The 219273-nt window shown below is 46.3% G+C and overlaps 2 protein-coding genes and 1 long non-coding RNA gene across 4 annotated transcripts; all 3 read left to right on the top strand.

The window, feature by feature from the left end:
- Positions 1-9840: 9840 nt before the first annotated feature.
- On the top strand, positions 9841-12877 carry LOC125121335 (uncharacterized). Its single transcript, XR_007133435.1, has 2 exons — positions 9841-11270; positions 12286-12877. It is a non-coding gene; the product is annotated as an uncharacterized LOC125121335 (long non-coding RNA).
- A 30842-nt stretch (positions 12878-43719) lies between these two features.
- On the top strand, positions 43720-186052 carry EPB41L4B (erythrocyte membrane protein band 4.1 like 4B). The gene is given in 26 exon segments (XM_047768117.1): positions 43720-44050; positions 80804-80908; positions 95952-95994; positions 96844-96922; positions 99059-99103; positions 100954-101006; positions 104732-104852; positions 105895-105982; positions 106202-106290; positions 106582-106651; positions 106749-106918; positions 108995-109104; positions 111536-111566; positions 115425-115458; positions 120308-120372; positions 144210-144424; positions 147030-147148; positions 152426-152551; positions 153380-153447; positions 157183-157281; positions 163268-163448; positions 166152-166229; positions 175239-175307; positions 182021-182138; positions 182141-182166; positions 183397-186052. Coding segments are annotated over 26 exon segments (2700 nt in total). The 5' UTR covers positions 43720-43750; the 3' UTR covers positions 183595-186052.
- A 5827-nt stretch (positions 186053-191879) lies between these two features.
- FRRS1L (ferric chelate reductase 1 like) lies at positions 191880-218998 on the top strand. 2 transcript variants are annotated; one of them, XM_047768115.1, is made up of 6 exons: positions 191880-192226; positions 207743-207827; positions 209852-209990; positions 213138-213384; positions 217743-217885; positions 218411-218998. In XM_047768115.1, exons 1-5 carry the CDS (start codon positions 191989-191991, stop codon positions 217844-217846), a joined length of 813 nt encoding a protein of 270 aa, XP_047624071.1. In that variant the 5' UTR covers positions 191880-191988; the 3' UTR covers positions 217847-217885; positions 218411-218998. The 2 variants fall into 2 exon arrangements, with proteins under 2 accessions (XP_047624071.1, XP_047624072.1); XM_047768116.1 differs by lacking the exons at positions 217743-217885; positions 218411-218998 and adding an exon at positions 217128-217323.
- Positions 218999-219273: the final 275 nt, after the last annotated feature.

The raw sequence follows: 219273 nt of genomic DNA, 5'->3' as shown, positions 1-219273 counted from the left end.
GAGGAAATGTCTCTTGGTGTCCCACTGTGGCCAGTACCGATGCCAAAATCATATCACAGAACTGGTCCCTGTGGACTCTACTGCCACTGTCCCTATGAACATGGCATGAACTGCTGACACTGCTGAAGCCCATCCTGCTTTGGACTCTGGATAGAGCTGGCCCTGTAGCTGCCACCCTCACAGAAGGAATCCACACAGTCCCTGCTGCCTGTCATCTCTGGGTTCTCAGGAGGATGATTGTCACTGGCAGCCCAGCTCATGAGCCCAGGTCTAGCTGCAAAGGAGGCTGGAAAGCAAACATGTGGCTTTTTCAGGACATGTAATGGGAGATGTGGGAGATGATGACTGCCTCATGTGGCAGCAGTGTTTTGAAATTTAGAAGCTGGATGACCAAAAACAAATGTCCACTATAATCCACCCCTTTTACCATTTCATACCCTTCCCATACTTCTAAAGCAGCAATGAGCCTGCCTGACATGGACCAACCATCCCTTATACAACTGAAGATCTGCTCACCCTTCCCCAAAAGGGGTCAACCAGGACACTCAACAGTTACAGCTGGCAGCAACTCCTTTTCTTCTAGGTCATGGTCTATCTCAATTTCCTGTATTCTGTGGATTAAATTGTATATGACAGCTATCAGCATACCCTATAAGACAGTACAGAAAAAAGAAAGGGGAGCAGAAAATTAGATTAAATATTTTGAAGTGGACATGACATAGCAAGGAAAAAAATACAACTGAAGAGGTGTGAAGAGGAGAGCTTGCTGGACTCTGCCCAGAGTGTGCAGTCACTCTGACCTAGACCTTCAGGCCCCAACCAGGAACCTAGCTCTTAGATTTCACCAAGACCAGGTACACAGTTTTGGCTGCAGTGAGAGACCTACCTGGCAGAGGCAGAGGTGTGGAAATGAGAACAGGCTTGATAGTAATCAAGACCAGTGAGTCAATTTCCTAAACAAAAGGTTTGCCTGCTATTTATAACCCAAACATAAAAACTCAGAAAGCTGAAACAGAAACGACTGAGAAATGCCCAGAAAAATATATTCTAAAATAAATATTCAGGAGTTCCCGTCAGGGCCCAGAGGAAACGAATCCAACTAGGAACCATGAAGCTGTGGGTTCGATCCCTGGCCTTGCTCAGTGGGTTAAGGATCTGGCATTGCCGTGAGCTGTGGTGTAGGCTGGCAGCTGTAGCTAGGATTCGACCCCTAGCCTGGGAACCTCTATATGGTGTGAGTACAGCCCTAAAAATAAATAAATAAATAAATAAATAAATAAAATTTCAAGTTACAGTCCTTCAGCAGTCCCTTGTTCATTGTATTAAATCCAGGTCATCCTCCATAACAAAGACCTGGTAGGAATTCTCCTTTTGGCTTACGCAGGCATTGTCCAAAAGCAAGAAGAGCCGATCCCTTCCCTCACAGACAGGCCCCGCCTCCAAATTCCTTTATTTCTATATTTCACCACTTAAGTAAATTGGCCAGCCCATCCCCACAAATTCTTTTATCAACTTCTTTCTGCCTCCTTCATCTCTGGAAAAGCTCTCCTCCCTATTTTCTTCATAACATCAAGAATTAAAATGTTCACGACAGAATACTTCATAAAGGATTAAAAGTGGAAATGTCCATCAGCTGTTGGATGGATAAACAGAATGTGCTCTAGCCACACAGTGGAATATTATTTGGCCATAAAAAGGAAAGAAGTTTTGATACACACTACAGCATGGATGAACCTTGAAAATATGCTAAGTAAACAAAGCCAGACACAAAAAGTCAAATGTTATATGATTGCATTAATATCTATTGTTCAGAAAAGGCAAATTCATAGAGGCAGAGATAGATCAGAGGTTGCCAGGGGTTGAGAGAAAGGAGAAATGGGAAAGGGGAGTGACTGCTAACAAAGACGGCATTTCTGGGGAATTCCCGTCGTGGCTCAGCAGAAACGAATCTGACTGGCATCCATGAGGATGTGGTTTGATCCCTGGCCTTGCTCAGTGGGTTAAGGATCTGGCAATTGCTGTGAGTTGTGGTGTAGATCGAAGGCACAGCTCAGATCCCATGTTGCTGCGGCTGTGGCATAGGCTAGCAGCTATAGCTCCAGTTCGACCCCTAGCCTGGGAACCTCCATATGCTGGAGGTGCAGCCCCAGAAAGCAAAAAAAAAAAAAAGATGGCATTTCTTTGGGGGGAAGATGAAAGATGAAAGTGTTCTGAAGTGGTGATGGTTGTACAATGTTGTAAATAAATTAAAAACCACTGAATTGCACACTTTGAAATGGTGATTTTTATGCTGTGAATTTAATCTCAATTTTTTAATTGTTAAAAAAAAGAGCAAACTAAAAGAACAGTTTCATCAGTTCCCAGGAGGGAGAGTTTAAGTTGTTCTGAGGAGTGTGTGGCTGCAAACTTTAAAACCATGAAACCATTTGCAAAACCACCAACCCAGTAACTCCACTTCTGAAAATCTGAACTTTGGGAATAATTTAATCATTTTGACTTACAATATCAAGACAGTTTTTTAAAATGTTCTTTCAATGAGGTATTATTATAATAATGAAAATTTGGAAACAGTACTCATTAAGCTGAGTCTGGCTCAATACAGTTTGATGCATTCTTGTTATAGGATACTGGGCAGCTATGAAAGTAAGAATCTGTGGAGTTCCTGTCGTGGCGAAGTGGTTAACAAATCTGACTAGGAACCATGAGGTTACGGGTCCGATCCTTGGTTTTGTTCAGTGGGTAGAGGATCCAGCGTTGCCATGAGGTGGTGTAGATTGCAGACATGGCTCTGATCCCGCATTGCTGTGGCTCTAGCATAGACCGGTGGCTACGGCTCCAGTTAGACCCCTAGCCTGGGAATCTCCCTAGAAAAGACAAAAAAAAAAAAAAAGGAATCTGTGGTATTTTGACAAGTAACTGATTCAGGATACAGAATAGTATTACCTGTGAATCTAAATTTAGATAAAGTCAGTACAGTGCGGTGGCCAAGAATACAGATTCTGGAGCAAAACACCCTAGATTCGAATCCCAGCTCCTCACCGTTTGCTGGTTTTAAGTCCTTAGGTTAAATAGCTAAGCCTCCTGAGCCTATGTTCTCTAACCTTTCTGTGCTTTTCTGAGCATCAGTTTTCTCATCTATTAACTGGGGATAATAATACCTAAGTCATAGGATTGTTGTGAAGATTGAGTATATGGAAAATTAGACCATAATAATAAGTGTCACATAAGTGCTTTGGCTGTTGCTGTTTTGCCTGTTACTCTTTTAGATAGATAGATAGATGACAGATCAAAGAGATAATAAAAGATCAAAGACATAGATCAAAGAAAGATAAAAATAGATCAAAGATAGATACATAGATATTCAGATGATAGCAGAAAGTCAGGGAGAGGGTGGGACAGTTAAGTGTGGCTGTCTCTATGGTTAGGGTGGTATGCGGATTTCCTTTTCTTTTGCTTATTACAATAGCCTAAATCTCTGTAATGCATTATTCTAAAAATTAGCATATAATTTTTTAAAGGCTGAATGTTGCTACTGATGCATATATTGAAGAAGTGAAAAACACTGAACTTGGCAGTGAAATTAAATGTACGAATCAGACTTATACTCCTCCTGGGTCAGACAGGATTCTTCCGATTGCAAGTGACAGGAGTCCAACTCAAACTAGCTTAAACCAAAAAGGAGTCCTGGGCAGGACACGAAGGCAGTACCAGAATGGAAGGAAGACTACTACAAGAAGTAGGGCAGCTCAGTGGAGGGATTGAATTCTTGAATCTTTCTGTTTCTGCTTCTTTGGTCTTCATTATCTTGGTGCCTTCCATTGGCCTGGTAGCTGGCTGATTCTCATAGCCCCAAAATTAGAATAGCTTTCTCTCCAGGCCCATTCAGCGCCGCTGCTCAGGGGAGCATTCTGATTGGCCCAGGCTCACCCCTTGGACCAATCACTGTGGCCTGGGGGTTGGTCAGTGATTCACAGTCCCACCCCCCAGAACCTGACTGGACTGAACAGTGGGAGCAGCGCCCCAGAAAGAGTTATTCTGAGTAAACGCAAAAGGGCGCTAATACTTTGGTCTCGCCCTGTAATGACCCTCTCACTGGCCAAAGCATTCGACATGCTGGCCTCGTTGCATAAACACCTGGGGAGTGTCCAGAGGCCCCCTCCAAAGTCGCAAAAATTACGAGTTCGTGCCTCATCTTATTCCAATTAAAACGGCATTACCGCAAGGACCGGTTTTCAAGAGCTCTCAATCTGTTTCCACTTTTAAATACATCACCATCAAAAGGTATTCTACTGGTTAATGCTGCAAATATGGTGTGGATTAAATGGATAAGTCAATTGGGAATTCCAAACCTGCAAAAGATGAAGCCCTGCTTGAACACACTTCTTTCTTTGTGAACTGTGAACAGCCTGTATTTGCCCATTACTCTAAGGAGCATTACATACATAATCATAAGAACAAAGCAATAAATGACACTTTTTGCTAAATTTCTATATTATAAAATTCCATGTTAGTAAAAAAGTGGTGAGATGAGGATGTTGGGGCATGAATTGGTACAACCAAGAGAGCAGTATATATTAAGCACATAGAAACAGAATATATTAAACAGTTTTAAAATGTTGATATTTTTTAGCCTAACTCTTATTTCTAGCCACAGACTCAGTGAGTGGACTAAAACATGACTAAGAAAAACTTCTTTTAGTCATTGATTCTAATGATTAGAATAAAAAGCCACAAGGAAATTAAACAGAGGAGTTCCTGTTGTGGCTCAGTGGAAACGAATCTGACTAGCATCCCTGAGGATGCAAGTTCAATCCCTGGCCTCGATCAGTGGGTTAAAGGATCGGAGTTGCCATGAGCTGTGGTGTAGGTCGCAGACAGGCACACATCTGGCATTGCTGTGGCTGTGGGGTGTGCTGGTGGCTACAACTCTGATCTGGCCCCTAGCCTAGGAACCTACATATGTTCCAGGTGTGGCCCTAAAAAGACAAAAAAGAAAGAAAGAAAGAAAGAAAGAAAGAAAGAAAGAAAGAAAGAAAGAAAGAAAGAAAGAAAGAAAGAAAGAAAGAGAGAAAGAAACTAAACAAAGATGGAAACAAGATTTACATACAGCAGTATTCATTGCAGAGCTTCCTTAAAATATGAAAAAATTGGAAATAACTCAGTGTGCTATATCAAGGATATGGATTGAGTAAATTATGATATGGTCATAGAATAGTATGCAATCATGCAAATGCCCTTTGTAAAGAATATTTAAATAAAAATAAAAATGGCTATGATATAATGTTCAGTGTAAAAAGCTCAAAAAATCTAGGTATATAGTGTGATCGCCAAGGTATTTGTGTGTGTACGTGTACACATAAAAAGGGGCTCGGAAGATTATACCAATATGTTAACAGTGAATCTCTCTGGGTTTATGAATTATGGGTGATTTTAGTTTTTTTCCATAATTACCAGGTATTTTTTAGAATGAGAAAATAAATCATTTTTTAAAAGTTCCCCGTGATTTTTAACTAGTCACAGGTTGCTTTATAGTACAACCTAACTTCACAAATGCACATTACTTTGAGCCGGAAGTTCGACCTTTGGAAACAGATTCCTCTTTATTCACAACAGCATCGTAATGGCCAAAGACGAGAAAACACTTGAATGTCCATCATAGAGGTCTAGCAAAATTGTCATAAAGCCCTACAATGGAATCTTATGCAATCATCAACAAGAATGAGGAAGCCTTTCATTATTTTGTCATTATTATTCTACACTTGTAATATTTTTCAGTACTATTATTGTATTATTATACTATTATTATTCTATTCTAATATAGAATGCCTTCCAAGATAACATGTTCCATGAAAACAGCAGGATAAAAACAAAAGGTAGAGGGAACTTCCAGCTGTGTCAAAAGGGAGAAATGAAGATGCCTCCGGAGATAGGTAGACTTGTAGGTAATTTTATCTACAGACGCTTGCTCCTGTAGGCACAAAATAACTCTGGAAGGTTACACAGAAAAATGGGAGCACTGGTTGCCTCTGAGGGAGGGATCAGGGTGGGAGAGAGATGTTTTTACTCTAGACCTTTTTGTACCTTTTTCATCAGGAACTGTACTGCCTATTCAGTATAGAGTAATGCATAACATTAAATTCAAAATGAACAACCACTGGTTCCTTAGCATCATTGTTAAGAGCTTGGATTCAACTTACCTCAGTTAAAATCCCAACTGCCTTGCTTGGTGACTATGTAAACATTAGGGAAATTTCTTAATGGCTATAAACCCTTGGTCTCCTCAGCCACCCAATGAAGGTAATGATGACACCTGCTTAGAGGAATTGTTGTGAAGATTAATGAGATTATTAAATGACGACTAAATGAGATCATCCATTACATGATTTTTTTTTTTTTTACATAACATTTTATTTTTATTCCTTGACTTCCTTGGGGATGGCCCATCCGCAGGTCCATGGGAATATTCTGGGCCCCCTCAGAATGGGATCTACTTCAGAAAGTTGTGTGATAGATCAAAAGAGTTAATATAGTTGAAATCCCTGAAACACTGCTTTGTTCATAGGGAAGTTAACAATTGTTTTTCTCAGAAACATCTTTTTTTTTTTGCTTTTTTTGTTTTAGGGCCACACCTGTGGTGTATGGAAATTCCTAGGCTAGGCGTCTCATCGGAGCTACAGCCACTGGCCTACACCATAGGCATAGCAACATGGGATCCGAGCCATGTCTGACCTATGCCACAGCTCACGGCACTGAGTGAGGCCAGGGATCGAACCTGCATCCTCATGGATGCTAGTCGGATTCATTTCTGCTGCGCTACAATGGGACCTCCCAGAAACCTCCTTTAAAAGGAGATTCACATTTCCCCCTCACATCTCTGAACTCATGGGCTGCCTTTATTTCAATAATTGTATTTCTCTTCCCTAGAATGTCTATGTGAATAATTTTTTAAGGGCCACACCCACAGCATATGGAAGTTTCTGGGCTAGAGGTTGAATCAGAGCTGCAGCTGAGGCCTGCGCCACATTCACAACTACACTGGATCTAAGCCAAATCTGTCACCTATGCCGCAGCTTGTGACAACACCAGATCCTTAACCCACTGAGTGAGGCCAGGGATCAAACCCACATCCTCACAGACTCCATGTTGTGTTCTTAACCTACTGAGCCGCAATGGGAACTCCTATGTGGACACTTTTTAAGTCTGTTTCTTATTTTCTCATATTATTCTGTTCTGGCTTTAAGGCTTCAAGTATCCGTTCCTTCCTCTTTATCTCTTCAAAAATTGTAAACCTGCTTGTTTTAACATTTCTTTCAGGTTGTTTGATTGTTTTTAGTCCTTGGGGTGCAAAGTCGCCTACGAGTTGCAGCTGCTGACTGCTCGTGGCTTATTTCCTTGGCAGGTTGTTAATGGATCGCAAGCTCATCCTCACGGGGTTTCTGTGAGCACCTGAATCCCTACCTGTGGAAGTTTCCCTACCCTGGGACTTCAAGGACCCTCGGGTCCTCTGAGTTTCACGAGTCCTGGACAAGCTGTCACATTCACTTCTCCACTTGGAATCTTCATATCATACAAGTGATGGGAAGCCAGGCCCCACATCTGCATGTGGCCCAGAGCCGGGAGGTGAGGTTTTTTTGGTTCTGCTCCCATATGAGGCGCTTTTGTGACATCTTGCTTTTTGTGGCAGGCATTTCATTTTCATCTCCCCACGAGCACAGAGCCAGTGGCTGGACTCCCTTCTGGGCAGGTATGAAGTCTCAGCCCCAGCCACTCAGTTTGAATATCCTATTAACCCTGCCTTGAGCTCTGCCTTTTCACAGTTGTGGCTCACTTTATGGAGGCGGAAATATCCACAAATCCAGGGTGACACCAATATCTGAAGAGAGAAAGGGACCTAGACGCTTCAAGATCAGGCTGGGAGAAGGAAGCAGAGTGCTTCTGGCCTAAGTCACTTCTTGGAAAATTAATTTTCCAAAGCAAATGACACAACCCTGTCAAAAATGTCAAACGCATTTATATTGAAAAGAGATTTAGAGGAAACATCCCAAAATGTTAACTGAGCTAGTTTTAATGTTAGAAAAATGAATAACTTTTCTTTCTACTCTTTGCTGTTTTCTTCCTTTTCTCTTCCCCACTACCTTGGAGAAAAGAAACCATGAACTATTTTAAAGCGGTTTTTCACATTGATCGTTTTGTAACGTATGGAAATTTTGAATCACTGTGGTGTCCACCTAGAACTAACATAATGTTGTAGGCCAATTACATTTCAATTTAAAAAGAAGAACATGTAACAACAGTTTTCTAAGAGGGTTTGCAGTGAACAATGCTTCATTGTTACAGGGATGCAAGTGCTAATAACTGATATAGTGATTTTTTTTGGCCATACCTGTGGCATGCAGAAGTTCCTGGGCCAGGGCCTGAACCCACACCACAGCAGTACCCAGAGCCCCAGTAGTGACAATGCTGGATCCTCCCTCTGCTGAGCCACCAGGAAACTCCATGATATAATTTAAAGTACAATAAAATTGCGGGGAGAGGATGAAGAAGAAGAGGTGGAGGTATTAAACCTTCATCTCTTACAACATTTATCAATGTAAATATTTATCAATTTAAAAATTGTTTCAGGGAGGGAGGGAGTGGGATGGACTGAGAGTTTGGGGTTAATAGATGCAAACCATTACATTTAGAATGGAAAGGCAATGAGGTCCTACTGTATAGCACAGGGAGCCGTATCCAATCTCCTGGCATAGACCATGATAGAAAATAGACCACAATAGAAATTATTTTAATAATTTAAAATAATAATAGAAAATAATAATAATTTAAAAGAATTTATATATATATACACACACATATACATATTGCTGAGTCACTTTGCTGTACAGAAGAAATCAGCTCAAAATTGTGAATCAACTATAATTTAAAAAGTTTTAGGTAAATTTGGTTACAGAAAAAGAAAAAAGAAAAGAGCAGGTGAGAGTAAGAAATTTTTTTTTTTTTTTTTTTTTTTGCTTTTTAGGGCTGCACCCACAGCATATGGAGGTTCCCAGGCTAGGGGTCTAATTGGAGCTGTAGCCGCAGGCCTTCGTACGCCACAGCAATGGTGGATCTGAGCCATGTCTGCGACCTACAGTGCAGCTCAAGGCAAGGCCAGATCCTTAACCCACTGAGCGAAGCCAGGGATTGAACCCGCAACCTCATGATTCCTAGTGGGATTCATTTCCATCACACCACGACGGGAACTCCAGATTCAGAAAAAATTAAAAAATAAAATAAAAAATTTAAAAATATGATACGTAGAAAAAGACTTTTTTTCTTCTTCTTGTATCTATATGAAATGATAGGTGTTAAATAAACCTACTGTGGCAATCACTGCACAACATATATAAATCAAACCATCAGGCTGTACACCTTAAACTTGTATCAATTACTTCTCAGTTTTACTGGGAGGTGGGGCAAGGGGAGGGGTGGTTTTCCAATCAGCTATAGGAAATTGCTAGGGTGACAGCCTCAGACCACTTCCTCCTACCTGAGGTTGGTGGCAAAATGGCTTGAACTAGGATTTGCTTGGGGGTGGAGGGATTGTGTTGTAGTCCCAGCTCTGTCATGTATTTGCTGGACCACCCACGGAAGTAACACCTCTCCGAGTCTCCTCTGCAAATGGAAATTTGTTCATCAATCCATTCATTCCGTAGCTGCTTACTGAACACGTGCTATGTGCCTGGCACTGTTGCAGGGACCAGGTTACCATAAAGGACAAAAGAGCTGCACTCAGAAGCTCAGTTCTAAGGCAGCACTGTCCCACAGAACTTTACAGAACGGTGGAACTGTTCTCTTATCTTCACGGTCTGCTATGGCAGCCATGAGACACACGGAGCTACTGAGCACTGACATGTGGGCAGTGCGGCTAAGGGACAGAATTTTAAATTTTTACTAAGTAATTAAATTTGAAGTTCACGCTGTGGAGCAGTGGGTTAACGATCCCACCTGTCTCCGTGGCATTGCCGGTTGGATCCTCTACCCGGCGCAGTGAGTTAAAGGATCCCGCATTGCTGTAGCTGTGGCATGGTTGTGGCCCCAGCTTAGACTTGATCCCTGTCCGGAGAACTTCCATATGTCAGGGGTGCGGCCAAAAAGCAAACAAAAAATTGTAATTGAACGTAAGGAGCCACAGGATACTAGAGGCTACTGAACTGGACAGCATCATAAAAAGCAGATAAGGCCCCTCGTCCTATCTTAGACAGTTTGTGGGTGTCCTCAGAGTGAGGATATATCACGCCTTCTTCAGTGCAAGCTACGGCAGGAAGGAAACTCCACTGTGGGGACTTTTGAGACAGGGAGACTGTTGTTAAGGGCACAAGAGAAGGAAGAAAACACTCCAAGTGGCGGGGCACGTGGTCTGGGAGCGCCTGCCCCGCAGGCAAGCTGAGGTCTCCTGGTGGAGCACAGCCTGTACTGAAAGAACAAAACGGAACTAAATCTGTCCCAGAGACACCTGATTGCTTGCCTGCTCCCTTCTCTGTTGCACTTGGCCCCGGGTCCCTCCACCGCTTTCTTCCTGTGGTTCAATATCTGGACTTCAACTTCCCTTGAAAACAGGCAGGGCCAACCCACGTGGCTTCATTCCACACATACCCACTCTTTTCTCTGCCTCCCTCAGCCCTTTATTCCAAATCAAGCTGGTTTTCCCCTTAGCCAAGATCACGGCGACAGCAGATCTGCCTCTTTGCTTGCCACAGCCTTCTGATTCTTGCCGTTTCCTTTCCCCTGGGTTTTCAGGGGCTTCATGTGCGCTGAGACCACCCTTCATAAATATACCGAACTCCTTACTGACATAACCCACCCATCCCCCTACTAGCCTACCTACAGCGGAGGCTGGAGGGCCAAGAGCTTTCTCCACCATTTAATCCTCGCAACTACAGCTGATTGGACTGGAGGTAGGTTCCTGACGCAAAGTCAGCCAATCGCGAGGTTTGCTGACAGCCTATGAGGTGGCTTGACTTGAATAGGTGAGCTGAGCCAATCAGATGCTCTCTTGTAGGACTGGTACATAAATACCCAGAGAATGCGCGCGTTAGGGGAGGTGAAGTTGGAAAGAAGTTCTGAGATGGCATCAGGACTACCAGAGGTCATGGAAAGCCGGGCTTGTTGGGAAGCAGTCGTGCAGCAAAGATGCAGGGAAGTGATGAAAGAGACAATAACAGCTGGCCTGATGACTCTCTAGTTCCAGCTCCCAGCCTTGTGACTGAAGACACCTGAGAAATCTCTTGGCGGTAAATTGTTATGAATCAAAGACTGGGTTTCCTGGAAATGGGCTCGGAAAGGGAGGGTTGCACGCAGTGCCTGGGGATGATTTTGAGAGATACTCCCATAAGAAGGTGAAGGAAAAAGGACTGGATTGGGGAAGAAAGGTAGCATGCAGGTGCAACTGAGCCTCAGGTAATCTTTCGTGGAGTTCTGGAGTCCTCCTGAGTTGCCCCAAAATTGAGGAAAAAGGGCTGGGCTTTTTACCATGTGTTAGTCAATCATTGGCCATGGACCACCCCCAAAATGGAGAGCAACCTGGAGACGGGCAGTTTCAAAGCTGAAGGCAATTCTCACCGAGGTGCGTGGCTGGGAACCATCAACAGCCACTCTTCTTAGCATCCAGGGTATGGATGTGAGGGCACAGTTCGCGTGTGACACATCTCATCATAAACACACACACACACACACACACACACACACACACACTTATGGTTCCTTGAGGGCAGAGATTATGTCCTGATGTGTTTCTCACTTCTAGCCTAGCACCTAGTACAGGGTACTGTTAGATTTAGATTCAGCAGGTATGCCTTGAGCATCTATGCTGTGCCAGACATTGTTCTGGACATATTATATGGATTATCTCACAGAATCCTCAAAATGGTTGGTCAGAATCCTCAAAATGAAAATCTTTATAAAGTACAATTTTTAGCACCATTTTACGGAAGCAAAAAAAATTGAATCTCAGAAAGGAACATGCTCAATGAGCCAACATTAAGGGCAAAGTAAAATTTGAATCCAGGATTTGATCCAAGGCTCTTGCCAAGACTCTGTCTATGGCCAAGATAGCTAATTGCCTACCCAATACCCATTCTCTTGTTTTTTCCTTACCCATAGAAGCTGAAAGACTACATTTCCCAGCTTTCCTTGTGCTTAAAGGGTGGCCAGTGAGGCATAAATAGAAATCATTAGATGAAACTTCCAGAAAGTTCTTGGGGGGGAGGCATTGATTCAGCTTGAAGACTCGGCCTTTTCCTTTCCCAGTTTTTTCCTCCTCCTTGAAAGTGGACATGATGTCTGAAGTTGTGGCAACCACCTTGGGACTTTGAAGATGGAAGCCACGGTCTCAAATTGGCAGAGCAGAAAGATAAAGGAAGCCTGGGACATCACACAGTTTCCACATCAGTCTTTAGAAGGCCCTCTGTTAGTTTCAGACTCTTGTTAGTTTAGCATCTATAGTTCCTTAGAGTTTATTATTCTGTTATCTTGGAGATACAACCCAACATTGCATTTGGATTCCATGGTCCATGAAATTGCAAGCTGAAAATATACTTTTGCCACAGTTGGAAATTCTAATGGGAAAATAAGAAAGTTTTTTAAAAAAGTATTAGAATGCTTAGTTCCCACGCTAACATATGACATACTTCAGACTAAAGTAATAATAGTAACATTCTACTTTTATTTAGCTCCTGTGGAATGTGCATTATCTAATTTGGTCTTCGTGATTTGGTCCCTGTGTGAAATAGACAGGGACGTGCTACTTTCGCAATTTGTTAATTAAAGAAACTAAAATTCAGAGATATCAAGTCAGAGAATCTGCAAATTTTGGGACAATAAAGGATCTTAAACAGCCTGATCTCATCAGTCTCATACTCCATCTCTTTCAGTTTTCTTCTTCCCTGCAAAATAGAATCCAAACCTCTTGGATGGCATTTAAGGACTTTAAAAACAGGGCCTCAACCTTTTTATCCTACTTTATCTTCTCCCACCCCAAATCTGTTTCAGATAGTATTGGCCCCTGCTAAAGAAGAAAATGGGGTTGACGATTGAAACTTAGCCTGGGTTCCCTCCAAAACTGAAGACTGAAACAAGAACTCGAGTGCAGATAGTTGATTTGGGAGTTGACCCCAGAAGAGTGAGGTGTAAGAGAAAGTGAAACAGGGAAAGAGGAAACACCAAATTAAAAGTATGGTGTTGTGTTGGTCACCATTAGGACCTCAGTCCTGCCAGGGCCCCCAGAGGAGCACGGAGAACTCTTCATGGAACTGTCTACTCTAGAATCAACAAGAAGTATTTCTCCTTCCACCCCCCCCCCCCCACTTGCCAGTTGTCCCAGGAGGCCTTAACTCCCCCACCCTTCTGGGCTGCACACGTGTGAATGCCAGCCATCCCACATGGCAGCACTGGACAAGCCTAGGAGCAGAAAAATAAAAGGCCTGTGGCTTGTCCCTGAGGGGAGATGCTGTTAGGCCAAAGTGAATTAAAAACCAGTGCAGAAGTCTGTTTCCAGTTCTGAATAAATAAGATGCTACTGGACAAATTAGCCCTCAGACAACAGCTATAAGATCTGGGCATGATAAAAATAGCAGCTCCTTGAAGTCCCTAGAGGGGGAAGAGAAGTAGGCAGATTCTTTTCTTTTCTTTCTTTTTTTTTTCTTTTTTTGCTTTTTAGGGCCATATCCACAGGATATGGACGTTCCTAGGGGTCAAATCGGAGTTACAGCTGTTTGCCAGGGATCATACCCACATCCTCATGGTTATGAGTTGGGTTCATTTCCGATGCACCACAACAATGGGAACTCCTTTTTTTTTTGTCTTTTTTTTGCCATTTCTTGGGCCGCTCCTGCAGCATATGGAGGTTCCCAGGCTAGGGGTCGAATCAGAGCTGTAGCCACCGGCCTACACCAGAGCCACAGCAATGCAGGATCCGAGTCGCGTCTGCAACCTACACCACAGCTCACGGCAACGCCGGATCGTTAACCCACTGAGCAAGGGCAGGGACCGAACCCCCAACCTCATGGTTCCTAGTCGGATTCGTTAACCACTGCGCCACGACGGGAACTCCATTTTTTTTTTTTTTTTTTGAGTATGCATGCAAAGGTGGAAAGTTGTTCACAGTGCCTTCCCATTTTCATAGTGTCCAGTTTACAATGTAAAATAACCCAGTGTGTGATGGAGCAGGAAAATGCAACACATTCTCAAGAGAAAAGAAAGAAAGAAAAACAACTCCAAGATGATCCAAATGTTAGAACAAGAAGATGAAGATTTTTAAAATGGCTGTTGTATTCTCAGTGAAATCAAACAAAATATACTTTCAATGAATAAAAAGTTAGAAAATCTCAACCGAGAAAGAAAAATAATTTGTGTGCATGTGTGTGTTTTTTAGGGTCACACATGCAGCATATGGAAGTTCCCAGGCTAGGGGTCAAATTGGAGCTGCAGCTGCCAGCCTATGCCACAGCCATAGCCACACAGGATCTGAGCCATGTCTGCAACCTACACCTCAGCTTACAGCATTGCAGAATCTCCAACCCACTGAGTGAGGCCAGGGATCGAACCTGCATCCTCATTGATGCTAGTTGGGTTTATTATCACTGAGCCACAATGGGAACTCCCCAAAAAGGCTTTTTTAGGTGAAATGGAAATTCTGGAAATGAAAAATTCAATATTTAAAGTTTAGAAATATAGTGGATGGACTTAAACAAATGAAAATAACAGAAGAGAAGTGCATTTGAACACAGAGCAATAGAAATTATATAATATGAAGAACAAAGAGAAAACATTTCTTTTAAGAAAAGAACAGAGACTCAGATGGTCTAACATATCTAGTGGTCTAACATATACATAATTGGAGTTCCAGAAGAAACACAGGGAAAGAGAATGGAGTCAAAAAAAGTGAGAAATAGCTGAATTTTTCCCCAAATTTAATTAAAAACATAAAATTATGGAGTCAAGGAGTTCCCATCATGGCATAGCGGAAACAAATCAGACTAGGAACCATGAGGTTGCGGATTCAATCCCTGGCCTCGCTCAGTGGGTTAAGGATCTGGCGTTGCCGTGAGCTGTAGTGTAGGTTGCAGACGCAGCTTGAATCCCATGTTGCTGTGGCTCTGGCCTAAGCTGGAGGCTGCAGCTCCGATTGGACCCCTAGCCTGGGAATCTCCATATGCCGCAGGTGTGGCCCTAAAAAGACAAAAGACAGAACAAAATAAAATTACCCATTCAAAATGTTCGTTGAGCTTCAGACAGGATAAATATGAAGAGGGCCATGGCAAGCCACATTATAGTCAACCATTTAAAGCCAAGGATAAGGAATAAATCCTAACGGAAGCAAAAGGTTAACATCTGATTGCCTGCAGGAAAAATGGATTTTCTTTGCAGACATCATGATTGTGTATACAGAAAATCCTAAGGAATATACCAAAAGAAAAAAAAAAGAAAAGCTATAGATAATAAGTAACTCCAGCAAGACTGAAGGATTCAAGGTCAATATACAAAAACCAATTGCGTTACTGTGTACTGATAGGAACTGTGTACTGATGGGACAAAGACAAAAATAAATAAACAAATCTCAGGGCAGCCATCATTTCCCTTGGAATGCCCATTCTCCCTCCCTCCCTCTCTCCCTAATGTGGATTAAATATTCTTCATCAGAAATACCTGAACTCCCTGAAAAGCACACTTAATGGATTGTCTGTGAAACTAAAAGCCAGTTACTTCCTTTTTTCTCACAAAGTGGTACCAATTCAAGAGACCTGTCTTAGTGCCTTTGCATTTCCTGATTCTAATCCTTGCCAGATGCTCAGTTGTATTTCTGCCAGTTGGCCCTTGCAGACACTCCCAAATCCTTAAAATTCTTATGATAAAATTTCTTTTTTATGTGTGCTAACTCAAGCTGGTTTGTGTTACCTGAACTCAAAGAGTCGTAATTAGTACGTGATCCCTTACTCGCTGATATAAGCCTTTCCTATGGGGGCAGAGACAGTGCTCACCAGGTATCTGTGAGCTCCCCTACATTTCCTAGCTTCCACGGAAGTTGCCCTGGGGGTGACCATGTGACCAGTTCTAGCCAATGGACTGTGAGCAGAAGTGATGTGTGTTACTTACAGGTGGAGGCAGTTCAGCAGCAATATATTGCCTCCATCTTCTTCACCCCACTGTGACAACAGTGTGTCCCCTATGATGTGGCCTGATATGTGGGCAGCAGGGAGAAGGGCTGTTTGTTGTGGGAGCTGCTATTAATTACACCATTACATCCATTAAATTATAGCTGTATGTCATTGATCCCTTTTATGAAAATATGATCTGTTTGAGGTTAGTGGCAAGTGTTCATTATATAACACTGGGACATAACAGGGCCTGGGACATAACACATGCTCATTAAATATGTGTTGAATGAATTACAAGTGAATAAATCATTCCACTTGATGTTTCAACTCCTCAAGTGAACACTTACTAGTAACCCGAGAAGTCTAGAAACTTCTAGAGCAGGAAATTGAGCCTCGAAACTTCTAACTCCAAGCCAAGGGCTTTTTGTGGATAGCCATCATTGTGGCAAGATCATGGGAACTGTAAATTAACTCCAGTGTGTGGCAGTTCAGCAGACAGGCCGTCTCTGTGTAGCTTTCTAGGACAATTATTCTGGAAAGTCATTTCTGGGAAAGGGCCCAAGAATTTACCCACAGCAGAGGAGAAAGACTTCTTTAAACGTTGACTGCTTCTGTTGCTCTGGTCATGAAACTCTGAAAACAATACAAGCCAGAAGCCTCCTAGGGGACAGGGACAGAAGAGCATCTATCCTTTCAAAGATTTCAACATTCTTGTTAAACAGTTTCTCTGGAATTAACAAAGGGGAAAGTAAGCAGAGGAAATTCTTAAAATCCCACAATTAGAGTCAAAAAGTCAATGCAAGTTCAGGGTAGGGAAACAAATTTTGTGATGGCTCGTGTTAAGTGTTTGAATTAACCGCATACTCCATAGTAACAAAGATAAAATTTGCTTTGCTCTTGCCAGTGGGATGAGTGCTGCGTGTCAGGTACAGAACTGGATTTTAGGTACACGATCCTTTCTTAGTCCTTCGAGTAGAGAGGCCAGGTGCCTTATTCTCGACCCATGTCACAGGTGAAGAAAATGGGTGCAGAGTATTTATGAAACTTTCTGATGGTCACCAAGCCAGTGAATGGTTAATGTAGGATTCAGACCCTGGCTTTTTGAACTCCAAAGTCCATGCTCTAGGCTCTCAGATGTGGTCAGTGTGATTCTTTTATTTGCAAGTCTCAGAAACCCATTGTGAGCTGGTTTAGACAAGAGGCTTTGTTGGGTCACAAACAAAGGATGAAAGGGCAATCCGCTGGAAGGACAGGACGGGCCCTGAGCTTCCGGAGTGACTGGGTCCAGATGCCTGAACGATGCTGGCAGCCGCTCACCCTCTATCTCTGTGCTCCTCTCTGGTCCCCTTCATTTTCTCTCTTGCACGGCGTCTTTCTGCCACATGTGACCTGTAACACACATCCCTCAGCCCCTACCAGGAGAGAGGATCTGACTTGCCTCAGTTCCAGTCTGAAAAATCCCAGGGCAGGAACCTAGTTGGCCAGCTTGGTCAAGTACCTCCCCTGTACCAAACCATCCGGGGTTTGGACGTGGGTCAGCTAAAGACCCAGGCACCTCCTTGTTTGGAGGAGGATAAAGGGTCTGAAAAACCAAAATGGTCAAAGGAAATAGAAAAGCTTAACTTGAAGCAGAGAAAATACTTGGGGTGCAGGATGGGGGGCGGGATATAGTCCTGTTATCTTTAAACATCTGAAGGATGGTCATGAGGAAGAAGGAGGGGGTGCGCCAGTCACTATGGGACCAGTGGATCCAAGTTTCCAGGAGACAGATTTCAGGTGCAGATTCAGCATCCATTGAGTGCTTCCTTCGTGCCAGCTGCTGGGTGAGTTTCCTTCCTGTTTGTGTCATCTCTTCATCCACACAACAGTTCTGGCAGATATACTTCATTAGTTCTATTTTACATGTGAGAAAATAGACCAAGATAAATAAATTGCCCGCATGGCAGGGATTTGGAGCCACGTGTTTTATCTCTGTTTTTTCCACTGCATCATTCTGCTTTTTCATCTGTAACTCCCTGATAATCATTTCTCTTCAAAGGGAATCGACATTTTTCCAGGAGCAAGGGGCTGCCCAGGCCTAAAAGTACCCCTCCAGGCAAAAAGTCAGATAGCCGTCTCCCCAGGACTTGATGAAGATGCACTTCAAAATGGGAGATACAGACTGGAAACCCCTAAGATCTGCCCCAGTTTTGAATCGATCAGTTCTGCAGGCTTTTATAAATTCTTTTCAAAAGCCCACTGGCTTTCTCCAGATCCCTCTCTACCCTCTGTACTCTGCTCTGAACCTCATAATGGCCACCTATGTGCACTGCAACGTAGCCTCCCCAGGCCGTGGCTTCGGGGCGGGTTCTGTCTGATGCGGGTTCTGTCTGGTACGGGTCCCTAGCAGGAGATCAGAGGGGTGAGTGACTCCATGACATTCCCTTGATAGTGTTGCCCCCGCTGAAGGTCACTGCTCTCCTTAAGAGACCTGCTCTGCACAACTCCTGCACCACCTCAGTTCTCTTAACCCCTTCCTTGCCTCTTCTTTTTAGCCTGGGGCTGGCAAGAGCTTTATGTTCCTACACCTGAGGTCCTATAGCATCCTTTGGGCCCCCCCCCCCCCCCCCCGCCAACCCTACGCCTTTGTACTTAATCCCCCTGGTCAATGAACCTCTCTCAGACTGCTCTAAGCATGCCCTCTGTTTTCTACTGAGACACTGATTGATAAAATAACTTTTTCCTATACATATCACATAGATTCTATATGATAATTACATTTTTTTACATGCTCAGCGTGGGCCTTTCAAGTATAGGCCAAAGAAGAAAATAAAAATCGCCTATAATCCCACTCCTAAAGTTGGCTAGCATTTTGGGGCATTTCTTTACAACATTTTTCTGAGCACACATGACGTACAGTTTTTTTTTTTTTTTAAGGGTGTTTTTGGTGGTAAAATATAAACGACGTAAAATTTGCCGTCTTAAGCATTTCTTTCTTTCTCTCTCTCTCTCTCTCTTTTTTTTTTTTTCCCATGCCTACAGCATGTGGAAGTTTCTGGGCTAGGGGACTGAACCCACACCACAGCAGCAAACCAAGCTGCTGCAGTGACAATGCCAGATCCTTCACCTGCTGCACCATAAGAGAGAACGCCCATCTTAACTATTTTTAAGTATATAATTCATTGCCACTAAATACATTCATGATGTTGTGTCACCATCATCACTCTTTCCAGAGCTTTTTAAAAAGACTTTTTTTTTTTTAGAGCAGTTTCAGGTTCATAGGAAAACTGAGAGGAAGGTACAGAGATTTCCCATATATCCTCTGTCTCACACAGGCATGGCCTCCCCCGTTACCAGCATCCCCACAGGAGCAGCACATCTGTTACAACTGAGGAAACTGCATTGACACATTATAGTCACCAAAGTCCAGAGTTCAGTCTTGTGCTGTACATTCTATGCATTTGGACAAATGCAGAAGGGCACCGACCCATTGTTGTAATACCATCGGAGAAATTTCACTGCCCTAAAAGTCTTTTGTGCTGTCTCTTCATCCTCCTCTGCCTTATGTATGTTTTTTATACTTTTTATATCTCAATGTATATATAATTTCATTAACACAATTGTATCATGAGCATTTCTTTGTATCATTAAAGTCTTTCACAAACATCACATTTCTAAGTTGTTATACCACAAAAATGTAATATGATCATTTTCTCCCCACTTCCCTATTTAGGGTATTTATATGTGTTGATCTCATAAACGTCACTGCTGTGATGATCATCACTCATAAGTCTTAGTCCCAATGTCTATTTCTTTAGGTCCTTCAAAATTTTGACACTCCAGTAATGCCCAGTATATTGGCTACACTAGAGGGAGCTTGAGAGTGCTGGGAAACAATCGTTTTTCTGTGCCCCAGTGAAGAATGAAAGTAACCTGCCAAGACTGGCAGAAATATTAAAGGCATTTGAGGGCTTCCCTTCACCCCTGGGAAAGCTATGCCTGATCTCATAATGAAACAATGCAGGCATTCTCTTCCCAGGCCTCGTCCCATCTTGGGTCAGGAGCAGAGCTCGGTATTTTGACCGATGGCAAGCGTGGTCAGGAGTCTTTAGGTCTGTGGATGACCATTGGGTGACCTCAAAGGCCACCCCCAGTCTGTGAGGAAAGCCCATGTGAGAGGGCTCTGCAAGGAGGCCTCACCGGGTCCCAGGGAATGGCAGTGCCCAGAGAGCTCCCAGAGCTGCTAAGGTTCTCTGCCCAGGTTCTCTGCCACTGTCATGGTGGCACCTGAGAGAATGCTTGTCCTTAACCAAGGCCTAGGGTCACCAGCAAATGCCTGGGTGGCAAGTTAGGTGACCAGGGCCCTGGACACACTTGGAGGGGCCAAGCTTTCCAGCCTTTAGAGCTTCTTCTGTGTTCCCCCCTCTCCCCTCTACCCACCTTCCTAGATGGTTCTTAGGGCAGAAGTTGCTGACACAGGGAGAGCCTGCCAGAGCCCCTACAGGCAACAGTGGCTGGGCAAATGCAGCTGAAAAGAGAGGGAAAAGTGATTTGAGAGTGTGGGGAACTGCTCTGTCAACCCTACATCCCCCAGGGGTTAAGATGGCTCCGTCTATTACCCTTGGATCAAGGACTTTGTCCCTTCTTCCGCCTGGCTCCATCTTCCCAGGGGTTGGCACCTCCTGCCTCACTGTATTTGCTCATTTGCACAGGAAATAAAATAAGATCCTCTTTCCTCGAAGCTATAAACATAGGAAAAGTGTTGACTGTATGCTGGAGTGCTCACGAACCTGGGAAGACAGGATTTCCATAGTTGGCCGAAGTGGTAAGCTTTGGGAAAGGTGGATATAGCCAGATTCAAGGGCCCATACTTTCAAATGCTCAACGCAACACAGGTAGGGTTAAGGTTGGGCTTTCCTTAAAAAACCATGTTTCAGATCCTGCGTTGCTGTGGCTCTGGCGTAGGCCAGTGGCTACAGCTCCAATTAGACCCCTAGCCTGGGAACCTCCATATGCCACAAGAGTGGCCCAAGAAATGGTAAGGAAAAAAAAAAACACAAACAAAAACAAAACATGTTTCTCCATTGGAACTGTGTAAAATCACCTAGAGAGTTTTTACTAAATCCCTACTCCCAGAGCAAACACATCAAAATCTCTGGGGGTGGGACCCATTCATCAGAGGTTCTTAAGCTCCCCAGGTGGTGCCAGCTTGTAGCCAAGGCCAGAACCAATGCCCTTAAAAGGGTAATGAAAGAAGGCCAAGGCTTTAATGAATTGATGGCCATGTACATTTAATGGCTGTATTTCTAGTCTCTACTTAGGTGTTTGGTTTCTTTAAAGCTTGCCTTATAATGCATCCTGGCCTTCATTGGCAAAGCCAATTAGAGAACTGTAAACAAGCTATAATTCTAATAGTTAAATTTAATGAGGAAAAAATGCCCTGTGTCACCACACTTGGTGAGTTAACCCCTGTCGGAGGAAAGCTTCATCAGCTGGCACACCCACGGTCACCTTCTTTGACTGAGCAGGCAGATGGCTTGAAAGAAGGAGAGGAAAGGTCATCAAAGCAAAAACTTAAAGATACCAGGTTGAGAAGCTGAAGGAACATCAGATAAGCACCCAAGGGGAGGATTCTGCATTTTAGGTGCAATAGGACAGCCTGTTGGGGCCAAAGGGTGTCATACCAGCCTTTAGGAACCCCTTGGACTGGACTTTGGTTGGCATTACATGCAGGAAACCAAGATTCATTAAATCCCAAAACCTCAAAATTCAGCCCTCTACTTTCTGTACCCTCTTCTCTCTTAAACCTCAACTACTCAAGAAAGTTGTGTGGGGGTTCAGAAAGAGCAAGGGTCCCAGGGACACACTGACATGAGTTTGCAGCCCAGCTCCATCACTTACTAGCTGAGTGACAGTCATGAGTTTTTAACATTTCAGGGTTCCATTTCTTACCTTGGAACTCGGTGACTGATCTGGGAACATGGAGTGCTGCTGCTGTCAGCCCTGCTTGGCCCATGGATTGAGATGGGATCTTCTGTTTCTCTTGGATGAAGGACTTTGTCTCTGCCACCTGGGCTCCTTTCCCCATAGATTGGCCCCTCTGGCCAACCATATATATATAGTCTTTTTAGGGCCACACCTGTGGCATATGGAGTTTCCCAGGCTAGGTGTTGAATCAGAGATGTAGCTACTGGCCTACACCACAACCACAGCAATGCAGGATCTAAGCTGTGACTGTGACTTACACCACAGCTCATGGCAATGCTGGATCCTTAACCCACTGAGCGAGGCCAGGAATCAAACCTGTGTCCTCATGGATACTAGTCAGATTTGTTTCTGCTGAGCCACAATGGGAACTCCCGGCCAGCCATATTTTGACGTATTTATTTCTGCAGCAGATAAAGTCAATAAAATCTTTAGGCTCAGGCCAGAAGGGCCCCTGCTCTGGCTTCCTCCACCCTCAATCAACAGGGCCCTGTTCTGCTGTTCCTTCACCTATACTTCTCCCTGCTGGGTGAGTGGTCCATGAGGCCAAAGCCCCTGAGAGTCCTGGTCCCCAATTAGGCCATATTATAAAGGCGGGGCCCTGAAATTCCCTGTCTGAATGGGCCTGAACCCACTTTGGGGTTGGTGGGGGCTGCTCCCCAGATTCATCCTCTGGATGTGCCACCCTGCCTATCCAAGGCCGGATGGAGGCCAAGGGCAGCTGTGGGGAAGGGGTGAAGGGGATGGAGGTGGTCAGAACAGAGACATCTGGTTTCCAGGCAGGCGTGTCCTCCTTGTGGCTTAGGATAGAGTCAGGCCTGAGAAGCCAACGGGCAGTTCTCCCTGCCTCACCACCCTTAGCTCAGAGCTCTGATGAGCCTCAGGATTCTGAATTCACACTTTGCCTCCCAGGTCATTAGGAAGAGATTTGTCTATTTAAGAGGCCAGTGCATACTTTATTTAACAGCTTCTTGGCTTGATTTTTTTGAAGCACATGGTATGTGAATCTCCATTTGTGCTCTCACTCAGCAAACATTGCAGGCAGGCCCCGAGGAAAACAATACTGTCATTTAGGTGGTAAGAATTAAATGCAAGAAAAATTATGTGAGGGCAGAGTAGGTGCTCAATAGGGATAATCTCTTTTACCTTCCAGCTTTTTCATGTCACTCCCAAAAATGCAATTGCAGGGGGGTGGGGGGAGTGGATGGCCTGGAGGTTTGGGGTTGCATTGCATTTGGAATGGATAAGCAATGAGATCCTGCTGTATAGCCCAGGGAACCATATCTAGTCACTTGTGATGAAACATGATGGAGAATAATGTGAGAAAAAGAATATATGTGTGTGTGTGTGTGTGTGTGTGTATGACTGGGTCACTTTGCTGTGCAGCAGAAATTGACAGTGCATTGTAAATCAACTATAATGCAAAAAATAAAAATCTTGAAAAAAAATAAAATTGAGAAAATTAACCATAAAAAAAAATTCAGTTGCAAAAGAGAATTCTTCCCCAGTTAAGGCCAGTACCTTCCTCCTTTTCTATTCTAGGGAGCAGCTTCATGCTGTGTTGACTTACTGGGGCTAGCATGCCCTCAGGCCTTTCCACTGAGAGGCTGATCCAAGGTTGAGAGCTGAGCTCCAAGCCCTCATTTAACTCTGGCCAAAAAGGAACGCCAACCAGGAAGGCTTCTTCGGCTCCTTCTGAAGTGGCTCTGGGGCAGGTAGGGCCTAGGGAACCCAGGCCTTTGCAGGTGTCCAGTGATCTGGAGAGACCTGTGGAGAGAGAGTCCTGGGTTGGGAAGCAGGGAGGGAAATGGAAGAGCGGTCTGCAGAGGTTCAATGGCCTGAGCTCTGGAATGGTACCTAGAAAACCAGCAGTGCTTCCTGAAGGGCCAGGGAACGGGGAATGGGGGATGGGAACTGACTGACCCGGGACTGGGCAGTTCAGGACTCAGGGAGGCCAGACCGCATTGGAACCAGCAGAACTGGTTCACTCTGCTATGTATCTCAAGTTTGCCATGGTGTATCTACTTTCTGCTTCAAGTACTCATTCTTTGTCCACATTTTAAATAGCAAGTAGGAGAATGTTAACCCTCAGAAAACGATGCTGGGCGAAGGAGGACAGGACCAGCAGAGGGAACAGAGTGAGCAAAGAGCCCAAGGCACAGAGGAGGTGATATGCTAAAGGACAGTGAAAGATGTAACAGAGAGTGGTGAGGGGTGGACACAGAGGAGGCCACAAAGATGACCTGGCTGTATTGACATGACCTTGAAACATTCTGAGGTTGCTTCATGGATCACAGAGGAAAATGCCCTTAAGACGCTATACTATGATTTCCTTCTCATTAGAAAACTCTCATTTCCTATAAACTTTAGGAAGCTTTTTCACCTTGGTTACTGCATGTCAAGGAAAATTTAACCCACATATCAGCTGGACCTCTTGCTGGTTGAATTTTGAATCTGTCTAGCTATCCTTATCCATCTAGATAATCACCAGAAATAGAATTGTATTTAGAAGCAAAGAACATTTATTTTTTTAATCACAGGGAAGTTCATCTGATAAGTTTGGTGCCTCACTTAATTCTAGGAAACAAATTCTTGAAAAAATCACTCTTAAAAAAAAAAAAAAATTCCTGGAGGTCCCACTGTGATGCAGTGGGGGCAACGGTGTCTCTGCAGCAACAGGGTCCCAGGTTTGGTCCCCAGCCAGGCAAAGTGGGTTAAAGATCCTGTGTTGCCGCAGCTGTGGTGTAGGTTGCAGCTCTGTCTCGGATTCAGTCTCTGGCTGGGAAACTCCATATGCCGTGGGGCAGCCAAAAAAAGGGGAAAACATTTCTAGAGCCTCGAGATGTCAGAAAGGAATTTTACAAATATTTTCAATGTATTCAAATGCTAAGGAGAGCTCTGAGTCTCAGGAACAAGATCTATTTGGTTATCCAGGATTGCATTATGCTTCCTTAAGATCAAAAAATGTGGGCTCACCTTGAGGCAAAGTATAAAAACCTTTAGATTTGGACCTTCTGTCAAATTGTATCTGAAGGGCCTGGAGGTTAGCGATGTAGAAAGTTCACCTCCCTACCTGTCCTGCACCCACCCCTGCCCCCCATGCATGCTTTATTTTAACTCTCTATCGCCCCTTGTGTTAAACCCAGGTTGGCTTGTGTTGATGATAAACACTAGTTCTTTATACCTGTTGTTAGTATAAATGCAACATTGTTTATTTGCCAAATCCCCCAGAGGCAAAGATCTAATTAATCTATTAAGGCTTCTCTTGGGAAAAAGTCAAAGCTTTCAGATGGGAAACGTGCATCTATATCATCAGTGGATTTTGCAACAGGGCTGGCCGGATTGCTCCAGACAAATGAGCCAGTATCTGCTCAGCACATTCTGAGGTTCCTGCAAGCCAGGAGTCAGCAGCCTGGGAACGCAGAAGAGGGAGCCGTTCACTTTGGAGATGTTAGGCAGGATGAGCCTGAAGTGTCCACCAGGCCAGTGTCCAGTGCCCTCTGCAGTGGAACAGTTGTGCCCGTGTCTCCAGACCTGCAGCCAGAATAGGGAAGAGGCAGCTGGAAGTGGGACCTCAGACGTCCCCCTAGCAGGTCCCTATAATCGTCCAACACTGTGTGCTTAAGGGTAGGGGCTCAGTTCTGCTGAGCGAAACTCTGTCCTGGGGCTTTCACTGAAGGTCATGGCCATTCATGGGAAGGGGGTGAACATGATCCCCCAGTAAGGCCTCCCAAGGAAGCCTGGTACTGGAGTCGGCCTGGTGGAAGTGGGGAGTTTGCTGTAGTTAGTTTTTAAGTGACATGTTTTCCCCAAACCTTAATGGCATTTGAACCCTGGACTTACCTCCCGGTTCAAGGCTCCTCTCCCTTATGGGGACACACAGACAAATCTCCAGCTCATTGAAATGACAGCTATGGCTGCATTGCTAGCAAAGAAGGACCCAATGAACCCTCCCTCTCTGCAAAGTAAGAGAAAACCTCAGACGTTCTCCATCCAAGAAACCGGTAAGTGGTGACCTAGCAGAGCAATGCAACCATTCTCAGAAAAAGCTTCGTTATGTGGTTTTGGCTCTTTAGATCTCCAAGCACAAATGCTAAACCATCAGGAGATTTCCAAGCTGGCTTTGTGACAGCTGTCCCCACAGAGTGGGCCCAGTGGGACCAGCATTTGGCAGGAGGGTAGAGGGAAGGGAACATGGCTTTCTCTCCAGCCCTATCCAACAGAACTTTCTGCCGTCACGGAAATGGACTGCAGCGGCACCAACGCCACAGCCGCTGGACGCAGGTGGCTATTGAATGTGGCTGGTGCCACAGAGCAACTGAATGTCTCATTGTGTTTTGTTGAAATTCCCTTAATTAAAATGGCCTCACATGGCCAGGGGCTCTCATGTTAGGCAGCACAGTGAGAAGTTTGTGGATCTTGGGATGCTAAGGGAGGGAGGGCAGCTTCCCTTCCTCGAGGTCCCCTCTTTTGTCCTGATTCCCTGGGTATTCAGCTTCTCCTCATTCATCAGGCTCTGGCAGCTCCATTGCCGAAGCCTCTCTACTCTTAACCCTACGGCACCGGCCAAACTTCAGCAAGAGGCAACATTCCATTATCTGCTTTGAAAAGACTGAGTGTGGCTTTCTCTGAGCAGGATGTGGTTGGCAAGGATTGCTGAAGCTAAGCGTGATATACCAAACTGCTAATTTGCTAACATAATTTGGGAAAGTGCTACTTTAAAACCCTGACATGAGTGAAAGTGACATTTGAAATTGGTGGGAGGCCAGAGTCCATGCTACTGGAGGTTATGTTTGCTAATTGTCTCAGTGGTCGTTTATTAAATGGCTATGGAATAGTTATTCCTCTCTGTCAGCACACTTGGCCCAGAAAGGCAGGCTCATTCGCTGAAATTTTCTACTGTGACCCAGTCCGAAGATTCAGCCTGATGTCTTATCAACCGGAACTTTGGAATCCCATGATCTTCTCTTCCCCTGAAAAGAGCCACAGAATGCTTTCATGATTGCCTTTGGAGCCCAGGTGAACGGTCCCCAGCACCAGCACTGCGAGGAGAGGGAGGCAAGTGGGCCGAGGCACCTATGTTTTGTACTATCCTGCTCGGCCACCTGCAGCCGGTTGGATCAGGCCTGGGCATTAACCTCAGAGCAGCCCATTTCACAGGCTGGCCAGTGACCTATGACTTGGCACGAAAGAATGTCCTCCAACCAGATTTCCTCTCCTTGGTCTCTAAACTGGAAGCAGAGAGAATCTGACACTAGATATAGCAGGTGGGGGATGAAGGGGCAGTGGCTTAGGCAGAGACTGATAATGTTCAAATGGGGTAGAGCCTTGGAATATGTTTGTAAAATTCCTCAGGCAATTCATTCCAAAATATACAAGCAACTCAACAACAATGAAAACAACCCAACCATACAAACTCAACAACAAAAAGAACCCAATTGAAAAATAGGGAGAAGATCTAAATAGACATTTCTCCAAAGAAGACATACAGATGGGCAAAAGGCGCATGAAAAGATGCTCAACATTGCTAATTATCAGAGAAATGCAAATCAAAGTTACAATGAGGTACCACCTTATACCAGTCAGAATGGCCATCATTAAAAATTCTACAAGTAACAAATGCTGGAGAGGATGCACAGAAAGGGGGACCCTCCTACACTGTTGGTGGGAATGTAAATTGGTACAACCACAGTGAAAAACAGTATGGAGATTCCTCAGAAAAGGAAAAATAGAACTGCCATATGATGCAGCAATCCCACTTCTGGGCATATATCCAGATGAAACTGTAATTCAAAAAGATACATGTACCCCTATGTTCATAACAGCTTTATTTAAAATAGCCAAAACTTGGAAATAACCTAAATGTCCATTGACAAATAGATAAATAAGATATGGTATATATACATTAATGGAATATTACTCAGCCACAAAAAAGAATGATATAATGCCATTTGCAACTATGTGGGATGGACCTAGAGATGACCATACTAAGCAAAGTCAGAAAGGGAAAGACAAGTACCACATGATACCACTTATCTGGAATCTAAAGTATGACACAAATAAACTTATCTAGATACAGAAGCAGACTTAAAGACCTAGAAAACAGACTTGTGGTTGCCAAGGGGGGGAGAGAGTGGGAAAGGTGTGGAGGGGGATTTTGGGGTTAGCAAATGCAAATTAGTATACATAGAATGGATAAATAAGGCCCTACTCTATAGTACAGGGAATTATATCCAATACCCTATGATAAACCATAATGGAAAAGAATATGAAAAAGAATCTATCTATCTATATATATTTGAATTATGTGCTGTACAGCAGAAATTAACACTAGTTGAAATTAAATCAACTATCTTCAAAAAATAATAAAATTATTATTAAACTGTACTAAATAAATTAGCTTTATTGTTATATTTGTTTCTCTCTATTAGACATTGTCTGAAAAGAAGTTTTCCCAATGAGTATGTGTTTGTTTTATAATCAAAGGGAGAAATAAAGCTGCTTTTATTTGGGGGAAAAAGAGGCAATAGGGAAAATAATATTTGAGCATCCACTGTGCCCTTGGCACTTCAATTAGCTGATATTGTTTAATCCCCCTGATTATTATTTCCATTTTATAGATAAGGAAATTGAGGCACAAAACAGTGAACTGATTTGCCCAAGGTCGTACTGTAGGCAGTGGAGCAGGACTTTTGTTTTTAATTGTGATAAAATATACAAAACATAAAATTTACCATTTTCACCATTTTTAAGTGTACAATGTAGAGGTATTAAGTACATTCACAATGTTGTGCAACCATCACCACTATCTATTTCCAGAAATTTTTACCATCTCAAATGGAAACTCTATACCTATTAAACACTAATTCCTCACTTCTCGGGCTCTCAGCCCCTGGTAACCACCATCATACTTTGTCTCTAATGAATTTGCCCATTCTAGGTATCTCCTATGAGTGGAAGCATATAATTTTTGTTCTTTTGTGTCTGTCTTATTTCACTTAACATAATGTTTTCAAGGATTGCTTGTGTTATAGTGTGTATCAGTACTTTTTTCCTTTTTATAGCTGTATAATATTCCATTGTATGGATACACTGTATTTTGTTTATCCATTCATCTGCCGATGAACATTTGGCTTGTTTCTAGGTTTTATCTAGTGTGAATAATATTGATATGAACAGTAGTATACAAGCACTGTTTGAATCTCTTCTTTCAATTCTTTGGATTATATAGAACTATGCGTGGAATTGCTAGAGCATAGAGTAATTCTATGCTTAACTTTTTGGGGAATCATCAAGCTATCTTCCATATCTGCATCATTTTCCATCCCCTACCAGCAATGCACAAAGTTTCCATCTTCTCATCAATGTGTATCTCCTGTTTTATCTTGTTTTATAAAAGCCAGCCTTGAGATGTGAAGTGGTATCTCATTGTGGTTCTGATTTGCATTTCCCTAATGATTAGTGATGTTGAGCGTCTCGCTGTGTATTTATTGGCCATCTGTAGATCTTCTTGGTAGAAAGGCCTTTTCACATCCTTTGCCTATTGTTGAAATGGATTAATTTGTTGTTGTTGAATTTTAGGTGTCATTTATATATTCCAGATATTAATTTCTTGTAGACACGTGATTGGTAAATATTTTCTCCCAATCTGTGGATTGTCTTTTTCTTTCTTTTTTTAATTGAAGTATAGTCCATTTACAAGGTTGCATTGGTTTCAGGTGTACAGCAAAGTGATTCATTTATACATAGATATATTACACATTTTTTTAACAAATATATTTACACATTTTTTTCAGAAGCTTTTCCCTTATAGGTTATTACAAAATATTGAATATAGTTCCCTCTGGGTTGTCTTTTCCCTCTCCTGAAAATGTCCTTTGATGCACAAAAGTTTCTCATTTTGATGAAGTCCAGTTTATCTATTTTTTTCTATTTTGTTTGTGTTTTTGGTGTCACAGCCAAGAAATCACTGCCACATCCAATAGCATGAAGATTTTTTCCCCTATGTTTTCTCTTAGGAGGTGTCAAATGACAAACATAATACAATTTAGTAAGAAGTTCAATGGCCTTTATTCAAAGGAAAACAATCAATGGATTGGCGAGTACAGTGCCTAACATGCAATAGGGGCGCGCATCCAGATAAAATGTGGGGGCAAGAGCGAGTTTGACAGACTAGCAGCAGAGGCAACACAGAAGCAGGACGTGATTGGCTAGGAGGTTGGGAATTTCCTTATGAGGCCCGCAGGTCCTATTTTCTAGGGTAACATAGCTGGACAAAGCTGAGTTGGAAGATGGCTATTGGTATACGTGAAGCTGCCTTGGTAGAGGCATTTCCCACAAGTGCAGGCTGGCTTGCGTTTAGATCTGTGATGTGGCCAGAGCCCTGAAGAGGCCTCCATTTTGTCTGCCTTCATATACCAACTACCTTTTTTTTTTTTTTTTTGTCCTTTTGCCATTTCTTGGGCCGCTCCCGCGGCATATGGAGGTTCCCAGGCTAGGGGTCCAATCGGAGCTGTAGCCACCAGCGTACGCCAGAGCCACAGCGACGCGGGATCCAAGCCACGTCTGCAAACTACACCACAGCTCATGGCAACACCGGATCCTTAACCCAATGAGAAAGGCCAGGGATCGAACCTGCAACCTCATGGTTCCTAGTCAGATTCGTTAACCACTGCGCCACGACGGGAACTCCCAAACTACCATTTTTTTTATTATTTTTTTTAATTTATTTTTTTTCCCACTGTACAGCAAGGGGATCAAGTTATCCTTACATATATACATTTTTCCCCCCACCCTTTGTTCTGTTGCAATATGAGTATCTAGACATAGTTCTCAAATTTGTATTATTTTTTTATTTTTTAATACCTAATGAATTTTATTACATTTTTAGGTGTACCACAATCATCACAACCAAATTTTACAGCCCAAACCCTCAGTGCATCCCCCACCACCACCTGTCTTGTTTGGAAATCATAAGTTTTGCAAAGTCTGTGAGTCAGTATCTGTTCTACAAAGAAGTTCATTGCGTCCTTTTTTTAGATTCCACATCAGTGATAGCATTGGATGTGGGTGTCTCATTGTCTGACTGACTTCACTTAGCATGATCATTTCTAGGTCCATCCATGTTGCTACAAATGCTGTTATTTCTTTCCTTTTAATGGCTGAGTAATATTCCATTGTGTATATGTACCACCTCTTCTTTATCCACTCCTCTGTTGATGGACATTTAGGTTATTTCCATGTTTTGGCTATTGCATATACCAACTACCTTTATCAGAGTTTTATAATTTTGATTGCTACATTCAGGTCTTGGGTTCACTTGGCATTAATTTTCATAGATGGTGTAACGTAACATTAAGGGTCCACCTTTGCTCTTTGCCTGTGATTATCCAGTTTTCCCAGCACCAGTTGTTGAAAACACCATCCTTTCCTGCGTCAATGGTCTTGGCACCCTTGTTGAGTTTGGAATCCCGCTCCGTTGGACTTTACGTGTTATGTTTTTTGTAGGAGAGTGTGTGCCCCAGTTTTCTCTAGCGCAGTCTTTCTCTCTCTCCCAGACCCAGAAGGACTGTCACAGGCCAGGCCTGCAGAGTCTCTGATGTGCCTTCCGGGTGGGGTGAGAAGGCCTCAGGCACCACCCAAGGGCAGCCCTACTACAGCCAGGCTGCTCCCTGCAGCCGCCACGCACCAGCTGACCCGGCCTGGCTCCAGGACTGCCCAGACCGGTTTGCAGGGTTTCTGTTCACTGTGAGCTGGTTTTCTCTTTCTCTTTCCAGGTGTATTTCTTCTCAAATTCCCCCACCCCCCCACTCCCCACCCCCTTCTCTTTATCTCTCTTCTCTCCCTGCTCTCAGTCCCAGGGGGCCTGGTCTCTGCCAACCCCCCAGGCCAAAGGCTCTGGGCCCCTGACTTCACTTCCACTCCCACGCCCCAGACTTGGAGCCCCTTTCTCGCCTTGGGCCCCCTGCCAGGCCAGCCAGGCTCTGACCCAGAAGTTTCTACTTTTTTAATGGACATAAAATTATTAATAATTACATGACCAGAAAGGCTAACAGTAACAGTTCACATTTATTGGGTACTCACCAGACATAGTTGACATACTGTGTCATTTATTCCTTACCACACACAGACCTGTGAGGTCGATACTATTATTATGTCCTATTAGCAGATGAGAAACTAAGGCGTGAGGGCTCAGATTTGCACAGCAGGTGGCACAGCCAGGATTCAAAGGCCACTTCTGGAAAACGCTTCTGGACGAGACTGTCTGATACCCACTCTGGGTTGGGGACCACGGCACACTTAATGTGCCAGTCATTTTGTGTGTGTGTGCATGTGTGTGTGTGTGTAAGAAAGCAGTGCTGGGGGACAGGGAGAGGTAGAAAGTGTGTGCTTTCAGAACATGAAGGGCTCCAGGAGAAGAAGTGGCCTTACGGAGGTCAGGGGATAGTTGGCAGAGGTAGAGTTAAGCCTCAGAGTTGATTTTCAAATTCCAAACTTTCTAGGATCCAGTGGGCATGGACCCACTTAACGAGGTATGGGAGCCTATTAGGGGCAGAAAACCAACAGCCAAGGGCACTCATAATGCAAGTTCTTGAACACATACCCAGGACCACTCACCAGGAAACTTCCCCCTTCCTCAGGCCTGGCTCTGTTCTCTGCCTCTATCCTCCTAACACCTCCTGGCTGGCCTCACTGATACCACTTTCCTAGCAGGCTCAGGCCTGCCCGGTTCTGAAGAAATTCCCCCAACCAGGCCTGTGCAGGACAGGGGATGAAGAGGTAACCAAGACACGTTTCTGCCCTCAAGGAACTCTCAGTCTGGAAGGGAAGGGGACTCCCTGACCAGAAACTTAGGTGGCCCCAGACACCTGTCTCCCTTGTCCCCACAACACACCCATCACCACATCATCCTGGGTTTCCGTCACATTACCTCTCAGTTCTGTCCACTTTGTCCACTCTAGTCCAAGCCATCGTCATCTGTAACTGCTGATGACTGCTGGCTCTTAGCACAGGCAGATGCGTGTGCATACGCTAGTGTAAGTTGGTGGAGGAGGCACCCACCAGATCTCTCCAGAGAGGGTCCAAAAGCGCTTTATTGATGGGGCCCATCTGGGTTCTGAAGGGTGAATAGAGAGTTTGCAGGTGGGAAATTGGGAAAACATACTTGAGAGGCATCAGATTGGCATATAGTCTTTTTTTTTTTTTTTTGTCTTTTTAGGGCCGCACCCAAGGTACATGGAGGTTCCCAGGTTAGGCGTCCAATCGGAGCTGTAGCCACCAGCCTACACCAGAGCCACAGCAACGCTAGATCCATAACCCACTGAGGGAGGCCAGGGATTCAACCTGCATCTTCCTGGATACTGGTCAGGTTCATTAACTACTGAGCCATGGCGGGAACTCCTGGCATTCAGTCTTGAAGGGTCAGGTTCATTAACTACTGAGCCATGGCGGGAACTCCTGGCATTCAGTCTTGAAGGGTCAGGTTCATTAACTACTGAGCCATGACGGGAACTCCTGGCATACAGTCTTGAAGGGCACCTTGGGGTGTCTGAAGAATGGCAGTAACTTGGAATTGGTGGTGGAGGGTGAAGCGACGGTGGGCTGCCGCAGCAGGCAGGACCAGATTGCAGCCTTTTCCCAGAGATCATGGGGAGCCACGGAAATGCAGGGTCTCTCAGAGTGAGGGGGAGGGAGCTCTGGTTGAACGTTTGTTCCGTCTCCCCAGCAAATACCTTTAGGGTAAAGATTCCTGTGTGGAATTTGTCCAGAAATGAAATGTAGATGGTCCCCGGCCCCCATCCAGACTCCTGGACCTCTGTCATTTGTATCAGTGTCCCTTGTCATCAGCCCTATGGGGAAATTATAAACAGAGGAACGACTCTTGCTCATTCCCTTTGCAGAATGGTCACTCTAGGGGCTGAAACAGGAACGGATTGGAGAGGGAGAGACTTCAGGGGAGGTTGTGCAATGGTCCGGGGGTCAGGCAGTGGTGGTGGAGAAGTTGGGGTTGTGGGGTATAGATGAAAAAGAATGAGGTTCCGGAAGTTTCAGTTTAGCCCAATATAAGCGGCAGAGAACAGCCCTACCCAACTCCCCCCAACTAGGAAAGTTCTCCTTGCCACTTGATTGCTCTCCACCTTCAGAAGATGGAAGACGAATCTGATTGGTTCAATTCCAGGGTGATGGTTAGGTCAGGTTTACTTGTGTGTGGTGGGGTCACTGAGCATCAAAAAAAAAAAAAAAAGACATCCAAGGATGTGACTCTCTCTCTTCCCTTCACCCACACCTAAGTACACTCGCCTTTGCTTTTCTGGTCAGCTACTGAGCAGAAGGGGGAAACAGGCCCCAAACAAAGGGCACCATCTCAGCTTTTTCAGAGGGCCCTGGGTGCTGGGCAGGTTTGGCCAAAACAAAGCCCAGCTCGTATCTCCTGCCATTGACCTTCGGTGCCTGTTTCCCTGGGGAATCTCTGGGCCAGAGCGGGGAGTGGCAGAGCAAGCTTGCAGTGGCTGCCATCTCAATGTCCTCAACCCCCTGCCTTTATTACAAACAGCTTAACCAAAAGGGAGAGGAAGGCTAGGGAAGAGGGAGATGCTGAAAGAGAGGGTGGAGTTTTGCAGGTCAGATGTTGACTCTGGGGGAAACAAAAAAAATGGAGTTCCCATGGTGGCTCAGCGGTAATGAACCTGGCTAGCATCCATGAGGATGCTGGTTCGATCCCTGGCCCTGCTCAGGGGGTTAAGGATCTGGTGTTGCTGTGAGCTGTGGTGTAGGTCGCAGACGCAGCTCGGATACCCTGTTGCTGTGTCTCTGGTGTAGACTGGCGGCTGCAGCTCTGATTTGACCCCTAGCCTGGGAAACTTCCATATGCCTCAGGTGTGGCCCTAAAAAAGATTTAAAAAAAAGGAGGAATTGGCTCTGGGGAATAGAGAAGAACAGGGGCCCCTCCCAGTGAGTCAGTGAGGGCGGGAGCTGCGGGGAAGGGCCAGGTTTCAGTTTGGAGAGGGCAATGAGGGAGGGAAGGAGGCCTGGCCAAATAGCCCTGGGATCCAGGGGTTCCAGTCCCCGTGTGTGGCTGCTTACCAGCTATGTAACCTCAGGCAGGTCCCACACTTCTCCAAGCTCCAGTTTCCCCAGCTATAAACTGGGGTAAGACACCCCAGAGCCAGGGTTGTCTGGCGGAGTCATTAAGTGTGGTCATGTCTGTGACAGCGCTTAATAAACCATAAACCTCGGTGTAGCATAAAGACGTGTTGTTCTTTTTATTGTTCCCTTGGGAATAAAAAGCAGGGTGCCTCTGATAAACATTTGTCAAGTCTCAGCTCCACCCAGCTCCTCTCCAGGAGCCTTCCTTCCAGCTTCGAAAATGCCATTTATTCCTTCCTGATAAACACGGTGTTTGTCCTCTGATACTCCCTTATCCCTCTGGTCCTTCCCTCTCTACAGGTGTCTTCCTTTATCTCTACTAATAGGTAGTGACGTCCCCAATATTAAAATAAGAACCATAATTCTCCTCCCAAATTTTCCTTGGTCCCCTTGCCCTTCTAGCTACTGCCGTATTCACTCCTTCTTCCAGCCTTAAAAGTTTACAGGATTTTTCAGTTTACAAAGCATTTTTCCCCCTTTTTTATACCTGTTGTCTGTTTTGTCATCTCATTAACGTCAGAACAAAACTTTGAGGTTAGTGGTACCCACCCATTTGACAGGTGAGAAGAGTGAGTCTCAGAGTAGCATCCAGCAGAACCCTAGTTCTTTCTTTGATTCCTCACTGCCTCTCTTTGATGCTAAGCTTTGAACATGAATGGCCTGGATCTACTGTCTCCATCTTCCCGTCTCCATCTTTTCTTAAACACATGGTGTTTCCACTGTTTCCACCATGGGACTCCCCTCAAGGTCACCAGGGCCAAGAGCTCCTGCCCAGCTGGCCCCGTTCAGAGGCCTCTCACAGACCTCATGCTCCTTACACATTCATTGACATGCATCCAACCTCACCCACTACCTTCTCTTTCTTCCACTTCTCGTTTTCCTTGGCTTGAACTAGGCCTTGAAGACTAGGAAGGAAGTGATGGAGAGGTTTCCTTTTGTGTCTGTGGTTCCTCTACCTTGGTTATGCAGCATGAACCCAGCTGGGTCATGGGATGCTCTCTTTGGAACACTTTTTCCGCAGGGCGCTCTAAGCTGCGGCAGGATTTCAAAAGCACATCCCACCATCAGCAGCAGCTCAGTTGCCAACAGCTTTCCCCCAAAGAACAATTTACCTTGATTTTGACCAACTTGGCAGAAGGCGAGTTTTTGATTTGATGGGCCATAGTATCAGAGCTGTCATCTCTTATGACTTGCTTGGCTGGGCATGGGGAGGTTAACGTCAGAAGTCTGGGACAGAGAAAAAGGGTCACTACTTGGAACTAGACCCTCCCAATATGAGTGGAGCAGGGACCGGGGAGATGAAGCCAGCTATAGGTGATGGGGTGGGAGTGATGTCTAGTCCTGCATTCTCCAATGTGGTGGCCACTCATCGGATTTACATATAAATTAAAATGAAATAAAATTAAATATTTTGTTCCTTAGTCACACTAGCCTGCTTACAAGTGCTCAGTAATCACACATGAGGGAGTTACTGTTGTGGCTCAGTGGGCATTGAATCTGACTAGTATCCATGAGGATGAGGGGTTTGATCCCTGGCCCCGCTCAGTGGGTTCAGTATCCAGTATTGTGGTGAGCTACAGTGTAGGTCATGGACGTGGCCTGGATCTGGCATTGCTGTGGCTGTGGTATAGGCCGGCAGCTATAGCTCCAATTCGACCCCTAGCCTGGGAACTTCATATGCTGCAGGTTCGGCCCTAAAGCAAAAAATCACATGTGACTAGTGGCTGCCATGTTGGACAGCTATAGAATGTTTCCATCATTGTAGAAAGTTCTATTGGACAGCCCTGATTTTATTTTATTTTATTATTTATTTATTTTGTCTTTTTGCTATTTCTTTGGGCTGCTCCCGCAGCATATGGAGGTTCCCAGGCTAGGGGTCTAATCGGAGCTGTAGCCGCCAGCCTACACCACAGCCACAGTCACGCGGGATCCGAGCCACGTCTGCAATCTACACCACAGTTCACGGCAACGCCGGATCGTTAACCCACTGAGCAAGGCCAGGGACCGAACCCGCAACCTCATGGTTCCTAGTCGGATTCGTTAACCACTGTGCCACGACGGGAACTCCACAGCCCTGATTTTAGACCATTGGATAGAAAAGAGTCAAAGGCAGGCAGCTGGCTAAGAGAGCGTAAGAAACAGGCAAGCACATCAGGAATGCCCAGTAAGAAGGGGTTACATCTGAGATGAAGGCTGGGAGGCAGCAAGGTGGGCAGGCACTATAAAAGTGGCCACCTTCCATTCTCTGCATGCACTGCCAGCATGAATGTTGAGGTTCTCACGTCAGAGCCACGTGTTTCCCCAATATTGGACACACAACTTTCAGGGAAGAAATGGGTCCCCAAATATGATACACATGCTAGGGTGGGCATCAGGGAAGTGGGGGACACCCCTCTTTCTCTCCAGATGTTGATCTCTTGAGTCTGGACAGAGGACTGGGGAGTGGGTGTTTGGAACAGAGATTGAGGAATTAGATGTTGGGGGGGAAATCACAAATGTGATCTAGAACATACACACTTGGGACTCAGTTGTAGTTACTAAAAAGTCCTTTCCTCATTGCCACTTCTGAATCTAAAAGTTTTTGTTTTTTTTTTTAAGGCCACACCCATGGCATATGGAGGTTCCCAGGCTAGGGGTCAAATCAGGGCTGCAGCTGCCAACCTACACCAAAGCCACAGCAACACCAGATCTGTGCCGTGTCTGCTACCTAAACCACAGTTCACAGCAATGCCAGATCCTTAACCCACAGAGAAGAGCTGGGGACCGAAACTGCATCCCCATGGATACTAGTCAGGTTCATTATCTCTGAGCCACAACGGGAACTCCTGAATCTGAAAGTTTAGATGACTTATTAACTCTTCGTTTATTTCCATAAATTCAGTGATGAGCATTGCTTTGCTAATTGTTTGCTTAGAGATGAGTCCTTTAAGGAATGATCAAAGTAAGTCCCTGTTCAAAACAATGCTTTTTTTTCTGTGTTCAGGAAAGAAAACAAATGAAGCAGAGAAAAGATCTGGGACCTGGAAAATCTCCATTCTAATCTGATTCACTCCTTAAACTGTTAACTGCAGGGGGGTAGCTTCAGGCACAGCTGGATCCAGGCAGGCAAAAATCCAACTATTATTAGAAATCTATGTGTCTTCATCTTTTGGCTGTGCTCCTCTTCATGTTAGTGTCATCCTCAACAAGACTATAATGGTGTCGTCCTTCCTCCATACGGTTTCAAGGTGGGCCCTTGGCAAGCAGTTCCAGGCTTGACTCTGCCAGTTCCCAATATTCAACAAGAGATTCATGGCTGACTCTCATTGGCCCGACATAGGTTACTGCCCATCCTTGAACCAATAACAGGTCACCAGGAAATGTAATGCTCTGATCAGCTAGCTCTGATCAGGTGCCACACATGAGGCAAGGGGTGGGGTCAGCTTTATCTAGACCTCTAGGCTTTGCGTGGGAGTGAGATGATTCTGCAAGGCAACCCAAACCCATGCAGAAACCACAGCTGCCCACTACATAGTCTTTCATGAATGATAGCTATAATTATTATCATGAAAAGATAGCAAAAAGGTTGAGCCAACATTTACTAAACACTTGGAAGGGTAAGGAAGACTTTGTGGGACATGTTAAGGTCTCAAGAAGTATTTATGGAAAGCAAAATTTACGAAGGCATAAATGGGAACATACATTCGAGTGTAATCTTGTTCTAGGGAAAAAGAAAAGCGGTCTGAGGGAATGAGGGCACCATTTTATTGAGTCTAGGAAATGAGCCAGGGAACAAAGGATAAGGATAAATGGCACATTTCTGCGAGGAGTTCCTTAGAGACAGGGCTATGGGTCGTTTAATTAACATGTAAAACTACTCTGGAGGAAGGGAGCCCATAAGGAACCTCCCCAAGGTTTACTGGTGACATAAAACTCCGGAGTAGGGATGGGAGGGAAATGGGAGAGTCTCATGAACCTGAGGAGGTGAGTAAAGAAGTGGTGGTTGACCTTGAACAAGAGTCAAGAAGTAACCCTAGGGGTCAGCTTCTTACATATTGCCCACGAAATAGAGACAGTCAAGCTACTGCTCCTGGCCAAGGAAAAGACCTAGAATTTATGGACTCTTTCTTGAGAACTTCAGCTCAAGATGGTTCTAGACAGGAACACAGATGAAATAGTAAAGAATAGTTTGAGGACCAAAAGACCCATTAAAAAGTGATGTGTTGGAGTTGCCATTGTGGCACAATGGAAATGACTCAGACTAGTATCCATGAGGATGTGTGTTCAATCCCCGGTCTCGCTCAGTGGGTTGGGGATCCAGCGTTGCCAGGAGCCGTGGTGTAGGTCGCAGATGCAGTTGGAATCTGTGTTGCTGTGGCTGTGGTGGAGGACGGCAGCTGTAGCTCCACTGGACCCCTAGCCTAGGAAACTTCCATATGCTATGGGGTGCAGCTCTAAAAAAAAAAAAAAACAACAAAAAACAAACAAACAAACAAAAAGAGTGATGTGTTGGCAAACAGGATACATGTGCAGTTCTGGCCTTTTCCACTGAGCATAGAGGAGGTCTGAGAAAGAGCAGTTACAATTTTTGAAGGGCTGGTACCGAGCCCTTCGAATAACAGGAATAGGAAGTTTTAGGGTCTGAAAGGCAAAGATTAAGAAGGAACAATCAGTGAAATCCCTAACACTGTGAGCAGACAAAATGCAAAGTTACTCCTCAGACATGGAAATTCTAAGGATGAAATTTGGGTGGCAGGAGAGCCTCAGTTCCTTCTCTGTATGGTAGAGAAAATAGTGCTTAAATCACTATTGTGATGAGGACTGAATGAGATGGATTAGGTGACAATGCCTGGCAGAGAGGAGGTGCAGATAAAATTAAAGCAATGCAGAGTCCCCACAGGATTCTCCATGCTATGGTATTGCCAGTAGCACGTGGGATGTGGAGTCAGGAGACGACTGTGGCCCAGGTTCCACTCCAGTCTTCCTTCTCTCCACCCTAAAAGGCCAAAGCCGTACCTACCCAACAGAGCCCTTCTGATAATGAAATGAGGTCCTGCAGTCATTCAACAAGACTTTATTGAACATTGAATACTTGCCAGACAGCAGGTTAAGTGCTGGATGGGGATGAGGTGATGAACAAGGAATTCCCAATGTGGCTCGGTAGATTAAGAACCCAATATCTCTGTGAGGATGCAGGTTCAATTCCTGGCCTCACTCAGTGGGTTAAGGATCCAGTGTTGCCTCTAGCTGCAGCATAGTTCGCAGATGTGGCTTGGATCTGGCGTTCCTGTGACTGTGGTGTAGGTCTCAGCTGCAGCTCCAGTTGGACACCTAGCCTGGAAGCTTCCATATGCTGCAGGTGTGGCCATAAAAAGAAAAAAAAAAAGATGATGAATAAGAAAAAATCCTGTTCTCATGGAGCTTAGCATCTAGTGGGAGAGAAGGACAGAGGATAATTACAAACTGAATGACAACTACTCTGAGAGGGATGGCACTATAACAGTGCCAAGAGCCTTCAAAAACCGTAGTGCACCAGACTGATTTAATGCTGCACTTGTATGAGTTTCCTGTCCACTGCTAGAATAAACCATCACATACTTAGTGGTTTAAAATAATACAAATGTATTATCCTTTTTTTTGTCTTTTTAGGGCCGCATCTGGGGCACATGGAGTCTCCCAGGCTAGGGGTCGAATTTGTGCTGTAGCTCCTGGCCTATGCCACGGCCACAGCAACACAGGATCCAAGCCAAGTCTGTGACCTACACCACAGCCCACAGCAATTCTGGATCCTTAACTCACTGAGCAGGGCCAGGGATCGAACCTGCATCCCCATGGATACTAGTTAGATTCATTTCTGCTGAGCCAGGACAGGAACTCCAGCACAAATGTACTGTCTTAATATTCTGGAGGTCAGACATCAGAGATGGATTTGACAGGCAGTATTAAAAACAAAAGCTGCGTTCCTCTGGAATATCTAGGGGGTAATTTGTCCCTTGCTTCTAGCCTGCATTCCTTGGCTGCTGGGTGTATCACGCTGACTTCTGCCATTGTCACATCACCCTGTCTCTGACCTTCCTGCCTCTTAAAAAGCTCTTGTGGGAGTTCCCGTCGTGGCGCAGTGGTTAACGAATCCGACTAGGAACCATGAGGTTGCGGGTTTGGTCCCTGCTCTTGCTTAGTGGGTTAAGGATCCGGCATTGCCGTGAGCTGTGGTGTAGGTTGCAGACGTGGCTCGGATCCCGCGTTGCTGTGGCTCTGGCGTAGGCTGGTGGCTACAGCTCCGATTGGACCCCTAGCCTGGGAACCTCCATATGCCGCGGGAGTGGCCCAAGAAATAGCAAAAAGACAAAAAAAAAAAAAAGCTCTTGTGATTATAGCAGTCCCATGCAGATAACTCCACCTCAGACTCCTTAACCATATCTGCAAAGTCCCTTTTGTCATATATGGTAACACATTCACAGATTCTGGGGATTGAGATGTGACCTCTTTGGGGGGCCATTCTTCAGTCTATAGCATAGTACTCCTGGGCTATATGGTAGAAAATGCTTGGCAACCAGTAAGCTAGACCAGCTACCTTTGAACACCAGCTTGCTGACAGTATTCTATTAAGTCAAGTCTGGAAGGAGTACAGAGTGGGCCTCTGAAAGCTGACTGCAGATGTCCCCGCAGAACACACTGTCCCACCAGAGATCCCTGTAGAGCCATAAAGGAAACGCCAGGTGACAAGTGGGTATGGCAGCTGCCCTTCAGGAACTCTGAGACCTCAGGCAGGGATATTACTTCTTTAATCCCCCTAAGTCAATGGGGATAAAAGAACTATCTAGAAGGGTTGGAGTGAGGATAATGAAAACATCATTCATGAAATCACCTAAGATGCCTCCTAAATTCATCCCTCTCTCTCTTTCCCCCTTCTGCTGTTGCCACTGCCTCCCTCGAGGCCTCTCAGAAACGGTGACTGCTTGCCAATCATGTCACATGCCTCAGCCTGGCAGTGGTTAGAAGCAACAGCTTTAAATCCCAGCAAACAAGCCTCTGTTAACCATGAAACTGGAGCAAGTCTCTTAAGCTCTCTAAGCTTCCATTTCCTCCTCTGTACAATGGGGATAAAATCTTCTATGGAATCAGGCTGTCCTGAGGACTGAGTGAGATGATGAATGGGAAGCCCAGTGTCAGGCTCACACATACACACACATACTCAAAGCAGTGCTACTCTTCTCTGGAGGCCTGACCTCCTTTCAGCCACACTGGACAACCCAGTTCTCCCTGAGCCTGGACTTGAACTTGTCTGAGGGGCATTGTTTGTAAACACTTGCCTGTGCCTCCCATACTCGAAATGTGTCTGTCCTATACTACCCTCCTCTCTCTGCTTCCCAGTAATTTGTTCAGCCTTTACTAGCCTCCTCAGTTATGGCTATTTCTGCAGGCCTCTACCTCAATCGATACTGGACGCGAGTTCCTTGAGGTAAAGTGTTTTCCTGCGTAGTAGGTTGGAAAAGTACTCTGTCCTTGCCCAGCCTCTATTTCCTTATTAGGAATGAGTCCATTGGACGGCAGTGGCAGAAAAGACGCTTCTGGCTCTGAGATCGTAAACTGACAACTTAAGTAGCAGAGACCTTGTTGATTACCTAGTCCACTCCTCTCCTTTTCCGGGAGGGGAAACTTGAGGGCCTGGTGGAGCCTTCGCTTCAGGCTCTTCTCTCTCTGGCTTCCTGAGCAAGGATCCCCTAAGGGCAGGCGGCCCCTTTTGCCTAACTAGGCAAGGGGAGACTCTCAGGCGTCTCCAGGGCTCGGGGCGCCGGAAACACGTGTGTGCTCACCTACGTGTACACACGTGAGCACACCTACAGCAGCAGGGGGCGCTCGGGCCGGCAGGGGGCAGCACAGACCCGGTTTGCAAATACCCGGCGCAGCCCCGAGGGAGGAGGGCGTGCTGCAGTCCCGGCGGCGGCGGCGGCGGCGGCGGCGGCTGGAGGTGCAGCCTCCCAGGTGGGAGGCGGGGGCTGCGGGCGCAGGAAAAGGCGCCTGGGGAGCGGGCGCTCGGCGGGGCCTCCTCCGGCCCGGGCGCGACGCGGCGAGTGGGAGCGAGCGCGCCAGGAGCACGCAGGCGCCCTGCTCCGGCTGGCCCTCGGCCGGCGCGCCGCGCGGGAGCAGCCCGCAGCCCGCCCCCGCGCCCCCCGCAGCCCCCCGGGCCGCCCGCGGCCGGCCGTCTGTAGCGGGCCCTCCGCAGCGAGGACAGGCCGCCAGCCCGGGAGAGCGCGTGGAGGCGGAGGCGGCGGCGGGACGGCTCCGGGGCCGCCCCGAGCGCGCCCTCCCGCCCGCGGCCACTTGCAGCCGGCGCTGGCCGGGCCGGCGCGCCCCGCAGGCAGCCGGAGCGCGGCCTCGGCCTCGGCGGGAGCGAGCCCCGGGCCGCAGCCCGCGGGAGGCGGCGCGGGCGGTCTCGGGCACTGACGGCGTCGCGGGGCGCTCCCGGGCGGCGGCGCGGCGGCGGCGGCGGCGCAGGGGGCGGAGGCAAGGGGACGCCCCCAGCCAGGATGCTGCGGTTCCTGCGCCGGACCTTTGGCCGCCGCTCAATGCAGCGCTACGCGCGGGGCGCGGCAGGGCGCGGGGCCGCCGGGCTGGGGGACGAGCGCGACGGGGGCCCGCGGGGGGGCCCGGCCGCCGCCGTCTCCACGCTGCCCGCCGCCCCCGGGGGCAGCGTGTTCCCAGCCAGCGGCGGGCCCCTGCTCACAGGCGGCGCGGCCGTGCACATCTCCGCCGCAGGAGCCTCCAAGGCCACCCTCTACTGCCGCGTCTTCCTGCTCGACGGGACCGAAGTGAGCGTGGACCTGCCGGTGAGTGACGGAGCCGGTCTGGGACACTGGCACCCTGCGGCCCCCGGGGCAGCTCTCCTTCCCCGATGCTTCCCTCCGGGGCACTCCCCTTGCACCTCTCCGGGATCCCCTCCCCCTTCTGCCAGCGCTTCCCTAGTCCTGGTTCCCTCTCGGGCCACCCTGTCCCGGCTTCTTCCGGGGGCCCCCATCCCTGGCCCGCACCCCTGAGTCCCAAGTCCCCGCCGCCTGGCGCGGGTGATCGGTGTTCCCCTTCCATCCCTTAGGTTCCTGCAGCAGCCTTCTTGATGCTGGGTTATTGGTTAGAAAATCTCAAAGCAATGCCTTGGGGTGGCCCACTTGCCCCCACAAAGTCGCCACCAGGCCTTGGTGTGACGACAGGGAGGAGAAGCCTCCTCGCCTACTGGCCGTCAGGTGCCCCAAGTTTGGGAAGGAGCCAGGGGACCATTTCTGCTCTCTCCTGATCCCATCTCGGCGCCCCCCGCCCCCCATTCCCATCCTAAAGGGCCCCTCTGGCCCGCTTCCTCACAGGGGGGTTGGGCCGCTCGGGAGCTAAGTCTGGAATCGGCTCTCCCACATCAGGCCAACTTTGCACCGGCAGAGCCCTTGCTGGGGCGCTGGGAGTGGGCCCCGGGGTGCCCACGGCCCGGCGCGCCGGACTTTCTGCGAGGGTAGCGTGAGGGGAGCCGCGGAGGCACTCTAGGGCGGCTGCGCCGAGGCCTCAGTCCCGGGCCACCCGCCCACAGGTGGTTGCACCCCGCCCCCTCCAGCGGAGAGCTAGGCTGGCGCTGCGGTCCCCGCCAGGGCGGCCGGCTACCTACGTGTCTTTCTAGCCGAAGGGGCCAGATTGATCAAATCAAACCCGCACATTAATGGGGCGCCTACTGTGCACCCGGCCCTGCGGCAGACGGTGCCTTTGGGAATCTTTGGGTGTGACTGAGAACACAGGAACGATTGAGCTTTAAGATGAATGTTACCGATCATCCCGAGGGTTTCAAGGGAAAAAAGAAATAACCTACCGGGACTTCCAAAGACAGCATTTAGTGGGGGAAATTGGGCTTCAGGAGAGAACTGGAAACCTGTAAGGGTTTTCGATGGGGAAGTCAGAGCCTGCCGGGCCTGGGGTTTGATGTTTCCTTGTGTAGGTTTAATTTTGAGACCGTTTCAATTTACGGCAATTTTATTTTTGCGGTTTCTGGTGCTCTCCATGTTAGGATAATACCCTTTGGGGGCCTTTTTAATTCATGGAAAAGGGGCCCACATTCCAGTCTTAGAGCAGCTGTCTTTAAAATAGTATTCAAACGTTACAGCTTCCCCCAGACCGGGTTCCCCAGCTTTTATTCAGCTGGGAGAGGAGGCCTGAAGAGCCTGGGGCAGTGGAGAGGTCAGCTGGCTGCTTCTGGAGCGGATCGCTGGCGTATGGAGAGGATGGCGTATTCTGCATCTTCCGATCTGGGAGAGGAATGCTCTCCCTGGGAACTTTGACAGTGCTCATTGCTGATGGTTTTCTTGTCTATTCCCTGGGGGTGATTCGTTTATAAAATGTATTGCTTCTGTCAGGTGTGTGCGACAGGCTTAAGTGGTGTTTCTGGGATGAAAAATGCAAACCCAGTGAGATGCATGTGTGGTGAACAGACCTAAACAGGTGCCCCAGTGAACAGGATGGGGATGGGAATGCTGGCATGGGGGAGGGGGTCTTGCATCCTGAAAGCTTTCTTTACTTTATAAAAGGCTCCTTGACAAAAGAATCCACCAGGTTTTCTTATAATAGCAGGTTTCTTGATGCTTTCAGATACGATTTCGTGAACTCTCAATGTTATTTATACAGACACGCATATGTATAGCCACTCTGTCCAAAGGCAGGCAGATCCAGAGCAAATGCTGGCTTTTGTCATGTGAGCCCTCAGGGAGGAAAGATGGAGAAGAATTACCAGTGAGCATGGCTCATCGATTTAAAGATTTATTAGGTATTAGAACTGCATCACACGGTCTCCTATGCTCACCCATCTTCCCAGATCAGAGTTTTAGTTCCTGTAATTAATTCTCAGAGTTACAGGGTGAGCTCCGGGTGGCCAGCTCCTGGGGAACCTGTAGCACGTGGGCTCCTTCCGCAGCTCCACCGCACCGGGCTCACTTTTTATGCTGTCCTTTTCGGCATTTTGCCACACTGGTCATTTTTCTCCTCTCCTGCGCTCCTGGATTTGTACGGCTTCCTGGGCCCTGGGGTGGCTTTGCTGCCTGTGGCACAGAATTTTACCTTTGACCGCCATCCCCCTAAGCTGGATTTTCTGTCTCCGGTCACTTGCACAGGCACTCCCTGCCCTCGCCAGGCTAACTTTGGCTCCTTTGTAACTAAAACCCTCTGGCAGTGGTAGCTTCAAGAATTCCCTGCTCAGCACGGTAGAAGTGGTTTTATTAGCCCTGGTCAGGATGCCTATGTTCCAAAATCGCCTCAAACACAAGCCCCTCCTCGTGACCGTGCCAGGGGCAGCTCGGAGTTCGGTACAGTCGCCATTTATCGGGTGTCTCCATTGTGCCAAGTGCTGGGCTGTGGGCCTCGAGGTGAGCGAGCCGTGGCCTTGGAGCTTTTGGGAAACTCAGGCAGCACCATCTTTTTATTGTAGGTGATACCGAGGGATATGATAGGCTCTCCCAGACAGAGGACTGGAACTGGATGAATTGGGAGGACTTCCCAGAGATTCTGATGCTCCAGGCTATAAGATCTCAAATCCAGTGTTCCTTGTGCCTTTTTAGAATACCTGTTGCATCAGGTCCACTTCTTAACCAAGCCTTGGCCCAGCTGTTCTGTGTAATGAAGAAGCAACTGGAACCCCTTCCCCAGGGGGTGGGCCCCATCCCCTAGCATGGTTGCGTGTTCTTAACCTTTGCTGTGGGTAGTCAGGATCTTTTAAAAACTCTGACTGTGGGAGTTTCCGTTGCGGCACAGTGGTTAATGAATCTGACTAGGAACCATGAGGTTGCGGGTTCGATCCCTGGCCTCACTCAGTGGGTTAAGGATCCGGCATTGCTTTGGGCTGTGGTGTGGGTCGCAGACGTATCTTGGACCCCGTGTTACTGTGGCTCTGGTGTAGGCCGGTGGCTACAGCTCCAATTCGACCCCTAGCCTGGGAACCTCCATATGCCGCGGGAGCAGCTCAAGAAAAAGGCAAAAAGACAAAAAAAATCCCAAAAAACCTCCGAACCGTGACGTGCAGTCTAGAGCGGGCTTGTTGTACAAACCCAGCTTCCATGGCAGGCCTTGGCCCTCCCCTGTAAACCAGAGCGCCACCCCAAGCCACTCCTCTTAGAAACCCTGGCCCTGCCTTGGAAGGCGCCTCCCTCTCCATAGCCCTGCCCTGCCCTGCCGGGCCCTCAGGTGTGGTCTGGTCAGAGCAGGGCAGGACTCCCTTGGCCTGCCCGAGACATTTCCCTCCTATTAATGCAGCTGAAGATCCCATTAGTGTGCTTGGCAGCGGCACCCACTGTTGACTCATATTAGCTCTCTGTTGACTAAATCCCTGGCATCGCTTTTGCTCGTGCGGCTGTTGCTCAGCCCCGTCTCCCCCCCTCCCCTGTGTGCACAGTTTTCCAGCAGCTCTGTGTGCAAAGCTGTGAGGGTGTGTGGCTGGCTGGTTGGCACTCCCGCCATGCCTGGGAGGGCATGGCTCATTGGCCAGTATTGCATTTGGCACAGTTGCTTTCACTGTCTCTGGAGCTCACCGTGGACTTGTGTGGTATACATGGCAGGCATGGAGACTTTCGATCATGTTTGAGTCTTGCAGGCTGCCTTTGCAGCTCTGAGCTACTTGAACCTCAGTTTTTCTGGTCTTTAGAATGGGGATGTTGGGAGGATTACATGACTAGAAGGATAGGAAAAGCCTCAGGAAAACAGCAGGGTGCTGAAGGGTTGTTGGTAGGCTGTAATCTTACTCCCATCTCTGTGCTTCCTCTTTGGCTTATGAAAAGAGTTTGGGAAATTTTCTAGAAATGAACATTGAAGAGATGAGGGAGCTGTAACAGGAAGGCTAAGCATTGCTTGGTTCTCCCTTAGTGGAAATGGATGTTGGATGTAGTATGAAAGATGGGTTTTTTTTTTTTTTTGCTTTTTAGGGCCACACCCATGACATATGGAGGTTCCCAGGCTAGGAGTCAAATCAGAGCTGTAGCTACCACCCTATGCCACTGCCACAGCAACACCAGATCCAAGCCTCTTCTGCGACCTACCCCACAGCTCATGGCAACACTGGATCCTTAACTCACTGAGCGAGGCCAGGGATCGAACCTGCGTCCTCATAGATACCAATCAGATTCGTTTCCGCTGAGCCACGACAGGAACTCCAGAGATGCTTTTTAAAAGTTTTACTTGGGATGCGAAAAAAATACTCCACTCCTTCACTCTCCCACTCCCCAGAAATGAAAAAATACAGGTTCCTGGAATTTGACGACTGGAACCTATGATTTAACAGAACACACATGGCACAACATAAAGATCATATGCCTTATCTTAGAGTCAGAAAGGCCCCTTAGACAGTATGTATCCACCTGTTGTATACATGGGAAATGGGGGCCTGCGGATAGAAAGCGAATCCCTTAGTCACTCTGAGGAGTTGGCCTGGGCTGCTTTGGTCCAGCCTTTGGAGATGAGCGCAGGGTCAGCGGCAGGGTGGCCCCCAGTCCTAGCACAGGCTCATGGAAAGGGGCGGGATGTGTTGGTAGCAGTTGGAAGTAGGATGCATTTGCCCAAACTGTAGGAAACACCAGCAAAACGGTTCCCTCACTTCCATGTACATGGAGTTCACCTGGGATTTTCCTTTCTCTGGTTAAGCTTCCCAGAGCCCACCCCCAGAATTTCTGAGCCAGTAGTTCAGGAAGCTGGACTTTGAACAGGTACCTCAGGTGATTCTGAGATAGTGGTCCCTTCACACTCTTTGAAAAACACTGGCCCTGGAACTGTGAAAACAGAGGGCAGCCACACTATGCGTTAAAAAACAGCTCTAGGCAGTAGGGGGAGGGCAGGGGGATGGGCGCTAGCTGTCTCTGAGCTGGGAGTTGACAGCATCACACCTGAGCTTGAGAAAGCCCATTTTCTTTCTTTCTTTTTTTTTTGTCTTTTTTTCTTGTCTTTTCTAGGGCCTCACCCGCGCCATATGGAGGTTCCCAGGCTAGGGGTCAAATCGGAGCTGTAGCCGCCAGCCTACACCAGAGCCAGAGCAATGCAGTATCCGAGCCACGTCTGCAACCTACACCACAGCCACCGGATCCTTAAGCCACTGAGTGAGGCCAGGGATCGAACCTGCAACCTCATGGTTCCTAGTCGGATTTGTTAACCCCGAGCCACGAGGGGAACTCCTTTCTTTTCTTTTTTTCAGGGCTGCATCCACAGTATATGGAGGTTCCCAGGCTAGGGGTCCAATCAGAACTATAGCTGCCAACCCACACCACAGCCACAGCAACATGAGATCCGAGCCACATCTGTGACCTATGCCACTGCTCATGGCAATGCCAGATCACTGATCCACCAAGCAAGGCCAGGGATGGAACCCGCATCCTCATGGATACTAGTCAGATTTGTTTCCGCTGCTCCATGACGGGAACTCCAGGGAGCCCATTTTCATTATTCCCGCCTAGATCCTGGGCTGGAAGAGGAATTGAGACCAGTTAAGCTGTTGCAGTAGCCCCACTGAGGGGTGACCTGGCTGTCAGGGAGAAGGGGAGGAGTGTCAGCTCTGTCCCTAGGCGGGGCTGATGGAGTGAGTAGTGGGGTCTAGCTTGGAGGCGAGGGCTGTCTTTATACCCTCAGCTGTGGGAAGAAATGGGAAGCCGTGTAAGACCCCAGGAAATAGAAGGCAGCTCCTCGCTTCATCCTTTCTCAGGGCTCTGGCTGCCATGGACACCCTGCCTTATCCCAGGCCTCTGGATGGCTTGCTTTTTCTTGCTCCTGAGGGGAGGTGTTGGCTCAAGGTGGCCCTGGGGGCGCTTACCCTGCTCTCAGCCCCTCCCAGACTGTGAATGCCACCATGGGAAAACGTGGATACCTGTGTGGGTCATTGGTTTTAAAACACAATACCTTTATTTTAAAGAAGGGCTGGTGGGGAAGTGGGGGTGGGGGTAGGGGTAGGCCAGAGAGGTGGATGGTGAACCTTCTTGCCAAGTGGGATGAAGGTGCCATCTCTAACCCTGGTTCCTCACTTGCTGGATTGTCGGTGTTAATATGCAGGGCGGGGGTGTCTGCCCACTTCTCCAATGCCAGTAACTTGACCCTGCGCTGGTCTAGGACTGAGCAAATATTAACTTGCTAAGCACTTTCACGTGCATAATCTCATTGAATTCTGTCCCCAGTGCGCTCTGGTGGATGAAGGCACAGGTCTGTTTAATTCTGAAATAGCAAAAGGCGGGGTAGTGGGGGGCGGGGGGAGTGCAGGGAGGGCGAGCTTTCCTTTAAATTCTGCCATAGGGACTTAGGAAAAAAATCCACTCCATCACCACAGAAAATCCTCCGCCCACAATTTGTCCTCAAAACACGTGTCGCATCCTTCTCCACTGCCTAACTTCTGTCCCCAGCCTCCTCCACGCTGCCTGGCGTGTTTTCTTCTGCAGGAACCCAGTCCTTTGCACTTGCGTTTCCTCCTCCGGCCATGGCAACTGCCTGCAGGCAGGGTCAGCTGCTGATTCATCTTGGTGGGTTTTTTTTTTTCTTTTTTTTTTTCAAGTTGGCATGTGCTTTCCTCCCCCACTTTCATTTCGCAGGAGAACATGTTGGCAACAGAAAGATTAGAAAATACAGAGAAGCAAGGAAAGTTAAAAACATCTAAAATCTCATCAGAGATAACCACTGTTAAAACCGTGGTGTGTGTGTCCATCTGTACTTTTCTCTTTGTTTGTAGATATGAATATGCATTTAAAGTGATACATTTATAGGGGTTGATGAAAGTAAAGTCTCTTTTCTTTCTCCACCTCTTCAGCGCAGTTGAATAGGGACCTAGACCCCAAGTTTGTGTGTTTTTAGGGTGGGACTTGTCCCCTACCTCTTTGCAGACTCTGGGACCCTTAGCTGGGATAAGACCTCTGTGACCGTCTGAGCCGTGTGCCACCTGCTGCCTGGGTAAGAAGTAGGCTCCCCATCCTTGGAGCACCTCCCAGGCAGTCGCCTCCACTTTCTGGTAGGTTAAAGGTCTTGTTGATGTGGCCACAGACTCCTCTTTCATCTGAGGGCTTCAAGGCTCTTCTCCCAGGCCAGGAGGATCTGGCAGAGGTGGGCAGGATCTTGCAACATCCCAGGGGTACCCTAGTCCCCCTGATCCCCTTCTGCAGCCTCTCTGGCTTCTCTCTACAGCTGGATGAGCCTCATTAGTCCCACTAGGTTCTAGTTTCTGGTTTATTTCTGTTTTCCACAATGTTTTTGTTTGCCCATGGTGAGTCGTCTTCAGTCCGTGACGTTTTATTGAGCACTTACTCTGTGTGAAGCATTGGGAGGGGGCCAGAAGGGGTGAGCGTTCCAGTCTGGCAGGGGAGGTCAATGTATAAAGGTAACCTGTAACCCTGAGTGAGGTAGTGCAGGGCTGAGCAGTTGAACTGTAGAGCGGACTTGGATAAGGCTGGATGCCCACAGTGACATCGAGTTGTCCCAAAGCTTGCTTAGGAGCTCAGCTGTTAGCTTTGGTCAGAAGAAACCGGGGCAGAGGAAACAGCAGGTGCAAATGCTTGGAGGGTGGGAGCTAGAAAACCCCACTTGGGGCTCCTTGGGGGTGGGGGTGGGGGTGGCGTGGATTATGAGCTCCACTGTGTCCCTGTATCTTGTAGGAGTGAGTGAGGAATCCTTGAAGCACAGAGGAAGGTCTCAGGCAACTAAGAGCCAGGGGTTACTGTGTGCTGGTCCCATGTAAAGTGCTTAAGTGACTGTTTTGTTGAATCCTCACAGAACCTCTGCTGGTGGTTACTATTGTTATCCCTGGTTTGTAAGGGGGAGCATCAGGGCTAGGCAGATGGGTTAAGAAGCTTGCCTGTGTTGGAGTTCCCGTCGTGGCGCAGTGGTTAACGAATCCGACTAGGAACCATGAGGTTGCGGGTTCGATCCCTGTCCTCGATCAGCGGGTTAAGGATCCAGCATTGCCGTGAGCTGTGGTGTAGGTTGCACATGTGCCTCGGATCCTGCATGGCTGTGGCTGTAGCATAGGCTGGCAGCTATAGCTCCATTACAGCCCTAGCCTGGGAACCTCCATATGCTTCGGGTGTGGCCCTGAAAAGAGAGAATAAATGAATAAATAAAAAGAAACTTGTCTGTGTCACAAAGCAAAGGCAGACGTCTGGTTTCGAGCTCAGACACTCTGCCCGGAGGAGGTTTGTGTCTGAGAAGGTCCTCTGCCCTCAGAAATGGGCATGGGGGCAGGGGCAGTTCTGAGCCAGCCCCAGAAGCCGGAGGTGCGTGGGAGACCTGAACCTCAGACGCGTGTCCTTTCCAGGCCACTTAGGGTTTCCCGAGATGGAATTTACACCTGTAGTCATACTGGGTGAGTGAGTATGGTTTTGCCCAGAGTGCATTCTGGTTTGAGGCCCATAATTCTTCAACACTTTGAGGTTGGAAGCGGGCTATATTTTTAAGAAGTGTTTGTTAATAGAACAACACTAAAATTATCGCAAAGAAAAGCATTTTACATATTTCCATCCTGCTGCATAGCAACTGGTTGGTTTCACTGCTGCCTTCAATCTCTGTGCTTTTGTATACATGTTTATAAGCATGGTGTGTATCATTTTTATCCTTTCTTTAAAAAGTTTTTTTTTCTCTCATTCAAGCCTTCCGGACATACTTCTCACCCAGCTTAGTGCCCTTTTAGGCTTATTCTGGATTGCTTAAATTCGCCCCTCATTCTGCGTGTGTGTGTGTGTGGTATAATGTATTACCTGTCTCTACCTGTCTCCTGGGGTTGGAGGTTGATAGGTAAAGCACTTATCTTTTAGGCAACCCTAACCCCCAGGCTTGAAGAATCTGTGTTATTTCTCTTAATTGCTGCCATCTGAGAAGGTGTTGTCATCCCCTTTACACATGGTCTCAGGGAGCAGTTGGTCCTGGGTCATCCAGCTGGTAAGTGTGGCAGAGCCAGGATTGAACCTAGGTTTCCTGACTCATCCGCCAGTGCTCTTCCCCCAGCACCTGTGGTACACACCTGGCCTTGCTGTTGGAAACGTGTGCTCCCTGGAACTCCCAGGCAAGGTGAGAGTCCCCTGCAATTTGACAGGTCCAGATTTCATGCCATGAACTACCCTGTCTTCCCTGAGCTTCTTTGCTTTTCAGCATCGCTGGCACTTGGGTTCTGTCTACCATTTCTCAGCATTTTCTGCAGATTCTTTTCCTCCCAAGTCCTAGTGGGCGGAGTGCCCAGCGTTTCCTTCTTGAGGTTGAGAACTGGAGACTGATGTCCCCAGGGCCCTTTGCCACCCATGGGATCATCATTCTTTGTTTCCCAGCACAGAGCCCGGTCCCAGGGGTGGAATTGCCCAGGGAGCCAGCCCGGCTGGAAGGACGCAGTTGCCTGGCTCCCAGGGGGCCTGCAGCATCTGCCCTCAGCTCTGATGTCTCCTCCATGCCTGTTTCATGACTCAGTGTCATCTGTGTCGTATCTGGAGTTTGCTTGCGGGGGTGGGGGGGGGTGTTGAGGTGGGCCTCATGGTGCCCCCCTTTACCCTGACAGCTCCCTGGCTTAGCTGCACTTCCTTGAATTACTGCTTTTCTTGTCACTGCGATAAAATGTAAGTAACATAAATGTTTCCCTTTTAACAGTTGTTAAGTGTATACAGTTCAGGGGCATTAAGTGCATTTACATTGCTGTGCAGCCATCACCACTCTCCATCTTCCGAACTTTTTCATCATCCCAAACTAAAACTGTGCCCATTAACCATGAACTCCCCATGCCTCCTTCCCCGTAGCCCCTGGTAGCCTCTGGTCTGCGTTCTGTCTCTGTGAATCTGACCACTCCAGGTACCTCCGCTAAGTGGAATCATACAGTATTTGTCCTTTTGTGTCCGGCTTTTTCCACTTTGTGTAATGTCTTCCAAGGTCCATCCATGTGTAGTGTGGATCAGAATTTGCTTCCTTTTGAAGGCTGAATAATATTCCAGCGCATGGGTATGCTACATTTTGTTGGTCCATTCATCCGAGTTACGGATTTTTCTGCACATCCAGGCCTTCCTAACTTAGCCCTGCTCGTTCGTCAGTGGCACTGACCTCAGAGCCTGCTCACTGTGCTGGGATCGTACCCACACCACCACAGAGACAGCACAGGATCTTTAACCTGCTGTACCACAGTGGGAACTCCTTCACTTACATTCTTTGTCTGAGTTGCTCGAGTTGGCAAGTCCGCTGTCCAGTCCATTCTTTAAATCTTTTAATGATGAAATATAAATACAGAAGAGTGTCTGTAACCTGACTACTTTTAAAGAAAAATAATACCGGGAACGTCTGTGTACCCACCACCCAGTTAAGAACAAGGAGCATCACCAGTGCTGTTAATCTCTCCCCCACCCCTGCCCCTCCCCCTCTCCTGAAGTTTATCCCTCATCCCTTTTTTGATGGGTTTGCCTTGTGTGTGTTTCCCTAAATGATATATTGTTAGCCTTGCATGTTTGTGAGCCTGATAGTAAATGGATTTTTCACTCAATACTGTGTCTGGTGTTCATCCATATTGATGAGGTGACTGTAGTTCTTGCTGCTCTGCATGAATATACTGGAATATATTTATCCTTTGTCCGTGGACATTTGGGATGTTTTCAGTTTGGAGCTGTTAGAAAAAAAATACCACTTTGAACTTTCTGGAATTGGTCTCCTGGTGCACATATGCAAGCAGGCATTTCTCCTGGGTACGTACCAGTGGCTGGGAGGGTGGCGGGCAGGGCCTTTTAAGATCATGGGAAATTGTTTTCCAGACTCTCAGCAGCAACTAAAAGCATCTGTGAATCCATTCTTCAGCCCTTGGCTTCAGGCAGTTTTTGTGTTTTATTTTACCAGTCTCACGAGAGTGAGTTTTGGTCTCCACTTTTCCCCAATTGTCGATGGGGTTGAATATCTTTGCCCGTGTTTATGAGCCATCAACATATTTCCTCCTGGAGTGCTTTGTTCTATGATTTTTTTTTTGCCTGTTTTTAGTTGCATTGTATTTTCCTCATTGTGTTCAGCCCATTGGCTGTTGGCCTTTATGAGGTTGCCTCCCATACCCACTTCCTCTTCTGAGGGACCTCAGTGGAACAAGAGAGAACTTGTGTCTGAAAGTCCTCTTCCCAGGCCTTGCTCACTAAGTAGGAATTAACATTTTGTCTTCTGTTCCGCTGTGAATGAGTTGAAGTCTGGTGGCTTTTGGTGAGCAGTTGCAGGATCTATGGTGTTCGTTCAGTTCTGCCCACTTTCCCCCCAGTTTTTATCATTGAAACTTTAAATGCAGTCAAGCAGAGAGAACCCCAAATATGCATATGATGAACATAGTAAATCCAAGTACCCATTGTTGAGCTTCATCACTTATTAATACGCCCCCCCTTGTCATCTGTTTCCTCACCTCTGTTCCTTCCCAGTTCTTTTAAAACAAATTCCAAAACAAAACCCCAGTTATCAAAAAGTGAAGCACAGTGTTTTAAAAAATACTCACAGTATTATTAAAGCGCCTAAAAAATAATTAGCAGTTTTTTTAGCCTCGAGTATATATCATCAGTGTTTCAATTTTCTTATTTGGTTGTCACAGCAAGGTCCTTTTATTATATTTGGTTGATTAGTCTGTCTGAAGCTCTTTAAAATTTCTTTTAAATGTTATTTTCCTTGCTTTATTGAGGCAAAGTGCAATTGACAAAGACGGTGCCGTATATATTTGAGGTATAAAGCATAGTGACTTGACACATGTAAGTGTTGTGAAATGGTTATTCCCCGGGGAGCTAATTAACATATCCGTCACCTCACCAGTCACCACGTCTTGGTGTGTGTAGCTTAGCAGATTTCAAGTATACTGTACCCCATTCTTGGCTGTAGGCATCATGCTCCACAGACACCCAGAAACTTACCTGAAAGTTTGTGTCCTTTGACCAACATCATCTTTTTTTCCCCTGCTCCACCATTTGTCTAAAGCTCTTAGTCTAGAGTTCTCCCTTCCTCCCTCTCTTTTTCCCCATTTATTTGGTGAAGAAGCTGAGTCATCTGTCCTATGTAGGTTCCCCCTCTGGATTTCCTCGGTGGCCTCCTCAATATTTGGTTACCCTGAGGTACAGTTGGCACAGGCATTATTTAAAGCACAGAATGAACAGTAAGACAGGTTCCTTGCCCTTGAGAAGCTTGAATGGAGACAAATCATCATACCTGGTGTAAAAGGGGCCTGGGAGGTGTTTTTGTTTTTTGTTTTAAAAAGTATAGTTGACTTACAGATGTTCTGTCAGTTTCCCCTGTACAGCAGAGTGACCCAGGACCTCATTGCTTATCCATTCTAAATGTAATAGTTTGCTTCTGCTCACCCCAAACTCCCAGTCCATCCCACTCCCTCCCCTTCCCCCTTGGCAACCTCAAGTTTGTTCTCCATGTCGATGCGTCTATTTCTGTTCTGTAGATAGGTTCATCTGTGCCGTATTTTAGATTCCACATACAAGTGATATGGTATTTGTCTTTCTCTTTATGACTTATTTCACTTAGTATGAGAATCTCTGGTTATTGCCAGTGGCCTTCCATTCTTTTTTATGGCTGAGTAGTATCTCATTATGTTTATGTACCACATCTTCTTAATCCATTCATCTGTCGATGGACATTTAGGTGGTTTCCATATCTTGGCTATTGTGAATAGTGCCACTGTGAACATATGTGTGCATGTATCGTTTTGAATTGTAGCTTTGTCCGGATATAAGCCTAGGAGTGGGATTGCTGGATCATATGGTAGTTCTATTTTTAGTTTTCTGTGGAACCTCCTTGCTGCTCCAGTTTACATTCCCACCTACAGGGCAGGAGGGTTCCCTTTTCTCCACACCCTCTCCAGCCTATGTTATTGTAGGCATATTAACGATGGCCATTCTGACCAGTGTGAGGTGCACCACATTGTAGTTTTTTAAATAAGCATAAAGGAAGGTCTTAGGTAGGAGGACTGAGAGGGGGAGATGGGCAAGCGGAACATATCAGAGAAGGCTTTGGGTTCTGAGGGCAAGTGGGGAACAGCTTTCCTCGTGGCAGGTGCAAAAGCACCGAGAGGCTTGAAATAATGCTTCCAACATTTCTGCTCCTTGTTCAGCCCCTGCCAGTGAGCCCAGTCATCCTCCTATCTCATTGGATGTTGTCACTTCTTTGTTGTCTGGTGTTTTTTTTTGGCTGCACCCGCAGCATGTGGAGGTTCCCAGGCCAAGGATGGAACCTGGGCCACAGCGGCGACCCAAGCCACTGCAGCGACAATGCTGGATCTTTAACCCACTGAACCACAGGCAACTCCGGATGCTGCCCCTTTGGAAAGGTTCAGATTCCTCATCTTTGGAAAGTTTTCAGTAGATTTGATTAAAGGAGTGTCTTTTCCTTCAGTTTCTTTGTCAGCTCTGTGACTTCAGTTTTGAATGTCTCTCTTGACCGTGAGATTCTTTTGTTCTCTCGCTCACTCTTGTGTGGGTTCCTTTGCTTTCTTTGGGAGGCCTCCAGGGAGCTCTTTCCACCCATCTCCTGGCTGGAGCTGCCAGCAGACATTTTAGGGAGTAAAGTCAGGGGACGCTGCAGAGAGAAGGGACACGGGGAGACAGTAGAGCAGCGGGAACCACTCAAGGAGCCCCTAAAGCAGCACTTGAACGCCACACAGTCCAAAGCCTTGTCCTGGGATGGCAGGTCTTTCCTGTCTGCCTTGGAGCAGCCAGCTGCTGCTCACCTTGGCCAATGAGCAGTAATTAGCATGTAATAAGCGCAATTTCCTCTATGCAGCCCTCCCGGCTCCTGCTCTCAGTGGCCAGTGACAGCAGGCCTCTATGCCTCTCTGAGGCCCCCCTTCCTCCTTCAGAAAGCGAGCCCTGGCTCTCCCCGGTCCACAAGAAGCATTGCTGGCCCCGGTGCTTGCGTGAGATTGGCCATGGGCCTCACCCAGGAAAGCCCGATAAACCGCAAAAGATCCCAAGGATTAGTTATTAACCTGTGGTGCATGCTGGCCACCCATTCCGCAGCATTTCTCTGGCTGCAGTCCTTTTATTGCTTCTGTTTGCTGGGGCCTGAGACTCGAGGCCCAAGCCACCCGCCCCGTGAGTTGCAATCTGTATTGGGTGGCATCCGTGCCAAATGGGTGGCAGCGAGAGTGGCCGGTCAGAGTCCAGGGAGGGGCCCAGGCTGGCTTGGAACTGGCCCCAGGTATCAGCCACAGGCTGGCAGTGGCAGGTCCCAGGCGTATTTGAGGGAGAAAGCGGAGAAGAGGGGGTCTGGATGTGGGATGTTTTCATGGGAGAGCAGGGAAGCCAAGGTCAGAAGTGTTTGTTCAGGACACTCCAGTATCTACCTAGGATTTATCTTACTTTGAAGTCCAGAAGCATTTAGCTTTGTTCTCAAAGCTGTGGCGGATAGTTCCTCTTCATTAAAGAGGCTCCCGAAGAAAAATGCAAAAATTACGTGCCGTCTCCTGAAAGCAAAAGAAGAATTGCATGTACTTGGATGACTGTAACATGTCATTTATCTTATTAACTCACTTCAGGGGATGAGCGCTTCCACATAGATGAATTTTCCCGAGAGCTCCATACGGTTCAGTCTGTTTACTGACAAGACCTGTTTTATTCCTGCCATGTCATTGATTCGTTACAACCAGCAAAACACGAGATCAAAATACAAAAACATAAGATCTTCTCGGGTGTATGAGGCCCCGTGCGAGGAATTTGAAATGATTAAAAACGTGGGCCCTGCTTCTGAGGAGCTCGTCTTGGGGTCGGGTGTGGAATTGATCTTCAATTGCACTGCATATCTTCTGGTCCCTAACCTTGCCTTGGTAGCCCAGGGACAGAGTGCTACCGATGTCAAGGTTAAAGGACTGCACACCTTACCCATAATCCCAGGCATCTACATTTGTCTGGCTTCCCTAGGTGGGCTGGGTGTGTGTACCAGCCATTGCTACATCATTGCTTTACTTCCTGGCTGTACCCGTCGCACCCCCAACCTCTACCACCAGGATCGCAGGGCGTGGGGGGTGGCTGGTGATGCCATGTGCAGCCCACTTTGAGAGCCAGTGTCCTGCAGGGGCACGTCCTTTATGTTTGCGTTGTGGTTTAAGCTGAGATGGAGTTTTCACTTCTTGTAGCTTTATGAAATCCTTGTAGCACCTCTTTGAGAGAATTGTCGACATTCTAACTTTACGGCAGTAAGGTTTTTGCCCAGCATCCCCCAGCTCGTAAATGATAGGACTTAGACCTAAAACCCTTTTCCGGCTCTAAGTTCACTTCTCCCTGGTGGTTCTTGGGCAGCCACACCTCCCACTCCTCACACTTCATTTCTCGCCTGTATAGCTTTGAGTGTATTCCCTTTCTTCGTGGCTGATTCTTCATAAGGGTCTAGTTGTCTCTCAGGACCCATCTCAGATGTGACCATGTTTGTGAAGCTTGTCCCAAACCTGCACCCCACCCCTCCTGCTTCTCCTGTGTAATATTCCCTCTCCTGCTCGGGAGCTGGCAGGGCTTTTGCCGTGTGTGAGACCTAGTACATGTCATGTCATGACGTAGTGGTTATTTATGTAGTAATTTGAGTCCTACACAACAGTATTGACTTTTTGTCTTGCAAAAATTTTCCTTTTCATTGCAGTGAAATATGAATAACAAAAAAGTTTAGCCATTTGATACTTTCCCTGTTAGGCAGTCATCATCACTGTCTGGCTCCGGAGCATTTTTGTGACCCCAGACCCGTGGAGCAGTCATCCTCCATTCTCCCCTCTTCCCAGCCCTCTGGCAACCACTGTTTCCTCTCTCTGTGGATCTGCCAAGTCTAGATATTTCATGTAAATGGAATCATACAGAAGGTGTAGCCATTTGTGTCTGGTTTTCACATAGCAGAGTTTTCAAAGTATATTCACCATTTACCTTATGGTTTAAGTACTTGGTATAACTCATTGACTCCTCACAACCCCGTGAGTTGGATCGTGCCTGGTAACAACCTCACTATACAGATAAGGTGATGGAGGCACAGAGAGGTTAAGCAATGTGCTAGAGCACACATAGCACATAAGTGCTCTTGGCCCCTCCACATCCTGCTGGTGTCTGTCTGCTGTTGACCTTGATCTTTAGAGACTGTGGCACTATAAGCTCAACCTATGAAGTTGTGTTTGAGGGACAAAAAACAAAACTTCAAGACAGAAAGAATCCACAGCAGCAGGACAACATGTGATGCAGCTCCAGGAGCAGAAAGGGACTGCAGAACAGAACTAGGGGGTGGATTCTGCAGTTCAATCCTTGGCTTAATTGGAGTGGCCAGTTTTGTTAGCGTGCCTGCAAGTGTCAGAGCTCCAGTGGAGGATGGTTGTCTAAGTAGGGGAAGCCAGCTGATATTCCAGGATCACAGAAATGTTGAGGAATGAGTCTCAAGAACTCCTGGAAGGAAGAGGGGATCCCAGTTAAAAGATTTCTTAGAAAAGTGGTGCTTACTATGTGCCAGGCTTAGTTCTGAGCACTTCACGTAGACATGTGGTAATTCTCTCAAAAACTTTACAGGGTAACCACTGCGCTGCTGTATGGATGAGGAAATGGACGCAAAACAGTTAAATAACCCCTTCAGCAGAATAAGGTGGACCCAGGAGGTGTTTCTCCAGCGTCCATGGTCTTCATCTTTGGTTTTTGATCTTAATTTTCTGTTGATTGTAACATAACTTTCCCAAGGCAGTGAGAACAGAATACCCTAGCTGCTTGAATAGGAAGAACAAAAGGGAAAAATAATGAGAAAAATACTGGTTTTATAAAAAGGAGGCATTATCCTATCATACCAGTTCTGCCCTTTTTTAAAAAACAAATGCAAGAGCATTGTTTATTTTAGAATTTTTAAGAATTATCCGTTAAAGCACAAAGTAAAAATCATGTAATACCTCTGGGAAGAGCTCACCACGAACATTTTGGTGTGTATTCATACCGCATTTTTGCTAAGCATGGATAAAAACGTTTCCTTCAGCAAAAACGTGATCATGTTCTGTATGCTCTTTTTTTTTTTTTTAAATTGTGGCAAAACACATTATTAATCTTTGTACTCTACCATGTCTTACATTTGAAGAAAAACTCAGGGCACTCTGGATCTTGCCACAGAGGAGAAATGTTATCTTTGCAGCCAGAGGAGCAGGTGCTGTAGAGTGGGAAGGCCCATTCCTGGGAATTTATGGCTCATAATAGGGCCAAGGTTGGCCACAGGCTCCAAGATCCTCCCGAGAACCTTGGGTCCTCAAGTGCATTCGCAGTCTCATCTCACTTAATCCTCATCATGCCCCCCCCCACTCAGCAGTGCCATCGTCCCCATCTGGCTGAGGACCTGGCTGAGCCCAGAAAGGTGTATTTGTTCTTTTGACTCTTGGGAGCTCTGCCACCTCATTTTGCGTCTCAGATCACTTCATACCTGGCAGAATGACGAGGGCACCATCAGAGCCAGACCACTGAAGCCGTATTGGGGTTCCCTGGAGGGAGAGGTGGATTTCCATCCGGCATGGCTTCGGGGAGGTGGCTGCTGGATTGTTTCTGACATTGGATGGAGGATTGGCAGTCCAGGTGGAGGACACAGTGTGATCAGCCTCCCCGAGGAAGGCATGAGGAAGATGTGTCTGGAAAATACAGCTCATATGGTGCTGAAGCAGGGGAGATGGGAAGGGGGGCTAAGAGCTCTGCATGCTTGAAGTTTGACTCTGGGGTGGTTGAAGGTGGACAGCCAGACTGAGGGCTGTTCGCTGAATTGCAGGTCTGGGCACGGACGGAGGGCAGATGCAGTGGAATTTGAAGATGCTGAATCCAGTGGGTTTGGTGGCTGGATTTAGGAATGGGATTGATGGGGAGCCAAGATGTGCCCTCCCCCCAAACACCCCCCATTTTGTGCCTGGCAACACATTAGGGAGGTTGAGGACCTGGCGGTGGAGCAGCAGTGGGGAGGGGCCTCCGTACTATGTTTGCAAATGTAAGATTTTTTTTTTTGCATTTTATTTCTTTAGGAGGACCTCCAAATTGTACAAGCTTTAAGGTGCCTAAAGTCTGGATTCTCTCCTGGTTGTGTTCTAGTCGAGGTCAGGATGAGGGCCCAGCAGGTCAGACACCTGGAGAAGAGCCTGCTAAGGGTTCGAATGCAACGCACACCTTTGGGGTCAGCTACTGACCAAGACAGAGAACAGCAGGATCTGCTGGCCTTCAACCTGGAGAAGCTTGTTCTTTGCCAGGCTTTCACAGCCTGCACAGTGCCCCAGCACTGGTACAAGGGTTCCTCTCACCATTGTACACATGAGACAAGGCAGCCTGAGCTTTTGTGCTGCTGCTCTTTTGTCTCCCAAACCTGGGTGGCCTTGACATCTCCAAGGAAGAGTGAGTAACAAGAAACACAAGCCTTTATTGAGGGCGTGCTATAGGCACAGAACCACGCCAGGGGCCAGCTGACACACTGAGTCACACATGCATCTTTTTCCTCAAGAAACTGCCCATTTAGTGAGAAGATGGGTCTTTTGCATTTGCAGAGAACGCTACCACTTTTACCATTTTTCCTCAGTTTTCTCCCCTAAGGAGGACCAACCAGGGCTAGAGACAGGTCAGAGCTCTGGGGTGGTTGTCGCTGCACATTTTAGATGCAGAAACTGGTATCTGGTGCCAGGGACCCAGGGAAGAAAGCAGGGCTTGAGTAATTCGTTGAAAATCATGGCTCTGAATCCCAATGAGGGTTATTTTTACCTCAGATGTTTATCTCAAAGCTTTATAGTTTTATCCACATAAGATGGCATGGGAAAGGTGATGAAAACATATAGCTTGGCCCAAAGTGAATTTTAAAATTCATCTTCCTGTATTCACAGGCATTACGCTTAGTGAAATAAGCTTTATGTGAAAGAGTACCCTCTGGATGATTCCATTTGTGTGTGGTTCTGAACCGGCAAAACTAATCTGGGGAGGAAAATTCAGAATAGCTGTTGCTTCTGAGGGAGTGGGGATGGCCAGTGGTTGACCAAGAGGGGGCACCCAGGAACTTTTTGAGAGATAGGAATGGCTGAATGGAATAGGGGTGTGGCTTACACAGCTGTTTACACCTGTCAAAATGGAATGGCTCATGGAGTTCCTGCTGTGACGCACTAGGTTAAGAATCCAAACAGGTGGATTGGAGGTGCAGGTTTGATCCCCAGCCCAGTGCAGTGGGTCAAAGGATCTGGTCTTGCTGTAGCTGTAACTTGCATTCAGTCCCTGGCCTGGGAACTTCCATATGTCATAGATGCAGCCATAAAATTGAAAAAAAAAAAAATCAAATGGCTCAGATTTTCACATTTAGATGTGAATAAATTTACCACCATCTGGACAACAAAAGAAGTGTGGAAAAATTAATGGAGGGCCAAGGGGAGGAAGGAGTAGAGAAAAAGATGACACAGAATGTTGATCATTATTTAAGCACAGTGACAGGTGTTTACTATTCTATTGTTTACTTTGCATTTGTTGAAATTGACCCTGAAAAAGAGTTTTAAAAGAAAGAGCTCACTGGGTAATGGTTTGTTGATTCCCACTCTTTCAGGAATCCGGCCTCCTTGGTCTCCCTGGGCGCTGGGGTTGTCCCAGCCGCCCCGCTGTGGGCTCTCCAGGCCTGCTTCCTTTCTGCCGTGTGTTGGTGGCTGTGAACTTTGGCGTCCTCCCCCTGGCACCTGCCACCTCCCCTGTCCTTTTGTCCCCTGCGCTTTTGCTGTCCTTTTGCTCCAGGAATGGCCCCTCCCCTCCTGTAACTTTGACCCTCCCACTCCACCCACACCCGGTGCTTCTTATCTCTGACTCCTCCCTCTGTCATTCCTGGTCTTTCTCAGCCCTGAGTGAATCCACAAAGGCCCATTCACTTGGGCCTCATTTCCCTTCCACGTTGGGCTGTGAAGGGCCACCTTTGTGCCTTTGTTCAGCAAGCAAGATCTGTGGGTGGGAGGGACAGTGGCCCCACTTCCCCATGTGGCTGTAAAAGAGCACACGCTGTGTGATCCCATTTCTATATAGAACTTCGAGAGGCGAGCACAGCCAATCTGCCGTCTCTTTGGCGGGGTTGGGAAGGAGGGAGGGAGGAAGGAAGGAACGAAGAGGTGGAAGTTGGAAAGAGGCACTCAGAGACTTCTGGGAGGCTGGAATGTTCTATTTAAAAAAATTTTTTTTATTGTGGTTGATTTACAATGTTCTGTCAGTTTCTGCTGTACAGCGCAGTGACCCAGTCATACATATATATACACACATTCTTTTTCTGTTTTTTGACCTGGGTGGTGGTTGCGCAGCTGTGGTTCACCTCTGTGATGCCTTGAATTGTACGCATATGACCTGTACCATTTTGTCTGTGTGTGTCACACAGATTAAAAAGTAAACTAGAGGGCTATACAGGGCTTTAAAAAATTCCCACATTTCTGAGTTCCCGTTGTGGCTCAGCAGGTTAAAAACCCAACTAGTATCCATGAGGATGTGGGTTCCATCTCTGGCCTTGATCAGTGGGTTCAGGATCCGGCATTGCCACAAGCAGTGGTGTAGGTTGTGGATATGACTCAGATCTGCCGTGGCTGTGTAGCTGCAGCTGCAGCTCCAATTCGACCCCTAGCCTGGGAACTTCCATATGTCATGGGTGTGACCCTAAAAAGAAAAAAAAAATTCCCACATTTCACATTGAAGGCTTTCTTTTAAAAACTGGAAGGTCTGATAGCACAAGATGAATTCCCGTGGAGCAGCACTTGACAGGGTCTGTATGGTGACTGTCCCCGTTCTCTTGTGTGCCCTGTCTGGCTGGAACCCCTCCAGGTGCCTGGCATGCAGTGGCACTTGTGTCACCCCATACCGGTGTTCCTCCTCCTCTCACATTCCCTAGGTCTCTGCCAAGATGTGGAGGTTGGGGTTCAATGCCTGGATCAGAGGCAGTCTCGTAGGAATACCCTTGGACGTGGATTCGACGTCCTGGGGCTCTGGGCTTCTCTTGTGTGTGAAGCCTTCCCAGGAGAACTAGTTCTGCTTGAACTGGAGGAAGCTGAGGTTGGCTGCTGACCAATCTAGAGCAGCTCAAGACGACGGGGCGTTCCTATACCTGTACCTCGGTGTTCAGTGCTGTAAATCATTGCCTAGCTGTGTCTTCTGCTTCCACATTCCGCAGTCCTCGTTAATGCTTTTTTAACCTTGCATGGTAGTCAGCTGTTGCTTTTCAAAAGGGGTGTATGTGATGGAGACATTTTCCCGCTTCGCTAATGGGTAAGGAAAGGCTCGCTTTCTGTGAGGTGAACCCGCCATCAGGATTCTTCTCACCCCAGCGCACACAGACCACAAACCAGGAACCTCAGGGAAATAGCCTTGACAGCGCTGTCCTTACACATCCAAACCTATGGAGGGGCTGCAGGCCACACATCCTCCTTCTCTTCTTCTGAACGTGTCATTCTCTGCCTTCTTCTTGCAGGAGACTTTTTTAAGACTACTGACTCACCAAAAGAAAAAAAAGAGAGAGGGAGAGAGAAGAAGGAAAAATCAAAGGCTACCTGTAACGACGACTTTACGTGTAAACCCCTCCATCAGGTGCCTGGATGGTGGTGCCTCAGTTACAGTTTTCTGGCCCTACCAGCCGAGCTCACCTTAGGCAAGGTTAATAGTTTTATGTGCTCTTTCCACTCGTTGACTTTTTTGAACATCTTCCAGAGCCCAGGACATTAAGCCCTGAAATTCTGGGCCATAGAATTTTGGTGTGACCACTAAAAGTACTGAAAGGCAGGCTAGTTTGCTAGCTGTGTTCATTGTCCATCCTTATGGAATCCCAGCCAGAAGTAGGACCTGAGGAGTTTGGGACCCCAGACTGTGCTCTGGCTCAAGAAGTGTCCCAGATGTTGGGGACATGTCTCACCATCAATTCCAGGCCTGGGGAGCACCAGGCAGGATGTCTGTGGACTGCTACCCTGCAAAGGCTCTGGTTCCCCAGAGGAATGTGGTAGGAAGTTCCCAGAGCTCAATTCAAGGTCCTGAGCACAGCGGGGACCATGCTGCAATGGGCCCTCTGCGTATGTCTTCATGCCACCCTCGCCCACGCTTGGTGGGGTGGGCGCTATGTCATGTCCATTTTATAGGCTGGAAACAAGCTTGGAGAGGTAAGGGGCTTAGTTGGGGGGTCATGCCAGCTGCAGTGCTGGAGCCCAGCTTCACAGCCACTTCTCACTTGAAACTGCGTTCCTCCCTGTCCTAGTACCACAGTCTAGGGGGCTTCAGTGACAGGAACGTGTCTTCTCAGAGCTCTGGAGGCTGGAAGTCCAAGGTCAAGGTGCCGGCAGAGCCAGTTTGCTCTGATGTTGGTTTACAGATGGCTGCCCTTTTGCTGCCCCTTCTCCCTCTGTCTTCAGGGGGTCTTTTCCCTGTGCGTCCTTTATGTCTGCGTGTGTGACCTAAACCCTCTCTTTGTAGGGACACCAGTCAGATAGGATAGGCTCACTCCAGTCAACGCATTTTGACTTAATTACCTGTTTATTTACCTCTGTCTCCAATCACAGCAACATTTGGAGGCGTCGGGGGTGGTGGTTGGTATATTAGAATATGGGGTCCACACAATTCATCCCATAACAGTCCCGTCACTTCCCTTCCATAAAACTCGTCTTCTGGGAACAACTTGCTACGTAGAACGAAGCCACCTGCATCCATGGACCTACCCTTTGAGTGAACCCTGGGGCTGAGGCCTGTAAAATCTGTCATTTTATTTTATGTAATCCCCAAACATCCCTGCCAAGTAAGACACTTCCTGACATCAGCCTCGACCTGAGCTGAGTAACAGAACTGGGACTCAGAGCCCCGTCACATTGATTCCCAGAGTCCAGACCTTTAGCCACTGCATCTTGGGACGTGTTGCAACACCTAGAACTTTCAGAGCTGCAAAGAGCGCCACAGAGAACAGGGAACAGTCATCACAGGACCCAGTAATTTAGGAAGGTATGCAAGGTGGCAGTGTCCTGCCTTCCTGTGCAAATGTAGTCCCCTTCCTAAGTTGCAGGATGGGTGGAGGCAGTCGTCCACCCAAAATTAGTTCTTTCTGTTCATGTTTCTTGGCCAGTTTTCCTGGGAATTCGTTGCATATTTATTTATGTGGAGTTATTTGCTTTCAGACTTACACGGAGGGGGAATCTGCAATCTGGCTGCAAAAAGTAATTTGGCAATTTATTTTCAGGGCTGCCCTTCTTCCAGCAGCTTGTTTCAAACTCAACCTCTGGCACAAAGGCATCCATCATTTTAATTGCATGCCGCTGTTTAGCCAGGCACAAATTTGTTTCATTTTCTTTTTCCTTTCTCCTATGTTTTTTTTTCTTTTCTCTCTTCCTTTTTTTTCTTTTCTGATCCGCCATTTGAAAAAGCCAAAAATATTTGCCCAAACCAAGCACTTTTTATAGTCAAGGAGTTTTTAACACTGAGATTTTTTGGTACTCCTTATTTGGTTCTTAACCTTTCCATAGCAGAAATGCTAGGCTGGTCTTTTTCTTTCCTGTTCAGGTAACATTTATAATACATTCGGCTCAAGATAGTCCTAAGAGAGAAAACCATATCAGTCTCAGGGTCAGAAAGCCGGTATCCTATTCCCAGCTTTGCGTTGGCTGCCTGGCAACTCAGCCTGCCTCTGGCCTCTTTTTTTCCCATCTGCAAAATGCACTTGAACACACTGGATCATTCTCCTGTTCTTATTTGATAACATGGATGCCAAGTAGGGTTCTGCACGGGGCCATGGTCACCGTGCCTTCTTGGATGCCCACCAAGGAGCTTGTCACGTTCCATGTCAGACAGTTGGACACTGCTGGGCCGCAGGAGCCGGGGCTTCAGTTCAAGATTAAGACTCCGGGCGTTCCTGTCGTGGCTCAGCAGAAACAAATCTGACTAGTATCCATGTGGACACAGGTTCAGTCCCTGGCCTTGCTCGATGGGTTAAGGATCCGGCATTGCCATGAGCTGTGGTATAGGTCTCAGATGCGGCTCGGATCTGGCATGGCTGTGGGTGTGGTGTTGGCCGGCAGCTGCAGCTCCGATTCAGCCTCTATCCTGGGAACCTCCATATGCTCTGGGTGGGGCCCTAAAAAGACAGACAGACAGACACACACACACACACATACACACACACACACACATAAGATTAAGACTCCCCATATCCCTCAGAAATGTCTTAAGGGATTAAATAATTGTTCCCTGGAAATTAGATAGAATGTCAACTTTGCTGTCCAGAGCTTTGAAAGTTCGCTTCCATTGCTGCCCATTCTTCCTTGCTGTAAAAGCGTGCAATCTGTGCCTGCGAAGTTGGGCACAAAGATCAGCAGTGCAGCCCCTTTAGACGCTGCACCACGGGCTGGGGGTGGGGATGAAGTGGGACCTAACCAAGGTCCATAGCTGGGTATGAACTGATTCCAGATGGAGGTGTGTTTCCCGGATGGCGTTGTAGTTGTTGTTACTGGCTTGGAGGCATCTTCCGCAGCCCCTCGCGCCTTGACCTTCACTGTGGACAAAGGCTCCTCTTCCCACCCGATGGCTTGGCTTCTCAAAGGCAGGGCTCAGGCCAGACCATGCTGACACCCTCCAGCCCTCAGCAACTTGGCAGTTTGTGAAGTTTTTGTTAAGTTTTTGTTACAGAAAATTTCAGATGCACAAGTTAAGACAACAGTATGAGGAACCTGTCATGTATACAACACTCATTTCTTTCTTTCTTTTTTTTTTTTTTTTTGGTCTTTTTGCCATTTCTTGGTCTGCTCCCGTGGCACATGGAGGTTCCCAGGCTAGGGGTCGAATTGGAGCTGTAGCCACCGGTCTGTGCCAGAGCCACAGCAGTGCGGGATCCAAGCTGCATCTGTGACTCACACCACAGCTCACGGCAATGCCGGATCCTTAACCCACTGAGCAAGGGCAGGGATCGAACCCGCAACCTCATGGTTCCTAGTCGGATTCGTTAACCACCGAGCCATGACGGGAACTCTTGGAGTGTTTTAAAGCAGCTCCCAGACAACTTATCATTTAACCTGTTAATCTCTAAATGGCTGTCTCTTTGGCTATACATCCACAGTCCCATTATCACACTCAACAAAATGAATGATGATTCCTTAATGTCATCCAGTACCAAGTTCTTGTTCATTTTCCCTTGTCATCTCAAAAACATTTTTAAAAATTATATATATATACTTTAAGTCACACCTGCAGCATATGTAAGTTCTCGGGCTAGGGGTCACATTGAAGCCGCAGCTGCTGGCTTACACCACAGCCGTGGCACACTGGATCCGAATAGCACCTGTGACCTATGCTGCAGCTTGTGGCAATGCCAGATCCTTACCCCACTGAGCAAGGCCAGGGATCGAACGCACATCCTCATGGATACTAGTTGGGTTTGTTACGGCTGAGCCACAATGGAATTACCTATCCTGTTTTTTAAAAAAAGGATTAATATATTTATTATTCACATTCCTTGTCTCCAAGCAGACGATACTTAAGTTAGCATCACAGTGTGGGGAGTCCCGAGAAACATATTTTAAAATTATGAATAACTTTTTACATACTTAATCATCTATGTATGTGCACATGCCTTGCACACAGGTTATGTCTGTGGACATGTATGGCTTTCATTTTGGTCACCTGTTGCATAACAAATTCCCCCAGTGTTTAGTGGCTTCGAACAAAAACCATTTATCATAGTTCATGGGTTCTGCTGGTCAAGAATTGAGGTGGGATTGGTCAGGAATCTCAGCTGATTTTCCTCTGTTTCTTGTGGTTTCAACCAGGATCACGCAGGAGAACTTAATCGCCAGATTAGCTGGTGTGGAGGGGCCAGGTTGGCTGGTCTCACATGCCTGGCACCTTGGCAGGGATGGCAGGAGGCTGGCCTCAGCTGGGACAGTTGAAGGAGCATCGGCTCACGGCCTCTTCAGCATGGCAGCCTTAGCACAGTTGGGCTTTTTACCTGGTGGCTGGCTCTTCCCACAGAGCAAACATCCCAAGAGAATTGTCGCTTACCTTGGAAACCACAGCAGATCACTAATGCCATGTTCTGTCTGGCTGAAGCAGTGTCACGCTCTTCCCGATGCAAGGGAAAAAGGACAGAGAGCTTGCAGCCGTGTTTACACGTGCCACGGTTGAAAAGATCACCACGAAAGTTGAAACCATAGGTACTGCCGCCTCGGACCTTTTAAGTCCCCGTGTCCTTGCTTCTCTTTTGATGTAACATGGAGGCCACTGGGGTGGGAAGCACCTGCCTTGGAGGTCATTCAGGGCAGTCTCCTGCCCCCGATCCCATTCCTTAGGGCTTCCAGTGGACGCAGTTGTGCAGAGAGCGCGGTGAGAGGTTACATGACTCACCTTGCTTCATTCAGTGCGGGTGTGCGCGTGTGGAACAGAGAACTCATTTCCTAGGCAGGCTCACAGAAAACCCTCCCTTCGACTCACCACTGAGTCGCATGTGTTCGGCGTGCTGGGGAGGAGCTTTAGGGAGACAGACACCCAGGTCCTTAGATGTTAGGTGCACCACACCGATTGAAAGCAGGTTCATAGGATCATAGCCACGGGGGCCATTTCATTCTCACCGCAGAAGCAAATGAGAGCTTTGACTCTTTGCTGAGGTACAAGTACCATTCGGCCTGAAGACAGTTGATCAGCCTGGAACCGAGTCTGATCAATCGTTAATGCAACACAACGTCTGGGTGGTTATGATTGATGTCTCGGTCGTTTGGAGCCGGTGTGGCAGTGCTCTGCGCTGGAACCGCGAAGCCTGCAACCTGCCCGCCCAGACCTCGGGCAGCACGTGGTGGGGAGAAAACCGGTTCATCCGTGGGGACGGTCCACACTGCCTCTTTTCATACACCGAGAGGACCGTCTTCTAAGAGCGTTCTCATTTCCCCATTGATGAGAATTAAGGGCAGCTGTTTTTGTTGCTGCCTCTGATTTCTAAGAGAGTGTTAGCCAGGCAAGTGGGAAATTAATACCATGTGCTCTGGTTTTTTTTTTGTTTTGTTTTAACCAGAACTGAATTTCCAGGAGCTGCCCAGACTGTTGGTGTCCCCCCACATCCAGTGTCCTGGCTTCTGTGTTAGTGTGTGAGCAAATTAAGTACTTTCCCTTCTGCAGCAACTTTCCTGCCCTCCAGACAAGTTGCCCCCTCCCCCCGTCCCACCAGGAGATCTGTTTGTGTTGGACCCTGTGGCCTTGTAGCCCAGCTGCAGCCCAGGCCATGCATGAAGTAGGCTGTCAGCAGGCGAGTGTTGCATTGGGCTTAAGAAATATTTCTTGTTTGCTGGGCGTGTCATGTGCGTTTGATGTTGAAGATATGAATGAGCTGACTAGAGAAGCAGTGGTTGAGATGGAAAGAATTCTGTCGTGCGAATCGGAAAGGCCTCGACCCGATTCTAGCTCTGCCACTGGTGAGCAATATGACCTCAGTCCCATCCGTCACCTCTCTGTGGCTCACGTGCCTTCTCTGCAAAGTGGGGTCATGGAGCCTTTGCAAACAGAGAAGCCCTCTTCAACTGCGAGGTGAGATTTATAAGCTGGACCTTAAATCCAGCAGGCTATGGATACTTCTGCAGGGTCTTTGCCTCAGGAGATTCCAGTTTTGAATCACCAGATCTTGCTAATGGTTGAGATGCTATTTCTCGACCATGATGAAATTTCAAGGTGACTTGATTTGGTGATTTCAGATATTCGTGTTTATAGCATCCTGATATAAATATAAATAGTTTATATTTGTTTATAATGACTTAGTAGTGGGGACAGAGACCCCTGGGCCACTCCCTCTGTGTGTGTGTGTGTGTGTGTGTGTGTGCGTGTGTAATAGAGAGCTAATATCCTTCCTACTTAGGCTTACAGAAAACTACCAGGCTCTCAAGTTGTGGTGGTGGGGGTTGGAAGGAGTAATTAACCATCAAGTTAACACTTCCTAGAAACAGCTGAAAGATGCCTTGAGGCAGGTACCTTCTGGGAATTGCTGGCCAGGAAGCCCACTGATGAGAACAGGTAGAGTCCTGAGAGCTGTTTAAACAAGGGGTGTTTAAGAACTTGGAAAGGAAGGAGTTGATCTCCAGGGACCAACATGGGTTTACCAGAAACCCCCAAACTGGACTAGCTTCAGTATTTCTTTAAATGGGGCTACTAGATCACAGACTTCCTGTACTGCAATTTTTGTTAAATAAGCGTTTGGCAAAAAGCACACCTTATTATTCCCACAGGCAAGTGAGAGAAGTAAGGTTTGGGTGAAAGTGGTAATAATTCCTTTGTGTGTGTAGGACACCACAGTTGACAGCGAGTGCACATTTGCTTTCTTGCTTTTTTACTAATGCAGTGACTTAGCAAGGTGGACAGAGCAGAGAAGAGTACCCCATTTTTCAGATGAAAGAGCTGAGACTTGGGCGGGTGCTGCCTAAGGTCACAGTCATGTTGCTAGAAATGAAATAGAGCTGGGTTTCCAACCCAGCATTTTTGGCTCTAAGCGTCCCAGGACGTGGCCCACCTGTGGTACAATTGTGTGTATTCCTAATGGGGTTGAGGCCACCATCACATGGGCACCTTAGTACCGGAGAGCTAAAGAGGCCTTCCCATCGTGGCTCAGCGGTTAGCGAACCTGATTAGCCTCCGTGAGGATGCAGGTTTGATCCCTGGCCTCCCTCAGTGGTTAAGATCTGGTGTTGCTGTGAGCAGATGTAGGTTGCAGATGCAGCTCGGATCCCATGTGGCTGTGGCTGTAGCAGAGGCCAGTGGCTACATCTCCAATTGGACACCATCCCTTCCTGCTTATCAGATTTCCCATATGTTGTGAAACTAAGTTCAGTAATTGATAAATGGAATAATAACCTGGGCCTCACAATGTTCTTAAAAGGACACACCATGGGCCAATTTAAATAAGATGACATTTCAAGACTGTAAATCAACTGTACTTTGATTAAAAAAAAAGTTTTTAAAATAAATACAATGACATTTAATTGCAACAAATGTAAACACCTGCACTTAAGGTTAGAAATCATCACCACACTTATTTTTGGTTTTTGTTTGTTTGTTTGTTTCGACCTCACCTGCAGCACATCAAAGTCCCTGAACCAGGGATCAAATCCAGGCTCTGATCTATGCTGCAGCTGCAGCAATGCTGGATCCTTAACCCACTACAAGGGGCCAGAGATCAAACCCATGCCTGAGCAGTGACCCTAGCCTCTGAGACAACATCAGATCCTTAACCCACTGCACAACAGCAGGAACGCTATTTTGGTTATTTCTTAACCCACATGTAAAAATCCAGAACTTGAAAGTATTTCGTAGATGGCAGAGCATTTTGATTAGCCAAAGGACAAGCCACAGTGTGGTATGGTTTCCCAAACAGCAGTGTTCTGGTTTGCTTTAGAACAGATAGGAGCTCAGGAAGGGGAGATGGCAGTACCAGGGTTCTGCACGCAGGTGGCCGCTGGCTAGAGAGGATTCCCAGTGGAGATGGACCAGGAAGATCAGGTTTCTGCAGAGTGGATTGTTGGAAGACCATTGTGGGAACTGAGGATTCTCCTTAATCCACATCAGACTTATGTTTATTGAGCTCCAGAATGTCAGATGATCAAGAAGCGTAGATGAACAGGTCAGTGTGCCACCAGCAGGAAGTGTAGTGATAATGGTTGTCACGCGAAAGTGGCCATGGGGGTTGGCTTGTTGCAGGTGGGGACAGGAATGGGGATGTAGGAACAGGGCACCCAGGCAAAGGAGAGACACAGGCAAAGCCATGGGGGTGGGACCTGCTGTCTCTTTTGGTGAGCATCGTGGCTGGAGAACGTGTTTGCCTGGAGCCCAGGGAGAGAGAAGGAGGGTCGGGTTGGGCTATTTAGATTGTGCAGAATCCTTGACGCCAGGCCCGGAAACCTGCATGTCATCCTCTGATGGATGTTTTTGGGCAGAAAAGTGACTGAGTTGTTGAGGACCATTCTGGCAAACTCAAGAAGGATGGGCTTTAGAGGGAGACCCTAGAGATGATGAGACCACTCGGGAGCGGGTGGGGGGCCGTTGCTGTGGTCCGCGTATGAAGTGATGTGGCCTGAAGCATGATGGGGAGGAAGGAGAGCCTTCTGCAGATGGGTGCAAAGGGACGTGACGTACGGTGGACGTGGAGCGGGTGAATGGAGGAGAGCCTCGTGTGCCTGCATGGCTCCTGAAACCTTTCTTGGCCCAGGTGTCGTGCTTTCCCATTTTAGTTCACATCTAGGATGTACACACTGGCCGGGCACCCTCTCACCCTCAGCTGATTTCCTCCTTTCAAACCTGTCTGGGACACACAGCATCTTATGCTATTAAGATTAATGAAATGTAGATGGATTGGCGTCTGCTCTGCTTTTCCAGGACCGCGGTCGACCTATCACATTGCTCTTGGGTCAGATTGCAGTAAGACATCGCCAGTTGCATCTTATCTAAGAGGGTCAGGCTGGTTCATTTATTTGGGGGACAATTAGGACATCAGCTGTCCAGCTGTTTTCCTTATCAGGACTGTGGCTGGGAAGCAGTAAATAGATAAAATCGGAACCTCTGGCCGGCCAGCAAAGGTATCAGGATGTCCATACCTTTCCCTGATGGCTGCCTGCCAGACCCAGTCTTCAGCTGGCACCTCTGTACTCTTATTTTACACATGATTTTAATGAATGTGGTTATTTTTAGCTCCCATCAGATCAGAAGAAGCTGCTATATGGAGAGACATACTGACTCAAAACCAATGGTCCTGGTACCTGTAAAAGTGACGTGTTGAGATGGGAGGAGGAAAAACTAGGCAGCGTGGATATGGGAACTCAAGGGTAGAACTCCCTAGGTCCTGCTGTGTTTAGAGACTCTTCTCCATATCTGTCTTGAAGTTGGTGGATTTTTAAACCTTTGTAAGGTTTTCCATCACAAAGAGTACGTTCTGCTTAAGAAGGCAGAGAGGGGGAGTTCCCACTGTGGCTCAGCAGAACGAATCTGACTAGTATCCCTGAGGACACAAGTTTGATCTCTGGCCTCGTTCAGTGGGTTAAGGATCCGGCATTAGTGTGAGCTGTGGTGTAAGTCGCAGACCTGGCTCAGATCTGGTGTTGCTGTGACTGTGGTGTAGGCCGGCAGCTACATCTTCGATCTGACCCCTAGCCTGGGAACTTCCACATGCCCCACGTGTGGCCCCCCCAAAAAATAAAGACCGAAAAAAAAAAAGAAGGCAGGGAGATAAGTGGTATTGTTACGTATGAGTTGGGGTTTTAAGCTGTTTAGGATGACTTTGCTCCCCAAGAAGGAATTGTTCAGTGAGGGCTTCTTACAGTTGCTCCTTTCCAGACTTCGTGACCCCCAGTGTATCCCACCACCTAGAAAAGTGGCTGGCATTTGATGAGCAGTTGGTAAATATTTGTTGAATGAATGAATGAATGGCTTCATCACAGAGGAGGAGGCCCAGTTAGCAATGAGGCAACAAGCAGCAGCTTCCAGTCTTATCATATTAAGGGACCTCCTGTTGTAATCACTAGACAGCACTTCACATAATAGCCACAAAATCGTGTTTAGGTAAATGGCCTTGGAAGTACAGCACAGTTCCCTAGATGCTTGTTCCTGGAAAACTTAATTTGGAAAGATTTTAATGAGTGTGTTCTCATTTTTAGGCCTGCTGCTTGTGAAATATTAGTCTGTTGTTCATGCTTTAGCATGGCCCATCCAGAAGATCCGTTTTGTGGTCCCAGACTGTACATATCCCCCATCCTTCCATCCATCCATCCATCCCCCATTCTTCCATCCATCCATCCTTCCCTGCATTAAGCAGACATTTGTGGCCAGCCAGCTGAGGGCTTTGGGGATGGAGAAGAGGGAAGGTGCTACCCAGGTGGACACAGCTAGTCTCTGCCCTTGGGGAAGCTCAGTCTGAAGTAGAAGACAGACTGTGCCAAGTGTGTGTGATAAAAGCACGGGCCCGTTGCTCGTGGGAACACAGAGAAGGGGGCACTTAATGCCCTGAGGCGGGTGGGGGAGTAGAGTTGGGGAGACTTCCAAAGGAGGAACTGTCTTGGCCGGGAAGCCTGAGATGACAGCTTGTGGGCTTCTAGGGGGTGCCCTGGGCAAGATGTCTTGGCTGGCAGTGTGTGTGCGTTATCTGGAACCTTCTCAGTCTTTTTTTTTCATACATTTTTTGTTTTTGGCATTATAATTGCTTTACAGTGTTCTGTCAATTTCTGCTGTATAGCACAGTGACCCAGTCCTACATATATACATATATTCCCTTCTCAGTTTTGAGGGCGGATACTCTGCAGGCCGAGAGGAGTGAGAGATGGTTAATTCAAGTGCTGTGGTCTTGAACCTCGTTTCTTCAACCTGCCGTGTCCCCCGCCCCGGGAACCTCTGCTTTAAGGAACCTTCTGTTCATTCTAGTCATTTCACCAGATGCTTTTTAGAGCTGGAAAGGGCTTTTGGGAATTCTCTCTTGCAGTGGAAGAGACCAATGAGTGTACTTGATGGGGAGGTGAGTGGGGGAAGTGTTGCTGGGTAGATAAAAATGGTATTTCCGATCCACCAGACCCTGCTGTCTGCCACCTCCTAGTCCAGCTGAGCCAGGGTCTGGTGATAAAGGAATCAGGCTGGGCATTGGCCGAAGGCACTTGCTGCTCCTAGAAAGGTTCTTGTTCCAGCCCCCACCTTGAGCTCCTTCTAAATTAAGAGCTGTTTTGGAAAGACATCAGAAAAGGAAAATTTGAAATGACCTAGACAGAAACTGTGACTAATAACCTCCCTCATGTTACATGTGTGGAACTGGACCGTTTCAGTTCATACTCTGGGAGTGTTAAAATTACATACCAGGATGCTACGCCCAGAACCACAGTAGATCCAGGCAGGGCACAGGTTGGATTCGGGGTTAGGTGAGTGGTGGGGACCCTGTATATTCAGGGCGTCAGGGCCATGTCTGATTTGCAGCTGTGCGAGAAGTCCGGGATGGCCATGGAGCTTTGGGGAAATGACTTGCTTAAGGTTGCAGTTAGTGGTGCCTCTGGGACTAGAGCACAGGTCTCTTGCATTCTCTCAGCCCAGTTCTTTCTGCCATGTCCTGCTGTTAAAGCTTTACTCTAACTAGTTCCTTCCCCCTAGGAAACCCGCTAATGAAGCATTGGCGCCGTGATAATAGGTGTTGCAATAGGGCCAGTAGCACTGGATAGTAATTGGAAAAAATACAGCAGAGGATGTTACGGACAAGGGGGAAGAGTGCCAGAATTGTGATTTTTTTCGGGAAATTGTATGTGCTGCCTTACCATTGCCAAAGACCGGTGTTAAAGAAAATGGGAAGAAAACCATAGTGTCTCTGTCCTACCACAGCTGTTTTAGGTTTTTAGCTGCTTTTGCCAATTTACTATTTTTATCAAGTAGTCCTCATGCAGTGCTTATATGTTTTCATGTAGTTGGAATCACAGCTTTCTATTCCTTTCTTTTCTTTTTTTTCTTTTTTTTTTTTTTTTAGGGCTGCATATTCCGTGTATGAAAGTCCCCAGGCTAGGGGTTGAATTGGAGCTGCAGCTGCTGGCCTACTCCACAGCCACAGCCACGCCAGATCCGAGCTGCATCTGCAGCCTACACCACAGCTCATGGCAATGCCGGATCCTTAACCCACTGAAGGAGGCCAGGGATCAAACCTGCATCCTCATGGATCCTAGTCAGGTTGGTTACCACTGAGCCACGACGGGAACTCCCACAGCTTTCTGTTCCTTTGTATTCTGTTTACTTAACGTTTGTCATAAGAATTTTTCATATTTCTGTCTCAGCATAAATCTCTTTTGTAACAGCCGAGTAATATTCTGGAGTGTTGGTGGGCCCCAGTGCTGTGTTGTGTGACTGGAGTTTGGGTTGTTTCTCCCCCCCCCCCCCCCCCCCCCCCCCCGCCTCCCCGCCTTATTTCCCCAGGGGTAATGTTATAGTGACCCCCATTGCGCATTGAGCCTTCTGCTTCTGTTGAATGGATGCCTTTGGAGGAGTATTTCCAGGAAGGAAAGAGGCTGTAATTCATTGATGTAGTTTTGACTTTTTTTTTCTTTTTCCTTTTTGTTATTGTTGTTTTGCCGAACACAACTATGGACGTAGAAATAAAACAACCGTATACTGTTTAATGAACTACTAGAAGCTAGACAGACGTCTTAGTACCACAACCCACATCAAGAGCTGGGATCCTGCCAGCCAGCCGAAAGGCCACCATAGCCCCTCCCAGTCACATCCCCGCCCTCAGCCCTACTAGCAGCAACTATCCTTTTTGCAGTCACTTCTTTTCTCTCCAAGTTTGTTTACTCAAGTGTGCAACCCTAGATGTTGCAGTTTAGTTTTGAGGTTTTTTTTTAAAAAATTGTCTTTTAGGGAGTTCCCTTGTGGCGCAGGGATTTAAAGATCCAGTGTTGTCACTGCAGCAGCCTGAGTCGCTGCCTTGGCCCAAGTTCAGTCTGTGGCCCAGGAACTTCCACATGCCACAGGCACGTGGGATAAAAAAAAAGTCTTTTAAATCTCTTTTAATCTATAGGTGTCCCCTCCATCTCTTCTCTTCCCTGTATTCTGTTTGTTGAAGAAACTAGGTCATTTGTCCTGAGCAGTTTCTAGAATTTCCCACAGGCTGGATCTTGCCAGTTGCAGCTCCATGTAGTTTAGAACATTTCAGAGTTCCTGTTGTGGCTCAGTGGTTAACGAATCCAACTAGGAACCATGAGGTTGCAGGTTCGATCCCTGGCCTCGATCAGCAGATTAAGGATCCGGCATTGTCGTGAGCTGTGGTGTGGGTCACAGATGCAGCTTGGATCTGGTGCTGCTGTGGCTGTGGTATAGGCCAGCGGCTATAGCTCCGATTAGACCCGTAGCCTGTGAACCTCCATACGCTGCGGGAGTGGCCCTCGAAAAAGCAAAAACACCAAAAAAAAAAAAAAGAGAGATCATTCTTCTGTGTTTCCTGCAGTTGTCACTTGGAGCTAATGGTTGAATCAGTCCTTACATCTTCGGTGGTGGGATGTTCCTTATCAGGAGATGCATAATGGCTGTCTCTCTTCTACTGCGATGTTAGTAGCTTGTGGCGTCCATTGCTTAGAGCCTGCCATTCATTAGAAGTTGCAAAATTGTAATGTTGCAGTACTGCTATTCCTTCATTTATTTGCTGAAATACTACTTTAAAGAAAAACTCTGTTGATCTGCTATTTTTAATAATTTATTTATAGAGATTACCATACCATTCCCCTATCTGAAGCATACAGTTTAGTGGGTTTTAGTACATTCGCAGAGTTGTGCATCTATAGTCATGACCAATTTTAGAATATGTCATTAACACCCCCCAGACGCTACCCAGCTGTCACCCCCACAAACTCTGCAGCCCTAAGCAATTACTAATCTAATTTATGTCTCTAGATGTACTGTTCTGGACATTTCGTGTGGTATGTGGCCCTTTGTAATTAGCTTCTTTCACTTAGTATAATGTTTTTAAGGTCCATCAATGTGGTAGCATGTATCAGACCTTTATTCCTTTTTATGGCTAAATAATATTCCATTGTATACTACATCTTGTTTATCTGTTCATCAGTCGATAGACCTTTGTGTGGCTTCCACTTTTTGGCTATTGGGAATAATGCTGCTGGGAACATTTTTGTACCGGTTTCTACGTGAACATAATGTTTTCATTTTTCTTGTGTGTATACCTAGAAGTGGAATTGCTGGGCCAAATGGTAACTCTGTGTTTAACTGTTTAAGAAATTACCAGCCTATTTCCTAAATTAGCTACGCAATTTGACATTCCCATTAGCAGTATATAAGAGGATTCCGATTTCTCCAACATTGGTGATCTGTCTTTTTAATTATAGCCGTCTTAGTGGGTGTAAAGTGTCTGATTGTGGTTTTGATTTGCATTTGTCTGATGACTAATGATGTTGAGCATCTTTTCATATGCTTATTGGGCATTTGTCTGTCTTTGGAGATCTAGCTACCTAGCTATCCCCTTGCGGATTTTTTTAATTGAATTTTTGCCTTTTTATTATTGAGTTGTATTAATTCTTTACGTATTATAGATAGAAGTCCCTTATCAGATGTATGATTTGTAAAATTTTCTCCTACTCTGGAGCGTCTTTGTCCTTTCTTGCTATTTTCGTATTCTTTGAAACATAAAAGTTTTACATTTTGACGATGTCCAGTTTGCTTTTTTCTTTCATTGCATGTGCTTTTGGTGTTTTTTTTTCCCCTAAGCAACTATTACCTAATTGAAGGTCATGAAGATTTGTATGTTTTATTCTGAGTTTTATAGTTTTAGCTCTTACATTTGGGTCTTTGATCCACTTTGAGTTAATTTTTGTTCATGCTGTCATCTACTCTTTGGTTACCCAGTGCTGCAGCTAAAGGCAGGATCAATGTTGGGTTCCCCCCCCCCCTTTATTTACCATTTGTCCTAATAAGGCATTTGTCCCCTAATCATCCTATGAAGTAGTTCCTTATTTTTTGTTATAGTGAGTAGATTTAACCATGAGTGTGTATTATAATAAAAATAATTACATTTAAAAAGATGGATGTACTGTAACACATATGTGTATACAGTAGAGAAAAGTGATTATGTTGTTTTGTTTTGCTTTTTAAAGTCTTATTTCTTATCCAGCTGTCACATCCTAAATTCTCCTCTACCCACTTACCTTGCAGAAACATGCCAAAGGCCAGGATTTGTTTGATCAGATTGTGTACCACTTGGACCTAGTGGAAACAGATTACTTTGGCCTCCAGTTCCTCGACTCTGCCCAGGTCGCGGTATGTATTCCTTTGGTTCCTTACAGAATGGATTGGCTTTTCATGCTACTCATAGATCCACTGTTGCTGGAAATTGGTAGAGAAATACAGAAGTGCAGCGGTGATATTGTTGCAGGAAGGAGCACTGGGATGGTGGTGCTGGTGCCTGGGCGAGATGATGCATCCATGATGCTGATCCTGGGGGTGGCCAGTACCCAGGAGAGGAAGATGAGTTCCTATCACACATGGGGAGGCATTAGGGGAACGTCTCCAAGCATAGGGATGCAGTATAGACACATCCCTAGGGGAGATAGAAGAATTATTGTTAAAGAAATTTCTTTTAAGGATGCTGCTTTCGTTTTTAACCAGCAGAAGAGGCTGTGCCACCACCTTCTCATGGATTCCTGCTGGGTGTAGAGAGCAGGTGCTGTGAACACAGCTGGATCCCAGCCAGGCTTAGTGGGTTCGGGGGCTAGGTGGTCAAAGCAGGTCTTGGCATTGCTCAAGAACCATCTTGCAGGCTCCAGGAGGTTGTGTTAATTCAGCAAAAACTTCCTTCCCTTGGCCTTAGACACAACACAACTGGTCACAGTGGAGGCGCTCCAGTCCGTGAACTGCACACAGCTCAGAACCACTCTTTTATTGATTATTCTTTATTTACTTATTTTATAATTGACCTATAATACAATGTTAGTTCCTGTAACATGACATAGTAATTCAGTATTTCTCTCCATTTCTAAATGATCACCGTAATGAGCCCATTTATGATCCATCACCCCACAAAAGATGTTACATAGTTATTGACTGTATTCTCCATATCGTACATCTCATACCCATGACTCATTTATTTCACAATGCTGAATGTTTGTACATCTTAATCTCCCTCACCTATTTCTTTCTCCCACCTTCCCCCCGGCAACCACTTGTTCGTTCTCTATATCTATAACTTTGTCTTTGTTTTGTAAGGTTTTGTTCATTTGTTTTGTTTTTTAGGTTCCACATATAAATGGTATTATACCATATTCATCTTTCACTATCTGACTTCTTCCACTTAGCACAGTACTGAGTAGATCCATCCATGCTGTTGAACATGGCAAGATTTCATTCTTTTTCATGGCTGAATAATATTCCATTGTGCATGTATATATGCCACATCTTTATCCATTCATCTATTGATGGGCACTTAGATTGCTTCCATGTTTTGGCTATTATAAATAATGGTGAATGAACATAGAGGTGCGTGTATTTTTTTCTAATTAATGTTTTTCTTTCCTTTGGATAAATATCCAGGAGTGGAAGTGCTAGATCTCACAGTAGTTGTATTTTAAAATTTTTGAGGAACCTTTATACTTTCCATAGTGGCTACACCAATTTACATTCCCAGCAACAGCACACAAGTGGTCTGTTTTCTCCACATCCTTGCCAACACTTGTTATTTGTTGTGTTTTTGATGATAGACATTCTGACAGCTGTGAGGTGTTACCTCGTTATGGTTTAGATACGCATTTTCCCAATGATTAGTGATGTTGAGCATCTTTTCACATGTCTGTTGTCCATCTGCATGTCTTCTTTGAAAAAAAATGTCTATTCGGATACCTGTTTTTTAATCAAGTTGTTTGATTTTTTTTGATGGTGCATTGTATAAATTCTTTAAGTATTTTGGATATTAACCCCTTATCGTATATATCACTGGTAGAGTTCTTTTCCCATTCAGTGGACAGTCTTTTCATTGTGTTGGTAATTTCCTTCATCATGCTAAAACTTTTTAGTTCGATACAGTCCCATTTGTTTAGTTTTGCTTTTGTTTCCCTTACCCGAGAAGATACATAAAAAAAAATTACTGAGACTGATGTCAAAGAGCATACTGCCTATGTTTTTTTCTAGAAATGTTATGGTTTCAGGCCTTATATTTAAGTTTTTAACTCATTTTCAATTTATTTTTGTACATGGTGTGAGAGAGCAGTCCAGTTTGATTCACTTGCACAGAGCTGTCCAGTTCTCCCAACAATATTTATTGAAGAGGCTACCTTTTCTCTTTTTAAAAATATTTTTATTATAGTTGATTTACAATGTTCTGTCAATTTCTGCTGTACAGCAAAGTGACCCAGTCATATATATATATTTTTTTTTTCTCACATTATCTTCCACCATGGCCCATCAGAAATGCCTAGATATAGTTCCCTGTGCTATACAGCAGGATCTCATTGCTCATCCATTCCAAATGCAGTAGTTTGCCTCTGTTAACCCCAAACATCCCCCTCCCTTCCCCTCCCCTTGGCAACCATTATTCTGTTCTCCAAGTTTGTGAGTTTGTTTCTTTTCTGTAGAAAGGTTCGTTTGTGCCATATATTAGATTCCAGATATAAGTGATATCATATGGTATTTGTCTTTCTCTTTCTTACTTACTTCACTCAGTATGAGAGTCTCTAGTTCCACCCATATTGCTGCAAATGGCATTATTTCGTTCTTTTCATGGCTGAGTAGTATTCCATTGTGTATATATACCACGTCTTCTTAATCCATTCATCTGTCAGTGGACCTTTAGGTTGTTTCCATGTCTTGGCTATTGTGAGTAGTGTTTCTATGAATGTAGGGGTGCATGTGTCTTTTTCCAATGAAAGTTTTTTCCAGATATATGCCCAGGAGTGGGATTGCTGGGTCATATGATAGTTCTATATTTAGTTTTCTGAGGTACCTCTATACTGTTTTCCATAGTAATTGTACCAATTTACATTCCTACCAACAGAGAAGGAGGGTACCCTTTTCTCCACACCTTCTCCAGTATTTGTTTGTTGACTCATTAATGATGGCCATTCTGACCAGTGTGAGGTGGTACCTCATTGTAGTTTTGATTTGCGTTTGTCTAATAATTAGTGATGTTGAGCATTTTTTCATGTGCCTATTGGCCATCTGTTTGTCTTCTTTGGAGAAATGTCTGTTTAGGTCTTCTGCCCATTTTTCAATTGGATTGTTTGTTGGCTTTTGTGCTGTTGAGTTGTATAAGTTGTTTGTATATTTTAAAGATTAAGCCCTTGTCAGCCGCATCATTTGAAACTATTTTCTCCCATTCCATAGGTTGTCCTTTTGGGTTTTTTTTAATGGTTTCCTTTGCTGTGCAAAAGCTTGTCAGTTTGATTAGGTCCCATTGGTTTATTTTTGTTTTTATTTCCGTTGCCTTTGGAGACTGACCTAAGTAAACAATTGCATCGTCATCCATGTCAGAGAATGTTTTGCCTTTGTTCTCTTCTAGGAGTTTTATGGTCTCTTGCCTTATATTTAAGTCTTTAAACCATTTCGAGTTTATTTTTGTGCATGGTGTGAAGGCGTGTTCTAATTTCATTGATATACATGTGGCTGTCCAGTTTTCCCAGCTCTGCTTGCTGAAGAAACTGTCTTTTTCCCATTTTATATCCTTGCCTCCTTTGTTGTTGATTAATTGATCATGTACATGTGGGTTCATTTATGGACTCTCTATTTTGTTCCATTGATCTACACGTTGTTTTTGTGTCAGTACCATGCTGTTTGGATTATGGTAGCTTTGTAGCATAGTTTGAAATCAGGGAATGTGATTAAGCTTTGTTCTTTTAAAAAGCAGAAAAGACTTCAGGGTCTCTCTCTTCCCAACAAAATCTAGCTTTAGGTTCAAAGAGAATTTATTCAACAATGTAAAAATATTTATTGGGTGCCTATCATGTACTGGGCCATATTCTAAGCACTATGGATAATGCAGTGAATGCCTGTGTAATATGACAGGTGGTAATAAGTGCTAAGAAGTGTAAAGCAGAGTGAGAAGATAGAGGAAGGGGAGGATGAGGAAACAGAGTAAGGGGCAGGGCTGTTTTAGACAGGGCATGAAAAGTGAATTTCCTGGTGGGAGATATTTGAGCCAAGACCTGGAGCTCCTCATCTGTGGCTGAGCCCTTCTGCCTGAAAGACACATTTTAGATACTTCCTGGGGGCTATCCATGATGAATATATGGCCAGGGGATGCTCAACATCGATGTCTGAAAATTGGGTCTGCCTAAGAGCATCCGTGCGGTGCTCAGTCTGAGGTGGTACAGCAGAGCAGGACTCAGATGCACCTAGACGCTCCCCTCTGCTCCCACTGACGCCCCCAGCACCACCGGATCCCCCACCTTCAAGGCCTCCTTCTGCTAATACTGTTGCCATGAATTCCCCAGCTGCCTCTTTGAGTTCCTGGTCCTGATTCCTTCCTGAGAGCTGGAGACCCTCACTCCGGCCACCGCTGCCCTGGGAGGGCAGACCAGCTTTTCCCGGGCTGCTCCCCCCTTGCAGTTCTGCTTCCTTTGAGGTTGAATCACCTGGCATCATACCCTCTGACCTCAGTGCCCTCCTTCCCAACCCTGAAGCCCTCTGGTGTCGCAGGCTTTCTCTTCCCCAGGCAACCTCAGAACTCAAGTTGCTGATCCCTCTGAATATCCCAGACGCGGTTTCCTCTCACTGAAGCTGCATGAGCAAACCTCACACAGATGCTCTTTGGGTCCTGTCACCGCACAGTCACTCCAAGATCCAGAGTTCTGTCCGTGCTCATCCTGTGATAACGTCCCTTGATCCCATCCTCCCAGTTCCTCTGCGTGTAGCTGGCCTTGACTCTTAGTGACCCCCTCCTGCCCTGGCCCTCCTCCTGGCTTGGCAAAGCCTCAGCCATTTCACCCGTGTCCCCACTTGCCCTTTGATTCTCCTGCCCCCGTGACTGTCCCCTGGCTTCCCTTGGACACACACGCAGGCCCATCTGTTCCCTCTGCTCCTTCTCCCAGGCTGCCAGGAGTTGCTGGAGAGCCACAGGCTGTGCCTTTTGGCAGCAGCACAGATCACAGGTTCAGCAAAGTCCTGGATCCTCATTAACCCCCAGTGGACTCTGCGGTGCCCCAGGGTTGCCCTTCTGAATCTGGACCACAGACCTGTAGACCAGTCCCTACAAAGACTCTTCTCACGGGCGGCCTTACCACCTGCTGAGAAGTCTGAGGCCATTTAGCTAAAACTCCTTGAGGTTTCTTCCCTGCATCTCAGCGTTTCTCTGCCTGTCCTTTGTTACTGCTTTGTCTTAAGGGAGTTTGCCTGTTTCTCCAGCACTTACTACACCTGCATCCGAGCTCTATTTCCAGTTGCTTCCTCACTGCCGAATTTAAAGTTCTCTTTGCTGTCCCCAGCATCTGACACTCCTCAGCCTCCTCTTCCCAGAAACTCTTCTGGATTCTACTTTCTCCCATTGTCCTAACGTGTGTTTCTGGCCTCAGATTGTCTGTGGCCCTGGACGAAGAGCCACACATGCACCTTGTTCCTGCCTCTGCCCCAACTCATTTGATGGATTTAGATGAGCCACCTTTTGGCCCTTGGCCTCAGTTTCCCCATCTATACAATGGGGTTCTTGGGGCTGTTCTTCCAAGAGCTCTTCTAGTTCTAATGTCGAGTGATTCTGAGGCTGAAGGAGAAGCGGGCGTGTCTGCCCCACGTCTTCTCTAGTCAGCGGGAGGAGATAGCCATCATTTCTGCCATTAGAGCCAAGAACCTGTTGCCATGGTGGCGTGTCCTCATCCCTTGGCGACGGCTTTCCAGTCACTCGGATTCCCAGAAAGCCAAGGCTGTGACTCTGTTACCAGAGACCTTGCTGTGAGCCTCTGCTCACTTGGCTGCCAAGCTTTCCTGTCCGCGAGTGCGCGGGCCTGTGCGGCAGGAGAGGTGTTCGCGGCGGGATCCGGGCATCCTTCCCAGGCCATACGCCTGCAGATGCTCAGGTCCTGGAGGCGCTAACGCCTTTCCAGCCTGCAGGCCTGTGACCGTGGCATGGTTTTCTTCCCCACAGGAGCAGGTGCAGGGTCCTCTTCTGCCTGACTCTGAGGACCCAGGAGATGTGGGGCAGCTCCTGGCCCCTTCTTTCCGTCAGTCCGACTTCCAAGCTGGGCTCATTGCAGGCTGGGTTCTGGTCCTGCCTTTGATTATCTCTGGGCCTTTGCTCATGCTGGCTTCCCTGTCCAAAGGCTCTTTCTTCCCGCTTAATTGTCCGGCCATCCTTCAAGATCACCTCTGATGACAGCCCTTCGTGCAGCCTGTCCTGAACCCCCAGAGCTTTTTCCCTCCTCTGGGTAAACCTGAGCAAATTTTGCCCTCCCTGGAAGTCTGCTCCTTTGGCCTCAGGGTCATTATTTGTATATAGGAGCAAACCTTTCTGATTAGATCCTAAAACTTAAGACGGCCTTGGCTTAACTTGGTGACTCTTGCTGACAAGGCACACAACCTAGAACTTGAGTCTCTAGCTCTAGAAGGGGCCTTAGGAGCCACTTGTCAAATTTCTCCATCTTCTGGGTGGTGAAACTGAAGCCCTTAGACCTCGACAGGTCACTTCTTGAGTAGCTCAGCTTGTGCTCGAACCCTGGTTTTACAATTTCAGGTTTAAGTGCTCTTTTCGGAGCACTGTGCTCTGGAGCCTCGGTTTTCCTAACTCTGAAGTGGATGTAGTAACATCCTTCTCACAGGGAGTTTAAGGGACTCAGTGAGTCAATGGAGGAAAAAGGGGTTTGTAATCCAACACGGGTGTGGGTCTCCTCTTCCTAGCTGGGCAGCCATGGGGGAGACCAGAAGTCATCACAGCCCCCAGAGGTGAGGCCCTAAGCTTGGCTGGAACCTCAAGGAAGTTTTCTTAGTAGTTTAGGAAGAGAGACCTTTGGGAAGGTTTGCTGAGCCATTGATTTTTCTGAGGGCCTGGGATGAAGCAGTTGGTGGCAGGTGTAATTGGTGGGCACCCGGAAGGGAACGGTCTGCTGGGCCACTGGCTTATTGCCTCATAATTGAGGCCCCTGCAGGGAGTGGTATCTCTGCCCAGCCCCTGATATGCAAATCAGAGGGCTGGCCATGGCAGGGTTCTTGGCACTGCCAGCTGAGTCCCCAGCTTATATCCCCAGCTCCCTGCAAGCCTGGTTTCCATAGTGCGATGCCCGGCCCTGAAGCAAGGTCAAAGTCTATGGGCCTCGTCTATTTTTAGCAGTTGGGCTGGGGCCTTCTGTTTCCCTTTTCCACATCAAAGCAGGAAGGCATCCGGGAACCCATTCTGTAGCTCTCAGTTTGCCACAGCTCCAAGCAGGGGCAGAGGTTCTATTTTTACATTTCAAAGCTTTCTTTTGAGAGCCTGGGCGCTGGCCTGCCCCCACCCAGCTTTCTTACAGACTGGTCTGATAGCTGCCGTTACTGAGTTCCCACTCTGATGAGCGCTGAGGCAGGCATCCAGCTAAAGGCTTTACATAACTCTTGTTCAACATTCATCACTGATCTGATCTAGAAAGGTGGCCATAGAGCAGACCCATTTTACAGATGATGAAGCCGAGGCTCACTAGGAACCTTGTAAAGGTTTGAGTAAGTGGCAGAGCTGGGATTCAGAACCTGGTCTCTCATTCCAAAGGCCAGCACTTCCCACTAGGTTAGACTGATTCTGTAACTCATGGTATTGTCACACCCCCACCCACAGAAAGAAAACATTCCGTCAGCAGCCATTCAGCAAACTCTGACTTGGAGTTGACGCAGGGGCAGGGGCTGTGGAGCAGAAGTAGGCTGGGCAGTGTCCCTACCTGCCATGTTCTGGTGGGGGAGACAGATAGACGGTCCATTGAAATACGGTGGGTCTCAGTCCTCCTATCTGTGAGTTGGAGCCTGGGTGTCACTGATGAGATGATCAAGGTATCGGAGGGGAAGGGTGAACAGAGGGTGAGCCACAGGCACAGAAGATGTGAGTGAAACTGACAGCGCTCACGGCCTGAACCCAGCCTAAACCCAGATTGGGACTTGAACCCATGTTTTAAATTAGAGTCACTCACCCGGTGTCTGGGCTTACTGAGGTTCAGGTTCTTTGTGCAGCCACACAGAAGGAATTCAGTGAGAGACAAAGTGATAGGCAAGAAGTATATTTATTAAGATAGGATGCTTGTGAGAGATGCAGATGGGCAGGCAAGGAGGCTGTGCCCCCAGGATCCAGTGGGCTACAGTTTTATTATCCAAGGGAAGTGGGGGTCAGAAAAGACCACCTCTTCCTCTTTGAGTGTCCAGTAAGGTGTGTATTCAAATCAGCAGAAGGGCAGTCCTCAACTGCTGCCCTTGGACTGAATCTGAATTCAGGCCTCATTCCATCCCCCACCCAACGCCTCCCCCCTCCACTAGTCAAGCAAGCCTGCCTCATTCTGATGGCTTCCTGAGCAATTATTAACTTACAGTGATCTCCCGACACGTCCCCTAGGTTTCCCTCGCTATCTCTGATCCTTTATTGGGACTCCTCCAACTCCCTGTGCCTGCTCCATCCCTATCACGAGGACTTTGCCAAGCAGAGCAGTGGCAGGAATTGGGGGCAGGTGTGACAAGTAGCCCCACCAAGCAGGAGACTTTGTCCCCATCTCGGGGGCAGGTGTCCCACAGGGTAGGTATAACCATCCTAAGTCTGTTCCAGAGCCCCTCTCAGCATTACATGATGGTCCGTTTTGCAGTAAGTTGTCCAGAAAAGGTGATTCGGGCTTTTGTTACAAGACTTGTGAGATGTTTTTCCTCGGCTCCTCTGGAGCCAGGTAATGAGAGGCCCAGGGCTGCAAGGTGAGGTTGACAGACTTGGCGACTGTTGGAAGGACTCAGGGGACACTAAGGGACTACTGTGGCTTCACTCTGATGGGTGCCTGGATTGTCACCACATCTGCCACTTGTGTGGCCACTGCAGAGCACGCCTGCCATTTCAGATGCACATGGAGAAGGAGGAGAGTGCAAACGCCAGCAGAGAAAGAATTGTAAACCCTTCCTTCCATTCGACTGGTCCCTTACAATTTCCACAGACACGGAGTTGATTCTTCAGGAAGTGTTAGGGGACAGCTCAGTGCACAGATGGGGAAGCCCAGGCCTTGCCCATAGCCACATACAGGCGTGCTGCAGAGCTGGGACTTGAACTCTGATCTTCTGCCTCCTTCTTAAGGAATTGTGAAACAGCTCAAGAAGTGCCACGGCCCTCCCAGCAGCCTGCTGCTGACTGTTGGCAGAGCAAGTGTTTTCCTGCCATGTGCAGGTACTGGCGCTGAATGGGAAGCTATTGATCAAGGGAAGGGGTCTCTGCCCTTGATTTAGAGGAATCCCTAAGGAAACCTCGAGCAGCTGGTGTGGATGGGTTGACAGGGCTTGATGCTCAATGAAGATGAGGAGTGACCCCTCCCGTAAGCAGAGAAGGCACATAAGGCTGATGTGCAGTGTGGACGCCCAGGGCCCCGGATGCTGACACCGCCCGAGTTAAAACCCTGCTGCATCAGCACCTTGATCCAGGATACCTCCCATGCCCTCTCCATGGCCACCTTCGTCTGCTCTGAGGCCTGAGAAAAAGGTGGATGTGACACGATACAGTGTGTTTCTTCCAGCGCCACCAAGCAATTTCAGCACTATCTAGTGTCACATGGCACAGGTTGAGGACTCAGTCCTACACAACTGCGCCCCCCCTCCCCAGTAGTCCCACACATACTTCAAACGCCAGTCCCAAGTCCAGGGTTGTCACCTGACCTTCTGACCTACTGGCTATAGATGGGAGCTTCCCATGACCGCCTCCTTGAGCGTGATGAACCTGCTAGAGCCGATCTCAGAACTCAGAGAAACATTTTACTTACTGGATGACTAGTTTATTATGACAGGATATTCCTCAGGAACATCCAGATGGAAGAGAGGCAAAGGGCCAGGCATGGGAGGCTGTAGAGTTTCCATGCCCTCTCGAAACACGTCACTCTCCCCAGATCCATATGTTCATCAATCTAGAAGGTCTCTGAACATTGTCCGTTTGCGTTTGTGTGAAGGCTTCATTACACAGACCCGACTGATTAAATCGCTGGCCATCAGCGATTGATTCAGCCTCCAGCCCCTCTCCCTTCCTGGAGGTCAGGGGGGTGAAACTGAATGTTCTACCCCTGTATCACAAGTTGGGTTCCCATGGCAACCAGCCCCCATCCTCAGGGGCTTTCCCAGGGTCACCTCATTTACATAAACTCAGGCGAGGTCGAAAGGGGTTTGTTATGAACATAAGATACTTTTATTGCTCTTATCACTTAGGAAATTCCGAGGATTTTAGGAGCTCGGTGCTAGAAACCGACAATGCCGGCCAAAGATACGTTTCTTATTATAAATCATCATATCACAGACAGTAAGCTCCAAAAGTATTCATTCCCTTCTTTCTCTTTTCATCCTTCAGCTACGATTCTCTCTCAGATTCCTTCCAGCTCTAATTTAAATGCAAACTAGACACTTTTTACAAGCCAAGAAAATCTGTAGGTACTAGAAAGCCAGTTATGAGTGCCATCACTCAAACTTGATGGCCCAGGGGTTGTGCAGGCAGAGTTTTTACACTCTCTTCAACCTCTGAGCTTCTGGCCATTGTGATTCAAGTACTTCTGTGTTAATTTTAGACAATTAAATTCCACAGCCAGCCTCATGCGTGTCACAGTTGCAGAACCGATGTACTATTAGAACAGATGGGCTTTACCAGATCATCTCCCATCTCGATTTATGGAAAGGATTTTGCCAGATGGACTTGGATGAAGACTTCAGATCAAACCACCTGATAACTACCCATTTTTGTTTGAGTTAAGTGCTTGCCCTTTGAACTCAAATGCACCTGTCTCTTTCCAGTGGCTGGGTTAATGGTCTGTTAAGAGGGCTGGAGCCGTTTACCGTGGCCTCTGCCGACAGGCAGCCTGGCTATATTTAGCTGGCATGCAGGTGAACATCCAAGACAGGTGCTGCTGCTGCTGAACAGGGCTCCAGGCCGAGCACAGGATACGACTTACTCAATGCCACATTGGGCCAGAGTGCCCAGGTCTTCAACTCCCAGGGTGGTCTTGTGGGATTAAATACAGGTGATCAGTGTCTGCTCAGCTTCTGCAGCTGAGAAGAAAGTCAGTCATTTTGAACTGGTTGGATACAGATAGCTTTTATGATGTCTTGTTTTAGAATTGTGACTGAGTTTCTTATCACCTCTGATGCAAGCACGCAAACCTGATCCAAACCCCACCGGGTCATGTTCAGTGGAGCCGTTTCCGATCTCTCTGCTGGCTTCATGAGCCCCAGGCTTTTCACAGACCTCCATCCTGGCAGGTCCTGCTCTGGACAGGGCTCTGGCTGGTGGCTGGGCAGGAAGGACAGAGGCCGGCGTGCGGAGATGACACACCGCTCCTTTGGCAGTGTGGTCGGAGGGAAAGGCAGTCTGCTGCCAGAGAGAGCCTCTTACCATGATCTGTCTGCAAGTTAACACGGGCCGTAGACAGCTGGCTAGTAAACCCTGAAATTGCTTGAGATTTTACAAAGCCCAAACCACAATATGCAGAAGGGTCGTGGATGTTTCAAGATCCCCCGAATCATTATAAGGACATATTCTTGGATAGGAGAGGATGTAGGAAAACTTCAGCCCTAAATATGTAATGAGCCCACTGGGAGCCTTTAAGAAACACTGATGATGTGAGATTCTGATTAATGGTCCAGGGTGGGACCTGGGATTTTGTGATTGAAACGCGCAGACCACAGCGACATAGGTTGGACCTGGATCAAAATTAAGAGTTTTGGCAGTAGAGGGAGAGGAACAGTGGACTCAAATGTGTTCTCTTCCAAATATGATAAGGAGACTTGAGAAAGGAAAGAATTGAGGCGAGCTTTTTCAAGCTCTGAGCGTCTAAGGCTAATAAGATTAGAGGGCTGGTTGCAGGGAGAACTTCCTTGTCTGGTAAGAACAAATTCATTTAAAAGTGAGGCAAAGAACAGGTTTAGTCAAGCCTTACTTTGGCAGGAAAGTAAATATTTTTTATCAAGTCCTCCTCCCAGGGACGAAGGTCCAGCATTTCCAGCTTGGTTGAGGGCAGCAGTGAGACTTCATTCCAATGAGGCAGATTGTTCATCAAAAACTGCCTGATAGGCTAGTGATGGCTGAATGATGGAAATTGACAACCAGCCTATCACCCCCCCACCCTCAGGAAAATAATATTCTCATTAAAAGGAAGAAAATTGGAGTTCCCATTGTGGCACAGTAGTAACGAATCTGACTAGTATCCATGAGGATGAGGATTGGGGTTCGATCCCTGGCCTCACTTCCTGGGTTGGGAATCTGGCGTTGCCTGCCGTGTTGATCTCAGATGCAGCTCGAGATCCTGCGTGGCTGTGGCTGTGGCCAGCAGCTGCAGCTCTGATTCAACCCCTAGCCTGGGAACTTCCTTATGCCATAGGTGCAGCCCTAAAATGATTAAAAACAAACAAACAAACAAACAAACAAAAAAACCCCCAACTATGTAGAAAAGTAAATAAATAAATGGCCTTCATAATCTTACCTTCAGAAATAACCTCTATAAATTCTTTTGGACATATATTGATAGAAAATAATACTTTTCTATAAATGAGATCCCCTGCCTGATTTTTTTTTTTCATCTCACACAGTCTGCAGATCCTTTGCCACAACCATAAATATAGGCCTAAAGGCTAAATAGTATTTCACTATGTGGGAGAGCCATTTTTTAATCTGTCTCTCTTGATGGGCATTTAGGTCATTTCCAATTCAAAACTATTAACCATGAGAGAAGGCATATCCTGTCCATGAGCGTTTGCCATGGGCACCCGGCCCCAGGGATCTGCCGCTTTTCTCACGTGGTTGCCTGGACAGGCGGGGAGTCGGGGTGACAAAGCCGGTGGTCCCCCGTGCACTGCTCAGAGCTTATTGTATTATAATTCATCTGTTATTTGCTTTTGCGTTTCCTTAGCCCCCTCCTCCCACACAGCACAGTGGGCTCTTTGAGTACCAGTCCCACCCTTTCTCATTATTAGAATGTGCAGAGTTTCGACTGCTTCTGAAAGTACACGGATGGCCTGCAGAATGGCCTCTGATTCTGAACAGCTCGTGCAAAACTCGCTTCGGGCTGTGGTGTTCCAACTGCTGCTCGACGTTTATCAGGTTTACATAAAACGGGTGGGGAAAGTCCCTATTTGCCTGATTAAAAAAAAAAAAATTACATTGACCATTTATTTATTTTTGAAGAACCTACTACGAGCCTGTGGGGTGCCAGGCTCTGGGCCTGGCACCAAAAACTCAAAGGCGATTAAGTGCCTGGTCCCTGCCTTCCAAGGCGTGTGTCCGCCTGGAGGGGCTCGTAGTGTAATGTTCCTAAGTGTTGTTTTCCATGAGAGTCAAGCTCCTGAGGCTCGTCAGGACTCTGGTACCAACAGCTTGGACGTTAGAGAGGAACTTTTGTATGAGGGAGATTGTTTTATAATTTCTTTCTTTTTTTCTTTTTTTCTTTTTTGTCTTTTAGGGCTGCACCCACGGTATATGGAGGTTCCCAGGCTAGGGGTCCAATTGGAGCTGTAGCTGCCAGCCTACACCACAGCCACAGCAACGCAGGATCTGAGCCACATCTGTGACCTACTCCACAGCTCACGGCAATGCCAGATCCTTAACCCACTGAGGGAGGCCAGGGATTGAACTTGCATCCTCATGGTTCCTAGTCAGGCTCTTTAACCCCTGAGCCACAACGGGAACTCCTGTTTTGTCATTTCCTTGGATGGATAAGACTGAAGTGATTTTCCTGATGAAAACTAGAGGAAGTGGAAATGCCTTCATAGTCCAGAGCAAAATTATCTCAGGCAAATCCCTGCCTATTTTTTCATCTTCAATGTGGGTCATTTTCTCAGCAAAAGAATAGAAGGGTCATAAAATTTTGGTTTTTAGAATTTAGGGTGACAGAATTATAAGACCTGTATATGAGCAGAGATTTTCAGTGGTATGGCTTGTAGTCGTTACTAGATTAATGAAGACTTGATTGTAACTTGAGAAAATTCAGAAGGAAAAGGCAGTTGGTGCCTCCACTGACTAGAAGGGACTTTATAGAGCAGCTGGGTAAAGGGCTTTAGGTTCTTTTAGGGATCTCTTTGAAAAGCTAATTCTCCCCAGAAAAAATACCACTTAATGTGCATAAGCATAGATATTTTTTCTTTTTTTAATTGAAGTATAGCTGACTTACAATATTATGTTAGTGTCAGGTATACAGCAAAGTGATTCAGATATATATGTATGTTTTTTCTAGATTGTTTTCCATTATAATCTTACAAGATAGCGAATATAGTTCTATGTGCTATGCAATAAATTCTTGTTGGTCATCAATTTTATGTATAGTTGTTTGTATCAGTAGTTTAATTCCGTACTCATAATTTATCCCTCCCTGCTCCCATAAGTTTGTGAGTCTGGTTATGTTCTGTATATAGATTCGTTTGTATTATTTTTCAGATTCCATATATGAGTGATATCATATGTCTTTGACATACTTGTTATTATCCAGGTCCATCCATGTTGCTGCAGATAGCAATATTTCATTCTTTATAGCTGAGTAATGTATTGTGTGTAGGTATGTGTGTATAGGTATGTAACATATGTATTCTGATATGTGTATGTATGTATATATGTATTATACACACACACACACACCCCCCACACACATCTTCATAAACCAGTTGTCTCTTGATGGGCACTTTGGTTGCTTCCATGTCTTGGCTAGTATATAAATAGTGCTGCTATGAACATTGGATGAATGTATCTTTTCGAATTAGTGTTTGCAGGTTTTTTTGGGTATATACCCATGAGTGGAATTGCTGGATCATATGATAGTTTTCGTTTTTAGTTTTTTAAGGAAGAACTTCTTTACTATTTTCCATAGTGGCTGCACCAATTTACGTTCTTGTGAACAGTGTAGGAGGGTTCCCTTTTCTCCACATCCTCTCCAGCGTTTATTATTTGTTGACGGCGATTCTGATCCATGTGGGGTGATACCTTATTGTGGCTTTGATTTGCATTTCTCTAATAATTAGAGTTGTCAAGTACCTTTCCCAGAAGCACAGATGTTTTTATACCATCCCAAAGAGTTTGCAGATCCCCTGCTTAATAAGAGCTTGTGATCTGGTCCGGTTCCTGGTTTTTAATGGGTAGAATTACTAAGATTTGTTGGGGAGGGTAACTCTAAGGGCTGTGTAATCTTGCTGATGAACTATCCCTAAAAAAAATTTTTCTTTTTTTCAGCACTGGCTGGATCATTCCAAACCCATAAAAAAGCAGATGAAAAGTAAGTAAGCAGAATTTAGCCTACTGCTTTTTACTTCTTTTATCAGAGAGTAAACAAAGTCTTCTGCCAATGTTTTAAGGTGTCAAGTTTTCATTAGAACTTGGGAGCGTTTTAAAACAGTTTCAATTTTAAGGATGAATTTTAATTTCCTAAGGTTGGTTAAATGTTAGAGTTTAAGATTTGAATAAGAATTTTTAGTAGACGTTAAAACACAGACTATGCTCTCATTTGAAATCAGACACTTGTACCAATGAGGACTGATAAAAATGCTATTCAGAAATATGACTTTATACCTGTTACATTCATTCTCTTATGAGTTATGAAGTAGCTTCAGAGAATGGGAGAGCAGGAGGGATCTTTGGCAGTCTGGTCCAGCTCTCAGATTTTTATAGTTGTGGCAGCCACGTTTTTCCCATGGTGTTTATGTGTGAGCATAGAATTTAACAGTTTTAAGGTATTTTTACTGTAGTATTTTTAGATTGCAGAAAACTTTGCTGTTGATGTGTCACTTTATTTTAACTCCCTTAGTATTTTGTCAAAAGTTAGTATCACTTTGGAGTATCTTGGCAATCGGGTGAACATAAAATGTTAGCTTTTTTAATTCATTTAGATGATTAGGATTTTCTTCCAGAATGAGATTACTAGCTAAACTATCTTTGTCAACACAAAAATCCATTTCAGTTTTCCAAGCTAGGATTGAAAAGAACTGGCTGGCTTTGTCTGTTCCATTTTTACCTCCCAGTGACTGGTGGATGTATTAATAGATTTAACGTGTTTTTCCTCTTGTCCATTCTGTGATCTGCAAAATTGGGGGAAAACATCTTCAACCTTCCATCTCCAAACGCTTAGTTGGACCTGCTTATGCTTTGCACTTTCGAGTTAAATATTATTCTTCAGAACCCAACAACCTTCGTGAAGAGTTTACAAGGTAGGACATGCCAAACAAGCTCCTTCTCCCTACCCGCACCCCATAGCACCCGCCTTCCTTGTAACCTATGGGTCTTCTAAACTGGGTGTGCCACCTCTCCCATCTGCTGTCTTCATATTCTGAGCGAGAGTATTAGCACTTTGCCTGTGCTTAGCTCTGTTTTCTGTTGAAAATCCACCTCTGCTTGATTTGACCTATTTCTTAGTGAATCAAACTTTTAAAATTTATTCTCTTGTCACATTTCCATTTTGTCAGACCTTGGGTGAATTGGCTAGTTAGTCAACGGCACTTTATTTTTGTCCCAGATACAAAAGGGAAGGCAGATATTAGAACATTTCTGAGTCCAAAATAGCCCTCTTGGAGTTCCCGTTGTGGCACCATGGAAACAAATCCAACTAGAAACCATGAGGTGGTGGGTTCAATCCCTGGCCTTGATCCAGCGTTGTGGTGAGCTGTGGTATAGGTCGCAGATGTGGCTCAGATCCTGCGTTGCTGTGGCTGTGGTATAGGCTGGCGGCTACAGCTCCAATTAGACCGGTAGCGTGGGAACCTCCATATACTGTGGGTGCAGCCCTAAAAGACAAAAAAAAAAGCCATCTTATTATTATTATTATTATTTTAGAAACTGCAAAATATTTCCTTGATTGTTACAACATCAGAATTGCTAGAATTCCTTCATGGTATCTTTCCACCCCACGGAATTTCTTTTATGGGGTGCCTGCCTGTGTCTGTCTCTTAGAGTTCAGATATGGTGTCCAAGCAAGAGACACTTAAAAAACATTTTATGTATGGACTTTCCCTCCAGCCACCCACCTATCACTGAGATTTTCCACCTCGCCTTCTACTGCTTTTGATGTCCCCAGGATCTCCTTGTCATTGTCTGTGATGAACAGTAGAGGTGACATGTAAGCCGCTGGCTGGTCCACCATGGTGGCCACTGGCTTGGAGAAGACCACCTAAGTATCACTTTAAAGACCACTTTATCGCCAGGCTCCCCAAAGGACAGCCCTGCTGGACTTCTGTAGTTAGGTTTTCCCATAGGAGTTGGAAGTTCTGGCCACATCAGCACTGTGTCCTTGATGTGGGTAGTCAGTTTAATGGTGGTCGAGCACCTGTCAGAAGCAGTAACGTTCTGGAATGTACTAGAACCTTCACCCCCACCCCCATGTCTGGGTCACCCACAATGTCCTATAGCCCTTCCACGGAGAGTGACTGCCTGCATTGTTTTCAAAGTTCAAACAAATTACATTACCCTCATGTGCCTCATCAGAGGCCTTTGAGGAAGCATGCTGCTTCTAGTTATCATCAAAGCCAGTGATTCTTAACCAGGGTTGTGTGAATCAGAAACTCCTGGGAAGCCTTTGAACAAATCAGATTCCTGGGGACCACTCTTGTGTAGGAATCTTATTCCCTAAGTACGGAGTGGAGCGTGGGCAGCTTTGGTTTTTACAAGGCACTGTAAGTGGTTCTGATGCCCACATCCTCCTGGTTTAAAACACTACCACCACTTAATCTCTTACTGAAGTGAACTCCCCTTGTGTCATTTGCTGCCTTCCTCCCCATTTTCTGTTACCCCTGTGACCAACTGCCGTCCAATTCCAGGATTTCTGTTTACTCTTGTGTGTGTGTGTGCGTGCACATGTATGTTTTGATTTTTCAAAAACAGAATCTGCAGTTAAACTGCATCAGGAAAAAAAAAAAAAAAAGCCTCCAGCAATTGCTGCCTGCAATCAGCTGTAATCTTGATACAATCAGCAGCTTTTCTGGAATCTGCTGGTGGGGCTGGCTGGAGGCTCCACCCCGAGAGTGGGATTGGACATGCTGCGTCCTTTGCGCATGGTTGAGTGTGTGTATGGCTCTCCTCTGGAGCCCTGAGGGCATTGGGGAGGCATCCTGGGACCGCATCATGTTGCATCCTCGAAGTATCTTGCAAATGCTGTACCTGCACTCACCTTCCTAGCCTTCCTGGAGACTCAGGAAGAGATGCTTCTGCCCCAGTTCTCCTTGGATTTGGGCTCCTATTTTACAATGCAGACTTCTGGGCTCAGTGTGGGGCGGGGTTTGTGATGGAAAGTTGGGGATTGGAAGTGGCTGGAGACGAGTTACCCTCTGTTGACTTTTGTATGTGTTTGTTAGGTACCTGTTTGTTTTACAACTCAGGCATGACATTCTTTCAGGAAAGTAAGTATGTTTTTGTTCTAACCCTTAACCCGGGATAAATCATAGTATATTTTCTAAATAATTCACTGTGTGTGGGATTTTGTTTTTTTTTATAACTCTTTTACCCTTGTTCCCTTTTCAAAATTCAAAAAAAGTACACCAGGCATTGTAAAGTGAGTCTCATATTTGTATCACGGTTATTATCATCTTATTTTAAATGATTACTCTATGGCTTGAAGCATTTCCAAGAGCATATAATATCTGACATGATTGATGTGTATTTGGGAATAATTCTCTCCCTGATCACATCACTGCCCCATTCATAATGGCTTTGGTCGTATTTGCAAGCAAGATACGTTATTAGTATGTATACACTTACAAGAATTTGGATCATCCACAAGTCTTATGCATCGCCATCTGCATTTAAGTAAAGAGGTTGTATTCTACTTCCAGAAAGAAAGAGGTTTAGACATCTCATCTCATTTCCTTTTCCTCTCTTAAAAATGGTTTTTAGATACTAGGCCTCCTGCTACACAGCGATTGTTGAGCATAAGAACCTTTGGCACTGAAGTGGTCGATTTCACAGGCAGGATTTATTTTAAGGATATGAGATTTCAGCAGTCATAGCTTTTCCAGTTGTGTCATTTTTCACCAGACATATATTGACTATTTTCTACTCCATGAAAACCGAAGACTCCACTGAATCTAAAAAGCAGTACCTGTTATTATCGACTGGAATATATTTTGATTTTGACTATAACCTGAAGGAAATTTAAAATGTGATTTCCAGATCTGCAAAGTATCAGTAGAGTGCGTGCTCTAATTATCCCAGTGGAAGGGCCGCCATAGAACAAGTAGATTGTACAGTGTATACATTTGCCTTATTCAACCATGCAGTACAGATTCTTTGTGTGTGTCTAAGAGTGTGTGTGTATTTCTCTCTCTCTCCATGCTGCGCTCCTCATACTAAAAGCCTCTCAGCTAGTGATTGTCCTCAGTCCGGAAAAATATTAAGGGCAACACCTTGCATTTGTACAGTACTTTGCAGTTCACGTGACTTCCGCCTGATTTCCTGCATTTCAAAGCAGAATGATGTTCTGGTCCCAGCATTGCCTCCTACCAGCTGGACGGCCGCGGGCAGGACACTTGACACTCGGTGCCTCATCTCTGAGGGTGGGGCATGGGGGGCACCAGCAACACCCATGCTGGGGCTGACGCACTCGATGCAGTGACCACGTTGGCTGATACATCTATGAAAAGGCTTTGAAAGCTGGGAAGTGCTGTACCAATGTATGCCGTTAGTATTTTTCTAACTAAATTTGTAATAGTAAGTGCAAACAAGATGACTGGATTTGTAGTAACACACCTCTGTGGCGATGCCTCAGTTATTAGATGGCTTGCGTGTATCCAGCCATCCTGGCAATTTTAGATACCGTGTGTGTCTCTTTATTTTTAACACTCTGACCTCGTTTCAAGAAAGATTTAAGGCAGCCTGAAAAGATGCATGTACTATATCAAGATAAAATAAGTTTAAAAATAATAAGGGGAAAGGAAGGCTTTTCATTCTGTTTCCCCACATGTCCCCGTTCTTGTCAAATTCAGTAAAGTTGCCCACTATACCTCGACCTGAGAGAAACTATCCCTAGATTCAGGGATGTTACCCTATGATGAGAACTGACTTTGGGAAACCTGGAGTGTAAGTCAGCTTGTTTGCATTTTTTAATGTAGGCAGTAAAAAATAGAAGCCACCAAGAGCAAAAACCTTTATCTAAATATCACTACCTTCTGAAAAATGCTTTCAGTGACATTTTGTATCGTTATGAATATTAAAGTCGTATTTAGAGTTAATTTCTTTCTTTTTTTCCTCTAAGATTGAAATGCCCCTATGAAACAGCTGTGGAATTGGCTGCTCTCTGCCTACAAGGTACATTATTCCCTAACGGAAATCAGCATTTTGAAGTCATTTCAGCAAATGAGCGCCGACTGTGTACCGGGCCCAGTGCTCTGCTTTGGGGGTATAAATGCGCATGAGACAGTCTCTGCCCCCAAGTAGCTTAGTGTCCCATAAGGATCATGTGGCAGGATCCCACGTGATCTGCTTGATCTCTGATTGTACATACAAATTCCAGGGTGGTTCCTACAGGGAGAGACCTGCCAGGAGGCTTGGAGGTGGAAGGCCCATGGGGGGGGATGGGCCGATGAGGATGAACAGAGGAATCAGGGCACAAAGGAAAAAAGGACAGAGGGACACCAGCAGTTGCGTGATGTCAGAGGGTGAAGTTCAAGAATCTGGGAAGGTGGGCGGCCTTGGCCCCGTTTAAAGAGCATGAACTTCATGGTGTCAGCAGTAGTGCCTCTGAAGAAGGCTCTTAAGAGGGAGGCAGGCCTGGTTGGATATGCACTTTAGAAAGGCCCCAGTGGCTGTGATGGGGAGAAGGGACTGGAGCAAGACCAAGATTGGGAGGGGAGGTACAGTGAGGAGGAGTGGCTGTAATTAAACGAAACTGACGAAGGCTGGGAGTTAACCCCCACCCCCACCCCCGACCCCCTCCAAAAAAAAGCAGCACTGGCAGTACAAGGAGAAGGACCTGGTCACTGAGTGGAGTCAGACAGGACTCATAGGCTGTTACTGAGGGTAACAGCGAATGCTTAGAAGAAGATCTGGCTCCAGTGGTGGGGGGCGGGGGGTGGTGGCATCTGTGTAGGCTGTTTTGGCTGAGACATCCCGGTGGGGCCTCCAGTGTCTCTTGAGTCTCTGCAGATCGGGCTTCATCAGGCAGGTCAGGCTGGGAACACCGACAGGAGAGTCATGACTGTCACCGTTGACTCTTCCATCCATATGAGCCCTGGTGGATTTTAGTTTAAGATGCACAGGAAAGACTTGCTAAAATCTCCAGTGCTCATTAAGAGGATACCAATGTGTAACTGCACATAAGGAATTTCATCAGTACATCAGATAGCCATATGCTGTGGACTCACTCATGTACCGGTGTGTGTGTCGGCTTCTATGGGGTAATGAATTATGATGTATTCATTCATAATTACTAATTATTTTTGAATGCCATAATAAGATTTGCTTCCAACTTTTATTTACCAAGTTTTACAGGTCGATCTTTGTCTTTTCAAATTATAAAACCAGTCCATGCTTATTATAGAACATCAGGACAGCAATCAGACAAGTAGAAGGCAGGAAGTAACCCACTGTCCTTCCCACAGACAGGCTGAGCTTCTGTCTATGAGTTTTGAGTGTGTTTACTTCTGGTCAGAGTCATAGTCAGGTTTTTTGGTATGATTTTCAAATTGGTAATTTCAGTGCTTGTATTTTGTCATGTTCCTACTCAAAAAGATGGATTTTAATGACGGCCCATTACTCCCATCCCCTGGTACTTCCATTCCTTGGTCACCTTTAGTGCTTATTTGATGGGGACATGGAATATAGCAGATGCTCAGTAAGTGCAGAATGAGGTTGAAGAGACACCCCCCCCAAGGATTTTGGGTAAAGGGCAGTCTGTCTGTATGGTCCGAAGGCCCTTAAGGTGGAGGTGACGGTATTGTCATCTGTAACCGCCTGCGCCAAATACATTGCTAAGTGCTTCACATGTCTTTCTGAGGCAGTGGTCCTTAAGGTAAGTGTCATAAGGATGCACAGTGGTTGGGGGAACTCGGAAGCGGACTGTCCCCTTGAACCAAGCACAGATTCTACCAGCTTGCCAAGTGGCATCCACCCTGGAGTTTCTGAGTTACCAGGAGGTCCTCCCATCAGGCTCAGTGGCCCGGTAGTAGGTGTCAGGGCGTAGTCAATGGGAGGAAAGCGTCCCCGTCCGACCTGGGGCCATCAGTCCACTGGAGCACCTCCTCCCTCCTGTGCTTGGTGATATCAGAGGCACAGTTAATCCAGTGTTGTCCAGATGCACCGGTGAACAGGGGGCTCGCTTTGACCCATGGGTGCGGGATGGTTCATATCAAGGGGCTTTCTTCCCAGTGCACCCCTCTGGCCTTGCCAGGCCCCTGGCTTCAGTGTGACATCCTGGTCAGAGGTCAGTGGTTGCCCCCAGCCTGGGGAGCACAGCCTTCACCTTTTCTGGGCAAATATGTCCAGAGCAGAAATCTGCATTTGTGACTTTGCCCAAGGTACCAGGTGGCAGCACATGCTGACCCAGACCACCTGGTGGTCTCAGGGGTGCCATCCAGTTCAGAGCTGCAGGTGAGGGGCTAGGGTCAGGTGAGGAGACGGTCACTAGGTCACTGCCCTCCATCAGTCACTTGTCCCATGCAGTCCTCCACCACCCCTCCAAGTTTGGCATCACTGCTTCCTCTGTGTGGACAGGGACGTTTTATCCTTTTCTCCTGAAAGGCGGGCCCTGGGATGAGGGCTCAGAGGCCAATGGGAAGGGCTGCTGGGTACATAGCGTGTAGTCGCTGAGAGTGTTTAGTCATAATCTGGCTGGTCAGTTGGTGGGATGTTGTGTTAAAAAGTGGTTCTCCAAGTTTGTTCCCCAGGTCAGCTGCATCAGCATCACTGGGAACTTACTAGAAATGCAGGTTTTCAGGCCTTACTCCAGACCTATGGATTTAGAATCTCTGGGGTGGGGCCAGCAATGTATGTTTTAATGAGCCCTCCACATAATGCTGGTGCGTACTCAGGTTCCAAAGCCTGAATGTGAATCAGCCTGAATGTGAAACACTGTTGTGAATCAGTGTTTCTCCAAGTAATGGATGCACCACCCTCCTGGGCCTCTGGTGGAAAGGCAGGTTTGGCTCCAGTAAGTCCAGGGCGGGGCCTGAGATTCCGCGCTGTGAAGCTCCCAGGGGATGTCCACACTGCTGGTCTGCAGAGCACGCTTTGTGCAGCAAGGTGTTTGAGGTCATTAGAGGTAATAGCAAACCAGGTCCAGAGGATGGCTTTTCCCTCTGGAGTCTGCCTCCTGAGCTGCTCGGGTCGGGGAGCAGATAGAGTAGACCTTCCATTGATGTTCTGGAGGAGCGAGGCCCCCTGTGTCCTTGGGCCCTGCATCCCGTGGGACTGTTGGCCAGAGCCAGGACCGTGCGTGGCTTTGGGCGCCCTCGTGGCTGCTGCTCCTTTCCGCACAGCCTGCTCCCCCCGCCCCCAGGTTCTGCCTGAGTTGCCTCGGTTGCTGCCACAGCCCTCTCTCCCCCTCCTCTCCCTCTCCCTCCTGACTGATTTCTTTCCCAGATTCTGCTTGCACCGAATTCCTGATTGGTCCTCTCCAGCACTGCAGACCCTGGAGTGCTGCTCCAGCCCACCCTTAACGAGAGCCTCGGTTACATGGATGTTTCTGGGCAGGTCCCTGCAATTGCCTTTTATTGCTGATTTGGGCGCTACAGTTTTGTGGGGAAAATGTAACTGGGGCCTCCCTGGGCAGGAGAAATAGTCAGGAGAGAGACACTCATAACTGAGATGACGACGGCGTGTGGCCCAGGGAGGAGGGTAGTCAAGTGACTTCGGGGGATTCTGAGTGTACCTGTGGGGACCAAGTGGGAGTGAAATCCTCCTGAAAAAAGGGAGTTCGCTACACGTGAGGGGGGAACCTGTGCTATTTCCAGGTGGGCAAAACACCATTGGATCTGGTGCTCCAATAATCAGAAGCATTCACTGTCTTGTTTTCCTCCCTTTTATGAAACCCGCAGCCGAGCTTGGGGAGTGCGAGCTTCCAGAACACACACCAGAGCTTGTGTCTGAATTTCGGTTCATTCCAAATCAGACAGAAGCGATGGAATATGATATCTTCCAGAGATGGAAAGAGTGCAGGTACCTTCTGATATATGCATTGGGTAACATATATAAGCACGTGTTAGACTCTCTCATCTGCGAGTACAATGGCTCTGTTGAATGACTGTAAAATTGCAGTTCTAGCTCTTCACTTCTTTCTCTCCCGTGCTTCAGCTTCAGTCCTGCTTTTCCAAAGGCCCACATTGATGTCTCTTTTTTTTCCAGAGATGTACAGTAAAAACCAAACCATGTTTCCATTTCTCCCTCTGGACGCCGGGGCTTGGTCCTGATTTGTTCATGGCATAGCCAGGGCCACCCCTGCCATCCCAGCACCCTAAAGAAGGCCAGGGGGTGCTGGCTTGATCCACTCCCGCATCTCTGGGGTTCTGTCCAAGGCCTGAGCAGCGAGGGCAAACCCTTTAGAAATAGGCCTTGTGGTCCCATACGGGGACGCTCATATTTGAGACCATGTGTTGTACAGCATTACATTTCAGGACCGTGGTCACCACAGCTAAATCCAGCCCTGTCATTTGTTTCTTGGTTTGTCCTCATTTCCCCATCAATCACCCTAGTCGAGCAGTGACTCAGGCTGGAATACCTTTCCTCCCGCCCAGCCCATCTTTCCCAAACACCACCTGTGCCCAGGCACTCTTAGTCTCCGAAACTGAGCTTGGTTTCCCGCTGTCCTGTAGTCACTCACACGCTTCTGAAACTCATTCTCCTGTCCCATGGATGTAGAAACGTGAATGTAGTCTTGCCGCTCCCCGCTCCCTGCCAGAAGCCACACTGAGCAGGCAGCCGCGTATCCTTCCAGCCTCTCTCCTGGGGACACACCTGCCACGGATCTCCACGCACAAAATCGTTTCCTTAAGTGTTTCTATCATAAGCCCCACTCTGTCCTCTTTCTACTCCGTTGACAATCTGTTCAATCTGTTCTCAGAGCTCGTGTTGTCGTGTTCATGTAAATCCACGTCCCTAGTTCCCTTAGTTGCCACGTGGCACCCCTTAGGGTGGCCGTGCCCTTCAGGCTTCTGTGGGTGTACGAGTGGCCGTTCACATGTGTCTCCTTGGTTTTTCGAAGGGGAAAGAGCCCTGCCCAGGCGGAACTCTCCTATCTGAATAAAGCGAAGTGGCTGGAAATGTATGGGGTAGACATGCACGTTGTCAGGGTAAGAACTGTGTGTGTTTGAGTAACTGGGTTTCCCTGGGACCGAAAGGCGTGTACACAATGTGCAAACAAAGTAACAAAGTAAACAAAAGGCGTGTACACAATGTGCAAAGTAACAAAGTAAACAACGTACCTTACCGCGCTGAGGAAACTGTTTTGCATTCTGCTCTGTGACAACCTGTTAGAACCCTGTACCGACTGTGCCTTCGTTTATTTGTAGGGAAGAGATGGCTGTGAATATTCTCTTGGACTGACCCCGACAGGCATATTAATCTTTGAAGGAGCTAACAAAATAGGCTTATTCTTTTGGTAATTTAGTTTTGTCCTCTCTTGAAAATGTCTTTTCCTCTTTGGTGGTGGAATTCTATGTGATGGATGATTATTGAGCAATCCTTGCTACACCCAGATTCATCTTAAAAACACACATCCTCTTATATTTGTGGGTGTCTGACAAGGGCCGTGGCACTTGTGGATAATCACGTGCCGAATGAATGGTTTCTTTAGCAAATCTGAGCTTAAAGGGTAGAAAGGAAGCGGCTGTGTGATGTGTAGACGGTGTTCCTGGGGACTCTGCTTTTAAAACGCTTTCTCTCTGACCAGGCCAAAAATTACCAAAATGGATTTTAAAAAGAGCAAATTGACGCTGGTCGTGGTGGAGGATGATGATCAGGTAAGCCTTGCCCCCGCTCCTCCTCCTTGCCGCGAACAGTCCTGCATCGGTGTGACGGACACCTGTGTGACCGGGAACCCCGGGCTTTGCCTCCAAGGGCCGGGAGCAGGAGCACACGTTTGTGTTCCGGCTGGACAGCGCCAGGACCTGCAAGCACCTGTGGAAGTGTGCTGTGGAGCACCACGCCTTCTTCCGGCTGCGGACGCCGGGAAACAGCAAATCCAACAGATCGGACTTCATCAGGCTGGGGTCTCGCTTCAGGTTCAGGTAGGCACCGTCTCTGCAGCATGATCATCGCTTCTCGGCCTTTTGGCCAAGGTCAAGTGGAGTACAGCACGATCACGTGTCTCGAAGGAGGCCAGCAGTGATGTTTGTGGTGAATGGAGCAGTGGGTCCGCCTCCAGAGGCTTGAGGTGGACATCCCATCCCTGCATGTGTCTTAACCTTTGACCTTTCGTCGAGTCACTGAAGCTCTTTGAGCTTCCATGTCCTTATTGATACAATGAGGCTAATCATCACCAAATTATTAACAGCTGCCATTTAGCAGGAACTATGTCTAATACAGTAGACACTAACCACATGTGGCTATTTAGACTAATTAACATTGAATACATTTTAAAATGTGGTTTCCTGGTCTCACTAACCATGTTTCAGGTGCTGGCTGCAAATGAGGCAGGTGGCCACCACATCAGATGGTACCGACAGAGAACAGAAGCATCGTTTCAGAAAGTTCTGTTGACCACATTGCATTAGGCTTTGCACGTGTACCAACTCGTAATCCTCCTCTTGGCCTTAATAAGATGGGTCCTCAGACTCTGCCCATCTCACAAATAAGGGAACTAAGGCTGGGAGGGGTTACATAACCTGCCCACAGTCACAGCCAGTCAGTGGTAGTAGGGCTGAGATTCAATCCCAGGCCGTTTGGGTCTCGTATTTAACCACTACTCTGTTGCCTTTCACATGCCAACATCAAGAAATTTGGTGATGGTGAAGAATGAGAGCTGATGTCACTGTGTGTGTGTGTGTGCATGCGCGCGCGTGCATGTATGCATGACCCCGGGTATGCTCAGAAATATTTGAATCTAAAAAGACCTTGAAGAAAGAATTTATTCTGACACACTTATAATTCTAAGACCACGTCCCTCTAAGTACACGAGCTCTCCCTGGGTGTGTGTCTAAAATGAGGCTTTAGGACCTCTTCTAAGGACTTTGTAATCAGAATCTATGGGTGCTCACTTGTGCCTGTTTGAATAAGGCCTGGGGATGTGCATTTTAAATGCATTCCCAGAGTCTATTTCTGAGGCTGTTTACAGATCCGCGAATTGCTCTTACAAGATCTAAAACTTCACATGGTTTCATAACCTCTACCCACACATGGCATGTCCTTGAACTCTATTTAAAATGCCAAACGATTTGCTCATTTCAAATTTTTCTCCTGTGCACTTGTGTTTAAGGAATTATTTTGTTTGAATGTATTTTTAAATGCTGTGGAAGGACGTGTCGGGGCGGGGGGTGCTAATCTTTTTCTGAAAAAGACTCGACTCCCGGGTTCCCTGGAGGATGGGAAATGTCACAACTGCAAGGGCTGGCAGAGGCTTCCCACACTGCACTGAGGTCTGCTCTGGTCGAAGTGCAGAGGCTGGGACTGTTGAGGTCGTTGCCCGGGTGGGCTTTTCCATCCTGGGAGGAAACCCCCATGGGACCGGCCCAGCCCAGGCTCCCTTCTGCTCTTTGAGGAGAAGCATAACCAGGAAGGGGAGTCTGGGGATGAGGTTGCCCCTTGGAGGCACTCAGAGCAGGTGGCAGGTGGCTCCTTCCGTGTGATCATAAACCGAGGGCGGCTGGAACGAGGCAGTGAGAGATCAGATCAAGACAGCATTGCCACCTGGAAGCTGCAGCTGGGCATCAGGTTGATTGAAAGCCTTGGTGAGAACAGTAATGTTTTCCCTGGCATAGCGAGGAAAGCCAAGGTGTGTATTAAGTGGTCGTTGAAAGAGTTAAATGTCTACCTAATGTGTTTTAGGAAAAATCATTTTATGTGGGCTTTGGCATTGACTTAGCCACATGTTCCAAATACTCAGACCTGCTTGGTTGGTGCAGTCAAGTGGCTGGTACCTAAACAGCAGGTTCTGTCCTCTGGTGGAAATATAATATGGCCTGGATTTGGCAACGGTGACTGTATTTCCAACTGAAGGCTAAGTTTAGTGTGTGTCTTTACCAAAAGAGTTCAAGATAAGTTGAAATTTACATTGGCGCCCTTGGAAATAAAAGTTCACTTCCAAATACGTAGGATGTGCTGACATTCTGATATTGGTAGCATGCCGTGAAATATTTGCTTTCCAGCGGGCGGACGGAATATCAAGCGACCCACGGCGCCAGGTTACGAAGAAGCAGCACCTTCGAGCGGAAGCCTAGTAAACGCTATCCATCCCGGAGACATTCGACCTTCAAAGGTGTTGTGCTTCTCATTCTGTCTTGGGATTTTCCACTACGGTTTAGTTAAGCTCCAAGGAGTATTTGAAGGGACTTTGGACTGTTCTCTGTCATTCTGAAGCTTTCCGCCAAATCAGGGTGGGATCCTCTTGGTGGCAGTCAGGCCACTCTTGCATCTGTCTTTAGTCTTTCTCCTTGGGTATGCTCATTTTCTTCTGCCCCTTTTCTGCATTGTTTTCTTGGGCCTCTCTGCTTCCGTTGGACCTGGGACCCCAGGGGTATCACAGGGAAACATTTTTCCTGCCTGTGAAGACAGCACCATGTCTCAGAGGGGCAAACAGTCCTTTCTCTCCTCCAACGTCCACTTTCAAGTGGGGACATCAATCTCTTGCCAACCAGAATTCTGACCACCTAAGAGCAGAACCTGAACTGTTAAGTACTGGGCTCAGGTCCCACGGTCAGTCCAGACCCATCCTGCACTTGAATGTAGCCTGGCCCCAGGAAGCTTGCCCCACGCCTCCTCCCAGCTCCCTGAGCAGCCTCTGTTGTTTACTCCTGTGGCCTCGCACCTGTCTGAGGCTTGGAACCCAGCACAGAGTCCATCAGCTGATGAGCGAGCTGGGCTCGTTTCTGTTTGAATCCACTCTAGATCCCTTCCCGTAGCTCTCCCGTGTCCACACTTGATTACGGCTCCCTTCGGGACACCTAGTTTAGCACTAAAATGCTTGCCCTTTCATAGCAGGGCCTCTGCCCCCCCCCCCCCACCTCCAATATCATTTCCTCGTAGTGGCCATTCTGTATGCTTCTTGTATAACTCAGGACTTAGTGGGTCCTTGTGGGACGTGGTACCTATGCCTTCCCGGGCCAGAATCTTTAACTTACCTGTGGTCCCCACTGTTTCCTTCCTTTTTCGACCAGTGGTACAGTAGTGTGGCCCTCATAGCTCTCTAAAGCCATTCTGGCTGCTTCTGTGGGGAAAAAAATTCCAGAGCCCAATGGGTGTGGCCTCACTTTCTAGAAAGACCAGAGGGGAGAGGATGGGGGTGTGCTCAGGGAGGGGTGACAGGTTGTCAAGGGGGATTGGTTGCAGGAGCTGGGGGAGGTGAGTGATGCTGTCTGGGTGGGATGGGGGTGGGGCTGGGTCCCTGCTGAGCACTATGCTTGTGCCTGTAGCCAGTTGGGTCAAAGTTGCCCAGAAACCCCCTGGTATAAACAAGAACTTTCCAGATGAGTCTGTCCAAACATAGTGCTGTCTCTGGACAGCAGTGAGCGCCCAGTCCTGGGGCTGTGCGGGCACAAGGGGAAAGGCTGCTTGGGGTGGCTCCTGCGGAGGGAGAGGCCTTGCCCCACGGGGTGGCCTTAGAGCCCTTCCAGACTCCAGATTCTGGGCATCTCCTTCACCTTCCTTTCTGGTTTCCATTATTTCTCTCCTTCATTTTATCAGCATTTTCTCCAGCTGGAGTTCTGGCATTTTCGTGAAACTTTTAATGATTTTTCCATGCTCCCTGAACCCTTTTTGGGTTTTTTTGTGTGTGTTTTTTTTTTGCTTTGTAGGTCTCCACCTGCGGCAAATGGAAGTTCCCAGGCTAGGGGTTGAATCAGAGCTGCGGCTGCTGGCCTACGCCACAGCCACAGCCACACCAGATCTTAACCCACTAAGCAAGGCCAGGGATTGAACCTGCATCCTCATGGCTACTAGATGGATTCATAACCCCTGAGCCACACCAGAAACGCCCTTTTTTTAAAAAACCAAAGGGGAGTCTAGATCCGTGAGCTCTACCTCTATCCATGGTCCCTTCCACAGACTCACACCCCAGCCCCAGTCGGAAGCACCTGCTCCACGCTCCCCAGCACAGGCTCATGCTGGTGTTTCTGCCTTTATAGTCACCTCATGCTGTTTTCGATTTTATGTGCCTGTCTCCAGGTCAAGACTGCGCTTCTTGAGAGCAAGGACAGTCTCTGGGTCCTAGAGCTCCTGGCCCTGGGAACTCGCTCCGGGAGCATTTCCTGAGTGAATTGGAGGGTGGGGCACAGAGGGAAGGTGACTGACTTTTGCTCTAGAAAGGAGAAGTAGCCAAGGTGAAGATTCTGCCTCCTGGGGTTGAGGCTGCTCTCAGATCACAGAGGTCTCTTCCCTAGTCCTTGGTAAAAAGTGGCAAAGATGGGTGTTCCCTTCCTGGCGCAGTGGAACCAAACCCGACTAGGCACCATGAGGTTGCAGGTTTGATCCCTGGCCCTGCTCAGTGGGTTAAGGATCCAGCGTTGCCATGAGCAGCCGTGGTTCGGATCTGGCATGGCTGTGGCTGTGGCTGGCAGGTGTAGCTCTGATTAGACCCCTCACCTGGGAACCTCCATATCCTGCAAGTGGGGCCCTAAAAAGAAAAAAAAAATGTACAAATGAAAGTGGTGAAGCTCTCTAAGATGGTCATACTTTTCTGTTTTTCTTTAAAGCAAGCAACCCGGTGATAGCAGCTCAGTTCTGGTAAGTGCCTCCCGGAAATGACCGCCTTTACTTGCAATGTGGACTTTTTCTTTCGTACATTTAAATCACAAGGGGAGGCACCTGATGGTCCCCTCCAGCTCCCCACCCCCACCCCCACCTCTTTTTCAACTGCCTGGCCAAACCATCTGCCTGGCTTTCAATAAGGGCAAGATAGAATGTTCCAAGTCACTTTGCTTTTTGGAGAACACAGCTGCTTTGTTGGAGCGGCTTTGTGCTTTGTTTACTGTAACAGTGGGTGAGAAAGGTGATAGGAATGTGTGTGTGCACAGTGTGCTAATGGCATTGCCAGCAGGGATGGGACAGAAAGGCCGAGCTCTGGAGCAAAAGCTCCGCCAGAACAAAGGCTGGATTCGCTCAGTTACGTGCAGGTTTTATGTCACACCACGTAGAAGACCTTTATCAGACACCCAGTGCCCTTTCTGCAGGAAGGGAGCTCATCACAAGACCGAGTCTCTAGCGCGGGTGTCCACGCACTTTTCTGGAAAGTGCCGGGGAGTACATATTTTAGACCTTGTGGGAGCTGTCGTCTCTCTCGGCATCTCTCCGCTCTGCCCTGGGAGCAGGAAAGCAGCCTAGACAGTGTGTAAATGAACTTGACTCACAGATGCAGGGGGCCCGGTTTGGCCCGGGGGGCGTGGTTTGCCACACCCTCCTCCGGCACCGGTGGCCTTGATCTTTCCTGTTGATGGGAATCACCTGCTGAGATTTGACACCCTCTGCCAGACCACACCCCAGGCTGATCAAATTAGTCTCTGGGGACGGGACCAGGCCACTCTGGTTTTTAAGGCTCCCGGGTGAGTTCAGCCTTTCCACCCCGGTTAAGACACTGTTCTACCTGGCGTGTTCCTCTTTCTCTCCCCCAAACAGTTGTTTCCTTTCCCTTCTGCTTTTTAGGGCCACACCCAGGGCAGATGGAAGTTCCCAGGCTAGGAGCTGAGTCGGAGCTACAGCTGCCGGCCTACACCACAGCCACAGCAACATGGGATCCGAGCCCTGTCTGCAACCTGCATCACAGCTCACAACAATGCTGGATCCTTAAACCTACCGAGCAAGGCCAGGGCACACACCCAAGTCCTCATGGAGACGAGTTGGGTTCGTTACCGCTGAACCATGATGGGAGCTCCTGAAACAGTTGTTTTCTTATGCGAGTTTTGGCTTCGGTGAACAGCTGTCCTGCTAGAAAGTCAGACTATGATTGTTTTGGCCCTTGTGTCCAAGCTCCAGCCGTTGGTAGCCCCATAAGTTATTAGCCTCTGGTGGTCCCAGGCAGGGGTCTCAGGCTGCCAGGGAGGGTGGGGTTCGAGATCAGCACAGCTCAGTGCGCCCTGTGCTCTGGAGACTTGGCAGAACGCAGCGCATGGGGAGCAGGTTAGTGAAAAGAGCTTGGCCAGGGGATTGGGAGGCCTGTTGTCCAGCCCAGTGTTGCTCTAACCCAGCACGGGGCCTCTCTTTTTCTCATTTGAAAACAAAGAGGTTGGGATGAAGGATCTGGCATTGTCACTGCTGTGGCTCAGGTTGCTGCTGTGGCAAGGGTTCAATCCCTGGGCCCCGGAACCTCTATGTGCCATAAACTCAGCCAAAGAAATAAAATAAAATGAAAACAAAGAGGTGAGTTTTTCAAACATTTTAGCCTCTGATCCTCCTCCCAGCCCCTGAAGGAAAGCTGACATGCAAGTCCAACACAGAGAATAGGCCTCAGTGGGGCTGCTCTGGATGATACCCACTGGGGAGAAGAGGGCAGGGCTGGCACCTGCTGCCCAACCCCCACCCAGGCAGCCCCCAAGGCACCTCCAAGGACCCCAAGGTTCTGGAGAACACAGCTGGCCCTTGCTTCACACGGCTGGAAACTCAGCCTCTCCTCTCTGATTCCTCACGCCACCTGCAGTGCCATTGGGCTGGGCGTGAGGTGTCTGGCTTTGATGTCTGGGTTCAGTTCTCAGCATCTCACGGAGGGTCCCGAGAGCCCTGTCGAACTGCTCCTCATCACACCCACCCCCATGGGTGGGAGGAGGTTTCAGGGATCCTGCAAGGGTGGTTATAGGCCCACAAGCTTGCCCTGGTTTCAGGATCCCTGGGGAGGGTAGTAGGCTTCAGTGTCTGCACCTGTCAGTGGGTCTTGCTTTTAATTCTCAGGGGCTTGTGAGTTACAGCATTTCTTTCCTTTTCTTTTTCCTCTCTCTCTAAGGGAGTGGTTGTTTTCTTTGTTTTTACTTAATAAAATTACATTTTCCTCTTAGCATCTAGTAGAGATTATGTATGTTGGAAACCAAAACAAACTAAAAAATCTCTACCAGAAAAAAAAAAAAAAAGAAGCCCAGCCCCAGTAAATATACCCTTTGGGAATAAATGAGCTAATAACCACTGTTCACAGCTGCTCAATTGCTCTCCGCATCCCATGGGACTTTGGGGTGGAGCGGACTGCTGTGCAAGCCCCGATGAAATTGTGCTCTGGGCACAGAGGTGATGCCAGGAAAACGGCACCTTGCTGAACACTGAGCCCTCCTGGTGCAGCCAAGGGTGAATCTGGCCTAGAGCCTGGCTCCATGCACTGGCCCTCTCTGAAAACTAGAACACAGAGCTATTTAGACCCCAAGAAAGAGTTCTTAACCACAGTATGTTTCCCTTTCATTGTTGGAGAAACAGTAAACCTCGATTTTAAACATGCCACCCTAGCAACACAGCCCAGTGATTGTCCCGGGGTAGTTTGTGGGTTTTTTGGCAGAAAACCAAAACCAAAAAGCAAGCTTAGATGCCAGGTTTGCATATTAAATATGTTGTGTTTTGCACCAACCGTCCCCACCCATACTGTTTACCATACTTTTTTATACTTTAGATTCCATCAGAATAGGATCATGCCTGAGGAGCCCAGAACCTTTCCAAGGCTCTCAGAGAGCCAGCGTGCCTTAGAGGAAAGGATACAGGCCTTGGGATTATGCAAAAGTCAGTTCCCATCTTTGTCCTGCCATAGACTTGCCGGCAAGTCTCCTAACTTCTCTCTTAGGCAGCCATTCCTTTATCTGTTTTATGAGGTGGTAACATTTATTGACCTCATAGCCTTGTGGTGTGGATTAAATAGTAAATAACAGATGTGAAGTTCCCAGTAGCGACACTTACATGGAATGAACATTCCTGAGTGGTGGCCAGATTGTGGTGGCATTGTTGAGAACAGTGGGACCCACAGTGGCAGGTGCTGGCAAGAGGCTGGAGGCTCTCCCTCCAGCGAACTCTGGGCATCACTGGAGCTGCCCAGTACTGTGGGCTCCCCCCTCCAGCAATGCCAGGGCACACCTGGAATGGGAGCTAAAATTACTCGGTTTGCCTAACTGAAAGGACCCCTTTCTGTGACCAAAACGTAACATCGCAAGCAGGATTCAGGAGTATCACCTCTGTGTTTCCATTTGTGAGTGCTAAAGTGACAGAGGAGATCCACTGTTCCGTTTCCCCAGTTATGTGTTTATTTAAGCTGTTGGGAACCAAAGAGAAAGAATATGCAAACCATAGCATTTGGAGTAGATTAGCAGTGAGATCCTGCTGTACAGCACAGGGAACTGTATCTAATCACTTGTGATGGAACATGATGGAGGATAATGGGAGAAAAAGATTATACATATATATGTGTGTGTGTGTGTGTGTATACCTGGGTCCCTTTACTGTACAGCAGAAGTTGACAGAACATTGTAAATCGAATAAAAGTAAAAAAATAATTGAAAGAGTATCTGTGAAAGTTGCTAACAGGATAGCTAGCGCCAAGGATTAGTTTTCCATTGTTAAATAAATCAGTAACGATGCCACTTTCCAACCTGTTAACCTAATTTTCCTTTTCTTTCTTTTTTTTAGCTCTAAAACAAATCCTGAAGTCCATAATTACCAGGTGAGCTGTTGCTTTTCAAGATTTTCCTAGCATACGTCTTTAAAGTGTCTAAATTTTCGCCACTGAGCCATCCTTATGCTTATAATCAAGTTTTGAAGAAATAACAACAGAACAGTATGTGTATTTTTTTTTTTTTTTTTGAGAAAACGATAAGAGGAGAGCCTTTACCTCTGACCCCTGTTTCCTCTTGGTCATCAGAGCTGCCTGTTTTTCTTAACCACATCTCCTGGCAAGCAGCAGGGATATGTGTTCTAAGTTTCTGGGTGGTCAAACACAGTCTCTCGGGGGCCCTCAATCGAGGCGGTTTTCTGTCCAAGAGTGTCCTAAGTCCAGGGAACATGAGTCCCTGGGGTGCCTCTAGGAGAGGATGTCTCGGTCACACGTTTGGGAAATGCCGCCTCCTTCACGCCCTTCTTGGGTCTTACGGTGCCTGTCAGCGTGTTGAAAGTACTGAGAAATCCTTCAAGGAAGACACGAAACAAAAAAGTTTTCATTTTTTTTTTTTAATCCAGCATTTCCCCCAAATCATTTGACTGTGGGACAGCCTACCCACCATTGAAAAAAAAAAAAAAAAAGCTAGCCACCCCCTGCCACTTTCTTTTGGTGGCGTATCCATTAACATGAGTGGAGCAGTGGTTTCCAGGACCTGCTTGGTAAAGCATTGTGCCAGGCCTGTTGCCTGCAGAAGGAGCAGAGAGAGGTTTCCATGGCTGGTGTTCTGTTCTTTCACAAGATGGCCAGTCCATGTCCGAGCCCCCCGGGGCCTGCCTGCCAGCCACTTCCCGTGGGTAGCTCTCGCTGGCTAGTCACAGCCTACTACAACCTGGGTCCGACTTGAACTTCCTATATTTATTGTCCCTGCTCTTCATCATACATCATATGTTCAGTTCGTGGAGAATCACAGCATCATTGCCCCATAATTTTTTCCTGCTGTTTCTCCTCTGCCAGGAAACCATCACCTCCATGGGGCCTTCTCTAAGCCTCTGGATTGGAAGTCAGCAACACCAGCAGCTCTCAGCCCTCCTGCACATTAAGAACCATCTGGCAGGCTTTAAAAAAAATAACCCATGTTTGGACCTCAGCCTGGGCTGATTTAGTCAGAAACCTGAGGATGTGTGGGATCTGGGTATCCGTGGGCTTCAGTGCCGCTAAGGTGGTTCTGACGAGCAGCCAGGTGGGGGCCCTGGGTTCTCAGGTTGCATCTGTATCTGATGACCCCAGAGGTCAGCTTTCTTGTCCTGGGCAGCTGTGACTGTCCAGGGGACCCTCTTCTTGCAGGTTTCTGTATCCCATCAGCAGGTTTTGAATGTCACATGGACTATTACTCCATGGTGAATTCACTTTGGAGCCTTACTCTTTTTTTTTTTTTTTTTTGTCTTTATAGGGCCACACCCACAGCATATGGAGGTTCCTAGGCTAGGGGTCCCATCAGAGCTGTAGCACTGGCCTACGCCACAGCCACAGCCATGCGGGATCCAAGCCTTGTCTGTGACCTACACCATAGCTCACGGAAATGCCGGATCCTTAACCAATCCACTGAGCGAGGCCAGGGATCGAACCCTCGTCTTCATGGATGCTCGTCGGGTTCATTAACCGCTGAGCCACGACAGGAACTCCATGGAGCCTTATTCTAATCAGTCTCTTTCTGGATCCTTCATTACTGTAGGTATTAATTCCTTAGCTGGGGATGGGATCCCAAGGTGCATTATCTTCATGAGGCCTCCAAATTATGTTCAAGAAGAATTCTGTGATTTTATCATTCGTACATGAAAGCTTATTTCTAATGTGTTAAATCTGGTTGTGACTTCCAAGAGAATAATGTGTAAAAAATGCTTTGCAATGATATCACTTATATGTGGAATCTAAAATATGGCACAAATGGACCTATCTCCAAAACAGAAACAGACTTGCAGACATGGAGAACAGACTGGTGGTTGCCAGGGGGGAGAGGAGGAGGGAGTGGGAAGGACGGAGAGTTTGAGGTTAATAGACGCAAACTATTAAAATGGATAAGCAATAAGCTCCTACTGTACAGCACAGGAAACTGTATCCAATCTCCTGGGATAGACTTGGAAGATAATTTTTAAAAAAGAATGGGGGGTGTGTGTGTATAACTGAGTCACTTTGCTGTACAGCAGAAATTGGCACAACATTGTAAATCAACTATAATTAAAAAAAAAAAAAAGTGCTTTGCTCCTGGAAGAGGAAAGGCCAGGTTTCCCAGTCGCCTTGCTTTCTTTGGATTCTTGAGTCTTCTTAGTCACAGATTTTTTGGGGGGTGGGGGCGTGGGGGGGGGAGACTTAAGAGGTGAGTGTATAGAATGTTGTTGACGGGTGATTCGTGCTTGAAGAGGAGAAAAAAAAAATCCTTTCCAGCTCAGGCTGCCCCTGGCCCTGCAGCCTCGCAGGTGTGCCCTTGCTCTGCTCGGAGTGAAAGTCAAGGCAATTGTTCATTAAAATCAAATCCACAAAAACTGTTACCTACCTGTTGCTCTTCTCCTAATATCTTTGGCAACCGCTGGCGCTCTGCTCCTTGGCAGCCTTAGAGGTGCCATGCTGTTCTGTCAAGGTTTGGGAGTAAATTGACCAGGAAGAGAACATCCTGAGAAGCGGCCTGATAAGCATCTGAGTGCTGAGGAAGGTTTCGAGGAAGGTGCTATTGCAGCATCGATGTTGCTCTGAGCTCAGCAAGCGTCGTCAAATGCGAAGGGTGGATTGCTGTGTTTGCGATGAGAACACTACTGGCATTTGGGGCAGGATAGTTCTTCGTAGCTTGGGGACTGTTCCTAGAGTTCCAGGAGGTTTAGCTTCCCTCTTCTCTGCCCAAGAGGTACAGGTAACCCTCGAGTCATCGTGACAAGCAGAACCGCACATACATATTTCCATTTGTCCCCAAGGGGACAAAACTGCCCAGGTTGACAACCGTGTGGGTTAACATTTAAAAATACTTCTTTGGAGTTCCCTTTGTGGCTCAGTGGTTAACGAATCCAACTAGGAACCATGAGGTTGCTGTTTCGGTCCCTGCCCTTGCTCAGTGGGTTAAGGATCCAGCGTTGCCGTGAGCTGTGGTGTAGGTCACAGACTTGGCTCGGATCTGGCGTTGCTGTGGCTCTGGCGTAGGCCGGCGGCTATAGCTTGGATTAGACCCCTAGCCTGGGAACCTCCATATGCTGCAGGAGCTGCCCTAGAAAAGGCAAAAAGACCAAAAAATAAAAATAAAATAAAAATAAAATAAAAATAAAAGTACTCCTTGGAGTTCCCGTCATGGCTCAGTGGCTAACAAACCCGACTAGTATCCATGAGGACGCGGGTTCGATCCCTGGCCTCTCTCAGTGGGTTAAGGATTTGGCGTTGCCGTGAGCTGTGGTGTAGACCGCAGATGCAGCTTGGAACCTGTGTTTCTGTGGCTGTGGCATAGGCTGGCAGCTACAGCTCCGATTGGACCCCTAGCCTGGGAACCTCCACATGCCGCAGGAGTGGCCCTAAAACAACAACAACAACAACAACAACAACAAATTCTCCTTGATAGCTTTAGAGGGTGAATAAATTACCAGAAGAGACCAAGGAGGGTTCTGGAATAACTTCTTCCCAGGTCCTTATGGATAAGGTGCCCACTTATCCCCAAAGAATCTAATTTCATGTTTGAAGACAAGGCATATAGGAGAGAAAGTTCTATTTCTGTTCTCGGTCACTCTCTGTTGTTGAAGACCCAGTTGGTGGAGCCTCATTTGGGGCCTGGCCGTGTGACCCAAACCCCTAAAACAGTTCAGCTTTGGGCAAATCATCTATCGACTCTCTGGGCTTCTGTATCCCCTAAGAGAGAGAAATGTGAAGAGACTGCACCAGGGAGGTTCCACAGCCCTGGTCAGCTTTCAGATTCTGCTCCCGAGAGGTTTTCTCCAGATTCCTCTGTCCTTGAGGATATCCGGGTGTGGGGTGGGGGAGCCCTCAGACTTGCCGACCACACCTTTGAAGGAGAGAGAGGGGGCCCCTAGGACAGCCTCTCAGGGCGGTGGAAAGTGAATGAACAGCATTGCTGAGAATTTTCCGTGGTAGAAAATGGGTTTCTGCTTACAGGGAGGGAGAAGAAGGGGAAGAAATAATTAAAAGAATCAGAGTGGCAAAACTATGGTGACTGGAATGTCAGGAGAGCCTAAATTTGCCCCAAAGAAAGTTTAGCCTTGTGAAGCATCAGGGCTTCTGGCTGTGTCTGGTACCGCTGCCCTCTGCAGGCCAGATGTGGATCTGCAGCCCCCTGAACCCGCCGCCAGGCCCGTTTTGTAAAATGGGCACATTACTTCCTTTCTTCTTTTTTTATCAGGATAATGGTGCCCTGGATGGTTTGGGCGTTTGGTTGGTAGTTTTTTTTTTTTTGGGGGGGTGCATTTTGTTTGGGACCGCATTTTAGGAAAGAATTCTATTGCTTACACAAGGGCGAAAGAATTTGCCCACAATCTGCTGCCTCGATGTCTACCTGTTCAGTCCCTGTCTGTTTCCAGACGTAGCTGTTTACCCTGAGCTGTCGTCCTTTTCAGCTCATGACCAAAATTGTTTCTAAAGAGGAACTTACCTCCGTTCTCCCCATGTCTGTGGCCCCTTCTGTGGGTTCCCTTGGGAGAGATGAGTGCTCCCTGGCCTGGGCGTCCTGTGGGGGGCCCTTTCAAGGCAGATGCTCCGACCTTTCTTCTTGGAGGGCAGTCCCCAGCCTTTGTCACGGGGGAAACGTGGTATCCTGGGAGACGTTCGCTCCCCCAGCCAGGGTTCAATTAGAGCCTTTCCACTCACAGCCACTGGAGACCATTGCCCACCAAAGGTCATGGAATAATCAAGTGTGTTCTTTTATTTCCAGTCTCAGTATCATCCCAATCTCCACCCCGGCCAGCCTCGGTGGCACCCTCACTCCCCAAACGTCAGGTAAGTGCTCGGGCTCGCAGAGCTGTCTTTCCCCCAGGTTCTCCTTTTCTGCTTCCTTATGAATTAAAATTCTGCATCCGAAGCAATTGTCAAAGGGTTGTCTTGTCCTGACCGGGCTGAATAATTTGTCACGCAAAAGAAGCCAGTAATAGGTCAGGTCTGGATTTGCTGAAGTTATGCTTTTTGAAATAAAAATGAACCGGGCGGGGATTTTTTTGGTGTTGTTTTTAAGTCATTCTAACCTCAGATATTTTGGGTTTGGTTTTATGTCTGAAATGTTACTTAAATTTTCTAAGTAACATTTTCCTGTCCTGAGAATTCATTTACTAAAAATGTGACTCAAGCTCAGGGTTTTTTTGTTGTTGTTGTGGGGTTCCCCACCACCACCACCACGGGTGGGGTGGATGGTTGCTTTTTGTTGGCAGTGGATCTTTTTCTAAACCTATGGGTCGGTAAACTTTTTTCTGTTAAAAAGCTAGAGAGTCCGTATTTTCAGTTTTGGGGTCTCTGTCACAACTACTTAACCTCTGCTATTGGAGCTTGAAAGCAGCCACAGACAATACCTAAGTGAACAGGTGTGGTTGTGCTCCCTTAAAGCTTGTTTCTGAAAACAGACAGTAAGTGGGATTTAGGCTGTGGGCTATGTTTATCCACCTCTGCCCTAACCTCCCACCACCATCCTTCTTAAGTAAACTGGCACCTGCCTTGTTGCATTTACGGTTAAGCTTGAGCGTTTTTTAATGCCAGCTTTGTAAAGGCAAACGTTCCTTTTAAGATTTGAATTTCAGATCAGTCTTAATTGATGTTTATGTGAGAAGCTCTTTCAGAAACATAGTTGGTGAATGCAGTTTGCATAAAGTTATTTCTCAGTGAGATTGCTAGCCTCACTCCTTGAGAAAGTACGTGAATGGAGGGATGGAAATAAATCCATTTAGAACAAGGCAAATGAGAGCAGTTTGTTCTTGACAGTTCTTACTGAGTTTGTTGAGGCTCCTGTAGGATAACAGCACAGTTTGATTCTAAGTACTTGGTAGTCATGTAACTTTTAAAAGCAAGTTAGGAATTCCCATCATGGCTCGGTGGTTAACGAACCCAACTAGTATGCGTGAGGATGCGGGTTCAATCTCTGGCCTCGCTCAGTGGGTTAAGGACCCGGCATTGCCATGAGCTGTGGTGTAGGTAGCAGATACGGCTCAGATCCCACGTTCCTGTGGCTGTGGTGTAGGTCGGCAGCTATAGCTCCAATTCCACCCCTAGCCTGGGAACTTGCATAAGCTGCAGGTGCGGCTCCAAAAAGCCCCAAAAATAAATAAAAGCAAGTTAGACTGGTGAAGTAATACTTCTAAATGTTTCTGTATTGCAGAGGCCATTTCTTTTCTAGACATGAGACACAGAAGAGATTTATGTAAATGCTTTTTAATTTAACCTTGTGTTTTCAAGATGTAACACTTATTTTTTTCCTGTCTTAATATATTAGTTTCCTTGTGAGGCCGACCTAGCCCAGTGTTTCACCCCGAGAATGCTGGGGAGGCTGGACCAGTGCTGCTCACAGGTGGCCCTGCTGCCTGACAGCGTGACTGTCACCTGGGAGCTTGTTAACGCAGAGCCCCAGCCCTGCTGTGGGCCTGCTAGATCTGAATCTCTGGGGGTGGGACTCAGCATCTAGTGTTTTATCAAGCTCCCCAGGAAAAGAAAACTATTTGGTCCAACACTTTTGGAAAGTGCTGCGTACAGCATCCCCAGTGTCCCTGTGCATGGCAACAGCCCTGGGGAGGTCTGTAGAAAGGGAACCTTTTTTCCCTGTCGCCTAGCTTTCCCCAGTTTGATTTGCCCATCAGGCGCCCTTAGAGGGATGAAGTTGATCAAGAACCTTCATCGGAATTTTAAAAATTATTTAAAGTAGGAGTTCCCTGGTGGCCTCGTGGTTAGGGATCTCTCCAGTGTTGTCACTGCTGTGGCTCAGGTTGCTGCTGTGGTGTGGGTTTGATCGCTGACCCGGGAACATATGCACGCCCGCAGGTGTGGCCAAAAAAAAGACCTCAACATAGAAAATCCATTCCATTCCTTTCCATTTGTGAGCCATTCGCGTGGTTCCTAGTGTTCCCAGCCCATTTCCCGTGTGCTTGTGTTGCTTCACTCACCTCTCTGAATTGTCTTCCATCCCCCCACTAACCCGTTCACTCTGCAAACAAAACAGGCCATCCTTTCAGGATGACAGGCCACATTGGAAAGCATCGGCCAGTGGAGATGACAGCCATTTCGATTATGTCCACGACCAGAACCAGAAGAACTTAGGAGGAGTGCAGAGTATGGTGTATCGAGATAAACTCATGACCGCACTTTGAGAGACTGAAGCCTCTTACTTCCATTCACCATCATAGTCTTGTGACATCCCATGGAAAGTGTCTTGGCATCACACGGATGTGTCTGTCAAAGTGTGTCTGAGGAATAGTTCCGAAAGGTGTTTTCAGTGGCCCTGTAAATATTTGAAAACAAGCACCATAGGTAGTCATAATTTACTGTTGACTGCATTCTCAATAAAATGAAGGTAGTTGAAGGCTCAGGATATTCTAAGATTAAAATTGGAGTGTTAAGTCTGTGTTTATCATATTGCTGTGTACCTGGTATTTCTTTGTTATTTAATGAATGGGACCAAATACAACCAGAAAACCTTGGGAAGATGGCTCTGTAGAGAGGACCGCAGAGTAGGGTGGTGGGAGCTGAGGTCGCCGGGGTCCAGCCTGTGCCATTGTGTGATCTTGGACAAACCGTTTCTCCGTTGTTGGCCTCATTTTCCCATCCTGAGAAGAGCAAGTTTGGACTCAGTGATCACAGGGTCCTCTCTCCCTCTAAAATTCTGTGATTTATCAACATGTAGTATTTTTAGGCTTAGGACATAACACTCAGACCTTTTCTAACAGAGGGTTACCTCTTTCAGAAGCTAAATAAAGTACATGATGTGTTAGATATTATATAAATGCAGGGCGATTTTGAGTTTCCTGTCTTAACGCAGTTTAGCCACTTTGACTCTCAGCAGTTTTATTAATCATACATTGCGTAGTGCCCGTTTTTATAGAAGTTGCTGCTCAAGTACAGGAATAATTCTTTTATGTCTTAATGATTGGTGCTGCTAACTTGCATGATTTCAGAAGACATAAATATGCATACACACTGTCGGAAGGTATAGAATTCGAGGGTTGGTTTTTACCCCAGACTTCATTCTTTTAAAAAGCAGCATGCAATCTGAGACCTATTTATGACTCCAGTATAATGAAGTTGTGCCAAAGCATTCTGTAGAAGAGGATAGGAATGTGTTACACAGTCTTATTGTAGAACCAGAAGTCAATATGTTGTCTTTTAGGGTAGAACTAGTACCCAAGTATTTATTTCCCCCCATTTCAAGCCTGCGATCGAGACATTTTTTTTCCTCTTGATGGGAAAGCCTGTGTATTTTTGTGAAATCGATTCTTGTGCTATTTTTATTTGGCCCTTTTAAGCCTTTTTTAAAAATAAATTGCCATCCCTTGGGATAGTTCATTGCCAACATCCGATCTTTTTTTTTTCTTTTCTTTTTTTTCTTTTTTCTTTTGAGGCCCACACCCGCTGCATATGGAAGTTCCCAGGCTAGGGGTCGAATTGGAGCTCCAGCTGTCGTCCTGCATCACGGCCACAGCACCTCAGGATCCAAGCCGTGTCTGTGACCTACACTACAGCTCAAGGGAGCACCAGGTCCCCAACCCACTGAGCGAGGCCAGGGATCAAACCTGCATCCTCATGGGTACTCGTCGGATTCATTTCTGCTGCTGTGCCACAATGGGAACTCCTGATTTTTTTTTTTTTTTCCGGTAACCACAAAAATCTATCCAGAAGCAGGGAATCAGCTGCACACCCCGCACAGTGGAGTCCGTCACCTAACAAACTCTCCCCAGGGTATGTGTTTACAGGTGTATTTCATCTTAGCTGATGTTGTGATGCTCAGTGTATGTGCTGCGTACAAATAAATGTGCTCCGAATCTTTTAATCTTACTGATGCATTTTTCCAAATGTGTTTCCAAGGAATAAAGATTACTCTTGCTTTTTTTTTTTTTTTTTTTTGACTCCATCTTCATTTGATGCTGTGGCCGACGTAGGTGCTGGGATGGTGGGATCCCACTTGGGAATCTGAAGGTGGCTTGAAACAGACTCAGCCTAGAATGAGGTTGCTCTTGGGAAGCGTGGCTCTTCTTGTAGGCACAGTGACAGAGCTGTTTCTTCATCTGGGGCAGCTCTGGCGAATGTTCTCGTACCTGGTCACAGGTGGCAGTGGGATTTCCATTGTGACAGTTCTGTGGTGACAGTGGGTGTTTGTCCCGGCGACCACGGCAATTCCTGGTGGAAAGACCTCCCAGCCTGTGTCTGTGGCCTCCCAGAGATTGTGTACATTTATCCAATAACTGCTAATAAATACCTTTCTGCTGAAAATAACGAGTGCATTCGCTGGCTGCAAACAAGAAGTCTAACCGGTATGTACACAGATGACCTCCTGATTATGAAAGGAAGTATTCACTTGTCATCCCTCAGCTTCGTGGCCCTTTCTCGACCGCATTTGACGGTGGTGATCCCTCAGCTTCCGGAAGCTAATCCCTTGCTTTCTGTGCTCTCTGATTCTCTAGGCCTTGGACTTTTTTCTCCTGTCTTCGCAGCAGCCTTTTTCTGTCTTCCTATTAAATACTGGTGTTTTCCGGGGGTCCTTCCTCCGCCCACTGCTTTTCTCACTCATCGCAGCCTACCTGCTCTTCTCATCCTGTCAAAATGAGTCCTGTGGACACTGAGGCCGTTCTCTCTAATTCAGACCCCTCCTGTGAGTTTTTAGACTGACATTTCAACTTGTATGTCCATGTGTACCTCAAACATCCCACATCAAAAATGAAATTCATCCTCCGTTGCTAAAAAAAAAGACCCACAAAACAACTTGGGCTGAATTCTCCTCTTTCTGCGCATGGTAAGAAGGATATACATCATCCCCAGGTCGTCTCTTTTGTCATCCATATCCAGACAGCCCCCAGGTCTGCTCTACTTGCCTCTTTAGTGTGTATATTTAGCCCTTCCTCTCTCTGTATCGACCCTGACCTTGTAGCGGCGCCTTCTCTCTGGCTGGGGGGTGCTCGTACTGACCCCCCTGACTTGTCTCCCAACAAGCTCCTCCCAGTCACTAGAGTGATCTTCCTAAAACACCGTCTGATTGCATCATCGCGATGCTTGATATCTGCCAGGGTCCTCCCTCCCCGGGAGGCTGAAGTCCAAGACCTTCTCCGGAATTCCCCCACTTTCTGCTCCTGCCCCGTGGCGCTAGCTCGTGTGGTTTCCCCCCTTTTCACACCCTCCTGCTTAAACTCCTACAACACCACACTGCGTGTAGAGCCTGGCATTCACCATGCCCTGCTGTTACGCCCATCTGTGCCTTTGCAAATAGTGTTCCTTCTGCCGAGAATGCTGCCCCGCCCATCCTCTTTGCCCAACTCCTGCTCAGCCCTGAAGCCTCGACTCAGACGCTGGCTGTCTCGGGGACCCTGACCGCCCCCCCCCACCTCCACGCAGGGGGCTGGTTCCTGTGCTCTGTTCCCCTGCTGTCCTCCAGCGCCCGTGTGTACCAGTAATGTAAAACCGCCTCTCTTATTCATCTCATCTTGGAGGCTGTATGCTCCTTAAGTATGAGCTGTGTCACACTCTGCTTTGTGCCCCGGGGCCTGATGAATAGCACGTGCTCAATGGATGTCTGTTCAGCAGATGACTTATCCTGCATTCATTGTAAAGGAAGCATCCAACCAGGTTCCAGGCAGGAAGGCATCACTTCTGCGCTGGTCTGAGGGTATCTGCACAACCACATCCAGCCGAAAGCGTCCTCTCTTGAGCAAGACGTTTCACCACGTAAGTTCTGGATTCGGCTGCTTCGTATGAATAGGAGTCACTGTGTCTACGGTGTTTTCGTGGGAGGCCTTGCTGTCATGTTGAGCAGAGAAGAGGACAGTCCAGCTGTGTGGTGCTGGAAACCTTGGCACATGAACACTGATCCACAGTGACGGTCGGGGCTAGTGGCCAGAGGTGTGTGCTTCACACTCTGCGCAGGTCACTTCCCTTGGTCTTCCTGACCTCGCTGTGAGGTGGGTGATCTTCTTGTCACACCTGGAGAAGCTCAACCTTAGCAGCTCACCTATGGTCACGCAGCCGGGGGGTGCTTGCCAGACTTCTCACTCCACAAAGTCTGCGTTCTCCATGCCTGTGCTTTAAGGCCACTCATTTACCATTATTCCACTGTGGACCCTGTCCGTCCACATCTCCAGGCGACTTTTATTAGATTATGTTGAAGAATTCACTCCACTGAAATCAGAACGACCAGAAAGACGCCCACCACCGCCAGCCCTCTTCCCCACCAGTGGTCTGTAACCCTGTTTGTCACCACCGCCAGCGAGCTGAGGACCCTGTTCCTCCCCTCCCCACCCCTCCTCCAGCAGGCTAGTCCCCCTGTCTGTGTGGGCATTCATGCACCAACAATCCCCTTCTCCAATGAGCAGAGACTGAGCCTTATTTTCTTCTTGCCGAACCATTCTTTTGAGATGATCCACTGCTTCCTTCCCCAGAGTGTGCAAAGCTAGTCCCTTCTTCTGGAATGTTACCTGCTGGCAGGACCAAGTTCAGTGTTCCGTAAACAAATGGAACTCCATTTTTGCATGTTTGAAACTCAGTTACTGGTCCTGTGTCATCCGTTGTTCTTCTGCGATTCCCTCAGAAGATCTAACTGAATTGACAGGGTTGTCACACGGATGTAATTCACAGGGACTGGAAGCTTTGAAATCATGCCAGGTAATTACCTTGACCTTCAAAACCCTCTTGCCTGCTTCATTTCTTGGTCCGCCACTTCCAGTGAAAATGGTTCTCCTTAACAGCAGAGATGAAGGAATAAGGACGATGTAGGATTCCTTTGTTTTTCTTGCTTCTTAATATCTCACCGTCCTTCCGATCAATGCCTCCAGCCTCCTGGGGCCTGCTCTGAACACAACTAATGATAGATCCTTTTTGTTGCCCTTGACTTTCCAGCTTTTAACTAGCCTTTGAAGAGCTGAGCTCATCAAAGAGCTCCCTGAGCAGCCATATTGATCTCCTGGGATCAATATTTCCTAAACTTGGCTCTAAGTCAATTCCCTAGAGGACCAAATCTTCCAAAAGTACCAGGTAAATACCCCAAATAGGCCCAGGATGACTTGCTCCCACCATTTCAAGACAGGAGGCAACAGATAAATGCCTAGGCAAGGTATGAAGGGACAGAGATGGAGAAAAAGCAAACCACAGCTAAAGAAAGTCCCTTTGCACATGAAAGGTGGCATGTTTTAAGAAGCCCCAGGGGTATTTAAAAGGTGAAATAGAAATTGACTGAGACTCAGCTAAAAAAGAAATCTCAATAATTCTGCCAAAAAGACTCATTTCCCCCCAAATTAGGGAACCAGGGAATCGCTTGGACAGCCTTATTAAAAATGGAGATTATGAGGCTCTATTTAGGTGAGGGAGTGAGACCTGAGAACCTTCATTTTAATAGGCACCCCAGGAGAGCCTGAGGTAGGCAGTCTCAGGACTTCACTTTGGAAAAGCACCAGCTTCCTATCTGGCTCTGTTTGCACTTGTTTTAGTGGCTCAGTTGTAACTAATTAGAGGCCAACTCTTTTTTTAAAGAGACATGATGCTCAAAAGTAAATGGATGGATACATCCAAATAAGCAGCCACATTGTTCTGCTCAGAAGTTTTGCACTTCCTCAGGCTCATGGTGTCGCAGAAGAATGTGAGCATTCTGGTGGTTCTTTGTGTGGCTTTCATTTCACCATGGCCTCCCTCTCCCATATCCATCAAGCCAAGACTTCTGTCATTGTTGAGTCCTCTTGCAGAAGCAAGAGGCTGGTAGGGAAGAGGGCATGGCACACCCCAGCCTAGGGGCTTGTGCCAAGATGAGAGGTCGTGATGGGGTAACAGGTGGAAGTCTGCAGAAGCAGAATGGCAGGATGTTGCAAGCCAAGGAGAGAAGACTGCAGAATCCAGTGTGGAGTGAAGATTTTGTTGGGGCAAGAGCCCTGCGGGTCTCAGACTAGGTGAAATGTGGACATGCTTTGGAATCTCAGGCGATTTCAATCCCACCTTTGCCCCTCACTAGCCATGGGACCTCTGGCCAATTTCTTGTCTTCTCTATGCTTCATTTTCCTCATCCCAAAAATAGAAGTTAACAACGTCTTGCTGTTACAAGAATTAAATGACATTGTGTGTGTGAGGTGCTTTGCAAAATGTCTGATGCTAGCTGGTAACAATTTTTTTTTTTTTTTTTTTGTCTCTTTAGGCCTGCACCTTCAGCATATGGAAGTTCCCAGGCCAGGGGTCAAATCAGAGCTACAACTGCCGGCCTACACCACAGCCACAGCAACCCGGCATCTGAGCCATCTGCAACCTACACCATTGCTCAGGCAACACAGGATTCTTAACCCACTGAGTGAGGCCGGGGATGGAACCAGCATCCTCATGGATGCTAGTCGGGTTTGTTACCACTGAGCCACAATGGGAACTCTTTTTTTTTGGTTTGTTTGTTTGTTTGTAGCTAAATTTTTAGTAGCTTTTGAGGTTTAAGGCCTTAGCAGTCCCTACGGTGAGAAACAGGCCAAGGAGATTCAAAGTCCAGCTCAAGGAGTAGCGTATCTCCTAGGTTGATGGCTTGAGATGTGTGGTCTAAGTTTAGCAATGGGAGGGGTGCTTTGTTTCAAAGGAAAGGTCAGGTGGAAGAGGATTAAGTCAATACATAAAGACAGCTCTGAAACACTAACAGGCAAAGAGCAGAAACAGCGTGAGGATCTTTTGAGAGGGGATAAGAAGAAGTAGAAGTGAAATTTCTGGAGTTCCTGCTGTGGCACAACGGGATCCTAGGGTCTTGGGAGCCTTGGGGCACTGGTTCAATCCCGGAACGGGCACAGTGGGTTAAGAATCCAGGGTTGCCACAGCTGTGGCTTAGGTCTCAACTGTGGCTCAGGTCTGATCCCTGGCCTGGGAACTCCATGTGCCGAGGGGCAGCCAAAAATGAAGAAAAAAGAAAAGAAATGATATATCTGAGAATACTAGGAAATGACTGTCCATCAGGTGGATGAGGCTTTTTCATCTGCACATGGCAGAAGGGGCCTGGAGGAAGGAATTGGTGAGGAAGCAGAGAATCCTCGCTGCTGGGACACGGGGACTCAGAAAGTGTGGAGAGAGGAAACTCTGTTGCTCAGGACTCAGCCTGGGATTTTATCTTGCAAAACGCAGAGGAAGCTTTTAACTATTTGGAGACTAAGTAGAAAGTAATAAAGGGAATTGTCGTGCTTTTTTATTTTTATTTTTTAAGTAGGTAATACAGACAGTAGTGAAAATCAAACTAGAATACCTAAAATTGAACTTTTCCTTTCCTTGCGCTTATTCCCTAGCTCTCCCCAGAGGCCAACATTGTTAGCATTTTTTCTTGTCAATCTAAAGCTATTCTGTGTATAAACAAGCACATGTTTATTTAACCAATCGATACTGATGGGCATTTAGGCTGCCTTGAATCTCTAAAATGACCATTTTGCTGCCATCCCTGTACATTTTGTTTATGCACTTGAGCAAATCCATCTGCAGAATAAATTCCTTGCACGTAGAGATGTGGGGCCAAAAGGAATGTGCTTTTTAATTTGGATATTGCTTAATGAAATTTCCCTCCGAAGACACTCTACCTGGTTCCACTTCTCGCTGCTACCCCACACAACAGAGACTTGACAGGGCCTCTGTGATCCCACAGGAAGCAAGCTCCTAGCCTTAGCCAACCTTTTCAAACCTTGTTAATCTGATGGGTAAAAATCAGAATTTCCGTTTCACTGCAATCCTCTCCAAGCAAGATTGCATACCTTTTCATCGTTTTGAATGCCGTTTGTTACTTGTTTACTGTGAAACTTCAGGGGCCCCGAACTTGAGTCATATTCTTTAATAAAGATCAGACTGATGAAGTTTTAAAATCCATCATCTTAGCCCCTTTAATCTTGAAGAAAGAGAAAGCTGGGGAGAGTTGATCTTTACCAGACAGTCCGTGAAAGCAGCTTTTCAGAAGCTCAGGTAACAATCAGCACAAAACACGCATGCCCTGGGGATCTGAGAAAGGAATGGGGCAGCATAAAAATAGCCCGGGTGAAGGGATTGATTTCTAATGGCCATGTTTCTTTTCCTGTTTGGGAGTTTATTACGAATGCTCCACCCAGACTTCTTAAATACCCACCCAGGCATTGTGAATTTCCCTGGTGCATCTGATCAGGGAAGGAAGGATTTACATTTAGTTATAATTAAAATTCTAATATATGGAATCTGAAGTCCCAGCCATGTCCTGAGACTTGCCACTGGTTTTATCGGGGCAAAGATGGCAGAATTTAAAACACCAGACCTGCTGTAGTCGAGGCAATCCACTAAAAAGGGTTCGAATAATTAGAGGAACATCCCTCTAGGCTTGTGTTACAAGAAACCTGCAGAAACCTACCTCATCGTCCCCTACTGGATAGTGAATGGTTTAAACATCCACTTTCTACAGCTGAGACCTCAAAAGCAAGCAATGTTGCTATGCTAACGGCTCCACCAGCCACATTCCGTGGCTGAACAGGGATGCTGAAACTGTATTAAAGGCAATTAAACAAGCCCTTAAAATTAGGCCCAGTGTACGACTTCAGAGGCTAATAACTAAGGATGTTTATAATAGAAGCTTCTGAAGAACCTACAAGAATTGGGGAACAGAAAGAGGACCCTTAAAAAAAAAGGAGATTTTTAACCACAAACGCAATCCAAAATAAATTACTCCCCATCTGTATCACCTCAGAAACTCATACCCTGTGTTCAGCTGCTGCTCACACCAGCTCTTGTGCAATTAGAATGTCCAAAACCTGCCCCGAACAGAGTGTATTTTATTCATTTAACCTGAACTTCCTTCTGGAAAGAATAATAATTTCATTCATCTAGATGAGCTGGATGGTGTCCAAGAAGTGGAAAAATAACCCTCTAAGCTCATGCCCGAGTCAGCCATAGGGCTTTCAAAGTGCAAAGGGTAATAAAGAACTGGCTCTTTAGACATTATTTTTGCACACTAGCAGCTGTACTTTCACGGCAGTGATTATTTTGTCTTACTGTTCCTTGAGGGCTCCCATGTAATGCTGTTTGGGGATGCATTCAAGTCTGTAAATGCTATTATCCACCTGAAGAAAGAAAAAAAAAAAAGAATCTTCATTTAAGGGAAAGAGTGGGCCCTAAAATGCAGAAATCAGAAGCAAAAATAATAATAATAATATTCTGTAAAAAACCATGAAGGGAAAGCACTGTTGGGTTTATTAAAAGTGAATGCTGCAAAGGAAAACAACGATGTTTATGTCAGTATTTTTTTTTTTATGGAGGAAAGAGATTGAATACACTCTTAGTCATGAGCCTCTGTGCAAAAATGATCTCATGAAATATTTATTCTTTGGACTCAGATCCTGAGATTTCTTTGGAATCGTTAAAATCCTAGACCTCATTGCAAATTTGTAGCATCCTTCCTCACAGCTTCTCGGTGCCTCTCACTCAGACAATTAGAATAAGGCAGACTTAGTAAGAATAACATCAAGATAAAATGGACTTTCTGGCCAGAGATTTTCAAGACTTGCTCATCTGCTTCCAGGCGTTCATTGAAACCATTGCGTAACAGTCTCACCAAAGGAAAACTCCCGACTCAAAGAAAGAGGCAAATAACATCCTGTAGCTTCCAAGGAACAGAGACCCATTTACCACCAAACACACCTTCGAGGCACCCATCGTTCCTTCAGATGTGGAGTATTTTACTCTAAAGTTTTTGTTTGTTTGTTTTTTGTTTTTTGTTTTTTTGTCATTTCTTGGGCCGCCCTGCGGCATATGGAGGTTCCCAGGCTAGGGGTCCAATCGGAGCTATAGCCATCGGCCTACACCAGAGCCACAGCAACACAGGATCCCAGCCACGTCTGCGACCTACACCACAGCTCACGGCAACACCGGATCCTTAACCCACTGAGCAAGGCCAGGGACCAAACCCGCAACCTCATGGTTCCTAGTCGGATTCGTTAACCACTGCGCCACGACGGGAACTCCCTAATCTGCAGTTTTGCTGAGACTAAGATGTAATATGAGGAACAACAGGGAAGTTTGTGACCAAAGTGAAGCTTTTATGAATGGACACTTGATACAATACCTAGGAAGAATTCCATTTTAATGCATTACATCATTCATTCAACAAAAGTTTACTCTGCTTCTCTGCTGTGCCAGGTACTGTTTAGGCACTGGAAATTGCTGTTGAAGACACTGTCTTAGGCTCCAGGTACCTAATAAATGAATAAAAGCAAGCCTTCCCAGTCTGCTCTGGGAGTCAGACATCACCTGTGCTAATACAGTTCCAAGTCGATTGCCTGGAAGAGGTCTTGAAAAAAAAATACAAGTTGGGAAAAAATGTTCTGCCAATTAGTAATCCACATAAAGGATTAAACCTGGCCCCAAAAAGTAATTTTGACCTTTTTAGACAGGAGAAAAATGAGGTAGGGGCATATTTTCTCTCTCGTCGCTTTAAAAAAAAATAAAACCACTACATTGCTGTAAGAAATCAGCCCTAATTAATAGCCTAGCATTCATAATGTGTCACATTTCTAAAATGTTGGTTCAATTTTCTTCTCAAACCCACTATGAAAAAGGTACAGTTTTCCAATTATACTCTTACTGTCAAATAGGAAGCTTGCACTAAATTCAATAAGAACTTGAAGCGATATGTTGGTGTAATGACCCACTCTGTTTAGTCTCTGCTAAATTAAAATGGAAATAAGTGACAGGTGTCCTGGAAACCATGATGGGTAAATGTACCTTCCCCCATCTTTCAGCTGGACAAAGCAGAAATCAAATTGTTTTATTGAACTGTAGTTCCTGGCATGGAAATGCTGAGTAAATATTTGTCCAAATACATGGTGTCTGGGGCCCAGATAAGTGAACTGAGTTACCGAAGGTCCCAGCTAAGGAGCAGCACAACCAAGGCTAAGTGCCAACCAACATTCTTTTAACGTCATGGTACTGCTTCTTTCATCATCCACAAGGCAAAGCAGTGTCCCTTAGCACCAAAGAGAGCACAGGGCTCTGTAGTTCGGTTGTCTGGGTTCAAAGCCTAGCTCTGCCATATACTAGCTGTGTGTCTTTGCAAAAGTTAATTAGTCTCTCTGTTCCTGTTTCCTTATCTGTAAAATAAGGCTAGTAGTAACTATTTCTTCTTCAAATGTTGGAAGGTTAAATAAATGTATAGATGGCAAAAAAAAAAAAAAAAAAAGAAAGGAAAAGGAGTTCCCGTCGTGGTGCAGTGGTTAACGAATCCGACTAGGAACCATGAGATTGCGGGTTCGGTCCCTGCCCTTGCTCAGTGGGTTAACGATCCGGCGTTGCCGTAAGCTGTGGTGTAGGTCGCAGACGTGGCTCGGATCCTGCGTTGCTGTGGCTCTGGCGTAGGCCAGTGGCTACAGCTCCAATTCGACCCCTAGCCTGGGAACCTCCATATGCCGAGGGAACGGCCCAAAGAAATAGCAAAAAGACAAAAAAAAAATGTATAGATGGCACAGTGGGCACTCAAAAGTGTTAGCACTTTTTTTTTTTCCTCTGAGGGTATTTAGAGAGCATGATTAATGCATTAATCATGATTAGTGGTATGATTCTGGCTGACACCAGCTGCTGTGGTAACATGATACTTGAGTGGATTCTGCTCAGTGTCCCAGTCAGGAGGACAGTCTCAGGCCAATGGACCGAATTATGGTCTAGTGACAGTGCTTCCCAACTTTTTCTTGTCCTTGGCACACATAGAAAATGATACTGGGGAGTTCTTGTCATGGCTCAGCAGTAGTGAACCTGACTGGTAGCCATGAAAATGTGGGTTTGATCCCTGGCCTTGCTCAGAGAGTTAAGGATCCGGCATTGCCACGAGCTGTGGTGTAGGTCGCAGATGAGGCTCAGATCTGGCATTGCTGTGGCTGTGATGTAGGCCTGTAGCTGCAGCTCCCAGTTGGAACCATAAGTCTGGGAACTTCCATATGCCGTGGGTGCGGCTCTAAAAAAAAAGCAAAAAGCAAAGAAAAGAAAGAGAGAGAGAAAATGATACCATTGTATGGCCCACTGGGGCAAGTAGACAAAGCTGCCTGAGACGCCAGGCTCCCCTGGTCCTGTCTACTTGCTCCAACAGCTGAGAGAATAAATGGTTTAGCCCCTGTGAGCCCTGTCAGTTAGGAGGCTGTCCTGAAATATTTGTCACCACCTCCCTGGTGCTCTAGTTCTGCTCAGGAAGACGGAGTTGTCCCCCACTTAGGCTAAAAGGAAAACAGGCCAGTTTGCCCCAACCAGTCTCCTCCGGAAAGTGTTTAGGGAACTTACGTGCTGCTGTTTGGACTGCACAGCAGCTGTTCCTGCCTCCAGGAACCCTGCTATGAAGTTGAGACATGTGCCAGAGCAGGTGAAAGTGCAACTGAGTACAGACAGCACCTAAGGGTGCAGTGAGCAGTCCCAGAAGATGCCGGAGGACTTTGGTCAGAGGATGTCGACTGTGCTCTCCTAAGAGCATGTCATCCAGACATCGGCATTCCGTTAAAAAGCAGAGCATCTCTTGATGCCTTGGCCTTTCTGGGTGGTGATCTGGTTGTTTGGAGGTCGAAGAAACCCTGTTGCTATTGTGTTGTTAATTCTGGTCAGCAAGGAAGACGGGGTTGGAAATGTGTAAGTGACAAGATCCTTGGAAGAAAACGACCTTGCTGTCTTAGAATCAAGGTGACATGAGTAGAATTCATTACTGTATTCTAAGCTTCTAGCTTTTAGAAGATCAGATTTCAAAAATGTCTAAAAGAATATTTCTCATGTGGCCTATAAATATGTCATAGATGATCTTAAAGAGGAAGGCATTTGGAGGCCACAATTTAAAACAGTATTGTAAAGAGAAGGAAGGTAGAACATAGGATCAAAAACAAAATGGCACGAGTTTCGTTGTGGCTCAGCAGATTAAGAACCCGACATAGTGTCCATGAGGATGTGGGTTCGATCCCTGGCCTTGCTCAGTGGGTTAAGGATCTGGCATTGCTGTGAGCTGAGGCTTAGGTCACAGATGCAGCTTGGATCTGGTGTTGCTGTGGCTGTGGCGTAGTTCTGCAGCTGCAGCTCCTAGCCTGGGAACTTTCATATGCTGCAGGTGCAGCCATAAAAAGAAAGGGGGGAAAAAAGTGGCAGAGACCTCTTTTTTTAAGGACTTCTGTAGTAGATGCATGTTTTGGTGAGGGCAAAAAGATGAAGTTTAATAGCAGAGCCAGAGCCATTCTTAAGGATGGTGTGTGAGGTTAACAGGACAGATGAAGAGGTGCTTGACTTCTGTTTTGTTTTTCCCTTTCTCAGCATGGAAGCCAGTCATATATACTAACTGCAGAAGGTAAAAAGAACAAAGAGAACGAAATGGAAATCCATGAGAAGAGAACGAGTAGTCAGGAAATATTTTTCTGCTTTACAGTTAATTAAAGTCTTCAGGTTCAGAAAAAGATGGCCTCGAAGCAAATTTGCATATGTCATTGCTGAGCCAGCAGCAGTACACTTTGAAAAACTGTGGAGTCTTGGGAAAATGCCAGAAGAATAGGCAGGGAAATGCCATTACAGATTCTTGAAAAATGAATTGTAAAACTTGGACTGATACGCTTGATGGTAGTACCAAAGAAAATTTGAGAACAGATTCTTTTTTTAAGCACTTAGTAGAGGAAGCAGGGTTCACGTAGGAGCTGCATGGATTCACTCAGAATGTCATGCTAATCTTCCAGGATTCTTAGTAGGCCAAGAGTAGAAGGACTAACTTGATAAGTAGAATTGGTCAAAAACTAACATTTAATGTTGAAACATAAGATAATCTTCACACTTCAGAAATAAGACAAAGATGACTGCTCATACTCAGTATTACTCTAAAGGCCTTACCAATGCAATAAACCAAGAAAACGAAATAAAGAATAAATGCTGGAAAGGAAGTAACAAAAATTCATGGGATTATTTTATAATACAAGTGAATTCCAATTAATAAGAGTTCGGCAAACTGACCAGAGGCGGAAATACCCTTAAGTCAGCAGTTTTATATATCTAGTAGTAAAAAAAAAAAAAATAGAGAAAATGCAATCATTAATGAGGTCCCATTTTCAATCATGACAAAACTGAAATATAGCTGGAAATAAAGTTAATAAGATATATTCCATACCTTTGTGGAAAAGTTAAAAATTCTGACTAAGGGGCATTTAAGAAGATCTGAATAAATGGTGAGAAATACCTTATGAATATATTCTCTCAAATTAATCCATTATATTTAATGCTCCAAATCATAATTCTGATGAGGATTTTTTTTTTTTTTGGTAGTAACTTGAATTGTAAAGTAATCTGAGCAAGTAAGTGCATGAGAGTAGCAAAGAAAAAAAAAAGCAATAAATGATGGGAAAGGAACAGAATTTGTCCTATCATAAATATATTTAAAAGTAATTAAGACAATCTGGTGCTGATTTAGCATTAGATAAATAGACCAATAAAAATATAAAGAGTCCAGAAAGGCATACAGGTAGCTATTGTGTATCAGTCATGGGCAATCAGGAGAAATAAAATCACTCGGCATTTCTTACAGAGGGAATTGAATATAGGGAATTGATTATACAAGGGATGAAGAATTAAGCAGCCAAAGTGATCAGTGAGGCAGCCCAGAAACTAGCAACAGTAGAACCTGCGTATCACTCCTGGAGCTGGAGAGACAAAGGGACGACAAGAGGTGGCAGGGTTCCAGAGCCCAGGAGCTGGGGCTGTAGGAAGCCAGTCTAATGGAAGCTGAAGCCCCAGGGGACTCATCAGCTACTGCTGAAAACATCCCCTGAGGTACAAAAAGAAGAAATACCTTGACTTTTCTGCTTTTCCCACCCTCCAGTCTCTGTCACTGCCTCCCATCGGCCAAACCTACATAGAAACCAGAGGGCAGCTGGGGTGGGGGGGGGCGAGGGGGGGATAAGGAGGGGAGGGGTGACTGGGAAATGCTTTTACTTGGAAACAGAGCAGATCAGCAGATCTAAGAGCATTTGGAAAGGTAAGGTCAGGGTAAGCAGGGGAGTGTACCCAAGCCAGCCTGGGGAGGAGCCAATATGAAGAAGAATTCCTATAAATATTGTGAGGGAACGTTGTGGGGGTTTTTTCTGACCTGTAGAATGAGTTGTCTCAACATCACCAAAGGACATGAAAACATGTGATGTGGCAGCCTCTCTTCCTGCCAAGCTTACTATGTCATTGGAAAGACGTGTTCACGAAGATGTCTCAGGCAGTGGGGTTCCAAGGTGGTCTTGGGATTTTCCCGATGAGTGCATTTGCTGCCTGAAATAGAAGCTGAGGCAGATGGGAGGATATAGCAGGTGGGCGGCAGTGAGGTCGGAGTTCTGGATTGTGTCCCAGGCTCAGCCAGTCACCCACTGTGTGACCTGGTCACCTCCCCCTCCCCCCCAGAGAGCCCCCGTTTCTCCCTATGCAAAATGAGGAGGTTAGACCAGGGCATTTTCTCAGCCCTGGCTGCACACTGGGCTGAGAGATAGATGATGATGTAATTAGTCAGGGTAAGGGTTCTACACTGATATTTTTCAAAATATCCCTTGGCGATTTTTTGTATCCGCTTTCCTGAGATATAAACTATATGCCATGCAATTCACTAATTTAAATTGCACAATTCAGTGGTTTTAGACTTCTCACATAGTCTAATTTCACTACAGTCTAATTTTAGGACTTTTTCACTTCTCCTAAAAGACGCCCCATACCCAGTGACAATCACTTCCTATTTGCCCCCATCCTCCCAGTCCTAGGTGACCACTAATCTGTTTTCTCGCTATGGATTTGCCTATTCTGAACTTTTCCTATAAATGGAATTATGCCACATGTGGCTTTTTGTGTCTGGCTTTTGTTCACTTAGCATAATGTTTTTAAGGTTCATCCATCTCATATCATGGATCGCTATTTCACTCCATTTTGTGAACGAATACTGTTCTATTGCATGGATACACCACACCTCACCGGTTCATCAGTTGATGGACATTTGGGTTGTTTCCACCCTTTGGCTTTTATGAATAATGCTGCTGTGGATATTCACGTAAAGTCTTTGTGTGGACATGTTTCAGTTTCTCTTGGGTATATACCGAGGAGTGGAATTGCTGGGTAATACGGTAACTCTATGTTTAACCGTTTGAGAAACTGCCAGGCAGATTTCCAAAGCAGTTTGCCATTTTGCGTTCTCAGGTTCCCCTGGTGCTTTTGATATTCATCCAGAATTTGAAACCGCCTAATTGGATGATATCTTAGGGGCTCTGTTTCTCTAATTCTGTCATTTTTTTAAAATCCAAGATTAGATCCCAAGGGCTGCTCCCCAAAGCTCACGTCACTCCCTAGCTGAGCTATAGAGTTTGTGATTGTTTTTTCAGAGCATCCTGATAACTCCTAGCCTTATTTTTTTGTTTGTTTTTTGTCTTTTTGCCAATTCGAGGGCTGCTTCCGAGGCATATGGAGGTTCCCAGGCTAGGGGTCAAATCAGAGCTGTAGCCACTGGTCTACACCAGAGCCACAGCAACGCGGTATCTGAGCCGCGTCTGCAACCTACACCACAGCTCACGGCAACGCCGGATCGTTAACCCACTGAGCAAGGCCAGGGATCGAACCCACAACCTCATGTTTCCTAGTCGGATTCATTAACCACTGAGCCACGACGGGAACTCCTCCCAGCCTTATTTTTGAGGGAAAGCCCTATAAAGTTCTGTGTTCCAGCTCAGGACCCTCCCCCATCCCTGCCCTGCACCACTCATAGCTCTGGTGGTAGATTTTGGAGGATTATTCTGAGTAATTATGTCATTATTATATTAACAATTATAATAATTATACTATAATTGGTATAACAATGGTATAATAATGTAATAATTATTATCATGTTATAAACTTCTGAATAATTACCCCATCACCCCATATGCAACACATTTGGGTTAAGTACCATGTGTGTGGCCTGCTGGGATCCCGGAGTCAGGGCGGGGAGAGGCTCCGGTGGGATCCGGCAGGGCCATGTAAGTCCCCCAACACTGGGTCTGTCAAGCTGTATCCCCTTCAAATACAGTCAAGACCATCCCATAGGACACAGCTCCTTTCCCTCCCCCAGCAGGAAGATTAACGTCTCTGGAGCTGGCAGTAAATTGGAGAAGAAATTAGATCTAGTTCCCCTTCTCCCTTCACATCTCCTAACAGGGCGTCTTCCTCACCTTCCTCAAGTCCCAGTGTAAAAGGAGGTGGCACCAGCTTCCTCGCAGGGTAGCTATAAAAGTTAAACACGAAAGCGCTTCACATCTGCTGGGCACACAGCAGCCCCCTTCTTCCACACCAGATCTTTCTGAGCGGCTGACTTATGAAAGCAGAGGCAAAGCCTACACACCCCTCCTCCATCAACCTCTGAAAACCTAGACTTGTGACCTTGTCAGAAGGCCTGAAGCCTCGGGAACCTCAGCCTCTGTTGACAGTGAGCAGAGAGCTGGCGTCATCTCCTGAACCTCAGCCCCCAGGCTGTGACGTCATTTGCATCACAGTCCACGAGTTCTGCAGGGAACAGTCCACAAGGCCAGGAGCAGTGGTTTCCTTAACAGACCCACAAACCCACACAACACCATAAGCTAGGATCTCCAGGGTGGCCCTCCATGTGTATGAGCTGAGAAAGTACCCAGGGTGTTCCAGTCCCGTTTAGGAACTTTTGCTTTTCTAGAAACTTACCCTGAGTGATCTGGGCAGCTTCTTTGACCCTCATCTTTTTCTCTTCCCATTTGTCTCTTTCTCAGTCTTCCCCATAAGTAGCTGTAAAGTAAAAGTCACACATGCATTTTTTATTTGACATGTTATTAAATACAGTTTATCACTCCCTGCATATATATTTATTTTCCTGTTTAACTTTTCACTCTGGGTTTTCTGGAAATAAAAAACCACCCACTTTTAACTTGGAAAGATAAGGAAGTACATGATACTACTGCTGCATTCCAGGTCCACGGCAGACATCACTAATCAATCACAGCACTCTTTCCTCCAGAGCCGAGCATAACCTCACAGTCCTCCTTCGTCTTGCATTCTAAGCAGAGAGTGAGAATCAGTTGCAGTTGGCAAGGGAGAGGATGTCTCTTTACCATTCCTCAGAAATTCTTGCTCAGAACTTTCCAACACCACCTCCAGCCCTTATTATAAACCAGATCTCTGCTGTAGGGCATCTTTTTCACATTCAGTGTATCCTATTTGAAGTTCACAGTTTTTCCTCCTCCAAACAGCCCTCACTCCCAGTCTCCTTCTCTCTGTTAAGGGCATGCCATTTGCCTGGTCCCCCAGGCTAAAAAATTCAAAATTTTCTTTTCTTTTTTTTCTTTTTCTTTTTTTGTATTTTTGTCTCTTTTTAAGGGCTGCACCCGCAGGATATGTAGGTTCCCAGGCTAGGGGTCGAATTGGAGCTACAGCTGCTGGCCACAGCCACAGCCACGTTGGATCCGAGCCACGTCTGCGATCTACACCACAGCTCACAGCAACACTGGATCCTTAACCCACTGAGTGAGGCCAGGGATCAAACCCACAACCTCATGGTTCCTGGTCAGATTTGTTTCCACTGCGCCACAACGGGAACTCCAAAAATGCAAAATTTTCTGACTCCTCCCTGTCTCTGTGTTCTCCCCTTCTCCATCCCTGCCAGTACCCCATCCTATTATCCCTCTCTTCCCTGCAGTGTTTCTCTGCTTTGTCCCTGCTGCCTAGACCAGCACAGCACCCATCACACCTCTGACAGGCTGGTCGCAGTGTGGGAGAAGGGCAGGGTGGAAGATGAGCCCTCAGGTGTGAAGCCTCCGGGGCTGAAGCGGATTTTTTCTCTTCTGAGCTCCCAGTCTCTCTGCCTCCACTGGACAGATCTTATTTTCACCATATTTGAGACACAGAAAAATAAGGCCAGCAAACTTTGCAGTTCACACCCCTGTTGTCACATCCCAGCTCCACAACTTCATTCATCCTTCCTCCCTCTCTCCCTGCTTCTCTCCTTCTCTCCCTCCCGCCTTCCCTTCCTTTTATCAAATAATTACGGAGCACCAGTGACCTACTGAGCAAAGGTCTCTACATTTATAAAATAGGAATTGTATGTAAAATAGGCAGCCCAGCCTCTGAGACAGAGCAAGTCCTGGATAAATAGGTAGAGGATAGGCTGCTTTTCAGACCTGGAAATGCACCCAGAGATCATGTGACCCACCTCATGTCACAGAGGAGGAAACTGAGGCCTGGGACAACTGTCTGAGGTTCTTTCACAGGGTTGGGCAGACCTAAGACATGAAGCCAGCTGTCTCAATGACAACTCGGTGCCCGTTTCGTTGCCACCATTACTGCCACCATGAGGAGGTTGGTTATGGTCAGATTGGAGGTGTGAGCGCTGGAGTGTGACCCCAGAAGCCAAAGTCACAGCTTCCTCCACATTCTTACACACACGTGCACACACACACATTCACTATGTGAGACTGTCCTGCGCGAAGTCTCCAGGAGGCAGTCAGGGTGGACCAGAGACCCAGTGCTTGTGACAACGTGGGGACAGCAGTGCTGTTTCTTCTGGAATACATCCCGCATCTGCAGCAGAGTCCTCCTTGCCAATAGACGTGTCCCCATCCCATTCCTTATTTGGTATAGCCTGTGATAATAGTTTCAAAATGGGAACTATTTTTCTATTTGTGAGTTTGAAACATCGAGAGATTGCCAGCCATGCTGCAGCTCCGGTTCAACCCCTAGCCTGGGAACTTCCATAAGTCACAGGTGCAGCCCTAAAAAAGAAAAAAAAAATTTACTTTTATACAAATGCAGCCATAAAATATAATTCAAATCTTTTTATAGAGAAGAGATGAAAGCCAAAGTTCTTAGAGTCCTCAGAAGTCACAATAAGGCCCTGTTTGTCTCTTAAAAAGGGAGGGAGAGCTTTTGTCTTTGTTTCCGTGTGTTAAACCTACAGGTAACTGACTGACCCTGATTGGATCATAGCCCAGCACAAGTCGCTCTACCTGGTAGGAGGGGGGACTTTGGCCCACCCCAAAGGGGAAATATCAGCCTCACACTCATGCCACCGTAAAGAATGTGGTTTCCTATAAGAAAAAGTATTCTGTTTCAAGAATGTCCCCCCAAATTTGACTGTGTACCCTAAATGAAGCCCCCCTTATGATGCCCTGCCCAACACCTTCACCAACCCCAGGAAAACTACTTGCCTCCACCTCTACCTCTCTGCTTCCTTAGCAGTTTGTTCCAGTGAGATTGTAACTGATCAAATGACAGTTTCCTACCCTGGGGGAGTGAGCTCCGTGAAGACAGAGTGAAGGAGCAGGCAGTAGAAATCTGGTCTACAGGAATAGCTGAAAGAGGGCTTAGCTCTGCTTAGGGATGTGAGAAGGAGACTTTGATCTGGGTGTTAAAGCCTGGAGGTCTTCCTGGAGGAAGGGGTGTTTTAACTGGGTTCAGGGAGGAGGAAGGACTCGAGGGGACAGAAAGAGGCAAAATGTACCAGCCTAGGAAGGACTTGGGTGTAGAGAAGAATATAGCAGGATATGAACTGAAAAGAGAACAGGACAAGATCCTGGGCGGTGGTGGTAGGAGTGACACACATAGAGGAATTTGGATTTTACCCCTCAATCTGAGGCTGTTAGCCTCGGTCCACGGAGCAGCTGTAAAGGGCCTGTACTTGAGTGTTGGTGCCTTTTTCTGCAGAGAAGTTCCATGGTTTTCATCAGATTTCCAAAGGGTTTTTCTGTCTTAAATTGGTTAGGAGTCAGTAGTGACAGAGAAGTATTTGAGCTCCTGGAGGGAGGAGTGCCACAGTCTAGCATGTGATCAAGACTGCTCTTTTGGGAGTTCCCGTCGTGGCGCAGTGGTTAAAGAATCCGACTAGGAACCATGAGGTTGCGGGTTCGGTCCCTGCCCTTGCTCAGTGGGTTAACGATCCGGCGTTGCCGTGAGCTGTGGTGTAGGTTGCAGACGCGGCTCGGATCCCGCGTTGCTGTGGCCCTGGTGTAGGCCAGTGGCTACAGCTCCAATTCGACCCCTAGCCTGGGAACCTCCATATGCCGCGGGAGCAGCCCAAGAAATAACAACAACAACAACAACAAAAGACAAAAAAAAAAAAAAGACTGCTCTTTGGCCACTGGGCAGTGGAGGATGTGCTGAAGGAGGAGTAGAGCTGTTGGGAATCTGTTTCAAGAGCCTAAGGAGTTAACGTGGGCTTAATATAGGGCAATAGCATCAAGAGGAGCATCGGAATTAGAAGATGTGGTAGCAGTGACATTAACAGGTGGCTTTCTGCACGGTGGGGGTGATGGAGAGGAGGAGAAAGTGACTCCAAGATTTCTAGTTTGTATCATGATCTTGTCATTGGATGGTTAACACCTTATTTTTTAATTTGATAATTGCCTTATTTCCTCCTCCCATGTCGAGGATGTCGTTTTTTAAAAGAGAAATTATTTCATTTCAAACTTAAGAATGTTTTTTCAGGTTTAACATCTCTGATATGTACAAATTTCCACTTTCTGCTTTTCCTTTGAGCGCACTGTTGTCCTTGTGTCCTGTTCTGCAGTGATCCTGTGGCTCTGTTTGTCGAATCTATTTCTCTTGGTTTTCAATGCTTAGAGAACCTCTTTTAAAGTATGCACAGGAATATCAAGGCTCTTTGCTTTTCTAAATTCTGACTTTGACACCCTCCACAGCTACCCGCTCCCTTCCCCAGGGCTCAGCAGCTCGGACCGGCTGCCTTTTGGTCTTGAGGAGAATGGGGGCACGCCGTTCACCACCAAAGCTTCCGGAAGGCACCACCATCACCACCACCAGCACCAGCATCACACGAACTATGGCATCTCGCTGACCCTGGAGAACAAGGAAGGGCCTTCGAGGTCCCCAAACTCCAGCAGTAAATCCCTCACAAGTGAGTAGGGGTATGGGGGATGGGGTGGGGGAGTGATGCAGCAGGGCTTTCCTAAATGCTCAAGACACTGGACACAGTGCAGCTCAGAACAGTGGAAATGTCAGAGCTGGGTTACCCGGTCTGGGCGAGAGCAGACAAGAGCACTTGTGCATCAGGCAGGAGTGACCTAGGGATCATGGTTGACCAGGAGGCTCTGGATTTCTTCCAGAGGTGCAGCCATCTCTCTGCCTCCTTCCGGGCCAGTTCTCTGCTTCTGCTGCATCCAGAAGCAGAGAACTGGATGAGCGCTTGGCTCAGTGATGGAACCCGAACCGAAACAGGGGGAAGGGAGGTGGCTGGAATCTCTAATTCCCAACCACAGGAAAACCCATTCTGTTTCATGTCTGACATCCCGCCTCTGAGAGCAAAGTGTCAGGTAGATCCAGCACGCACTGTTACAGGTCCCAGTGAAAGACGTTTTTACGGAAATGGAGAGTAAGCCATTAGAAACATTTTTAGCAATATGACAGAGTGAAGTTCTATCTGTTAAAACTAATTAAAAATGTGGGCTTGGATTTTGTATGCCTGTTATTTTCTTTTTCTAAATTCATTTTTACTATATTTTACCAAAGAATGGGTCTGTGACAGGCTGTGGGGGAAGAATTTGTTCTTTAGCACATATGGTTTGAAAACGTGCTGAGGGAGAGGCGAGAGTCAGGAGCTTCGATTCTCCCTGTTAAACCGAGTCCCCTCTGGGATCCTTGGCTTTCTCATCTGTGAAATGGGGTAGAGGGTGTTGAGACAATGGCCAAGGAACATTCTAGCTCTGATGTCTCATGAGCCTGTGGTCTGCTGAAAAGGACGAGCCATTGAGCCTTCACCTGGAGACCCTGAGGAGCAGTTCTGGGTTGGCTGAGCTAGAAATGGGAACTCAGCATCCACTTGGTGTTGAAAAAATCAGAACTGTCCCTTCATTGCTATCCACCCTGCCCTTCCCCTAGCCCAGGCATCATCCATTTTTTGTTTGTTTTTTTAGGGCTGCATTTGCGGCATATGGAAGTTCCCAGGCTAGGGGTCGAATCGGAGCTACAGCTGCCAGCCTACGCCACAGCCACAGCAACATGGGATCTGAGCTGCATCTGTGACCTCCATCACAGCTCATGACAATGCTGAATCCTTAACCCACTGAGCAAGGCCGGAGGACTAGTATCCTCGTGGATACTAGTCGGGCATGTTACCGCTGAGCCACAACTGGAACTTCCCATCCGTTTGTATCTGGATAACCATAACATTTCTGTAAGGGGCACCTCCTCCAGGGCCGTCTCCACCTCATAGCTGTCAAAGCAGGAGCACTCGCTCACCAGATAGCTCTGACCAAATGCCTAAAGACCTCACCATGGTGCTTCACTGTCCTAGGATAAAGGCAACACTCCTGAGCATAGCCACATGCAGAAGCCTGGTCCCTGCCAAGGCTTCCAGCCTTCGCCCACATCCCTCACTACACTCTTTCTAAAGGGAACTACGCTCCCCTCAAGAAGCACTGTTCCATGTCCCAGCTCTATTCTTTGCACCTGCTGTTCCCTCTGCCTTGAATGCTTTTCTCCACCCTAGTGAACTCCTACACATCCTCCAGGAACCAGCTCAGAGGTTGTCACTGAAACTTTCTCTAACATCTCCTCCCAATTCCTGCCTTGGGAGTGCTTTCCCTCCTACTTCTATACAAGGAAATAAATCTTTGTTCACTCTTATTTCAAGTATCTGCACAGGTGTCTGTCCCTGTCCCTTCCTGGACTAGAATTGTGTTTCATTCATCTTTTGATTCCAGCTTCCCAGATCTCAGTTTGCTAACATCACCTGGCACAAACTTTAAAGTGTAATGAATATTGAACACTTGATGAATATTTAATGTATTAATGGATAAAAACAAGCTAGTGGGAGCAGTGGTAGTAAACTAATCCAATGCACAGAAATCAGAATCAAGGAATTTGATTTTAGAAACATAACATTTTTTTTGAGGGCCGCACCTATGGCATATGGAAGTTCCCAGGATAGGGGTCAAATTGGAGCTACAGCTGCCAGCCTACTCCACAGCCATAGCAGCTCACAGCAATGCCAGATCCCTGACCCACTGAGTGAGGCCAGGGATCGAACCTGCCTCCTCATGGATACTAGTTGGGTTCGTTACCACTCTGCCACAACGGGAACTCCCTAGAAACATAGCATGGTTTTTAAGAGTACATTCCTTTGCCTGGTAGCCTGAACTCTCATCTTTCTACTTTGTATAGTGCTTTTCCATTAATAAAGCATTTGTACATGAATTACTTCACTTAATATTCACAGCAACTCTGCGAGGTAAGTAATTTTATTCCCATTTTAAAATGGCTCAGAGGCTCAGAGAAGTAATGTAACCTGCCCAGGGCCACCCAGCCCACATATGAGGGAGTTAGGCCTTGAAACTTGACCTTAAACGTTCTCATATCCCATCTGCTAGTGCTTAACTGAAGGATTCAAGCTGCTGGAAGAGAGGCCAGGCAGAACAGCACTGGGGGGTTGGACTCTGGCAAGCATCTTTTATCACCTACATCTCTCTGCCCTTTCAACTTTTCCTTCTTCAATTCCCTTGCAGAACTGAGTCCAGGAGGACCTGCCCTGTTCAGTGAAGCTGCTGCCCATCTGAAGAAGCTGGAACTGGAAACTGTGAAGGCTGCCGGACCCTGGCCTGCTCTGCACATCAACATAAATAAGGTACTGTGGACCAGAGCATGGTCCTGGGGCTCCCATCAAACTTCTGATGATGACCCTGCCTGCCTCCGAAACCACGTGCTTTTGTCTTGGAGGGATTTCTATTCAATCTTTCCTGACATTTCTGCTCAGCATGTCTCTTAGGAGCTGAAATGTACTTACATTCTTTTGGATGAATTACAGCTGTCCCCAGTGCTGAGGCCAACGGGCTGGATCTGTCAGTGGTTTCTCCATCCTTCTGGCTGAAAGTTCCACGAGGGAGACATCCACATTTACCTCTTTCCATTTTCCCACATGTACTTCTTTCCATTTCCACCTCTCTCTGCTAGTCTGCACAGGCTGTTAGAACAAATAGCCATAGACTGGGTGGTGACAGACACTGCTTTCTCCCTGTGCTGGAGGCTGGGAAGTCCAAGGTCAAAGTGCCAGATGATTTGGTTCCCTGGCGAGAGCCCTCTTCCTGGCTCGAAGCTGCTTGCCTTTTCATTGTGTCCTCACTTTCCAGAAGAGAGGGATCTTTCTCACTTTCCCTTGTAAAGCCATTAATTCCGTCCTGAGGGCCCCACCGTCATGACCTCATCTAAATCTGACTACTTCTCCAAGGCCCCATGCCCAAACACCATCACACGGGTGGTTAGGGTTTCAGCATGTGCATTTGGGGAGGACACTGTTCAGTCCATAGCACCCTCTATCTCCTTCAAATAGTACCTGGCGCATCTAGATGGTCAGTAACTGTTTGCTAATGGAACAAAAGGGTGGGGGATTGAAGGAGGGAGGGAGGGAAAGGCAGAAGCTTTCCTCCAGCTTTCTTTTGTCTGGATCTTTCCTTATATCCAAATGGACAACCTTACAAAGGCCAAATTTTAGCTTAGAACTTAGAAAGCTGGTGCTGGATTCAATCTATCATTTCGTTCAAGCTTTTCAGCATCCACAGAAAGGGAAATGGCTTGCTCAAGGTCACAGAGCAGGGGCTGAATCCTTGGGCCCCAACTCCTGGTCCAATGCCCTCTGCACTCCAACATGCTTCTTCATTTTTCTGCACCACCGTGTCTCAACTTAGGCCCTCATGGTATTTGGGGCTAATAATGTTGCAGAAGGGCTATCCTGTGCATCGGAGGATGTTTTGCAGCATCTACCCCCTACATGCCAGTGGAACCCCCCACATCCAGGTATGACACCCAAATTGTCTCCAGACATTGCCAAATGTCCCCTGAAGGGCAAAATTGCCCCTGTTGGAGAGATTCACTGTTGCACACATAATTTAATCTTTAAAATCCCCATAGGAATAATCTTCTTTACTCATGGGACATTTATTCCCGCCGCCACCCCCCCCCTCCGCCGCCCCCAATGGCTTAGCTTTGGCCCTTTATAAGAGGGAATAGGAAGAATTTGCCTGATCTTGCCTAGAAAGCTCCCCCTCCTTACGTGCAGTGGTGAATGTGGGAAGGTTATGCCTCCTGTCTGGGCTGCTCCTCCACCCCTAGACAAGCCTCTAGCCTACATTAGCCTTCCCAAGTTTCTCAGGAGACCCCCACTCCCTTGTGCTCCCACACCCCAGCAGGAGAACCTCAGGTCCCTGTGATCACTAATGGGTCCCCAATTCAAGACCCTGTTCACCCACTTTTTCTTTGACATTAGCCTCCCTGATGGCCAGCTGGAAAAAATTCCTCCTGCAGGATGGCACTCAGGTTCATTCCATCAGTAAATCTCCATTGAAACAGGCCTGTGCGAGGTGTTGGGAGTCAGCCCAATGCATTCTATGCCCCTGGGTGGGTCTTCTTGGTTTTCGCCTTTTCTTCTGCAGTCCTCACAATAAATTGTTTTAACAGGGGCTTACCTGCAGTTTGGCAAAATCCAAAAATGTTTTGCAAGGAAGTATAGCATATAGTAGCAGAGGACTCACAAGCTCTATGTAACTTGTAAGTGCCTTGAATAGTGGTGAGATGTCAACAGTGGTGGTTTGCTCTGGGTTAAGGTGTAGGTGAGATAGCTGTGAGCTATTGAGCATTTCCCTGGAGCTCAAGCAATACGCCCCTCTTTTCTCCTCCACTCGAAGAAATGCATCAGTGAGCAAGTGGGCTAGAGTGATGTTAGATAACCTTGACTTTGTCCTAACACACAAGCAAAGTATATTACTTCACACTGTGATTCTTTAATATTCATAAAACAACCCTGGCAACAGTCTTCACAACTTAACACGATACCACAATTGGAAACCCCTGGCTTTGATGGCTTTTAAAGGGTTTTTTTTTTCAGCCTCAAGGATCAAGGATCCTCTGATTCTTCTGGGTTTGGATACATTAATGGCGAGAACTTGTACCAACATTATTGCAGAAATTTAAATCTCATCAGATTTTAAATATGTACACAATTTGTATAAACAATTGAAAACTGCATCTGATCATTTCTTTATCCCCAAATGACATCCTCAAGCAGAAGGACTGTTTCCAATTACAATATCAAAGCCCAATTATCGTTCATTTGTATATTTTGAAATCTGTATTTCCATATTGAATGATAAAACCTCTTTCCACAATTCAAATTGAATGTAAAAGACAAAACATGGTCAGGCAAAGAAAGAAAGCGTAACATCCTTGGAGCCATCCTCTTGTAATCCAGATGTTTATCCCTCATAGAGATGCCTTTTTTGCAAACATAATCATGTAATGAGACTCACATTTTCCAAAATTTACATTGGTCTTCACCTGAGTCAAGTCATAGAGCTGAACAGTGACTCCTGTTTTGTCAAATAGAATGGGATAAGCCAGCTTGAATTTTTAAATCCAAAAGCAGTTTAGAATTAGTAAATCCAAGGAAAAAAAAAACAATGTTGAAATTCTCATTCTTTCCTTATTTTAGCAGTATTCGATTTAAAAAAAAAAATAGGTCCTCGGTCATTACTGTCAATGTAACTATATCCCCTTAAGCAATTGTCAAAAACCTCAGCTAGGCTTTAGAACCAATTTAATTCTTGTATTTCAGCATATCATTCCCCCAAAATTAAATCTAATTAAAAAATTAACTCTTCATACACCAGGGAAAATACCCACGCTAGTATTAAACAGTTGTCTTAATATAACAGGATTTACAAATATAAATTATCCTGAAACTATACTTTAAAGCTTATCTTTTAAAAAATGTTACTTTTTTTTTTAAAGAAAATATTAAGTCTTTATATTACTGACTCCATTCAAAAGAGTCTATTTTCTTTATACCAAACCTCATGGACTTTGGACTGTTAGTGTCCCCCTATCTGATGCTCTCTTTTTAGTTGTATTTTCTTTCTTTTTTTTTTTTTTTTAAGGCCGCACCCATGGCATATGGAGGTTCCCAGGCTAGGGGCATATTTTCTCTTCTAACCAAAGACTCTAACATGAAAGTCCCATTCATATCTTTTCTTCCTTATATGATGCTGTGATACTCTTATGAGGAAAGAAACTGAGCCTCAGAGAGGTTAAGGGGAGCCAGTGTGGCTGGGTGGTCAGGGGCACTAACTTTGGAGTCACCCAGTCCTGGGTGAGAATCTTGGCTCTTTTGTGTACTTCCTGTGTGACCTTGGGCAAGTGACTTAGCATCTCTCTGCTGGGTTTTTCTCATCTATACCATGGGGATGGTGATAGTATAGCCCTTCAAATAGGATGGTTAAGTGGGACATGCATAGGGAAATGCCCCTCGCCCGCCCCCACTTCCCACCCTTCCCCGTCATTATCATCCTCACCATCCTCACCTTTTTATGATGCTAGTAAGGGAAAGAGGTGAGATTCAAATCCAGATCTTCTTTGTTCATCTTGCCGGTTCATGAAATTGCTGAGTTCAGCTTTTTACAAATGCACTCTACGTGTTTGGCGGTCCCACTGGGAAACTGCATTCTATGGCCTCTTTTCTTTGTTCAGTGATGTCAATCAGCCAGTGGCCCTAAGCGTCCCTTAGGGCTTTCATAATACTCCTGCTGTGTGTATCAGTGTGCTCAATAGGACATTTGAATTAGTGAATGCAATTAATTTGGGAACTTGCAGGATTTGAGTCTTTTAGAACATTTTGTTCCTGCCCTGGTACATTGTGGCTAATTAAGTCCTGAGGTCACAAATTGACTTTTAGCAATTATATGGTCTGGTGTCTTTTTTTCTTTCTTTCTTTCCTTTTTTTTTTCTTTTTCGCTTTTTTAGGGCTGCACCCGCGGTATATGGAGGTTCTCAGGCTAGGGGTCTAATCAGAGTTATAGCTGCCAGCCTACACCACAGCTCACAGCAACGCCGGATCCTTAACCCACTGAGCAAGGCCAGGGATCATACCCGCAACCTTATGGTTCCTAGTTGGATTCATTGCTGCTGTGCCACAACAGGAACTCTGGTCTGGTATCTTTTCTATTAAACACACATCTTCCAATAACTATGTATTATTATAATCCTCTTCGGCAGATTTTTATTGAGCACCTGCTCTGTGCTGAGCATCATGTCAGCACTGGGATATGCAATGACCACAATAGGCATCTTAACAATAGGACATTTTCCAGAATGTGATGTGTGTCCAATCAAAGATGATGTCAAGTTATTTACATAGATGAGTATTTTTAATAGTTATATAACTATCATAATGCATATTATAATAAATACAATAGTCACCAAGTTCGTGATTTCAAAGATGTCATTGCTTGGGACACACTTACCATACGTAGTCCCAGGGTAATCTACCTTAACTGGATTATATGAATTACAGGTATGCATTTAGTTAATCCATGAGACATGGCAAAGATAGGAAAGGTGGTACCAGATTATTGAAGTCTGAGACACTCGATACAGCGAGGCAACCTAGAAGCAGATTTCTCATGAAGAATCACAACTTCCTTCAAGACTTACTGTGAAAATACCAATAAATACTTTGGACTCTTTCCCTTGACCCAACAAGTCACAGACTTGAGTCTTTATATGTAAGCAGTGGCCGTCATAGAGAAAGGAGCCTTGCAGTCGTGTATAGGAAATTCAGGGCTTGAGTCCTGGTTCTGCCACTGGCTCTAACTCCATGGGTCTCCAAGAGCCTGTCTTCTGGCTCACGGGCTTCCTCAGGCATCCTCCCCCTGCCTCACCAGAGACTAAAGGCTATGCTTCTGAATCCTTGGCAGGTAGTAAAAGCACTGGTACAAGTATAAGGAGTTGGTGACACCCTTGTCTGGAGGTTTAAGCCTGTGTGTTATGGGCAGTGATGATTGATGGGAGACATTCACGTAAGTGTTCTCTTGGTTCTTTGTTTACAATCTGCGGCGTGTATTTTGATTCATCTCAGGCCGAAGAAAAAAAAGTTTCCGAGAAGACTCTCCAGACCCCGCTCTTGCCTTCCCCCGTGGCTGACCATGTGAAGTGTAACATTTTGAAAGCCCAGCTGGAGAATGCTTCCCGAATGAGTGCCCAGGTACGTGCAGAGTGTGCGTGCCCTTGATCTCCCGTGTCCGGGTTTCCTCGGTGCCACGCGGAAGAAAGAGCCACCCTAGGACTGAGATGCTGTGTCAGTCAGGGTCCAGCTGGGAGACAGGAACCACACCTGTTACGTGAACAGAGCTTTGACTAGAAGGAGTTATTAACCAGTGTGGTTATTAGTTGGGAGAGTGAAAGGGCCAGCTCTGTTCACTGTGGTGGGTATGAGGACCCCCCCCCCCCAATGCGTCTCCCTTTATTCAGCTGGCACGGATGGCTGAGTGGGTGTCCCTCCCTTCCCCACCATTCTTTGTGGGACTCACCAGAGGGAGGAGGACAAGGCTTCTATCAAAATCATATGACATAATTCCTCCCAGGCTTGGTACACTGATGGAAAAGAAGGGACAGATTCTAAACTCTGTGTAAGCTGTAAGTGCCATGTGAGCATAGAGCTGACTATTATTCCTGAGCTAAAATGCGAGGTGGGGGATGAGCCTGTGGGTTCGGCGTTTCCCACACCATCCTTTTCTCATTCAGACATGAGCTGGCACATGGCAGGCGCTCGGTAAGAGTATGAATGCAAAGCATTGATTGTATTTGAGTGATTATGTGTTAAGCTCCATGATGGGGAATGACTCAAGAAAACATTCTTTTTGTTAAATTAAATAAACACCAGGAAAAAAAGTTGTTATTGCCTGAGTACTTGATGATCTATCTCTTTGATACACCTTCACATTTCTCTAATCCTTTGAACGTGGGAGACTTGAAAACATTTTTGCCTGCCAAGATGTTCCATTTTGACTAACCTGCCTGTTTGCTTTCACAGGTTGGAAAAGAGGAATCAACCTTTGTAAATATCAATAAGAAATCCAGTCTTCAGGACGCTAATGTAAGGTCTGTTGCTTCTTGTTTGAATGGGGAAACAATAGTATCATCAACATTATCCTCAAAACATTCCTCACGAGGGCACTTGCAAATAAAATAGGAAAAAGAAAAGTGAGAGAAAATGTGAGCCTGAGGAGAGAGACAAAGACTGTCTTCGCTTCCTTTATGCCTCAAAAATGCTGCTTGTTCTCTGTTCTAATATTTCTTTTTTTTTTCCTTCTTTTTTTTTCTTTTTGTCTTTTTGCCTTTCCTAGGGCCACTCCCTCGGCATGTGGAGGTTCCCAGGCTAGGGGTCTAATCAGAGCTATAGCCGCCGGCCTACACCACAGCCACAGCCACAGCCACAGCAACTCGGGATCCCAGCCGCATCTGCAACCTACACCACAGCTCACAGCAACACTGGATCCTTAACACGCTGAGTGAGGCCAGGGATCGAACCCGCAACCTCACGGTTCCCAGTCGGATTCATTAACCACTGAGCCACAACGGGAACTCCACTGTTTTAATATTTCTACCTGCTGTCCCAACAAAGAAATCACCTTGAGTTGCTTCTCAAGCATGTAGATCTGACCTTGTCATTTCCTTGCTTAAAGTCAAAGAGGAGTCCAGACTCCCTAACAGAGCATAGAGGGGGCTTTAAGACTTGACTTCTGCTCGCCATCCCAGCTCAGTTCATCCCTCTTCCTGGGGTCCATTCACCTGCTCCTCGTCTGAGCTCCTTGGAGTACTAGAACCACCCATGGTTTTTAATGCCTCCAGGCCACCACTAACACAACAGAGGACAACCTTTCCTTCCTGATCTCGTAGAAAGCAGACCTCTTCCCCTCTCCGCCCAAGTGAGTAACAACCTATAGATCACGGCAGCCCCGTTGACACCTTGGCGGTCTACCAACACTGTGGAGGGGGTGGTCTCCCTAGGATAGAGTTTCCTAAAGGGAGTCCAAGGAGCACTGCATCCAAATCTTGTTAAAACCAAAGGCTCTGGTCCTCCTCCAGACCTTTCAGATCCTTTGGTGGGGGAGTGGGGGTGTTGGGGGGCTGGGTGGGGTTGGGGGTGTGGGGGGCTTAGGGGGAGAGGCCAGGAACAAGAATGTCAACAGGCAGCCCAGGTGATCTAGGAACCACTTCCCTGGGGGAATTCTTACCATCACTGCTAAAAATAAAAACTAATATTTCCCTATGTGCTCTTCTGATGCCCAGGCCTTGTCCTTGGTATACATGTGTCTTACACCAAGGGCACATACCCAGCTGCCTCCTGGGCTTGTTGAAACCTTAGTTTATCTCTTCTCACCCTACATACTATCCCTTCGTCTGTTTTCCAGTCTTGGTGAATAGCATTGTTACCTGCCTGTTATCCAGACCTGAGGCCTGGGAGTCCTTGACTTTCTTCTACTTCATGCCCTCAGCTACATGATCACCAAGTCCTGGCAATTTGACTTTCATGTAATCTCTCACATCTGTCCCCTCCTCTTCATGACCCTTACTCTCAGCCCTCACCATTTCTCATCCTGGAGAACTGCTGCTACCGTCTTTTAAGATGCTCCTGTCTGGCCTGCTCTTAACAGCATCTTTTGTTGCTCTAACGGCCTTTCTAAAATGCAAGTCAGGAAGTTCCTGTTGTGGCTCAGTGGGTTAAGAATCCAACTAGTTCCTGTCGTGGCTCAGTGGTTAATGAATCTGACTAAGAACCATGAGGTTGCATGTTTGATCCCTGGCCTTGCTCAGTCGGTTAAGGATCCAGCGTTGCCGTGAGCTGTGCTGCAGGTTGCAGACGCGGCTTGGAGCCCACGTTGCTGTGGCTGTGGTGTAGGCTTGGCAGCTACAGCTCCGATTAGACCCCTAGCCTGGGAACCTCCATATGCCAAAGGTGCGGCCCTAGAAAAGACAAAAAGAAAAAAAAAAAGAGAATCCAACTAGTATTCATGAGGATGCAGGTTTGTTTCTTGGCCTCGCTCAGTGGGATAAGGCTCCAATGTTGGTCGAAGATTCGGCTCAGATCTGCTGTTGCTGTGGCTGTGGTGTAGGTTGCAGATGTGGCTCAGATCCCACATTGCTGTGGCTGTGGTGTAGGCTGTCAGCTGTAGCTCCCATTCGACCCCTAGCCTGGGAACTTCCATATGCTGCAGGTGCAGCCCTAAAAAGAAAAAAATGATAATAACAGAAAATGCAAGTCTGAGCATGCCACCCCTTTGCCTAAAACCTTCAGAGACTGCCTTTGCCTTCAGTGTAAACAGCTCAGTCTGAGGCACCTCTTCCCCTGGCCCTGCTTTCCCATCTAGTCATGGTCCCTTGCCCTCCTGCAGGGACCTTAGCCATCAGCCGTTCTGGGTCTCCACTTTGACTCCCACCTGGAAACTCTTCCCTCCATCTGGTTAAGTGTAAACCGCTCCTTGAAGCTTCCCAGACCCCACCCATTCCACACAAGGACAGTTATGTGGTCTCCTGTGTGTTCTTCCATGGACTCTGTTCCACTGACTCTGGGGTCCCAGCTTGAGGAGATCATGAACCTGGAATATGTTGACTGCAGTTTCAGATTTGCTCACTCACGTGTTTAATTAGCCATCGTTTTATTGGGCACAGACGAGAAGGGGAAATGGAGGCCCAGAAGTATTCACTGTCTTGCTGGAGGTCCCTGGCTGAGAACCTCAACTTGTTTTGATGCCCATTGGTCCCAGTAGGTAATTTCTGATTGTTTAAGTGGAACCAGTCATGACCACTACAAAAAAAAAATGTGTAAAAGCTTTTTCTTAAAAGTCATTGTTTTGAGTAAGCCCACGGGTGAGCTGGTATATTTTCTTGAGGAAATATGAAAAGGAAGCTCAGTTGTTTTTTTTTTTTTTTTGTCTTTCCAGGGCCACACTAGTGGCATATGGAGGTTCCCAGGCTAGGGGTCAAATGGGAGCTGTAGCCACCCTCGTCTACATCACAGCCACAGCAATGCAGGATCCAAGTCATGTCTGCGACCTACCCCACTGATCACGGCAACGCCAGATCCTTAACCTGCTGAGCCAGGCCAGGGATCGAACCTGCATCCTCATGGATACCAGTCAGATTCGTTTCCACAGAGCCATGACTGGAACTCCAGGAAGCTTAATTTTTAACATTTTCACCTGGACATAGAATTAAAATGTTTTAGAGCCAGTCTCGAAGGTTTTCTGATGTTAATTTTTTTAACGTTAACTACTCTATCATTCTTTCTCTTTTTAAAAAATATATTTTCAGTTCTTGCTTACTATATTTTTTCCCTATGTTTTTTTGGGGGGTTTTTGGGTTTTTTTTTTTTTTTTTTGGTTTTGGATTTTCTGTGATGTTTTAAAGGAATTATATGTGGAGTTCCCATTGTGGAGCAGTGGTTAACGAACCCAACTAGGAACCATGAGGTTGCGGGTTCGGTCCCTGCCCTTGCTCAGTGGGTTAACGATCCGGCGTTGCCGTGAGCTGTGGTGTAGGTTGCAGACGCGGCTCGGATCCCGCGTTGCTGTGGCTCTGGCGTAGGCCGGTGGCTACAGCTCCGATTAGACCCCTAGCCTGGGAACCTCCATATGCCGAGGGAGCAGCCCAAGAAATAGCAAAAAGACAAAAAAAAATTTATATGTAATAAGTAGAGTGAAAAGGAGAGAAAAAAATGGATATCTTGACCATCAATAGTATTAAGGTAGAAATGAACTGAGAAAGCAGTCCTTACAGCCAAACCCAGACCATAAACCTTATTGGTGGTATTCTGCTTTTCTGGTGTGTCTCCAGAAGTCCCATTCCTATACGTGTGGAAACTACCCAGCCAGCTGTGGAGAAGCCGGAAATCAAGCCTCCTCGAGTGAGGAAGTTAACAAGACAATACAGTTTGTGAGTTCTGTGCTGCAAGTGTTTCAATTATAACAACAAAGGTGCTGCTAAATGTCCAGTTATAAGTGTTTCGTAGCCCTGCATCCCATTCCCAACGAGCCATCCCCCAAATACGGTCTGTTTGCAATTTCTCCCTGAAAACATGACATAGTTGGCACGTGTATTCATTATTGGTTGCTATCTAACACATGACTATAAGTTTTAGTGGCTTAAAACAATCCACATTTATTACCTCACCGTTTCTGTGGGTTGGGAGTCCAGGCATGGCTTAGCTGTGTCTTCTTGGTCAGAATCTCTCTTAAGGCTGTTGGCAAGGGCTGCAGTCTCATCTGAAAGCTCTTTCAGGCACTTTGGGACAGGATTCAGTTCCTCGAGGATTCAGTTCTCTCCGACAGAGGGCATCATTCCTTGCTGGCTGTTGGCTGGAGGTTGCCCTTAGTTCCACGTCATGTGGCTCTCTCTCACTTTCTCCATCAGAGAAAACACACAAGAAGAGCTAGGGAGAACGCTAGGAAGGCAACATCACAGTCTTTTATAACCTGATCTTAGAAAGGACATCCCATCATTTTTTCCTGATTCTGTTCATTAGAAGGAGGTCACTAGATCCAGCCCACGCTCAAGGGGAACAAATATCAGAGGGGGACACAGGGAGCCATAGTGATGCTGCCTCCATGGTCCCTTATTGAAAAGGCAGCATTTCAACAGAGCCAGAGTTAATCACTGAGTTGTAGGAGGAGCCACATTCCAAAGTGTCCCAGAACCACCAGGGCCCGTTCAGTTCTGTTCTGCTTAAGAAAAGTTCCTTGGCTACCCTGTGCATGGGGCTATTCTAGGCACCATGGAGGAAGAACAAAATGATTTTAACAATTCTCATGTGAGGATTCACAATTTATTAAGCGAGAAAGGCAGATTGCAAATAATTATAATCCAAAGAAGACAGGAAAATGCTGCAGAAGGGTGGTGGTATATTAATGCCATCACAATGGTAGTTCCCATTTCTTGACCTCATTTGTGGCCTAGGCATCGTGCTTGGATATATAATTGGTCAGAGGTGCAGGGGAATCTTTGGGTGCTGTGGAAAGCGTGGGGCTCTGGGGTTAGAAAGGCTTCTCAGTTTACGGTTGTAACCTCTTGGGAAAATTACTCTTCAAACCTTTCCTTCTTCATCTGTACAATGGGTGAGAGTTTTGTGAGGGTAAATATGAGATAATGTGGGTAAAGCCCTTGATAGGAACCTGGCTGAAGGATAGTTAGTTCCCCTTCCTTCCTTCTTATGGATCAAAGCCTCTGAAAAGGTCAAGCTTGGAGTTCCCATTGTGGCTCAGTGGGTTAAGACCCCAACTAGTATCCACGAGGATGCAGGTTCGATCCCTGGCCTCCCTCAGTGGGTTAAAGATCTGGCGTTGCTGCAAGCTATGGCACAGGTCTCAGATGCAGCTTGGATTTGGTGTGGCTGTGGCTGTGTCTGTGTCTCTAGCTACAGCTCCGATTTGACCCCTAGCCTGGGAACTTCCATATGCCAAAGGTGCGGCCTAAAAAGAAAAGGTCAAGTTTGGAGTTCCCGTCGTGGCGCAGCAAAAACTATCGGACTAGGAACCATGAGGTTGCCGGTTCGATCCCTGGCTTCACTCAGTGGCTTAAGGATCTGGCATTGACGTGAGCTGAGGTGTAGGTCGCAGAGGTGGCTCCAATCTGGCGTGGCCATGGCTGTGGCTGTGGCGTAGGCCAGCAGCTATAGCTCTGATTCGACTCCTAGCCTGAGAACCTCCGTATGCCGCGGGTGCAGCCCTCAAAAGACAAAAGACCAAAAAAAAAAAAAAAAAGTCAAGTTTAGGAGGTATCAAGAGCACGAAGCATAGGATAAGGAGCATGACTCCAGATGCACTTCCAAGCATCCATCTCAGGCCTGCCAGGTGCACCTTATGAAAAGGGGAAGAAGCAGGAAGGTGCTGACACATCCCACCTCATTAGCCTTAATAGAAATTTCTGGACAGTGTAGCAACTATATTTCCTAGGAAAGCCCAAACGAGTAAGATTCAGATAATTAACACTCCTAATGATCTCTGGGGGACAAATTAAACCATGAAAAATCTGCTCCTCTGAGGATAAAGCTAGCAGGATTAGCCTTTCCTTTCACATCTCAAATCTCAAAATGTTATCACCCATTCAGGATAGGTAATCACGTTGGAAACAATGACTAATATATGGCCTGAAAGGAAAGAAAATTTAACTAACTCCCCAAATTGCCTCTTCTAAGAAAACCCTTTTCAAACCTCTAACTTAACGTGTGTATTTCTTAAGACCCCCCCCCCCCCCAAAGTATTCTGCTTGGAAAAAATCAAAGAATGGCAGCATTTCCCCCATTAGTAGTAAATAGGCAAACTGATGGATGGGATTTTCCCAGCTTTAAGTCTTTGTCCTATAAATAGCTGTTGTATTGTCACCAGTGGCTACTACTTCTTTGCTCATCTCTTCTGCTCATAGATAGTGATAAAGTTTATGTGGTTAAAGAATACAGATTGAACAGTATAGCACAGGGAACTATATCCAATCTCCTGGGATAGACCATGATGGAAAAAATAATGTAAAAAAAGAATGTGTGTATATATATATGTATCACTTTGCTCTATGGCAGAAATTGGCACAATATTGTAAATCAACTATAATTTTTTTAAAAAAAGAATACAGATTAGAAAAACTCAGATTTCTCATTTCCCAAAAAATAAATAATTATTTTTGAGATCTGGGGGGATACGTGAGTCCTTTCGGCAGTTACAGCAGTCATAGTTCCTAGGCCAGAATTATGTATATTTGTTTGGGTTTTAGGGTACTCCATCAAAAGCACTGTGATGTTTAAGTTGTCTGAACAAGTTCTCAAATTGCTCCTTTTTAGGCTATAAACCAAAGCCCCAATTGTGTTCTTTTCTTGAAATACAACCTAGGGAGGAACAGTGGGGCTTGCTTCTATGCATAGAATGAAGGGAGAAGCGAATTCTGTAAAGAGTTTAAGACAGGTAAAAGTGTCATCTTTCTGTTGATATCAGCTGGTATGTTTAGAAAATGACAAGCTACTTTATTTTTTCCCAGAAATATAACTTTACTATTTGTTTAAACTTAGTGTAGGAGTTCCCATTGTGGCTCAGTGGAAACGAATCTGACTAGTAACCATGAGGTTGCGGGTTCGATCCCTGGCCTTGCTCGGTGAGTTAAGGATTCGGCGTTGCTGTGAGCTGTGGTTTAGGCCGGCAGCTGTAGCTCTGATTCAACCCCTAGCCTGGGAACCTCCATATTCCTGGGTGCAGCCTTAAAAAGCAGAAAGTAAATCAATAAAAATAAACATAGTGTAAAAATCTGGGAGTTCCCTGGTGGTGCAGCAGGTTAAGGACCTGGTGGTGTCACTGTTGTGGCTCGGGTCGCTGCTGTGGTGCAGGTTCAGTCCCTAGCCCTGGAATGCTTGTGAGTGCAGCCAAAAAACCCCACAAAAAACAAAAACTTAGTGTAAAAATCTAAAAATATTCAATTAAGGCAGAAAAGCCCAAAGAGAAAATTAATTCTCCAGAATCACACCATCAAAAATAACCAATGTTCACACTTATGACTGTTACTCTAGACTTTTTTTTCCTTGTTTATGTATCGTTAAAATAGAAAGAATTTTTTTTTTTTTTGTCTTTTTAGGGCCGCATTTGAGGCATATGGAAGTTCCCAGGCTAGGGGTCAAATCAGAACTGTAGCTGCTGGCCTACACCACAGCCACAGCAATTCAGCATCCGAGCTGCATCTGTGACCTACATACACCACAGCTCACGGCAACAGCAGATCCTTAACCCACTGAGGGAGGCCAGGGATTGAACCTGTGTCCTCATGGATACTAGTCAGATTTGCTTTTACTGAGCCATAATGGGAACCCCAGAAATCTTTTTTTTTTTTTAAAGACTCATACTACACATAAACTAACTTCTTCAAATATTTCATGCATTTAACATGAATTTACCTCAGAAACCAGGCATTCATCATAAATGACATTAATAGCATAAACGATCAGTCCTGGCCAAGGTCTCAGGTGTGCAGAGACACACTTATCCAGGAGGGTATTCCAAGGGTCTGGAGGTCCTCTTGGGAGCTCGTCAATGACCAGGATGCACAGGATCTGAGCACCTGAGTCTTGCTGAGTTAGCCCTTTCCTGCACAGACAGCAATCTGGTTGGCAGTAAGGAGCTAGGGGGTTTGTCTTAACTTCTGTAAGTTTAAGAAAATACTGTCCATCCTAAGAGTGGGGGACTGATGGTCCAGCTCTGTGCCAGAGCAGAAGGGCTTCCAGCCTTGACATAGCTTGCCCACACATTCAAGCCTTGCCCACACATTCAAGCCCCAAGATGAGCCCCAGATGGCAACCCAGACTTCTCCCTCTGGTGTCCTTTACATCCTGGGTCATCCCATTCCATCAGAGGGGGTCGAAGACCAGAGCTACTCGGCCCCAAAATGAATGGGCCCAACTCCTTCTCTATAACTGGTGTATTTCACCAAAGAGACAGTTGCTGTGAGGCCACAGATGGGCCATTACACACCCTTCATCAGAGCAGTAGATTCCTGCAAGCCTTGTATTTACCCTCGTAAGGAAGGCTACTCAGAATAACATCCCTTGGTCTGGGGGTTCCTCAAAAAGTTAAACATAGAACTGCCATGCATCTCAGCAGTTCCACTCCTAGGTGGAATTCCAACCTCCAGGAATTGAAAGCAGGGCCTCAAACAGGTGTTTGTAGATCACTGTTCATAGCAGCACTATTCACAGTAGCCAAAAGGTAGAAACAACTCAAGGGTCCATGAGCAGATGAAGGGATAAACAAAATAAAATCTATCCATACCATGGAATATTATGCAGCCACAAAAAAGAATGAAATTTTGACTTATGGTACAACATGGATGGACCTTGAAAACATTATGATCAGTAAGATAAGCCAGATACACAAGGACATTTATTATATGATTCCATTTATTTGAGGTACCCAGAGTAGTCAAATTCATCTGGACAGAAAGCAGCAGGGGAGAGGAATGTGGGCTTTCTCCTTTTGCCTTTTTTGAGTCCTTATGGCTGGGCTTAAAATAAGAGACACATTCACAAGAGAAAAAGAAAATTTAAATTCATGCACATGGAGATCTCAGAAAATGGGACTTAAGAAGTGACCAAAACCAGGCAGCTTTTATATTATTTTAGGCAAAGAAACAGTAAATTTGTGAGGAATTGACAGGACAAAGAAACTTAGGGCTTGGGTACTCTTTTAGTGAAGATTCTAAACAGAGCTGGGGCTTGGGGGAATAACTTAAAAGAAGGAACAAGGTTTGTTTATACAGGCTTCTCGGCCCCAGTTTCTTATCTCTGGTGATAAGGGCATCCTTCTACCTCCAGATGTAGGGAGGGTACCTTTCACATGAGAGGGGTATTTCCTGCTTTCAGGGGGACAGAGAGGAGGGCCCCCGTGTTGGCCATTTCTTAAGTAACTTTAATTCAAAATAATCCATATGCTGTTGTCGCCTCTTTCAGGGTGGCCCATCCGGAGCTCCTGTAGCAGAACAGATGTTATCAGGGGACAATGGGAGTTGTCATTCAATGTGTAAAGAGTTGTTGTTGGGATGAAAAAGAAGTTTGGGGTATAGACGATGGTGATGGTTGTACAACACTGTGACTGTATTTGAGCCACCAAATTGTACACTTACAAACAGATAAACTGATAAATACTAGGTTATATAGAATTTCTCATAATAAAACATTTTTTTAAAGCCCTTGGCAAGTGACAGAAAACCCAGCCCAAGTTTGTTTTGGCTAAAGGTCAATATATGGGGTCCTGTCAGCAGACATCTGGTAGACATCTGCTTGGGGAGTCCCCAACCCCCCACCCTGGCCGTCCCACCCGCTTCGCCCTCCCTCCGCTCCCCACAGCCTGTTTATTATTGTAATGAGCAGAGCTTCATGTGCTTTTAGCAACCGCAGTGACGAAGACGACCTCCCTCCAGACCTGGCCGAGGCCGTGGGAGCGACCACGACCCCAACCACGGCCACCACCACGGCCACCACCACACAGGTCTCTGTGCCTCTGGCGTCCCCCAAGGTCCACAAACTCAGCTCGCCTCAGAATTCGGAAGGCAAGAGCCAGCTGTCCCCCGGGGCCAAGGTACGGAGATGGGATGGGGAAGCCCTGAGGAATGGCTGTGCTCGCTGAGAATTCTGCATCAATTCAGTGCCTGGCATCTGTGTGCATTTAAACTCTGCATCCTCAACTCTGGGCGCTTGTGAAACAACAGTAACCACAGGCGGCAAAGTACTTATTTTATATATATAACCTGCCCCTGAAAGATAAGATAACCCTATGAGAGACAAATAGTATAATATATAACCGTCTGGGGAGTTCCCTTCGTGGCGCAGTGGTTAACGAATCCGACTAGGAACCATAAGGTTGCGGGTTCAGTCCCTGCCCTTGCTCAGTGGGTTAAGGATCCGGCGTTGCCGTGAGCTGTGGTGTAGGTTGCAGATGCGGCTCGGATCCCGCGTTGCTGTGGCTCTGGTGTAGGCCAGTGGCTACAGCTGCGATTCGACCCCTAGCCTGGGAACCTCCATATGCCCCTGGAGCGGCCCAAGAATAGCAAAAAGACAAAAAAAAAAAAAAATATATATATATATATATAACCGTCTATGCTGTACTTGAAGGGAAATGTAAGAGATTTTTGAGGGCAATTTTGGTTTTAGACTATCATCCCCACAAAAGCTATTACTCCGCGGTGAAGACAGAAAATGAGGAACAGGTCTTCCCACCCCCATAATGGAAAATGGGGAGCGGTAAAAACATAGGCGTGCCCCTATCCCATTCCTTATTTGGGATAGCCTGTGTCAGTCGTTTGAAAATGGGAAATATTTTTCTATTTGTGAGTTTGAAATGTCAAGAGATTGCCAGCCGTGCGAATGGACGGTGACAAAGGTCTTTACATTTCTCTCAGTTTTCTTTGAGTGACACTTCGCTGTGGTCATGCTTCAGCAATTGGTCCACACGTGGTCACACCTCCTGCTCCCCAAGCAGATGCCGAGTCAAAGGTTGCTTGGTCTGTGGACCCCACTGAGGGAGCGGGGTGTTCATGGGGCGGGGCCGCCAAGAACAAGACAGGAACCCCAGAATCTGTTCCCAGCTGCTCCTTTCAAACTCCTTCTGTCCTTTCTCTGAGCCACACCTGGGAATAAGATCTGCTACCCAGCCCAGCATATATGACCTGGCATCAGGTCCAGCGGAGATCAAACCACTTGTGCAGGAGTTTCTGTTGTAGCTCAGCGGTAATAAACCCGGCTAGCATCCATGAGGATGCAGGGTCGATCCCTGGCCCCACTCAGTGGGTTAAGGATCTGGCGTTGCCCTGAGCTGTGGTATAGATCACAGACGCAACTTGGATCTGGTGTTGCTGTGGCTGTGGCATAGGCTGGCAGCTGTAGCTCTGATTCAGCCCCTAGCCTGGGAACTTCCATATGCTGCAGGTGCGACCCTAAAAAATAAATAAATAAATAAAGCACTTGTGCAAATCGGATGCCTGAGGCTTCTGCGGTTCCAGGGGTCCTGATTCCTGGCAATGTTTAAGTAACGTCAGTCCACCAGGCCACATTCTACAGGACCAAGGCCATTCTTTCACTGGGTCCTTTGCTGGGGTCTCTAGGAATACCTCTGTGTTCCTCCACAGGATTCCCACTGGACCCCTCAGCCAGTGACTGGCCCAGACTGGGACTCCCTGCTTTTCTGCAGATGACCTCCTGGGAACTGGAATCGGCTTCCCTTCCACTGTGCTGAGTCGCTGGCACTGCTTTGTCCTAAGTGTAGACACAGGCTCCTCTCTACATCCCAGGCTGTGGTTAGAACCAAGTAACAATATTTACAAAACAGAAGGCAATTCAGTGGAGATGCAGGCAACATCCTTCCAGAGGCCACAGGGCTCCCTCTCCTGGCCGCTCTCTCTCCTTAGGGCCTTACTGGCACCAAGTTAATGGGACTTATTCCCCCCCCACCGCACCCCCGCGCGAGGGCCCCAAGGCCCCCCATGCTGCTGAGACCCCAGGGCAAGACAACCCCCCCCCCGCCAAATGAACGTGATTTTCAGAGGTACCACTCTCCCACCATCAAGAGTTTCTTTATTATTATGAAAATAATTTAGTTCCTCGAGGGCTTTGACTGGCTTGATCTTGGATGGGCTCGTCTTTCTCTATATATTCAAAGGACTTTTCCAAGTGTTTTTGTTTTTGTTTTAAACCCCAAAGGGCAGTCAAAGAGCATTCAAAGCATTTTATTTAATTTTTATTTATTTATTTATTTAGTCTTTTGTCTTTTTGGGGCCGCACCCATGGCACATGGGGGTTCCCAGGCTAGGGGTCTAATCGAAGCTACAGCTGCCAGCCTACACCACAGCCACAAAATGCCAGATCTGGGCTGCATCTGTGACCCACACCACAGCTCACGGCAACGCTGGCTCCTTAACCCACTGAATAAAGCCAGGGATCAAACCTGCAACCTCATGGTTCCTAGTCGGGTTTGTTTCTGCTGAGCCACAACAGGAACTCCATTTCAAAGCATTTTTAAAAAACTGCTCGCAGCTTCAAGAAGACAGCTCCCCACCCTATACCCTGCTTCTCCCCATTAAGTTTTCCGAAAAAAACATTGGGGTTTGGTCTCAACATTTTGTACACTGCTGAGTGAGGGAACTCTGGGAGGGGTTGGCGTGATAATGAGTTCAGGCTTAGACTGTTCGGAGAGGAGAGAGAGTCAGTGAACATCTGTGTTTTCTGGGGAAATTGGGCTGTCAGCCAGCACCGTCGCTAACCGGGATATTTTTGTCTGCCTTTGCAGAGCCCCTCCGACCGAGGAGGTGCCTTTACCTTGGAGCCAGGCGATCTCCTGATGGATTTCACAGAAGCCACTCCTCTGGTAAACTTCCCATTTTGCTAAAACCAGAAAAGCCACAGACCATAGACACATCTTGGCAGTGGGACGGATGGACAGAGGTGGGCATTGCTGTTGGGAAGGCTCTTCCTCTGGTCCTGCTCGTGGCCCGGAGGCTCGGGGCTCAGCTTTCACTCAGGGTTCAGGCATCACGGGTCCCTCCACCTCCCGGAGCCCTGGAGGGAGGACAGTGCTCCGTTTCCTCTGAGGGAGGCTGTAGGGGCCTCACCCCGCCTGTCTGCTCCTCAAACTTTGTAGGGCTCCTCTGTGCTTGAGTGTTGGCTTCTTGGCTTCCTGGGCTGTGCCCTGCATGCCCGCCCGTGGGGCATCCTTTGCTGTCGCTTCCAACAACATGCTCTGGTCTAAAGTACCAGCCCAAGGCTTCACCTTGGCTTTCCAGACCCCTTTTGCCTCCCTGCCATCCTCCATCCTTGGCAGGTGGGTCTCTCCTTAGGGATGGTAGCCTCGTGGGATTCCTGTAGGTGGGAAACCCTTTCAGGGAGGGAGCACTGGACCAGGAGTCATGCAGGAAGACCTCGTGCCAGTCTCTGCTCCTCACCTTAAGAGCCTTGTCACTGGATAGGTGCTCCCGCATCTTCTGTCACATAAGGATGTCATTGTTTGCCCCCTCTGCCTACGAGTGCTTTGTTATAAGGACCACATGGGAGGGGGGGACAGAGAGGGAAAGAGAGAGCCCCATATATAAAGCACCATAAGTATGTAGAAGATATTATTGATATTATTAGATGACACAGGCAAGCTTGGATGTCTCTCTGGCTGGGCTCAGCCTGGTATCCATGTGTTCTTGGGCATAAATCATGGTCCTCAGGTTTGGCATGTGAGCCAAGTCCAAAGCTCTTTCCTGAGAACTTCTCTGTGCACCTGGCCGTGTGTGAGGCTCTGGGACCAGATAGGGCAGCTGGAGGCTGGAGGGGGTTCCGGGTGGTGAAGGGGCAGGATGAGCAGCAGAGCCATGTGGAAGGTGCTCGGGGAGAAGACAGAGGTGGGAGTCATTCAGGACTGGCTCGCGGGACAAGGGGTAGTAGCCAGGAAGGATTTCTGGGAGGCTATCAAGAGGGGACAGATGAGGCAAAACGCTATCCAGGTTTTAGGAGTGATGGCCGCCCTGCCTCACCTGGCACAAGGCAATCATTTGTGATTTATGCAATTGTACTTCTCATCTGGAGAGCAGGTACAGTCAGAGCTTCCCCAAGTCAGCGCCTTGGGACAAACAGTTGAGAATGGACACCTGCTTGGGGAACTGCAGAGTCACTTCCTTCCCCTGTGCCAGTAAATGGGGCTGGTTATTCATGGCCAAGATGGGATAACCTGGAAACACCCCACGGCCCCTTTGCACAGATGGGAAAACTGAGTCCCAGAGCGGGGGAATCATGTAGGAACCAAGCTGGAGCTGGAACCCAGAGGTTCCTGTTCTTTCTCTAATGGCTTTGCATCCGACTGAGCTAAGTCTGGCCTCCTCTTTAGGGAACTTGGAGAAGAGCAATGCCTGGAAGAAGGGCTGTGTGTAAAACACTCCCCAGGCTGGGCAAGCAGGACAAGGGCACAGGGGAAGGGACAGCAAATTAGGCCACTTGGGCCTGGTGCTACATCAATGTCCCAACTAGGTGTCCCAAGTGAGGCTTTACATCCTGGGAAGGCCATGTTATGGAGAGGAAAGCTGGGGCTTGAATCTAGCTACAGGACAATAGGCCCCCCACCCTTAGCTATAACCTGAGGGCCTGTGAAGGCCAAAGGGGGAGAAAGCTAAGTTCCTTAGCCCTCTGTGAAGAAAACACACCTGGGAGGAATGGAATCTGGTAGGGGAATCTCTGAGTTGGGCTCTTGAGCAATTTCCAGGCTGCTGAAATAGGCTGCAATTAACGTCATAAGAGAGTCCCTCTAGGAGTTGCCATTGTGGCTCAGCAGTAATGAACCTGACTAGTATGCATATAGATGTGAGTTCAATCCCTGGCCCCACCCAGTAGGTTGAGGATCTTGCATTGCCGTGAGCTGTGATGTAGGTCACAGACTTGGCCCAGATCTGCCTTTGCTGTGGCTGTGGTGTAGGCCAGCTCCAATTCGACCCCTAGCCTGGGACCATATGCCACAGGTGCGGCCCTTAAAAAAAAAAGAGAGAGAGAGAATCCATATAAACTACTGCTGTGGGATCCTGTGCCTAATCCTCTCTGGGGGCACTTGGGAAAAGAAGGCTTCATAGTGCTAGGGTTTTAAAGTATGAGTAGGAGTTTGCCAGGTGGAAGTAATGGACCAAAGCATTCTATGCAGAAGTTACAGCATGAGCAAACTACTGATTATTAATTAAAGGGTCTAGTGGATCTGAGAACCAGGGTTAATTTACAAAAAATACATTGCGGCTTTGACAGGAGAGATGGGATTCCCTTAAAGACCTTTGTGTGTTGCAGATCTAGCGTGTAGACTTAATTGCCCCCATCTTTTCTGTGTTTGACATAACAGACTGCGATTAGAAAGGAAGCAGCATCTGGCAGGGACCCAGAAGTCCTCTGAACTGAGGTTCCAGTGCCTCCCAAATGACTCTTCAGTCTCTGCTTGTACCTCTCCCACAACAGGGAGCTTATTTTGTGTCCCCAGAACACTCTGCTTACACCTCTGGACAGCTCTGACCGAGCTCTGATACAGGGTCCAAGTGCTGCACTGCCCAGCCACAGGACAGATGAGGTCCTTGTACAAGACACGACTGCCCACTTCACAGCTAAAATTTACCATCAATACCTCTTCTCAGGATTGGTCTTGTTCTCATGGACTTGAGAAGCAAGTGCACACTCACAGATCACATGCACACAGAAGGTGTGCTTGGAGGGCTGGTGTTTTGGCCTTTCCTTGGCATCATTGGCTTTGACCTTGCTTCCCTCCAAAGTCCTATCTCCATGAGTGCTGAAGGGTCTTAGGAAGGACTTCAGCAGCCTGCTTCTCCCTTTTCTTGGTCCTCTTCCCTCCATCTCCTCCATCTGTTCCTCCCAGCCTCACATAAATTCGAGCTGCAGCTCTTTCTGCCCTTGTTGCCATGGTGATGGAGGGGCATGGCATCTGTATCTCTAAGGACAAGCAAGGGAAGATTAGACTTAGGGTCTGGGGCAGGATGCAGTTCCTAAAGCTGCATCACTGCCCTGGTTGTTTGGGCCAGAGCTAGAACGACAGGAAGCTCGAGAGAGAGGAAGGGGACAGACTTTCTTGCCTTCTTTAAACCAAGTTCCACCAAGACACTGTTGGAGCTAGTTTAACCCTTGTGATTCTCAACCCTTATGATCCAGTCTCTGCATGGAATGAATCATGGTCCAAACAGCCAGGAAAAATAATAGGGTGGAAAAAAGGTTCCTTCTTCAACTGGGGTCTCTTAAAATAATGACAGAAGATTAAATGAACACCCCCCAGGAAGACTTCTTGACTCTCTTTTTGCTTCTTAGTTCTCTTGCACCCAGCACTGCCCCAAGGACTTAGGTCCTCAAACGCTCCACAAAAATGTTCTTTCTACCTTCACGCTTGTAGCACGTTTTCCCTCCTTTCCCCGGATCGCTTCTTCTCTGATCCCCAGCTCTTTTATTATGTAACTCGATTTAGCAATCCAAGTCCTTCAACCTCTGCAGCTTTGCGGTCTGCCTGGAATCTGTATCACAGACTTCGTGATCAGATAAGGGTTTCTGCTGGGGAGGGATGAGTGGGGGTGGGAGGATGGGAAGGGAAGAAGGCAAGTGAGTGAAGACAGCACCTACTCTCCAGCTGGTGTTCTCCCCTGGGGTGCGGGTGAGCACGTGCACGGGGGTGGAGGGTGGGTGTTGGCAGGATGAAGGCAGTTGGAAGGAGGTCACCTGGACAGTCAATGATGCTGACCTTGGAAGGCAGAGTCATGCCCTCTGCTCCAGGTTGGTCACACCAGCTTCCCTCTTCAGGTAACACTGACCATAAGCACCCAAACCTTCTGTGTCCCTGATGCTGTCTCTTCGGGCTTGTCCCTCCCTGATTCCTGTCCTCCACCCACCTGCAAAGCCAGTCAGAATCCAGGTCTTGGAGTTCCCTTCGTGGCTCAGCAGAAATGAACCTGACTAGCATCCATGAGGATGCAGGTTTGATCCCTGGCCTCGCTCAGTGAGTTAAGGACCGGGTGTTGCCGTGAGCTGCAGTGTAGGTCACAGACATGGCTTGGATCTGGCATTGCTGTGGCTGTGGTGTAGGCTGGCAGCTGCAGCTCTGATTCAACCCCTAGCCTGGGAGTCTCCGTATGCCACAGGTGTGGCCCCAAAAAGACAAAAGACAGAAAATAAAATAAAACAAAATAGTATCCTATTACATGTGTTATCTTATTTCTTGAAGTCAGAAGTATGGGAACCCTAGGGATGCTCTTGTTTAAATTCACTCAGACAGGAGTTCCCATCGTGGCGCAGTGGTTAATGAATCTGACTAGGAACCATGAGGTTGTGCGTTCGATCCCTGGCCTTGCTCAGTGGGTTAAGGATCCGGCGTTGCCGTGAGCTGTGGTGTAGGTTGCAGACGTGGCTTGGATCTGACATTGCTGTGGCTCTGTCGTAGGCCGGCATCTGCAGCTCTGATTGGACCCCTAGCCTGGGAACCTCCATATGCCACGGGAAGTGGCCCTAGAAAAGGCAAAAAGACAAAATAAATAAATAAATAAATAAATAAATAAATAAATAAATAAATAAATAAATAATAAAAAAATAAATCCACTCAGACAAATCTAGAAATCTGACTTTAAAATCTTAGGAAGGTCAGAGATGCTTGTGGCATGGACCAACATTTTTTTTTTTACCGTGAAAGTCCAATGCGGGGCAAAGCTTTAAGTCATCCTTTATAATCTTCAGTTCAGACGCTGGTGGCCAGTACACATTTTGTCCTCAAGGCAGAATGTCCATATTTCTTAGTGATTTATGCCTTAGATAGCATCTAGTAGAGCACAGAATTGATCCTGAGGTCCAGACAGAGCAGTGGGAGAGATGCCAAGCAGGATGGTAAAACCTAATTGCAGGTGATGAATGTGGACTCACTTGTTTCTGAAGAATAGATTTAGAAACAAATCAACAAGAGGGTCTCGACCCAGGGATTTAGACTTTGCAGATGCAATTTTTGCATCTCCCAAATCTGAATTATAAAAGAAGCCTGTCGTGGAGTTCCCGTCGTGGCTCAGAGGTTAATGAATCCGACTAGGAACCGTGAGGTTGTGGGTTCGATCCCTGGCCTCACTGAGTGGGTTAAGGATCCGGCGTTGCCATGAGCTGTGGTGTAGGTCACAGACTCGGCTTGGATCCCAAGTTGCTGTGGCTCTGGTATAGGCTAGTGGCTACAGCTCCGATGGGACCCCTAGCCTGGGAACCTCCATATGCGGTGGGAGCAGCCCAAGAAATAGCAAAAAAGACCAAAAATAAATAAATAAATAAAAGAAGGCTGTTGCAAAGGCCATTGTGAACAGTGGCAGTAAAATCCCTTTAGAGACAGTCCAGGACTGCACAGTGGTAAAGCGGGTGGAGTTAGATCAATATGGCGATGGAGAAGGAGCCTGAAAGGTTCTTGATAATTTTTCAGTGAAACTTTCCCAGAGGCTGTACTTTATTATGGCAAAGCCATACCATCTACTTAAAACAGCAACAACAACCAAAAACCCTTTTGAGCTGGAAGATGCATGTGTTTGTTCTCTGGAGTGAATGGTCCTTTCCTGAGACCCACACTAACCCTGTCAGTGGCTCCCTCTCCTGACATCAGAGCATTTTCTCCTCGCCATCCTCATCCTCACTGGTACAAGCTGTTGGATCTCTGCGGGGCGCATGGCCCTATTGAGGGCTGGGGCGAGGGAACCCCGTATCCCAAGGGACATGGCATTTTCTCACAATGCTTGGCATCTTTCAGCTAAGCGGCAAGCCCCCTGTCCCCTGTCCCCACCCACCCCCAGCCAGTGCCCATCCGAGGGGCCAAGGCCTGGGTCCATAGATGTGGAAGAGGGTATTAAAGCCAGTCTGTTTTCTGAACCCAGAGAGCCATGACAGATTAAATCTTCAGCTCTCCATTTCTCCTCACTGATGTATCTCTTTCTGGGAGCTCTCTGTTGGACATGTACTCACCTCTCCAGCATCATGGGGACCCTCATTTAGCAGAGTGCAGGAGGCCACCAGGCACAGAAGGCAAACACTCAGGTGTGTGGCCGTGGCTCATCTTGCCCCCGAGCCAGCATCCCTGACTTATCTGAGCGCTTTCTGGCTTGGCCTGAGTCGATGCTTCAGAACCCTCTGCAGCGCACCAGGAGGCTGCTGCTGGTCCTGTACAGTTGACACAGGAGATGGCGCCTACCTGCCAGCCCCGGGGAATGAGATTTTGCCATTGCCGTTCTGCTCAGATGGTAGAGGAGGCGGATGAGGGCCAGAGAGGAGGAGAGACGGTGGAGAGAGGAGGGAAGGGGGCGGGACCAGAAGCCAGGTGGCCAGAGGCTAGAAGGAGGCTGCGGGTGAGGCTGGCTTGAGAGCCGTCTGGAGCTGACAGATCCGTCTTGCACTGTGCTGTCTTTCTCTCCTTCCCCTCCCCTCCCCGTATCTCCTCTTCCTCTTCCCTGTCTCTCACCACCTCCTCCTCCCCTTCTCCTCTCCTCGTGAGCAGGCAGAGCCCGCCAGCGCCCCCCACTGTGCCCACTCTCGCTGTTCTCCTCCACTCTCTCTCCCCCTGAAGGAAGAGACCACTGGAGTTTGCATGCACCCTCCAATCAAAACGAGGCTGGTAGGTACCCTGGCAGGGAGAGGGGCCCCCCACTGGCCTGCTGGGCCGGAGCCACCAGGCGGCGTCCCCATGGGTGTGCAAGAGCACCGGACCTCCAGAGGAGCCTGGTCCACAGGGGCTTCCACTCCAGGATGGGATGCAGAGTCTGGTCAGCCTGATCAAACTGGGACCGGTGGCTGTGGTCCCGCCCCTTGGTCTCAAGGTCTCCAGAATGGTGAACAGCTTGTTTTCCTAGAGCCATGGTGAACTTAGATCCTTTTCCCAGAGGGGGAAAAAAATCTTAGGTGCATTTCTATTGAAAATTAAAACTTTTTAAAACTTGTCTATTCTTGCTATTTATCAGGATGACAATAGGAGGATTACAGCAGGACATGAAAGGAATCACCCGTAATCCCAACCTAGCACAACTTTTTTTCATTTTGGCATCTTTCTTTCTAATATTTATTTGTATTCATCCATAATTTACATACTTAAGTCATAGTATCCATAACATCTCTGGTTTTCCTCTTTCACCTAATGTGCTGTTGTTTCTAGCTTGCTCTCGTTACCACATTCTGTATATTCCATCCATTGAATGGTGCACCATCTACCTAACAAACTTCACTGCAGGATGTGTGCTTTGTTTCCAGTTTGTGACTATTCGAGGGAACACTTGGAGCTTGTGTGTCAGGGATTTTATTTTCTTAGGCCAGACCCTGATGGGTTCAGTATTGCAGCTTTGGCTTTGCACCCATTCTAAAGGGCTGATACCAGTGGCAACACCAACAGAAGAATGAATGTGCTTTGCCACAGCCCAGCCACCCAGTGTAACTGTTGGAATGTCTTTTTCTTCTTTAGAGCAGATATAAAGTAGTACTTTGAAGTGGCCAACGTTCATGTCTCTTTAACAGCAATAATAATCCTCTTTTCCCCATTTAGTTCATGATGGTCTGAGTCTTATCTGTATGTTACTTTTCGCTTTGTTGTTGCTCTCAGAACACCATGTTGAACCACTGGGCTTTGCGAGGAGCAAGGCTACCCCACCCCATCCCCAGTCCTGTCTTGCTGTGCTGCAGACAGTCACTATCGGCAGCCTGAGTTGGCACCTGGGTCCCTGAGAATTGTGAGATGTTTAATGAGACTGAAGGGAGTTCGGGTAAGGGGAGCAAGGGTTGAGCTGGACATCTCAGTGCAAGGACATTGGTGTTCCTAGGTCGGTTGAACTGAGACCTACTTCCTTCATTCAGAAACGTTCAGCAGAGTTGGGTCTGCTCATCCCTACCTCACCCTCATGAGAATGACCCAAGGCCTTCAAGTCGGTCTTCCAGGGTCCATAGACAAGACCCAATAAGATGGCTGCCTGTGGACAACGGTGGCCCCAGTGTCTTGGCCACAGCCCTCTGGTGGCAGGTAGCACGATATACATTCACCAGCAGGCAGTTTCTCTGCCCTGGGGGCCACAGACAAAGCTAGAGCCAGAGCCATCAGACCCCTGGGCCTACTGGCCCTTCTCTGGGCCAACTTAAAGAAATTCACGCCCCCCCCCCAACCCTTCCTCCAAGGCCTCCAGGAGGCCAAAGATGAAATGACCCAGAGAAAGAAATGGAAGCAAAGGCTCTTTTTGGCCACTGAGCAGTACCTAATTATGCCAGGGCACCCACCCTCTTTCAGAGCCTGCCACTGGGCCCTTCTCATCACCATGCCTTCTGTTCCCAAGGCCATGGCGGTGGTTCCCAAGGCCATGTCTAGATGGGTTCCCTTGAGGTTTTCCCTCTATTGCCCAGAGTTTACAGGAAGCCCAGCAATTAAAGTGGACCGACAATGAATCCTTTTGGCCTGATTAGTCCGGGCCCCCTGGTACTCTGTCCACTCTGATAGACTGTGTTCCCAGATGCGCCCTCCCAGTGGCCTCTAGTCCACTCCCCACAGCTGCAGCAGAGCCATCAGGAGGCCCTCAGGGAGCCCTCATCTGCCTCATCATATACCCTGGTCACAGTCAGGGTGAGGTAGCATAGGTGCCCTGCGGACACAAGCTTCCAGCCTGTCATCCCCGTAGAGTCCTAGCCCCTAGTACAGTGATGGTACAGATACAACCGCTGGGCAACACATCTAGGGACCCTTGGTGTATTTCCTTAACCAGCAACACAGGCTGGGCATGAGTTCCCCTGCATCCTTCGGTTCGGTTTTAAAAGTGCACTGCCAACGATTTCAAAACATTTATTTTCTAATCTGGAAGTAACACTCTTTTCTGTCTCTTTTTTGAAGATAAAAACATTCCCGGCTGATCCAGTGACCCCCTTTCCTGATCCTTTCATTACAGGGCCACAGTTTACAGTAAGTAGAGCCAGAAAACAGATCTGTGTTTTAAGACATTGTTCCCACGTGGTGTGCTTGTCTGTGGGCTGCCAGTCAGCAATGCCAACAACTTCTTTTGTTGATCTGTGATCTCTGCGAGGTTGGGGTTGGGGGTCCTGCATCTTCTAGTTATTTTATTTTATTGAGGTAAGTGTAACGTAACATAAAATTAACCTTTTTTAATTTCTATTTTCATGGCCACACCCGAGGCATACGGAAGTTCCCTGAGCCAGGGACTGAATCTGAGCCGCAGCTGCCGCAACACCAGATCCTTTAACCCTCTGTGCGGGGTGGAGAATCGAACCCTCACCGCCACAGTGATCCAAGCCACTGCAGTCAGATTCTTAACCCACTGGGCCACAGCAGGAACTCTGAAATTAACCACTTTAAAGAGGCAATTCAGTGACATTCAGTGCATTGTCATACAACTACCACCTCTATCTAGTTCTAAAATCTTTTCATCACCCCATCACATACTCACTCCCCCTTTTCCCCTTTTCTCCAGCCCATGGCAACCACTAATCTGCATTCTGCCTTGTTGGATTTACCTAGTTTGGATATTTTATAGAAGTGGAATCATATACTATGTGAACTATTGTGTCTAGCTTGTCTCCTCGGCATAATGTTTATAAGTCTCATGCATGTTGTAGGAGGAATCAGTACTTTATCTCTTTGTGCGGAGCAAATTACGTATCTACTACAATTTGTTGATCCATTCATTCATTAATGGGTATTTGGGTTGTTTCCACCTTTTTGACTCCTGTGAATAATGCTGCTGTGAACATGCATGTGCATGTATTTGTCTGAGTCCCTGTTTTCAGTTCTTTTAGGCTGGATCTGTATCTTGATAACAGTATGATTTAATTTGATTTTTAAGAATGTAATTTATTTTTTTAAATTTTTTAAAAATTGGATTTGATAATGGTATGATTTTAGGTTACATTGCTTTACCACTCTGAGCACCAATCTCCTCTTATTTAAAGTGGAAATAAGAATATCCTCCTCCTTGTATCCGGTTGAGGCAAGGATCAAAAGGGATCAAGAACTTGAAAGTACCTTACTAACCACAGACCATCCCACAAATGTCAAGCACAATTGTTGTTGCTCTCAGAGGCCCGGTGGTGTAATTAACAAGAGCCGGTAGTCATGACAACCCGCATTCCTTTACCACCGCTCTCTGTGTCACTGAGCAGCTTATTTCAACTCTCTGCAAACTGTTGAAATGTTTTAAAACATTTACATGTTGTAGTTTCCTCATCTGCAAAATGAGAGCGTTCGATGATTTTCAGGATTCTTTTCAGCTGCTCAACTTTTTGCTTTAAAGAAAAGCTTCTGCAGAAGCTCACTCTCTCATGAGCAGAAGTGGGGGATCCAAGCTCCCCTGTCTTTCCCCTCACGCTCTCCTCTTCCCAGGGAGCAGAGAGTGCGATTCGCAGAACCAAGTGATCCCTGAGGCTCCTTCAAAGGCCCACCCAGAGGATCTTTGAGGTGGGCTGTCAGGTGACCTAGGGGTAGCTGGAAATGCGGTCTCGTGAGTGGTGATGATATTACCTGAGATGACTCTGGCCACCTGAACAGGGAGGGAGTCAGCAGTGGCTGATTCAGGTTTCAGAGGATGAACAGAAGTGGGACGGTGTCCAGCAGTCCATGCAGAAGTAAAAACAGGTTTGGAGTTCCTGCTATAGTACAACAGGATCGGCAGCGTCCTGGAAACTCTGGGAAGCGGGTTCGATCCTTTGCCCGGCACAGCGGGTTAAGGATCTAGTGTTGTCCCAGCTGCGACTTAAGTGGCAGCTGCGGCGCAGATCTGATCCCTGGCCAGGGAACTCCATATGCTGTGGGACAGACAAAAAAGATAAAAGAAAAAAAAAAATCCATTGTAGGGTTGTGATCTGCTTCCAAAACTTGCCTTTTAAGAACCAGAGGGCAGAGACAGGGGGGCTGGGCCAGGCTGTTAAGTGCTACTGCCCCGACATTCATCTGGCCCCTGCAGTCTGGCTGGACACAGTTCCCCAGCTGGAAGCTCCGGCTTTGCTTCCTCCACAGGCTGAGGCAGGCACTCTGGCCTGCTGCCCAGCCTTGGCAGTGCTATGAGACACCCAGGGAAGCCCTTTCAGAAAAACTGGGGGCCAAGAGGGAGCAGGAAGCCAATGTCAGAAAGCACACCAGGGCTTTTAAGAACTGGGCAAGAGTGGCTTGAAGACAGCTGGAGAGGCAGAGGAAACAGCATGAGCCAGAGTCCTGGGGCAGAGGGGTCATCCCACATTCAGGGGACTGAAATGAAGGCCACTGGGCCTGGAAGGCAGCAAGCAAGGATATGGGGCATGAGAGGAGGAAGGGGAAGCAGGCAGAGACAAACCCTATAGGACAAAACTGCATTTGCTTTGTAGGCCAAAGTAGGGCCCGATCCATATCCTAAGAGCAATGGGAGGCCTTTGGAGGCCTTTGAGCAGGGCAACTGAAGTTGGAAAGAATCCCTGTGATGGTAGTGGGAGAAGATCTGGATTCAGACAGAGAAGACTCAAGGCAGTAGCCTAGAAATCTGGCACAAGTGGTTCAAGGGAGAGAGGGCAGAGAGCTCAACCCAGAGTGGTTTTGATGATGGTGGAGGTAGAGAGAAGTGCCCAGATTGGGGAGATTTTTAAGAGACTGGTAAGGAATTGGATTGGATGAGGGAGAGGGAGGGGCAACGATGGCTCCCATATGTCTGACTTGCAGAATGTGGATGGAGAGTGGGTCCATTCCCTGAGATGAGGACATCTTCGGGAAGACTGGATTGGGAGGGATAATGACTTTGCCTTTGGCCCTGATGTGTTAGAAATGCCTTGGAAACATCTAGATGGAAACAACGAATGGGCAGGTGGACGTCCAAGTCTGTAGCAGGAGAGAGGACTGGACTGGAGATCGTAATTAGGCAGCTGGATGGTGACAGAAGCCAAATTCATGAACCTTAGCCTCTTCATTTTCTCACCCCTGTGTGTCATGCTCTTCACCTTGCTGCAGGGTTGACCTCTTCCAAGGCCCCCAGACCTGTCCTGACCACAGTCGTGGGGATGTTCAGCCGCTCCAGGGAACTCCACACACAGTTATTCTGGCAGTTGATCTAGGATCGACCTTGGGTCTGGTTTCAACAACCAGGCTCCTTTTTTGATCCTGAGACCAGTTCCTACCTTGTATTTGGCCCTGTTACCTGCGTCTCTGCTTGCTACTCAGCCAAATGCCTTGGTCTATCTAAGATGCCTTACCTCTGGTCAAATTTCTGGCCCATGTTCTTCCTGACCTAGTCTGTCCGTGTGTCATCTGCTTTGTTCCAGCAAAAGTTTGTTCATTCATTTCTTCATTCAACAAATATTAAGAAGATGAGCAGTCTGGGTTAAGATTTAATAACAGGAGTAATTTTCACCACTCCCTAAGATCATTCTTTTTTTTTTTTTTTGTCTTTTTAGGGCTGTACCCACGGCATATGGAGGTTCCCAGCCTAGGGGTTGAATCGGACCTGCTGCTGCCCACCTACACCACAGCCACAGCAACGCTGGATCCAAGCTGCATCTGCGGGCTGCACCACAGCTCATGGCAATACCAGATCTTTAACCCACGGAGCGAGGCCAGGGATCAAACCTGCATCCTCATGGATACTAATCGGGTTCGTCATTCTTAAGCGAAGCTGGCTCTTTTTTTTTTTTTTTTTCCTACTTTGTATAGCATTGAAGAATTCAATGACTATAAGTAAAGTCTGATGCCACTGCCTTGATTCATGCTAAGGCCCGGGTGCTTTTACCAATTACTGACTTTAACGTAAGTGTTAATTTCCCTTTTTCCAGAAAGAATCAAAATTGGCATCAAAAGCCCAACTACCACCCATTTTACTAAATCAACAAAATAATTTCTTATCCCAGTTCATGTGTTAGGAAGGATGCGCTAACTTATGCTTTATAATGACAAATTGAGGAGTTCCCTGGTGGCTCTGTGAGTTAAGGATTTGGCATTGTCACCGCTGTGGCCTATGTCACTGTTGTGGTGTAAGTTCAATCCCTGGCCCCAGAACTTCCTCATGCTGAGGGTTCAGCCAAAAAAAAAAAAAAAAAAGACAAATTGAATGTCCTATTCATTCTGCATGTCTGACATGTGTAGGCTAAGCACTCTGATCTTTGTTGCCCTGTTTCTGGAACCAAGGCTAATAGAGCAGCTGCCATCTGGAACATTGCTAGTCACAGTGGCAGAGGGAGAAAAAAAATAAATAAGAAATCATAGACTCGCACTTAAATATTCCAATGGAAATAAAACACGGCACCTCAGCCCACATTTCCTCGGCCAAAGCAAGGTGCATGGCTATTCCTTAACTTCAGAGTGGGATGGGGCAGTCTGATCCTACCTCGTGCCTGGAAAACAGTTAGCTGGGATTTTCTGGTGAGCCACACAAGAGACTGAACATCCAAATGTTTATGAAACTCCCTGTGGCAAACATAGCATGCTAGCAACTCATGTGCTCCCGTTCCCACGGTCCATTCTTTGGCATTGCTCCAGCCCAGGCCAGGTCAGTTTTTCCTCTAGAGGCAGTTGTAAAGTGAACAGGGGCTTGTATTTCTTAGCAACAGTCTTTAGGACCTCTCAAAAATTAGTTTCTCCCGGGAGTTCCCATCATGGCTCAGCAGTAACGAACCTGACTCATATCCACGAGGATGCAGGTTTGATCCCTGGCCTTGTTCACTGGGTTAAGGATCTGGCATTGCCGTGAGCTGTGGTGTAGGTCGTAGACGTGGCTTGGATCCAGTGTTGCTGTGGCTGTGGTGTAGGCCAGCAGCTGCAGCTCCAATTCGACCTCTAGCCTGGGAACTTCCACATGCCCTAAAAAAAAAAAAAGACAAAAAAAATTTTTTTCTCCCCATCACTCGATACCCTTATAGAACTACAACTGTACTGTAACCTGGTATTTTTGTGGTTTTCCATGTTCCCTAGAAGGCACAGCTCATCTTATGTCTAATCACTAGGAATATATTGCTCATTTGATGATCAAAGCTTCTTCTTTAGAAAGCCATGTGAAAAATGCCGCCAAGTTTAGGGCCAGGAACAAGCATGAAAAATCAAGTTAGCAAATATATAGCTGGGGGAATTCCCTGGTGGTCTAGCAGGTTAAGGATCCAGCATTGTCATTGCTGTGGTTCTGGTCACTGCTGTGACATGGGTTTGATCCCTGACCCAGGAACTTTGGCATGCCATGCTATATATAGCTGGTACTATTGAAGGGATATAAAACAAACATGTACACATAGAAAAAATGCTGTAAGGAAATACACTGACATGAAAGGATTATGGAATTTCTTCACTTATACTTTTATATATTTTCTGAGTTTTCTATATAAAACAATAAGTGAATCTTGCTTTGTAATTAAAAAAAATAAATAAATCATCCTCTCCAAATGAGGCAGTGTACTCTGGACCAGCAATTCTCAAACTTTACCATATATCAGAATCATCTGAAGGTCTTATAAAACACACAGATTTGCTGGACTTCATCCTCAGACATTCTGATCCTGCAGGTCTTGAGAATTGGCATTTTCTCCAAATTTCAAGGTGATACTAATGATGCTAGTCTGGAGAACCATACTTTGAGAACCACTTCTGTAATGGTTAAAAAAAAAGCATCCATTATGAAGTCAGCTAACCCTGGTTCTAAATACTGATTCTTTTGTTGTTGTTGTTGTTGTTGTTGCTATTTCTTGGGCCGCTCCCGCGGCATATGGAGGTTCCCAGGCTAGGGGTCGAATCGGAGCTGTAGCCACTGGCCTACACCAGGGCCACAGCAACGCGGGATCTGAGCCTCGTCTGCAACCTACACCACAGCTCACGGCAATGCCGGATCATTAACCCACTGAGCAAGGGCAGGGACCGAACCCGCAACCTCATGGTTCCTAGTCGGATTCGTTAACCACTGCGCCACGACGGGAACTCCTTTTTTTTTAATTTAATTTTATTTATTTATTTATTTATTTTTTGTCTTTGCTAGGGCCGCACCCACAGTATATGGAGGTTCCCAGGTTAGGGATCTAATCGGAGCTGTAGCCACCGGCCTACACCACAGCCACAGCAACCCAGATCCGAGCTGCATCTGTGACCTACACCATAGCTCATGGCAATGCTGGATCCTTAACCCACTGAGCAAGGCCAGGGATCAAACCCGAAACCTCATGGTTCCTAGTCGGATTTTTTAACCACTGAGCCACGACAGGATTCCCTAAATACTGATTCTTAATATTTACTAACTGTGTGACCTTGGACAGATTACTTAGCCTCTCTGAGCCTCACTTTCCTTTTCCATAAAATCACTTCTCCAATGTGCATTTTTCCACCTTTTAACATCTCTGAAATAGAAATGTTTATTACAACAGTGGGCATCCCAAAGTTTGAATGGTCACCATTTTCTTTCTCTGTGGCACATGCACAAATGGTGCCTCTTACAAACGACGGTGTCTAACACGTGATGAAACATGATCTCTACCTTAAAGACTGTCAAGAAGTAATATATATAAAGTGCTTGGCATAGTGGCTGGCACTAAAATGGTTTACTAAATGGCACTCGATTAACTATTATTAAAAAATAAAAGAGACCGTATGGAAAGGTTTAGGGAGTGGCTGACAGTGTGAAAATGGAACCCAAAGTGAGATTGATTTCCTTTTTTCCATTTCCTCTCCAGGCAGACTTTAGAGACAGTAAATTACAATGCTGTCCTGGCCAGTCTTCCCCACTGATTCCAGCAGCGACCCTGAGGCCTTTGACAGAGACCGTGTCCACAGTGCAGACGATCTACACCACTCGGAAGCCTGTTTCTCTGGCAGCCAGGTGAGTCGGATCAGCAAGTACCAACCGGTAACTCTGGTGACAGCGAAACCAGGCACAGGCTGTAGGTACACTGCGTTTGTGACATCTGCAACCTTCTTATTCATTCTTTCATTCATTTATTCTCTATGTACTTACTGAAATGTCATCAAAGGCAAGACAGTATTCCAGGTGCTAGGGATGTAGTGTGAACAAAACATATGAAAGTGCTACCTTTATGGAGTTTACAATTTAGTGTTGGGAGAGGGGAGACAGACATTAAAGAAGTGTGTGTGTGTGTGCGCACACACGTGCATGTGTAGCACTAGTGACAAGTGCTATGGAGAAAAATAAAACCATGAAGGGCAATAGGACAAGCTGGGATGGCTTGCAGGTGGTGTTTAAGCAGAGACCTGAAGGTGATGAGGGAGCAAGCTGCAGATATTTGGGAAAAGAGTATAGCAGTCAGAGGGAACAGCCAGAGCTAAGGCTGCTAAGGCTTCTGAGGTGGAGGAAGCCTGGCTGAGCAAGAGTAAGGGGACCAGTGTGGCCAGAGAGAGTGGTTGACAGGAGAGGTGGCTCGTGAAGTTGTAGGTTGGAGCCAGAATGTGTGAAGCCTTGTTGGCCATAGTGGAAATTTGATTTCTCCTCTGAATGAAATTATTTAAAAATTTGGTTGTACCTTTCAAGACACATACTTCCTATGGTGTGTGTGTGTGTGTGTGTGTGTGTGTGTGTGTAAACAGAAGAGATAAATTCCATAGATAGGCAACTGGGCCCAAGGGCCAAGAAGTCAGAAGCAACCTATTAAAGCAGCCAATAATTCTGCATCCCTCAATTTTATTCATTAAAACATAGGAGGAAACGCTGGAGCAAGTGCCTATGAAACCAACTTAAAATATGATTTAAAGAAATCTAGCCCCTGGACATTTTCCCACTCATTCAAAAGACCTTTGCTGAGAGGTCACTGTGTCTTAGATCCTATGCTGGGCTCTGGGGTTTCAGAGAGAAAGGGCGTATAGACCAGTCCAATCCATGGGAGCAGAGCCTTGAACAGCTCGCTGTCTGGTTCGTAAAGCCATAGGCAGCCATCGTCCCGTCACTGTGATGCTGGCACCTGTAGGGGGTCCTTCAGGAACCTGAAAAGTCAAGAACTGTGATTGCGAAAGAACCTGGGGGACAACTCTTAAACTGAGATGGCTCTGACCACTTTCGAGCATGGATCTCACTCTTTCGTCCCCTCCTCTTTTGCAGCACAGAGACCCTCCGGCAGGAACTGGAGAGAGAGAAAATGATGAAGAGACTGTTGATGACCGAGCTGTGAAATTCTCCCCCTGTCGCCTGGAGGATGGCGCGGTGCCTTCTGTCCGTTTTTTCTCCTCGGGCTTCGGGTGCTCCCTGAGCACCACCTGCAAATGTGCGCTCCGTGTGCCCAGGTCTCTGGGGTTATAGGTGAAGCCAACTTCTGGCTTGACCTTTATTGGAAAAGTTACTTTATGTCTCCTGAGTATGAGAGTTTTTCTGCTACTCAGTGTATTTGAGACAGGATGTGGTAAGCCTAGGAGAAGAAAGATGGGAAAACCGGGATTCTTTGTCAGAAGTCCCCGTGTGTGCGTATATGAATAACCACGGGGTCAGTGTCGCGCAGAATCCTTTGCTGTCAGTCTCAACAGTGTGATTTTGTACAATTGACACTCACACCCAGCTTTGACTGTTTGCTAAAGAGTCATTTTTAATGAGAGAATAATTCTTTACTGCTGGTTTTTCATTTACACCGGTAAATACGCCGATCTTCTAACGTCTTTAACATTCATTTTTATTCAGACATGAGTAAGTGAACTAACCAACGAAAAGTTGCCATCACCAGGACAGAAGGTACTTCAGCTTAATCTGAAATACAAATTGAACTTGTGAATGGACAGGCTGCGATATTATTTGGAATACCTAGAATTTGTTATGGAACCCAAAGTAGGAAATTATGGTTTAAATCATCTAAAAAAAAATCCTTACAAAGTGATTTGATATCAGAATTCCTTTGGGTGTTCCATAAAGGAAAATTATTTCTAAAGCTGATCAACTCATGTCCTGTTGATAGACCCTTGACCCGAAGAAACTTTGCTCTCTTTTTATATAGTTTCAAGAAATGTGTTTTTAAATTTTTATTATGCACTTGAACAACTTTGCAGGAATAAAAGAACCCCCTACCACAAACTAGCCCTCTAAATTGTTTCCCACGCTTTCTCAATGAATACGCACACATTCTTACATCAGTAGGATCAGTGTGTACATACTCTTGGGTTACTTCCTCCATCTAACACATATCTCCTCTTTTCAGCACTGATCCTGCTCTCACCAATTTCAGTTTCCTTAAATCCATGTTAACACAGTTAACCTCACTTCTCGCCATTATGAGATATTTGAGTTATATCCAATTTTTCACTCTTATAAATAGTGCTGCTATGAATGTCTTTGTAAAAAAAAAAAAATGTTCCTTCTTTTGGATTCGTCCCTTGGGACTCTCTTCAAAGAGAGACGACAAGGTCAAAGAGCATGAAGTATTTTATAGCTCTTGTTCCCTATTGCCAGATTGCTTTCTAGAAATACCCCATCTCTGAGTTGGAAGGACCTTAAACCCTCTAAATGCTTGAATCCCCTCTCCAATTTCTGACGCCACCAGCAATGTATAAGCATTTCTATTTACCAATAGTTCTGCCAGTATTGGGTTGTGCCATTTTTATTTATTTTTGCTCGTTTAATAAGTGCATATCGTTGTTCTTGAAAGGGTGTTTTATTTCATTACTTGCTAGCAGGGCTGAGCACTTTTCCATGTGACGATTTACTTGCTTGTATTTCCTCGTGTGTAAAATGTCCATCCATTTCTTATGACCACTTGTTAAGTGGAATTGATCTCGTATATTTGTATCAGAACTGTATTTTTATGTTGTATTGTATAGTTTGCTCTCCTGTCCCTATCCTTAAAACTGAATGGTGCCAATAATTTGATACTAATGATTATAAAAAAAAGCAATGCCTCATTGACTAGCATTGTTGTAAAATGAGGTAATATAAGCAGATATTCAGATAACAGAGGATTAACCCTTAAAGTGCTGAATCTTTAAAATTTTAATATTTTTTTGAGGGAAATTCTTTCTAAAATAGATGACGCACTTCCCTGCCTTAGGAAGCAGAGGACACTGGAGAGTCTTTGATCTTTGCTTGATGAGTCACGGTCATCGTTACAAATATCAGCCCCTTTTGTACCTCAGTGTGGTGCAGTGATGTCATCAAGAGCTGTCAAAATGTGCAGGGCTTGGCTTGCCTTTCCCAGGCTAACACTGTTTTCATCAATGGTGTGCACTGCTGTCTGCTCTTTCGGTCAAGCCATCTGGGGCAACTGTGGTATTTGGAAATTTTTACTCCCCAGGCTACCTGATCCCTGTCTGGACTTTGGAAACAGCTTTAGCCATTCTTTATGTTGTGCACACGATGCCAAATGTATTGCTGTACAATACGGGGGCGGGGGGGGGGGGACATATCCGCGTCTGGGGTTGTCCCCTCTTGCCAATCCCTCCTCTTCTAACCTGCTTTCTGAGTCTTCTGCTCTTCACCTCCTGCTCTCCGACAGAAACCTCCAGAGCACAATGGAAGCTTTCTTGAGGAAACCAGGGAACTCCGTGTTACCTACCCATCAGGTTGGCTTTGCTTCTGAGGAGGGCTGCATGGGCTTTTTGGCCATTGTTTTCAGGAGGCTCCAAGCCTGCTGCTTATTCCCCATGTCCCCCTGGGTTCACGGATGTTTCTGAAGGCGGATGTCACGGGATCACAAACAAGTTGGCTGTTACTGTGTATGAAAACCCAGTACCTTTGGCAGCTCCACTCTAACCAGTAAAATCAAGAGGATTCCATTGTTTCCGCAGTTGTCCTGGTTATTTGCCTACGTAAATGTACGTTGGGTGCTTGGCATTGTGGCCTGAGAAGATGACATTGGGTCGGGTGGATTCATAGGGATAAAATGGATTGGTACAACCGCTTCACCTTGTTTTGTATTTTTAAAACTAAAATAACAGCACCATATAGTCGCATAACACCTCTTAGGTGCAGCGAGATAAATGCGCTTGCAGACATGATCGTTCCAGAGCAAGAGCTCCAAACTGTGGGCCACAGACTCCTGGTGGGCAGGGGGGCTTAATGCAAGGGGCCTGGGAATCCAGCAACCTGAGTTTGTGGGTTGTAGACTGCACAGGAGACCCTTATGTTTGAAGAGTTTAAAAACTAGGTCCTATAGGAGTTCCCTCAAAGCTCAGTAGGTTAAAGATCTGGCATTGTCACTGCTGTGGCTCTAGTTACAGCTGTGATGTGGGTTTGATCCCTGGCCTAGGAACTTCTGTGGGCATGGCCAAAAGCAAATAAAGAAAAAATTATGTCCTAGAGCATTCAGAAGATCCCACCTGAATGTACCCCAAATTTTATACTCCCAGAATAGCACAAGAATATTCTGATATCTGGAGTTCCCGTTGTGGCTGAGTGGGTTAAGAATCTGATGCTGTCTCTCTGAGGATGTGGGTTCAATCCCTGGCCTTGCTCAGTGGGTTAAGGGTCTGGCGTTGCTGCAGGCTGCAGCATAGGTCACTGATGTGGCTCGGATCTGGCATTGCCGCGGCTGTGGCTTAGGCTTGCAGGCACAGCTCTGATTTGACCCCTAGCCTGGGAACTTCCATATGCCGCCCCTGCAGCCCTAAAAAGAAAAAAGAATATTCTGATATCATCTTCATCTTTCTTTCACCATCTCAAAGATCACAGATTTTTAAAAACTTGAAATTCACCATTTTAACCATTTTAAAGTATATAATTCACTGGTTTTTAGCATATTCACAATGTTGCCCCAACATCACAGTATCTAATTACAGAACATTTCCATAATTTCAAAAAGAAACTCCAGGAGTTCCCATAATGGTGCAGCGGAAACAAATCTGACTAGGAACCATGAGGTTGTGGGTTTGATCCCTGGTCTTGCTCAGTGGGTTAAGGATCCGGTGTTGCCATGAGCTGTGGTGTAGGTCACAGACGCAGCTCAGATCTGACGTTGCTGTGGCTCTGCATAGGCCGATGGCTACAGCTCTGATTCAGCCCCTAGCCTGGGAACTTCCATGTGTTGCAGGTGCGGCCCTATAAAGACAAAGAGACAAAAATAACCCAAAAAACGAAAAGAAACTCCATATCTATAGTCACACTACCTATTCTCCCCTTCCCCAGTCTTCTAGCAATCACTAATGTACTTTCTGTCTTTGGATTTCTGTCTATAGATTTGCCTATTCTGGACATCATATTACTAGAATCATACACTCCGTGGTCCTTGGTGACTGGCTTCTTTCACTTAACACAACGTTTTCAAGGTTCATCCATGCTGTAATGTGTATCAGTACTTCATTTCTTTTCAGTGGCTATATGACATTCCATTCTATGGATATGCCACATTTTGTTAATCCATTCAGCAGTTCATAGACATCTGGCTGGCTTCCACCTTTTGGTAATTATGAATAATATGAACATTTGTGTACAAGTTTCTGTGTGCACATATGTTTTCAGTTCTCTTGGGTATGTAGCTGAGATTGGAAGAGCTGGGTCCTATGGCAACTCTATGTCGAACTTTTTGAGGAACTGCCAAGATACCAACTTTTATTTCATAAACAATCAAAAATGAAAACAATCATATATTACTAGACACTGAGTTGTAGCACTGATTTGGGGGTGGGGTGGGCAGTGAAGTTTATAATAGAAAAAAAGTTGTTTTATAAAATGGTGGCGTTCCTGTCATGGCTCAGTGGAAATGAATCTGACTAGTAACCATGAGGTTGCAGGATCGATCCCTGGCCTCGCTCAGTAGGTTAGGGATCTGGCAGTTGCTGTGAGCTGTGGTGTAGGCTGCAGATGCAGCTCGGATCTGGCGTCACTGAAAAGAAAAATGGCTTTGAGGAGGAGAGATAATAAAGGTGCTCTCTTTCTTTTAAAAATGAAAATGAAATGGAATTCAGTTCCTCTCGAAGTTCTTGTTTGAATAGCCAGATCTTGTTCAGGCAGTGGTCTCAGATTGTTCAGGGAAAGTTCTTCCTTGGAAAATGTGTACAAAAGACCAAAACCACAGCATTTCTTGTAGATTCACATCACTGGGGAGTAGAGGGTCTATACTAAAACCTTGGATGTAACAAAGTAAGGAATATGAGCTAACGGTGAGAACAGAACTCATATCTTATAAGAAAACAAAGAGTAAGAAAATCCCCAAAAGCAATTTAAGGGACTGAGAGAACTTCATGAAAGGAAGCCACCAAGTCCATAGGGAACTGGAAATCCAAGTAGGTTCTAAAGCCCTGGGGTGGCATGCAGACTTTCAGTGACCCTTGAAGATTATGGGTATTCTCCCTAGAAAAAGCCATACATTACGCATTATTCCAGCACTTTCATTGGATCCTCATACCACCTGTGAAGCCCAACTATGGCCTCCTTTGAGTCCATGGAACCCAGGTCCTTGATCATGGGTAGGTCATTAAAATCTGAAATCTTTGCAGTTTTATCTGCAAGCTTCATTTTCGGCTGTGATTGCAAACTTTCCCCAACACCACTGCCCAACATCCTCCTCTGCCAACAACAACAACAAAATCCCACATGGTTTTATCAGACCAATTTACCAAATGAATTAGCTGTTTTTTTGTTTTGTTTTTTTAATGGGGAAGTTCCCAGGCCAGGGATCAAACCCATGTCACAGCAGTGGCAATGCCAGATCCTTAACATTCTGAGCCAGGGAACTCCAGAATAATCTGGTTTTAATTTGACTTCTTTCTGGCACCATCATTCTTTTTTTTTTTTTTTTTTGCTTTTTAGGGCTGAACCCATGGCATATGGAGGTTCCCAGGCTAGGGGTTTAATTGGAGCTACAGCTGCCGGCCTATACCACAGCCACAGCAACACCAGATCCGAGCCATGTCTGAGACCTACACCACGGCTCATGGCAACGCTGGATCCTTAACCCACTGAGCAAGGCCAGGGATTGAACTCGCATCCTCATGGATCTTAGTCAGGCTTGTTAACCTCTGAGCCATGAAGGGAACTCCGAGGCACCATTATTCTTAATTGTATTAATTAAAATGAAAGGAATAAAAAAGAAAGTAATAGATAACAGCTGGGATTCCCAAACCAGTGAATCAATACCAAATCAGAAGTCCAGTGCTTGCTTTTTTTGCTAAATATTGATCCAGTTAAAATTGGCCATATCTTTCCTGATAAACCAGAAGACAAGGAAAGAGAGATATTTCAATTTTTAAGAACAAGTTTTGGAATTTTTGGTTTTTTTCTTTTTCTTTTTATGACCATGCCTGTATCATATGGAAGGAAGTTCCTGGGCTAGTGGTTGAATTGGAGCTACAGCTACAGCCATAGCAACACTGGATCCAACCTGCATCTGCAAACTACACCACAGCTTGCAGCAATGCCAGATCCTTAACCCACTGAGCAAGGCCAGGGATCAATTGAACTCACATCCTCATGGGAACTGTGTTGGGTTTTTAACCTGCTGTGCCACAACAGGAACTCCTATTTTTTTTTTTTTAAGGAATACTCTTTAACAGATTTTCAATTGATTGGATTTTTTGTGTCTTAGAATTTTATCCTCTGCAAAGCTATGTTTTTTGAGAAGAAAGCTCTTTGTTTTGATTTTTTTTTTTTTTTTTTGGTTTTTTTAGGACCACACCCGTGGCACATGGAGGTTTCCACGCTAAGGGTCGAATCAGAGCTACAGCTATTGGCCTATGCCAATACCAGATTCGAGCCACATCTGTGAGCTACATGACAGCTCACAGCAATGCCAGATCCTTAACCCACAGGGTGAGGCCAGGGACCGAACCCGCAACCTCATGGTACCTAGTCAGATTTGTTTCCCCTGTGCCACGACGGGAACTCCTGTTTTGATTTTTAAAGTAATTATAGTTCATCTTATCTTTTTCAATAAATTAATCTAGGAGTTCCCGTCATGGCGCAGTGGTTAACGAATCCAACTAGGAACCATGAGGTTGTGGGTTCGGTCCCTGCCCTTGCTCAGTGGGTTAAGGATCCAGCGTTGCCGTAAGCTGTGGTGTAGGTCGCAGACATGGCTTGGATACCGAGTTGCTGTGGCTCTGGCGTAGGCTGGTGGTCATGGCTCCAATTCGACCCCTAGCCTGGGAACCTCCATATGCCGAGGGAGCAACCCAAGAAATGGCAAAAAAAGAAAAAAGAAATTAATCTATTTCTTGCAACCACTGGTATATTGGGAAAACTAGTGAAGCCCAAGGTGTCCATGAATTATACCCAAATCACCTGTCAGAAAAAACACATTTAAACTCCAGTTGGACAACTCACCATCAGTGTTAGCTGATACCCAAGAGCAAATATTTGACCTCTGGGTCACACAACACTTCTCCCTTTCTACCGAAGTACCCTGTCTCCTGTCTCCCTTCTCCTGGGGGCCAAAAAAGGGGAAAATCACTAGTTTCTTTTGGATATTTGTATCTCATAACCATAGGCATATTCATTTATGCCACTTACATCATTGAAGCCTACTGACCCTCACCTCTACATCCTACCTAATCTCCATGGCATCACAGAGGTTGCTAATCACCACCCCACACAGTCTGAACTTCTGGGCCTGCATTTGGACCCTCTATGCTTTTCTGCCTCCATAATTATTCTCTTCGTTTAGGCAATAAAATCAAACAAAAACAAGCTAGAAATGCTGGCTCTGTCATACTAGCATAAAAAGAATTGTGTCCATGTTTTCTAGCTGAAAACAGCTTAGCAGTTTGAATGTGTTCTCACTTGGAAACAGTTATTGGGAAAGAATTACGCGAACAGGGGCATAGTAAGTGCTTGGTGTGAATGAATGAATGGCTGAGTAAACAAGTGAATTTCAACCAACCGGCAAGAATGGATTTGGGCAAAAGTGGAAAATTCAGGCCATCACACATGGTCTGGGCTTGCTAAGGCCCATGGGTGCTTGCTCTGAGGCAAGAGTAAACACTTGCCTAGTTTTGAAGGGAGCATTTTATGCAAGGGCATCGCCAGCCTCTGCTGACTCCATACTCCCAAAGTCTAAGTGAAGCCAGCCCAGAGAGTTGGGTTCTAGTTTCTCTCCAGCTCTAAGGACTTCGGTTTACCTATCTATCTGTAAAGTGGGGATCTCGCTGTTTCAACTTTTTCAGTGATGATCCCAAGATATAATGGGTATAATTAAGTGCTTTATATAAGTGTTCCCAATAGTGCTGGAACAAGGTGGGGGAGGCAGCTGCTCAAACAAGATGTGTCCAAGGTGGAGCACTTCTTAAGTATGAACGTATATTGGGGTTTCCTGGGGATTTGGGGAAAATGCCGATCTTGACGCCTGTGTCGGCAGTGGGGCCGGAGATTAGTGATAACACGTTGGCATCGTGGGCTGCTGATGCCGCTAGTCCTCCAACTACTTTCTCAGTAGCTAGAGTCTAGAAGAGCCAAATATATACTTGTGAGAGGCCCCTGAGGAAGGAGAAATGGGGAGAAATGTGAAAAAGGAAGGAGGCAGAGAAAGACGGTCCGGGCGAGGAAGAGAGGACGCTAGGAAAAAGGGGAGGCTTCGGGGACAAGCGAAGATGCGCACAGCGACGCCGAGAGACGGCGGGTGCGGGCGGCTCCGCGGCTGCGCGGGCTGGAGGCGGGGTGGCGGGGGAGAGGCGCGGACGCGCGCTGGCGGCGGCGGCGGCGGCGGCGGCGGCGCAGTCCCGACCCCGCGCCCGCGGCGCCCCAGCTGCGGCCGGAACGGCCTGGCTGCGGGATCTGTGCGCAGCGATGGCGCAGCGGCGCCGGCAGCGCCGGGGAACCTGGACGCCGCTGCTCTTGCTGCTGCTGACCGGGCCCGCCGCCTGCGCCGCCAGCCCTGCGGACGACAGCGCGGGCCCCGGTGGCCGTGGACCCCGGGGCCGCACGCGGGGGGACGTGGGCGCGGACGAGGCGGCGCCGCGCCACGACTCCTCCTACGGCACCTTCGCTGGGGAGTTCTACGACCTACGCTACCTATCCGAGGAGGGTGAGGCTCCGGGAGGATGACGGGCTGCGGGAGCGGAGACCCGGGATGGGGGACGGAGGAGCGGCTGTGGGAGCGGGGGCGGGGAATTGGTTAGGCTGCAAAGGGGTGCCGCTGGTACAGCCGAGGTTCAGAAGGGGGAACGCATGGTTCACCTTACCCATCCACCTGGAGAGGGGGCCCGACGAGATGTCAGCGCCTTCCACCTGCGGTTGGCTTTGCAGGTGGGAAGACTGAGGCCGGCGGAGGGCGGTGGTCAGCCAGGTCCTGCGAAGCTGCAGACAGGTGGGACTGAGTCTAAGCTTCCCTGTTTTCAGCATCCGGCCGCCACCCTCCCCCAGGGCTTGGGGTAGAGAATGGTAAAGGAGGAGACTGCCATCTGGCATAGAGGTGTGGTATCAGAACAGCTGATGGGAAGCGGAAATCCCAATTTAAAGAGGGCTGTTGCCTTATTTCCTCCCTGTCTGTTTTGACCTAAATTTGCAGTGGCTGGTGTCCCAGCTTCAGCGTTCTGTTTGTGCTCACTGCCCTGCTGTGAGAGCTGGGTCACATCTCCTTGCCCACTTCCATCCCACTTCTTTTTCCCACGTGTCATGGACCTCTAGTGTGAGCCACCGTTGTTGGGGCCTGCTGGGCCCAGAGACTGGGGGTTTGTCACACAGACCTCCCCTGCAGAGGCAGCGTTTCAGGGAGCACAAAAGCCAAGCTGATTCTGTTCAGAAGGAATGGAAACTGGCTTCTTAACTCCTGCAATTTGGAAAGTGATTTTCCTTTTCTTCTGCTAGGAGGAATCAAGAATCAAATTGGGGTTTGAAATGTTGTGTGTCCTAGCAACTGATATGATGCTGGGTACATCTGTTATTAGGACTAGATTTAGCTACTTATAACAAACAAACACTAATAGCTTACATAAGATAGACGTTCCTCTGTATATAAAGTAATCTAGAAGTAGGCAGTCTAGAACTGGTCATCACTAGTTCTGGTCTTCTGCTTCTTCACAACTCTTGGCATGTAACTTCATGGCCCAAAATGGCTGCTTAATCTCCAGCCATTGCATTCACTTTCCAGACAGTGGTAAAGAGGAAATGGGAAGAAGGTCACTGACTACTTTATAAGGAGGGTTACTCAGAAGTCCCATGGAACAATTCGACTTACATTTCAGTAGCCACAGCCAAGTCATGTGGTCACACGTGGGCACAAAGGAAGGCTGGGAAGTGTAGCCTTTTAGCTGGGAAGTAATATGCCCAATTCAAAAACGGGACTTACTGTATTAAACGGAAAAATGGATTTGGGGAAATATATTAGTTAGGTAGAGGCTTACTGCTGAAACTGGGACCCCAACATATCATGGCTTAAATAAGATAGTTTATTTTTCTCTCACATGAGTCAGGCTGGTCTGGGCTGGTGGGCCAGTTCTGTTCCACAGGGTCAGTCAAGGACCTAGGTTCCTTCCATGTTGTCCTTCCCCCTGCTGCCTGAACTTTGTCCTCATTAGTGTGGAAGTCACGTTGCTTGCACATCTTTGTTCAAGCTTGAGGATGAAGAAAGAGAGGAAGTTCAGGACAAGCAATTACCTTCTAGCTGGTTGCACAAATCATGCCATTCACAATCCTCTGACAAGAACCTGATTCCATGACCTAGCTGCAAGGGAGGCTGGAAGTGTAGTCTTCTAGCTGGGTAGCCACATGGCCAGGGAGAAGGAGGAATGGCAGGGAAGGAGGGGGTGGGTAGGGGGACAACAAGAAGAAGTAGAACCTGTTACTCTGGAAAGGAATAAATAGTCCCAAACCCATCTCTTTCTGAAAGCATCTAAGACATGGCTATTCTGTTCATAGTCAGCCCAGCACAGTGACAGGTGATTCAGAGGTGGCATGTGAGAAATTATATTCTCAATAGGTACATGTACCTAACAAATGGAGAACAAGGTTAGAGTCTATGTCTATTAGATTAGTTTGTATGCACTGAGAGAGGGGAGTTGGTTGTATAGTCCAGGCAGTTTTATGACCATGGACATCGGGTGGGCTGCAGCCCAAAGGAAAGCTTTACAGAGATGAACTGGGAAGTGAGAAAGACTTTGGTGAGACAGAAAGGGAAGGGCATTTAGGTGAGGTGACCCCACAGGGCAGCGGGGCCTGTGTGGTGTGTACAAATCCCTAGTTTGTCTGCCTGCCACTCTCACCCATTCTGCACAGACAACCTGAAGCCTGGCTCTAGCCCTCAGTGTAATGGCTGCAACCTCCTCCCTGAATGAAACTTCAACTCCTTCACCTGTAATTTTCTCTCTGACCCCTCCCTCACTCTGAGCCTTCACCCTCTGTTCTCCTCTTCTCTCTGACCATTTCACTTATCTTCAAAGGCTACTGCTACAACCATCTGGTGGGTGCCAGTGGGGACATTTGTGGGGTGAGCCTCTCAGGGGCAGCTCCTCAGCTGGATTACCCTGGGCCGAGGCTTTAGCCTTGTGGGTCCTGAGTAGGGACGTTCCCAAGATCCTTAGAAATAATCGGTGGCATGGCCTTAAAAGGGCACTGCCAGAGAGAGAGAAGCAGAACCAGGAAATGTTGCAGAAGGGTGTGCCCCTGAAAGGTGAAGGAAAAGAGGGCATCAGAAAGAGTGTGCCATGCCATGGTGAGGCCCGGTGGAGACTTCAAATAGTTGATTGGATTCAAGCAATGACAGGTAAGGGGTGGGTTTTCCTGGGATGAATTCAGTGGAGAAGGAAGGAGGGAGCCCAGTTGATTGGGGAGGAAGTGGCAAGTGAAGAGGTGAAAACTACCTTTAAACTATTCTTTCTTTCAAAACAAGTGGTGTTGTCTCTTTCTGCTGATCGACTCTGCAGGGTACCCCCTTCTCAGGTTCAAAGTAGCCAACGAACTGAATTTTTAATGAAGAGGTAGCCCAGTAATATGAAATCAGAAAAAGGGAATTAGAATAATGGGAGAGGAAATGGAGAATTCCTTGAAACTATGGGAGAGCCCAGTAACCATTACCCACCTTGTCCAGAGATCATTTCTCCAGTGACCAGATTGCCCAGGATCCCCAAAGCCAGAGATGAAACACTAGCTGATTTGATGTTTATAATCACCCCTAACATGGTCATTTTTTAAACTTTAAATTATGTTTTGGTTTAATGATGCCAGCTTTCAGAATTCTTAGGGGTTGCCACTGTCTTAGCCTGTACTACTCATCCTTCCAGTCCCAGCTCAAATGCCACCTCTTTCAGGGAGCCTTCTGTGATTTTCTCCTCCTCCCATCCCCTGTCATTAGGCAAGGATATTCTCCCACAGCACACTCTCTAGTCTTGCCATGACCCTTCATGCTCTCTGTGGTTAAAAGGTTTGATAGGTTCTTGGTGCTTGAATCCTATTACTTATAACTCTTCCCCTTAAGGTCATCAAGCAAGAGTCTATGTATTCAGAACAACAGTAGAATATAAAATGGCTTATCACATGATGATGGGCAAAGATCCTATTCTGAGGATTCTCTGAAAAAAAAATCAAGTTGGCCATTGGCTTAGGGTTAAGTCCCAAGTGAAACTCTGTGCTCGCTTTTCCCTGCTGCTAAGATCTACAGGTCAGGTCTGAGAAGCAACTGTGAGTCTTACCAGCCAGCCACATAGATGATGTAGCTGGCTTGCCCTTGGGCCATGCACTACCTAGGAAGGAAAACAGGAACACCATTCCAGGTTACTTATTTTTTTGTGCATGTAGCCACACGCACAGCATGTGGAAGCTCCTGGGCCAGGGATTGAATCTGAGCTGTAGCTGGATCCCTTAACCCGCTGCACCGGGCCTGGGATCAAACCCACCTCCACAGCAACTGGAGCCCCTGCAGTTGGATTCTTTTTTTTTTTTTTTTTCTTTTTAGGGCCACACCTGTGGCATATGGAAGTTCCCAGGCTAGAGGATGAATCAGAGCCACAGCCGTCAGCCTACACCACAGCAACGCAGGATCCAAGTTGTGTCTTCGACCTACACCCCAGCTCACGGCAATGCCAGATCCTTAGCCCACTGGGCGAGGCCAGGGATGGAACCCACATCCTCATGGATACTAGTCAGGTGTGTAACCTGCTGAACCACAACAGGAAGTCCCTGCAGTCAGATCAGATTCTTACCCCACAGTGCCACAGCAGGAACTCCCAAGTTATTCATCTTTAGGGCATAGTAATCTGACCACTTGTAAAACTTGGCCCAATCAGTGAGTTTCTGACCACAATTTTTCCCATCTTGGGAAGGAGCTAGTAGACAGTAGAGAGAACAGAGCATGGGGGAAAGGGCAAAAGTTCCTTCATCTGCCTCTGTCTTCCTCTGTCTCCCATATACTGTATGTGGATTCATAACCCATCACCTTACGAATGTACATTTGGGATACTTTTCCCTTTGTGGTTCATACGCACGTACTGTATGAGAATAAGAAGACTACACACACACATGCACATGTACATCCATACATGCATGCACGAAAACACTCACATACCGTTTTTTTTAATTTGTAGTATCTCTTCATTTGTACTTTGGTTTGCACAAAGATAGCATCACCTTGTTCAGTGAAAAGGTAAAAACAGTGTATATGTACTATTTATGGGCAAGAGAATAAAACCAAAACAAATCACAACAAGGGTAATTAATTTAAAAGTAAATAATCTACATTTAATTTATCTCCATGATCTAGTCCCATAATAACATGAATTGGAGATAACTTTTCATAAGTGCTTACTGTGTGCCAGTCACCGTCCTCAGTACCTTACCCATGCTAACCTTTATCTTATAGCAATACTCTGACTTAGATACTACTGTTACTCCCATGTTAGTGTTAAGGAAACTGGCCCACAAAAAACCTAAGTATTGTAGCTAAAGTCACACAGCTAGAAAGTAGCAGAGAACCGGACAGATTTGTTGATTGAGTTTATGGATAACCTGGTGCGAGGCGTCCACCGTGTTTGGAACAGTGGGTCCCTCTTGACTTGTGCTGGGAAGTGCAGTGAGACAGGTAGGATGGGGCACTTTCGTGGGAAAACTTGAGAAGAGGGGCTTGGAGTTGATAGGGTAGGCAATTGGGAACCGCAGTTTCCTGAGTGGTGGGTGCCACGATGAAAGCTTTGCTGAACAGGCTCCTCTTGTGTGTGTGTGGGGGGGAGGGGGGATGTTCTATTTTACAAAGTCTCTTGACATTTTTACTTTGTCATATGACTCTGATAAGCAGAAATGATTCAGGCAGTCCAGAAAAAGAGGCTGATGCAGTAGCTCTCTGGTTTGAACAGATAATTTCTGGTTAAAACTTCAAGGAATCAAGTACTAAATTAATACCTGAGGGCTGTGATCCAAACAGTTCATTAGAAGCAATAAGTCGCAAACCAGAAGCCATTAACTACCCAGTGGAGTACGGCAAAACAGGCTCAAGGGATTGCAAAGGAGGAACAGATCGTGTCCGAGAGACAAGAAAGGAAACCACAGAAGCATGTTGAGAACCTGGAAAAATGAACCAAGAAAATAAGTGCCTTATGTGTTATAGAAATAGCTGAAGGAGAAAAAGTGACTTTTAATCCTACTCCAAAGCAGAAGGAAGGGTTTATAGGGCACAAGTGAGAAGACGGAAAGGGAAGCAGAAAAAATAATTTTTTTTTTTTTTGCCCCAAACCATTATTATTTGGTCTTAATCCCAATTTTTGTTTTAGATAGAAAGGAAAAAAAAAATAGCCCCAAAATGGGAAGTGGAGGGATAGGAACAAACAAACAAAAATACCAAAAAGCAGTAATAAAAAAGTAGGAACATGGACAGCGCTAAGGGGTGAAGGAGAGGCTGGCCGTGTCAGGTGTCTGAGCCGTACATCTCAGGGCGAAGGAAGACAAGTGGGTGTAGCGGAGAAGAAGTGGTTGGGGAGAGGCCAGTAAAGTTCCTCAAACAGTGCTGGGCCAAGACCTGGTTTCCACGTGGTGTACAAGCAGAAGGGAGGTAGGGGGGCAGATAGGAAGCTGTGCCATAGCCAAGAGGCAGGCTGGTGACTCAGTGAGAGCTCCAGGTGGAGAAATCCAGGACTGACATTTCAGGGTTAGGAGACTGGAGGAGGGTGGTGGGATTCCTCTCGAAGGAAGGAGGAAGAACACACAGGAAGGAGGAAGAGCCTGAGGGAGGGAGAGGAGCTCTGCATCCAGCATGTGGAGTTGCTTCGTCGGTGGCGTGTCCAGGCGGAAGCCCCTCAAGGCAGTTGGTTATCGGGTTTAAATGCTGCTAGAAGAAAAGGAGACATGCCCCTAAAGTGTGAAGTTAGAAGAGAATAACTCTAAAGAAAATAGATGGAAACGAATAACAAAGGTATAGCAGAATTTAATGAAATAGAAACCAAGTATTCTGCAAAGAGGATCATAAAAGCCGAAAGGGACGCTTTGAAAATATGAATAAAGTGGATAAATGTATTAGGCTTATCCAAAGAGACAAGAACCAATCGGATGCATGCGGGAGAGAAAGGGAGAGGGCGAGAGATTGACTGATTTTAAGGAATTGGCTCACACGATTTTGGAGGTTGGCAAGTCCAGAATCTTCAGGGCAGGCTGGCAGGCTGGAGACCCAGGAGGGAGCTGATGCTGTAGTTCAAGTCTGAAGACCATCTGCTGCAGAATTCACTCTTGCTTTGGGAAGGTCTGTCTTTTTGTTCTGCCCAGGCCTTCAGCTGCAGTGGGTTGAGGCCCGCCCGCATTGTGGAGAGCAGTCTGCTTTAGTCAGAGGCAACGAAATTAAATGTTCAATTATTTATCTTATCCAAATACTCTCACGGAAACATCCAGAATAATATTGGACCACGTATCCATTCACCTGGCCCAGCCAAGTTGACACATAAAATTAACTATCACAACAGGATTCTGGCAAGATTGATCAAGAGAAAGAGACAAGACAAATAATATCAGGAATGAAAAAAGGGGAAATAACCCTAGACCTAGCAGAGATTAAAAAGCCAATACAGGAGCTCCCGTCGTGGCTCAGTGGTTAACGAATCTGACTAGGAACCATGAGGTTACAGGTTCGATCCCTGGCCTTGCTCAGTGGGTTAAGGATCCGGAGTTGCCATGAGCTGTAGTGTAGTTTACAGACACAACTCGGATCCTGCGTTGCTGTGGCTGTGGTGTAGGCCGGTGGCTACAGATCCGATTAGACCCCTAGCCTGGGAACCTCCATATGCTGCGGGGGCAGCCGTAGAAATGGCAAAAAAAAAAAAAAAAGCCAATACATTATAACTCAGCAATAAGGAGTTCCTGTTGTAGCTCAGTGGTTCACGAACCTGACTAGTAACCATGAGGTTGCAGGTTCGATCCCTGGCCTTGCTCAGTGGGTTAAGGATCTGGCATTGCTGTCAGCTGTGGTGTAGGTTGCAGACGCGGCTCAGATCCCGTGTGGCTGTGGCTGTGGCGTAGGCCAGAGGCTGCAGCTCCGATTAGACCCCTAGCCTGAGAACTTCCATATGCCATGAGTATGGCCCTAAGAAAGACAAAAAAAAAAAAAACCAACAATAAAAAGACAGCTAACCTAATGAAAGGATAGAGAAAGGAAGAGTTCCCACTGTGGTACAGTGGGTTAAGAATCCAACTGCAGCAGCTTGGGTCACTGTGGAGGCACAGGTTCAATCCCCAGCCTGGCACAGTGGGTCAAAGGATCTGGCGTTGCCGTAGCTGCAGCAAGGATTCAGTCCCTGGCCTGGGAACTTCTCTATGCCATAGGTGCAGCTGATAAGAATGTAAGATGGTGCAGCTACTTTGGAAAACAGTTTGGTAGTTTCTCTCAAAGTTAAACGTAGAGTTAACATATGACACAGCAGTTCTCCTCCAAGAGAATAAAAACCGTATGTTCACACAAAAATGTATACACAGATATTCATGGCAGTATTATTCATAATAACCAAAAAGTAGAAACAGCCCAAATGTGTATCAGCTGCTGAACAGATTTTTTTAAAATGTGGTTATATCCATGCAATGGAATCTCATTAAACCACAGAAAGGGATGCAGTACCAATACACGCTGCAACATGGATGAACCTTGAAAACATGCTAAGTGAAAGAACCCAGACACAAAACGTCTGATTTGTATGAGTCCATTTATGTGAGATGCTCAGAACAGGCACATTCATAGAAGCAGAAAGTAGCTCTGTGGTTGCTCGGGACTGGATGAAGGATGAAATTGGTAGTGACTGCTTGCAAGTATTAGGCTTCTTTTTGGAATGATGGAAATGTTCTGGAATTACATAGCGGTGATGGTTGTACAACCTTGTGAAGATTCTAAAAACCACTGAATTGTATCCTTTAAAATGGTGAATTTTATGGTATGTGAATTATAGCCGAATAAAACATGGAAGCAGATTTTTGAAAGTAAGCTAATAAGAATACATGGGATAACTTTATGCTAATTAACTTGAACTGTTAAGTGGAAAAATTTCCAGGAGAATATAACTTACCAAAAACTGACTCAAGAAAAATCAGAAAACCTAAATAACCTACCAATGAAATTGAGTCAGTTAAAAAAAAAAAAAAAATCTTCCAGAGTTCCCATCCTGGCTCAGGAGTTTACAAACCCAACTAGGATCCGTGAGGGTGTGGGTTCCGATCCCTGGCCTTACGCAGTGGGTTAAGGATCTGACGTTGCCTTGAGTTGTGGTGTAGGTTGCAGACAGGCTTGGATCCCGTGTTGCTGTGGCTCTGGCATTGGCTGGTGGCTACAGCTCTGATTGGACCCCTCGCCTAGGAACCTCCACATACTGCAGGTGTGGCCCCAAAAAGACAGAAAAAAAAAGGAATAGTCCCCAACTCATTTCATGAGGATAACATAACCTCATTAGCAAAACCAGGCAAGAGCAATATGAGAAAGGAAAATCAGAAGAGTTTTCCTAATGTCTGTGTGAGTACTATACAGTTTTTGAAGGAATAGAAAATGATACTCCAGGGAAAGATGAACCGTAAGAAAACTGAGGTGACAGTAACATCACACGAAATATAATTCAAGACAAAACATGGGGGGAAATAATGTTATTCACTGATAATAAATCAAGATAAATAATACCTATGACAATATAGCTTCCAGCTATATAAAGGAAAAACTTATGGGAATATATAGAGAAGTAGTTAAATCAACATTTCTAATTGGACATGTTCTTGGACCTGAAAAATCAAACACATTTTAAAACTAAGAAAAGATATAGGTGATTATGGAGTTCCCGTCATGGCGCAGTGGTTAACGAATCCAACTAGGAACCATGAGGTTGTGGGTTCGATCCCCGGCCTTGCTCAGTGGGTTAAGGATCCGGCGTTGCCGTGAGCTGTGGTGTAGGTCGCAGATGCGGCTCGCATCCTGCGTTGCTGTGGCTCTGGCGTAGGCCGGTGGCTACGGCTCCGATTAGACCCCTAGCCTGGGAACCTCCATATGCCAAGGGAGCAGCCCAAGAAATGGCAAAAAAAAAAAAAAAAAAAAGAAAAGGTATAGGTGATTTTAATTATATAAGTAATTAAAGTCAGATAGACATATAGGATATATAGATATAGAAGCACGTTCGTTTTGAGCACACAAGGTCCACTAAAATTGACCATATACCAGAACAAAAGGAAGTCAGTAAATTCCAGAGAACCTACATGGTACAGATACCTCCTGACTACAGCGAAGTAAAAGTTGAAATTAACTTAATCATGTTATAATCATCTTAAAAGAAATAAGAGGGAGGATCACCCATGTCTGAAATTTTTTAAAACTAACAATATTAAATTATGTCTTAGGTTAAAGAAAAATTCAAAAGGAAAATTAAGATACATTTATAATGACTATCAAAATGGTATGTGTCAAAATGCTTGACCTGGGGAGGTCTCTTCATGGTGCAGCTCCTGGGAGTTCCCGCTCTGGTGCCGTGGGGATCAGTGGTGTCTCTGGCATGCTGGGACATAGGTTCAGTCCCTGGCCTGGCACAGTGGATTAAGGATCTGGCTTGGATGTGATCCAGGAATTCCTTATGCTGCGGGGTGGCCAAAAAAAATAAATAAATAAATAAGAAGAAGAAGAAGAAAAATGCTTGGCCTGAACTTCAAACAGAGCTTAGAGGAAAATTATGGCTTTGAATATGTTTTTCAGGAAATAAAGATTGAAAACAAACTAATCACTCAACTTAAAATGGACACAAAAAAGAAGGAAATAATGCAGACCTGGGTAGGAATAAATGAAATGCAAAAGGCACGTACACAGTGCAAATGAGAATAATTACCCAAATCAAAATTTGGTTCTTTGAAATGTCAAGGGAAAGGGTGAAGGTGCAAATAAACGAAGTGCGAAACAAGAGCAGAGAAATTTGGCAGGTGTGGTGGGTTGGCTTCCCTCTGTGTCTGTTCCAGCTTCTATCCAGTGTGCTCGCCTGTTTTGCGGGGGTTAGCACACTACCTTGGAGCTTGAATATGATCTTGATTCTGTCAATCAGATGCTCAGCGCTTGAATTCACAATTGAATTGGGTTAAATGGAACAGGGAAGTGTGGTATGCAAGACATCTATTGCTTTTCTTTTTTTTTTTTTTTTGCACCCATTTCAAGTGTATAGTTCAGTGGGGTTTAGTACATCGCAGAGTTGTGCAACCCTCACCATAATCAATTTTAGAATATTTTCACCCTTTTGAATGGAAATCCTGTATCCTGTAGATATTACCCTGCACCTGTACCCTTTAGATATTACCCGTGCCCCAACTCCCAGCCCTAGGCAAGCACTTTTCTCTGTCTCAGTATTTTCCTTTTCTGGATATTTCATGCGAATGGGATTATACAACATGAGGTTACTTTGTGACTCTTCTTTCACTTAGCAACATGATTCTGAGGTTCATTTGTGTTGTAGCACATATCAGTGTTTATTCTTTTTTATGGCCTAATAACATTCCATTGTATGGATTTACCATATTTTTTATCTCATCAGTTGATAGCCTTTGGGTTATTTCCTATTTTTGGCTATTATGAATAAAGCTGTCATGAACATTTGCATACAAGTTTTGTGTAAATGTACGTTCTCATCTCTCTTTATATGAGCATTTACATAGAAAAAATCCAAAAAGAATCAACGGATGTAATCAAGAGAGTGTAGTGAAGTTGTGATGAACAAGCATATATAAACCAGAAGCTTCTTCTCTAGCAATAATAAGCTAGAGAATGTACGAGAAGACAAGATACTGTTTAACATAGCAACAAAAATCTATATAGTGTTCAGATTTTACTTGCCAGAATGCACTGGTCCTTGGTGGAGAAAATTTTTAAACTATTAAGGGATATAAAATCCAAGGAAAAATAGAGAGATTACCATGATCTTGGAAGGAATAAAAATTTCAAATCTCCCCCAATTCACCTATACACTTCATGCAGTTCCAGCACCCAGCAGCATTTTTGGAGAGAACTTGACAAATTGGTTTCTATACTTTATTTGAAAGAGTCACATTTCATGAATTACTAAGATAGTTTTTTGCCTTGCTAGATGTTAAGATATGTTACAAAGGCTAGTAATTAAAATAGCGAGGTCCGGAGGAAATTTAAGATGGGCTTTTATAGACTGATAAGAGTGTGCTATAAACCAAGAAATGTCAATTCTGTGCACCTAGGTTACTTAAACATTAAAATTCTACAAGCAAAATGATTTTCCAATCAAATTGTACCGTGCATGGAAAACAGATCCTATTGAATATCATTATGCTAGAGCCTTCAAGATGCTAACTGCTAGTAAGGTATGGTTTTTACAAATACATTGTATCAGTATTCAAAGATTAATGCACTTACTCTCTACCCATCAATGTTCAGTCAGAAGGACAGAAACCAGTTTTTAAAGCTTTTTAAAAACAGAATGACCAGGAATTCCTGATGTGGCACAGCAGAAATGAATCCGACTAGTATCCATGAGGATGCAGGTTCAATCCCTGGCCTCAGTGGGTTAAAGGATCCAGTATTGCCCTGAGCTGTGGTGTAGGTTGCAGGTGCAGCTTGGATCCCACATTGCTGTGGCTATGGTGCAGGCTGGCAGGTGTAGCTCTGAATCCACGCCTAGCCTGGGAACTTCCACATGCTGTGGTGCAGTCCTAAAAAGCAAAATAAATAAATAAATCATAAAATAAAATAATTAAAAAAAATTAAAAACAGGATGACCAGCCCAGGGAGCTGCCTGAGAAGGTGTTGGGGGATTACAGAAACAAGATAGGGAGCACAGAGACAGTAACTGGGAAGCAGCTGCTGGCCCTGGGGCTGAGGAAGCAGAGAGAAGGATTTGGGGTGGTGAGAACCTAGAAGCTCACATGAGGACACCCCCACCCCACCCCCCGCCATGAGGTACAACCCATCCTCTGATAATGGGCCCTTTGCCCAGCTGATACTGGTTCCTTTGATGAGTCTGGCTCTGGGAGTCTAGAAAAAAGCTGGAAACTCAAACCAGCTGCCACTGCAAGGCTAGAGTGGCTGAAGACGTGCTTGTTCCTCAGCAATCCAACAGCAACAAGTGGTCTTTCCCTCCCTCCTGCCTCCCAGCCTCCCTCTAAGATTTCCTTTTGGTAGAACCGAGCCAGCTGGCAAAAAGAGAAATGTGGTTTGCAGAGTACTAGCCCCATGCTAGAGCTGGCTGTAGAAGACTGGGTTGTAGCTGACACATAAGAGCTTAAATATTGGCACATAGTCCAGACCTCTTTTTTTTTTTTTTTTGCCATTTCTTGGGCCGTTCCCGTGGCATATGGAGGTTCCCAGGCTAGGGGTCTAATCGGAGCTGTAGCTGCCAGCCTACACCAGAGACACAGCAACGCGGGATCCGAGCCGCGTCTGCGACCTACACCACAGCTCACGGCAACGCCGAATCCTTAACCCACTGAGCAAGGGCAGGGATCGAACCCGCAACCTCATGGTTCCTAGTCGGATTCATTAACCACTGCGCCACGACGGGAACTCCAAGTCCAGATCTCTTTTATGCCAAAAGTGAGCGTTAATTTCAGGGGAAAAGTATAGTATCCCTCTGCATATATTCTGATACCAACCCCAACTGATGTACTGAATTTCAGTTCTGGTACTAATGACCTCATAGGCTAAAGGGCATGGTCCACAGCGTGACTGTGGCAGACCAACTGGCTACCACTCCAGGGACTATCCCTATCCCCCCTCTGGTTCTGTCATTCATTAGAAAGTCTCAAAGAATTTAGGAACAGGAGACACATACAATGACAGTTTTAGTATCAGGTACGAATTGGGAACAGCCAATGAAGACACACACACAGGACAGAGTTGGGGTGTTGGGGGGGGTCACGAATGCAGTTTCTGGGTCCTAACCTGGAAGGGGAGGATTCCACTCCATGGAGGCAGGACATGTCACCCTCCAGACATATCAGAGTGTTCACCAACCAGAAAGCTGCCCCTCAGCCCTTTCTTGGAGATGGGGCTGGCTTAATGCCCCAAACCTCTCATCACGTGATTGGTGCTTCTAGTGACCAGCCCCTCATCCTGAGTCATCTCATCTCTCAGCATCAACTCAGGTGTGATCCCACAGGGCTCACACACAGCAAAGACCTATTGGGAAATTTTAAGGATTTAGAGTCTCCCCTCCAGGAACCAGGGACCAATACCAGTCAAATACTTTATCATACAACATCATACAAAATGAGGGAAAAAATGTGCTATTATTTAGTGATGCCCAGATGCATTTGACAACATACGTTCTTATTCCAAGATTTAGAAGCATATGAGAGAATAGGAAATCAGTGCTAGAAGAGCCCTGAGAAATAAGCCACTTGCTAACACTAATAAATTAGTTTCGTACATTTATTTATAAATGAGCTTTGTTCCAAAACTTATTGGAAACCTTAGAAACCCATTCTTCTTCTAGAGATGAAATTACCCAATGGTTGTTTGAAGTTTTCATAGTAATAGTAATCCAGTTGGAATAATAACTGGCATTTATTGAGCTGAATGTCTGCTGTATGCTGATATATTATTCTACATGCTAGCGAGTAGTAAGGACAGTGGAAGAAGATGGGGAACCTGATCAGAAGCAACATTACAAGAGATTGTCTTTTTCAGATACCTGGAGAATCTTACAAACATAAGTAGTCATCGCATTCCTGGATAAATAAAAGAAAATGGCCACAGCATTGTAGTGGGAAATAAGAGGAAGAACCTACAGGAAGATGCTTGATGTGGTTTGTAGTATTGAACTCAGTAAATATTGAGAAAACCAAAAAGTCATCCAAGATAGGACTCAGTCTATAGTACTGAGGTAGACTTAGGACTTAGCATGAAAAGAGAAAAAGTAATGCATTTGGCCCATCTCCTTCAAGGTGGTGAAAAGGTAGGACTGTACTTTAGCTTGTGTTAAAGATCTAGTTTGTAGACATGAACTGTCCAAAGCGCACAGACAAGAACCAGGAAAGTGTGGCCCGGTGGCTTTTTTTAAGTATAACTTAACGGAACAAAGTCAACAAAACCTCATTAAAAAAAAAATTTACAAATCGCAAAGAAAGGACTTCAGGATAGTGAGAAAATAAAAGCTAATAGAATAATTTTTTGGAGGACCCTTGTGGCTCAGCAGGTGAAGAACCCGTCATAGTGTCCATGAAGATGCAGGTTCCATCCCTGGCCTCGCTCAGTGGGTTAAGGATCTGGCATCGCGGCTCGGATCTGGTGTTGCTGAGGCCGTGATTTAGGTCGGCAGCTGAAGCTCCAATTCGACCCCTAGCTGGGGAACTTACCTATGCTGCACTTAATAAAACAAAAATTTAAGATGTGTTTGCATTGCCTAATCTCTGTGGGTGATTTCATTAATTGATTTGACAGTCATTTCAATGTCCAATGCCAAGCGCTGTGCTGGGCAGAGGGAATACAAGATGAATCACGCATGGTTCCGGTGTGCAGCCAGTGAACAGCCTAGAAGAAAATTACTTGCGTCACAAACTGGAACTGTAATGCAGGCCTCCCCTCGATGTGTGGTTGAATGCACTATGATGTTAAGTAATCTTACAAGAACAATACACAGCTGGATGAAATGGTGTGTTTAAAGAATCGAGTGAGGTATGAAAATGTTCTCTGCAGCTTGATGAAAAACAAGTTCAGAGAAACAGAAAAATCCTGTTACAATGTGTAGGTATAGATGGAAAACCTCCACTATCAAATCTAGAAGTGTTTCATTGTTCTTTTTTTTTTTTTTTTTTTTTTCCCCTCTTAGAGCATGCGTACTGTATTAAGCCTGATTTTCACCCTCCCAGGGGATGGTGGTGAGCCGATGGGTATGACATGATAGCCTCTCTCAGTGCCTCGGGCTCCTTGCCTGTAAATGCGGGAGAAGCTGTTTCTCAGTTCCCAGGTTCAAACGGGTTTCAAAGACATGCCCTAAACTGCCCCTCATGAAGAGGGTGATTGGGCTTCAACAAAGCCCTTTCCTGAAGCTTCAGCCGTCTCTATAGACACATGCCATAGAGAATAGTCGACATCCTAAAAAGAAGCATTTCTCGTTGGAAAAGTGGTTGCTGGATTTTCTAACCATTGTTTATTCTCACTGGCCAGGTTACCCTTTCCCTACTGCACCTCCTGTGGATCCATTTGCCAAAATCAAAGTGGAGGACTGTGGAAAAACTAAGGGATGCTTTAGGTTGGTAGATCTTCGAGTTGGAAAACTAAAGCTAAGGCATTGACTTACTTCTCAAGGTAGTATTTAAAAATTGCATGCAGTTCACTCTGTCGGGGCCTGTCCCCCTTCATAACTTCAGCAGCCTTGCAGCCTGTGCCCAGTGGCCATCCCAAGTGTCAGTTTTAAAGGCCTTGAGCTGTAGCACGCCCCTTGGCACCCCTCGTTCTTCTGTGGTTCATCACTGATGACTATCCACCTGGCTCGTGTGTCTAACCATTTGGCTTATGAAGAAGAATCACATGACCCAGACTATGTCTCTGCCTCTTTGGCCGGGGCATGGGTGGAACAGGTGATAATAGATGTATCTAAGACCCAATTCCCTTTCAAATCAACATCATCGTTTATGGATAGCTGTATGATACTAACCAGTCATTATGCAGCAATTATTGTGTCTAGGTAGTTGCCTCAGAACTAGTGAGTTCTGTCAAGATGCGGTGGACTGGAGCGAGTAGACAGTAGTGTAGACAGTGGGCCTTCAGTCTACATAGCCTTGTTTTGTTGGAAAAGCCTCCTTCTCTAGGAATCCTTTATTTCCTAAAACAAATTGTCCTGGAGTAAAGATTTTGATGGTCCCCACACTGAATGTTTTGAGATATATATATTTTTTTTTTTTTTTGCCTCAGTACTCAAGGTCTAAGAAAAAATTGAAGTTTTGGACTTTTCTTGAGATTACAAGGGTATTTCTAAGAAATTTTTAAAAATCCAGTGATAGTATTTTCGAGGAAGATGGCCAGCAATGAATCATTCTGATGATTCAGGGATGTTTTGGGAAAGGGAAGGTATTTCAGAGCCCTGCTGGCTTCAGGGGGACTTGCTTTCTGGCCCATGCACCCCTTTTTTAGCTTTCCTCACCCCTTTCAGCTTTTTACCCCAGTTCCTGCGGTCTTGAGCTTACACCTCTTGCTGGCTGCTGAGGGTATCTGCCAGCAGGGCTGCCTGTTCCCCGCCTCTCTCCTGCATCAACACTTAATAGCCTTGCATCCTGGACCTTCACATACCTTCCACCTTAGTTACCGCCCCCTACCCCCCCCCCCATTGCTACGATTTTCTGTCATTTCTGAAAATAAGTGTAAAACAGTATTCCTCGAACTAGGGCTTGCCAATCCTTAAAGGATCCACACGTCCTCTGTAAGAAAATTTAAATGCCTGTTTTCATCTCAGTGATGCTCCTTAAACAGATTAATGAATACATAATCGGATTTTCTGGGTAACCACCTTGCAGTGCTCTGTACTTGAGTGTCTGAATTGCATTAGCACCAAGGAGCCCAGTGGAGCAAAGGCAAATCTTATAAATAAATGATACCTGGTGTGGTGTAGGTCGCAGACGCGGCTTGGATCCCGCGTTGCCGTGTCTGTGGCGTAGGCTGGCGGCTACAGCTCCGATTCATCCCCTAGCCTGGGAACCTCCACATGCCACGGGTGCAGCCCTAGAAAAGAAAAAAAAGACAAAAAGACAAAAAATTTTAAAAAATAAAAAAATTAAAGTTCCGGGTTTTGTAGTTTATATTTAATGTGTCCATTTTTCTCAGTTTAATTTTGTAGTTTAACTAAAACTCTGTACGTGAAAAGGATTGGCATACATTTAATTAACAAAACCAATTAAAATTATTAACTCAGAATTTTTTTCTCTATGAGGGATTCAGATATAATTCAATAATAATTAATAGTCGAGAAACTCTAATACGATGGAGAGAAGCCTGGCTAGGGCTGGAGACGCCTGTTCAGTCCTCTTGCCACTCACTATGCAAGTCCCCCGTCCCATCTTGGGACCTCAGCTTATATGGAGAAAAAGAGGAGCAGCTTATGTGTGTGTGTGGTGTCTCCTGGGTGAAATTGCGGTTTTGAGATCCCAGGCAAGGAACGAATTTACCTGTTTACTTTTTAATATTGCTCAGCATCCTGCCTGACACATAAATACATTCTCTTGATGTATTTCGAATAAGTAGATGAGGAAGCAGTAATACCTGTTTTGATATATCCCATAGATATGGCAAACCAGGCTGTAACGCAGAGACCTGTGACTACTTCCTTAGCTACCGGATGATAGGGGCTGATGTGGAGTTTGAGCTGAGTGCAGACACAGATGGTTGGGTAGCAGTTGGATTCTCTTCTGACAAGAAAATGGTAAGATGCAAACATGACAGAAGTGGATTTTTCTCTTTAGTTTGCCGTGGTACTTTAGATTTCGGAGAACAGGCATGGTGCTGTTTCTCTACGTGACCCTGCCCCTTCTAAATGGGAGATGCCAATTTCTAGCATTTGATTTTCTTTTTCAAAGCAAAGCAAGAACATTGATCGATGCATTACAACATTTATTACTTATGGCTCTCTGATTACAAGTTTGAAAGAATTCAAGCTAGCTTCAATGGAGAAGTAAGGGTTGGTTGTAAGAATACAAGGTGTCTCATGGTACCTGTGTTCATTATTTTCACAGCAGTGCTATTAGAGAGCCTCCAGAACTCCATGGCTGATAACAATACGCATTTATTTGTTGCTTACATGTGTATGGATTGGCTGGGACTCCACAGGGCTTGGCTCCAATCCATGAGTTGGATTCAGGTTTTCTTTAATTAAGTAGCTACAAAGGCATTTTTTTTTTTCCCATGGCCGAGGCAGAAGTGCCAGAGCCATCCAAGCTTATTTCAAACCCATGTTTACATCACATATGCTAATAATATTCCATTGCCTAAAATAAGTCACACAGCCAAGCCCAGAATGATGGGGCAGGAAGGTGCACTCCCTCTAGCAAGAGGCCTGGTGCAGGTGTGGCTACAGATGACAACAACAGGGGAGGGAAGAATCGGGTCCCACAGTTCAGTCATCTGCCGTATGCATGGCCAGGAACAGATCTGGACCTTAGAAGGGACTGTGACCCGGTAATAGGCAGGTCATCGGGAACCCAGGGAGCTGTCCATCCTTTGCCTCGGCTTCTCTCTGTGCCTCTACTGCATTCTTCCCTCTTTCCTCTGAAGCCCCATCATCTGCCATTCCCTGTCCCAGGGTGCTTCCCAAACAGCCAGACTTTCTTCAGCCTCTGTACCTTTGCACATGCTGCTGCTCTGTCTAGAGGATGCTTCTTTTTCTTCACCTGGTCTGTTTTGAAGCTCTTCCAGTAAGAGGAAGGCAGCTCAGGCCAGGGTTACAGCAACGGGAGTGGTGGGAAGGGCTCAGATTTCACATGTATTTTGAAGGTCACATTGACAGGCTTTTCTGTGGATAGGGCATGGATGGTAGGTGGGTGGTAAGAAGAGAATCAGGCTTAGCAGTCGAAGTGGGTTTGTTTTTGTAGAGGTCACTGGAAGAGTGAGCTTCTCAGTCCAGGCGGGAAGACAAAAGGTCCGGCCAGCAAGACTGCATGGATTCGAATCTATATCACTTAGATCGTACTTTAGGGTCAACAGGAGAAACAGCAGGTGTGTGCCATCCTAGAAGCTGGCTTGCAATGCAGTTGACAGTTTCTTATCCTGGAATGCATTTGTACTCACTGTACAGCTGTTAAGATTAGGGGACTCAGTAGTTTCCACTGTGGCTCAGCAGGTTAAGAACCCAACTAGTATCGATGAGAATGTGGGTTCAATTCCTGGCCTCCCTTGGTGGGCCTCCCTTGGTGGGTTAAGGATCTAGTGTTGCCACAAGCTGTAGCATCGGTCGAGGCTGTGGCTTGGATCTGGTGGCATTGCTGTGGCTGTGGTGTAGGCTGGCAGCTACGGCTCCGATTCAACCCCTCGCCTGCCATATGCCTCCGGTGTAACCCTAAAAATATAAAAAAGGAAAAAAAAGATTAGGGGGCTCAGAGGAGGGAGATTGGGTGTCAAATTTTATTTTCTGCTCTCTAAAGGCCTTTAAAATATGTCTCTCTTTTCTCCTCCTATTATTCTAAGAAGAAGCAAAGATTAATTTTTTTTCAAAACCTAATGTAATAGGCAAAGCAAAATGGAACCCTTTTTTAATAGTCTTTAGCTTTTGTTGGAATTGTGCCCGAGCAGCTTTAGGTTCACAGCAAAATTGAAGAGAGGGTACAGAAAATTTCCATGTACCCTGTCCCCACACATGCAGAGTGCCTCCGCCACTATCAGAGCCCGCACAGAGGGGTATGTTTGTCCCGACTCATGAACACCTTTAACTTTTTTGAATTGTTTTGGAAAAAAAATGTAGAACCTACAGACCAGCTGCCAGGATAGCACCATAAACTCCTGTTTCCATGTTTCACCTAGATTCACCACATGGGAGCTTTTTTATTGTGGTAAAACATACATAACCTAAAATTTACCATTTTAACCACTTTAAAGTATGTAATTCACTGGCATCAATTATATTCATGGTATGGAACCATCACCCCTGTCTGGTTCCAGAACTTTTTCCCAAACCATAACATTTGCCACACACGTTTCTCTCTCTCTATCTCTGCTGCTGCTAATGCTCCTCTGACAGCTACCATTTACTTTTTTAGTATTTTCTGGAAACTTTGAAGATTAAATTGAAGCTGTTACAACCCTTTAACTTTACATATCTCAATGGGTATCACCTAAAATCAAAGACTTTCTTTTTCATTGCGTAATTTATTAAATTCAGGAAGTTTAGCATAGATGCAATAGTATTATCCAATATACTGTCCATTTTCAAATGTTGCCTTTTGCCCCAATATTATCTTCTATGGAAATTTTTATTTTATGACTCTGGATTCTGTCTAGGAATGCCGTGAATTGTCACAGATCTTTTTTTTTTTTTTGCCAGGGGTCAAACCCACACCAGGGCAGCAACCCAAGCCACTGCAGTGACAATGCCAGATCTTTAACCTGCTGAGCCACCAGGGAACTCCATTTGTCGTATATCTTTAGTCTTCTTTATTTTAAAGTAGTTTCTTAGCTTTTATTTCTTTTCTTTTTTTTTCAGGGAGGGTGGGTCTTTCATGATATTGACCCTTTGAAAGATTACAGGCCACTTTTTTTTGTAAAATGACCTTTAGTTTGGGTTTGTCTAATTGTCTGCTTATGATCAGGTTGGTGTCTGTGTTTTTAGCAGGAGTGCTAGTGAACTGATGAGGCAATTTTCTCTGAAATGCACATCAGGAGGCCCTCCACGTCAGCTATTGTGATGCAGACTCTGGTCATTTGGTCAAAGCTTTTTAATGGCATTTAAAATAATTTTGGGGGTGGGACTTAAATTACAGAGGTGATGGAATGTGTATTTCTGAATGAAATTTCTCTCTAGTAGAAACATTTGCCCAAGATGCACCTTTGACTTTTTTTTCTCCATCCTCTTTCGTGTTAGGGTGGCGACGATGTCATGGCCTGTGTCCATGACGACAACGGCAGGGTCCGCATACAGCACTTCTATAACGTAGGCCAGTGGGCAAAGGAGATTCAGAGGAATCCAGCCAGAGATGAAGAAGGCATTTTTGAGAACAATCGGGTTACCTGCAGATTTAAAAGGCCTGTGAACGTTCCCAGAGAGGAAACAATTGTTGATCTGCACTTGAGTTGGTATTATCTGTTTGCTTGGGGTCCAGCCATTCAGGGTAAGCTTACATTTGGGCATCTGGATTAAACACCAGACATTGCTGTGCTTGTGGTCATTATTTACTGGGCAAGAGAGTGGTAAGCCCTCTGGGTAATATAAAAGAAAAAGGAGATATGATGCTGCCTGCAGAATGTTATAATGGACTTATCCACACAAACACGGAAATGGACAGGTTATACACATGCGTAGCTAGAACAAGAGACACGAGATAGTGTATGATGAGCTGTGTGCTTAATGAAACAGATCAGATATCTGCTCTGTATGGCGTATGGACTCTAACTCTCACAATGGTCTCATTTACTCCTCACCACGCCCTGGAGAATTGTAGGAATTATCATCCTCATTTTAGAGAGATTAAGGAAATTGCTCAAGGCTCTACAGCTACTTAATGGAAGAACTAAAACTCAAACCTAGATCTGTCTGATTCAGAAGTCAGTGAGTACTCTTAACACCTATGCTCTAAATATAAAAATACTGAACAATAGAAAACAGACTGGTGGTTGCCAAAAGTGGGAGTGCAGAAGGAGTGGGATGGATGGGGAGTCGGGGTTGGTAGATGCAAACTGTTACATTTAGAATGGGTAAGCAATGAGGTCCTGCTGTAGAGCACGGGGAGCTATATCCAGTCGCTTGGGATAGACCATGATGGAAGATAATATAAGAAAAGAAATGTTTAGGAGTTCCCGTCATGGCACAGCAGAAACGAATCTGACTAGGAACCATGAGGTTGCGGGTTCCATCCCAGGCCTCACTCAGTGGGTTAAGGATCCCACATTGCCGTGGCTGTGGTGCAGGCCGGCAGCTGTGGCTCCGATTAGACTCCTAGCCTGGGAACCTCCATATGCCGCAGGTGTGGCTCTAAAAAGACAAAAAAAAAAAAGAAAGAAAGAAAAGGAATGTTTATATGTATGTATGACTGGGTCACTTTGCTGTACAGCAGAACTTGGCACAACATTGTAAATCAGCTGTACTTTAATTAACAAAACATCTTGAGCAAAAAAGGGCCTCTGGACACTTCTCTAGAGACTGGCACCAAAGATTTCATTAGTACTCAATTTATGACCATTCTGGTGGTCATAAATCCACCAAATTATCCTATAATTTAGCCCATTACTCCTCAAATTTTAATGAGCACAGGAATTGCCTGGCTATATTGTTAAAATGCAGTTTTTAGTAAGTCTAGGGAAGGGCCTGGGATTCTGCATTTCTAATGAGTTGCTCTATTAATGACCTCATTTCGAGTGGCAAGGCTCTTCAGCATTTCCCCCCCAAAAGACCCAGGATATCGAGATACCCTGTGTCTTCAGCATCCCTCTTGGTTCATCAGCCTAATGGTCTGACCAAGAATGGAAGTGAGCCATTCTCAATCCTTGTCTGAGAACTTATTCTGGGAATTGTATCTTTCTCATCAACTACCTCCTGTCTAATCTGATTTTTTTTTTTTTCCTTCAAATTGTTCCCGTTGACCAGTTGGAGATTCCGTATCTTTTTTTTTTTTTTTTTGCCTGCTTATAGTTGGGAAGGCATTTGAATACCACCAGATTTGTGACACTACTTTTCCATTTGCTTATTTCCCAGGTTACCAACAGTGGATCTTCTATATCTTAGAAACTTTCAGTACCTTGGGAAATAAGCTGTATCTCAGACTGGAGAAATGAACCCATTTTATTTTATTTTTTCATTTCCTATGCTTTATTTATTTTTTATTAGCGTAGAGTTGCTTTACAATGTTGTGTTGGTTGCAGGTGTACAGCAAAGTGATTCTGTTAGACAAATACTTATAGTCATTCTTTTTCAGATTCTTTTCTCATATAGATTATTACAGAATTATTGAGTAGTTTTCCGTGCTATATAGTAGGTCCTTGTTGGTTGTCTATTTTATATAGAAATGAACTAATTTTAAATGATGAGATTTAGAGTCTCATCTCTGGGTTTGAACGTTGGTTCTGCCCCTTGGTGGCTGTATGTAGCCTTGATCTAAGTTCCAAACTCTAATTTCTTTGTATATGAAGCAGAGATGGTAAGAATAATATTGGCTTCATAGGATTACTGTAAGAATTAAATGAAAACAAGTATTTGAAATTGCTTTACAAATTGGAAAGTACTCTACCTCGGAAGCTTACTTTCTTTTTTCTTTTTTTTGTTTTTGTTTTTGTTCTTTAGGGCCACACCCACGGCATATGGAGCTTCCCAGGCTAGGGGGTCAAATCAGAGCTGTAGCCGCCAGCCTGCACCAGAGCAACAACAATGCCCGATCTGAGCCGCATCTGTGACTTACACCACAGCTCATGGCAACACCGGATACTTAACCCACTGAGTGAGGCCAGGGATCGAACCTGCAACCTCATGGTTCCTAGTTGGATTTGTTTCCACTGAGCCACGACAGGAACTCTGAAGCTTGCTTTCTTACATATATGGCGTAATAGCCTAACATTCCAAGCCCTCCCCAAGTCTAATCCTGCTTTGCCTGATCAGCCCTCTCAGGAATTCTGTTGTTGTTCTGTCTCCAAACAAAATAGTCAATCCCTCCCCCACAGACAGGCTTGGGCTTTTCTTGTCCCATGAACACTCTCCTAAGGCCTCTCTAGTGACCAAACCCTGTCCATCTTTTAAGATCTCTCTAAGGGGATAAACTTTGAGCTGAGGCTAGAAGGGGAGATTAGACTTCTCTCAAGGAAGGCATGGGGGGGGGGTGCATGGTTAAGCCCAGGAATCCATGTAGGTGACCAATGAACAAGGTTAGGGAGGAGAGGTAAGTGGGATCTGTCAAGAGAAAAACTTGTGCCAACCTGAGGAGTTTGGTTTGTGCTAAGCAGGATCCAGCGCAGACATTGGAGTGCGGGCTTGACATGTCAAGTACGGCACAGCTTCCTAGTGAACAGTACCCTAAAACCCCTCACTCTGGGAGTTCCTGTTGTGGCTCAGAGGAAACAAATCCGACTAGGAGCCAGGAGGTTGCGGGTTCGATCCCTGGCCTTTCTCAGTGGCTTAAGGATCTGGCGTTGCCGTGAGCTGTGCTATAGGTCTCAGATGCAGCTTGGATCTGGCGTTGCTGTGGTGGTGGCATAGGCCGCAGCTGTAGCTCCAGTTTGACCCCTAGCCTGGGAACCTCCGTGTGCTGTGGGTGCTGCCCTAAAAAACAAAACAAAACAAACCCACGAAAACAAAAAACAAAAAAACCCTCACTCTGAGCCGTATTTCCAAGACCTTTACACCAAACGCCTATGCTTTAGCCTCCTTGACCCAGGTTGCATATGCATTAATCCAAAGGTCAGGCCCTTCCTATCAATTTCAGCTTATTAAGTAGCCTTTACATGGAGACTTTCTCTCTTTCCTCTTCTCACCAGGTCAAAAAACTTTTTCCATCCAAAGACTTGTTTGGTATCTTAATGCTCTTACTTTCTGTACCATTCCCCAGAACTCTGCCAGACAGACATGCGGACATACAGACACACAGCACAGCACACCCTCTCTGGTCTGGTCTGGGCAGGCTACCCCTTTATGTCCCATAGAAAGTGAGAGAGGCTTCCGTCCGTGAAGGACTCCATGTGGTCAGGAGTTGTTAATGAATCCGTATCTAAAAAAAAAAAATATATATATATATATATATATATTTGAAAAAAAAAATAGTAGCTCTTGCTCTTTGAAGTTTTGTTTCATTTTTCTGGGGTTTGCAGATATCATTTTAAATCTGTACCTTTTTTCTATTGCCGCTTCCTTTTTCTTTCTTTCCTCTTGAAGGCTCTATCACCCGACATGACATAGACTCACCACCGACTTCAGAGCGTGTTGTCAGTATTTACAAGTATGAGGACATTTTTATGCCATCAGCTGCCTATCAGACCTTCTCCTCTCCGTTCTGTCTGCTTCTCATTGTTGCCCTGACCTTCTACTTATTGATGGGAACCCCTTAAACACAACTGCAAGGCCAACAAATTCAATGCATTAGAAAGTCTTTAGTATATTTTTAAAAAATATGCAGTATAATTTTAGCTTCTGTCGTGTAAAAAAAAAAAAAGACTCATATGATTTCAGCTTTTTGGAAGAAAGAGCAAGCTTCTTTTCTAATCGAAGAGGATTGTTTCATAATGACCCCATACTTCTGGAAAGTCCTTACAGCTTTTCTAAGCACTCGCTTTCAAATATGGTTTCTCATTTGAGCTTCACAACCTCTCTGAGTTGGTTTGATGGACGTTACTATTGCCATCGTACTGAATGGGACTTGAGACCCAGGAAGGCTCTCTTTTTGTGACTCTCACACTATGTAGCCTTGGCTCCTTGGTCAGATAACACATAGCAAAGCAGAGAAAGCATAGAAACCATGTCTCTAAACAACCTTTACTCTTCCAACTACAGCTCAAGAGTTACTTGGAATAATGCTAAAGAGAACCTCATTGGATGGCCCTAGTTCACAGTCAGCCTTTCAGGCAGAAGACCTTTCACATTTACATAGAGCATGAAGGCTTTTGGATACACAACTAATGAAGAGAATGTTGGAGGTACCAGTGATACAAAAATGGTCCATATATATTTGAAATGTCTTTTCGCTTAGTAGCTAAGAGAACACATTTTTCATTGCTGCTCGGAAAGTTAGAAATGGAACTGTGAGTATTCCCAAAGATGTAAAATTGTATTAGTGATAAAAATATGGGCAGTCTTAAAAATTAGAATTTGGACTCTACTGCCACTGTACTTATTAAATTAAGGTATTCATGTGTGGTTACAGCTAATTCTGTTGTCAGAGTCAACGGATATTGAGTGTAATTGAACGTGTATTATAATAGACAAATCATCTCAAAAATTTAAGTCATTCTGATAATAAACTAACATATTTGGAGATTGTGGAGATTTGGAGTAGAAACATTTTGAAGATGACACTTCCCCGCCCCCCCATTAGTAATGGGAAATGACCCATTGAGTGACCTTACCTAGAGTATCCATTTAAATGTTCAGACTTGTAAACTGGACTGGCAGCCAGCATAGTTTATAACAATGTCTTGACTTAATGCATTTCCTTTTTTCAGAGGACCCCCCAAGTGATCCTTTGTTCCAACTGTCTGACACAGCCCATTTAGAGGAAAATCATTTATGGGTATAATGACGCTGCTGAGGCATTTCCACTGTAGAGTTCTGGAGTCTCCTGGCCTGCCCCCAGCACTTTAAAGCAGGCTCCAACTTGGTGGGTTTTGTGATGAAACAGCAGTGGAGACTGTGATTTCTGATGTCTTCCTTGGAATCCACGCCAGAGGTGAAAGGCCCCCCCCTTGGGGAGAGGTTTTCAAATTCTTCTGGAATGGAACAAAAATATGGAAAACATCCAGATTCTGTGACATTGCACAATGTACCACGTAAATCCAAGGCAATGTAGGAGAAAACAATCCTCACCGCAGATGGAGAGAGGTTAAATGACGTCGGTGTGATGGATTCAAACTCAAGCCATCTGATTCAAGTCCCCAGCTCCACCTGACTACCCCTGCCTCATAACCAAGCCCCCCAGCCACGGCCGAGGATGGGCTGTGTGTCACCTTCTAAGCTAGAGCGGCCAGTCTGGAGGACACGGACTATGCAGGCACCCACCTTGTAAATAAGAAAGCGAATATTTTTCTATCTCACTCTCTTGCGTGTACAAATATTTCAGCTATAAATAGGTTAAAACTAAAGTGAGACCTGAGCTAGTCTCTGTAGCAGGCAGGGAAGGAATACATTAAAGGGATTTTCCTTCTGCTTACATTTCAAGTCAAGCTAATTGTTTCATGACTTGATTTTACTTGGGTTACCATTTGTGCATATTTGTACTTAGAACGTCCAGAGATTTCTCATCTCCATTAGTGTCACAGGCAAACTACTTTGATTACCTGCACTGTCATCTTTTGTCATCACTCCTCAC

The sequence above is a fragment of the Phacochoerus africanus genome, chromosome 2 (assembly GCF_016906955.1).
Source record: "Phacochoerus africanus isolate WHEZ1 chromosome 2, ROS_Pafr_v1, whole genome shotgun sequence".
NCBI classification, from domain to species: domain Eukaryota; kingdom Metazoa; phylum Chordata; class Mammalia; order Artiodactyla; family Suidae; genus Phacochoerus; species Phacochoerus africanus.
Note: the sequence above shows the minus strand (reverse complement) of the source record. Positions and strands in the feature narration are given on the sequence as shown.

Excerpts from the sequence above, each read along its gene's own strand:
- FRRS1L (XM_047768116.1), top strand. The coding sequence starts at position 191,989 with ATGGCGCAGCGGCGCCGGCAGCGCCGGGGAACCTGGACGCCGCTGCTC. Across the intron at positions 209,991-213,137 it reads TCTCTTCTGACAAGAAAATG|GGTGGCGACGATGTCATGGC; the intron begins GTAAGATGCAAA and ends CTTTCGTGTTAG. Across the intron at positions 213,385-217,127 it reads TTGGGGTCCAGCCATTCAGG|GCTCTATCACCCGACATGAC; the intron begins GTAAGCTTACAT and ends TTCCTCTTGAAG.